This window comes from Loxodonta africana, chromosome X (assembly GCF_030014295.1).
Source record: "Loxodonta africana isolate mLoxAfr1 chromosome X, mLoxAfr1.hap2, whole genome shotgun sequence".
In the NCBI taxonomy this organism is placed as follows: Eukaryota; Metazoa; Chordata; class Mammalia; order Proboscidea; family Elephantidae; genus Loxodonta; species Loxodonta africana.
Genome location: NC_087369.1, coordinates 42,250,405 through 42,538,762, shown reverse-complemented (window position 1 = coordinate 42,538,762; position 288,358 = coordinate 42,250,405). Strand labels below are relative to the sequence as shown.

Genomic DNA, 288,358 nt, shown 5'->3' with positions numbered 1-288,358 from the left:
CTGCATTCCCTGTATGTAGAGTTTGTCGAGGTTTATAGTTGAGTTTCTTCTACTTTCATTTTCAGTTCACTCTTTGAATGTTTTGAAAAATTCGTTGCCAAATTAGGTTTGGTAAAGGTGACATGTACTGGCAAATCCCTGATAAGACTCCATTCTGATCTCAGGAAAACCAGAGGTTTCAGCCCATTAATTTTGAACTCATCCTTTTTTCAGCGCACAATCAGGTTTCAGCACACATTTAGGTCTTGGTGCACATTTAGGGTTTAGTGCACATTCAGGTTTTCTACACGCACAATTCACTGTTTTAGTAAGATGGGAATGCCACTTCCAAGGATTTGGTGGGACCACCTTCAGGCACACCAACTACTTATATGAACAAATAATTTGGCCCACATACTTGTCTGTTTGGGGGACGTTGGCATGACTTTACTAATGACAGTTTACAGACCCAGTGAAAAATTTGTGGATCTTTTGATCTGGACAGATTAATTTTTCTGCACAGTACATTAGAACAGAAGACTTCCAGGCAAATACAATGGGACCTTATTTTGAGTGGTATGTAAAAGCTTCCAAAAGGCATCAGGAAAGCAGACTTGCTTCCATGCAAGGTACAGTTTTTAAATTGACCAAAAGACAAAAGGAATTAGAATCTCAGATGCCTGCTCCCATTCCGTCTGCTCCCCCACCAGCTGTATCTTCTCTGTATCTATCCCTTCCTTCTTACCCCTCTACCAACACCCTTTCAGAACACCTTTTCTTTCCTAAAGAATCTACTAAAGAGGAAAAACCTATTCTTTTATTTTAAATTATTTTTTATTGTGCTTTACATGAAAGTTTACAAATCAGGTCAGCCTCTCATACAAAAATTTACACACACCTTGCTATACACTTCTAATTGCTCTCCCTCTAATGAGACAGCACAAATCTTCCCTCCACTCTCTCTCCTCATGTCCATTCGGGTAGCTTCTGGCTCTTTCTGCCCTCGCATTTCCCCTCCAGACAGGAGATGCCAACATAGTCTCATGTGTCTACTTAATCCAAGAAGCTCATTCTTCACCAGTATCATTTTCCATCGCATATTCCAGTCCAATCCCTGTCTGAAGAGTTGGCTTTGGAAATGGTTCCTGTCTTGGGCTAACAGAAGGTCTGGAAAGCATGGACTCCGGAGTCCTTCTAGTCCCAGTCTGACCATTAAGTCTGGTCTTTTTATGAGAATTTGGAGTCTGCATCCCACTGCTCTCTTGCTCCCTCAGGGGCTCTCTGTTGTGTTCCCTGTCAGGGCAGTCATCAGTTGTGGCCGGGCACTGTCTAGTTCTTCTGGTCTCAGACTGAGGTAGTCTCTGGTTTACGTGGACATTTCTGTCTCTTGGGCTCATAATACCTTGTGTCTTTGGTGTTCTTCATTCTTCCTTGCTCCAGGTGGGTTGAGACCAATTGATGCATCTTAGATGGCTGCTTGGTAGCATTTAAGACCCCAGATGTCACTCTCCAAAGTGGGGTGCAGAATGTTTTCTTAGTAGATTTTATTATGCCAATTGACTTAGGTGTCCCCTGAAACCATGGAAAAACCTATTCTTGAAAAGCCTTTTAAAATCTGACCTTCAGGACCTGGAGTCGGCACTAGAGAAACTCATAAAGTGCCTGATGTGTTCTTTGTCCCTTGAACTGGACTGAATTACACAGTATTGTTAAACATTTTCCACATGTGCAAAAGGAACCTTATAAATTTGCTAAAAAATTTAAACATCATATTGATGCCTACCAGCCCAGCTTACCAGATTTATTGGTTCATATGTTAGCCAGTCCTGGTTACAGTTACAGTTAAAGCATGCTGGTTGGAGAGATCCTCAGGGTAGCCTTACTTTAGATATCAGCAAAACAGCTGAAGATCTGCTCTGGGAGGCCTGAAACAAGTGAAAAGAATTGTTTGATGCCCTTGATAAGGCATTTTCCCAGTAGTAAATAGGACAAAGATCTATTCATGCATACAAAATAAAGATGAGAGTGTATGTGATTATCAAAATTGGTTATTTCAGAAATTTACCGAACATTTGAGTTTAGAAAGATCTAAACCAGAAGTTTTAACTCCAGGTGCTTCAGGAGTTTTTAATGCAGCATTTATTTCTGGCCTTAATCCTGAGCTTTCATCCTTAGTGAAAAGGCATAGACTGAACTGGAAAATAGCTCCTGTTGCTGAACTAACTGGGTTAGTTCATGAACTTGCTCAAATTATGGAAACCAAACAAACTGCTAAGGCAAATAAATTAATGGCTTTGCAATTACAATTGCAGTCTCCTAATCAAAAGAGATTCAAGTCTTTTGGAGGCACTAAACCTGGTATTTACCATTGCTGTAAAAAACCAGGGCACTTTCGGAAGGATTGCATTTACAAATAAAATTGACAATTTGCTGGTGAACCAAACTCAAAGTAAGTCAGAATGAAGGGGCTCCAGGAACACAACCAGGGCTTTTCCAATGATAGCTTTATAAATTCTCAAGGACAAATAATTATTCAAGTTAATGAGGAACCTTGCAAATTTTTAACTGACGCCACCAACCACACATATTTACAAATGCCTCTGCCCCAGAGTACTAAGGTTGTTGGGGGGGGTCACTAATAAAGAACAGACTTTGATCCACTCTAAACCCGTTCCCATATCCCTTGATCATTTAGAGGATTTACATCCCTTTTTACTCAGCAATGATACTCCAGTTAATTTAATAGGAAGAGACTTGTTATCTAAATATAATTGTCATATACAATTCAACAAACAAGGATAAATATTACTAGAATTCCCAGACAGCCACCACCAGGCCGAAGGGACTTCATCAGAAGAAGCTTTTTGGTATTTACTGGAACTTAGCTTGCCTTCACAAGAGTTTAGTTCCTCCCTTTCTTCTGTTTCTTTAGATGATCTTTCTTTTGTATTTGATGCTCTTTGGGCTACTACTTCCATAGATGTCAGCCAAGTGTTATCCACCAATCCAATTAAAATCGGATAGACACTTCCAAATATTTAGCTAAGATTTCCCAATACCCTTTGAATTGAGAAGCCAAGGAAGGGCTCACAGCAGTTATTCAGGACTTTGTCACTAAAAAAATTTAAAAAATCTAAGTAACCAAGAGGACTTGCAGGCCGACAATCACATTGTTATTCCTACATTAGCAGTAGTACCGAATACTCATTTACTCCTTTCTAATGTTCCTCCTGAGGCCACTCATTTTACTGTAGTAGACTTTTGCAGCAGCTTTTTCAGCATTCCCATACACTCTGACATTCAATACTTGTTTGCTTTTACTTGAGAAGATCAACAATTCACTTGGAGTCTAATGTCTCAATACTTTACCAAGTCCCCTACTTATTTTTCTCAGATTTTGCATGCAGGTTTACAACCTTTATAGTTCACTCAAGGTTCTACTTTATTAAAATACATGGATGATTTACTAGTTTTTTCAAGTTCCCAGCCAGCCTGTATAAGAGACAGCCTCCTTTTACTAAACCACTTAGCTGCTGGAGGACACAAATCCTCTGAAGAAAAACTACAACTAACTCAACCCTGAAATTCCTGGGGCATAGTAGTGGTTAAGTGCTATAGCTGCTAACCAAAGGGTCAGCAGTTTGAATCCACCAGGCGCTCCTTGGAAACTCTACGGGGCAGTTCTACTCTGTCCTATAGGGTCCCTATGAGTCGGAATCGACTCGACGGCTCTGGATTTTTTCTGGGTGGATATCAGTCAAAGGGATCTCTATTGATCCTAAAAGAAAGGAGGCCATTCTAGCCCTTCCCTTCCCCGCCACGAAGAAACAGTTAAGAGGATTTTTAGGGCTTTGTGGCTATTGTAGAACCTGGATACAAAATTTTTCCTTATTAGCCCAACCATTATGCCAATATTTAAAAACCACTGAGCTTGATCCTTTCCAGTTACTACAGGATGGCCAGAAAGCTATAAGCATACTAAAAGAGTGACTAGTCAACACTCCCACATTGAGATTTCCTAATTATAATGTGAACTTCTCACTTTTTGTACATGAAAAATAAGGGAGTGTATTGGGAGTCCTTGCTCAGAAACACAGACGACAACAGAGACCTGTTGGGTATTGTAGCTTACAATTAGACTCAGTCATTAGAGGATATCCTCCTTGCCGTTGGGCAGTTCCTGCCACAGCTAAACTAGTAGAAACCACTTCAGACATAGTTTTAGGGCATTTTATAGGTGTTTTTACCTCATGCAGTTTCTGCATCTTCAATTCAGCATTAACCCAACATCTTTCCACTAGCAGATTCACCTCATATGAAGTACTCCCTCTGGCTGCTTCTAATATCCAATTGCACACTGTAGTCTCATTAAACCCAGGCACTCTTTTACCCACTCCAGATTATAGCAACCACTCCCCGTACAATTGGTTAGACTTAAATGAATAACTTTTGTCTCCTACAAAGGATTTAAAGGAAACTTCTCTTTTAACCCTGATTTGATTCTGTTTGTGGAGGGGTCATATTTGAGACCTGACCCCAACAGCTGTCATTACTGGGGAGGCTACACTGTTGTCTCTGAGCCATCAATAAGTTATTTATTATATTATTGTATTTATTTGTTTTATGTTTGCTTACTGTGTCCTATCTTCTTGTTTTGTTTTGATATGCCCAAACGGGCTTCTCCTGTGAGCTAGTTTGATTATTGGTGCCTTTGAAGTTCTAACATTCTGTCACCAGGTATTTAGATCTGTTACTAGGTATGTGAGCCCAGGAGTCCATTTCTTGAATGGATTCAGCTCAGGTGTCTAGGTAGTCAGTCACCAAGTGTGGTGCAGGCTCTCACTTACAGCCCTAGATGAGCAGGGGTGATTGGTGTAGGAACAGGTACCTGGCTGCAGTAGGGGGTCATGCGCTGAGCAAGACAGGGAGCTGACAGCTGCCCCTGAGTTTCTGGGAGGAAAGAATGTTCCTCTTCCCTAGAGCACATAGGTGGGTGGGTTTTGCAGCCAGACTATGGGCTCCCAGATCAGTTGGCTATAAGGACTGGGAGGCACCACTTATTTTTGGACCTCTGTCATAGGTGGCTAGGTGTCATGGGTGGAGACACCAGTCCTCAGGCCCCTGATGTAGGTAAGACCCTGTAGGTAGGTGAGGCAGAGTGGTGTCAAATGTCTCAACCTGCCCCTCTACCATATAGCTGATACAGTTGAAGTTAGGTTTCAGGTATGTACCCTGTTGTACTGTGCTAATGAGGGCCTGTGCTGTTGAAATGGACCCACACAGGTCTATGCAAGGGTGAAAGGCATTCAAATCTGTGGACCCCTTATGCCTGTGCCTAGGCCAAGGAGCTGTGCCTGCCCTGAGTTCCTGGCTTAGGGGAGCTGGTAGATAATTTTTTCCTGTGTGTTAATTTATTCCTTCTCCAAGGCCAGGAGAGTGGCTCAGGGGGCATGACTGGTCCCACTTCCAGCCCAGGGGATGAGGCAATCTCTGAAGCTGGCCTGGGACCCAGTGCAGAGCAGGGAGAGGGCAGGTAAATGGGAGAGAGGGTTTTCCCAAAGGAGTGTTTTTTGATCCGCTTGGTAGGTTAGATGCATGTACTTATCTTTCGCCAATTCAGTGCTGCTTTTCACTGGTTCTGGAGGCTTGAGTAGACTCTCTGCCTCTCCTTCTCTCCCAGTGTGGTAAATGCGTCCCAAGCACCAGTGCTTGCCTCACTGCTCTTGCCAGCTGATCTGGCCTGCAGGGTGCCGGTTCCTGCTGGGTCAGGTCTGGCAACTCCTCACTGCTTCTGAACCGTCTGTCCTGCACCCTGCCACTCAGTCCAATTCCTTAACTTTGCCTTTGATGTTCAGGGCTCCTAGATTGTCAAATATAATCAATTCACTTGTTTCAGGGGAGGTCTTTGTTGTAAGAGGGACCACAGGAAGCATCTGACTACTTTGCCATCTTGGCCCCACCTCTCTATTCCTATTTTGCTGAGAGTTTTTATCAGGAATGGGTGTTGGACTTTGTTAAATGCCTTTTCTGCATCAATTGATAAGATCATCTGGTGCTTATCTTTTGCTTTATTTATGTGATGGATTACATTGATTGATTTTCTAATGTTGAACCATACCTGCATACCTGGTATGAATCTCACTTGGTCATAGTGAATTATCTTTTTGATATGCTGTTGAATTTTATTTGCTAGAATTTTGTTGAGGATTTTTGCGACTATGTTCATGAGGGATATTGGTCTGTAATTTTCTTTGTTTATAGTGACCTTACCCAGTTTTGGTCTCAGGGTTATGCCGGCTTCATAGAATGGGTTTGGGAATGTTCTTTCCTTTTCTATGCTCTAAAATACCTTTAGTAGTACTGGTGTTAACTCTTCTCTGAAAGTTTGGTAGAATTCTCCAGTGAAACCATCAGGGCCAGGGCTTTTTTTTGGTTTTGAGTTTTTTATTACCTACCTCTTCAATCTCTCTTTTTTTTTTTGATAGGTTTATTTAGTTTTTCTACCTAAGTTTGTGTTAGTTTAGTTAGGTAGTGCATTTCTAGAAATTTGTCCATTTCCTCTACACTTTCAAATTTGGTGGAGTACACTTTTTCATAGTATTCTTCTTATGATCCTTTTTATTTCACTTGGGTCTGTTGTGTTATCGCCCATCTCATGTCTTACTTGGGTTATTTACTTCCTCTCCTGTTTTTATTTTGTCAGCTTGGCCAATGGTTTATCAATTTTGTTAATTTTTTCAAAGAACCAGCTTTTGGGCTTGTTAACTCTTTCAATTGTTTTTCTATTCTCTATTTCATTTATTTCTGCTATAATTTCTATTATTTGCTTTCTTCTGGTGCCTGCGGGCTTCTTTTGCTGTTCTCTTTCTATTTGTTTGAGTTATAGGGTAAATATTTTGATTTTGGCCCTTCTTTTTGGATGTGTGCATTTCTTGCTATAAGTTGACCTCTGAGCACTACTTTTGCTCTGTCCCAAAGGTTCTGGTAGGATGTGTTTTCATTCTCATTTGGTTCTATGAATTTGTTCATTCCATCTTTGATTTCTTCTATAACCCAGTAGTTTTTGAGCAAGGTATTCTTCAGTTTCTATGTATTTCTTTCCTCCCCCCCTTGCTGTTTCTGTTTTTGATTTCTACTTTTATGGCTTATGATCAGAAAAGATGCTTCATAATATTTTGATGTTTTGGATTCTGTTAAGGCTTGCTTTGTAGCCTAAAATGTGGTTTATCCTAGAGAATGTTCCATATACATTGGAAAAGAAGTATAGTTGGCTACAATTGGGTGGAGTGTTCTGTATATGTCTATGAGGTCGATTGATTGTGGCATTTAGATCTCTTATGTCTTTATTGAGCTTCTTTCTAGATGTTCTCTCCTCCACCGAAAGTGGTGTGTTGAACTTTCCTATTATTGTTGTGGAGCTGTCTATTTCTCTTTTTAATGCCTTTAGAGTTTTTTTTTTAATGTATTGTGGAGCCCTGCCATTGGGTGCATATATATTTATTATAGTTATGTCCTCCTGGTGTGTTGACCCTTTAATCATTGTATAGTGTCCTTCCTTATCCTTTGTGGTGAATTTTGCTTTAAAGTCTATTTTTCCAGAGATTAACACTGCTAATTCTGCTTTTTATGGTTGTTGTTTGCTTGATATATATTTTTCCATCCATTGAGCTTTAGTTTGTTTGTGTCTTTGAGTCTAAGGTGTGTCTCTTGTAGGCAGCATATGGACGGACTGTGTTTTTTATCCATTTTGCCACTCTCTGTCTCTTTTTTGGTGCACTTAGTCCATTTACATTCAATGTAATTATTGATAGGTATGAGTTTACTGCTATCATTTTGATTCTTTTTATGGTGTTGACAATTTCCTCGTTCCACTTAATTTTCTGTGCTGAGTCGTTTTTCTTTATGTATTTTTTTCCATCATTGTTGATTTTTTGTTTGCTTAGACTTTATGTTTTTCTTCTTTTTTATTTTGATGGGTAGATTTGTTAGCTTCGTTTGTAGTTACCTTAAAATTTACCTTCATTTTTTGAAGTTTAAATTCATGTTTTATTTCTTGATATCACTTTAACATCCTCTCCATATGGAAGTTCTAGGACTACACTATTTATTCCGTCTTTTGTGTTTTGACGTTGTTATCATCTACATCTTGATGTCTCTGGTTCCCTATTTTCAGTCTCTTAGCTGTGAATTGTTTTTGCAGGTTCCCTATCTGGGTTATCTGGTTGTTCTGTCCTGTGTTCTAGTCTTAGGTTGTTCTCTGATGTTGTTGGTTTTCTCACTGGAGGACTCCTTTTAATATTTCTTGTAATTTTGGTTTGGTTTTTACAAATTCCCTTAACTTCTGTTTATCTGGAAATGCCCCAAATTTGACAACAAATTTGAGAGACAGTTTTGCTGGATATATAATCCTTGGGTGGCAATTTTTTTTCCTTCAAGGCTTTATATATGTCATCCCATTGCCTTCTTGCCTGCATTGTTTCTGCTGAGTAGTCCAAGCTTATTCTTTTTATTTTAAATAATTTTTATTGTGCTTTAAGTGAAGGTTTACAAATCAAGTCAGTCTCTCACATATAAACTTATATACACCTTACTACATACTGCCATTTATTCTCCCCCTAATGAGTCAGCCTGCTCCCTCCTTCCAGTCTCTCCTGTTGTGGCTGCTTTGCCAGTTTCTAACCCCCTCTACCCTCCCATCTCCCCTCCAGACAGGAGATGCCAACACAGTCTCAGGTGTCCAACTGATACAAGTAGCTCACTCCTCATCAGCATCTCTCTCCAACCCATTGTCCAGTCCAATCCTTGTCTGATGAGCTGTCTTCGGGAATGGTTCCTGTCCTGGGCCAACAGAAGGTTTGGGGACCATGACCACTGGGATTCTTCTAGTCTCAGTCAGACCATTAAGTCTGGTCTTTTTATGAGAATTTGGGGTCTGCATCCCACTGTTCTCCTGTTCCCTCAGGGGTTCTATATGTGCTCCCTGTCAGGGCAGTTATCAGTTGTGGCCAGGCACCATCTAGTTCTTCTGATCTCAAGATGATGTAAGTCTCTAGTTCATGTGACCCTTTCTGTCTCTTGGGCACATAATTACCTTTTGACCTTGGTGTTCTTCATTCTCCTTTGATCCAAGTGGGTTGAGACCAATTAATGCATCTTAGATGGCCGCTTGTTAGCATTTAAGACCCCAGACGCCACACTTCAAAGTGGGATGCAGAATGTTTTCTTAATAGAATTTATTTTGCCAATTGACTTAGATGTCCCCTGAAGCCATAGTCCCCAAACCCCCGCCCTTGCTCCGCTGACCTTCAAAGCATTCAGTTTATTCAGGAAACTTCTTTGCTTTTGGTCCAGTCCAGTTGAGCTGACCTTCCCTGTATTGAGTGTTGTCCTTCCCTTCACCTAAAGTAGTTCTTATCTACTAACTAATCAGTAAATAACCCTCTCCCACTCTCCCTCCCTCCTCCCTCTCATAACCACAAAACAATGTGTTCTCAGTTTAAACTATTTCTCAAGGTCTTATAACAGTGGTCTTATACAATATTTGTCCTTTTGCATCTGACTAATTTCACTCAGCATAATGTCTTCCAGGTTCCTCCATGTTATGAAATGTTTCACAGATTCCTCACTGTTCTTTATCGATGCGTAGTGTTCCATTGTGTGAATATACCATAATTTATTTATCCATTCATCCATTGATGGGCACCTTGGTTGCTTCCAGCTTTTTGCTGTTGTAAACAGAGCTGCAATAAACATGGGTGTGCATATAGCTGTTCGTGTAAAGGCTCTTATTTCTCTAGGATATATTCCGAGGAGTGGGATTGCTGGGTTGTATGGTAGTTCTATTTCTAACATTTTAAGGAAATGCCAGATAGATTTCCAAAGTGATTGTACCATTTTACATTCCCACCAGCAGTGTATAAGAGTTCAAATCTCTCCATAGCCTCTCCAACATTTATTATTTTGTGTTTTTTAGATTAATGCCAGCCTTGTTGGAGTGAGATGGAATCTCATCATAGTTTTAATTTGCATTTCTCTAACGGCTAATGATCGAGAGCATTTTCTCATGTATCTGTTAGCCGCCTGAACATCTTCTTTAGTGAAGTGCCTGTTCATATCCTTTGCCCAATTTTTAATTGGGTTGTTTGTCTTTTTGTGGTTCAGTTTTAACAGAATCGTATAGATTTTAGAGATCAGGCACTAGTCGGAGATGTCATAGCTGAAAATTTTTTCCCAATCTGTAGATGGTCTTTTTACTCTTTTGGTGAAGTCTTTAGATGAACATGGGTGTTTGATTTTTAGGAGCTCCCAGTTATCGGGTTTCTCTTCATCATTTTTGGTAATGTTTTCTATTCTGTTTATGCCTTGTATTAGGGCTTCTAACATTGTCCCTATTTTTTCTTCCATGATCTTTATCGTTTTAGTCTTTATGTTTAGGTCTTTGATCCACTTGGAGTTAGTTTTTGTGCATGATGTGAGGTATGCGTCCTGTTTCATTTTTTTGTAAATGGATATCCAGTTATGCCAGCACCATTTGTTAAAAAGACTATCTTTTCCCCAATTAACTGACACTGGGCCTTTGTCAAATATCAGCTGCTCATATGTGGATGGATTTATATCTGGGTTCTCAATTCTGTTCCACTGGTCTATGTGCCTGTTGTACCAGCACCAGGCTGTTTTGACTACTGTGGCTGTATAATATGTTCTAAAATGAGGTAGAGTGAGGCCTCCCACTTTCTTCTTCTTTTTCAGTGATGCTTTACTTATCCGGGGCTTCTTTCCCTTCCATATGAAGTTGGTGATTTGTTTCTCCAACACATTAAAAAATGTCATTGGAATTTGGATTGGAAGTGCATTGTATATATAGATGGCTTTTGGTAGAATAGACATTTTCACTATGTTAAGTCTTCCCATCCATGAGCAAGGTATGTTTTTCCACTTGCACTAGTTTCTTTGCACTAGTACTTCGTAGTTTTCTTTGTATAGGTCTTTTACGTCTTTAGTAAGATTTATTCCTAAGTATTTTATCTTCTTGGGGGCTGCTGTGAATGGTATTGATTTGGTGATTTCCTCTTCGATGTTCTTTTTGTTGATGTAGAGGAATCCAAGTGATTTTTGTATGTTTATCTTGTAACCCGAAACTCTGCCGAACTCTTATATTAGTTTCAGTAGTTTTTGAGAGGATTCCTTAGGGTTTTCTGTGTATAAGATCATGTCATCTGCAAATAGAGATAATTTTACTTCTTCCTTGCCAATTCGGATGCCCTTTATTTCTTTGTCCAGCCTAATTGCTCTGGCTAGGGCCTCTAGCACAATGTTGAATAAGAGCGGTGATAAAGGGCATCCTTGTCTGGTTCCCGTTCTCAAGGGAAATGCCTTCAGGCTCTCTCCATTTAGAATGATGTTGGCTGTTGGCTTTGTATAGATGCCCTTAATCATGTTGAGGAATTTTCCTTCAATTCCTGTTTTGCTGAGAGTTTTCATCATGAATGGGTGTTGGACTTTGTCAAATGCCTTCTCTGCATCAATTGATAAGATCATGTGGTTTTTGTCTTTTGCTTTATTTATATGTTGGATCACATTAATGGTTTTTCTAATATTGAACCAACCTTGCATAGAAAAAAAAATATACCTGGTATAAATCCCACTTGGTCGTGGTGGATTATTTTTTTGATATGTTGTTGAATTCTATTGGCTAGAAATTTGTTGAGGATTTTTGGATCTATGTTCATGAAGGATATAGGTCTGTAATTTTCTTTTTTGTGGTGTCTTTACCTGGTTTTGGTATCAGGGATATGCTGGCTTCATAGAATGAGTTAGGTAGTATTCCATCATTTTCTATGCTTGAAATACCTTTAGTAGTAGTGGTGTTAATTCTTCTCTGAAAGTTTGGTAGAATTCTGCACTGAAGCCATCCAGGCCAGGGCTTTTTTTTGTTGGGAGTTTTTTGATTACCTTTTCAACCTCTTTTTTTGTTATGGGTCTATTTAGTTGTTCTACTTCTAATTGTGTTAGTTTAGGTAGGTAGTGTTTTTCTAGGAATTCATCCATTTCTTCTAGGTTTTCAAATTTGTTAGAGTACAATTTTTCATAATAATCTGATATGATTCTTTTAATTTCAGTTGGGTCTGTTGTGATATGGCCCACCTCATTTCTTATTCGGGTTATTTGTTTCCGTTCCTGTATTTCTTTAGTCAGTCTGGCCAATGGTTTATCAATTTTGTTCATTTTTTCAAAGAACCAGCTTTTGGCTTTGTTCATTCTTTCAATTGTCTTTCTGTTCTCTAATTCATTTAGTTCAGCTCTAATTTTTATTATTTGTCTTCTTCTGGTGCCTGATGAATTCTTTTGTTGCTCGCTTTCTATTTTTTCAAGTTGTAGGGACAGTTCTCTGATTTTGGCTTTCTTCTTTATGTATGTGTGCATTTATCAATATAAATTGACCTCTGAGCACTGCTTTTACTGTGTCCCAGAGGTTTTGATAGGAAGTGTTTTCATTCTCATTGCATTCTATGAATTTCTTTATCCCCTCCTTAATGTCTTCTATAACCCAGGCTTTTTTGAGCAGGGTATTGTTCAGTTTCCAAGTATTTGATTTCTTTTCCCTAATTATTCTGTTATTGATTTCCACTTTTATGGCTTTGTGGTCTGAGGAGATGCTTTGTAATACTTAGATGTTTTGGATTCTGCAAAGGTTTGTTTTATGACCTAATATGTGATCTATTCTAGGGAATGTTCCATGTGCACTAGAAAAAGAAGTATACTTTGCAGCCGTTGGGTGGAGTGTTCTGTATAAGTCTATGAGGTCAAATTGGTTGATTGTAGCAATAAGATCTTCTGTGTCTCTATTGAGCTTCTTACTGGAAGTCCTATCCTTCTCCGAAAGTGGTGTGTTGAAGTCTTCTCCTATAATTGTGGTGGTGTCTATCTCACTTTTCTATTCTGTTAAAGTTTGTTTTATGTGTCTTGCAGTCCTGCCATTGGGTCCATAAATATTTAATATGGTTATATCTTCCTGGTAAATTGTCCCTTTAATCATTATGTAGAGTCCTCCCTTATCCTTTATGATGGATTTAACTTTAAAGTCTATTTTGTCAGAAATTAATATTGCCACTTCTGCTCTTTTTTGCTTGTTGTTTGCTTGATATATTTTTTTCCATCCTTTGAGTTTTAGTTTGTTTGTGTCTCTAAGTCTAAGATGTGTCTCTTGTAGGCAGCATATAGACGGATCGTGTTTCTTTATCCAGTCTGAGACTCTCTGTCTCTTTATTGGTGCATTTAGTCCATTTACATTCAGCATAATTATAGATAAAGGAGTTTAGTGCTGTCATTTTGATGCCTTTTTGTGTGTGTTGTTGACAATTTCATTTTTCCATTTACTTTTTTGCGATGAGAAGTTTTTCTTTGTAAATTGTGTGTTCCTCATTTTCATAATAGTTGAATTTGTTTGCTGAGTTGTTATCTTTTTCTTGGTTTTTATTTTGAATTGTGGAATTGCTAGACCTCTTTGTGGTTATCTTAATATCTGCCCCTATTTTTCTAAGTAAAAACCTAACTTGTATTGTCCTATATCACCTTGTTTTCCTCTCCATATGGAAGATCTATGCCTCCTGTATTTAGTCCCTCTTTTTGATTATTGTGATCTTTCACATAATGACTTCAATGATTCCCTGTTTTCAGCATTTTTTTCTTTTTAGAATTAATCTTACTTTGTTTTTGTGATTTCCCTATTTGAGTTGATATCAGGATGTTCTGTTCTGTGGCCTTGTGTTGGTATCTGATATTATTGATTTTCTGACCAATTTCCTTTAGTGATTCTTGTAGCTTTGGTTTGATTTTTGCAAATTCTCTAAGCTTGTGTTTATCTGTAAATGTTTTAATTTCACCTTCATATTTGAGAGAGAGTTTTGATCCTTGGCTGGCAGTTTTTCTCCTTCAATGCTCTATACATGTCATCCCATTGTCTTCTTGCCTGCATGGTTTCTGCTGAGTAGTCTGAACTTATTCTTATTGATTCTCCTTTGTCAGTGACTTTTCTTTTATCTCTGGCTGCTTTTAAAATTTTCTCTTTATCTTTGGTTTTGGCAAGCTTGATGATAATATGCCTTGGTGATTTTCTTATTGGATCAATCTTATTTGGGGTTCTATGAGCATCTTGGATAGATATCCTTTCGTCTTTCATGATGTCAGGGAAGTTTTCTGCCAACAGATCTTCAAGTACTCTCTCTGTATTTTCTGTTATCCCTCCCTGTTCTGGAACTCCAATCACACGCAAGTTATTCTTCTTGATAGAGTCCCATATGATCCTTAGGGTTTCTTCATTTTTTTTTATCCTTTTATCTGATTTTTCTTCAACTATATTGGTGTCAATTGCCTTATCCTCCAACTCCCTCACTCTGCATTCCAATTGCCGAGCTTATTCTTGTTCATTTTCCTTTGTAGATAACTTTTCATATATCCCAAGCCATTCTCAAGATTATGTCTTTGTCTTTGGTTTTGGCAAGTTTGATTATGTCTTGCTGACTTATTTTTTATTGTGCTTTAGGTGAAAGTTTACAGCTCAAGTTAGTTTCTAATACTAAATTTTATACACACATTCTTATGTGACCCTAGTTGCTGTCCCTATAATGTGAGTGTACATTCCCCCTTTCCACCCCAGATGTCCCGTTTCCTTTCAGCCACCTCCTATCCCTTTCTGCCTTCTCATCTCGCATGCAGACAGGAGCTGCCCATTTAGTCTCGTGTATCTACTTGAGTTAAGAAGCACACTCCTCGCGAGTATCAGTTTATGTCTTATAGTCCAGTCTATTGTTTGAAGAGTTGGCTTTGGGAATGGTTTTAGTTCTGGGTTAACAGAAAGTCTGTGGGCTGTATCTTCTGGGATTCCTCCAGTCTCAATCAGACTATTAAGTCTGGTCTTTTTACTAGAATTTGAGTTCTGCACCCCACTTTTCTCTTGCTTCATCAGGGGCTCTCTGTTGTATTCCCTCCCAGGATGATCATTGGTGGTAGCCAGGCACCATCTAGTTCTTCTAGTCTCAGGCTGTTGGAGTGTCTGGTTTATATGGCCCCTTTTGTCTCTTGGGCTAATATTTTCTTTGTGTTTTTGGTGTTGTTAGTTCTTCTTTGTGCCAGGTGTGTTGGGACCAATTGATGCATCTTAGATGGCCACTCACTAGCTATTAAGACCCCAGATGCCACTCACCGAAGTGGGATAAAGAACATTTTCTCAATAAATTTTGTTATACCAGTTGACCTAAATGTCCTCTGTAACCATGGTTCCTAGACACCTGCCCCTGGTACATTGTCCCTCAAAGTGTTTCATTGTGTTCAGGAAACTTCTTAGCTTTTGGTTTAGTCCAGTGGTGCTGACTTCCCCTGTATTGTGTGTTGTACTTCCCTTCACCTATGATAACTCTTGCCTACTATCTAGTTAGTGAATACCCCTCTCCCTCCCTCCCCACCATCATAACCATCAAAGAATGTTTTCTTCTGTGTTTAAACCTTTTCTTGAGTTCTTATACTAGTGTCTCATACAATATTTGTCCTTTTGCAATTGACTAATTTCATTCAGGATAATGCCTTCTAGATTCATCCATGGTGTGTGATGTTTCGTGGATTCGTCATTGTTCTTTATCATTGTCTAGTGTTTCATTGTGAAAATATACCATAATTTGTTTATTCATTCATCTGCTGGGGGTCACCTAGTTTATTTCCATCTTTTTGCTATTGTGAGCAGTGCTGCAGCGAACATGGGTGTGCATTTATCTATTTGTGTGGTGGCTCTTATTTCTCCAGAATATATTCCAAGGAATGGGATTGCTGAACTGTATGGTACTTCTATTTCTAGCTTTTTAAGGAAGTGCCAATTCAGTTTCCATAGTGGTTGTATCATTTTATATTCCCACCAGCAGTGTAAAGTGTTCCAGTCTCTCCACAACATCTCTGACATTTATTATTTTGTGTTTTTTGGGTTAATGCTAGCCTCGTTGGGGTGAGATGGTATCTCACTGTAGTTTCATTTGAATTTCTCTAATGGCTAATGATTGTGAGCATTTCATCATGTACCTGTTAGATACCTGAATGTCTTCTTTGGTGAAGTGCCTGTTCATATCCTTTGCTCATTTTTTAATTGGGTTATTTGTCTTTTTCTAGTTGAAGTTTTGCAGTATCTTGCAGATTTTAGAGATTAGACCTCGACCAAATATGTCGTAGTCAATTTTTTTCCCAGTCTGTAGGTTGTCTTTTTACTCTTTAGTGAAATCTTTAGATAAGCATAAGTGTTTGATTTTTAGGAGCTCCCAGTTATGTAGTTTCTCTTCTGGTGTTTTTGAATTGTTAGCTATGATTTGTATTCTCTTTATGCCTTGTATTAGGGCTCCTAGCATTGTCCCTATTTTTTCTTCCATGATATTTATCATTTGAGATATTATATTTAGGTCTTTGATCCATTTTGAGTAAGTTTTTGCGCATGGTGTGAGGTATGGGTCTTGTTTCATTTTTTTGCAGATGGATATCCAAATATGTCAACACCATTTGTTAAAGAGACCGTCTTTTTCCCATTTTTTTTTCACTTTAACAAAAAGAAATTTATTCTCGCACAGTCCAGGACGTTGGAAGTCTGAATTCAGTGTGCCAACTCCAGAGAAAGGCTTTCTGTCTCTGTCAGCTCTGGAAGAAAGTCCTTGTCATCAATCTTCTCTGGTTCAGTAGTTTCTCAGTGCAGGGATTCCAGGTCCAAAGGACATGCTGTTTTCCTGACTCTTGTTTCTTGGTGGTATGAAGTCCACATGTCTCTCTGCTCTCTTCTCTCTTTTATATCTCAAAAGTGATTGACTTAAAACACAACCTCATCCTGTAGATTGCATCCTGCCTCATTAATGTAACTGCCGCTCATCCCACCTCATTAACATCATAGAGATAGGGTTTACAACATTTAGGAAAATCACACCAGATGACAAAATGGTGAAAAATCACACAATACTGGGAATCATGGCAAGGCCAAGTTGACACAAATTTTGGGGGACACAATTTGGTCCATAGCAGTGACATTGCAGCCCTGCCTCCAACTCTGCTTCTCCTCCTGGCAGCATTTCTCCCCCTACCAGCACACGTTAATATATTTTTTTAATTTTTATTGTGCTTTAAGTGAAAGTTTACAAATCAAGTCAGTCTCTCTTACAAAACCTTATAAAAAAACACCTTATATACACCTCGCTATATACTCCTAGTTGCTCTCCAGCTAATGAGACAGCACATTGCTTCTCTCCACCCTGTGTATCCGTGTCCATTCAGCCAGCTTCTGTCCCCCTCCGCCTTCATATCTCCCCTCCACACAGGAGCTGCCCAGATAGTCTCATGTGTCTACTTAATCCAAGAAGCCCACTCCTCACCAGTATCATTTTCTGTCTTGTAGTCCAGTCCAATCCCTGTCTGAAGAGTTGGCCTTGAGAATGGTTCCTGTCTTGGGCTAACAGAAGGTTTGGGGACCATGACCTCTGGGGTCCATCTGGTCTTAGTCAGACCATTAAGTCTGGTCTTTTTACAAGAATTTGGGGTCTGCATCCTACTCTTCTCCTGCTCCCTCAGGGATTCTCAGTTGTGTTCCCTGTCAGGGCAGTCATCTGTGGTAGCCAGGCACCATCTAGTTCTTCCCGTCTCAGGCTGATGTAATCTCTGGTTTATGTGGCCCTTTCTGTCTCTTGGGCTCATAATTACCTTGCATCTTTGGTGTTCTTCATTCTCCTTTGCTCCATGTGGGTTGAGACCAATTGTTGCATCTTAGATGGCCGCTTGCTTGCATTTAAGACCCGGGGCGCCACTCTCCAAAATGGGATGCAGAATGTTGTCTTAATAGTTTTTATTATGCCATTTGACCTAGATGTCCCCTGAAACCATGATCCTCAAACCCCCACCCTTGCTATTCTGGCCTTCAAAGCTTTTGGTTTATTCAGGAAACTTCTTTGCTTTTGGTACAGTCCAGTTGTGCTGACATCTCCTGTATTGTGTGTTGTCCATCCCTTCACCAGAATTAGTTCTTGTTCTTTATCTAGTGAATCCCCCTCTTCCTCCCTCTCACCCTCCCCCCTCTCATAACCATCAAATAATATTTTCTTCTCTGTTTAAAGTATTCCTTGAGTTATTATAATAGTGGTCTCGTACAGTATTTCTCCTTTTGCAACTAACTAATTTCACTCAGCATAATGCCTTCTAGGTACCTTCATGTTAGGAAATGTTTCACAGATTCCTCACTGTTCTTTATCGATGCGTAGTGTTCCACTGTGTGAATATACCATAATTTATTTATGCATTCATCCATTGAGGGGCACCTTAGTTGCTTCCAGCTTTAATGAACAAGGCTCTTACTTCTCTAGGATATATTCCAAGGAGTGGGATTGCTGGATCGTATGGTAGTTCTATTTCTAGGTTTTTAAGGAAGCGCCAAATCGATTTCTAAAGTGATTGTACCATTTTACATTCCCACCAGCAGTGTATAATTGTTCTGGTCTCTCCACAACCTCTCCACCATTTATTATTCTGTGTTTTTTGGATTAATGCCAGCCTTGTTGGAGTGAGATGGAGTCTCATTGTAGTTTTGATTTGCATTTTTCTAATGGCTAATGAAGGTGAGCATTTCCTTAAGTATATGTTAGTACCCGAACATCTTCTATAGTGAAGTGCCTGTTCATATCCTTTGCCCTTTTTTTTAATTGGGTTATTTGTCATTTTGTTGTTGAGTTTTTGCAGTAACATGTAGATTTTATAGATCAGCCGCTGATCGGAGATGTCATAGCTAAAAACATTTTTCCCAATCTGTAGGTAATCTTTTTACTCCTTTGGTGAAGTCTTTGGATGAGCATAGGTGTTTGACTTTTAGGAGCTCCCAGTTACCTAATTTCTCTTTTGCTGTTTTTGCAGTTCTAGTAATGTTTTGTGTATTGTTTATGCCATGCGTTAGGGCTCCTACTGTTGTTCCCATTTTTTCTTCCATGAACTTTATCGTTTTAGATTTTATATTTAGGACTTTGATCCATTTTGAGTTGGTTTTTGTGCATGGTGTAAGGTATTGGTCTTGTTTCATTTTTTTGCAGATGGGTATCCATTTATGCCATCACCATTTGTTAAAGAGACTGTGTTTTTCCCGTTTAACAGACTTTGGATCTTTGTCAAATATCAGTTGCTCATATGTGGATGGATTTATGTCTGGATTCTCAATTCTGTTCCATTGGTCTATGTATCTGTTGTTGAACCAGGACCAGGCTGTTTTGACTACCATGGTGGTGTACTATGTTCTAAATTCAGGTAGTGTGAGGCCTCCCATATTGTTCTTTTTCAGTAGTGCTTTACTTATGGGGGGCCTCTTTTCCTTCCATATGAAGTTGATGATATGTTTCTCCAACTCATTAAAAAATGTCACTGGTATTTGAGTCAGGATTGCACTGTATCTATAGATCGCTTTGGGCAGGATAGACATTTTTACAATGTTGAGTCTTCCTATCCATGAGCAAGGTATGTTTTTCCACTTATGAAAATCTCTTTTGGTTTCTTGCAGTAGTGTCTTGTAGTTTTCTTTGTACAGGTCTTTTACATTTGTGGTTAGATTTATTCCTACGTACTTTATCTTCTTAGGGGCTATTGGAAATGGTATTGATTTGGTGATTTCCTCTTCATTGCTCTTTTTGTTGATGCAGAGGAATCCAACTAATTTATGTATATTTATCTTGTATCCTGAAACTCTGCTGAACTCTTCTATTAGTTTCAGTAGTTTTCTCAAGGATTCTTTAGATTTTTCTGTGTATAAGATCATGTCATCTGCAAAGACAGATACTTTTACTTCTTCTTTGACAATTTGGATGCCCTTTATTTCTTTATCTAGCCTTATAGCTCTGGCTAGGACCTCCAGCACAATGTTGAATAAGAGTGGTGATAAAGGGCCTCCTTGTCTGTTTCCTGTTCTCAATGGGAATGGTTTCAATCTGTCTCCATTTCAGGTGATGTTGGCTGTTGGCTTTGCATAAATGCCCTTTACAATGTTTAGGAATTTTCCTTCTATTCCTATTTTGCCGAGAGTTTTTATCATGAATGGGTGTTGGACGTTGTCAAATGCCTTTTCTGCATCAATTGGTAAGATCATATGGTTTTTGCCGTTTGTTTTATTTATGTGGTGGATTGCATTGATTGTTTTTCTAATGTTGAGCCATCCCTGCATACCTGATATGAATCCCACTTGGTCGTGGAGAATTATTTTTTTTGATATGTTGTTGAATTCTATTGGCTAGAATTCTGTTGCGGATTTTTGCATCTAAGCTCATGAGGGATATTGGCATGTAATTTTCTTTTTTTGTGGAGTCTTTACCTGGTTTTGTTATCAGGGTTATGCTGGCTTCATTGAATTTGGGAGTATTCCATCATTTTCTATGCTCTGAAATACCTTTAGAGGTAGTGATGTTAACTCTTCTCTGAAAGTTTGGTAGAATTCTCCAGTGAAGCCGTCAGGGCCAGGGCTTTTCTTCATTGGGAGTTTTTTGATTACTTTTTCAATCTCTTCTTTTGTTATAGGTTTATTTAGTTGTTCTGTCTCTGTTTGTGTTAGTTTAGGTAGGTAGTGTGTTTCTAGAAATTTGTCCATTTTCTATAGTTTTTCAAATTTGTTAGAGTACAACTTTTTATAGTACTCCGTTATGATTCTTTCAATTTCAGATGGGTCTGTTGTGATATCGCCCATCTCATTTCTTGAATTATTTACTTCATCTCTTTCTTTTTTCAGTCTGGCCAATGGTTTATCGATTTTGTTAATCTTTTCAAAGAACGAGCTTTTGGTCTTGTTAATTCTTTCAATTATCTTTCTGTTTTCTATTTCATTTAATTCTGCTCTAATTTTTATTATTTGTTTTCTTCTGCTGCCTGAAGGTTTCTTTTGTTGCTCTCTATTTGTTCAAGTTGTAGGGATAATTCTTTGATTTTGGCCCTTTCTTCTTTTTGGATGTGTGCATTTATTGATATAAATTGACCTCTGAGTACTGCTTCTGCTGTGTCCCAAAGGTTCTGATAGGAAGTGTTTTCATTCTTATTGGATTCTATGAATTTCTTTATTCCATCCTTGATGTCTTCTATAACCCAGTGTTTTTTGAGCAGGGTATTGATCAGTTTCCGAATGTTTGATTTCTTTTGCCTGCTTTTTTCTGTTATTGACTTCTACTTTTATGGCCTTATGGTCAGAGAAAATACTTTGTAATATTTCAATGTTTTGGATTCGTTAAGACTTGCTTTATGGCCTAACATGTGGTCTATTCTAGAGAATGTTCCATGTGCATTGGAAAAGAAAGTATACTTGGATGCTGTTGGGTGCAATGTTCTGTGCACGTCTGTGAGGTCTAGTTGGTTAATTGTGGCATTTAGCTCTTCCATGTCTTTATTTTGCTTCTTTCTGGATGTTCCATCTTGCACTGAAAGTGGTGTGTTGAAGTCTCCTACTATTATTGTATCTATCTCACTTTTCAGTGCTGTTTGAGTTTGTTTTATGTATCTTGAAGCACTGTCATTGGGTGCATACGTATTTAATATGGTAATATCCTCCTGGTATATTGTCTGTTTAATCCTTATATAGTGTCCTTCATTATCCTTTGTGGTAGACTTAAGTTTGAAGTCTGTTTTGTCAGAAATTAGTATAGCCACTCATGCTCTTTTTTGATTGTTGTGTGCTTGATATATTTTTTCCATCCTTTGAATTTTAGATTGTTTGTGTCTTTAAGCCTAAGGTGCGTCTCTTGTAGGCAGCATATAGCCAGATTGTGTTATTTTAATCCATTCTGCAACTCTCTCTCCTTATTGGTGCATTTAGTCCATTTACAGTCAGCATGTTTATAGACAGGTATGAGATTAATGGTGTCATTTTGATGCCTTTTTTGGTTTGTTGTTGACAGTTTCATTTTTCCACTTTTTGGTGCTGAGAAGTTTTTCTTTGTAAATTGTATGTTCCTTTTTTTCATTGTTGTTGAATTTGTTTTTGATGAGTCTTTATGTTTATCTTGTTTTTTATTTTGAAGTGTAGGATTGTTAGTCTTCTTTGTGCTTACCTTGATATTTACTCCTATTTTTCTAAGTTTAAAGCTAGCTTGTATCTCCCTATATTGCCTTGATTTCCTCTCCATATGGAAGATCTATGCCTACTTTATTTAGTCCCTCTTTATTGATTATTGTCATCTTTTACCTAATGACATCACTGATTCTGTTTTGAGCTTTTTTTTATTCTTGATTTTTTTTGGGTGATTTGCCTATCTGAGTTGATATCTGGTTGCTCTGTTCTGTGTTCTAGTGTTCGGTTGATATCTGATATCATTGATTTTCTATCCAGAGAATTCCCTTTAGTATTTCTTATAGTTTTGGTTTGGTTTTTGCAAATTCCCTAAGCTTCTGTTTATCTGTAAATGTCTTAATATCGCCTTCATATTTGAGAGACAGTTTTGTTGGATATATGATTCTTAGCTGGCAGTTTTTCTCCTTCAATGCTTTATATATGTCATCCCATTGCCTTCTTGCCTGCATGGTTTCTGCCGAGTAGTCCGAACTTATTCTTATTGATTCTCCTTTGTAGGTGACTTTTTCTTATCCCTGCCTGCTCTTAAAATTTTCTCTTTATCTTTGGTTTTGGCAAGTTTGAAGATAATATGTCTTGGTTACTTTCTTTTGGGATCTACCTTGTATGGGGTTCTATGTGCATCTTGGATAGATATCCTTTCATCTTTCACCATATCAGGGAGGTTTTCTGCCAACAAGCCTTCAGCAATTCTCTCTGTATTTTATGTTATCCCTCCCTGTTCTGGTATTCCAATCAATCAAAAATTATTCTTCTTGATAGAGTCCCACATGATTCTTAGGGTTTCTTCATTTTTTCTTAAATTCTTTTATCTGATTTTTCTTCAAATATGTTGTTGCCAAGTGATTTATCTTCAATCTCACAAATTCTGCATTCCAGTTCCTAAATTTTGCTCCTCTGACTTTCTATTGAGTTTTCTAATTCTGTAATTTTATTGTTAATTTTCTGAATGCTGTCTCTCTATGGATTCTTGTAGTTTATTAAATTTTTCATTATGTTCGTGAATAATCTTTTTAATTTCTTCAACTGCTTTATCTGTGTGTTCCTTGGCTTTTTCTGTTTGTTGCCTGATCTTATTCCTGATGTTGTTCCTGATGTCTTGAAGAGTTCTGTATATTAATCTTTTGTATTCTACATCTGGTAATTCCAGGAATACATCTTCATCTGGGAGAGTCCTTGATTCTCTGTTTTGGGAGTTTGTTGAAGCAATCATGGTCTGCCTCTTTATGTGATTTGTTATCGACTATTGTCTCCGAGCCATCTATAAGTTATTGTAATAATTTATTTTATGTTTGCTCACTGTGTACTAGTTTCTTGCTTTGTTTTATTTCAATATAGCCAAATAGTGTACTAGAGTGAGCTAACTTGAGTATTTGAACCTTTGAACCACTAATATCCTGTTACCAGATGGCTAAAGCTGTTACCAGGTATATGAGCCTAGGAGTCCATTCATTATTCTTGTATAGATTCAGCTCAGATGTCCTGATAGTTGGTCACCTAGTGTGTGATGTAGGCTCTCACCTACTGTCTTAGAGGAGCAGTGGTGATGGGTGTATGCACTGGTTTCTGGTAGCAGCAGGGGGTCACACTCTGAGGAAGGCAGGGGCCTGCCAGTCTTCCCCCAAGTGTCAGTGAGGAAGGAGCATCTCTGTTCTTTAGAGTGCTATGGTGGGTAGGCTCTGCAGCTGTACCTTAGGCACCCAATGCTTATATGTGTAAGGACTAGTAGGCATCACTTATCCTTGGAGCAGTTTCACAGGTGGCTAGGTGGCATGGTTGGAGCCTCCAGTCCTAAGGCCCCTACTGTGGGTAGGTGAAGGCCCTCTTTGATAGGCAGAGCGGTATCAGACCTCCAAAACCTTCCTCTCCACTGCACAGCTGAAACAATTACAGACAGACCTCCAACAGATTTGCCCTTGCAATATTATAGCCACCTGGATCCATGTAGGGGTGAGAGACAAAGTCTGTGGATTGCTTATGCCTGGACTGGAGCTGCTTCTGCTCTGAGCTTCCAGATTAGGGGAGTCTGCAGAATATTTTCCCCCTGTTTGTTAATTTTGTTAATTTGTTTCTTCTCCCAGGCCAGGAGAATGGCTCAGGGAACACAGCAGGTTCTATCTCTGGCCCAAGGAAATCAAGATATGTTTTTCCACTTATGTAGGTCTCTTTGGTTTCTTGCACTAGTGTCTTGTACTTTTCTTTGTGTAGATCTTTTACGTCTCTAGTTAGATTTATTCCTAAGTATTTTATCTTCTTGGGGGCTATTGTAAATGGTATTGATTTAGTGATTTCCTCTTCAATGTTCTCTTTGTTGGTGTAGAGGAATCCAACTGTTTTTTGTATGCTTATCTTGTATCCTGATGCTTTGCTGAAATCTTCTCTTAGTTCCAGTAGTTTTCTTCTGGATTCTTTGGGTTTTCTGGGTATAAGATAATATTATCTGCAAATAGGGATACTTTTACTTCTTCCTTACCAATTTGGATGCCCTTTATTTCTTTTTCCAGCCTAATTGCTCTGACTCAGACCTCCAGCACAATGTTGAATAAGAGTGGTGATAAAGGGCATCCTTGTCTGATTCTCTTTCTCTAGGGGAATGCTTTCAGACTCTCTCCATTTAAGATGATGTTGGCTGTTGGCTTTGTATAAATGCCCTTTACTATGTTGAGGAATTTCCCTTCTAATCCTATTTTGCTGAGAGTTTTTTTTTTTTTTTATCATGAATGGGTACTGGACTTTGTCAAATGCTTTTTCTGCATCAGTTGATAAGATCATGTGTTTCTTGTCTTTTGATTGTTTTTCTAATGTTGAACCATCCCTGCATACCTTGTATGTATCCTACTTGGTCATGGTGAATTATTTTTTTTGACATGTTGTTGAATGTTATTGGCTAGAATTTTGTTGGGGATTTTTGTGTCTAAGTTCATGGGGGATATATGTCTGTAATTTTCTTTTTTTGTGGTGTCTTTACCTGGTTTTGGTATCAGGGTTATGCTGGCTTCATAGAATAAGTTTGGGAGTATTCCATTGTTTTCTATGCTCTGACATACCTTTAGTAGTAGTGGTGTTAACTCTTCTCTGAAAGTTTGGTAGAATTCTCCAGTGAAACCATTAGGGACAGGGCTTTTTTTTTATTTGATGGGAGTTTTTTTATTATCTTTTCAATCTCTTGTTATAGGTTCATTTAGTTGTTCTACCTCTCTTTGCATTAGTTTAGGTAGGTAGTGTATATTTAGAAATTTTTCCATTTCCTCTAGGTTTTCAGATTTGTTGGAGTATAGTTTTTCATAGTATCCTGTTATGATTCTTTTAATTTCAGTTGGGTCTGTTGTCATATCACGCATCTCATTTCTTATTTGAATTATTTGCTCCCTCTCCTGTTTTTCTTTTGTCAGTTTAGCCAATGATTTATTAATTTTGTTGATCTTTTTGAAGAACTAGCTTTTGGTCTGGTTAACACTTTCAGTTGTTATTCTCTATTTCATTTAATTCTGCTCTAATTTTTATTATTTCCTTTCTTCTGGTGTGTGAGGGCTTCTTTTGCTGCTCTCTTTCTACTTGTTCAAGTTTTAGGGTTAATATTTTGATTTTGGCCCTTTCTTCTTTTTGGATGTATGCATTTATTGCTATAAATTGACCTCTGGTCACTGCTTTTGCTGTGGTAGGATGTGTTTTCATTCTCATTTGATTCTGTGAATTCCTTTATTCCTTCCTTAATTTCTTCTATAACTCAGTAGTTTTTGAGTAAGGTATTGTTCGGTTTCCATGTGTTTGATTTTTTTTCCTTGCTTTTTCTGTTGATTTCTACTTTTATGGCTTTATGATCAGAAAAGATGCTTTGTAATATTTTGATGTTTTGTATTCTGTTAAGGCTTGCATTGTGGCCTAATATGTGGTCTCTTCTGGAGAATGTTCCATGTGAATTGGAAAAAAAAGTATACTTGGCTGCTGTTGGGTGGAGTGTTCTGTATATGTCTATGAGATCAAGTTGGTTGATTGTAGCATTTAGATCTTACGTTTCTTTATTGAACTTCTCTCCGGATGTCCTGTCCTTCACCGAAAGTGGTGTGTTGAAGTCTGCTACTATTATTGTGGAGGTGTCTGTTTCTCTTTTCAATGCTGTTAGAGTTTATTTTATGTATTTTGGAGCCCTGTCATTGGGTGCATAAATATTTATTATGGTTATATCCTCCTGGTGTATTGACCCTTTAACCATTATATACTGTCTTTCCTTATCATTTGTGGTGGCTTTTGCTTTAAAGTCTATTTTATCAGAGAGTAATATTGCCACTCCTGCTGTTTTTTGAGTGTTGTTTGCTTGATATATTTTTTTCCGTTCTTTGGGTTTTAGTTCATTTGTGACTTTAAGTCTACGGTATGTCTCTTGTATGCAGTATATAGACAGATCTTGTTTTTTATCCATTCTGCCAGTCTCTGTCTCTTTATTGGTGCATTTAGTCCATTTAAATTCAACTTAATTATGCATAGGTATGAGTTTATTGCTGTCATTCTGATGTATTTTTTTAGTGTGTGTTGTTGACAGTTTCTTGGTTCCACTTAATTTTCTGTGGTGAGTCATTTTTCTTTATGTATTTTCTTTTCCTCTTTTTCTTGTTGGCGATTTTGTATTTGGTGAGTCTTTATGTTTTTCTTGTTTTTTATTTTGTTGTGTAAGATTGTTAGTTTCCTTTTTGGTTACGTTAATATTCACCCCTACTTTCTAAGTTTAAACCAATCTTTTATTTCTTTATATTGCCTTGCCTTCATCTCCATATGAAAGATCTATTACTACCTTTTTTAGTCCCTCTTTTTTGTTTTAATGTTGTTATCTTTTACATAAGGATGTCTCTGTTCCCCTGTTTTGAGCCTTTTAGGTTTGATTTATTTTCGTGATCTCCCCATCTGGGTTAATATCTGGTTGCTCTGCCCTTTGTTCTAGTTTTGGGTTGCTAGCTGATGTTATTGATTTTCTAACTGGAGGATTTCCTTTAATATTTCTTGTCATTTTTGTTTGGTTTTTGCAAATTCCCTAAACTTCTGTTTATCTGGAAATGCCCTAATTTCACCATCATATTTGAGAGACAGTTTTGCTGGATATATAATTCGTGACTGGCAATTTTTTTCCTCCAAGGCTTTATGTATGTTATCCCATTGCCTTCTTGCCTGCGTGGTTTCTACTGAGTAGTCTGAGCTTATTCTTATTGACTCGCGTTTGTAAATGATTTTTCGTTTATCCCTGGCTGCTTTTAAAATTCTCTCCTTGTCTTTGGTTTTGGTGAGTTTGATTATAATGTGTCTTGGTGACTTTCTTTTAGGATCTACCTTGTGTGGGGTTTGATGAGCATCTTGGATAGATATTGTCTCATTTTTCATGATATCAAGGAAGTTTTCTGCCAACAAATCTTCAATAATTCTCTCTGTATTCTTTGTTATCCTCCTCTATTCTGGTACTTCAATCACTCGTAGGTTATTCCTCTTGATAGGGCCACATGTAATTCTTAGCATTTCTTGTTTTTTTTCAAACTCTTTTATCTGATTTTTCTCAAATGAATTGGTTTCAAGTGCTCTATGTTAAAGTATCACTAATTCTGACTTCCATTTGCCTCAGTTCTACTCCTGTGACTTTCCATCGAGTTGTCTAATTCTGAAATTTTATTGTTACTTTTTTGGATTTCTTTTTGCTGTCTGTCTATAGATCCTTGCAACCTGTTAAATTTGTCATTATGCTCTTGAATAACCTTCTTAAGTTCCTCTATTGCCTGTCTGTGAGTTCCTTGGCTAGTTCTGTGTTTTGCCTGATCTCCTTCCTGATTTCTTGAAGAATTCTATATATTAGTCTTTTAAATTCTACCTCTGGTAATTACAAGGAGTTCTCTTCCTCCGGAAGGTTTTTTGATTCTTTGTTTTTGGTGGCTTGCTGACGCCATCATGGTCTGCCTCTTTATGTGATTTGATATTGACAGTTGCCTCCGAGCCATCAATAAGTTATTTTGTTTATTTATTTTATGTTTGCTTACTGTGTCCTAGCTTCTTGTTTTGTTTTGTTTCGATATGCCCAAGTAGGCTGGTCATGTGAGCTAGTTCGATTATTGGCATCTTTGACACTGTCATGCCCTGTCTCCACGTGGCTAGAGCTAGTACTAGGTGTTCGAGCTCAAGAGTCTGTTTATTTTTCTCATGTGTATTCAGCTCAGCTGTCACGAATGTGTGGTGCAGGCTCTCACCTACAGTCCTAGATGGGCAGGGGGGATTAGAGCAGGCCTAGGTATCTGGCTGCAGTAGAGAGTCATGTGCTGATCAAGGCAGGGGACTAACTGCTGCCGCTGAGTGTCTGGATGGAGGGTATGTCCCTGTTCCCTACAGTACATAGGTAGGTGGGTTTTTCAGCCAGATGATGGGCACCCAATTCTATTGGCTGCAAGGACTGGGAGGTACTACTTATTCTTGGACCCCTGCTACAGGTGGTTTGGTGGAGTAAGCGGAGCCACCAGTCCTCAGGCCCCTGATGTGGGTAGGTGAGAATCCTGCTTAATGGGCAGGGTGGTTTCAAGTGTCACCAACCTGCCACTCCCCCTTATAGCAGATTCAGATGAAAATAGCCTTCAGGTATATACCCTGGTATACTGTGCTAATGAGAGCCTACACTTTTGAAATGGGCCCACACACGTCTACACAGGGGTGAAAAGCATTCATAGTCTGTGTATACCTTATGCCTGTGCCTAGGCAGAAGGGCTGTACCTGTCTTGGGTTCCCGGCTTACAGGAGCTGGCACATTATTTTTTCCTGTTTGTTAATTTGTTCCCTCTCCAAAGTTGGGAGAATGGCTCAGGATGTGTGACAGGTCCTACTTCCAGCCCAGGGAGTGCAGCAATCTCTGAAACCAGTTGGGTACCCAGAGCAGAGTGGGGAGGGAGTAGATAGATGGGAGATTCCCAAAAGGAAGATTTTTTTTTGATCCACGCAGTAGGTTAGATGCTTATACTTATCTTTTGCTGATCGAGTGCTGTTTTCTTGCTGATTCTGGAGTTTTGAGCCAACTCTCCACTGCTCTGACTCTCCCAATGTGGAAAATGCATCCCAAGCACCACTGCTTGCCTCACCACTTGCTGCAGCCAACCCAGCCTGCAGGGTTCCAGTACTAGCCAGGTCAGGTCTGACAACTCTTCACTGCTTCTGAACTGTCTGTCCCTCCCCCGCCACTCAGTGTGATTCCTCAACTTTGTCTGATGTTCAGGGCTCCTAGATCGTCATATATAATTGATTCACTTGTTTTTTTGTGTCTTTGGTGTAAGAGTGACCACAGAAAGTGTCTGACTACTCTGCCATCTTGGTCCCGCTTATGTTTTAGTGACTTTCTTTTGGGATCTACCCTGTGCGGGGTTTGTAGAGCTTCTTGGATAATTATCTTCTCATCTTTCACAGTATCAGGGAAGTTTTCTGCCAGTATATCTTCAGCAATTCTCTTTGTGTTTTCTGTTATCCCCCCCTTCTGGTACTCCAATCACTCATAGGTTTTTCCACCTGATGGTGTCCCACAAAATTCTTAGTGTTTTTTTTTAATTCTTTTTTCTGATTTTTCCTCAGATAAATTGGTGTCTAGGGATTTATCTTCAATTTCACTAATTCTGATTTCCATTGCCTCAGTTCTGCTCCTATGACCTCCTATTGAGTTTTATTGCTAATTTTATTTTATTGTTAATCTTTTAGATTTCTAGTTGCTGTCTCTATTGTTTCTAGCTGCCTGTTAAATTTGTTGCTGGGTTCCTGCATTGTTTTCCTGAATTCATCTATTGCTTTGTCTGTGGGTTCCTTGGCTTGGTCTGAGTTTTGTCTAATCTCCTTCCTGATCTCTTGGAGACCTCTGTATATTAATCTTTTGAATTCTGTATCCAGTAATTCCATGACCGTATCTTCCTTCAGAGGGTTTCCTGGTTCTTTATTTTGGTCATTTGCTGGAACTATCTTGACCTGCTTCTCTATGTGATTTGATATTGGCTGTTGTCTCCAAGCTATCAATAAGTTATTGTATGTATTTATTGTAAGTTTGTTTACCGTGTTCTAGCTTTTCGTTTTGTTTTCATATACCCAAGTAGGCTGAACATGTGAGCTACTTTGAAGCTCTCACATCCTGTCTCCAGGTGGTTAGAGCAGCTACTAGGTGTGTGAGCCCAGGAGTCTGTTCACGTTTCTCATGTGGATGTGACACAGGTATCTAGGTTGTCGGTCACCAAGTGTGTGGTGCAGACTCTCACCTACAGTCCTAGACAGGCAGGGCTGTGTAGGAGTGTTTGGAGCAGGCACAGGTATATGGCTGCAGTAGAGGGCTATGTGCAGAGGAATGCAGGTGGCTGACGGCTGCCTCCAGGTACCTGCAAGGAGGGCATGTCCCTCTCCCCTAGAGGGTGTAGGGGGGTGGGTTTTGTAGCCAGTCTTTGGGTACCTGATGCTGTTGGTTGGAGGGACTGGGAGGTACCACTTATTTTCAGACCCCTGTCATGGGTGGCTATATGCAGTGGGTAATACCGCCAGCCCACAGGCCCCTGATGTGGGTGGGTGAGGTGCCTGCTTAATGGGCAAGGCAGTGTCAAATGTCATGAAACTGCAACTCTCCTTTGGCTGCTGCAGTTGAAAATAGGCTTCTGGTGTATGCCGTTTTGTTTTATGCTAATGATGGCATACAGTATTGAATCAGCCTACACAGGTCTAGGCAAGGGTGAAGGGCCCTGCAAGTCTGTAAACCCCTTATGCCAGTGCCTAGGCAAAGGGGCAGAGCCTTCTATCCACCCTGAGTTCCTGGCTTAGGGGGCGTGGTTTTTTTTAAAGCCATGAGACTAGTTTGGACATGGACAGCTCTGAGTTCTGGCTTAGGGGGTGTGCAGTTGTTGCATACTGCTGAACTGGTGTCGTAGCAGAGTAGGATAGGGAGTGGGTGAGGGGAAAAAGGCACTTCTCCACTGTGAAACTCCCAGAGGTGGAGGGGTTATTTTGACCCCACTCGGTAGATTAGACACTTGCATTCAACTTTCACAGGTCCAGCACTGCTTCCACGTGGCTCCAGAGGCTTGTGCAGACTCTCCACCACCCAGCCTCTCTGGGTCTGGTGAGTCTAATCCCAAATGCTACTGCTCACCTCAGCCTGTGTGCACCAGCTAACCCAGCCAGCAGGGTGCCGGCAACTTCATGACTGGCACTTCTTTGCTGCTTTTGAATTTTCTCTGTTTCCCCTTGCCACTCAGTCCGACTCTTCAGCTTTGACTTTGATGATCAGGGCTCCTAGATTGTCATATATGACCAATTCACTTGTTTTTTGGGGTCTTTATTTTAAGAGGGATGACAGGAAGCGTCTTACTATTCCACAATCTTGGCCTCGCCTCTCTCCCAAATCCTCTTTACCTCTATAATAGCTAAAGGAATTTTCATGCATGATCATGATAACTCAGATCATGATGAAAAGGAAGGAGATAAGGATGTCCATGATGTGATCCTTGAAGATATGACCCCTTCAGAAGTAACTTCAGAAAGTCTTCTTAAAAGGCAACAAACTTCTCCCACTGCAGAAACTGAAGGCTGAAAACAATTCTGCTGCTCTTTTAACACCACCACTAGGTTATGGATGGGACCTAAGGATAAATGTGTGCTTCCCTGATCTCTGTGTGTCCCTGTGGTCATGGGTTTGCATATGAATTCCCATATGGGATGAGATAGAACAGTTAAAACTTTGAAGAAATATTGGCGGGGTAAATTTTTTGAAGCTGCTGAGTATGTCACCAGCCACTGCTAGGTTTGTCCCCATTATAACTGTGGGAAGCACCTTCAAGTGCCTTCAGGAAAATACCCATTGCCTTCTGGGCCTATGCTTGAATGGCAGTTAGATTTTATTTAGCTCCAACCATTAACTGGATACAAGCATGTTTTAGTAATGGTGTGCTTATTCTCACATGAGGTGGAAGCTTTTCCATGTAGAAATGTTACTGCTACTTTTGTAGCCAAAAGATTATCAGAGAATATCATTCCCACTTGAGGAGCCCCAAAAACTCTCTGCAGTGATTGGGGTACTCACTTTAGTGGGCAAGTAATTTAACAGATATGTAAAATTTTCTCATTTATCAAAGATTGCACTGCCCATGCCACCCACAATCTTCTGGATTGGTGGAAAGAACAAATACTATAATTAAAACCCAAATAGCTAAATTTTGTGTGTTTGAGCCTGCCTCGGACTAAAGTTCTCCCCTTAAAAAAGAAAAAAGAAAAGCTGTTGTTGTTGAGTTGGTTCTAACTCATAATGACCCTTTAGGACAGAGTAGAACTGCCCCGTAGGGTTTCCAGCAAATGGTTTGTGGATTCAAACTGCTGACGTTTTGGTTAGCAACTGAACTCTTAACCACTGCACCACCAGGGCTCCAAAGTTCTTCCTTTAGACCTAGATTTGAGATCTACTCTATTTGGAAAGCTCAAATTCACTCCTTATGAGATAGTAACTGACAAACCCATGTCCTTGCCATATATGGCTTACAAGGACCTCAACTTAATAAAACAAGATATACTTAAGTATTGCCAATCTTAGATGCACTACTCAAAAACTTATTTTTCCCAAGTTCAAGAAGCTTTTAATAATGATGAACCTAAATCTTAGTTTTTACCCCAGATTTTCCCAGGTGATTTTGTCTATTGGAGAAGGCATCAACTGAAGCATTCTTTAAAGGCTCACTGGAAAGGACCCTACTTAGTACTTCTCACCAACCCTTGAGCTGCCAAGCTAGAAAGAGTGAACTCTTGGGTCCATCTTTCACAGCTAAAAATAGCCATAGAACCTTCCTGGACTTGTGAACCCATTGGAGACTTATGGATCACCCTCAAATACCAAGATGGCCAGAAGCAGACGACTTTGGAAGTACACAGCTCGTCCCAAGATCACAGAACAAGACCCCATGCAAGTTTTTGAAGTCTTTGGACTTTGCTTTATAGTTTTCCTATTCTTTTGTTGATTATTTTATTGCATTAAATTTTATTGCATTATTGTGGTATAATCCCCTGCTTTAACATTTTAATATTCCCATGCAAATAATTGAGGAAATCTATTTTACTTTTGTTATAGTAAGATAAGTTATTGAAGTTTAATATTACTGCCTTTGAAATAGCCTTATTCCACCAACTTGAATATATTAACTGGTGAATTAATCAATAGAAATTCTTCATGCTCTTAACTTTTTTTTTTAACCACCTTTGCTTCTGCCAAGGCTTGGAAAGGAAATACTTTCATTAGATTAACCCAATCAGTAGCTAGCACTGCTAATTTAACTATTGGATCTGCCATCCTTCATCACAAATGGTTCATGAAAACTCAGACCCCTTAGCTTCTCCTGTGCTGAGTTATAGCTCTGTGACTCCCTCAATTTGTTATTTCTAACATCACTTTTAAATGAGCTATACGTGTTAAATTATGGCATCCCCCTGGATTACTGGCTCAACCTCAAGTTCCCTGTTTTAACTTAACCTTTATCAAAACTGAGAATTGCTCTGATGCTGCTGGTGACCCCCTGAAGACTGTCCCCATGAGTTTTTAGTCTCATATACCAAGTTTCCTAGATTTTGAATGATTACCCCCACAGCTAACACAAATAATAGGCTAGCTTGCCTGAGTCCAGCAAGCAAAAAAAAAAAAAAATCTCTGTGTTCTAATTTGGAAACCAATAATTCTATAATTAGTACACTTACCCATTTAAAACAACTCATTAACAAATAATTGGCTTGAACAAGTCAATCAACCATTCCTCCCCCATCAGCTACCAACAGAAAAGGTATGATTTGTACTCTTCATGGGTACGCTTTCCAATGTAGAGGATTAAAATACCCCTATATTGATATACCAAAGCCAGACAATGAACCTCATGCTTGGGCATTGCCCTGTCTGGATGGATGGAACATGACAGACCAATGCACTCTAGGCCATTTTGAAATCCCATTAGAAATATATTCCTATAATGAAAGTATCCATTGGGCCAGCAGTTTAAAACTCCTGATTCAGACCAAAAGATCTACTGACAACTATGGATTTATAACCCCATCCAACTTAGATCTGGGATGAGGTATAGATTTTTAAGATCTTGTTTTTTCTTTTTATATAATAGCCAAATTAGAGTGGGAACTCCAAAATTTATCTGTTTCTATGGAACAAATAATTAATGAAATTACTGATGGAATGGCAGCCCAGCAAGAATCCTTAAACTCCCTTTAAAAAATGGTTTTATACAACAGAATGGCCTTAGATTTTCTTTCAGTCCAATAAGAAGGTGTTTATGCTATAAGAAATACTTTGTGCTGCAGCTGGATCAACAATAGCCATGAGGTTGAACAATATATTGAGAAAATTCATCAAAAAGCTACCTGGCTACATATAGAAGATTCAGAATCTGAATCCTCTTTGTTTGACAATTTTAGTTGATTACCTAAAGGTATCAGATCTTGGATTAATCTGTACTGCTAACTGGATTAATGATATTAATTGTTGTGGTAATAATTACTGGAAGAATCAAATGCTTCATGAAATATATAACAAATGTTATGATGCAAAAGACTGATGTAATGCCTATGAAGAAAATTATGTACATAGATGAGACCCATTTCCCAAAGGGACTCAAGCTCACACCCTGAGTCAGTCTTTTTGGATGGTTAAGCTGTTCCTCTAACGTGACCTTACTTCACACAAGCCCCCATCTAAGATCACAGAAGCTGAATGCTAAGCCACGGCAGAGCAAATAAGTCAGATGGTGTCTGTCTTAATTATCTAGTGCTGCTATAACAGAAATATCACAACAATTAATATAATTTAGGAAACTAACCAAATAGCCCACATACGTGTTTCCAACCAATCACTGTAAGGCCCCACTTTGAGTTGTCCTGTCTTTTACTTCTTTAATCTTGTAACTTCCAATCAGAAAAGTGTACCTCAAGTTCCTGATTTTACCTCATAAATGTGCCTCTGTAACTCTACCATTTGTGAGATTTGACATGTCCCCAGTTCGAACTGTTTCGAACCCTCAGTAAATCTCTTTTATTTTGACAGAGTACATTTTCTTAGTCTTAGACACTTGTCTCTTCCAGTTTCTGGTAACCCAGGCATTTCTTGGTGTTTATTGCCTTGTAGATGCATCTTCACACCGCTTCTTTCCCCCATCTGTCTCTCTGTGTCTTTTCTTGTCTTTTGTAAGAACAGCACTCAGATTGCATTAGGACCCACCCTACTCCAGTGTGACTTCCTGTTAATTTACCGATAACACCTTCAAAGGCCTTATTTCCAAACAAGGTCATGTTCATAGGTACTGGGGATTAGGAATTCAACATATCTTTTTTTAAGGACACCATTTAATCTGTAACACAAGTTAATACTTTTGAAGTATGAAGTATGTGTGAAGTTAATACTTTTTATAAAGTGGTATATCGTAGGCAGAATAATGCCCCACAAAGACATTCACACCCTAATCCCCCAAATTTGTGAATATGTCTCTAAAGAAAAATCTGATCAATAAGTCAGTTAGAGTTAAAAAGTTTTATTGGGTGGGGAAAAAAAAAGCTGTTCACAAGCAGGGAGCAGATCTCCAAGATGAGCTCCTCACACTACAGTTGTGATCAGCTTATATATGGTACAAACTGTTGGGGTATTTCCCAAAAGGGAAATTTAAAATGATTAGCTATAATTCACTTAATCGGCAGGAGGTAGCTTGGATTGGTTTATTAAGTTTGCATGTCTGCATTCTGTAGGTTAGTTACAGATTATCTTAATTATTTAAACGTTTCCCAAAACTGTCTTTATCAGGAGTTTTCAGTTTCTGGGAGAAAATTAAGAGTTCTAGGATATGACACCCCCACGTGTCTGACAGTTTGTCGTACTGTGGGGGCTTGTGTGTTGCTATGATGCTGGAAGCTATGCCACCGGTATTCAGATACCAGCAGGGTCACCCATGGAGGACAGGTTACAGCTGAGCTTCCAGACTAAGACAGACTAGGAAGAAGGACCCGGCACTCTACTCCTGAAAAGCGTTAGCCAGTGGAAACCTTATGAATAGCAGTGGAACATTGTCTGATATAGTGCTGGGAGATGAGCCCCCCAGGTTGGAAGGCACTCAAAAGATGACTGGGGAAGAGCTGCCTCCTCAAAGTAGAGTCGACCTTAATGACATGGTTGGAGTAAAGCTTTAGGAACCTTCATTTGATGATGTGGCACGACTCAAAATGAGAAGAAACAGCTGCAAAAATCCATTAATAATCGGAACCTGGAATGTACGAAGTATGAATCTAGGAAAATTGGAAATCGTCCAAAATGAAATGGCACACATCGATACCCTAGGCATTAGTGAGCTGAAATGGACTGGTATTGGCCATTTTGAATTGGACAATCATATAGTCTGCTATGCTGGGAATGACAACTTGAAGAGGAATGGTGTTGCATTCATCGTCAAAAGAACATTTCAAGATCTATCCTGAAGTACAACGCTGTCAGTGATAGGAAAATATCCATACGCCTACAAGGAAGACAAGTTAATGCGACTATTATTCAAATTTACGCACCAACCACTAGGGCCAAAGATGAAGAAATAGATTTTTTTCAGCTGCTACAGTCTCAAATTGATCGAACATGCAATCAAGATGCATTGATAATTACTGGCGATTGGAATGCAAAAGTTGGAAACAAAGAAGAAGGTCAATAGTTGGAAAATATGGCCTTGGTGATAGAAAGAATGCCAGAGATCAAATGACAGAATTTTGCAAGACCAACGACTTCTTCATTGCAAATACCTTCTTTCACCAACATAAATGGCAACTATACACATGGATCTCGCCAGATGGAACAAACAGAAATCAAATTGCCTACATCTGCGGAAAGAGACGATGGAAAAGCTCAATATCATCACTCAGAACAAGGCCAGGGGCTGACTGTGGAACAGACCATCAATTGCTCATATGCAAGTTCAAGCTGAAACTGAAGAAAATCAGAGCAAGTCCACCAGAGCCAAAATATGACCTTGAGTATATCCCACCTGAATTTGGAGACCATCTGAAGAATAGATTTGACACATTGAACGCTAGTGACCGAAGACCAGACAAGTTGTGGAATGACATCAAGGACATCATCCCTGAAGAAAGCAAGAGGTCACTGAAAAGACAGGAAAGAAAGAAAGGACCAAGGTGGATGTCAGAGGAGACTCTGAAACTTGCTCTTGAGCGTTGAGTAGCTAAAGCAAAAGGAAGAATTGATGAAGTAAAAGAACTGAACAGAAGATTTCTCAAGAAGACACAGTAAGAGCTGGAGATGGAAAACCAAAAGGGAAGAACATGCTCGGCGTTTCTCAAACTGAAAGAACTGAAGAAAAAATTCAAGCCTCGAGTTGCAATAGCAAAGGATTCCATGGGGAAAATATTAAGTGATGCAGGAAGCATCAAAAGAAGATGGAAGGAATACACAGAGTCATTATACCAAAAAGAATTAGTCGATATTCAACCATTTCAACCATTTCATTTCATATGATCAGGAACTGACGGTACTGAAGGAAGAAGTCCAAGCTGCTCTGAAGGCATTGGCAAAAAACAAGGCTCCAGGAATTGATGGAATATCAATTGAGATGTTTCGACAAACAGATGCAGTGCTGGAGGTACTCATTCGTCTATGCCAAGAAATATGGAAGACAGCTTCCTGGCCAGCTGATTGGAAGAGATCCATATTTATGCCTATTCCCAAGAAAGGTGATCCAACCAAATGTGGAAATTATAGATCAATATCATTAATATCACACACAAGCAAAATTCTGCTGAAGATCATTCAAAAACGGCTGCAGCAGTATATCAACAGGGAACTGCCAGAAATTCAGGCTGGTTTCGGAAGAGGACATGGAACCAGGGATATCATTGCTGATGTCAGATGGATCCTGGCTGAAAGCAGAGAATACCAGAAGGATGTTTACCTGTGTTTTATTGATTATGCAAAGGCATTTGACTGTGTGGGTCATAACAAACTATGGATAACACTGCGAAGAATGGGAATTCCAGAACACTCAATTGTGCTCACGAGGAACCTTAACATAGATCAAGAGGCAGTTGTTCAGACAGAAGAAGGGGATACTGATTGGTTTAAAGTCAGGAAAGGTGTGTGGCAGGGTTGTATTCTTTCACCATACCTGTTTAATCTGTATGCTGAACAAATAATACGGGAAGCTGGACTATATGAAGAAGAACGGGGCATCAAGATTGGAGGAAGACTCATTAACAACCTGCGTTATGCAGATGACACAACCTTGCTTGCTGAAAGTGAAGAGGACTTGAAGCACTTACTAATGAAGATCAAAGACCACAGCCTTCAGTATGGATTTCACCTCAACATAAAGAAAACAAAAATCCTCACAACTGGACCAATGAGCAACATCATGATAAATGGAGAAAAGATTGAAGTTGTCAAGGATTTCATTTTACTTGGATCCACAATCAACAGCCATGGAAGCAGCAGTCAAGAAATCAAAAGACACATTGCATTGGGCAAATCTGCTGCAAAGGACCTCTTTAAAGTGCTGAAGAGCAAAGATATCACCATGAAGACTAAGGTGCAGCTGACCCAAGCCATGGTACTTTCAATTGCATCATATGCATGTGAAAGTTGGACAATGAATAAGGAAGAATTGTGGTGTTGGCAAAGAATATTGAATATGCCATGGACTGCCAAAAGAATGAACAAATCTGTCTTAGAACAACCAGAATGCTCCTTAGAAGCAAGGATGGTGAGACAGCGTCTTACATGCTTTGGACATGTCAGGAGGAATCAGTCCCTGGAGAAGGACATCATGCTTGACAGAGTACAGGGTCAGCGGAAAAGAGGAAGACCCTCAACGAGGTGGATTGACACAGTGGCTGGAACAATGAACTCAAGCATAACAACGATTGTAAGGATGGCGCAGGACCGGGCAGTGTTTTGTTCTGTTGTGCATAGGGTCGCTATGAGTCAGAACCGACTCGACATCACCTAACAACAACAGGATATGACATAGCCACTGAAGGAGCTTGGACCTTTGAATGACATAAGGAGCAAATCCCCTGGTTAAGGGTCGAATTGTGCCCCCCAAAAAGACATGTTAAAGTTCTAACCCCTATTCCTGTGAATGTGACCTTGGTTGGAAAGAGGGTCTTTGAAGATGTTATTAATTAACATGAGGTCATACTGGAGTAGGGTGGACCCTAATCTAATATGACTGATGTTCTAATAAAAAGAGGAGAGGAGGTACAGAGAGAAGGAGAGAGTGACAGAGAAAAGACAGCCAAGTTGACAGATATTTTGGGGGGACACAATGCAATCCTTGACAGCCACCTTCATCAATTAGCTAGATAATCTGGATAACTTGCTGCAACTTCTGTATCAGCACTTGATGCTTCGCCTTGCACTTTTATGTTATTGGGGCGGCTTCTTTCTTAAACCTAATGAACCAACCTCTGCTAGCTTCAAACTTTTCTTCTGCAGCTTCCTCACCTCTCTCAGCCTTCATAGAATTGAAGACAGAGCCTTGTTCTGGATTAGGCTTTGGCTTAAGGGAATATTGTGGCAGGTTTGATCTTCTATCCAGACCACTAAAACTTTCTCCATATCAGCAATAAGGCTGTTTTGCGTTCTTATCATTCATGTGTTCACTAGAGTAGCACTTTTAATTTCCTTCAAGAATTTTTCCTTTGCATTCACAACTTGGCTAACTGGTGCAAGAGGCCTAGCTTTTGGTCTGCCCTGGCTTTCGACATGCCTTCCTCACTAAGCTTAATCATTTCTAGCTTTTGATTTAAAGTGAGAGATATGTGACTCTTCCCTTCACTTGAACACTTAGAGGCCGTTGTAGGGTTATTAATTGGTGAAATTTCAATATTGTCATGTTTCAGAGAATAGGGAGGCCTGAGGAAAGGGAGAGAGACAGGGGAACGGCTGGTCAGTGGAGCAGTCAGAACACAAACATCATTTATTGATTAAATTTGCTGTCTTATATGGATGTGGCTTGTGGCACCCCAAAACAATTACAATAGTAACATCAAAGATCACTGTCGAGTCGATTCTGACTCATACAACCCTATAGGACAGAGTAGAACTGCCTCATGGGGTTTCCAAGGAGCACCTGGTGGATTCGAACTGCTGACCTTTTGGTTAGGAGCCATAGCTCTTAACCACTACACCACCAGGGTTTCCATGACAGCTATAATAATAATGAAAAAGTTTGAAGTATTGCGAGAAATACCAAAATGTGACACAGAGACACGAAGTGAACACATGCCGTTGAAAAAATGGTGCGAATAGACTTGCTCGATGCAGGGTTGCCACAGACCTTCAATTTGTAAAAAAAAAAAAAAAAATGCAATATTTGCAAAGTGAAATAAAACGAGGTATGTCTGTAGTCTTCCATCCTTCTTCAATGGGGATAATCAATATTTCATCGTATGAGTAGAACAGAGGTATGTGTTGCCTTTACTTGCTGGACTAAAATAAGTTCTCTAGAAATTTATTTATCCCCCTTCTCCCAACCTATTGATCCTAGGCCAATTCTCCTAAAAATAACTGCTATTTGTGTATGCTTATTTACGACTAGACTAATTTCATGAAGTCTCAACAATATCTTTTCCTCTCCTCCCTCTATCAACTGGCACCAATAATAAGTCCAAAATAATTGCTTGTTGTATATATGTACCTCTTTGGCTGAACTAAACCAACACTTCTTAAATGTGGACAATTGTCCACTCTCATTTTTTGAAACTGGGAAAGAGGGCATGGGGATGGTGTGGCAAACAATTTCTCAAGGTCTCTCTTTAGCATTTAGTGACCATCAACAGACTTGGGCTCAATCCTTGCCAAAACCAGCATACAGAGCAATGAAGATCAATGCTGGCCCGTGATGCTGTCCTGACAGTTACTTTACGATAGCGTACTCGTGGTTCAAAAATCCAACACCTCAGTTGTACTTTTTTATTCTAGAAGGAGTTCAAATTGATTCTTCTAACATACGTGGTAGGAGACTTCCCCTCTCTTGTGGAGAGTTATAATCTAGCAGTGACTGCATTGACTACTTTATGCTTATCAAAATAATCAATTTCCCTCAAGGATAAGTATGGAACAACAGCTACACAAGGAAGGTGAAGTGCAAAAGTCATGGTGATGGAGGCTGCTATCCATAAAGACATTTACAGACAATTCCCTTTAGATGGTGCCACATCTTATTTTACATCCTATATTGCATGAACACAGTGGCCACAACTATGGGCTCAAACACAGCAACGATTGTGAGGATGGCACAGGACTAAGCAATGTGTTTCGTTCTGTTGTACATAGGGTCACTATGAGTCAGAACTGACTTGACAGCACCTAACAACAAGAATTACATTCATAATATTGGTCACAAAAATGGTTGAGGGAAAAAAGGGTACCATCCAAAGCCATAAGTGTGCATTATCCTTTGTTTAATAAGAAAAATATTGAAAATTTCCTTGTAATACTTGGCTTTCAAGTTATCTAGGGCAATTGTCCCAACCTTTGGGCTGTGGAACCTAGTAGAGAGTGTGTGAGAAGCAGAGCAAAGGGAAGTTTCACAGTTATTGTAAGGAGCCTGCAAATCTGTATATTCACTGAGAACTGTCTGTACACCGAATAATGTGTCACAATAGACTGCTATTTTCATAAGTATATAGAAACTCTTATAATTAAGGAAATACAAATTTATTTAAAATGTATTACAGGCAGCTGCCCCTACCCCCTTAGTCTGTCTTGGGATCACCTGCACTTAGTTCCTATAGTCTCTGAGGCTTTCTCTGGATGCAAAAGCAAGCTCAGCCCATGCATGTCAACTCAGAAGTGCTGGAGTGTTAATACCCACAGGAGCAACCCTCAACCAAAGAGGAACAGAATTTGGTATGTAAATATTCCAGCTTCCTTGCCCTAGAAAGGGCAATTCTGAGGTGTGTTCTTTACAGTCTCTCTGACAGTCCCGTTGCCCACAGCAGTAACCTCATCAGCTTACTCTTCATTATTTTCTCTCTCTTCCTTGTCTCACTTCCCCACTCCCCTATTGGTGTTCCCTGGGATCACCTTCTAAACAAACTACTTGGAACCAAATCCTTGTCTCAAGGGTCTGCTTTGGGGAAACCCTAATTAATACAATGCTATACTCATTCCCATTAACTTTTCATTATTATGATTCTTATGAATTAGATATGAGATATGTTACCAGGCTATTATGGTACATCTGTGTGTGTATGTGGTGGTGGGGGGGTGTCTATGAAATCTTTTTTTTACCTTAAAAAAAATGCTTACACACAAAAATGTTGGAAACATGGACCCAAGGAAAAGAGACTAATACTGATGTTTATGATTTTTCTCACACCAAAAACCTTTCTTAGATATGCATTTTAATAATACCTGGATATCTCTGCTACTATGCAAAGTAAACTTTCTTCCCTTGATTCCTCTTCCTTATGATTTTGGCTAATACACATGTTTTTGAGTGTTAGCCAATTAAATTTCCTCTTGGAAACAGACAGGCACATAACTACCTCAACCATAAATGCCATGAGAGCAAGGCCCGGCATTGTATCTGGTGATAAGGTCTTTTTGAGTCTCCTGGTATCCGGATTTCTGGGTTGATGGAATTGGGGTGACCCACTCAGGCCATCCACCCTTAGATGTCCTTTAGAACTTTGAAGTAACTGATTCCCTAGAGTCACCTTCAGGTCAAACAATAGCTTAGGAAGCAACTTAGCAGAGAGCGTTTTGCCTTTTGCATTGGGTTCTTTGGAAGATTATGTGCAGCTTGCTTACAGAAGCAAGAACTCCAGAGTCTGAGCAGAGGCTGTGTTTTAGTATGTATGGTGTGTCCTTAGTGATTCTGTTTCTGTAATCAACAGACCCTGAAACCCTGCTTGTGCGTTGATGTTATCTTCTGATACATTAACGTAACAATGACTTATATAACCCACTTTCATTGGAAACACCTTCCTGATATGTTTGGGTGATGCTGCCAGATTAGAATCATATCTAATCACAGTAAATATAGTCTGTTACACAAATCTTTGGTGTTTCTCTCTGCATATTTAGGTTTTTGAAACTGAAACTGGGTGGTACCCAGAATAGGCCATGGCACTGATATAAACAAATATTCGTATCAATAAATATTTGTTGTGTCAAAGAAAATGCACCAGACAATGTTAAAACAGGACTTGTGTTTTACAAATTCAAGAATGAGGGGTCACCCCTTGGAGGTTTAAAAAGAAAATTCATATAAAAGAAAAGGCAGCAAAGCATAATTTACATCTTGGAAAGTAAATGTGAGGGATGGGTACATCTAGGAGGGTGTATATAGCCTGAAAGTATTTATGAATCCAATACAGATTTTCATGAAATCATGGAAAATGGTGGATTATTAAGATAAGTAAGGGAAGTTCGAGGTGTGGTCTTAGCTTTTAAAGTCAATACAGAGAAAAAAATTACCAAAGAAGGGGAAAATATCATTTTGGTGTAACTAATGCCATCCAGAATACTGGTTGGATGTTGCGAGGCATTACATATGTTATGTTGCTATTGTTGGGAAAATATAATTAAGAACAATATCTACTCCCAACTCAGAAAACCTCTCCACAAAAATATAAGAGAAAGAAAAGTTTTATTATTAAATAAGCAATAAACCAGAATATGATGCGTGGAAGGCAATTCACTAGATTGCAAAGATAGAAAGGAATCTGACCCTTTCCGTGGATACAATCATGTTTTCAAGATAAAATTGCTAATTTTCTAGTATCTTTATGGCAGCATACCTGAAGTCACGCTAACCTCCTTCCAGGAAACTGGGATGTAAAGGCGCGATCATCCTTGATGATTTTATTTCTAAAGAGATGGATTCCAGGTCTTTAAGGAAACACATTCTTGACCTCTTCCCTTATTTTCAACCTCCAAAAAACCCAGTCACTTTCAAGTCCATTCTGATTCATGGTAACCACCTGTGTGCAGGATAGAACTCCTCCATAGTGTTTTCTTGACTTTGATCTTTACCGAAGCAGATCGCCAGGTCTTTCTTCCAGCACACCTATGGGTGGGTTTCAACTGCCAGCCATTCCGTTAGTAATGAAGTGCTTAACCGTTTGCACTACCCAGGGACTCCTCTTATTATCAACAGGAAGAGTTAAAACCTCTTATTTTGCATTTGTATTTGTCCTTACAGTATTTTGTGATGAAAGTGTTTAATAGTAAATACCTTTTTTGGCTATGGTAATGAAAGGCTATGAATAAAAAATTAGATAATGAAAGTCATGTGTGAAAGTAGCTCTATTATGAGACCATGGACCCACATGCAGGAAGTGAGTCACACTCTTGGATAATATTCCTAACTCCTGGTGTCAACTGCCCCCACTCTCTTCAATCAGGACCATCAAACTGTTCCATAGAATTCAAACTTCTGGTCTGGGGCATGTGCAGGAAAATTCACGTGATCACATCTCTGTGGGGAGGGGAAAGAGGGAGGTGATGCTCAAGTGCCTTGAGAGATGTCTCTGGTGGAGAGAAGAGATCATTAGATGGAGAAAAGCTGTTTAGGGCCTAGAGCACGTGTTCACATTTTATCAGTTGGGCCCCATAAGTATGTTTACAGCTTAGAAACAAAACACATTTTCTAGACTCTTCCAAGTTAGAAAATAAGCTTCAAATCACATTTCTTTGCTTGCAAATTCAGTGATAACTCTTTAACACTGATGCCGGGTAAAATTGTTGCTTTGTATAACTGGGCAATGGTTTAAATGTCCATGACCTCTATTAGAGTGAATGTTTGAGGAAATGACTTGCAAAGCTACATTTTTGTAAGTGGGATCTCAAATCATTGCCTCTCATTTAGTTATGACTAAAGTTAATTTTGGAAGTAAAAATTAAATCATTTGTTACATTGTCAATTAACAAGCCTAAAAAATAGCATAACCATATGTTTCCTATACATAAAACCAAAACTATACATTCTCTTATTTTCTTTAAATCTCTGTGGTAGCAGTTCTTGAGTGCAGTAAAAGATTTATGCATTATTGTTTTGTCAGAAGTGGAAAAAGGTTTTCTCAAGGTTGAGTTATACAACAATGGTGGTATTTAAATATTGGAATTTTTTCCAGGGAAAGTTCTGAAATCTGCTTTTAAAAAAGAATATTAAAAAAATAATATATGTACTGAAAACTCATTTCTGTTGCGACCTATGAGTGTGGGAGAACTAACTAGATTTTATTTTCAAGTAATTTTGGTTATTAGTATTAGCAAGACTTAGTGGCCTTAAAAGAGTGCTATATAATAAACTCAACAATAAATCTAAAACAATTAAGCTATTATTCTTGCAATACTTTTGTAATGAAACTATGCTTGTGTGTAAAAGTAGAATAATATTAAAATAAATTCCCATGTTTTTATCTTCTAGCTTTAACAATCATTAACTCATGGCAAAATTATTCCCCTACCCCTCCCATATTATTTTGAAAAAAAATCCAAGACACCATGTAATTTTATCCATAATATTTCAGTATACTGTATGTATCTGAAAATGAGGACTTTTTGTTAAATATTACCACACTACCCTTGAATGTGCTTTTCAAGTTATGTATTTGTAGCTAGAAAAGCAAAATAGTTACCTTCAAAGATGAAAACTTTGCTGTCAGAAAGAATGTGTGTCTTGTTCTAAATGAGTGGATTATTGAGGAAAGACCATTTCATGTAAATTAGCAGATACATGAGATATAGCCCCAAAGAGTAATTCACTAAAAAAAAATTCACTACAGTCAGCAAAAAGGCTAAGAGCTATGCTTTCCTCTTCTAATTGGGAAAATACAACTTCAGGATTACCTACCAGCAAATATGGAGTTATTAAAGTACTTTTTCAAGTTCCTTTTACATTTGTTGTATTAAAATAAATAAACACACAAACAAAAAATAAGAATTTGTAGGTCTCCTTTGTAAATATTAAGAAGGCCTCTTGTAAAACTGGTCCAATCATAAATATATTTCCATGAAGACTGGTTCTTAAGAGATTCATATTTCAAAAGAGCTTTATAAGAAGGATTCCTAACAGGGGTTTGTGAAAAAGTACTGTAAAGAACTCAGTTCTTTATTTTCCTTGAAATGGTCATACTTTTCCAAAATATGATTGGCAATGCCCTTTAGTAATGATCCTTAGGTATTTGACATGCTCTCTCTTTGCTTTTTTTTGTATATGAAGTATATAAGAATATTAAGTTTTAACCGTGTAGAATTCCTATTTTGTTTATCAAAATATATGAGTCGTGGCAATTTCATATGGCTCAACATATACATCAATGACTATTGTGAGGGAAAGCCTGTCAATTCTCAATTTACACCAATGAGAAGACTGATTATATGTCTATAAGACGTCACTTTCATCTGTTAGTAGCATATTTTCATTCGTAGATTAATAACCTTTCTTCTAAGAGCAGACATTACAAATTCAAGGACCATATAATTGAAAGCAAATATTACAATTTAGAACCTAAGACATATAGCTCTAGAAGAGACCTCAGAGGCTATCTCACTGTGCATAATTGCTAATTATGCCCAATATTTTTTCTATCTCCTATCTTTACTAAACAGACCTCCTAATATTTAGTGGACACATGGCCATCCAAAACAAAAACTTGTATACTTTGCATCCTGGTATCCTTTGCAGCTAGGTTGGTCATGTAACTAAGTTCTAGGCAGTGTAATGTGAACAGAAGTAATGTATTTCCTCCCTTTTCTGTTTCCTCTATCTGCTGGTGGAATACAGAGGTGGTGGTAGGGGGCCATCTTGCACCATGTAGATGAGAACAGCACCCTATAAGGGAAATAGAAAGATGGAAGGATCCAGGGCCCTTTACCATGGAGCCACCATACTAACCAGAATGCTTAGTCCCAGACTTCTACATGAGAGAGAAATAACTAATGTCCTAACTGATACACTACTCCAGTGCTCTCAATTTACAGGTGACAAAAGAAAGACCCAGAGAGATTAATTTAACCATAATCACTCAGCTGCAAAATGGTAGTGCTTAGAGTCCAATATGTCTTTGAGTTCAGCGCTCATTTCTCATGCCTCTATTTTCTCTGGGAAAATGAGAGCACTTAATTACAAGAATTATGTGCTAAATGTCACTTTGAAATTTAAAATTCTACTTTAATTTATTTTAATAATGTTCTTTCACTAAGAGTGGAGCTTTAAACCAAGTTAGAAAATAATTTTGCTCAAACACAATGAAACGTTAGACAGTAAATCCTCAAATTTTACTACCACATGTGAATTCCATTTTATAGTTGCCCTTCTAAAGTTTATAGCCTTGCATTTAAATTTCCTTGATCATACAAATAGAACTAATGGATAATAGAATAATTTCATAGGATTTTTAAACATTTAAAATAGCTCAGTTTACTCTAAATATCCTCGGAAATTATCAGAATGAAGTTATTACTGTCAATTTGAGTGTGAGTTGGATTAGTCATCCAACATTCACTCTGAAAGTTGGTATTGTCTCTGGAGTTAGTAGACTTAGTTAGTCAAGTGCTCTATCTGTTATGTTTTGTTGAAATAAGTGAACATGTGTGTATCAGTTTCTAAATGATGTATCTTAGTCCTGATAATTACTGATGAAATTTGTGAATAAAATTAATGCTTTAAAAAAGCTACCAAAGGGGGCAGAGCCAACATGACACTACAGACAGAAGCACCACGCTGTCCCTCTACAGAAAAGACCTGAAAAACTAAGTAAAACAGATACAAACGTCAATCCTGGAACCCTGAGCATCAAATGAAGGGATAAAGAACTCAACCAAGCACTGAATGGAATAAGAAAAAGACAGAGAATAAGGAGAGCTACTGAGTAGAGGTCCCATACCAGCTAACATGGCACAACTACTATCTTGGATCTCAGCCACCAAGAACAGTGGACAGGGAGTATGGGAAAGCAACTTAACAGAGCTCCCAACAGGAGACAGAGCACGCACTCCACACATGACATACTCTCCCTCCTCTCCTGCCTAGCTGCACTGCACACTGAGTGCCACACCCTTGAGTGGCACAGGCATGGACCACTGGATCTCACCCTGCACTGCCCCCCCAGCCACATCCTTTTGACCTCAGTACATGCTGCAAGTGACCCATCCTCACCCCTCCTGCTCCACTGGACTTGCCCTGCTGCACCATAGCTGAGAGACCGGCCCTGCCACCTGGACAAGGTGGTGAGAAATAGCGTGCCTACAGATGAGCAAGCAAAAAAGCACACCCAGCCCTGATGCCCAGACATAACTAAATAAAACAAAACAAAACAAAACAAAAACACAGCAAAACAAACATATCTACAATCAATAAACAAAGAAAATAATTCCTAAATGTCCCGAAGACAGCAGACAATATCAAAACATTAAAAAAAAAAAAAAAGGACAGGATGACTCCAGAAAGCCTCCAAAATAAAACACCAGATGACCTTTTGGTAGAAGAAGAGGAATTGGAACTACCTGATAGGGAACTCAAAACTCTAATATTCAGGGATCTCTAAGAGATGAAGGAAAGCACAAACAAAAATAAGGAAAAAGTAGACAAAATCATAGAAAATATGGACAAAATCATGGAAAAGAGAGACAAAACAATGGAAGAATTCAGGAAAATAATGCAGGAACAAAATGTCAAAATAAGCAACTAGACTTCGTACAAAAACAACAATTAGAAATCCAAAAAATAAGCAATAAGATTTCAGAAATGGACAGTGCAACAGAAGGTTTTAAGAGCAAATTTGAACAATGGAAGACAGATCAGCAAAATTGAAGACAAACCCTTGGATACCACTTTGTTTGAGGAAAAATCAGAGAAAAGAATGAAGAAATCCTGAAAAGAATGTGGGATACAATCAAAAGCAAAAATTTGCTTATGATTGGAATTCCAGAACAGGAGGAGAAAACAGGAAACAGAGGGGATCATTGAAGATTTGCTGATAACAAGTTTCCCTAACATCATGAAAGATGAAAAGCTGATCATTCAAGAAGCTCAAGGAACCCCATATAGGATAGATCCCAAAAGAAAATCACCAGCACATATCATAATCACACTTGCTAAAACCAAAGACAAAGAAAGAATCCTGAAAGCAGCTCAAGAAAAATAAAAAGTCACATACAAAGGGGAAACAATAAGACTAAGGTCTGATTGTTTGGCAGAAACCATACAGGCAAGAAGGTAATGGGATAACATATAGTTCCAGCTGAAAGAAAAAACCTGCTGACCAAGAAAAATATATCCCACAAAACTCTCACTCAAATATGACAGTGAAATTAGGACATTTCCAGATAAACAGAAATTAAAGGAATATGTAAAAACTAAGCCAAACTTACAAGAATTATTAAAGGGAGTCCTTCGGTTCAAGAACCAACAACATAAGACAACAACCTGAACCTAGGATGCAAGACAGTATCAGCCAGATACCAACCTAGGTAAAGAACTCTCAAAGATAAAACAAAACTAAAAGATTTAAAACAGGGAACAAGAGAGGTCAATCTGTAAATGACAGGGATGTCAGAACAATAAAAGGGAATAAACAGTGTAGATATAGAACTTTTGAATGGATAGGAAGTCAAGGTGATATCAAGTAACAAAAGACTGGTTTAAACTTAGGAAGATAGGAGTAAATTTCAAGGTAACCACAAAGAAAGTTAACATACTCATCAAAATAAAGAAGAAAAACATAAAGTCTCAGTAAACACAAAAACAAGTGAATCAGAAAAATAAAAATCCTCAAACAAAAGGAATTCAGCACAGGAGAGTAAGAGGAGCAAAGAAAATGTTAGCACCACAGAAAAAAAGCACTACAAAATGACAGCAATAAAATCACATCTATCAATAATCACACTGAATGTAAATGCACCCATAAAGAGTCAGAGAGTGACAGAATAGATAAGAAAAAAAAAACAGCACCCATCTCTATGCTTTCTAGAAGAGACATACCTTAGAAACAAAGACATAAATATATTAAAAATCAAAGGATGGAAAAAAGTATATCAAGCAAACAGCCACCAAAAAGGAGCTAGAGCGGTAATACTAATCTCAGATAAAATAGACTTTAAAACAAAATTCACCATAAAAGGCAAAGAAAGGCACTATATAATGATTAAAGGGACAATCCACCGTGAGGACATAACTGTAATAAATATCTATGCACCCAATGACAGGGCTCCAAAATACATAAAACAAACTCTAAGAGCACTGAAAAGAGAAATTGACAGTTCCACAATAATAGTAGGAGACTCTCGGTAAAGGACAAAACATCTAGAAACTCAACAAAAAAACAGAAGATCTAAAGGCCAAAATCAACCAACTTGACTTCATAGACATATATAGAGCACTCCACCATAAAGCAACAAAGTACACACTCTTTTCCAGCATGCATGTAACATTCTCCAGAATAGACCACATCTTAAGCTGCAAAGCAACCCTCAACAAAACCCAAGACAATGAGATAATACAAAGCATCTTCTCTGATCACAATGCCATGAAAGTAGAAAATAACAACAGGAAAAGCAAGGGAAAAAAATTGGATACATGGAAACTAAATAACACCTTGCTTAAAAATCACTGGGTAATAGAACAAATCAAAGATGGAGTCAGAAAATTCCTAGAATCAAACGAGAATGAAAACACATCATACCAAAACCTTTGGGACACAGCAAAGGCAGTGCTCAGAGGTCAATTTGTAGCAATAGATGCACACATCAAAAAAGAAAAAAAGGACAAAATCAATACATTAGCTATACAACTTGAACATATAGAAAAAGAAAAGCAAAAGAAACCCATAGCCACCAGAAAAAAGGAAATATAAAGATCAGAGCAGAAATAAATGAAATATACTCTAACAAATTTGAAAACGAGAGGAAATGGACAACTGTCTACAAGCACACTATCTACCTAAACTAACACAAAATGAAGTCGAAAATCTGAACAGGCCTATAACAAGAGAAGAAATTGAAAAGGTAATTAAAAAAAAAAAAAAAACTCTTAACAAAAAGCCCTGGTCCAGATGTCTTCACTGGAGAATTCTACCAAACATCCAGTTGAAAATGGGCAACGGATATGGACACTTCGCCAAAGACATTCAGGTGGCTAACAGACACATGAGGAAATGCTTACAATCTCTAGCCATTAGAGAAATGCAAGTCAAAACTACAATGAGATACCATCTCACCCTGACATTACTGGCACAAATCAAATTCAAACAAACAAAAAGAAAAAAACAAATATTAGAGAGGCTGCAGGCAGATTGGAACTCTAATGCACTGCTGGTGGGAATGCAAAATGGTACAACCATTTTGGAAAACAATATGGCAATTCCTTTAAAAGCTAGAAATAGAAATACCATACCATTCAGCAACCCCGCTTGTAGGAATATATTCTAGAGAAATAAGAGCCATCACACAAAGAGACATGCACACCCATGTTCATTACAACATTATTCACAAAGAAGACAGTTGTCCATGGAGGCAATTAGCTACGTGTTCCATAACCTCCTACTATTCCTGACTCTCCTTCTTCCTCTTTTGCTCCAGGCGAATAGAGACCAATTGTTATGCCTTGGATGGCTGCTTGCAAGCTTTCAAGATCCAGGCATTACGAAACAAACTGGGAGATAGAACAGAAGCATTAAACACATTATTAGGCCAATGAAACCATGACCATAAACCTTCAAACAAGGAACCAAATCCCGTGAGGTGTTTGGCTGTACATAAGCAGCCTCAGCAACTGCTGTTTGTTGTTGTTGTTGTTGTAAATATGTATATCACACAACTTTTACCAATTCAACTTTTTACAGGTGTACAACTTACTGACAACACTTAAAATAATTGGCTGTGTAACCCTACCTTTAATCAGTGTGATTTTTCCATCACCATAACCCAAAACTCAATACTCGATAAGAAACACTCCCCTACTCCCCTCCCTTCTGCATCTGGTAACCAATAATAAACTTTGATGTCTGTGCACTTGCCTTTTCTTGTCTTTTTATATAAGTGAGGTCATACAATATCTGTCCTTCTATGATTAACTAAATTCACTCAGCATAATGTCTTCAAGCTCCATCCATATTGTAGCATGTATCAAGACTTCATTTCTCCTATTAGCTTAGTCCCCCATGCATCTGTCAGTTTGTCGGACTGTGGGGGCTTGTGTGTTGCTGTGATGCTGGAAGCTATGCCACCAGTATTCAAACACCAGCAGGGTCACCCATGGTGGACAGGTTTCAGCTGAGCTTCCAGACTAAGACAGACTAGGAAGAAGGACCCAGTGGTCTACTTCTAAAAAGAATTAGCTGGTGAAAACCTTATTAATAGCAGCAGAACATTGTCTCATATAGTGCTGGAAGATGAGCCCCTCAAGTTGGAAGACACTCAAAAGACGACTGGAGAAGAGCTGCCTCCTCAAAGTAGAGTTGGCTGTAATGACATGGATGGAGTCAAGCTTTCGGGACCTTCATTTGCTGATGTGGAATGACTCAAAATGAGAAGAAACAGTTGCAAACATCCATTAATGATTGGAAACTGGAATGTACGAAGTACAAATCTAAGAAAATTGGAAATTGTAAAAAATGAAATGGAACACATAAAGATCAATATCCTAGGCATTAGTGAGCAGCAATGGACTGGTATTGGTCATTTTGAATTGGACTAATATGGTCTACTATGGACTACTATGGTCCACTATGCCAGGAACAACAACTTCAAGAGGAATGGCGTTGCATTCATCATCAAAAGAACATTTCAAGATCTATCCTGAAGTACAACACTGCCCATGACAGGATAATATCCATACGCCTAGAAGGAAGACCAGTTAATTTACGCACCAACTGCTCAAGCCAAAGATGAAGAAATTGAACATTTTTACCAACTTGTGTGGTCTGAAATTGATCAAACATGTAATCAAGATGCACTGATAATTACTGGTGATTGGAATGTGAAAGTTGGAAACAAAGAATTGGTAGTTGAAAAATATGGCCTTGGTGATAGAATGATGCCAGAGATCACATGTTTGAATTTTGCAAGACCAATGACTTCTTCACTGCAAATACCTTCTTCACCAACATAAATGGCTACTGTACACAGGAACCTTGCCAGATGGAATATACAGGAATCAAATCGACTACATCTGTGGGAAGAGACAATGGAAAAGCTCAATACCATCAGTCAGAACAAGACCAGAGGCTGACTGCAGATCAGACCATCAATTACTCATATGGAAGTTCAAGATGAAACTGAAGAAAATTAGAACAAGTCCACGAGAGCCAAGGTATGACCTTAAGTATATCCCGCCTGTATTTAGAGACCATCTCAAGAGTAGATTTGACACATTGAACACTAATGACCGAAGACCAGATGAATTGTAGAAGGACATCAAGTACATCACACATGAAGAAAGCAAGAGGTCATTAAAAAGACAGGAAAGAAAGAAAAGACCTAAATGGATGTCAGAAGAGACTCTGAAACTTGCTCTTGAACGTCCAGTAGCTAAAGCAAAAGGAAAAAAACAATGAAGTAAAAGAGCTGAACAGAAGATTTCAAAGGGTGGCTCGTGAAGACTAAGTATTATGATGACATGTGCAAAGACCTGGAGATAGAAAACCAAAAGGAAAGAACATGCTCAGCATTTCTCAAACTGAAAGAACTGAAGAAAAAATTCAAGCCTTGAGTTGCAATACTGAAGGATTCTACAGGGAAAATATTAAATGACGAAGTAAACATCAAAAGAAGATGGAAGGAATACACAGAGTCACTAAACCAAAAAGAATTGGTTGATGTTCAAACATTTCAAGAGGTAACATATGATCAGGAACTAATGGTACTGAAGGAAGAAGTTCAAGCTGCACTGAAGGCACTGGCAAAAAACAAGGCTTCAGGAATACCAATTGAGGTGTTTCAACAATCGGATGCAGTGCTAGAAATGCTAACTTGTCTATGCCAAGAAATTTGGAAGACAGCTACCTGGCCAACAGACTGGAAGAGATCCATATTTGTGCCTATTCCCAAGAACAGTGATCCCACTGAATGTGAAATTTATCGAACAATATCACTAATATCACATGCAAGCAAAATTTTGCTTAAGATCATTCAAAAGCAGCTGCAACAGGGAACTGCCAGAAATTCAAGCCGAATTTAGAAGAGGATGTGGAACCAGGGATATCATTGCTGATGTCAGACGGATCCTGGCTGAAAGCAGAGAATACTGGAAACATCTTTACCTGTGTTTTATTGACTATGCAAAAGCATTCAACTGTGTGGATCATAACAAATTATGGATAACATTGCAGAGAATGGGAATTCCAGAACATTTAATTGTGCTCATGAGAAATCTGTACATGGATCAAGAGGCAGTTGTCCGAACAGAGTAAGGGGATACTGCATGGTTTAAAGTCAGGAAAGGTGCGCATCAGGGTTGTATCCTTTCACTATACCTACTCAATCTGTATGCCGAGCAAATAATCTGAGAAGCTAGACTATATGAAGAAGAACGGGGCATCAGGATTGGATGAAAACTTATTGACAACGTGCTTTATGGAGATGACACAACCTTGCTTGCTGAATGTGAAGAGGACTTGAAGGACTTACTGATGAAGATCAAAGACCACAGCCTTCAGTATGGATTACACCTCAACATAAAGAAAACAAAAATTCTCACAACTGGACCAATAAGCAACATCATGATGAATGGAGAAAAGATTGAGGTTGCCAAGGATTTCATTTTACTGGGATCCACGATCAACAGCCATGGAAGCAGCAGTCAAGAAATCAAAAAACGCTTTGCATTGGCTAAATCTGCTGCAAAAGACCTCTTTAAAGTGTTGAAAATCAAAGGTGTCACCTTGAGGACTAAGGTGCACCTGACTGAGGCCTTGGTGTTTTCAATCGCCTCATATGCATGGGAAAGTTGGACAATGAATAAGGAAGACCGAAGAAGAATTGATGCCTTTGAATTGTGGTGTTGGCTAAGTGTATTGAATATATAATGGACTGCCAAAAGAACTAACAAATTTGTCCTGTAAGAAGTACAACCAGAATGCTCCTTAGAAGCAAGGATGGTGAGACTACATCTCACACACTTTGGACATGTTATCAGGAGGGCTCATTCCCTGGAGAAGGACATCTATGCTTGGTAAAGTAGAGGGTCACAAAAAATAGGAAGACCCTCAGTGAGATGGACTGACACAGTGGCTACAACAAGGGGATGGAGCATAGCAACAATTGTGAGGATGGCCCAGGACCGGGCAGTGTTTTGTTCTGTTGTGCAAAGGGTCACTATGAGTTGGAATCGACTCAATGGCACCTAACAACAACAACTAGCTTAGTAGTATTCCTTTGTATGTATGTAATACATTCTGTATATCCATGCATCTATTCCTGGGCATTTGTTTCCAACTTTTGTCTATTGCGAATAGTGCTGCAATGAACATTGGTGTACGAGTCTCTGTTTGAGTCTCTCTTTCAAGACTTTTGGGTGTATACCTAGGAGTGGAGTTGCTGGGTCATATGGTAGTTCTATATTTATTTTTTTTAGGAATCACCACACTATTTTCCACAATGGCTGTACCGTTTTGCACTCCCACCGGCAGTGGATAAGGTTCCAGTTTCCCTACATCCTGGCCAATATTTGTTAATTTCTGTTTTTTGTCTTGTTTTGTTTTTAATTAGCCATCCTTGTAGACCGCTCCATTGATAGTCTTCAAAGTAGCCAGAGTCACTGGCTTTGTACTCAGGGAGATTTATTCTATTTTATATTCAAATCACACCTTTGACCTACAGCAGTGACTTTATTTTTTCAGCCATTTTACTGAGGCTTTTTTTTTTTTTCTTTTTTGGTAGAGAATTACTTTATTGGTGGAAATGGTAAAAACGAAAGGAAACATAAGTGGACATTTTGTAACCACAGCAAGTATGCCTGTCACTGGTGACCATGATAAAAGATTACAGGTAAAGTGGAAGACACCCTTATTTTGTTCCCTACCTTATGCAATTTCCATCATTTCACCCAGAGACAAACAGTATCATGAATTCCAAGCTATGTTTTTATACTTTTACCATGCACATCCATGTATGATCACCCAGGCATCACCCCACACACCTCATGGACATTCACCCCATCCCAACCCACCACATCGCACCACAACCCACCACACTGCACCTCACCCACCCAACCTTGTTTATAAGGGGAAGATTAACTTTGAGTTTTTCAGGCTCACCTGAAATACCTTTTCCTTCTCTCTAACACTGGAGATCCCAAACTGCATGAGGCTGGGGCATGAGTAGGTGGGGAGACTCCCAGGAACTACCCCACCCCACCCCACCCCACTGTAATTATAAATGGAAGATTCATCCTGCGCTTTCCAGGCTCACCTGAAAAACGTTTTCCTTCCCTTTACCCCTGGAGTTCCCAAGCTGCGTGACTTTGGGGCATGGGTGGGTGGGGAGACTCCTGGATCACTGCATGCGGATTTGCCCGGTTCTTCAAAGTTTTTTTTTTCAAAGTTGGGAGTGTTGCACACAAAAGAATCACCAGGAGACATTTATTTATTTAACTCTGGTAGCAAGTCACTTTAATGGAAGAAATGGTACTTAGGAAGAGAAAAGAAAGAGAAGTAAACAAGTTGCGAGACTGCAGCATGCTTGCGCGACACCAGGGACCACGGAAGTCCCCAGGTGCTAAGACTCAGTTCTCCTTGTTGCTCTTGCCCAGAGTGAGCTTGTTAAAGAGGTACTATGGCCATGTCCTCCTCTCAGGCCCCCAGTTTGCTACCCCATCAGCAAACAGTAACATTTGCATATTTTTAATAAACTAAAACGTTTTAGACTAAATTAAAGACCTTCTTTATTTTAACCCCTGCCCAATCCCATTCCTTTCACCTCACGCCCCCTCTTCCCAAAGGCAACCACCATCATGAATTCCAGGCCATGTTCTTATCCTTTTACAGAGCACATGCATGCACTCTCACCCAGGCACCACCCCACTTCACCCCTCCCCCATCTCAACTTGTTTGTAAAGGGAAGATTAACTTTGTGTTTTCCAGTCTCACCTGATATACCTTCTCCCTCCCTCCACCCCTGGAGTTCCCGAGCTGCAAGAGGTTGGGGCATGGGTAGGTGGGGAGACTCCTGGACCACTGCATTGGGATTTGCCCTGTTTTTCAAAGTTGGGAGTGTTGTGCAGACAAGAATCACCAGGAGATCTTTATTTAACTCTGGAACCAAGTCACTTTATTGGAGGAAACGGTAGACTTGGAAGAGAAAGGAAAGAGAACTGAACGTGTTGTAACCGCAGCATCCTTGCGCGGCACCGAGGACCATGGAAGTCCCTCGGTGCTAAGGCTCAGTTCTCGTCGCTGTCGCTCAGGGTGAACTTGTAGAAAAGGTACTTGGCCAGGCCGGTGTCCGGGGCCCCCAGCTCGTGCAGGTTGGTCACGTTGTCGCCCAGCTCCTTGATGGCCTTCACCTGCTCATGCAGAAAGTGACTCTCCAGGAAGTCACACAGCTGCGCGTCGCCCTTGTCGGTGGCCAGCTGGTGCAGGTCCAGGAGACTCTGGTTGACGCTCTGCTCCAGGCGGAAGGTGCACTCCATCACGTTGAGCCCGCTGCCCGAGTCGTCCAGGTTGGGCTTCCTGATGTCGCGGAGCTGGATGCGGCCCCCGTGCTGGTTCTGCAGCCTCTGCAGCCTCTCCGTGTGCTCGCGCTCCTTGTGCGACTGGTGCAGAAAATATGTCGGGAAGTTCTCCAGGGCTACGTCGTCGTCGCCGTCGAAGTGGTGGGCCATGAAGAGGTACACGTACAACGTGTAGAGCTCCAGGTTGATCTGCCGGTTGATGTTGCTCTTGCGCTCTTGGTGGTAGTTCTAACGGACTTGCGAGGACGGCGCGGTCGCCATGGTGGGCAGCACGGGCCAGGCGACGAGGGCGAGGGTGCAGGTAGAGCCGAGCGGGTGGCGGGCGGCGGGCGCGGCGGGGAACACGAGTCGTCCCCAGGGTGGGCGAGGACCGCGGGCGAGATCTGGATCTGGATCTGGATGGCGGGACTCAGACCTGGACGGCGGAGTTGGGACCTGGCTGGCGGGGGGCTTTCTAAAGGGGGCACTGGGACCCGGATGATGGGCCGTTATAAGGAGGGATTGGGACCCGGATGACGGGTCCTTTATGGGGGGCGGGGAGGGTTTAGAACGCGGGCCCGGAATGGCAGGAGGGGCACAAGCGCCAGGTTCCATGGAGCAGGTACCCTGGTGTCTGTGCACTGTCAGCCTCAACTGACTTTTTAATTTGGGCAATAGTGCTCCTAGTTTCTGAGAACTTTCTCTTATCATCTCATTGCTGCCTTCTATAGCCTATTATTTCATAAACCCATTGTCTCCTTTGAAAACCTAAGAAAATGAATTTCAATTTACCCGTGATGCTGATCAGCTTTGTCATAGCCAAAATTTTTTTCCCAGTCTGTAGGTTGTCTTTTTCCTGTCTTGGTGAAGTCTTTGAATGAGCAGAAATGTTTGATTTTTAGGAGCTCCCAGTTATCTAGTTTCTCTTCTGGTGTTTGTGCATTGTTAGTAATGTTTTGTATACTGTTTATGGCGTGTATTGGGGCTCCTAGTGTTGTCCCTATTTTTAATTCCATGATCTTTATCATTTTAGCTTTTTTATTTAGGTCTTTGATCCATTTTGAGTTAGTTTTTGTGCATGGTGTGAGGTATGGGTCTTGTTTCATTTTTTTTTTTTGCAGATGGATATCCAGTTTTGCCAGCATCATTTGTTAAAGAGACGGTCCTTTCCCAATTTAACCGACTTTGGGCCTTTGTCAAATATCATAAGTGGATGAATTTATGTCTGGGTTCTCAGTTCTGTTCCACTGGTCTATGTGTCTGTTGTTGTACCAGTACCGGGCTGTTTTGACCACTGTGGCCGTATAATAGGTTCTAAAATCAGGTAGTGTGAGGACTCTCACTTTGTTCTTCTTTTTCGGTAATGCTTTACTTATCCAGGGCCTCTTCCCTTCCCATATGAAGTTGGTGATTTGTTCTCCATCTTATTAAAAAATGCCATTGGAATTTGGATTGGGATTGCATTGTATTTGTAGCTCACTTTGGGTAGAATAGACATTTTCACAATGTTGAGCATTCCTATCCATGAGCAAAGTATGTTCTTCCACTTATGTAGGTCTCTTTTGGTTTCTTGCACTAGTGTCTTGTACTTTTCTTTGTATAAGTCTTTTACATCTCTGGTAAGATATATTCCTAAGTATTTTATCTTCTTGGGGGCTATTGTAAATGGTATTGATTTGGTGATTTCTTCTTCGATGTTCTCTCTGTTGGTATAGAGGAATCCAACTGATTTTTATATGTTTATCTTGTATCCTGATGCTTTGGTGAAATCTTCTATTGGTTCCTGTAGTTTTCTTGTGGATTCTTTTGCGTTTTTTGGTTATAAGATAATATTACCTGCAAATAGGGATACTTTTACTTCTTTCTTACTAATTGGGATGCCCCTTATTTCTTTGTCTAGCCTAATTGCTCTGGCTAGGACCTTCAGCACAATGTTGAATAAGAGTGGTGATAAAGGGCATCCTTGTCTGGTTTCCATTCTCAAGGGGAATGCTTTCAGACTCTCTCCATTTAGGATGATGTTGGCTGTTGGCTTTGTATAAATGCCCTCTCTTATGTTGAGGAATTTACCTTCTAATCCTATTTTGCTGAGAGTTTTTTTTTTATCATGAATGGGTACTGGACTTTGTCAAATGCTTTTTCTGCATCAATTGATAAGATCTTGTCTTTAGTTTTATTTATGTGGTGGATTACATTGATTGTTTTTCTAATGTTGAACCATCCCTGTGTACCTGGTATGAATCCCACTTGGTCATGGTGAATTATTTTTTGATATCATGTTGAATTCTACTGGCTAGAATTTTGTTGAGGATTTTTGTGTTTACATTCATGAGGAATATTGGTCTGTAATTCTCCTTTTTTTTTCCTTGGTGTCTTTACCTGGTTTTGGTATCAGGGTTATGCTGGCTTCGTAGAATGAGTATGAGAGTATTCCATCCTTGTCTATGCTCTGAAATACCCATAGTAGTAGGGGTGATAACTCTTCTCAGATTGTAGAATTCTCCAGTGGAGCTGTCAGGGATAGGGCTTTCTTGTTGTTGTTGTTGTTGGGATTTTCTTAATTACCTTTTCAATCTCTTCTTTTGTTATACATTTGTTTAGTTGTTCTGCCTCTGTTTTTTGTAAGTTTAAGTAGGTAGTGTGTCTCTAGAAATTTGTCCATTTCCTCTAGGTTTTCCAATTTGTTAGAGTACAATTTCTCATAGTATTCTGTTCTGATTCTTTTAATTTCAGTTGGGTCTGTTGTGATATCACCCATCTCATTTCTTATTCAGGTTATTTGCTTCCTCTCCTGTTTTTGTTTTGTCAGTTTGGCCAATGGCTTATTTTATTGATGTTTTCAAAGAACGAGCTTTTGGTCTTGTTAATTCTGTTGATTGTTTTTCTATTCTCTACTTCATTTAATTCTGCTCTAATTTTTATTATTTGCTTTCTTCTGGTGCCCCAGGGCTTCTTTTGCTGCTCTCTTTCTATTTGTTTGAGCTATAGGGTTAATTCTTTGATTTTGACCTTTTCTTCCTTTTGGATGTGTGCATTTACTGGTATAATTTGGCATCTGAGCACTACTTTTGCTGTGTCCCAAAGGCTCTGGTAGGATGTGTTTTCATTATTATTTGATTCTTTGAATTTCTTTATTCCGGTCTTAATTTCTTGTACTACCCAATAGTTTTTTAGCAAGGTGTTGTTCAGTTTCCATGTGTTCGATTTTTTTTCCTTGCTTTTTCTGTTATTGTTTTCTACTTTTATGGTTTTATGGTCAGAAAAGATGCTTTGTAATATTTCCATGTTTTGGATTCTGTTAAAGCTTGCTTTATGGCCTAATATGTGGTCTGTTCTGGAGAATGTTCCATGAGCATTAGAAAAGAAAGTATACTTGACTGCTGTTGGGTGGAGTGTTCTGTGTGTATCTATGATGTCAAGTTGGTTGATTTTGGCATTTAGATCTTCCAAGTCTTTATTGAGTTTCTTCCTGGGTGTTCTGTTATTCACCAAAAGTAGTGTGTTGAAGTCTCCTACTATTATTGTAGAGCTGTCTATCTCACTTTTCAATGCTGTTAGAGTTTGTTTTATGCATTTTGGAGCCCTGTCATTGGGTACGTAAATATTTATTATGGTTATGTCCTCCTGGTGTTTTGACCTTTTCATCATTATATAGTGTCCTTCCTTATCCTTCATGGTGGATTTTACTTTAAAGCCTATTTTGTCAGAAATTAATATTACCACTCCTGCTCTTCTTTGATTGTTGTTTGCTTGATACATTCTTTTCCATCCTTAGAGTTTTACTTTGTTTGTGTCTTTAAGTCTAAGGTGTGTCTCTTATAGGCAGCATATAGATGGATCATTTTTTTTTTATAAACTATGCCACTCTCTGTATCTTTATTGGTACATTTAGATCATTTACATTCAGCATAATTATTGATTGGTATGAATTTAGTGCTGTCATTTTGATGTCTTTTTTATGGTATTGACGCTTTCTTTTTTCCACTTAATTCTCTGTGCTGAGTCACTTTTATGTATTTTCTTTTCCTCTTTCATTGTTGTTGATGTTGTATTTCCTGAGTCTTTATGTTTTTCTTGTTTTTCTTCAGATGTGTAGGATTGTTAGTTTCCTTTGTGGTTACCTTAATATTTACCCCAATTTTTCTAAGTTTAAACCAATCCTTTATTTCTTTATATTGCCTTGACTTCCTCTCAATATGAAAGATCTATGCCTACATTTTTTGTCCCCTCTTTTTGGTTTTAATGTTATCTTATACATAATGACATCTCTGTTTCCCTGTTTTGAGTGTTTTAGCTTTGATTTATTTTTGTGATTTCCTTATTTGGGTTGATACCTGGTTGCTCTGTCCTGTGTTCTAGCTTTTGGTTGTTATCTGATATTATTGACTTTCTAACCAGAGGACTTCCTTTAATATTTCTTGTAATTTTGGTTTGATTTTTACAAATACCCTAAACTTCTGTTTGTCTGGGAATGTCTTAATTTTACCATGATATTTGAGAGACAGTTTTGCTGGATATATAACTCTCAGCTGGCAATTTTTTCCTTCTAGGCTATATATATGTCATCCCATTGCCTTTTTGCTTGCATGATTTCTGCTGAGTAGTCCACGCTTAGTCTTATTGACTCTCCTATGTAGGTGAATTTTCGTTTATCCATAAAAAAAAAATTTTTTTTTTTTATAGCCAGTCCTAAAATTCTCTCTTTGTCTTTGATTTTGGCAAGTTTGATTATAATATGTCTTGATGATTTTCTTTTGGGATCTACCTTGTGTGGGGTTAGGTGACCATCTTGGATAGATATCTTCTCATTTTTCACGATATCAGGGAAGTTTTCTGCCAACAAGTCTTCAACAATTCTCTCTATATTTTATGTTTACCCCCTCCGCCCCCCGTTCTGGTACTCCAGTCACTTGTAGGTTATTCCTCTTGATAGAGTCCTACATAATTCTTAGGGTTTCTTCATGTTTTTAAATTATTTTATCTGATTTTTCCTCAAATATGTTGGTGCCAAGTGCTTTGTCTTCAATCTCACTAATTCTGACATCCATTGCTTCAATTCTGCTCTTATGACTGTTTATTCAATTGTCTAAATCTGAAATTTTATTGTTAATTTTCTGGACTTCTGTTTGCTGTCTCTGCATGGATTCTTGGAGCCTATTAAATTTGTCATTACATTCCTGTCTAATCTGCTTAAGTTTCTCTAATGCTTTGTCTTTGTGCTGCTTGGCCTGCTCTGCATTTTGCCTGATCTCCTTCCTGATCGCTTGAAGAGTTCTGTATATTATTCTACCTCCGGTAATTCCAGGAAGTTCTCTTCATCTGGAAGATTTATTGATTCTTTCTTTTGGGAGCTTGCTGAAGCCATCGTGGTCAGCCTCTTTATATGATTTGATATTGTCTGTTGTCTCCAAGCCATCAATAAGTTATTGTATTTATTTATTTGTTTTATGTTTGGTTACTGTGTCCTAGTTTCTTGTTTTGTTTCGATAAGCCCAAATACACTGCTCGAGTGAGCTAGTTTGATTATTGACACCTTTAAACTCTAATGTCCTGTTACCAGGTGGCTAGAGCTGTTACTACATATGTGAGCCCAGGAGTCCATTTACTTTTCTTGTATGGATTCAGCTCAGGTGTACAGGTAGTCTGTCACCAAGTGTATGGTGGAGGCTCTCACCTATAGTCCTAGACGAGCAGGGGTGATTGGTGTATACATAGGTATCTGGGTGCAATAGGGAATCACGTGCTGATCAAGGCAGGGGACTGACAACCACCCCTGAGTGTCTGTGAGGAAAGTGTGTCCCTGTTCCTTAGAGTGCGTAGGTGGGTGGGTTTTGTGACCAGATTATGGGTACCAAATGCTTTTGGCTGTAAGGACTAGGAGGCACCACTTATTCTTGGATCCCTGTCGCAGGTGGCTAGGTGTTGTTGGTAAAGCCACCAGTCCGTAGGCCCCTGATGTGGGTAGGTGAGGACCCTGTTTAAAGGCAGAGTGTCTTGATGTACTGTTCCCAATCCCTTTGTAGACTCAAGAGACCACCAGGGTATCCCATAGGCCATTATAGCTTTTGTGAGAGTGGCCCAAACATGTTTTTCACTGCCACCAATGAGATTGTTGACCAGACTCAGGTTTCTAGGTTGCTTCATGCCACATCTGCTGGTTATCAAGTCCAATTAAACCTCTTTATGAGGTCATGCCAATCTGTCTACGACACAATCCGGATCTTAACTGGCAAATTTCCAGGCGTGGAGAAAGCAGCTACTGCTAAGATAGTAAAGACTGACCAGCAGAAAGAGCAATGTAAAAGTGGTAATTTGGTACCCTCTACTGGACAATCTGAGTGAGGATCTTCCCCAAAACATCTCTTGGTCTGGCTGCTCAATAATGGGGTATCAAAAGAAGAGACTGATGGGCTCCTCACCAAGGAACTCATAGCCAGTTATTGGACCACAGGGGACCTAGAGTCTGAACATCGACAGCTTCTTTATGCAAGTGCTATTTTCTCTACCTGTCTTAGTGAATCTGGACACAAATCAGAAGGCTTCAGCAGCTTTTACCCAAACCTCTCAGTTTTCAAAAATAAACAAGACTAAAGGCTAGATGAAGGTCCTTCTATCCCCAGGGAGGACTGGAGACCCTATTCCAAGGTCAGAAGTCAATGGGAGGTGGGGGAATATTGTACTTCATGGGCCTTTTATATATTAGTACTTAGGTGACTGTGGTCCCCATAACTCCTGGCACTAGGATGAAAGGAAAACAAATAATGCTCTCTGATTTTAGATCTGAGGGCACTATCACTGGGGACCTTACCCAGGCCTGACTATGGCTACAAACCTCCATTTTTATGGCCCCCACTACTGAATGTATTATTGGTATAAATGTACTAGCTTTGTACACTCCTGCTCCCCTTCACTCTCAAGCCCAGAAGGGAATTGCTGCAATTAGGGCCATCTTAGTAAGGTAAATGGAAAACTGTGAATACCATGAACCTACCTGAGTCATAGGCTATGGCTAATGGACTGGCAAACCTCAGACTGGCATGTAAAATAAGACCTCCTTTGGGGATGAGGCATTTGGATAAAAATTTGCTCTGCTCCTAATGCTTTTTGTTAGCCATGTAGATGCTCACCAGAAAGGTCCTTATGCTGACAAAGGGGAACACAACCAATGAACAGACTGTACTTGTCAGCTAAACACGGAGACTGAATTGTTCTTTGTCCCAGAGCAAAGAGATGTGTGACCGATTGCCTCCTGGATCCATGAGAGGATGGATCATGAGAATTCAGACACCATCACAGACTGAGCCTACACACATGGACTGCCACTGTCATCAGAAGATTCTAAAACAGAAGAGATACGTTGATCCACCTGCCAGGCTCTAGCCTGGACTAAAAACACTGCCCAGGGGCAGATCCCTCAAACCAACCAGGGTGTTCTTGGAAAATAGATCTCATTGGGTCTCTTGTCCTGTCCAGGGGGTTCCACTGGATTGTGACTGCCATGGACACTTTCTCCAGGTTTGGCCTAGTCATCCCCATGCATTCCACTGACGCAGGCCACATTATCCAGACCCTACAAGACTACATTTGTTTCCTGTTTGGGTTCCCTGAGTATATTGCATCTGATAACAGCCCTGGATCTATGGCCCAAGCTACACAACAGTGGGCCCAATCATGGGGCATATGATGGACTCTCCATGCTCCATATTATCCCCATGCTGCACAGTGTTTTTATGGACAATTAAAGGACAGGTTTAAATGGTTGATGTGAGGGACTACACATCTCAGGCAAGCAGCCTGAGATCTCAGTGCAGCAATTCCCCAAACGGGTACTCATATTTGCCTTATGTTTGACCAGGTAGTCTGTCTGCTTCCTTCAATTTTATACCCCTCACCCCCCACCCCTTTTTTTAACAATTATTTACACCTCAGCCTCCATGGTGAGGGGAAGGGACTGCAAGGGTCTTCCATCTCCTTGGCCCCCTTCCCGAAGACTCAAATTGATGAGAGATTAGAATGGCTATTAACCAAGGCTGGGAGACTGTAACCTCCTTCTCCATTTAACTCCTTCTCTGGTTTTTCCTGCAAGGATTCAAAAATAATGACCATCAATTTGAGGTCTCTATTTCAATATTTTACTTAAGGAGGTCCTGCTGCTTTGACCTAGTAGCCCCATGGGTTGGATATCAGTATACAGAATAGAAATTTTTATTAAACCACAAGAGGGTACAAGTTTGGAGATTTCGATTTACCACCCTGGAGATGGATTAAGGGTGCTATTCTTGTATATGGTACAGGATAGACTATCCATGTCACAGTCAATGGGGAGAAGTCCCCCCAACAGATAGGACATAAGCACCTTTGAACCCTAGAGCTAGGGTACAAGGGTGGGAGTGAGATGATATGTAACTTCTTTTTTTCTCTTTCTGATGGAGTAGGCACTGTGATTCCCACCTCTCCAAATTATTGATATACCTGTCCAAGGCAGTTGCCATCACCATGAATTTGATGAACTGTTGAATATGTCACAGTCCAACCCCACAGATAAACATCTGATTGCTGTGCTGCCAAATAACATAAATAGATTTTTCTCTAACCGTGGACCTTTCTCAGGTACCCCAGCCTTGTTCATCTCAATGCATTGCCAGAACTGGACTCTGACACTGCAGGACTGAAACACCTCCCTAGATGTCAACTCGTTCCTGTCTTAGATAGGGACACCTGAAACATTTGGGAGAGGGGGCATGGGATCCACTGTTGGGATTATTTTGGCCTCCATAGTGGTGGCCTTCTTCTCCCCTACACTTGCCCCTGTCTTACACAAACTCTTTAATTCCACTCAAGGACTCCACCCACCAGGAATGACTTCTAGCTGGTTGACCTCCATGGTAGTCAATGAGTCTTATATTCTCAGCATTGTGTGTGTCCCCTTAGGATATTCTTTTTTTTTTTTTTTTTGTGGAAACCAGCATTCACCTGCCTTCCTCTTGCCAATGTAACATGGATATATGGGGCATTGATGAGAGACTTCCGGATACTCAAAACAGCCCTTCCTTTTGAGCATGTTACACTGAGCCAAGTAAGATGGGAGTTCCAAAACCAGGCAGACCCCAGTTACTTGGAATTGGCAGGTAGCTTTACCAACTCTGTATTCCTATGTATGCTCTGGGTGGTCATTCAAATAGAAAAGGTTGTACACAACATATCCCTGGCCCTTATTGAGGTCATTAATGATACTACCTTGGATTTGGAGGCACAACAGACCAGTGTCAGTTCCTTGGCCCGAGTATTATTAGATAACTATATAGCCCTCAAGTTCCTGCTGGCCATCCAAGGAAGGATGTGTGTGATTGCCAACACTTCATGTTGCTCTATGATCAACGAAACTCAAAAAGTATCACAGTCCATTTTGAGGCTTAGGGAGAAAAAAGGCTCTCTCATGGATTGAAATGTGTTCCCCCTAAACATCTGTCAACTTTGCTAGATCATGATTCCCTTGTATGATTGTCTATCATTTTATCTTCTGATATGATTTCCCTATGTGTTGTAAATCCTATCACTATAATGCAATAAGATGGATTAGCGGTGGTTATATTGATGAGGCCTACAAGGTTAGGTAGTGTCTTAAGCCAATATCTTTTGAGATATAAAAGAGAGAAGCGAGCAGAGAGACATGGGACCCTCATACCACCAAGAAAGCAGCACCAGGAACAGAGCATGTCCTTCGGACCTGAGGTGCCTGCACTAAGATGCTTCCAGATGAAGGGAAGACTGATGACAAGGACCTTCCTCCAGAGCCGACAGAGAGAGGAAGCTTTACCCTGGAGCTGGTGCCTGAATTTGGACTTCTAGCGTACTAGACTGTGAGAGAATAAACTTCTCTTTCTTAAAATCAGCCACTTGTGGTATTTCTGTTATAGCAACACTAGATGTTGAAGACAGGCTCCCTGGCTCTTTAAAGGAGACCCTGATGGGCTATGGCACATCTTTCCCTGGCTTGGCAATGGTTGGGGTTCGTGGCTGCATTTATTCCTCTAAACCCAGTGTTGTCGAGTTGATTCTGACTCATAGTGACCCTATAGGACAGAGCAGAACTGCCCCATAGAGTTTCCAAGGAGTGCCTGGCAGATTCGAACTGCTGACCCTTTGGTTAGCAGCCATAGCACTTAACCACTACACCACCAGGATTTCCTTATTCCTCTAGGCAAGCCAAATCATCCTGCTTGGGGTGATTATGATCATAACTCTTGTCCACTGTTGCCTCAGACTTATTAACCAGTTATTGTCACAGCCCTTCAACTTCTGACCAATTCAGGCCCATGATGGGGTAGCATATGTTTCTCACTTGGACTCTGAAAGATCAAGGGGTAAAGTTGAGGAGTCCAGCTCCAGGCCAAGACCTCTGTGTGATCTTTCAGGGCTGCCCTCCCCACACTAGAATGCTGCACTACCAGTGTATTGCAGTCCCAGAAAGGAGTTGCAGTCAAGGACTCAAGCTCTTCCTCCAGCTATGCTCATATGCATATCTATATCCTAGCCTAAATGCTTCCCTTTAGGGAGGCCTCCTTATGGTGTGCCTGGAGAGAGGGGAAGTGCTGCTGAGACACTTTTCGGGTGCATCCACATAGACCTTCTTAATGGAGGAGCCTTGAAGACACTCTTTTCCACTTTGATCTAGTCCTTTTACACCCCTCTCTCTCCTCCCAGCTCCAGGATCCATAAAATGGCAGGAGCCTTTTGCTTGGGACTCCCTTGGCAGAGAGATGATCCTCTCGTCTGTGCTGAAGCACCAGACCCCTCTTTCCATGGGAAAAAATGGAGCACTGGGGGGACCCCTCAGTTTTCTCTATTTGGCCTCTTGCTTACACTTTCACAGTAACTTTCTGTTTGGCTTGTTGCCTTAATTCACAACCTCAACAACTGGCAACTCTAATATTATTAATAATAACCATCATTTGTTGAGTGCTTACTATGCATGCATTTAATCCTCACGTCAATCCAACAAAGCAAGTGCTGTTAATATTCACACTGTACAAAAGAGGAAACTGAGGCTTAGCTTAAATAATTTGCCCACTGTCAAGAGCAGAATTCTAACTCAGACTACTATGACTTCAAAGCTCAACTCCTTAACCCATCTACTCGTGTCCCACGTGTTGGAACGCTAGAATGATAAGGTTCGGCAGTTTATGTTTTAAGCAATGACTATGATTTATGTGTCAGAAGGAAGTTGAGTTTTTATTCCAGTGTGACAGCACAGAACAGGACTGTTAATTCTGTTACACTTTGGCATTTAGGCAAATATCTCAAATACAAAACATCAATTAAAATGACTATTGACCTCCTGCTGTTTTCCTCTTAAAAAAGGATCCGAGTATTATGGATACCATCAAAAAAATAGAAATGTTCTTTTATAAACATGAGCATACTTCCTGAGCTCATTAATCTTGCAGCTTATTAGAGCTGCAAATTGGTGCCTAGCAAAGTCAATTTTTGTGTTCCAAATCACTTCATTAAATGCTTTAATAAAGCTTTGCCAAAGAGGAAAATGTTACCTTTTAAGTGCTTTCCAAAACTCAGTTACCATGAAAGCCAGCAAGCTTTAAGAAAAAACGTGACCATGTAAAGGCAAAAACCTCCTTGCAGCAAGTTATATGGCGTTAGTACTGTACAGTGTGTATAAAATTAGTTTGTTTTACAAAGTGGCATGTTGTACACAGAATAATTCCCCCCTACAAAAAAAATGTCCATACCCTCATCCCTGGAACCTGTGAATATGTTACCTTACATGGCAAAAGGGATTTTACAGATGCAGATGTGATTAAATTAAGAACCTTGAGATGGGGAGATTATTCTGGATTACCCAGGTGGGCCCAATCTAAGCAAACAGGTCCTCACAAACAGAGAACTTTTCCAGGCTACCGTCAAAGACGTGACTATGGAAGAATGTAGTTGTTAGTTACCATTGAGTCAGTTGTGACTCATGGCGAGCCCATGTGTGTGCAGAGTAGAACTGTGCTCCACAGGGTTTTCAAAGCCATGACCTTTTTGAAACAGATTGCCAGGCCTGTCTTCTGAGGCACCTCTGGGTGGATTAGAACTACCAACATTTTGGCTAGTAGTCAAGTGCTTAACCACTTGCACCATACAGGGACTCCTGCAGAAGAATTATAAGAGAAATGTGATGTTGCTCACTTTAAAGATGGAGAAAGAGGCTCATGAGCCAAGGAATGCAAGGAAGCTTCTAGAAGCTAAAAAAAGATAAGAAAATGGATACTTGCTGGATGCCCCCCTAGAAGGAATGCAGGCTTGCTGACACCTTGATTTTAGCCCAGTGAGATCCGTGTCAGACTTCTGACCTCCAGTACAATTAGAAAATAAATGTGTGTTATTTTAAGCCACTAAATTCATGGAGTGTTATTACAACAGTAGAATACTAAAACACAACATACAGCAAATCTTTTTTTCAGAGGGCTAGTTTTTAAAGGATTAAGGGTTACTTAGAATGGGAAGAAGCCCTGGTGGCCAAATGGTTAAGCGGTTGGCTGCTAACTGAAAGGTCGGTGGTTCAAACCCACCAGCCCCTGTGTGGGAGAAAAGACCTGGTGATCTGCTCCTATAAAGACTGTTGTTGTGAGGTGCCATCCAGTCGGTTTTGACTCATAGCAACCCTATGTACAACAGAACAAAACACTGCCTGGTCCTCCACCATCCTCGCAATCATTGTTACATTTAATTAAGCTCGTTGTTGCAGCCATTGTATCAGTCCATCTCACTGAGGGTCTTCCTCTTTTTCGCTGACCCTCTACCAAGCATGATGTCCTTGTCTAGGGACTGATCCCTCCTGACAACATGTCCAACGTATGTGAAACGTTGTCTCGCCATCCTTGCTTCTAAGGACCATTCTGGTTGTACTTCTTCCAAGAGAGATTTGTTCCTTCTTTTGGCAGTCCATGTTATATTCAATATTCTTCGCCAACACCACAATTCAAAAGCATCAATTTTTCTTCAGTCTTCCTTATTCATTGTCCAGCTTTCACAAGCATAGGAGGTGATTGAAAACACCATGGCTTGGGTCAGGTGCACCTTAGTCTTCAAGAAAACATCTTTTCAACATTTTAGAGAGGTCTTTTGCAATGCAATGCATCTTTTGATTTCTTGACTGCTGCTTCCATGTGTGTTGATTGTGGATCAATGAAATCCTTGACAACTTCGATCTTTTCCCCGTTTATCATGATGTTGCTTATTGGTCCAGTTGTGAGGATTTTTGCTTTCTTTATGTTGAGGTGTAATCCATACTGAAGGCTGTGGTCTTTGATCTTCATCAGCAAGTCCTTCAAGTCCTCTTCACATTCAGCAAGCAAGGTTGTGTCATCTGATAACACAAGTTGTTAATGAGTCTTCCTCCAATCCTGATGCCCTGTTCTCCTTCATATAGTCCAGCTTCTCAGATTATTTTCTCAGCATACAGATTGAATAGATATGGTGAAAGGATACAACCCTGATGCACACCTTTCCTGACTTTAAACCACGCAGTGTCCTCTTGTTCTTTTCAAATGACTGACTCTTGATCTATGTACAGGTTTTGCATGAGCACAATTAAGTGTTCTGGAATTCCCATTCTTTGCAATGTTATCCATAATTTACTATGATCCACACAGTCGAATGCCTTTGCATAGTTAAAAAAACACAGTCAAAGATCTTTCTGGTATTCTCTGCTTTCAGCCAGGATCCATCTGACATCAGCAATGATATCCCTGGTTCCGCATCCTTTTCAGAATCCAGCTTGAATCTCTGGCAGTTCCCTGTCGATATACTGTTGCAGCTACTTTTGAATGATCTTCAGTAGAATTTTTACTTGAGTGTGATATGAATGATATTGTTTGATAATTTGCATATTTCATGGGATCGCCTTTCTTGGGAATAGGCATAAATATAAATCTCTTCCAGTAGGTTGGCCAGGTAGCTGTCTTCCAAATTTCTTGGCATAGACTACTGAGTACTTCCAGCACTGCATCCATTTGTTGAAAGATCTCATTTGGTATTCTGTCAATTCCTGGAGCCTTATTTTTCACCAATGCCTTCAGTGCAGCTTGGACTTCTTCCTTCAGTACCATTGCTTCCTGCTTATATGATACTTCCTGAAATGGTTGAACATTGACCAATTCTTTTTGGTATAGTGATTCTGTGTATTCCTTCCATCTTCTTTTGATGCTTCCTGAGTCATTTAATATTTTCCCCCATAGAATCCTTCAATATTGCAACTCGAGGCTTGAATTTTTTCTTCAGTTCTTTCAGTTTGAGAAATGCTGAGCATGTTCTTCTCTTTTGGTTTTCCATGTCCAGGTCTTTGCACATGTCATTATAATACTTTGTCTTCTTGAGCTGCCGTTTGAAATCTTCTGTTCAACTCTTTTTTTTCATCATTTCTTCCTTTCGCTTTAGCAACTTGACTTTCAAGAGCTACCTTAAGAGTCTCTTCTGACATCCATTTTGGTCTTTTCTTTCTTTCCTGTCTTTTTAATGACCTCTTGGTTTCTTCATGTATGATGTCCTTGATGTCGTTGTACAACTCATCTGGTCTTCAATCATTAGTGTTCAACACGTCAAATCTATTCTTGAGATGGGCTCTAAATTCAGGTGGGATATACTTAAGGTTATACTTTGGCTCTAGTGGACTTGTTCTAATTTTCTTCAGTTTCATCTTGAACTTGCGTATGAGCAATTGACGGTCTGTTCCACAGTCAGCCCCTGGTCTTGTTCTGACTGATGATATTGTCTTTTCCCACAGATGTAGTTGATTTGATTCCTGTGTATTCTATCTGGTGAGGTCTATGTGTATAGTCACCATTTATGTTGGTGAAAAAAGGTATTTGCAATGAAGAAGTCATTGGTCTTGCAAAATTCTATCATGTGATCTCTGGCATCATTTCTATCACCCAGGCCATATTTTCCAACTACTGATCCTTCTTATTTTTTTCCAACTTTTGCCTTCCAGTCTCCAGTAATTATCAATGCATCTTCGTTGCATGTTCAATCAATTTCAGACTGCAGAACTTGGTAAAAATCTTCAATTTCTTCATCTTTGGCCTTAGTGGTTGCTGTGTAAATTTGAACAATAGTCATATTAATCTGTGAAGATTTACACCCTAGGAAACCTTATAGGGCAGTTCTACTCTGTTCTTTAGGGTCACTATGAGTTTGAATCTACTCAACGGCACACAATGACAATAGAATGGGAAGGCCTTTTATTTTTTTTCCTATGTTATAGAAAATGACTATTTAGACAAAATAAAGTTTTATTTACTTGTTTCTCTCGGGGTATACTTAAGAGTAAGATTCTTGGGTCATAGGTTTCAGTCTTAGGAGATATTACCAGTTTTTCAAGTGATCGTACCAATTTATATCCCAACAGTCACAAGTGCTCCAGTTGCTGCACTTCCTTGTCAACATGTGATATTGTTAATCTCAATTATTTTTTATCGTACCAGCCTTTCTTCCTTAGTTTGGTGCAAGTGAACTAACTAAAATTGCCTTAAGCACAAAGAGCAAGTTAGAGGAAGAACACTGGAGTATTTTATATAAAGCTTTGGGATCACTGGAGACACGGAGAATACCAGCAGAACCTTCTCTTCTTATTGCAACTTTTTTTTGAAAAACAAAATTCACATTTTATTTAGATTGAAATAAACTGTGCAAAATTTATTTTCTTCACCAAAAATAACAGTAATAAGTAATATTCTATGTATTATTCCTAGATAAACCACAAAACACTTATTTTTGTAGGTTTTCCAGGTTTTGCTTATAAATCAAGATGAGGCAGTAGATACAGTCACGGAAAAGACAGAAGAAAACACATATATCAGTTGTTAGTGTCCATGGCCTCTGATTCTGTCTTAACCATGACACAGAAGTGTTCAACATATACTGGCCAAAAAGTCTATGAAGGTGGAGGCTCACCAAAGGAATGTAAACAGCAGTAACCGGATGTGGAACAGCAATGGTAAGCTCTTCCATTCGTATTTTAACTGTAACTTATTACTTTAGGTTCATTTGATAAAGACAAAATCTGCACTGAAATCCTTGTTTGGCAGCGAGATCACAGTTTGTCTCACTCTGATAATTCCCTCAAGTGTTCATTACAGATTTGTAACAACATACTTAAAACTCCCACTAGTCAAAGATCAGCCTTGAGAGTCATTGTAACATTTGATAAAATGTATTCCTTCCTCCCAAACCTCCTCAAAATTTATTTCTTAAAGGAATTGTATCTCAGTACCTGATAATAGGATCCACAGTGATAATAAATGTTGTCTGACTTAACTGAAACAATTCCAGAGTGCCACAACAGAGACCACACAGCAACAAAACATGGCATTTTCACTGCTGTCTTCTGGAAGAACAGATACATCTTCAAAGCATGAGAGTTCAAAGAGGGGCCATTTAAATAGGTAGATTATCAATGGCTAATGTGTTTAATCAGAAGCCTATAGGCAAAGATATTCAGTGACTAAATGGCTTTTTTTTTTAATGGCTTACATACACCTTACAGCTTTCCTCAAAATATCAAACATAAAAGAAAACCTTTTTTTTATTGTGCTTGAAGTGAAAGTTTACAAATCAAGCCAGTCTCTCATACAAAAATTTATATACACCTTGCTATGTACTCCATAAAAAAAAAATTTTTTTTTATGTACTCCTACTTGCTCTCCCCCTAATGAGACAGCACACTCCTTCCCTCCACTCTCTATTTTCGTGTCCATTTGGCCAGTTTCTGACCCCTTCTGCCCTCTCATCTCCCCTCCAGACAGGAGATGCCAACATAGTCTCATGTGTCTACTTGAGCCAAGAAACTAACTCCTCACCAGTATCATTTTCTGTATTATACTCCAGTCCAGTCCGTGTCTGAAGAGTTGGCTTTGGGAATGATTCCAGTCTTGGGCTAACAGAAAGTCCAGGGACCATGACTTTTGGGGTTCCTCTAGTCTTGGTCAGATCATTAAGTCTGGTTTTTCTACAAAAATTTGAGGTCTGCATCCTACTCTTCTCCTGCTCCATCAGGGATTCTCTGTTGTGCTCCCTGTCAGGGCAGTCATTGGTGGTAGCCATGCACCACCTAGTTCTTCCAGTCTCAGGCTGATGGAGTCTCTGGTTTATGTGGCCCTTTCTGTCTCTTGGGCTCATACTTACCTTGTGTCTTTGGTGTCTTCATTCTCCTTTGCTCCAGGTGGGTTGAGACCAATTAATGCATCTTAGATGGCCACTTGCTAGCATTTAAGACCCCAGATGCCACCCACCAAAGTGGGATTCAGAATGTTTTCTTAATACATTTTGTTATGCCAATTGACATAGAAGTCCCCTGAAATCATGGTCCCCTGCTGCTCTGGTCTTTGAAGCGTTCGGTTTATTCAGGAAACTGCTTTTGGTTTAGTCCAGTTGTGCTGACCTCTCCTGTATTGTGTGTTGTCTTTCCCTTCACATAAAATAGTTCTTGTCTACTATGTAATTAGTGAATTCCCCTCTGCCTCTCTCCCCACCCTTGTAACCATCAAAGAATATTTTCTTCCTTATTTAAACTATTTCTTGAGTTCTTATAATAGTGATCTCATACAATATTTGTCCTTTTGCACCTGACTAATTTCACTCAGCATAATACCTTCCAGATTCCTCCATGTTATGAGATGTTTCACAGATTCATCATTGTTCTTAATCATTGCATAGTATTCCATTATGTGAATATACCATAACTTATTTATCCATTCACCCGTTGATGGGGACCTTGGTTGCTTCCATCTTTTTGCTATTGTAAACAGTGCTGCAATGAACATGGGTGTACATATATCTGTTCGTGTGAAGGCTTTTATTTCTCTAGGATATATTCCAAGGAATGGGATTTCTGCATCTTATGGTAGTTCTATTTCTAGCTTTTGAAGGAAGTGCCAAATCAATTTCCAAAGTGGTTGTACCATTTGACATTCCCACCAGCAGTGTATAAGTGTTCCAGTCTCTCCACAACCTCTCTAACATTTATTATTTTGTGTTTTTTGTATTAATGCCAGACTTGCTGGAGTGAGATGGTAAGAGAAAACCTATTTTAAAAGAGTCTCTAAGGTATCTTCAATCATTTCTGAATTACATGTAGGAAACTCTGACTTTTTTTCTTGTCTAATTTCCATAGCTAGAGCCTCCAGTGCAATGTTGAACCATGAATATGTATGTATGCTTATTTTCAATATAAATTTGTGATTTTGGGAGGTCTTTACAATATCTTCTTCCCTACTCCCTCTCTCAACTATCAAGCATGTAATAAAACCCAAATAATTGCTCACTGGATATATTTACCTCTTTGACTTAACTAAATCAATGATTCTCAAATGTGGACCACAATTGTCCATTCCCATTTTTTAGTCTGGGAGTAAGGAGTGGGAGTGGTATGAGACAATTCTTGGGGCCCACATTCAGCATTAAGTGGCTATCAACAGACTAGGGATCAATTCTTTTAGAAACTAGCACAAAGAGCAATGGAGATCATCACGGATCCTTAATGCTATTCTGATAATCACTTTATGATTGAGCATTTGTTTTTTTAAAAAAAAAAAAACCTCAGCTGCAATTTTTATTCTGAAAGGGGTTCAAATTGATCTCTCTGACACGTGTGGTAGGAGAATGTGATGCTCTTGTGAACTGCTCATCAAAATAATCAATCTCACTCAAGAATGAGTGTAGAAAAACAGCCATACAAGAAAGGTGAACTGCAGAATTATGGTGGTATGTCCATAAAGGCATTCGAAGGTGATGCCTTTTATGGTGCCACATCTTATTTTAGATCCTACAAGGTTGGGAGGAAAAAGGGTTTCCCCCAAAGCCATTAATGTGCAGTGTCGTTTTTTAAGAAGAAGAATATTGCCACTTTCATGGTAACATTGGGCTCTTAAATTACCTAAGACAATTATCACAGTCTTTGGTCTGTCAGCCTGGGTAGTGAGAGAGTGTAGAGGCCAGGGCAGCAGGAAGTTTCAGAGTTAGAGTAAGGGTCCTGCAAATCTATATGTTCACAGAGCATTGTCTATGGATTGAATAGTGACTAACAATGGACTGCTATTTTCATAAGTATACAGATGCTCTTGTAATTAAGAAAATACGAATTCATTAAAAAATTTGTTGCAGGCAGATGCCCATATTCCCTAGACTACTCTGGCCTGACCCATGGATAGTTTCTGTACTCTCTGCCTGGAATTCTATATCTGGCAAAACTGTCTTTCAAGAATGCGGGAGAAATTAGGATATTTCCACATAAACAAAAGCTGAGGGCATTTGTGACAACTAGACTAGCCTTACAAGAAATGCTAAAGGGAGTTCTTCAGATAGAGCTGAAACGACGTTAGACAATAACTCAAAGCCATATGTAAAGAAGAAATTTATAAGGGCCAGTTTTATGGTATTTTTTGGTTTTTTAATTTTAGTAAGTGTGTCCTACATTATTCCAAAAGACATAAATACATAAATAAAATTATAAGTGTATGCTATTGGGCACGTAATGTATAAAGAAGTAATTTATGATAACAACTACATAAAGGGGGTTGGAGTGGCATAGGAATAGAGTTTTGTTTGTTACTGAGGTTAAGTTGGTATGGATTTAAACTAGGATGTTATAAATATAAGATGTCAACTGTAATCCTCATAAAAAAATAGCAACCACAAAAAACAAAACAAAAATCTTAAAATATACACAAAAGAAAGGAGAAATGACTCAAAATGGTTAACTACAAAAAATCAACTAAACACAAATGATGGCAATATTTGAGGAAATGAGGGACAAAAAAGGTATAAAACACAAAAAAGGCAAATAGCAAAATGGCAGAAGTCCTTCCTTAACAATAATTATTTAAATGTAAATGGATTTAACTCTGTAATCAAGAGGTAAAAAGTTATAGAATAGATAAAAAACAAACAAAAAATATATATGATCCATTTATATGCTCTACAAAAGAGACATATCAAACCCAAAGACAAAAAGAGGTTGAAAGTGAAAGGATGGAAAATAATATTCTGTGCAAATATAATAACCAGAAGAGAGCTGGAGTGGCTAAATTTATATCAGATAAAATAGGCTTTTAGTCAAAGTCTGTTATAAGAGACAAAAAAGGGCATTATATAATGATAAAAGAGTCAATTCATAAAGAAAATAAAATAATTATAAATAAACATGCACCTAACATCAGGGCCCCAAAATATCTGAAGCATTCACAGACAGAATCACTGACTGACAGGGAGAAATAGACAGTTCTACAATAATAGTTTGAGACTTCAGTACACCACTATCAATAATGGACAGAACATCTAGAAAGGAGATAATAAGAGAATAGAAGATTTGAACAACACTGTAAACCAACAAGACCTAACAGACATGTATAGAACTCTCCACCCAATAGCAAGAATACACATTCTTCTCCCGTGTACCTGAATCATTCTCCAGGATAGACCATGTGCTAGGTCACAACACAAGTCTCAATAAATTTAAAAAGACTGAAATCATACAAAGTAACTTCTTTTACCACAATGAAATGGTACTAGTAATTAATAACAGAAGGAAAACTGGAAAATACACAAATATGTGAAAATTAAACAATCAGTGAGTCAGGGAATAAGTCAAGAGAGAAGTTACAGAAGATCCACAGGCTGCCTCTTACATTGAAAGAAGAGAGTCAAACCTCAGGGTAAAAAGGGGAACCTGAGACAGCAAAGAGTGAGATTTCTAGGGGTGTCCCACTTCCACATAATGAATTCACTGTCAGATTGTGAAAGTATTGCTGTGAAATTTGTCTTGTTTGCCAGGTAGTTGATTAATGCTGCGTTCTATATTGTGTAAGGTACTTCACAGTATTCCTAGCCCTGTTTATGTTCCTGACAAGCATTGATTTTCATAAATTTAAAATATAAAGAACAAAACTTTAAATTTGGAGCTCACTTGAAATTCTGAGGATAGTGTAGCCATGCACAATGGAGTTTAAAATTAATTCTGATTATAAATGTCTTAAGGGTCACTCAAGAATTTATTTTCCTTTATGTGATAAAGTACGTGAAACACAATTAACACTCATTTGACACAATTTTTTTCTTATAATAAGACATCAAGGCTGTACATTAGAATTAGGTGGATTAAGTGTTCCATAAAGAACATATTTGATTCTGACAGTTAATTGCTTCTACAAAGTTTAGTAGGCATTTATAAAAAAAACAAAACCCAAAAACCTGTTGTGCCAAGTCGATTTCGACTCATAGTGACCCTATAGCACAGAGTAGAACTGCCCCATAGGGTTTCCAAGATGCAGCTGGTGGATTCGAACTGCCAACCTTTTGGTTAGCAGCTGTAGCTCTTAACCACTACGCCACCAGGGTTTCCAAGACTCATTGCCGTCGAGTCGATTTTGACCCATAGCGACCCTATAAACAGCATCTGATAAATATAAATATATCCTTGTTAGAGTGTTGTTAAATGGACTAAAAGCAAAAGGCATCAAGATATAAAGATACCCAACGACTTAGAAATAGATGGAGAATCGTGGAGCCATAAGGTACATTAGTGGTCATCAAGTCCAGTCCCCTAAATTTATGAATGAGAAAAAGGAGATTCAGGGTGATTTGCTAGCAGACAGGGTCTGGGTTACAGCCTATGACCCTGACTTCAACTTCAGTTTGTGCATTAATGGTAATGGCAGTCAGTCTCCAAGATGGCTACTAATGATCCTCGAATCCTGATATTCCTGCCCTTCTGTGGTCCCACCCCGCATTGAATCTTGGCTGACTTTGTGTGACCAATGGAATGTGGTGGAGGTGACATTCTGGGGCTTGTGACTTGAGGCTAGGTCTTAGGAAGCCTTGCAGCTTCCACCTGGGCCTCTTGGGATGCTCTCTTTTGGGAAACTTATCTCTGAGGACCCAGTCACCATGCTATAAGAGGCCCAAGTCACATGGAGAGCCACATGTAATTGTTCTGGTTTACAGTGCCAGATGAGTTCCCATTACACAAGTAGCATCAGTCAAGAGCCATGTTACATCATCTTTGACGTCCCACTCCGTAGAGCCATCTGAATACACCAGCTACAGCCTGCATCTGACTCCAGCCACATGAGACACTCCAAGTGAGATACATTCATTCAAGCCCAGTGTTTTTTTAGTTTCCTAGGGCTTCTCTCTGTAACAAAGTATCACAAACTGGGTGACTTAAAACAACAGAAATTTATTCCCTCACAGTTCTGGAGGCTAGAAATCCAAAATCAAGGTGTCAGCAGGTCCATGCTCCCTCTGAAGGCTCTAGGGGATAACTCTTCTTTGCCTTTTCCTAGCTTCTGGTGGCTGCTGGCAATCGGTCGCATTCCTTGGCTTGTAAATGCATCACTCCAACCTTTGTCATCACACGGTCTTCTCCCCGGTGCATCTCTGTGTCTTCATATGATCTTATGAGGACACCAGTCATTGAACTTAGGGACGACTCTAATCCCGTAAGGTTTCATGTTAACTAACTACATCTGCAAAGGCTCTATTTCCAAATAAGGTCACATTGTGAGATCTTAGTGGACATCAATTTTGGGGGGACAATATTCAATCCAGTACACCTAGTCAACCCATAAAATTGTGAGGGAAAATAATTTGTTGTTTTCAGCCATTAAGTTTTGAGGTGATTTATTATGCAGTGAAAGATAATTCTGAGATAGAACTAACAAGGGGGTCCAGAATTCCACTTCATTCACGTTTCTAATTCATAAATTTTCATATGCAATGCTTTCTCAAGAATATTGTCCCCCCACCCTTTTTGTTTAACCCAAGCCTATTAGAAGCAGACATTCAAATACAATCTTTGGATCTTTATTGTTTTCTTCTAACTTCTCTAATTCTGGCCTTCTAAAAAACAATGAGAATGGTGACAATCTCTAATGGCATTATGTGTTAGTCACTAAGGCTAAGTGTATTTACACTCATTGAATCTTCACACAATCGTTAGGAGGTCTGTTCTGTTATTATCCCCAGTTACAGATGAAGAAACTGAGGCAGAAAGTAGTCTAAACACTTGCTGCATATCATTAAGCTATTTAGTAGTGGAGTAAGAATCCAAATCCCCATGTCCAGCTGAAAAACCCAGCAGGCTTTAACCTTTGACCAATAATATATGGACCAATCTTGATAGTGGTCTCACTTTAGTACACCAACTTGTATGATCCTTGGTCTGCTAGAAAGGAAGCACCCAGAGAGGAGGGGCTGTATATATACACACTCTTCATTGAGTCCTCAGCAATCACTCTGTACCTAGTGCATAGTAGGCATTCTTTAAATATGTTATAAACTAAATGAATTACACATAGCACATGAGTACATTTCGGTTTGGAAAATATGTGAGGATGAAAATTTGACATGCAGAAAACCTAAAAACAGTCATGAGTTATTCTCCTCTCACCCTGGGTCTTGAAACCATTGTTGCTTCCTGTGGGAAGAAGCTCCGTGTGTCTTTAACATCTATTCTTTCTTCACTTGAGCGTGTCTTCCCCTAAGATGTATGACATAATATGTAAAAATGAATGAATTCAAATAAATCAAGGGCAGAGAAGATAAAATTTTCACATCTAAAGAAGGACTGCTATTTCCTGCATTTCACTGCTTTGGTGTGAGAGGGTCACACTAATCACCAGCAGATGTCATCATAGTATAGGACTTAAAGCCTAGAAAGGTGGTGGAGGTGCTCCTGGGAGTGGACTTGTACCTGCACTTTGAAGTACTGCTTAGCAATATTGACTAGAGCTGAATGACCCAGCAATTCCACTTCTGGGCGTATATATATCCAAAGGAAATACATGTGTTCATCAAAAATATGTACATAGCACAAAAAAAGTTAGGAAAAAAGTGGCAATTTTCATGTCTCACATTGTTCTAATGCATCAATATTTTCTTAGAATACACATTATATCTTAAATTGTGTCTAAAGTATACCACATATGTTAGTATTTTAAGCAAATTTTTATTACACTAATTCAAATGTGGGTTAATTTCACCAAAACCGACAGCATACTTAAATATATTTGTAAGTGGTACAGCTAACATGATTTTTTTTTTTAGTTTTCAACTGCAAACAAAAACAAAAACAAGTACAAGAACAGCAGCACTATTTGAAATATCCCTAACTGAAAACTACCCCAATGCCCAGCAAGAGTAGAATGGATAAATAAATTATTGTATATTGTTGTATATTCACAGAATGGAATAAGAATGGAATACAACGTGGCAATTAGAATAAAGAATCTACAGCTACACACAACAAAATGCAGGGCCCATTGTTCAAGAGTTATTAATTTCAAGTTGGCTACAGCAGAGCATCAAACCACATACAGGCACCTTTTGAACATGGGGCCCTGAGCAACTGCACAGGTTGCATGCCCATGGAGCCAACCTGTTGGTAATGTTGTTTTCTTGTTCTGGATTCTGGTTCATTGGGTATGTTTACTTCATGAATGTTGGGAGGACGGTCTGCCTCTTAAGTCTCCCATTCAGGCCACCTAAGCATGGGCCCAGAGCATTCTCTAATAACCAGTTCCCGGGCTGGAAACTGGTTCTCTCTCTCTCCCAGTTTCTTGTCCTTATCAGGGAAGACTTCCTCCATGTTCTGGGCACACAGTAACTTTCTCTGCCCTGCTCATATGTGAACACCATATGGCACCTGGCCAACCCCACTTCTATATCTGTTCCCATTGAGGAGGTAACAGGGTCTCATGCCTGCAGCACAAGAAGGGTGCATTCACGGCACTTGTCCTACACTAGCTACAGGTAGCAATTCGCTGGCCGTGGGAGCCAGATGCCCACCATTGAAGCAGACCTCACTCTGTCTCTTCTTTATGTGAGTAGTGCCTTGTTCCACTGCCTGTGTGTGTTTTGTTTCTCTTGTTGGCAACCTTGAACCCTGGCACGACAATGAGAGTTCAGTGAGCTGTACATTTTTGATGTGTGCCTTTTTCTGGATATATGTTGTAATTCAATAAAAAGTCAAAGTACACAAACAAACAACCAAACAGTGTCTCAGCTGGAGGGCCCTGGCATCACATTCGGCAGTATACTCCGTGTGAACACCAGAACAGAGGCTCTGGTCAGTTTCCCACTCTTCTGTAGCATTTAGGTGGCTTTTGCCAGCAGTAAAATGTACATTTCCCTCAAATCAAACCAAACTCATTCATCTAGCCAGGGACCGGACAGTCCTATGTGGATGTTTTGATCACCCAAGAATACAAAGAAGTCTCCTCCACTTGCTCAGTGGCTGCACACCCTCAGAAACTGCACTCCCTGGCAAGATGCAAAAGAACGAAAAACAAAGCAGCCTCAGCCCTTTCTTTTTCTCTGGGTTGCTTTTCCGTAGCTTTTTCTTGGTTTGCTGAAGCACTAAAATGCATTTATATGTATATTGCCATGCTTATATTCCTCTTCCTTGTCTATTTTTTTTTTTTTTTGTCTATTTAGGGGAAAAATATGAGCTTTTGTCTCAGACTAATTTCCTTCCTATCTGGCTTACAATGATATGTCAGTGGCAGTTGTTTATTAAGTAAGATAGGTGACATGAACCAAATAGGTCTATATTTAGTAAAGACATTTTGAGCTGCAGTCTCTGTCTTCAGTGATGCTGATCACATTCACCAATGAAAATTAAAATCAAACAAACAATGCAAAAAAAAAAAACCTTCTGGAGTCTTTTGTGACTGCTCGGTATGTGTTGAACACCAATTCCATATTTTGGTAATTTTGCACCTCCTCAGACAGAAACTGTAGTTATCCTCTAGCTTCCCTTGCAGCTAGGGTAGCCTGTGATTAGGTTCTGTCAATCAAATGCAGCCAAGCAAGACTGATTTGGAAGAGTGCACGATAAGGAAGGAACAGAGTTGCAGAATCCATTTCTGGTTCTAGTGGCCTTGTTGACAATGGAACCTGGAGGTGCAGTGGCAGAGGTCTCAATGGGAGCGCAGCCTGTGAGCTGCCTGTGTAGCCTCCAAGCTTCACTCTTTGACCATCTAGTGGAATCTATGAGCCACCTATGAGCACCTTTAATAAATTCCTTTTCTGCTAAGATTATTTAGACAGGCTTCTGTTATTTACAGCCAAGAACCCTGGCTAATACAACCCCATTTCCTGCCCCTCCTGTACAGTCCAGGCATGCTAAAGTTTCTTGGGCATTGTTCACCTTTACCACCAAACCTTTGCCCATGTTGTTCTCACTGCAGCGGAAGGCTGCCTCTTAAAGAGCCCCGAGATGGGAGGGGCCTCTCCATTGTTTGTGTCTGTCTTTAGAATTTGAGGTTCTTGTTGCTTCTTGGTTCTCTGCTCTGTGACCTTGTTTGTCCATTTGGGAACGTCCTACTCTCCATCCTCTTATACCTGCATGTGCTGTTCTCATAGCTGTGACCATATTGTCCCTGGCTGTTGTCTTGCTCCTCTTGCTCACTAGATGGTGAGCTCTTCAGGGACAGGAACTGTGTCTTTTTCTGCTTTATTTGCCTGGGGCCCAGGAAAAGGCCCAGCACATAGTTGTGCTCAGTAAATGTTTGTTGAACGAATGACTGTCAAAGCAACATAAATCTATCTGATTAGTCTCACTCATTTTTATTTACAGAACACTGGTGTCAGCTGAAGATAGAGGACATGATCGCTGCTCATGCCCCTCCAGCAGTTTACCAACCTGGTGAGTTAGGCTGTGGTCCTACTCTGAGAACTCTTCTCTCAGGCTATTTGTTGTGGGCAGCTATTTATAAGAACAACTTCCCCTCATCCCCAGCCCTATGAGATTTCAGTTAAATGAGCCATGTAAACATTATGCAGCCAATATTAATCCCATTTACATGGAAGGAAGGGAAATCCTATCCTCTCTTCCTTCCAGCCCTTCATTATATGCTCATTTTCCCAGTCATCCCAATTTCATGATGAATGGAAATTTTCCATTGGCATCAATTTGAGAACCTCCAGACACTCACACCAGGTTCATGAGCTAGTGAACTCACTGCCCTCACTGGTGTACTATGAAAAGGTGCCCCACAGCAGTTTGCTAACTGCAGGTGATTTGTAAACTTAGTTTTGCAGGCTTATTAGTACTTCCCCACCACTGCTGAGTCAACCTGCTGTAATATAAGTAGAGACAGAAAGGAAGGCACGATCAGATATGTACTCAATAAAAGAATGGCCTGAGGACGGACACCCTTTGGTAGTGGATCAAAGTAAGAGAGCTTCGAAGAGTGGTAATTTAGGTGTGTGATCTGTCTTGCTGTAGGTCTCCAGGCACAGCACCTTTCTAACTTTAGAGATATCAGAGACTGAGAAAAGAGGAGTCATAAGGCAAAAAGAATAGTAGATATGGGAAATCCCACCTTTGAAAAATCTTTTCTGGACCCCCAGGCCTGAGATTTATCCTTTCTCTGAACTCCCAGCAAATGTATAATTCATACTGGTCATTTGTTAGAGTCTACAGTATACTGTCTCTTCTCGTGTTATCTTAAACTGCTTTTCAGCTCATGTTTTGCTATGTAAGGTCTAGCCTGTCACTCCAACTAGATTATAAATTCTTTGGAAGTAGAATAAATTAATAACAAACACTATTCATTTCAATGTCTCTTATACGCCGAGGAATATTCTAGGTGTTTTGTTTATACCATTTTCCTAACAAACCCAGGATGGATATTGTTTGCATTTTATTTATAACATGAATGAGATTAACTAACTTGTTCATGGTCACACAGAAGACTGAGATTCAAGCCAAAATGGGCTCACTACAAGACCTGTGTTCTCAATTACTAAAATACATCTTCCTCCTTCCTCTAGTCTCTCTTCGAAGGCCTGTCAGAGACCTTCATGGAACAGATCATCAATAAATGTTAATTTGTAGTAGGCACGGAAATACTTGCTAACTGTATTCCACATGTCCTTCAACATCCTCATAAACTGAAATTGTGTTGTATTTTGTTTGGACTTCAATATTTAATCTCTTCAAAGAATGAAACATGAATGTTGTCTATAATTAATACTCTTTGGGGAGATGGATTGTCTGCCCATTTATAAGCCTGGTCCTCCAGTTCCTGGTGAATTCTAAAGACCAACAATGTCTTAGATATGACTGGATCCTAAGGTGACCACAAGCCCCTATCCCTCCCTTCCCATGGACAATCCATTTTTAACACCCCACTCTCATCCTTTGTCCTAACTTCCCTATCTCTTCAATCTCCTTTCATGTTACTCCCCTGGCTTCCTGGGGTAAGCTGTAAAAATGGCCACATTCTTCCTTTTCTCTCTGCACCCACAGCCTTGTAATGAAACATTGCAAATCCTTCCACTTATTGAGCACCTACTATATGCCAAGCACTGTTCTCAGTCCCAGGGATGTAGAGTTAGCAAAACAGATAAAAAGCCCTACCCTAGTGGCGGAGATATTCCAGGGGAGGGAGCATCAACAAACACAACAAATGATTATATAGCATATCAGAAAGTGGCAAGTGCTATGAAAAAAAAAAGTAGAGTGAAATAAGGGAGATAAGAAATGCCAGCGATGTGATTTTAAATGAGGTGAGAGGTGGCATTTGAGCAAAGACCTGAAGGAAGAGATGATGGACCAAACAGATATCTGGGGAAAGAGCATTCCAGGCAGAGGACACAGCAAGGGCAGGAGGCCCTGGGGTGGGGCTGTGTGTGGTGAATTTGAGGAACAGTGAGGAGGCCAATAAGGCAGAATGGAGTGAGCAAGGGGGAGAAGTAGGAGGAGTTGAGGGCAGGGAGGTGAAGGTGCAGATCATGCAGGGTCTTATGGACTGTTGGAAGGACTTTGGCCTTGATCTGAGTGTGATGGGAACTATGGAAGGTTCTGATCAGAGGAAGGGTGTGATCTGACTCAGGTGTTCACAAGCTTCCTCTGGCTGCTGTGGGGCGTAGAGAACATGGAGGTCAGGAAGCCGGGAGACCAGAGTGGAGGCAACTGCACTTGACAAGGTGGGAGATGACTGGGGCTATGACTGGGTGAATGCTGTGGAGGGGTGAAAAGTGGTCCAGCTCTGGATAGATTTGGAAAGAAGAGGCAAGTGCACTTACTGATGAATCAGACCTGAATGTGTGTGTGTGCTGAGGAGTGTCAAGAATGACTTCTGGGATTTTGGCCTTGGATTGTAGGCTGAGTGTCTCCTCTGCAGCCTTCTCCCCTGGAATCAAAACACCACACTGTTCTACTCAGCCCTGGCCTTTGCCAGAGGCAGGACCTCCAGCACTCTCCCCCTACACAAAGGAGCCCCGTTCCCACTGCCTGCCCACCTGTGTGCACACAAACTGTTCCTGCTCCCCACCCAAACAAGTCACTGATCATATTCCGACTTATGGAGCCCCTATCTTCAATGCAGGATGGTGGGCCTGGCCAGAACTCCCTCCTCTCCACCCAGATCTGGCCAGGAGAGGTGGGCAGTTGCCAGTCCTCAAGGTGGGGAAACCCTCGAGTGCCCACCACCATCCTGCCCTCTCTCCCTCATGCAGGATGTCTCATGAAATTAACATTAAGGAAAATCCCTTCTGGGTGACCCAGCAGGACCAAGAAATATTCCAGAAGATAGGCACATGGAACCTGGAGTGGGGACCTCCAGCCAACAGGCCCAACTCTCAGGTGTCTATGTCTATCCTACCACAGCTCCATGGCTCCATGGGGCATGGGCAGTTCAGGAGGGAGGGGGGTCCATATGTCAGGCCCTGGGGCTCACCCAAACTCACCATCTTCCCTGCAGTCTGTGGAGAGACGAGAGAAGGGCAGAGGTGGCTACTGAGATAGTGAGCACTACCTCCCCATGAAAGGCAGGTCTGGGCTGCCTCCATGCCCCACCTCCCAGCAGAAGACCAGGTGAGGGGCTTTCACTGAAACCTGCCCTATGGGCTGGACCCCCCTCACAGTACTGAGTAGGTCCCAGTCCTTGGAGTCTGTGCTGGACCTGGGTGAAGCAGTTAGCACCCTCTCTCCTCACACGGCTCAGGGCATCTTCTCCCAGACCAAGGCCTGGGTGGAGCCAGCTAGGACCCTCTGCATCCTCATCAGTAGCAGTGCGGGCCCTGCCCACCCCTCATGCCTTCGACTGGAGCACACGAAGGCCCTAGTCTTCTTAGCCCTCTCTCTAATGGGGACATGAGCTTGGGAAGCAGAAAGGAAAAGTGGTTCCTGTGGGCAGGCTACAGAGGTGGGATCACTGCCACGTGGTTTCTCGCTGCCCTTTTGGGGGGTGCTGTGGGGTGGGGAGATGTGGAGGACTATGTGAGAAATAATTCCTCAGGCTTAGGCCCAGGTGAGAGCTACAATCAAGAATCCCCTCTAGACATCTAGATCAATTGGTATAAAAAAGTTTATTAAGAAAACGTTCCACATCCCACTTTGGTGAGTGGCATCTGGGGTCTTAAAAGCTAACAAGCAACCATCTAAGATGCATCAATTGGTCCCAACCCACCTGCAACAAAGAAGAATGAATAACACCAAAGACACAAGGAAAATATGAGCCCAAGAGACAGAAAGGGCCACATAAACTAGAGACTCCATCTGGCTTATGTGACAAGAAGAACTAAATGGTACCCAGCTACCACCAATGACCTCCCTGACAGGGAATACAACAGAGAATCCTTGATGGAGCGGGTGAACTATGGGGTGCAGAACTCAAATTCTAGTAAAAAGACTAGACTTAATGGACTGAATGAGACTGGTGGAACCCCAGAAGACATGGCCCCTGGACTCTCTGTTAATCCAGAGCTAAAACCATTCCTGATGCCAACTCTTCAGACAAAGATTAGACTGGACTATAAGACATAAAATGATACTCGTGAAGAGTGTGCTTCTTAGTTCAAGTAGATGCATGAGACTAAATGGGGAGCTCCTGTCCAGAGGTGAGATGAGAAGGCAGAAAGGGACAGGAGCTGGTTGAATGGACGTGGGAAATTCAGGGTGGAAAGGAGGGGTGTGCTGTCACGTTATAGAGACCAACTAGGGTCACATAACAATGTGTATATAAATTTTTGTATGAGAAACTAACTTGAACTATAAACCTTCACTTAAAGCACAATAAAAAATGAAAAAAAAAAAGAATCCCATCTACACACACGCGCGCGCGGGCGCACACACACACGAATCTGCTTATGGGAACTCTGTAGTCCTAGGACCTGATAGCAGACAGTATAAGAGCAGACCCTAGGGTGGGACTGGGAGCAGCCGGGGTTTGTATTTCCTGTCTGATGTCTGTGGGAGTGTGCTTGAATGGGGCAGGTGTGTGCCTCACATGCATCTGTGTATGGATGCTTTACTCATCTGTAGGGGGTTGGGGGAACTGATGATCCCCCCTGCCCTAGGCAAGACAGATTTGCCTGAAGCCAGAGGCATGGCTGGATGTTCACCCAGCCTGAAAGGCAGGGGCCCACAGGCCCAGCCTGCAACTCTAGGAAGCTGAGAAAATAGGGAGGAGGAAGCACAGGTGAAGGGAGGGGCTGCAGCAGGCCTGGCCCAGGTCTGGCTGTGGGTGAGCTTCCTATGTGGGGTGCCATGGCATCTGCATGGGGTAACAGGCTGTGCTGTTCCTCGGCTGGGCCAGGGATACCCAAGAGCCCAGGCTCTGGCTTCTATGAACTTGGGGTGGGGGTGGGGTGGGGTGTGAGAGCCTGAGGAGAGGGTCCAGAGGCTTCTCCACCTGAGCCCCAGGCCCAGCTCTCCCTTCTGTTGGTCTCATCCGGCAGCCATCTGTCTGTCTCGGTCTCCTGTCTGTCTTCTCTGATTTTAGCTGTTGTTGTGGCCCATAACTTCCACATGCCCACCTATGTGCCCATGGGTGGACAGTTGGCCTGGTTCCAGGGCATCAACTGGGGACTTTAATCTCTCTTTCCCCCTCTTGGCTCTTGTATTTATTTTCTTCTTCTTTTTTTTTTTTTTTGTGCACACCATCACATAGAGCTGTGTTAGAGGAGAAGGAGCAAGCTACGCTAGAATAACCTCAGTGTATGGAGCTTACCCACCCATCACCCAGCTTGGCTCTGGCTCCCTCTTCTTCTCCAGCCCCCTCCAGTCATCTCACACTTTCCTCACAGCCCACCCCTTTTTCTGCAGACCACTCTCCCTCCCTCTGTGGAACCCCTATACTGGTGTGTTGTGTCCTATGTGTACTTTGTGTATGCCCTGGGAGTGTAGACCCCATTGCTACCCACTCCAAAACCCCCATGAGAGGAAAGGGCTACCTCCCCAGAGAGGCCTGACCTGCCGGACCTACCTGACCCATCCTACACTTCTTTCTCTGGGTTTTGTTCCCCTGACACAGCCACTGCCCCTCTGGCCCCTCTGGCCCTACAGCTCTGTGTCCCTTAAAACTCCTGCCTTAGGAAATTACACCCCATCTTCCATCTCTCTTCTGTTTGCCTCAAAAAACCACAGACTCTCTGTGTCCAGGGCTTGACCCAAGAGTTCAGCACATGGTGAGTCCCAAGTCAAGGATGAGAAGAGAAGGCACCATGGGACCTTAGAGACCTCAAATACCAGAGGGACCCTTCAGAAGCTCCCCTAGCCTAGGCCTGTTCAACAAGAGCCAGGCTTAGGGATGCCAAGACCTGTGTGATCGGGCAAGCATGGGCCCCAGTTGACAGAGGAGGGCACCAAGTTTGAGGGCTGGGCTCCTGACTCTGAACACGTAGGCCTGACAACTATGGGAGCCAATGGCTTCTCACGCTCCCTGGAAAGCAGGAAAAGGCAAAGGCAGGAGCAAGGGCTTGCCCTAGGCTGCCCAGTAATCAAGGTCCCAGGTTTCCACCTTGAATGAAGGGAGATCAAAGAACATCCTCTTCCTGGGCCTCCACACAAGCCAGGGCTTGGGGCCACCACTGTGGATTGTCCTGAGAAGCAGTGGTGACGGATTAGATGGGCCCTCCTGATCAGAATCCAGGATAGGCCCAGGAGGAATAGTTCTGTCTTTCAAGGACAGATGAGTACTCAGTGCGAAGGATGCCTAGTGGTACCTGCGACTCCTAAGGCTCTGCCCTTGAAGCAGGCATAATAGGTTGTGCCTGGAACCACTGGTTGCATGAGAAGTTGAGGTCCTATTGTGCCCTCTGGACCCTGCCCCTGGAATGCCATACTCCCAGGTCAGCCCAGGTTTTGACCTCTTATGGCCCAGGAGACCCAGCAGGTTTAAGCCCCCAGGCACTGGCTGCTGCCCACACCAAATGACCACCCTGCACTAGGATGCTATGATGGGGGTGGGAAAGACAGGGACCACTTTGTGCTGGCTGGCCCCACCCATGGCCCATGGCCCATGGCCCATGGCCCACTGGTCTGCCCCTGAACCATCTCACTCATCAGCACCATGAGGTGCTTGGTTTCCATGCTGGGCCCCAAGGCCCAGAGACTGGACAACTATTTCTTTGAGCAGGTCCACCTAAGCAGAATCGGCAGCATCATGAGTGATGCCATGGCCCCAACCATCACATCTCCAAGAGTTCTCTGAGCCATTACACCAATATAGACATAGCTGTGTGCACCCTGCTGAATTGAGGGACAGAAGGGCTTTAGAAAGAGACAGAGGAGAGTTAAGGGGAGAAATAAGGAGGGGTGGAATAAGCACTGAGGGAATAAAGAGGGAATGGAAAAAGTAGCTTCAATGACCTGGGATTAGGAACACTCTTGAGGAAATGACAGAAGGGTCTCCACTGGGGACAAGGAGATGTGGCAAGCTGATTCGTGGAGCTGTGCAGATTGGGCCCACCGACCACTCGCCAGGCTATCCCCCAGCAGTGCTGCAACTGCCCAGGGGAAGGGTGCTTCTCTAACTTGCCCCAAGATGCCAGGGCTTTGAACTACTGCAAACCGGTTCAGTCATAGCCAAGGAAGTGACACCAGAACAGACTTGAATTTTTAAAAATTTGGGTGAACAGAAACCATAACCAGAACGGGAAAAATTATGAGTCAAAGCCCTGGAATGGGAGACTTGGAAAAGGCGTAGTAAGCCCTTTTAGGAGCCTGATGCATGAGATTGGGTTATTGTCACGACTCAGGAGAGACACACATTCAAAGCGACGTGATCAGTCACCATGACTGGCGCACTGTCATTTCTGACTCTGAGCAAAATCTGAAGGGCAGGAGATTTGGTTGCTATGCAAACTGTACACTGCACTTGTTTTCTAAGCGGGAGATTATTTTCTAACAGGGCTTCGACCCATAATTTTTCCTGTTCTGGTTCCTGCTCACTCAGATTTTTAAAATTTGAGTCTGTTTCGGTGTCACTTCCTTAGCCATGATTGAACAGGGAAGAACCAGTGTGAAGCCCTACAAGACGCCCTATCGAGGGTCCCAGGAGGAGGCTTGTTTTTGCATACATCCTGCACTAATTCTCCCTTCACAGCTGTCTGTCTGTCTGACACTTGCTGGCCCTGGCTTGTGAACATGACCACTCATTTTGAGGAACTCCCAGCAAAGGAGCACAACCAGGACTGTGGCTAGAATTACTTCTACTTAATGTTAATACTTTGAAAATATAAATTTATGTTTAACCAAATTGAATTATTCTGACAATCTTGTATTTCCACAGATGATTTCCAAGATCTTTAGATAACTTAACCCTTGGATTGATATATTGAGTTAGTTGATGGATGTCTAGATCATTTATAAAATTTAAACATGATAAAATACTGAAACATTGATTACTAAGCATATTTTAATTTATATACTTTTACTCCTTACTTGTATATGCTACAAGAGAGCCTAGATCTTTGGGTCTGTCAGTATGTTCATTTCCACCACTTTAAGAAGTTGTATAAGGGATATGTGCCATTGTAGAAAGTGTGTTAAGTTTATTTCCGAGCTCTGCTTATCCAGCAAAATGACAGACAGTTCACATTATCTACCCCCCTAGTTTTCTCTAGGTGAAATAGAAGTGACTTTGCTGAACACTTTTAATTAACATATGTGAATGAGACACTACTAGAGGTCTCAAGAAAATGAGATGTGCTTCTGTTGGTTAAGGTTAAAAAAAATAAGGCAGAATATCGCTGTCGTGAATTAAAATGACTTCTTGTTCCTAGTGGAAAAGAGGATGGTGAAAGACAAAACTGAGCAGGAATTTTACAATTCCTCAAGCAGGCCTTGGAAATAATTTAGTCCAAATTCCTCATGGTACAGCCACGGGAGCTGATACACCCTCAAGTTACACTTGTAGGAGACCAGAACTGGTTCTTCTTCCTCTCTTTTCAGTATTCTCCACCTTTGTGTCATGAATCTCTCTTCCACAAGAGAGTTGATAAATTCCTTTCATCTTACGTTTTAGAATCCAAATGTCTCATACAAATACCTAAATTGCCTCCCTGCTGCTAACTGGTTTCCTTTCATAGGATTTGCTTTTAAAAGAAGTTAAGGGAGATTTTCCCCAGAGTTATTCTAAAATCCTAATGTACAAAGGAAGCAATCTTTCTCTTTTCATGAAAGACTTTGAAGGAGAAATATTAAAAAAATACCAAATGCAGGTCCTGTTAACTGCCTTTCCTTGTATTTAAAATCATACTCCTAAAAGAATAAAATAATTCAAAATCACTATCCCAGTCCCATTCAAACTGCGGTTCCTGTACTAGTGCCGGCCCATCAACTCTTGGCTACTGGTTGGCTAAAAAAGTAGGGAAAATGAGAGCCAGCATTTAGAAGCCTTTCTAACAATCAAGCTTTGCTGCAACATTTAAGTCAGTGGATTCATCTGACTGAACAGGGTAAACACCAGTTTGAGTGTTACTGTCGTGAGTCAAATGTGTCCTGAATACTCATCATGTGCACTAGGACCACCTATCCATTCACAATGAATGGGAGCAACAACAGAAGACTGCTCCTACAATAAAGATAGTTTAAGAACCACTGCAACGTACTTCATTAAATGAGAAGATTAATCTTTCTGAGCACCGTGGTTACAGAATTAATTTGCAACAGGAATAACAAACTCAAGTATCTGTAGCAGCCAGGCAAAGAATATTAAATGAGTGAAGGGTGTGAGACATGACATACAATAGGGAGGGGTGAGGACTGTGGCAAACCCGAAAGGCCCAGTCTTAAAGAGACAGCAGATAGTCATCTCCAGCTGTCTGTAACCATGTGTATGCCCAGACAATTTGATTTCTCAAGAGAAGCCAGAAATCCAATTTTTCAGGTAAAAAGCTCTTGATTTTTATATGGCCACGGCTAATTTTCTTTTAAAATGTCTGTATAGAACTAAGAAACCAATCTAATGTTCGGAGTAGGTCTGTGTGCTGCCACTTTGTAATCTGTGCTTTTTGGAAATGATGTATGAACCCTGTTTTGAGGGCTCCAAGTCTCTTTCTAAAGAGTCAGGTCATCTCCCTTTGCCTATATCCTGCAGAATCTGTCAGATAGAGCAGCTGGGGCCTTCAGAAGGTCTCCACTCCCAAAGGATGCTGTAGAGGCCACTGTGGTTCCCAGACCTTATTTTCATGACAACGCCAAGGCGACTTTACCCTCCAAGTGCCCCAGAGGCCCCACTCCTATTCTCATGTCTTCTCACAGGTGGTGATTTGTGCTGTGCTGACCCAGGTCTGACTGACCTGCCCTGACTGCTGTTGCTCACAGACCTGGCCTGGCAGCCACACCCTCCCCAGCCTCTGTCCACACTCACTCGGGAGCCAGCGTCCCTTTCCCCACAGGGCCCTGGCCGCCAACGGTGTCCTCTCCATGGGGCCCATGCTACAGCAAATCCTTCCTCGCCGTCTCCCCTCCCACCTTTCAGAAATGCACAAAGAGCCTAAACCGAAGTCGCCGAGCTGGCCCATGGGCAGCGACTCTCACTGTGTCTCCCTTCCTCCCCTGAGTGCAGGATTCCTGTGCACGTGTACGAGGGGATTCAGGAGGGTGCAGAATGTAGACTGATGCCATGCTTGTCACGGGCACCATGTTTCCTGTGAAACCCACAAGCACAGCTAAAGCACAAGTCCTAAAGGGGGTGGCAGTATGGCTGTGCCCAATCTCCCACGCCCATGTGAGCCTGCAGAGGGCTTGTCAACACGCGCTCCTGAACAGTCACTCTCCAAGCTTCACCTCAGAGAAGAAACAGGGTCTGACAGAGCCTAGGAACCTGGCTCCTTATAAGAGTCGTAGGGACCATTTTCTGCCGGCCTGCATATGCTATGAAATATGACGATTTGGCCTGACACATGATTTGGCCTGCTGCGGCTTCGTAGGCCTTTAATGAATTCCTCGTTGGTGCTGCACAGTGAAGTATCCAGGAAACTATGTTCACGTGGTACAACCATCCACAGCCATAAGCCAACATAAACAGTTCTACAAACACTGGACAGGGATTTAGCCAACATGTCAAGGTCTTTTTTTTTTGTCAAGGTCTTAGTATAATGATTAATTCCCTGTTATTACCCACCCTAGAGGCACTCTCTGTAGGCTGAAGGACACTGAATATGAGAAATTGACGCTCTGGACACAAAGATAGCTCACTTCTGGGATGGGTGTGGTAACGTTGGTGCTATTGTGTTATCGGGTGAAGGTGAATCTCCACCTGCAGTTGTTGGGGAGAGGACCACTTGCCAACCCAAAAGAACAGAAGAGTTGAGCTTGGCTAGTACTAGGCATGGAGCCCTGGTGGCTAAGAGTGGTTAAGAGTTAGGGCTGCTAACTGAAATGTCAGCAGTTCGAATCCACCAGCAGCTCCTTGGAAACCCTATAGGGCAGTTCTACTCTGTCCTATAGGGTCGCTGTGAGTCAGAATCGACTTGACGGCAATGGGTTTGGTTCTTTGTTTTTTGGTTTAGTACTAGGCATGCTTTTTGCCTGTATAACAAATCACAAATATGTGGGCTAATGCTAGGAGCACCCCCTGACTCTATAATGAATCACAAATTTGTGGGGTAAACATTTTGACAATTAGAGTTCAGTACATATAAAATTTAGTGGGCATTATATGGCCACCAAAGGAGTCTTTGGGCGGCACAGTTAAGAACTCGACTACTAACTGAAGGATAGGCGGTTTGAACCCACCCAGAGGCACCTTGGAAAAAGGCCTGATGATCTGCTTCCATAAGGTCACAGCCCTGAAAACTCTATGGAGCACAGTTCTAAACCACAACACACAGGGTTGCCAGGATTGAAATCGACTGGACGGCAACTGGTTTTTGGTCTGAATATAGCAAGAACATTTTCTTGGATTTATAGAAGAACATACTCCAAGGAGAAGGGATGGATTATCCAATGAGGAAGGTATGCATAGGCTTACTTGTGTGTATTTATTAATCTGTAGTGTACAATTTCAATCTGCCCCTGCCAAGGAGCTCCAAGGCCAAGCCCAACACTGTTTCCTCCCTTCTCAGGACGCTCCCGTGAAGTAGGCAAAGGCCCAGCTGGGTCCTTCTGCTCTGACAGATGGTGGAAGGAGGCAGAACCAGGGAGAGTCCCCAGGCTGCAGGGAGCAGAGGAACCCAGGGTGGGGCTGTCTGGTCCATGATCTAACTCTGTCTCCTCCCTCGGCATGGCTCTCTCCTGCCTCTCCACAAGGTTCCACAGGGGTGGTTTTCCCAGACATGGACCAGGCATGCAGCAGTCACGTGAGAACCAGGCCCAGCTCACCTTGGAGAGCACGCCTAAGCATGCAGTGTAGACAGACGAAATGCAGCTGCTTATTGAGGGCATACTGTGTGCCAGGCACGGTGCTAAACCCCAGTTTACAGGCACAAGGTGCTTAATGCTAACAAAAACCCAAAGATGTGGGAACTCTTATTATCCCCATTTTACAAGGAAACTCTTGCTCAGAGTGAATAAATGAATGCCCAAGATCACTTGTCCAGCGAGTGGGGGGCTGAGATCCCTAACCCAGGCCATGTGATCCCATTGTTCAAGCCAGCTGGGCAGCCTCTGACCAGCCCTCCTTGAAAAGGCAGGAGGCAGGAGAGGTGGCCCTCGAGCATGTGATGAACAGGTGAAAACCTCAATGCTGACACTCACAGGGAAGGGGTGAGATTGCTACAACACTTAATGGGACACCCATTTTTATTTAACGCTGCACACAATTGTTTTTATAAGAATTGTATATGTTTTTGAGTCAATCGATTGGGACAGAATTCACATAGAATATACTCCAAACATGTATTTGACCACTGACATTCTGTTTCTCTATTAAATACATGATCATTAGACAGATTAGGAGTTTCATCTAAGAAAGAGATGGGGAATTATACATTTATAACTATGTTCAGTGACATTTAAGAACCATTGTTAACTGCCTGAACTGCATGTCATCTTAGTTCAGATAGTAGCTTATACATAACAGTACTATTTAATTTACCAGCATCCACAGAGAGGACAGAATGATATGTTCCACAGGAAGGGTCTAAGCACTGACTAATAATCCCTGCCTCAAGTCTTTTTGTGGAGTGAGGCAGGGAATAAATAATAAATGACATCAACATGACCATAGTTCCTTTTATGTTTCTTTATCGTTTCCATCACTTCTCAGTCTTCATGTAAAACCCCATTAAGTTCATGCCAACCAATATGCCACCTTCTCCACCCCACCCCTGTTGCCATAACCTTTTGATCTTTCGACATTCCCTGTCATGAATAAAGCCTTCTACACCTCAGCCATGGTCTTCAGCTCTATCCCCAGTCTTACCAACATCCTGGGCACTTCATCATACCAACAAGGAGGCCCCCTGCCAACATCCTGACATTGCATGGCCTTGACCTCCTCAGAACCCATGAGGAAGTCTCCTCTACCCACCCACCCCCACCTCAGCCACCTCAGCCCACCCAGGGCCACTCCCTGCACTGTCACCATTAGAAAATGCCCCTCTCTGAAATCACTGGTTCAAACAGCCCACGCCAACTACCACCTTCTATCAATGGGTGTCTCCCCTTGGATGTCCCACAGACATCTCCAACTCAAATGACAGAAAATGAGAGAAGTCAGAAGTTCAGGGACATAAACCCTTTAACAGCATTTGCTGATGGGAGCTGTATGGGACTCCACTAGATTCGGAGCCCTGGAGGCGCAGTGCTTAAGAGCTCAGCTGCTAACCAAAAGGCTGGCAGTTCGAATTCACCAGGCACTTCTTGGAAACCCTATGGGGCAGTTCTCCTCTGTCCTATAGGGTCGCTGTGAGTCGGAATCGACTCGACAGCAACGGGCTTGGTTACGGGTTTCTAGATTCATGGTTTATAGAGATAAAGCGTCTGTTGTTTGTCTATTTTGAGCTCAAATTATGAATCATGTGCTGTGGAAGAATAACTATTTGATATCTGGGCTGGGGAGCTTTTCTGTTTCTCTGTTTACTCCTGATTCATGGCTGAAATTATAGAAGTGATATGCTCTATTTCTCTGTGTCCACATGTCTATGTGTCTGTAATTCAGAAGAACCTTCACCTCTGATTATGTGACTTTTTCTAGCTCTAGGTGGTATTAGTATATAATACATTATAATGTCTTAAATTGAAGGAGCTCTGTTCTGATTGGCATAACTAGATAAATAATTGCTTATAAAAATTAAATATTCCTAAGATTTTCTAAAAATAAGCAAATTGAACTTTATTTAAATGTGCTAAATATAAACAATATATATTGTTCCAGAAACCAACTCAGAACCATTTTAAGAATTCAAGTTCATATTATGTAGGTAAATATTTGGCAAACAAGACTAGTTTAATATTTTGGGTTTGATGAAAACTATGTTTTCCCTAGGAGTCCCTGGGTGGTACAAATGGTTAACGCTCTTGGCTGCTAATCAAAAGATTAGAGGTTCAAGCCCACCCAGAGGTGCCTTAGAAGACAGGCCCGGCAATCTACTTCCAAAATATCAGCCATTGCAAAGCCTATGGAGCACAGTTTTACTCTGACACACATAGGGTCTCCGTGAGTTGGAATAGACTCAACAGCAACTGCTTTTGTCTTTTTTTTAAAGACCTTATAAATTCTACTCAGCTGGTGTACTACAAAACCTTACTACTGCAGAAATACAAGTACGTCAGAACAATGATTCAATTTGGTTTAACATCAATGAGTTGCGTGGGAAAAAACTGTCACATCAAAGGAAGTGCTCAGTCTTCCCTAGGTTAAATTTGAGCAGGGAGAACGTTATGAACATAGTTCCTTCAGAAATCCCGTGCTGCATGGGCAGTTCCTAGGGCTCTGTCAGCGCCTGTGCTGGCCACGCTTGTCCTCCTGTTTGGCAGAGTCCTGGTGGTGCTTCCCTGACCGTGGAGGCAATACTACCTATAGTGTTACTGGTCATCATTGCATTTATTTAAATTAAAAAAAAAGTTTGGTTGAACCCATACTTTTGCATCTAGCATTTTTCAATCTAGCATTTTCTAGACCAGTGCTTTTCAATTCAGGATGAACATCAAATTTGTCTATGGAACTTTATTAAACATAGATGTTTAGAACCACTCTAGACTTCTTTAATATAGGCTTAATTGTTATGCTTATAGAAATTTTGCCCCAAACTCTTTTTTTATTGGTTTTATTATATTGTTTTGCATGTCACAAAACAACCACATTTCCTTTTCAGTTGCATTATTCTCATTATGCACCCCCACTAGACTTTTCACTTGTGAAAATTATCAGTCATAAGTTAACCACTGAGTGCTGAAAATGTAGCAAGAAGTATGGTGATGACGGAAATGATGAAAACAAAGAACTGGAAGCACTGAAATCTGGTTCTGTCTTCAAGCATAATTTTCATAGTTATTACATGTAGACAGCAATTTAGGAACAACTGGATTAAACAGAGCCTTTTGAACCCTAAGCAGGCTGTTAGTGAAGGAGATTCTTAGATTGGTTTGGGCTGGAAAGATGAGGAACTATGAAATTGGAGATCAATGGGAGTCCAGGGTTACTGGACTGGCCTGGAGGGAGGGAGATTAGCAAGGAGAGTCAAAGATGGTGGGATTCCAAGCTCTCCACCTGTGTAGTCAACCACAGCAGTCACGCCTGTTAATAGCATTCCATGAAAAATTATTTGAACACTAGTTTCCATTGCTAAAAACCACAACATAGCACCACGTGCAGGACTGCATGATAAAGATGACTGATTAGAAATACTATGCGACTTTGGGCAAGAAGACTCACTGTGGGCTGCAGTGGAATTAGGTTTAGACACTAAATTAGAAGATCAGAAGTTTCCAGTCTTACTCTGATTGTCAAACCCACAGGGACGAGGGTTCTAGATGATATGACTTTGTATTCCTCTTCATGCCTCACACTTTGTAAATATTTATCGACTGAGCTATAGAGGGAAATAGGGTTAGATAAGCTTTGGAAGTTTATATATATATTTATATGTAAATAAAATTAATTAGAACAAAATGTCATAACACATTTTAAGAAAAGGACAGGTGCTAAGAATTACAGCAGAAAGACAAGCATCAAGAAAACCAGCCAGAGAGTTACCGAGATTTGGTTAATCCACAGCCTAAGAATACGTGCCAACGTTTATGTGTTTGATGTATTTGGGAAAGAGAGTTAAAAATAAATAAAATTTGTACTCTCAAAGAGATTCAGCTATACAGGCAAGGCACAGAGGGAACAAGCAGGAAACTTCAAGGATGGCCAAGAGATGGAAGAGAAGCTCTGGGACTTCTAGTTTGAGCTTTTTCTGAAATACCTTAAGAACTTCTTTTTCAAAAAAGCAAGTCCATATCGTAACAGCCAAGCATCAATTTTAAAAAGTGATCTGTGATGACAGATGGTAGAACAGTGTTATCTCTTCGGGGGGGAGCATGAGGGAGCCTTCTGGAAATATCTTGATCTAGGTGTTAGGTTTCATGGATTTATTTATCCAGCTGTAAGTTATATAACTTTTGGAAATTGAGACATATTTTTATAAGTACATTTTTATGACTTTTATGGAAAATTCCCCAGGAATTTAAGCTTATAAAATGGATACTTACATGTAGAATTTATATTTTTAAAATTCCTCCTTGATCATAAAGCAAATAAATTTAATTTTTTATACTGTAGAGAACAAGTCATGTTTACTTCTGCTTGTTTTATGATATGACGCACCATCCTTTAGTTTGGAGGTAACTACACTTAAGAAGATGCCCTGTGGCCCCAAGGTTTCACCTTGTGCTCTCGTTTCTCATCTTCTCAAATGTCAAATGTAAGCTGTTCCTCTGTTAAACAGAAAAAAGCATGAACACACACATACACACAACAAAACAAAAAACCCCACAGATATTTGGTACATGTAGTCAATGCCACTCCTGGGACTTGACAAAGTATACTACAGCAGAGAGCTCGATCTGTTCCTTTGGAACAAGTATTTCCATTTTGTATCAAGCCAAGGTCATTTAAAAGTATTCCAGAAAGTTCTTTTTAATGCTGAGAACGCCCTGGGGCCTTCACCAGATAATTGCTGATTTCTTTACTGAGCGGTATGTCCTAATTTTACAAGTAAAAGGGAATTTATTTTGATTTTGTTAAAAAAAAAAACCCTACAATTAACAAGAACTTATGCAGCATGCTATACCTAAACATAATATGATTAATTACTACACTGTGAGAGAAATCTCTTGGGTTTAAAAATAGCTTTATTTAGCATACCAAAAACACAGAAACGTAAGAAAAACCTTATCTATTATAAACATAAAAATAGTTAAATACCATAATTTAATGTAAACCAAGTGTTTAAAAATGTGAAATATTATAACAAAATACATGCTATTTACACAGGACCAAGTTAAAGCTATCTCCACAGTTATCAGATCATCAATCTTGAAGTCATCATTAACAATGAAACAAATACAGCACCTCTATTTGCATTGGTCAATAGAAAAAAAATCATTGTATTTGAACAGATATAACTCATCATGACATTCAGAGAAGGCAGGCAGAAAGTGCCCATTCTAAAATTCCAGACACAGCCTCTGCATGTGGAGGCCTGTAAACCATTCAGCTGGAAAACCATAGAGGCTATTCTTTCATTTAAATGCAAACCAGTTGATTCTATTTAGTGACCACTTAAGAAAGGTACTAAATATATTCTGCAAAAATAAACCTTTATTAAAAACGATCAAAGGTGAGTGTAATATTAATTAGGTAAGAAAGACAAAAGCATACAAAATATATACTGTTCCAGACAAGCCCCTTAGTTATAACAAATGTTTAAGAAACTGCATTTATAAAACCAGATGGGGTAGCTAAAGTTTTTTTTTTTTTAATTTTACAACTCAAAGCAAAATCAAACAAAAACAAACCAGAATGAATGTTTCCTGTAAGAAAGTAGCACTGTGTTTAGCCTGTCACTATCACATGCAAGCCACCATAAGATCTGTGGCTGATGTCAGTTATCGCTATGGGCTAGAGTATTTTCTTTGATGAAAGTCTAAATAGTTGTAGTCATTGATCAGTTTAAGCTTTGGCATTTGTTTCCAGGATCAACATTCATTCTTACACTGCAATTCAGATATCTCTAAGAGGCAACATTAAAGCCAACGTCAGGAGCTTAAAATGTAAAAGTGACAAGAATAGGTATTTAGTAATACAACATCCTGCTCCTTTGTCTAAGTTCTCAAACTTTTTGGTCTCTGGACCCCTTTATCCTCTTAAAATTTACTGGGGATTCAGACTCCAAAGAGCTTTTGTTTATGTGAATTGTATCTATCAATACTTACCGTGTTAGAAAATAAAATCGAGGAATTAAAAAAAATTCTAACTTACTTAAAAATAAATCCATTACATGCTAACATAAATAACATTGTTATGAAAAATAGCTATATTTTCTTTAAAAAAAAAAAAGATTTGTGGGAAGAGTGGCATTGTTTTACATTTTTATAACTTCTTTTTTTTTGGAGAAAAGGAGAATGAAAAAGTCAAATGCCTTCGTATTGTTATCAAAATAGTTTCTGTGGGCCCCACTTTGAAAACTGCTGGTCTAATCTAAGGCCTGACTTTAACAATAACGAAAAAGTCCATACAAAAGCAGTCTTGATTTTCATTTAAAAATGAACCCAAAATCCACATGGACACACACAAATCACTGGATTAAAAAATCCCACATTCAGCTTTAACTAAGAAGCTAAAGATGGCCGTGTACTCATGGCCAGTTCCAAAACCATATTGCCATTTCTGCTAAGACCAGAGTCCAGATATATTCATTTGTAGATCATAAAAGCTACAGAACCCATCAGTTCAACATACATGCCTTAGTTCCCTTTCCAATATTTTCTTAGTCCTGTTTGGGCTGAGCTGGCTGTCTTCTATAGGTTGGCACAGCATTGGTATAGACTAGAGAAGGGCATGGATTCAACTAATAGCCCACACATTCAGATTAAGAACATGGTAGCCTTTTATGGAGCTCTATTTCTGAATATATGAAAGATTGATAAATCTTATGGAAACAGAGAGGAAAAATTCTCCCTGAAGCACTAGAGTAATAACTCCTACCACCTTACATGCAGATAGGCTTCACATTTTACCAAGTGCTTTCACACACACCATCTCATTTGACCCTTGTAAGCCCCTGGAGAAGGGCAGGAGAGATGATATCATCCCCATTTTAGAGGTGAGAAATTTGAGGCTCAGAGATATGGGTATTGCCCAAGGTAACATGGCAAGTATACGGCAGAGCAGAATTAGAATTTAGGTCATCTGACTCCGAGTCCAGGATTCCCCTCAACATTCTTCCTTCTTCCTTTGGCTCCAGGAAGCAGCAGAAATGGGCTGGTGAGGAAAATGGAGATAGCATAGAATAAAACAGCCACAACTGGTATTCCTTTTGCCTCACAGACCATTTTCTCCAACACTAGGGAGGCTTGGGATTGGCACAGACATTTCCCTGAATGGATCTAATATATTTTCCATCAGTGCATACATAATGGAAACTCATATGAAACAACTGTCTTAATTTCTTCTTTCTGAGTCATTTTATATACGCAGTTCAATCACAACCTGTTCCCTCCATTCCAAGAGTAAAAATCTTGCAGTTCAAAAAAAAAGAAAAGCTGATGACGATACAAAAGGAAATACAGGCAATCATGAGATCCAGGTGGCGCTATAATTAGGTTTAGCATGCACCTGGCACAACACAGACATTGCAATCTTGTTCCACCAATTGGAGGGCAATATAAAAATCACTGTTCTTAATTTAATGGAAAGTTGCCTCCTACTAATCTTGAGGCAAAGACTTCAGCCTGTACAAAAACATCAATAAAATAATCTCAAATATTTCATTTTAACTAAACTCTTCGGTGGCTGGAGAGTCTGTGGTGGTAGGAGAAAGGGCAGACAATAAAGTGAAAAGACAATGAAACAGTGCAAAGAAAATAATTATTGCCACATATGAGTAAAGGAGTAATCAGTATCTATTCCCTGTCTCATATACATACATATATATGCATACATACATACATGTTTTTGGGTACTGTTAAATTGGTTTTCAATTCAAAGCAATCCCACGCGACAGAGTAGAACTGCCCCATAGAGTTTCCTAGGCTGTAATCTTTACAGAAGCAGGTCACCAGGCCTTTCTTCCACAAAGCTACTGGTGCGTTTGAGTCACAAACCTTTCAGATAGCAGCTGAGCGTTTAACCACTGTGTCACAGGGGTTCACTTTAGAAATTATTTCCTTGTCAAAGAATCCTCTCCACCAAGATGTTACCATAAATGGCATGAGACATTAAGAGATGCTAATCAAACACTGTTCATTTTTTTGGGGGGAGGGGGTGGTTAACTATAAAACTTGCAAAATGCCACTAATGACCAATGATGTTCTTGCTACATACCCTAAGTTATCATTTATTGCTCGCACTTTCTCTCTCTGAGATGTTTCTAAAATCAAGATTTACTACATGCATTTTTTTTCTTTTAAGGTAGATGAAGAAATAGGCGGTTAACAAAAGCCAGTAAAAGTTAGAAAGCATGCTAACTATATCTTATTTGCAAAATTCAACAGCATGTTACTGGCTATCTATTACACAAATTGTTGGTGCCCTTTCCCCCAATTTCGGTGAGTAATGTTCTCTATACAGGTGATTGAAATATAAGTTAATGGTTCTTTAGGACACTTGCACATATACTGTGTCGATACACACATGTATATACGCATGTACATACATATATATACATACACACACATATATCCATACGAGTGTCATCGTATCACATGAAGACCTCCACTAGTATGTTTTTTCTTCACGTATTTCTGCTAGCAAAAATGAGCACAGATAATGACTTTATAATAGGGAACAAAACTAAAGAAAATCAAATCAGAAAGTGTGAAGTGGTATGCTGTAGTAGTCTAATAAAATAAGTCAATGCAAATTTATGTAGTGGTAAAGTGCTAGAAAGTTCTTTCATTAGTATTTTAAAAATGGTTAGAGTAAAAAGAAGTTTGCGGCTTCACTTGATGGCAGTGACCACAGGCACCATTGCAATAGCACTGGCTGAGTTGGAGTTGACAATGTCCTCATACTCCGGGGGTGGGTCTAAATGAGGTTCCGTCTCACTCCTACGAAGGGTCACCTGGCCAGTGGCCTCCTCATAGGTTGGTGGGGGGTCGCAGTTGGACAGGCGGGTGGAGACGGAATCTGAGCGACCAACGACATATTCCAGAAAACCTGGAGACAGCCCACTGCTATCATATATTTCGTCTGGTTGGGAAGGAGGAGTGATGATATTTAGGTGCTGAGGAAAAGGAATGTGGCCCTCAGTCACTGTCTGTCTACGAGTTTTGTTTCTCAGGAAGCATCTCCAGATTAGGAAAATGACAAGGAGGATGATGAAGAGGCCAAAGATTAACGGAAAGGTCAGGTAAAACTGAAACCAGTCACTTCCTCTGCTGTTCTCTCCCGGTTGCTCTTTTGTGTAGGTGTTCCAAAACTCCTTCTGAAAATATGAGACAAAAATAAAAAACCAGAAATTAGTAAGACAAAAGATGGGAAATATCAGATTAACAAATGTCTGGCTTCAGTGAACATAATGAATAATAAAACCCAAACCGGATTTGTTGGTTTAAACAACCAGTAACCTATAATGAATTTTCATGACAAAAAAATTACAAATAAATCATGGTGCCTAAACTGGATCCTCCCTAAAATGGTCAGTCAGAATCTATGAATCTTTTCGAAGACTTGAAATTATTTAGATTTTCACCTATGAAATTTTAGGGGAAAATTAAGAAATATAAGGGGTTTCTTGTTCCCAATTATACCGAATAATTTTCCTTTAAAGATACAACTCAAAACTTATTCTCCACGCCCAACTATGAGGTTCTCATCACCTGGTCTGCATCATTAATTAAAAAAAAAAAGTTGCTGTTGACTCAGACTCATGGCAACCCCATGTGGGTCTGAGGAGAACTGTGCTCAAAAGGGTTTTTTTTATAATTTACTTTTGTTGCTGTTGTTGAGAATAAACACAGCAAAACATACACAAATTCAACAGTTTCTACACGTACAATTCAGTGGCATTGATCACATTCTTTGAGTTGTGCAACCATTCTCACCCTCCTTTTCTGAGTTGTTCCTTCCCCATTCCATAGGGGTTTCAATGCCTGATTTTTCAGAAGTAGATCACCAGGCCTTTCTTCTGAGGTACCTCTGGGTAGGCTCAAAATACCAACCTTTTGGTTAGCAGCCCAGTGTATTAACCATTTGGACCACCCAGAGATTCATCATCATTAATAGTATTTGCTAATTTAGGATCTTGAGTCCTGGTAGTGCAAATGGCTAATGCACTGGGCTGCCAACCAAAAGGTTGGTGGTTCAAGTCTACTCAGATGCTCCTCAGAAGAAGGGCCTTGAGATCTACTTCCAAAAAATCAGCCATCAAAAACACTATGGAGCACAGTTCTACTCTGACACACATGGGGTTGCCATGAGTCAGAACTGATGACAACTAGTTTTAGACTTTTGGTATTCAAACACTTCACAGACGAACACCTTGCTTTCTAATTGTTCTGTCTGGGGGTCCCCTTTTACCAGACTTCCATCCCCAAGGTTTCGTAAACAGATGTTGACTGAATGTTGGAATTACATACTGCTTGGCCCTGAGCTAGTGAAGAAACTGTCTTAGGTTATTTCTAAACCTAGGCCTTAATCCTAAATTAAATGTAGTCTAAAAGTTCAAGTCTTTAATGTTTGTGGGTGGAAATATTTAAAAACAAAACAATCAAACAAAAAAACCCTGACTCAAATACTAGTTATGATACCTAGTCAAGTTATTCTCTTAAATCTTAGATTCCTTACATGTAAAATGGGATAATACTCACCTACCTGATAGGCTGTCTGAGCATTAAATGAGATAATGTAGATAAAGTATTTATCAACTGTCTGATACATAAACATAAACCTTCAATAAATAACAGTAATTATATATTTAAAATTTTTGAGAGGCAGGGCCAAGATGGTGGAGTAGTCAGACATTTCTGGTGGTCCCTCTTACAACAAAGATGCGAAAAAACAAGTGAATCGATGATATATGACAATCTAGGCACCCTGAACATAAAAGGCAAAGTTTCAGAATCAGACTGAGTGGCAGGGGGAGGGAGAGACTGTTTAGAAGCAGCAAGGATTGGCGAGGTCTGACCTGGTGTGAACCAGAACCCTGCAGGCCGGATCAGCGGGTGTGTGCAGTGAGGCAAGCAGTGGCCTTTGGGATGCATTTTCCACATTGGGGAAGACCAAGTGGCAGAGAGTCTACTCAAACCTACAGAACACAGTAAAAAGCGGCGCTCAATTGGCCAAGGATGAGTACATGCATCTAACTTACTGCACGGATCAAAGAACACCCAGTTTGGGAAGGACCTCTTTCCCATTTACCTGCTCCCTCCCTGCACTGCATCCGTCCGGGGCCTGAAGGTGTCCCAGGCAGCTTCGGTAACTGCTGCATCCCCTGGGACCGAAGTAGGGCCCATCATGCATCCTGAGCCATTCTCCCGGCCTTGGAGAGATCGAATTAACAAACAGGGAAAAAATAATCTGCCAGCTCCCCTAAACCAGGAAATCAGGACAGAAACAGCTCCTTTGCCCAGGCACAGGAATAAGGGGCCCACAGACTATGAATGCTTTTCACCCCTGCATACACCTGTGTGGGCCCATTTCAACAGTATAGGCCCTCATTAGCACAGTACAACAGGGTATATACCTGAAGCCTATTTTCATCTATATCTGCTATATGGTAGAATGGTAGGTTCATGATATTTGACACCACTCTGCCCTAAATATAGGGTCCTCACCTACTGACACCAGGGGCTAGAGGACTGGTGGCCCCACCCACAATACCTAGCCACCTGCGACAGGGGTCCAAGAATAAGTGATGCCTCCCAGTCCTTAAAACCAACAGCATTGGGTACCCAGCATCTGGCTGCAAAACCCACCCACCTACATGCTCTAGGGAACAGGGACACGCTTTCCTCCCAGACACTCTGGGGCAACCATCAGCCCCCTGCCTTGATCAGTGCATGACCCTCTACTGCAGCCAGATACCTGTGCCTACTCCAATCACCCCTGACTGTCTAAGACTGTAAGTGAGAGCCTGCAACACACACTTGGTGACCGACTACCTAGACACCTAAGCCGAATCCATACAAGAAAAGTAAACGGACACCTGGGCTCACATACCTAGTAACAGACCTACCACCTGATGACAGGATGTTAGAGCTTCAAAGGTGCCAATAATCAAATTAGCTCACACAAGCAGCCTATTTGGGCATACCAAAACAAAGCAAAACCAGAAGCTGGGACACACTAAGAAAACATAAAATACATAAATAAAATAACCTATTGATGGCTTGGAGACAACCCCCCCCCCCAAAAAAAAAACCAAACCCATTCCTGTTGAGTTGATTCCAACTCATAGTGACCCTACAGGACAGAGTAGAACTGCCCCTAGGGTTTCCAAGGAGCAGCTGGCAGATCTGAACTGCTGGCCTTTCGGTTAGCAGTCATAGCTCTTAACCACTGAACCACCAGGACTCCTTTGGAGACGATAACCAAAAAAACCAAACCCAGTGCCATTGAATCATAGTGACCCTACAGAACAGAGCAGAACTGCCCCCACAGAGTTTCCAAGGAGCGCCTGGAGGATTCAAACTGCTGACCCTTTGGTTAGCAGCCATGACACTTAACCACTACACCACCAGGGTTTCCTTCGGAGACAATAGTCAATATCAAATCACATAAAGAGGGAAGATATGAAGGCGGAGGGGGACAGAAGCTGGCTGAATGGACATGGAAATACAGGGTGGAGAGGAGTGTGCTATCTCATTAGGTGGAGAGCAACTAGGAGTATACAGCAAGGTTTTGTATGAGAGACTGACTTGATTTGTAAACTTTCACTTAAAGCACAATAAAATTAAAAAAAAAAGAACTCTACAATAGTGTGAACCCTAATGTAAACTACAGACTTTAGTTAATAATAATATATCAATATTGGTTGATCAACTGTAACAAGTGTACCACATGAAAGCAAGGTGTTAGAAATAGGGGAGACTATGTGCAGGGGGGAAGGGGGAATATGGGAGCTCTTTTGCATATTTTTTCTGTAAATCTAAACCCACTCTAAAAACTAAAGTCTAAAAAAAAACAGGGAGAGTCAATGAGGCCAAGCTCGGACTACTCAGCAGAACCCATGCAGGCAAGAAGGTAATGGGATGACATATAAGCCTTGAAAAAGAGCTTGGCTGCTAACCCAAAGGTTAGCAGTTCCAATCCACCAGCCACTCCTTGGAAGCCCTGTGAGAGAAGTTCTATCCTGTCCTATAGGGTCACTATGAGTCAGAATCAACTTAATGGCAATGGATTTTTTGGTTTTGGATATAGATGTGAAAGGACCTGTGGTGGCGCAGTGGCTACAATGCTCAGGCACTAACCCATAGGTTGTTAGTTTCAACCCACCAGCAACTGTGCAGGAGAAAGATGTAGCAATCTGCTTCTGTAAAGATTACAGCCTTAGGTACCCAGTGAGGCAGTTCTTCTCTGTCCTATAGGGTCACTATGAGTCAGAATTAACTCAAAGGCAACAAGGTTCATATAAATGTGTCGTTCAGTTCTAGTGATTATCCCCCTGCTCAGGCATTCTTTTCATTCTCATCGTAAGTCTATTATCTTCTCTTCTTCTTTTCTAGTCCTTTTTGACCCTATTTCAAAGAAAAAAGCAAACAAAAAACCAAAGCCATTGCTGTCAAGTTGATCTGACTCATAGTGACACTATAGGACAGAGCAGAACTGTCCTATAGAGATTCCTAGGAGCGACTGGTGGCTGGTAGATTTGAACTGCTGACCTTTTGGTTAGCAGCCAAACACTTAACCACTGTGCCACCAGGGCTCCATTTCAAAGAAAGGGCTATGGAATTAATGTTGACAAATCATTTCCTTAAGCATTTGATTCTGAGCATTTCATCCAAGGCACCAACCATGTGCCCTCTTTCCTGACTTCTTTAAGACTTACATGCACTCACTCAATCCCTCTCTCCTCTGACCAGATGTTTCCAAGTCTAAGAAAGCCTAGGGACACAATATCACCAATTTCCTTGCTACTAGCTGCATTTGCTTTCACCTCTAGGATCTCAGGGGGAGACAAAAATACTGGAATCCCAAAATGGAGGAAAAGAGCCTGGGTTTCAAAGGCAGACAGGTTAAGATTAAAGAGTGAGTCTAGCAATTAATATCCACAGTGCCTGAGGCAACACCTTAACATCTCTGGCCATATTTATTTACCTGTAAAATTAGAGATTAAAATCCCTCCAGTTTAGCATTGAAGTTAAATGAAATAATATAATCAGTTAGCACAATGCTTACCAGAGTAGGTGTTATGGATTGAACTGTGCCCCCCAAAAATGTGTGTCAAACTGGCTAGGTCTTGATTCCCAGTATTGTGTGATTGTCCACCATTTTGTCATCTGATGTGGTTTTCCTGTGTGTTGTAAATCCTACCTCTATGATGTTAATGAGGCAGGATTAGAGGTAGTTATGTTAATGAAGCAGGACACAATCTATAAGATTAGTTTTTATTTTCAATCTCTTTTGAAATACAAAAGAGAGAAGGGAGCAGAGAGACAGGAGGACCTCCTACCACCAAGAATGATGATCCAGAAGGGGAGCACATCCTTTGGACCCGGGGTCCCCACGCTGAGAAGCTCCTACATCAGGGGAAGATTGATGACAAGGGCTTTCCCCAGAGCCCACAGAGAAAAAAAGCCTTCCCCTGGAGCTGGCACTCTGAATTTGGACTTCCAGCCTCCTAGACTGTGAAAGAATAAATTTCTCTTTGTTAAAGACATCCACTTGTGGTATTTCTTTATAGCAGCACTAGATGGCTAAAACAGAAGGTAAGTGGTGAGTAAATGTTCATTTTCTTATTTCTGACATCATCACCTTTTCATTCCATTCTTAGCCTAGGATTCATGGAAATAGCATCTCTGGGCATCAGTATTTATTCTCAGTAGCCTTTATAATCATATTATATGTCTTTTACTTACTAAATATTCTCAGTGTTCTGTAGCTATAGAACATCATGTAAAGATATCTGATTTAGTAGTTTTCCCATTCTCACTAGGTATGGCATAGATTTTCATTTGGTAAGCACATATAAATATAAGGTATCCATTATAAATTATTTCAAACAAACAATAAAGATTATAACACTGAAAAACAGTTTATCACTAGCTGTGGCAGTAGAAATTATTGTTCACACCAGAAATATTGAACATGAAATTATCGTATGCTGCAGTTAACAATTCTATATTCTTTAGATGGAGACATGGTGCCATACACAACCTTATTTTAAACACAGGGCTGGATTTATGATCATGCATTTCGTTATAAGTTTCATGAATATATTTTTCAAAGAAACATTATTTTCTTAAAATTCATATTATATGTGTGGCTTTCTTGTCAAGAGCGTTCCCCGAAAATACATTCTGAAATATTTTATATAGGTAAATAATTCATTTACAATATTAATGTTGCGTTACCTATTCAGGGGAACTGAAATTAACTGGCACTGATTCAGGAAAATAGAGAAATTTTACATGAAACTAACTCAATAAGTCAAAAAATGAGCCCTTTCCTTCCATTTTTTTTCCTACCACAGAGGCTAAAAACATCTAAAGAAGCATTACAGAAGTAATTAAGTATAAAAAGGCAAACTGGTGCCTCTAAGATGAGGGAGTCTTTAGTAGATGCACTAATGTATGTTAGAGCCAGGCTGTCGCAGTTTGAGCAATGTTATAGAATCAGTACTCAGTAATTTCTAATTAACTACTTAGTAATCTGTTAGCTGGGATTGCTTGATTTGTTAAAATAAGAACGTGGGTACGGATTGCATTATTATTATTATTTTAATTAGAGTGATGACATTATCGAGTATACAAAGTTATCACTGGAAACTGCTGCTTGTTAATAGATTACTAATAGAAAATTTGAAGTTTCCTCAACTAGATTTTTTTTTTATTATTAACTTTTATTGAGCTTCAAGTGAACGTTTACAAATCAAGTCAGTCTGTCACATATAAGTTAATATACATCTTACTCCTTACTCTCACTTGCTCTCCCCCTACTGAGTCAGCCCTTCCAGTCTCTCCTTTAGTGAAAACTTTGGCAGCCTCCAACTCTCTCTATCCTCCCATCCTCCCTCCAGACAGGAGATGCCAACACAGTCTCAAGTGTCCACCTGATATAATTAGCTCACTCTTCATCAGCATCTCTCTCCCACCCACTGTCCAGTCCCTTTCATGTCTGATGAGTTGTCTTCAGGGATGGTTCCTGCCCTGGGCCAAAAGAAGGTTTGGGGACCATGACCGCCGGGATTCCTCTAGTCACAGCCAGACCATTAAGTATGGTCTTTTTATGAGAATTTGGGGTCTGCATCCCACTGATCTCCTGGTCCCTCAGGGGTTCTCTGTTGTGCTCCCTGTCAGGGCAGTCATCGATTGTGGCCGGGCACCAACTACTTCTTCTGGTCACAGGATAATGTAGGTCTCTGGTTCATGTGGCCCTTTCTGTCTCTTGGGCTCTTAGTTGTCGTGTGACCTTGGTGTTCTTCATTCTCCTTTGCTCCAGGTGGGTTGAGACCAATTGATGCATCTTAGGTGGCTGCTTGTTAGCATTTAAGACCCCAGACGCCACATTTCAAAGTGGGATGCAGAATGTGTTCATAATAGAATTATTTTGCCAATTGACTTAGAAGTCCCCTTAAACCATGGTTCCCAAACCCCCGCCCTTGCTCCGCTGACCTTTGAAGTATTCAGTTTATCCCGGAAACTTTTTCCTTTTGGTCCAGTCCAGTCCAGTTGAGCTGACCTTCCATGTATTGAGTGTTGTCCTTCCCTTCACCTAAAGCAGTTCTTATCTGCTAATTCATCAGTAAAAAACCCTCTCCCTCCCTCCCTCCCTCCCCCTCCGTAACCACAAAAGTATGTGTTCTTCTCAGTTTATACTATTTCTGAAGATCTTATAATAGTGGTCTTATACAATACTTGTCCTTTTGCCTCTGACTGATTTTGCTCAGCATAATGCCTTCCAGGTTCCTCCATGTTATGAAATGTTTCACAGATTCGTCACTGTTCTTTATCGATGTGTAGTATTCCATTGTGTGAATATACCACAATTTATTTACCCATTCATCCATTGATGGACACCTTGGTTGCTTCCAGCTTTTTCCTATTGTAAACAGAGCTGCAATAAACATGGGTGTGCATATATCTGTTTGTGTGAAGGCTCTTGTTTCTCTAGGGTATATTCCGAGGAGTAGGATTTCTGGGTTGTATGGTAGTTCTATTTCTAACTGTTTAAGATAACGCCAGATAGATTTCCAAAGTGGTTGTACCATTTTACATTCCCACCAGCAGTGTATAAGAGTTCCAATCTCTCCGCAGCCTCTCCAACATTTATTATTTTGTGTTTTTTGGATTAATGCCAGCCTTGTTGGAGTGAGATGGAATCTCATCGTAGTTTTAATCTGCATTTCTCTAATGGCTAATGATTGAGAGCATTTTCTCATGTATCTGTTAGCTGCCTGAATATCTTCTTTAGTGAAGTGTGTGTTCATATCCTTTGCCCACTTCTTGATTGGGCTGTTTGTCTTTTTGTGGTTGAGTTTTGACAGAATCATGTAGATTTTAGAGATCAGGCGCTGGTTGGAGATGTCATAGCTGAAAATTCTTTCCCAGTCTGTAGGTGGTCTTTTTACTCTTTTGGTGAAGTCTTTAGATGAGCATAGGTGTTTGATTTTTAGGAGCTCCCAGTTATCTGGTTTCTCTTCGTCATTTTTGGTAATGTTTTGTATTCTGTTTATGCCTTGTATTAGGGCTCCTAAGGTTGTCCCTATTTTTTCTTCCATGATCTTTATCATTTTAGTCTTTATGTTTAGGTCTTTGATCCACTTGGAGTTAGTTTTTGTGCATGGTGTGAGGTATGGGTCCTGTTTCATTTTTTTGCAAATGAATATCCAGTTATGCCAGCACCATTTGTTAAAAAGACTATCTTTTCCCCAATTAACTGACACTGGGCCTTTGTCAAATATCAGCTGCTCATATATGGATGGATTTATATCTGGGTTCTCAATTCTGTTCCATTGGTCTATGTGCCTGTTGTTGTACCAGTACCAGGCTGTTTTGACTACTGTGGCTGTATAATAGGTTCTGAAATCAGGTAGAGTGAGGCCTCCCACTTTCTTCTTCTTTTTCAGTAATGCTTTGCTTATCCGAGGCCTCTTTCCCTTCCATATGAAATTGGTGATTTGTTTCTCTATCACCTTAAAAAATGACATTGGAATTTGGATCGGAAGTGCATTGTACGTATAGATGGCTTTTGGTAGAATAGACATTTTTACTATGTGAAGTCTTCCTATCCATGAGCAAGGTATGTTTTTCCACTTAAGTATGTCCTTTTTAATTTCTTGTAGTAAAGCTTTGTAGTTTTCTTTCTATAGGTCTTTTACATCCTTGGTAAGATTTATTCCTAAGTATTTCATCTTCTTGGGGGCTACTGTGAATGGTATTGATTTGGTAATTTCCTCTTCGGTGTTCTTTTTGTTGATGTAGAGGAATCCAAGTGATTTTTGTATGTTTATCTTACAACCTGAGACTCCGCCAAACTCTTCTATTAGTTTCAGTAGTTTTCTGGTGGATTCCTTAGGGTTTTCTGTGTATAAGATCATGTCATCTGCAAATAGAGATAATTTTACTTCCTTTTTGCCAATCCGGATGCCCTTTATTTCTTTGTCTATCCTAATTGCCCTGGCTAGGACTTCTAGCACGATGTTGAATAAGAGCGGTGATAAAGGGCATCCTTGTCTGATTCCCATTCTCAAGGGAAATGCTTTCAGGCTCTCTCCATTTAGAGTGATGTTGGCTGTTAGCTTTGCATAGATGCCCTTTATTATGTTGAGGAATTTTCCTTCAATTCCTATTTTGCTGAGAGTTTTTTATCATAAATGGGGGTTGGACTTTGTCAAATGCCTTTTCTGCATCAATTGATAAGATCATGTGGTTTTTGTCTTTTGTTTTATTTATATGGTGGATTACATTAATGGTTTTTCTGATATTAAACCAGCCTTGCATACCTGGTATAAGTCCCACTTGATCGTGGTGAATTATTTTTTAGATATGTTTTTGAATTCTATTCGCTAGAATTTTGTTGAGGATTTTTGCATCTATGTTCATGAGGGATATAGGTCTGTAATTTTCTTTTTTTGTAATGTCTTTACCTGGTTTTGGTATCAGGGAGATGGTGGCTTCATAGAATGAGTTGGGTAGTATTCCGTCATTTTCTATGCTTTGAAATTCGTTCAGTAGTAGTGGTGTTAACTCTTTTCTGAAAGTTTGGTAGAACTCTGCAGTGAAGCCGTCCGGGCCAGGGCTTTTTTTTGTTGGGAGTTTTTGGATTACCGTTTCAATCTCTTTTTTTGTTATGGGTCTATTTAGTTGTTCTACTTCTGAATGTGTTAGTTTAGGTAGGCAGTGTTTTTCCAGGAATTCATCCATTGCTTCTAGGTTTGCAAATTTGTTAGAGTACAATTTTTTGTAATAATCTGATATGATTCCTTTAATTTCAGTTGGGTCTGTTGTGATGTGGCCCTTCTCGTTTCTTATTCGGGTTATTTGTTTCCTTTCCTGTATTTCTTTAGTCAGTCTAGCCAATGGTTTATCAATTTTGTTAATTTTTTCAAAGAACCAGCTTTTGGCTTTGTTAATTCTTTCAATTGTTTTTCTGTTCTCTAATTCATTTAGTTCAGCTCTAATTTTTATGATTTGTTTTCTTCTGGTGCCTGATGGGTTCTTTTGTTGCTCACTTTCTATTTGTTCAAGTTGTAGGGACAGTTCTCTGATTCTGGCTCTTTCTTCTTTTTGTATGTGTGCATTTATCGATATAAATTGGCCTCTGAGCACTGCTTTTGCTGTGTCCCAGAGGTTTTGATAGGAAGTATTTTCATTCTCGTTGCATTCTATGAATTTCTTTATTCCCTCCTTGATGTCTTGTATAACCCAGTCTTTTTTCAGGAGGGTATTGTTCAGTTTCCAAGTATTTGATTTCTTTTCCCTAGTTTTTCTGTTATTGATTTCTACTTTTATTGCCTTGTGGTCTGAGAAGATGCTTTGTAATATTTCGATGTTTTGGATTCTGCAAAGGTTTGTTTTATGACCTAATATGTGGTCTCTTCTAGAGAATGTTCCTTGTGCGCTAGAAAAAAAAGTATACTTTGCAGCAGTTGGGTGGAGAGTTCTGTATGTCAATGAGGTCAAGTTGGTTGATTGTTGTAAGTAGATCTTCCGTGTCTCTATTGAGCTTCTTTACTGGATGTCCTGTCCTTCTCCGAAAGTGGTGTGTTGAAGTCTCCTACTATAATTGTGGAGGTGTCTATCTCACTTTTCAATTCTGTTAAAATTTGATTTATGTATCTTGCAGCCCTGTCATTGGGTGCATAAATATTTAATATGGTTATGTCTTCCTGATCAATTGTCCCTTTTATCATTATGTAGTGTCCTTCTTTATCCTTGTGGTGGATTTAAGTCTAAAGTCTATTTTGTCAGAAATTAATATTGCTATTCCTCTTCTTTTTTGCTTATTGTTTGCTTGATATATTTTTTTCCATCCTTTGAGTTTTAGTTTGTTTGTGTCTCTAAGTCTAAGGTGTGTCTCTTGTAGGCAGCATATAGACGGATCGTGTTTCTTTATCCAGTCCGAGACTCTCTGACTCTTTATTGGTGCATTTAGTCCATTTACATTCAGCATAATTATAGATAAATAAGTGTTTAGTGTTGTCATTTTGATGCCTTTTTATGTGTGTTGTTGACAATTTCATTTTTCCACATACTTTTTTGTGCTGAGACGTTTTTCTTAGTAAATTGTGAGATCCTCATTTTCGTAGTGTTTGACTTTATGTTTGTTGAGTCGTTACGTTTTTCTTGGCTTTTATCTTGAGTTATGGAGTTGTTATACCTCTTTGTGGTTACCTTATTATTTACCCCTATTTTTCTAAGTAAAAACCTAACTTGTATTGTTGTATATCGCCTTGTATCACTCTCCAAATGGCAGTTCTATGCCACCTGTATTTAGTCCCTCTTTTTGATTATTGTGATCTTTTACATATTGACTTCAATGATTCCGTTATGAGCATTTTTTTAAATCTTAATTTGTTTTTGTGATTTCCCTATTTGAGTTGATATCAGGACGTTCTGTTTTGTGACCTTGTGTTGTGCTAGTATCTGATATTATTGGTTCTCTGACCAAACAATATCCTTTAGTATTTCTTGTAGCTTTGGTTTGGTTTTTGCAAATTCTCTAAACTTGTGTTTATCTGTAAATATCTTAATTTCACCTGCATATTTCAGAGAGACTTTTGCTGGATATATGATCCTTGGCTGGCAGTTTTTCTCCTTCAGTGCTCTGTATATGTCGTCCCATTCCCTTCTTGCCTGCATGGTTTCTGCTGAGTAGTCTGAACTTATTCTTATTGATTCTCCCTTGAAGGAAACTTTTCTTTTCTCCCTGGCTGCTTTTAAAATTTTCTCTTTATCTTTGGTTTTGGCAAGTTTGATGATAATATGTCTTGGTGTTTTCCTTTTTGGATCAATCTTAAATGGGGTTCGATGAGCATCTTGGATAGATATCCTTTCGTCTTCCATGATGTCAGGGAAGTTTTCTGTCAGCAGATCTTCAACTATTTTCTCTGTGTTTTCTGTCCTCCCTCCCTGTTCTGGGACTCCAATCACACACAAGTTATCCTTCTTGATAGAGTCCCACATGATTCTTAGGGTTTCTTCATTTTTTTTAATTCTTTTATCTGATGTTTTTTCAGCTATGTTGGTGTTAATTCCCTGGTCCTCCAGATGTCCCAGTCTGCATTCTAATTGCTCGAGTCTGCTCCGCTGACTTCCTATTGCGTTGTCTAATTCTGTAATTTTATTGTTAATCTTTTGGATTTCTACATGCTGTCTCTCTATGGATTCTTGCAACTTATTAATTTTTCCACTATGTTCTTGAATAATCTTTTTGAGTTCTTCAACTGTTTTATCAGTGTGTTCCTTGGCTTTTTCTGCAGTTTGCCTTATTTTGTTTCTGATGTCTTGAAGCATTCTGTAAATCAGTTTTTTTATATTCTGTATCTGATAATTCCAGGATTGTATCTTCATTTGGGAAAGATTTTGATTCTTTTGTTTGGGGGGTTGTAGAAGCTGTCATGGTCTGCTTCTTTATGTGGTTTGATATGGACTGCTGTCTCCGAGCCATCACTGGGAAACTAGTTTTTCCAGAAAATCCGCTAAAAAAAAATGCAGTCAGATCCCTATCAGAACTGCCTTTGGATTATAACCGCCACCTTGTTCCCTGTAAGGATGAAAGTCTGAGATTTGGATCATATATGCTTGGCTGTAGCTGGTTCTGTGTTTTTAGTCCAATTAGGGATGGATTTTTGGTCCCTGGGTTTTTTGTGGTTCCTTCTCTCAGGCCGGAAGAGTGGGTTAGGAAAAGACCAAAAGAGAAAAAAAAAGCGGGGGGGAAGCAAAGCCGCCGCAGAGCCGGAGCCTTTCTCCCTCTGGCTCAGGAAATTCCAATGTTAATGAAGCCACCTGGGGAGGGTGGGGGAGGGATCAGAGAGATAGGAGAGTAGCACCTCGGAATATAGCCAGAGTTGCTTGTCTTGCTTGCAATGACTATTTTATCTGAGATTCCCAAGGGGCGTGTCGCCTATGTGTGCTGGCTGTGTGGAGATTGCCCCCGGGGATCTTGCCCCCTGAAGCCACGGTCAGATCCTCCGCTGCCAGTCCAAAACCCAGCGTCAAGGTTCCCCTGCTGGGACGCTGCACTCCCGACTCCAAAATCAGTCGCTGCCTCCCGGGGACTTCTCGTCCCGCCAGCCGCATCGCCGCGCCGCTTCCGCGGACCAGCTGGGCCCCCTCCCGGGGTTAGTTCAGGGGAGTGGAGCTGAGCCCCATGCTTGCGCCGTGACAGCGCCCAGTCAAAAGCCCAGCGGCAAGATTCCCTGGCTGGGATGCTGCACTACCAGCTCCAAGACCAATCACTGCCTCCTGGGGACTTCTCCCACTGGCTGCGTTGCCACGCCGCCCGCGCAGACCGGCTGGGCCCCCTCCTGGGGTGAGTTCAGGGGGCTAGGGCTGCGCCCTTGTTTGCGCCGTCAGCTCCCCTGGGCCCTGACCTAAACTGGGCGCCAAGGTTACCTGACAGGGACGCTGGCTCCAGGCTCTGAAAATAGTCGCCGCTTCCCCGTATTTGTTCATTTTCTGTCTCTAAATCTGTGTTTGTTGTTCAGGGTTTGTAGACTGTTATGTATGTGATCGATTCACTTGTTTTTCCGAGTCTTTGTTGCAAGAGGAATCCGAGGTAGCGTCTACCTAGTCCGCCATCTTGGCCCCCTTCTCAACTAGATTTTTTTAAAAAATGTATAAAATGGAGTATCATGTGCATGCTACGATGTAAAGTATACAACTGTGGTGCTGTTCATTTTTATATTATCTTGCCACATATTTATATCAAGAAATGTTATTATAACACAAATCACTTTCATTAGGGTGGGAGTCATGTCTTATGCAATAACAGCTAACATGTATTTAATAATGGTTGTCAAGTATTCTAAGTATTTTATATTCAAGTATCCATTAAATATTTCCATTAATCCTATTATCATCATCATTTTATCTCGATTTTATAAATGAGGAAGCTGAGGCAATGAAAGGTTAAGTAACTTTTGCAAAGTCATTCAGCTAGTAAGTGGTAGAACTGTAATTTGAACCCAGGCAATCTGCTTACATAGTCTGTGATATACTGGCTCTCAGATAAGGGGTGTTAATATTCAAATAAGCATAAGCAATAGACACATCTCTTTGATATAGCTCCACATCATATGGCAACTGAATAGAAACTAACTACACTGTGTGATTATCTCAGATTATTCATAATAGAGAAGCTGGACTACATGAAGAAGAGCGGGGCATCAGGATTGGAGGAAGACTCGTTAACAACCTGAGATATGCAGATGACACAACCTTGCTTGCTGAAAGCGGAGAGGACTTGAAGCACTTACTAACGAAGATCAAAAACCACAGCCTTCAGTATGGGTTGCATCTCAACATAAAGAACAAAAATCCTCACAACTGGACCAATAAGCAACATCATGATAATGGAGAAAAGACTGAAGTTGTCAAGGATTTCACTTTACTTGGATCCACCATCAACACCCATGGAAGCAGCAGTCAAGAAATCAAACGACACATCGCACTGGATAAATCTGCTGCAAAGGACCTCTTTAAAGTGTTGAAAAGCAAGAATGTCACCTTGAAGACTAAGATGCGCCTGACCCAAGCCATGGTATTTTCAATCGCATCATATGGATGGGAAAGATGGACAATGAATAAGGAAGACCGAAGAAGAATTGATGCCTTTGAATTGTGGTGTTGGCGAAAAATATTGACTATACCATGGACTGCCAAAAGAACTAACAAATCTGTCTTGGAAGAAGTACAAACAGAATGTTCCTTAAAAGCAAGGATGGCGAGACAGCGTCTTACATACTTTGGACATGTTGTCAGGAGGGATCAGTCCCTGGAGAAGGACATCATGCTTGGCAAAGTACAGGGTCAGCGGATAAGAGGAAGACCCTCAACGAGGTGGATTGACACAGTGGCTGCAACAATGAGCTCAAGCGTAACAATAATTGTAAGGATGGCGCAGGACTGGGCAGTGTTTCATTCTGTTGTGCATAGGGTCGCTGAGTCAGTACCGACTCGATGGCACCTAACAACAATAGTACACTGTAAGTGTGTTTGTGTGTATGTGAGTTTCAGGATTCATTCCTTGTTGACACTTGAATTCATTCTATTACACTGGGGCAGTTCTACTCTGCCCTGTAGGGTCACTATGAGTCAGAATTGATTCCACGGCATTGGGTTTTGCTTGGTTTTTGATTACTAGAAGGCTAGGAGCCCTGGAGGCACATTGGTTAAGCACTCAGCTGCTACCTGGAAGGCCAGTGCTTGGAACCCACCAGCTACACCTCTGGAGAGAGATGTGGCAGTCTGCTTCTGTAAAGATTTACAGCCTTGGATAACTTACGGGGCAGCTCTACTCTGTCCTAGGGGGTCGCTATGAGTAGGAATCGACTCGACAGCAACAGGTTCAGCTCGGCTTGACCAGAAGGCTTGCTTGAAAACAGAACAAAACACCACAACGGTGAGGGCCTACAATATATTCTTACTAAACATTTCACAAAACTAATGTTGAATGCCTACTTATAGGAAACAGCTCTTTGAAAGCAGTGTTGGCTTGGCAGTCTCAATGAAAAATGCTAATCAAAAAATAGAGTTTAAGATGGAGTTTTGACATTACTAGGAAGTTCAAATTTCTCATATCTGCATGGCTTGGATACTGTGAAGCCTACTTTCTTGATTTTTCTCTCATGAATCGTGCCTATCTGGATACTTTCTCCTGGAATCTATGTCAAAATTTTTGTGTGTTGAGATGGTCATGCGGTCTTCTTCTCCTTGAGAAAATGCATGCTTTTCCTCCCCTGGTCCCAGATCCCCTCCTCCTTGAAGGTCAAGTGAAATCTATATGGAACTCAAAGAAAGAAACAATGACTTTGGTAAGTCTTCTCTCTCGTTTCTTAGTAAGAATCTGGGGAGAAAAGTTAGGCTAAGGGCTAATAGGCCTGATTTATCATAGGGCTGAGGCCAGAAGGGCACAAAAAGCCCTTACAACTGAGCTCAAGTCTTATGAGTTGTTTTCTTGGTCCTACCAACAACCTTTTTATTGTTTATTTAAATTATCAGATTCCCAGGTCCCTGGCAGAAAGACAGCAATATTAAAGCCTACGTGCATAGTAAACTAAAAAAAAAATCTAGTCAGAATTATTTAAAGTATCTGTTTCAAAAACATTTACTGAGCATCAATTATATGCTAAGTACTTTGCAAGGCATTGTACAAACACAGTAGAGGTCTGGTTCTCTTGATTGTAGTATTTTTTCTGATTATATTATTTATCTTTACTGCTGGGATTATCAAACATTCATTAAGCACTTATGGAGGCAAAATACAGGAAACAAAATGGGTTTTGAGAGCAATAACTGTTGCTGTTGTTAGGTGCCATCGAGTCAGTTCTGACTCATAGCGACCCTACGTACAACACAGAACACTGCCCAGTCCTGCGCCATACTCACAATCGCTGTTATGCTTGAGCTCATTGCTATAGCCACTGTGTCAATCCATCTCATTGAGGGTGTTCCTCTTTTCTGCTGACCCTCTACTTTACCAAGGACGATGTCCTCCTCCAGGGATTGATCCCTCCTGATAACATGTCCAAAGTATGTAAGATGCAGTCTCCCCATCCTTGCTTCTAAGGAGCGTTCCGGTTGTACTTCTTCCAAGATAGATTTGTTAGCTCTTTTGGCAGTCCGTGATATATTCGGTATTCTTCTCCAACGCTACAATTCAAAGGCGTCAATTCTGCTTCGGTCTTTCTTATTGTCCAGCTTTCCCATGCACGTGATGTGATTGAAAATACCACAGTCAGGTGCACCTTAGTCTTCAAGGTGATATCCTTGTTTATAAACACTTTAAAGAGGTCCTTTGCAGCAGATTTGCCCAATGCAATGCGTCTTTTGATTTCTTGACTGCTGCTTCCATGGCTGTTGACTGTAGAGCCAGGTAAAATGAAATCCTTCACAACTTCAATCTTTTCTCTGTTTATCATGATGTTGCTTATTGGTCCATTTGTGAGGATTTTTGTTTTCTTTATGTAGAGGTGTAACCCATACTGAAGGCTGCGGTCTTTGATCTCCATCAGCAAGTGCTTCAAGTCCTCTCCACTTCCAGCAAGCAAGGTTGTTAATGAGTCTTCCTCCAATCCTGATGCCCCATTCTTCCTCATATAGTCCAACTTCTCGTATTATTTGCTCAGCATACAGATTGAGTACGTATGGTGAAAGAATACAGCCCTGACGCACACCTTTTCTGACTTTAAACCAATCAGTATCCCCTTGTTCTGTCCGAACAACTGCCTCTTGATCTCTGTTCCTCATGAGCACCATTAGTGTTCTGGAATTCCCATTCTTTGCAATGTCATTCATAACTTGTTATGATCTACACAGTCAAATCTTTTGCATAGTCGATAAAACACAGGTAAACTCTATGAGGCAGTTCTACTCTGTCCTATAGGGTCGCTATGAGTCGGAATTGACTTGACGGCAGTGGTTTTTTTTTTTTTTTTCCTTCTGGTGTTCTCTGCTTTCAGCCAGGATCCACCTGACATCAGCAATGATATCCCTGGTTCCATGCCCTCTTCTGAATCTGGCCTGAATTTCTGGCAGTTTCCTGTCAATATACTGCTCCAGCCGCGTTTGAATGATCTTCAGCAAAATTTCGCTTGTGTGTGATATTAATGATATTCAATAATTCCAGCATTCAGTTGGATCACCTTTCTTGAGAATACGCAGTGAAGGATTCTACAGGGAAAATATTAAACGATGTAGGAAGCATCAAAAGAAGATGGAAGGAATACACAAAGTCATTATACCAAAAAAATTGATGTTCAACCATTTTTAGAGGTAGGATATGATCAGGAACCAATGGTAATTAAGGAATAAATCCAAGGTGCACTGAAGGCATTGGCGAAAAACAAGGCTCCATGAATTGACGGAATATCAACTGAGATGTTTCAACAAATGGATGCAGTGCTGGAAGTGCTCACTTGTCTATGCCAAGAAATTTGGAAGACAGCTACCTGGCCAACTGACTCGAGGAGATCCATATTTATGCCTATTCGCTCAAGAGCAATGACTAATAACACATATTCATCCTGCTAAATATGGGAAAGAGCTTGCTAGTCACAAAAAGCACTACTTGATTTTACGGAATTCTTAGGCTTATATGAATCACTCATCTTGCTCCTTAATATTGCACTGCTCTTTTAGTATTGCCTATTTTCTTAATTTCAACTCTAGTCTCCCATTTACTCATCTCAGAATCTATTATTCTGAGCTCTTTGCTCATTCCTTAAATCCAGTCCTGTCAATGTTTCTTACAGCTGTTGACAATTTTCATTGCCACTGCTTCATTCAGGATATACATACTTTCTGCACTAACCCCTAACACGTCTTCTGGCTTCCTGTTTCTCTGTGCTCTAATTTATCTAACAAGATACATATTCCTAAAAAATGGGATTCATTTTCCTACATTGCTACTCTCTTTAGTTTAATTTCTGGGCCAATAATGGCTCTCCATTATCTAAAGAGTAGCTCCAAATGCCTGAGCCTTGTATTCAAGATACTCCATGACTAGACTTTAACCTCCCAACCTTGAGCATAGTGATGATATATAGCAACTGTAACAAATGACCAAGTTAAATGACATACTGTACATTTCCCCACCTCATTTTCTTTGTTCAGACAATTCATTGTTTTTAACTCTCTCACATCAGTGGCCATATTCTAATTTAATGGTCATTTATTTTCTGACGTACTAAAACGTGAGCTTCTTGAGGGAGAGTCCATATATGGCTGGTCTGTGTATTCGTCATGACACCCATCTTGTTTTAATAGGTGTTTGTTCAGTGAGATGGAATAGAATGCAATGGAATGAAATGAAATGTCAGATCCTTTGGCAGGATTACACCTAAACCTTCCGTGTTACATGAACATCTAGATCATTTTAAAGGTCACCAGAGGAGGATATTTCACAAGCTTGGCAACCCAAATGTTTGAGATTAAATAAGCTTCAAGGAAAAGAATTTATATGATAGGTGACTGAGCTTCTAAGAGGTTATTTGATTTGTATTAATCAGTATTTAACACAGAACATTCACTGAAGTCAGAATATACGGCATATGTTACATTCATATCTGCATATTCTAATGACTTGCACAGGAAGAATATTGTTGATGCTGTCACTAAGTCGAGATAGCTATGACCAAAGTTTAAATCTCTAAGAAGAATGGAAACCTAGCTAGTAAAGACAAGCTTTAAATTCCATCCTAGTCCAACTGTGCCATAAGACAAAATACTCCACGGTCAAATATTTTCCTTTTGATGAAAATACCCTAAAAAAGAGAAATTTTTTTCCCCCAGCAATGAAAGTTCAAACTCAATACAGGCAGTCTACGACTAACTTCGGGGTTCAGTTTCAATGACTTCATCATAATAAAAATTATAGAAGAATTAAATGAAATACAGAATAGAAAAACAATTGAAAGAGCTAGCAAGATCAAAAGCTGTTTTTTTGAAAAGATCAATAAAATCAACAAACCACTGGCCAAACCGACAAAAGAAAAACAGGAGACGAAGCAAATAGCCTGAATGAGAAATGAGATGGGCGATGTCACAACAGACGCAACTGAAATTAAAAGAATCATAATAGAATACGATGAAAAATTGTATGTCAACAAATTTGACAAACTAGAGGAAATGGACAAATTTCTAGAAACACACTACCTACCAAAACTAATACAAACAAAGGTATAAAAACTAAGTAAACGTATAACAAAAGAAGAGATTGAAAAGGTAGTTAAAAAACTCTCAACACAAAAAAGCCCTGTCCCTGACTGTTTCACTGGAGAATTCTATCAAACTTTCAGAGAACAGTTAACACCACTACTACTAAAGGTATTTCAGAACATAGAAAAGGATGGATTATGTCATGGATTGAATTATGTCCCCCCAAAAATGTGTGTATCAACTTGGCTAGGCCATGATTCCCAGTATTGTGTAGCTGTCCTCCATTTTGTGATTGTAATTTTATGTTGAGAGGATTAGGGTGGGATTGTAACACCACCCTTACTCAGGTCACCTCCCTGATCCAAGGTAAAGGGAGTTTCCCTGGGGCGTGGCCTGTACCACCTTGTCTCTCTCAGGAGATAAAAGGAAAGGGAAGCAATCAGAGAGCTGGGGACCTCATAGCACGAAGAAAGAAGCACCGGGAGCAGAGCGCATCCTTTACACCTGGGGTTCCTGCACAGAGAAGCTCCTAGTCCAGGGGCAGACTGACAAGAAAGAATCTTCCTCCAGAGCTGACAGAGAAAGCCTTCCCCTGGAGCTGCCACCCTGAATTTGGACTTTAGCTGACTTTACTGTGAGACAATAAACTTCTCTTTATTAACGCCATCCGCTTGTGGTATTTCTGTTATACCAGCACTAGATGACTAAGACAGATTACTCTCAAACTCATTCTATGAAGCAAGAATAACCAGCATACTAATACCAGGTAAAGACAACAAAAAAGAAAAATTTCAGACCAATATCCCTCATGGCCCCCATGTGTCCATCAGTTTGTCGTACTGTGGGGACTTGTGTGTTGCTGTGATGTTGGAAGCCATGCCACTGGTATTCAGATACCAGCAGGGTCACCCACGGAGGACAGGTTTCAGCTGAGCTTCCAGACTAAGACAGACTAGGAAGAAGGACCCAGCAGTCTACTTCTGAAAACAAATTAGCCAGTGAAAACCTTATGGATAGCAGAACACTGTCTGATATAGTGCTAGAAGATGAGCCCCCCAGGTTGGAAGGCACTTAAAATATGACTAGGGAAGAGCTGCCCTCCTCAAAGTAGAGTTGACCTTAATGACGTGGATGGAGTAAAGCTTTCCAGGGCTTCATTTGCTGATGTGGCACGACTCAAAATGTGAAGAAACAGTTGCAAACATCCATTAATAATCGGAACCTGGAATGTACAAAGTATGAATCTAGGAAAACTGGAAATAGTCAAAAATGAAATGGAGTGCATAAAAATGGATATCCTAGGCATTTGTGAGCTCAAGTGGACAGGTATTGGCCATTTAGAACTGGACAGTCATATAGTCTACTGTGCCAGGAATGACAACTTGAAGAGGAATGGTGTTGCATTCATTGTCAAAAAGAACACTCAAGATCGATCCTGAGGTACAATGCTATCAGTGACAGGATAATATCCATACGCCTACAAGGAAGACCAGTTAATACAACTATTATTCAAATTTATGCACCAACCACTAAGGCCAAAGATGAAGAAATTGAAGATTTTTATCAGCTTCTGCAGTCTGAAACTGATCGAACATGCAATCAGAATGCATTGATAATTACCAGTAATTGGAATACGAAAGTTGGAAACAAAGAAGAAGGATCTGTAGTTGGAAAATATGGCTGTCATGGACTGAATTATGTCCCCCCAAAAATATGTGTATCAATTTGGCTGGGCCATGATTTCCAGCATTGTGTGGTTGTCCTCTATTTTGTGACTGTAATTTTATGTTAAAAGGATTAGGGTAGTATTGTAACACCACCCTTATCCAGGTCACATCCCTGATCCAATGTAAAGGGAGTTTCCCTGGGGTGTGGCCTAAACCACCTTTTCTCTCTCAAGAGATAAAAGGAAATGGAAGGAAGCAGAGAGTTAAGGACCTCATACTACCAGGAAAGAAGCACCAGGAGCAGAGCCGGTCCTCTGGACTCAGGGGCCCTGCGTGAAGAAGCCCCTAGTCCAGGGAAACATTGATGAGAAGGCTGACAGAGAAAAGAATGTCTTCACCAGGAGCTGATACCCTGAATTTGGACTTTTAGCCTACTTCACTGTGAGAAAATAAACTTCTCTTTGTTAAAGCCATCCACTTGTAGTATTTCTATTAGAGCAGCACTAGATGACTAAGACAATGGCCTTGGTGATAGAAACAATGCTGGAGACCAAATGATAGAATTCTGCAAGACCAACAACTACTTCACTGCAAATTCCCTTTTCCACCAACATTAACGGTGACTATACACATGGACCTCTTCAGATGGAATACACAGGAATCAAATCGACTACATCTGTGGAAAGAGACCATGGAAAAGCTCAATATCATCAGTCAGAAAAAGGCCAGGGGCCAACTGTGGAACAGACCATCAATTGCTCCTATGCGAGTTCAAGTTGAAACTGAAGAAAACCAGGGCAAGTCCACGAAAGCCAAAATATGACCTTGAGTATATACCACCTGAATTTAGAGACCATCTCAAGAATAGATTTGACACCTCGAATGCTAATGAACAAAGACCAGACAAGTTGTGGAATGACATCAAGGACATTGTCACGGATTGAATTATGTCTCCCCAAAAATGTGTATATTAACTTGGTTAGGCCATGATTACCAGTATTCTGTGGTTGTCCTCCATTTTGTGATTATAATTTTATGTTAAAGAGGATTAGGGTGGGATTGTAACACCGCCCTTACTAAATTCACTTCCTGGATCCAAGGTAAAGGGAGCTTCCCTGGGATGTGGCCTGCACCACCTTTTATCTCGCAAGAGATACAAAGAAAGGGAAGCAAGCAGAGAGTTGGGGACCTCATACCACCAAGAAAGCAGCACCAGGAGCAGAGTGCCTCCTTTGGGCCTAGGACCCCTGCGCCTGAAGAGTTCCTCGACCAGGGGAAGACTGATGACAAGGAATCTTCCTCCAGAGGCAACAGAGACAGAAAGCCGTCCCCTGGAGCTAACACCCTGAATTTGGACTTGTAACCTACTAGACTGTGAGAGAATAAATTTATCTTTGTTAAAGCCACCCACTTATAGTATTTCTGTTATAGCTGTACTAGATAACTAAGACAGAATTTGGTACCGAGAGAGTGGGGTACTGCTCTAACAGATACCTAAAACGGTTTTGAAACTGTGAATGGATAGAGTTGCAACAGCGGCAGAGGACCAGCACAGCAGAGAACGTGCAGTGGCAGAGAAGTGACAACAGCAGAGAACCAGCAGCAGCAGAACCAGGAGACCAGCGTGAGATGGCGCTGGAGCCAACCCAGAGAGAGAGCTGAGTGCCTGTGCGCAGGAGGCTTCCCGGTGGAGTGGGGTGCCTCTGGGCACTTACTGGTGGAGCTAGACTTGCCGACCCATGGAGCCAGAAAGCTGAGTGCCTGTGTGCAGGAGGCTTCCTGGCGGACTGGGGGTAGCTCCAAGCACTTATTGGTGGAGCTACTGAGCTTTGGAATACTTGCCCTAGCAGGGCAGGTGCAGGTGTGAGGCCTGGGGAGTCCAGAGGCCAAGAAACCAGGAAACAAAAGCTGAAGAGACAAGGAACACAAGGAGCTGAGCTGCCTCAGTTTCAAAAGGTATGGCCATGACCTCAGGGGTTTCAAAGGGTGGAGCCACAGCCTCTGGTGTTTCTAAGGGTGGAGTTGCCACTCTGTCGGACTAGGAGAATGGTGCGCCTAAAGCCTAGGGAGCAGAGTTGCTGTCCCAGTGGGCCTGGAAGGCGGAGCTGAAGCCCAGGGCCTAGGGGCCTCCACTAAGGATCCAGAGTGTGTGGAAAGTACCTAGAGTCTGGAGAGCAGGGCCATTGTGTAAACTGTCTCAGAGAGCAGAGGATTATTTTCAAAGCCTTGAGGGTTAATGTAATGTGTTCTGCTGACTTGCTTGGTGCCTGTTATCCCTTCTTTCCCTCCAGTTTCTCCCATTTATAATGGAAATGTCTAGCTTGTGCCTGTTCTGCCATTGTACCTTTGGAAGCGGATAGCTTGTATTCTAAATTTCACGGATGAAGAGGAATTTTTGGATTTTGAGTACAGACTTTTGCTGTGATATGATGGGATGAATATGTTTTGCATGTTGCAAGAATGTGAGTTTTGGGGGGCCAAAGGGTGGAATGGCATGGATTGAATTATGTCCCCCCAAAAATGTGCATATCAACTTGGTTAGGCCATGATTACCAGTATTCTCTGGTTGTCCTCGATTTTGTGATTGCAATTTCATGTCAAAGAGGATTAGGGTGGGATTGTAACACCACCCTTAATCAGGTCACCTCTCTGATCCAAGGTAAAGAGGGTTTCCCTGGGATGTGACTTGCACCACCTTTTATCTCTCAGAAGATTAAAGGAAAAGGAGGCAAGCAGAAAGTGGGGGAAATCATACCACCAAGAAAGCAGCACCAGCAGCAGAGCGTGCCCTCCACCTGAGAACCTCCTTGACCAGGGGAAGATTGATGACAAGGAACCTTCCTCCAGAGCCGAGAGAGATAGAAAGCCATCCTCTAAAGCTGACACCCTGAATTTGGACTTTTAACCTACTAGACTGTGAGAGAATAAATGTATCTTTGTTAAAGCCATCCACTTGCGGTATTTCTGTTACAGCAGTACTAGATAACTAAGACAGACATCAAACATGAAGAAAGCAAGAGGTCATGAAAAGACAGGAAAGAAAGAAAGAAAAAACAAAGATGGATGTCAGAGGAGACTCTGAAACTTGCTCTCGAACTTCGAGCAGCTAAAGCAAAAGGAAGAAATGCTGAAGTAAAAGAACTGAACAAAAGATTTCAAAGGACAGCTTGAGAAGACAAGTATTATAATGACATGTGCAAAGACCTGGAGATGGAAAACCAAAAGGGAAGAACACATGCGGCATTTCTCCAGCTGAAAGAAACGAAGAAAAAATTCAACCCTCGAGTTGCAATAGTGAAGGATTCTATGGGGAAAATATTGAACGACATGAGAAGCATCAAAAGAAGATAGAAGGAATACACAGTCATCATACCAAAAAGAATTAGTCGATGTTCAACCATTTCAAAAGGTAGCATATGATCAGGAACCAATGGTACTGAAGGAAGAATTCCAAGCTGCGCCGAAGGCATTGATGAAAAACTCCAGGAACTGACAGAATATCAATTGAGATATTTCAACAAACGGAAAAGGTGCTGGAAGTGCTCACTCATCTATGCCAAGAAATTTGGAAGACAGCTACATGGCCAACTGACTGGAAGACATCCATATTTATGCCTATTCCTAAGAAAGGTGATCCAACCAAATGCAGAAATTATCGAACAATATTCAACCAAATGCAGAAATTATCGAACAATATCATTCATATCACACGCAAGCAAAATTTTGCTGAAGATCACTGAAAAGCTGCTGCAGCAGCATATCAACAGGCAACTGCCAGAAATTCAGGCCGGATTCAGAAGAGGACGTGGAACCATGGATATCATTGCTGATGTCAGATGGATCCTGGCTGAAAGCAGAGATTACCAGAAGGATGTTTACCTGTGTTTCATTGTCTATGCAAAGACATTCGACTGTGTGGATCATAACAAATTATGGATAAACATTGAAAAGAATGGGAATTCCAGAACAATTAATTGTGCTCATGAGGAACCTGTACATAGATCAAGAGGCAGTTGTTTGGACAGAACAAGGGGATACTGAATGGTTTAAAGTCAGGAAAGGTGTGTGTCAGGGTTGTATCCTTTCACCATACTTATTCAATCTGTATGCTTAGCAAATAATCCGAGAAGCTGGACTACATGAAGAAGAATGGGGCATCAGGATTGGAGGAAGGCTAATTAACAACCTGCGTTATGCAAATGACATAACCTTGCTTGCTGAAAGTGAAGAGGACTTGAAGCACTGATGAAGATCAAAGACCACAGCCTTCAGTATGGATTACACCTCAACAAAAATCCTCACAACTGGGCCAATAAGCCATATCATCGTAAATGGAGAAAAGGCTGAAGTTGTCAAGGATTTCATTTTACTTGGATCCACAATCAAAAGCCATGGAAGCAGCAGTCCAGAAACCAAAAGACACAGTGCACTGGGCAAACCTGCTGCAAAGGACCTCTTTAAAGTTTTGGAAGACAAAGGCGTCACCTTGAAGAGTAAGGTGTGCCTGACCCAAGCCATGGTATTTTCAATCGCATCATATGCATGGGAAACTGGACAATGAATAAGGAAGACCAAAGAAGAATTGACACCTTTGAATTGTGGTGTTGACGAAAAATATTGAATATACCATGGAATACCAAAAGAACAAACAAATCTTTCTTGGAAGAAGCATGACCAGAAATGCTTATTAGAAGCAAGGATGGCCAGACCGCCGTCTTACATATTTTGGACACGTTATCAGGAGGGATCAGTTCCTGGAGAAGGACATCATGCTTGGTAAACTACAGGGTCAGTGGAAAAGAGGAAGACCCTCAACGACATGGATGGACACAGTGGCTGCAACAACGGGCTCAAGCATAACAACGATTGTAAGGATGGCACAGGAGCGGGCAGGGTTTCACTCTGTTGTACACAGGGTCGCTGTGAGTTGTGACCTACTCAATGGCACCTGACAACAACAACATCCTTCATGAATGCATATGCAAAAATTCTTAACAATATTCTAGCCAATAGAATTTGACAACATATCAATGGGATGTTAGCACATGTGACACAATTTCAGCCCATAGAGACCCTGTAGGACAGAGTAGAACTGCCACATAGGGTTTCCAAGGAGCGGCTAGCACATTCAAACTGCCCACCTCTTGATTAACAGCGGAGCTCTTAACCACTGTGCCAGCAGGATCCTTTTGATCAGCATCCGAATGGTTAACCACTGGTGCCACCAGGGCTCCAGAGAAGAACTACAGTGAAGGTAATAATTTAAGAGAAATGTGCTGAGAATTTTCTAAAACTAATGAAGGACTAATTGCCCAAAAGAATACGGAATGTTGGATAGACAAAGCAACTCATTTCTATTGCAGAAATTTTATTTGTTTTCTTGCCTTTTTATTGGGTGGAAGGGCACTCTTTCTGTTTTGTTCCACATGATATGGTAATCAAAAAATTGGATGAAAATATAAAAAAATTAAAATTTTCTTACATCAAAATCAAGACTCTGCTTCAAAATGACTAATTAATCTACCCTGGTACACAGACCAGACCCAATCCCAACGCTACTGACTCTGCTTTTTCAATGCTTAATCTCAGTCAAGTACTTTCTCAAAATCATATTTATTTGCAGGCACTGAAGGTCACTGATGATTTCAAATATCTGGCATCAAGGGAAGACACCCCTGGAAGCCAAATTGGAAAAAGTGGAGGTAAGGAAGGGAGTTAGGTCATTGCAAAAAAAGGGAAAACAGAGGTTGTTGGATTAGATCAGGGTTTGCAAAACCAGATGTCTCAAGGGGAGTGGCATTTACATAAATCCTTGAATCTGGTCCAACCTAAGGCTATCTGCACTAAAGCTGTTTGCTTTATAGCCACATATTTTATGTACCTAGTAATATAGTCTTTTAAAGTACTCTGTGGGCATAAAAGTAACTCAAAACCATGCATTTTCCACCCCTGAACTAGATCATCTAAAACATACATTATAACTCCAACATTCTGCGATTTTAAGATTAATTTTAACATGTTATAAGTAGCCCTTGTGGCACGGTGGTTAAAGCACTCAGCTGCTAACCAACAGTTTGGTACTTTGAGCCCACCAGCTGCTTCATGGGAGAAAGATGTGGCAGTCTGCTCCCGTAAAGATTTATAGCCCTGGAAACCCTATGGGGCTTGTTGTTGTTGTTAGGTGCTGTCGAGTTGGTTCCAACTCATAGCGACCCTATGCAAAACAGAACGAAACACTGCCCGGTCCTGAGCCATCCTTACAATTGTTGTTATGCTTCAGCCCATTGTTGCAGCCACTGTGTCAATCCACCTCGTTAGGGGTCTTCCTCCTTTCCGCTGGCCCTGTACTTTGCCAAGCATGATGTCCTTCTCCAGGGACTGATCCCTCCTGACAACATGTCCAAAGTATGTAAGATGCAGTCTCACCATCCTTCCCGCTAAGGAGCATTCTGGCTGCACTTCTTCCAAGACAGATTTGTTCGTTCCTTTGGCAGTCCATGGTATATTCAATATTCTTCGCCAACACCACAATTCAAAGGCGTCAACTCTTCTTCGGTCTTCCTTATTCATTGTCCAGCTTTCACACGCATATGATGCGATTGAAAATACCATGGCTTGGGTCAGGCACACCTTAGTCTTCAGGGTGACATCTTTGCTCTTCAACACTTTGAAGAGGTCCTTTGCAGCAGATTTGCCCAATGCAATGCATCTTTTGATTTCCTGACTGCTGCTTCCATGGCTGTTGATTGTGGATCCACGTAAAATGAAATCCTTCACAACTTCAATCTTTTCTCCGTTTATCCTGATGTTGCTCATTGGTCCAGTTGTGAGGATTTTTGCTTTCTTTATGTTGAAGTGCAATCCATACTGAAGGCTGTGATCTTTGATCTAAAGTAAGTGCTTCAAGTCCTCTTCACTTTCAGCAAGCAAGGCTGTGTCATCTGCATAACACAGGTTGTTAATGAGTCTTCCTCCAATCCTGATGCCCCGTTCTTCTTCATATAGTCCAGCTGCTTGTATTATTTGTTCAGCATACAGGTTAAATAGGTATGGTGAAAGAATACAACACTGACGTGCACCTTTCCCGATTTTAACCAATCAGTATCCTCTTGTTCTGTCCAAACAACTGCCTCTTGATCTATGGAAAGGTTCCTCATGAGCACAATTAAGTGTTCTGGAATTCCCGCTCTTCCCAGTGTTTTCCATAGTTTGTTATGATGCACACAGTCGAATGCCTTTGCATAGTCAATTAAACACAGGTAAACATCTTTCCGGTATTCTGTGCTTTCACCCAGGATCTATCTGACATCAACAATAGCCCTGGTTCCACGTCCTCTTCTGAAACCGGCCTGAATTTCTGGCAGTTCCCTGTTGATATACTGCTGCAGGCATTTTTGAATGACCTGCAGCAAAATTCTGCTTGCGTGTGATATTAATGATATTGTTCTATAATTTCCACATTCGGTTGGATCACCTTTCTTGGGAATAGGCATAAATATGGATCTCTTCCAGTCAGTTGGCCAGCAAGCTCTCTTCCATATTTCTTGGCATAGACGAGTGAGCACCTTCAGTGCTGCATCTGTTTGTTGAAACATCTCAATTGATATTCCATCAATTCCTGGAGCCTTGTTTTTCACTAATGCCTTCAGAGCAGCTTGGACTTCTTCCTTCAGTACCATTGGTTCCTGATCATATGCCACCTCTTGAAATGGTTGAATATCGACTAATTCTTTTTGGTATAATGACTGTGTATTTCTTCCATCTTCTTTTGATGCTTCCTGCGTCTTTTAATATTTTCCCCATAGAATCCTTCACTATTGCAACTCGAGGCTTGAATTTTTTCTTCAGTTCTTTCAGCTTGAGAAACACCGAGCGTGTTCTCCCCTTTTGCTTTTCCATCTCCAGCTCTTTGCACATGTCACTATAATACTTTATCTTCTCGAGAGGCCCTTTGAAATCTTCTGTTCAGTTCTTTTACTTCATCAATTCTTCCTTTTGCTTTAGCTGTTCGACGCTCAAGAGCAAGTTTCAGAGTCTCCTCTGACATCCATCTTGGTCTTTTCTTTCTTTCCTGTCTTTTCAGTTACTTCTTGCTTTCTTTATGGATGATGTCTTGATGTCATTCCACAACTCGTCTGGTCTGTGGTCACTAGTGTTCAATGAGTCAAATCTATTCTTGAGATGGCCTCTAAATTGAGGTGGGATATACTCAAGGTCATATTTTGGCTCTCGTGGACTTGCTCTGATTTTCTTCAGTTTCAGCTTGAACTTGCACATGAGCAATTGATGGTCTGTTCCACAGTTGGCCCCTGGTGTTGTTCTAACTGATGATATTGAACTTTTCCATCGTCTTTCCACAGATGTAGTGAGTTTGATTTCTTTGTGTTCCATCTGGCGAGGTCCATGTGTATAGTCGCCATTTATGTTGGTGAAAGAAGGTATTTGCAATGAAGAAGTCGTTGGTCTTGCAAAATTCTATCATTCGATCTCTGGCATTGTTTCTATCACCAAGGCCATATTTTCCAACTACTGATCCTTCTTTGTTTCCAACTTTTGCATTCCAATCGCCAGTAATTATCAATGCATCTTGATTGCATGTTCGATCAATTTCAGACTGCAGCAGCTGATAAAAATCTTCTATTTCTTCATCTTTGGCCCTAGTGGTTGGTGCGTAAATTCGAATAATAGTCGTATTAACTGGTCTTCCTTGTAGGAGTAGGGATATTATCCTATCACTGACAGCGCTGTACTTCAGGATAGATCTTGAAACGTTCTTTTTGACGATGAGTGCAACACCGTTCCTCTTCGAGCTGTCATTCCCAGCATAGTAGAGTATATGATTGTCCGATTCAAAATGGCCAATACCAGTCCATTTCAGCTCACCAATGCCTAGAATTTCGATGTTTATGTGATCCATTTCATTTTTCACGATTTCCAATTTTCCTAGATTCATACTTCGTACGTTCCAGGTTCCAATTATTAATGGATGTTTGCAGCTGTTTCTTCTCATTTTGAGTTGTGCCACATCAACAAATGAAGGTCCCGAAAGCTTGACTCTATCCACGTCATTAAGGTCGACTCTACTTTGAGGAGGCAGCTCTTTCCCAGTCATCTTTTGAGTGCCTTCCAACCTGGGAGCCTCATCTCCCAGCACTATATCAGACAATGTTCCACTGCTATTGATAAGGTTTCCACTGGCTAATGCTTTTCAGAAGTAGACTGCCGGGTCCTTCTTCCTAGTCTGTCTTAGTCTGGAAGCTCAGCTGAAACCTGTCCTCCATGGGCGACCCTGCTGGTATTTGAATACCAGTGGCACAGCTTCCAGCATGACAACAACACGTAAGCCCCCACAGTACAATAAACTGACAGACATGTGGGGGCCCTATTGGGCAGTTCTACTCAATCCTATAGAGTCACTATGAGTTGGAATCGACTCGATGACAGTAGGTTTTTTTGGTTATAAGAGATAGCGTATGATTTACTAAAAGTTATGTACCTATTTACAGTGAATTACACCTTAAAAAGCAGATGAAAATATGCAAGGTTCAATAATAAAATAAACCAAAATTGTCAGAAGTATAACTTATATACAACATTCATTTTGACAATACCAAAGAACTGAAATCCTCAAATGAGTCATTTATTTCACTAATATTAAACTTTTTTAAATTGCTACTCTTTTTTCAAAAAATTTTCATTGCTGTAAAAATATAAAGAATACAGCATTTGCCAATTCAACACTTTTCACATGCACAATTCAATAAAACCAATTACATCAATCATGTTGCACTACCATAACCAATATCCATTGCCAGATTTTCCATACTCATAAACAAAAACTCAGTGCTACCTAAACAGTGATTCCCCCCTTTCTCTGTCCTTTCCACCTCTGATAATCACTTTTAAACTAATCTCTATACCTTTGCCTATTCTAGGTATTTCATATAATTGAAATCATACAATATCTGTCCTTTTGCTCTTGGCTAATTTCACTCAGCATAATGTTTTCAATGTTCATCCATGTTGTGGCATATATCAGGACTTCATTTCTCTTCCATTGTATGTATATACCACATTTTGTTTATTCATTTATCTGTCAATGGACATTTGGGTTTCCACCTTTTCACTATTGTGAATAGTTGTGCAATGAACATTGGTGTACATGTGTCTGTTCTTGTTGATGCTTTCAAATCTCTTGGGTATATACCTAAGAGTGGAATTGCTGAGTCATACGGTAGCTTTATATTTAACTTTCGGAGGAATGGCTGTATGGTTTTCCACAGTAGCTGTACCACTTTGCGCTTCCATTAGCAGTGGATGAGGGTTTCAATTTCTTCACATCCTTACCAACACTGGTAATTTTCCTTTTTTTTTTTTTTTTTTAATCTTAGGCAACCTAGTGGGAATGATGTGGTATCTCATTGTGGTTTTGGTCGTATAGGATTACTATGAGTCGAAATTGACTCAACAGCAAGGTTTTTTTTTTTTTTTGGTTAATGGCTAATAATGTTAAGCATCTTTTCATGTGCTTATAGGCCAGTAGTGTTTTTTTGCGGGGGGGGGGGTTTATAGGCCATTAGTGTGTCCTCCTTGATTAAATGTCTATTTAGATCGTTTGCCCATTTTTCGATTGGGTTGCTTATCTTTTTGTTGTTAAGTTGTAGGAGTTCTTTATATATTCTGGATATTAAACCCTTACCTGAGATATGGTTCCAAAAAAGCTTCTCCTATTCTGTAGGTTGTTTCTTCACTTTGTTGATAAAATCACAGGTTAAAATGCATGAAATACAGATGTATGAAGCATTTTAAAGAATAATACCACTGGACTAAACCAAAAGCTACAAGTTTCCTGAACATTACCAAACACTTTGAGGGACAGTGTAGCAGGGGCAGGAGTCTTGGGACCATGGTTTCAGGGGACATCTAGGTCAATTGGCATAACAAAGTTTATTAAGAAAACACTCTTCATCCCACCTTGGAGAGAGAGGTCTGGGGTCTTAAACACTAACAAGCAGTGATCTAAGATGCATCAATTGGTCTCAACCCACCTGGAGCAAAGGGGAATGAAGAACACCAAAAACACAAGGAAAACATGAGCCCAAGAGACAGAAAGGGCCACATAAACCAGACTCCATCAGCCTGAGACCAGAAGAACTAGATGGTGCCCAGCTACCACCAATGACTGCCCCGACAGGAAACACAACAGAGTCCCTGACGGAGCATTAGAAAACTGGGGTGCAGAACTCAAATTCTAGTAAAAAGAACAGACTTAATGGTCTGACTGAGACTAGAGGAACCCCAGAAGACATGGCTCCTGGACTCTCTGTTAACCCAGATCTCAAACCATTCCCGAAGCCAAATCTTCAGACAAACAGACTGGACTATAAAAGATAAAATGATACTTGTAAAGAGTGTGCTTCTTAGTTCAAGTAGATACACAAGACTAAACGGGCCGTTCCTGTCTGGCGGCAAGATGAGAAGGCAGAAAGGGACAGGAGCTGGTTAAATGGACATGGAAAATCTAGGTTGGAAAGGAGGAAAGTGTGCAGTCACATTACAGGGATAGCAACTAGGGTCACATAACAATGTGTGTATAAATGTTTGTATGAGAAACTAACTTGAGCTGTAAACTTTCACCTAAAGCACACTAAAAAAAAGAAGAAGAAGAAGATTAGGGTGGGATGCAATATCCTTACTCAGGTCACAGCCCTGATCCGATTTAAGGGGAGTTTCTCTGGGATATGGCCTGCATCACCCTTTAAGAGGAGAAAGAAGCTAGCAGAATGATAAGTACCTCTTGCCACCAAGAAAGAAGTGCTAGGAGTGGAGTGCAGCGGAGTCTCTGCACTGAGAAGCTCCTAGACCAGGGGAAGATTGATGACAAGGACCTTCCTCCAGGGCTGACAGAGAAAGCCTTCTCCTGGAGCTAGTACCCTGAATTTGAACTTTTAGGCTCCTAAACTATGAGAGAATAAATTTGTTTGTTAAAGCCACAAATAATAATAAACGTGCTCCTGAAATTGCATACTATCAGCTTTTTATATAATTGTCATTTTTAGGATTGTCAATTCTAAGTTTTTTTCTATTATTATTATAAATATACACTAATGGCATAAAATTTTACTAATGCAGAAACATATAAAAAAGAAACCTAATGACTTATGGTTCTATCACAAAGATATAATCACAATATAACCACTATAATCATTCTGGTTTGCTGCATTTAAAACTTTTTTTTATCTACTTGCATGCTTATACCACCTCACAATCTCACCCCTACATAAAACCAACGTTCTTTACAAATTTGTAATCAAACTGAACAGAAACAGAGCTGGAGTCAAATTCTGAATCACGTACTTATGAATGACCTACACAGTATCTGGCTGATAGACAATTATTTTATCTGTAGATAAGAGTTCTCCCTTTCTCCTTCCACTCTCCCAGATCACGACTTCCTTCAACTTATTCAAGAACGCCAATAAATAAAACTGATTTCTGAATAATTATACAATGCTAACCATAGATAATATCAATAAACAAATATCTCTTTTATATTATCCCCATCATTTTGTGATAATCGAGCATCGACAATATACAAGAAAATGATTATTTTCTACATGTCTGGCTGGTTTATTTGGCATGCTGGGAAATAAAAATTTTACAGACTAATACTCTTTTTTCCCTTGGCCCCCCAAAACAAAAAATCTTTAAAGAAAGTAATCACACGTTTATTCTGAGGGGTTAAAAACAAAACTTAGGCAAAAATGGAATTACAAAACCAAATTTTACTTTGCCCACAGTAAATCAATTCTTCCTCACCATGCTCAATAACGTGGGAACTAGTATCATGCCCACTTCCCAAATAATGAAATGGAGCATAGAGTGGTTAAAAAATAATAAACTCAAGGTAATTTAACATGTAAATGGCGGAGCTTGCCTTTGAACTCGAGAGGCATGGCATCGGACCAAGCCTAGGGACAATGTGTCTTGTTACATATTATAATTTTGAACCAATTTGCCCTCTTTCCTTTTCAATCATTTTTAATATGTAGTCAAAAGCAAGCTGTCTCCCTTTACATGTTAAATATTTTCAATTAATGTAACCAATTTATTTCTTTAGTAGACTATCTTTCTTCCCCTGAGATCCACAGAGTAGCTGAAAAATTCACTTGAAATCAAGACCCATATACTAATTGTCCTTAAAATAAACCAAGTTTGTGTCTGTAAGCTATTTAAGTAGTTCTTTATCTTATTGGAAGCAACCAAGAGGTATTTCAAAAGTGCAAACAGTTTTAAACTGTTTGCTTTTGGAAGGAATGACAATTACCCAAAACCGGAATGACAATTAGTGGTTGACAATTATGCATACAGCGACACAAAATTCTATAATAACCAAATCACGTTTTTATATCAATCTTAAACATAATGTAAAAAATTTACTTAATGGAGAAGAGTCATTAAAGGGTCTCAGCAATTTTAGATCAGGCTAAAATTACAAAAATGATAAACTTACTCTAGCTGCCGGAGAGGTCTGACAACCATTACAGAGGGAGGCGATTGGAGGGAAGGCTGTTTCATCATGGTAGGTGAGTTTTAGAACAAAATTCAATACGTGGAAGATTCCATCAAAGAATATCCGTTGCTCTTTTATGAAACGTGTGCTTTTCTGTTTGGAATTTTCTCACCAGCATTTATGAATAGAATTTGAGCGTCAGGGCCTAGAGGACTCTCTTTACAATTGGAAAGAGCAGAGCTGAGCATGTTTCACAATCTTTCATGAATCAGCTCAGATCCTACCTAGTGAAGTTTGGAAGTGGGGGATTTTCCCAGTGAGTTTCTATTGCTCAAGAGGGTCCAGCAGAATTTGTGTACAGCATTCGTGTGGTTTTGCCTTTCCTGGAACAACGACGACAGGGAAGAGAGGGAACAACTGAAGGAAACCAGGGTCTGAAACCACAATTCTAACTCCAAAATCTGCCTCATTGTGAGTCAACATTAATAAATAGCACCACCGTCAACCCATTGTTGTTAAGTGCCATCAAGTCAATTCTAACTCATAGCAACCCCATGTACAACAGAATAAAACACTGCTTGGTCCTACGCCGCCCTCACAATCGTAACTATGTTTCAGCCCATTGTTGCTGCCACTATGTTAGTCTCTCTCACGGAGGGCCTTCCTCTTTTTTTTAATCATGTTTTATGTGAAAGTACACAACTTTAATACCTGTAGATGAACAGAAATGATCACGGGACACAGATGCAACGCTACAGAAAAACGGAGGTGGGGGTGGAAGTGGAAGGGGGGCAGAGGGACACTGGGTAAAATCACAACAGCCTTTCCCCCAGGGAACTCTCTACTTTTCTGCTGGGTTTATAATTCACTGCAATGGCTACAAAGAACTCACAGACCATACTCATAGTTATGTGGTTTGTTAGGCAAGCAATAGGCTACAACTCGAGATCAGGATCAACTTGGAAATAACAGGAATAACTTGGAATCAGTATCAGAAAGCACACAGGGGAAGTTTAGAAGGTTCCCCTGAGGTGGAGAGCATATCCTTCCCTTCTTTGTGCAGAACAGCTTCCAACCAGGACAACTTTCTCAGCTGCTCTCAGGTGTGCTTAAAAGCAGGCCCCTCTCTCAGCCATGCACACCTCTCTGCCTTCAGCCTCCCCTCTGTCTGCCTCTCTGCTGCTAATGACCCAACTCATTGCCAGTGGAACAGCCTGCTCAGCTTTCCCAGCAGCAGCTTTCTGCTGTCACACCTGCTCTGCCAGCAGGCCCACTTCCGGGCTTTTAGCCATCTTCAGTGTCACAGCCTTTGACCCCTATTACAGAAAATCCACGGATGTTCAAGTATCTTATACAAAATGGCATACTATACACACACACACACACACACTGCACAGGGATGAACAGTGTTTTCGCTTTGAAGTGCATTAGTGATGGCCAGCAAGGTCAGGGCGGACACATGAGGCACTGGAACAGGCACTTTGAAGGACAGCCTCATCTGGGCCTCTTGCGAGCCAGGGGTCCTTCCAGTAGGAGGTCCTGGGTGACTTTGGACACCTCACATACACTTGGAAAGAGTGCTAGGTCCTGGCATGCCAACATTGTTCTCTCCTTCCAAGAGAGACGTCTGCTGGCAAGCATGCTTGGCCAGAGCCTCGGGCAGGCCAAGAAGCATCTGACTGTTAAAAGTTCGCGACTCCATTTCTAGTGTCCTCACTTGTCCAAATTGTGTTGGGGCGCAGCTGTGTCGGGATGCAGCTGCCTCTACCCCTCCGGGCGCTTTCTCCTTCACAACTACACACGGGTTCCTCGTATTCCTCCTGCTGAACCCTGGGCTTGCCTTGTGCTGCCCTCCGCCTTGCCCCCAGGCCCTTGAGCTCCTCCCCTTCTCCCAATTATTTTCGATATGCGGTTGGTTGAATCTGTGGATGCAGAACCCACGGATACGGCGGACTGCCTGTATAAGTGAACGCCTTGTCAATTTTAAGGCACGGCCCTCATAGCAGGACCAGTTTAAAACTGCATGGGGATTTGCACTGTTCTTAAAAGTTGAGAGTGTTGCATACACAACAATGACCTGGAGACCTTTATTTACTTAATTCTGGTACCAAATCACTTCATTGGAAGAAATGGTAGACTTGGAAAAGGTGTGTAACTGCAGCATGCTTGCCTGCTACCAGTGAACAGAGGAAGTCACCTTATTGCTATGGGGAAGCCCACATAAGTCCAGGGTGAGATTGTCAGAGGTATTCTGCCATACCTGCTTATGGGGCCCACATTTTCCCACCTAGAATCAGCAAACATTAACATTTGCGTATTTTAATAAGCTAAAACATTTTAGACTAAGTTAACATGCACCCACTGCTGTCGATTCCTGACTCACAATGACCCTATAGGACAGAGTAGAACTGCCCCACATGGTTTCCAAGGCTGTAAATCTTTATGAAGCAGACTGCCACATCGTTGTCCCAGGAAGCAGCTGGTAGGTTTGAATTGGCAACCAATTGGTTAGCAGTCAACAGCTTTTAATCACTGCACCACCAGGGTTCTCTGTAGTCTAAGTTAAAGACTCCCTTTATTTTAATCCCTGCCCAATCCCATTCCTTTCACACTCCACTCCCCCACCCCTGGAGGCAACTACTGTCATGAATTCCAGGTCATGTTCTCATCCTTTCATGCATGCACATTCACCCAGGCACCACCCCACCTTCCTTGTAAAGGGAAGATTAATTTTGTATTTTCCAGGCTCACCTGAAATACCTTTTCCCTCCCTCCACCCTTGGAGATCCTGAGCTGCATGAGGTTGCGGCATGGATGGGTGGGACTCCTGGACCACTGCATTGGGATTTGCCCTGTTTTTCAAAGTTGGGAGTGTTGTGCAGACAAGAATCACCAGGAGACCTTTATTTAACTCTGGAACCAAGTCACTTTATTGGAGGAAACGGTAGACTTGGAAGAGAAAGGAAAGAGAACTGAACGTGTTGTAACCGCAGCATCCTTGCGCGGCACCGAGGACCATGGAAGTCCCTCGGTGCTAAGGCTCAGTCCTCGTCGCTGTCGCTCAGGGTAAACTTGTAGAAAAGGTACTTGGCCAGGCCGGTGTCCGGGGCCCCCAGCTCGTGCAGGTTGGTCACGTTGTCGCCCAGCTCCTTGATGGCCTTCACCTGCTCATGCAGAAAGTGACTCTCCAGGAAGTCACACAGCTGCGCGTCGCCCTTGTCGGTGGCCAGCTGGTGCAGGTCCAGGAGACTCTGGTTGACGCTCTGCTCCAGGCGGAAGGTGCACTCCATCACGTTGAGCCCGCTGCCCGAGTCGTCCAGGTTGGGCTTCCTGATGTCGCGGAGCTGGATGCGGCCCCCGTGCTGGTTCTGCAGCCTCTGCAGCCTCTCCGTGTGCTCGCGCTCCTTGTGCTACTGGTGCAGAAAATATGTCGGGAAGTTCTCCAGGGCTACGTCGTCGTCGCCGTCGAAGTGGTGGGCCATGAAGAGGTACACGTACAACGTGTAGAGCTCCAGGTTGATCTGCCAGTTGATGTTGCTCTTGCGCTCTTGGTGGAAGTTCTAACGGACTTGCGAGGACGGCGCGGTCGCCATGGTGGGCAGCACGGGCCAGGCGACGAGGGCGAGGGTGCAGGTAGAGCCGAGCGGGTGGCGGGCGGCGGGCGCGGCGGGGAACACGAGTCGTCCCCAGGGTGGGCGAGGACCGCGGGCGAGATCTGGATCTGGATCTGGATGGCGGGACTCGGACCTGGACGGCGGAGTTGGGACCTGGCTGGCGGGGGGCTTTCTAAAGGGGGCACTGGGACCCGGATGATGGGCCGTTATAAGGAGGGATTGGGACCCGGATGACGGGTCCTTTATGGGGGGCGGGGAGGGTTTAGAACGCGGGCCCGGAATGGCAGGAGGGGCACAAGCGCCAGGTTCCATGGAGCAGGTACCCTGGTGTCTGTGCACTGTCAGCCTCAACTGACTTTTTAATTTGGTTAATAGTGCTCCTAGTTTCTGAGAACTTTCTCTTACTCTCTCATTGCTGCCTTCTATAGAAGCCTATTCTTATTTTATAAACCCATTGTCATCTTTTAATACCTGAGAAAATGAATTTCAACTTGTCTATACAGTTCTCTTCCCTGTATTATATCTGTTCCCTCCCCCCATAATGAATTTTGGTTATTCATCATTTTCCTTTTTTTCGTATACCTAGCAAACCTGTGTACATTCATATAAATGTACAATAAAGGGTTCATTTGATTAGTATAGGTAATTAGTGTGGATTTAATTGGCAATTGTGATATCCATTTCCCCAGTCAGCCCCTTCTTTGAATTGACAGCAGGATGTGTCAATGAAACAGAGGTCTTCTCCCTTTGGGATATGCAGCACGCAGCTAGCAGGTAGGGTAGAGGCCCTTCCACATGGCAAAATAAGCGGGCCATTTCTCTGGTACTGGAAGACGTTAGTGTATTTCCTTATAGGTTGATGTGCACTTCTGTTTTCAGTCCCCTACAAGTCTGCTATGTAGTTCTGTAGTCGTCTCAAGCCCTGCTCTAAGCTGGGATCCCTTCCCAATCAGTTAGTTCACTGTCTTTGGAGTTTGATTTTAGGGATTAAGCAGGGGTCACAGCCACTGGAGTTTACTGCCTAGTGTAACGAGGGGTGGGAAGGGTCACAGGAAGGCAGTGACAAACTGATCTAGTTTTCAGAGAGTAGCTCTTTAATCTCACGATTGACTCAGAATGCACTCCGGTGCTTTGATTTCGTTTACTCTGTTTTTGAAGTTTCTCTGAACATACTCAGTTTTCTATGCAGGTATTTTAAATCCTCTGAATTTACCAATATGATAGCATCTACTTTTTCTATTTTCCATGAATTCCTCACAGTTTTCCATGTGCTGTTGATACCCTCTTTTACATGTGTGTATAATTTTCATATTTAGTCCACCTCCAGGATTCAATTATACTCTTTTTGACATCAAAAAATACAAATATTTATTTTATGAATGGGCATTATATTCACATGGTTCAAAAACCACACAGTTCTCCTTTCTGCAGGCAACCTATTGGGTATTACTTGCTATAATCAGGAATAAAAAGAAAAGGAAGAAATAGTACTCAAAAGACAGATGAGAAGACTTTAAGACATATTCTTTTAGAAAGACATTCTCATGTGCACATGGAACATTTATCAAGAATGGCCATGTTCTGGGCCATTACATAAGCATAAATAAATTTAAAAAGGATTCAAATACTGCAAAATATGGTCTCTGACCACAATGGAATTAAATTAGAAGTCATTAATAGACCAATAAGTAAAAAATCCCCAAATATTTAGAAACTAATAATACACATCTAAATAAAGCATGAGTCAAAGAAGAGATCAAAGGCAAATTAGAAATTATTTCAAACTGTATGAAAATGAAAGCCCCTGACCAACATTTGTGGGATACAGCCAAAACATTTCTTAGATGGAAATTGATACCACTAAATTCCTACTTAGAAAAGACTAAAAAAAAATCTAACCTTCTACCTTAAACAGCTTGAAAAGGGAACAGTATTGCCATAACTAACTTAGACTAATCATGATTCATTCCTAGAAACTGGGAATGTTGTCACTCCCCCAACATTAGTGTTCTCTTAGCAAGCAAGAAGGGGTGAAATGGCTGCTGAAGTAATAATCAGTAATGTCTGCCATACTTCTTGTGACCCTAACACCTTTCAACATGTTTTCTCCTGTTCAAAACAGGTAATTGAGAGCTTGACATAACTAATGCCATAATGATGCTCTAAGTAATCTATAAGGATTTTTTATTGCACCAGCTGCACTGGTGTCTTCCAAAGGGGTACGGAGCCCTCTCAGCTCCTGCGGCCATGGTCTCTCTCCTCTTTGTTCTCTTGAGAAATGGGTAGGAAGGCTGCCTGGCACTTTTGATCTGCAATTTTCTTTCTTGCTCCTTATCTCAGTCAGAGTGGACTTGGCAGGCCAGTTCCACTAGCCAAGAGATTCTTATGTAAGTTTTTTTCAGCCTGTTACAAACATACAGATTAGAGTCCAGATGTCCGACATACATATCTTTAGTTTAATAAAGAGCTGCTTGTAGTTGTTTTGTGATGTATACAACCACCTGTGGGCATGCTTAATAACATTAGGTAATCCTTGCCAAAATGATAAATAAGCTCTGATGTAAAAATAGCTCTTTTGGACTCCATAGAGCCAGCCTGTATTGTTGCCTGGTCCCTGGTGATGAATACATTTCCTGAATAAACTTTCTCACTCTTTCTGACTTGGAGTATGTTTCATTGGCTCGACTGCTCCAGGGCATGGACCCCAACTGGGTAACATTATCTTTGTTAGTGACTTGTTGTTGTTAGGTACCGTCAAGGTGGTTCCAACTCACAGCGACCCTATGCACCACAGAACAAAACACTACCCGGTCCTGCGCCATCCTCACAATTGTTGTTATGCTTGAGCCCATCATTGCAGCCACTGTGTCAATCCACCTCGTTGAGGGTCTTCCTCTTTTCCGCTGACCCTGTACTCTGCCAAACATGACATCCTTCTCCAGGGACTGATCCCTCCTGACAACATGTCCAAAGTATGTAGGATGCAGTCTTGCCATCCTCGCTTCTAAGAGCATTCTGGTTGTACTTCTTCCAAGACAGATTTGTTCATTCTTTTGGCAGTCCATGGTACATTCAGTATTCTTCACATCACCATAATTAAAAGGCATCAATTAATTCTTCTTTGGTTTTCCTTATTCATTGTCCAGCTTTCACATGCATGTGAGGCAGTTGAAAACACCATGGCTTGGGTCAGGCACACCTTAGTCTTCAAGGTTACATCTCTATTTTTTAACACTTTAAAGAGGTCTTTTGCAGCAGATTTGCCCAATGCAATGCATCTTTTGATTTCTTGACTGCTGCTTCCATGGCTGTTGATTGTGGATCCAAGTAAAATGAAATCCTTGAAAACTTCAATCTTTTCTCCATTTATCATGATGTTGCTTACTGGTCCAACTGTGAGGATTTTTGTTTTCTTTATGTTGAGGTGTAATCCATAATGAAGGCTGTGGTCTTTGATCTTCATTAGTAAGTGCTTGAAGTCCTCTTCACTTTCAGCAAGCAAGGTTGTCTCATCTGCATAAAGAAGATTGTTAATGAGTCTTCCTCCAATGTCCCATTCTTCTTCAGCCTCTCAGATTATTTGCTCAGCATACAGATTGAATAGGTATGCTGAAAGGATACAACCCTGCTGCACACCTTTCCTGACTTTAAACCACTCAGTCTCCCCTTGTTCTGGCTAAACAACTGCCTATTGATCTATGTGCATGTGCAGGTTCCTCATGAGCACAATTAAGGGTTCTGGAATTCCCATTCTTTGCAATGTTATCCATAATTTGTTATGGTCCACACAGTTGAATGCCTTTGCATAGTCAATAAAACACAGGTAAACATCCTTCTGGTATTCTCTGCTTTCATCCAGGATCGATCTGATATCATCAATGATAAGATCAGGAACCCATGGTACTGAAGGAAGAAGTCCAAGCTGCAATGAAGGCATTGACAAAAAACAAGGCTCCAGGAGTTGACAGAATATTAATTGAAATGTTTCAACAAACGGATCCAGCGCCGGAACTGCTAACTTGTCTATGCCAAGAAATATGGAAGACAGCTTCCTTGCCAACCAACTGGAAGAGATCCATATTTATGCCTATTCCTAAGAAAGGTGATCCAACCAAATGTGGAAATTATAGAATATCATTAATATCACATGCAAGCAAAGCTTTGCTGAAGATCATTCAAAAGCAGCTGTTAGTGACTTAGAATAAATTAATTCAGGCAATTACTTTCTGTTCTGCCCAGGGTTGTTGATGATAGGGGAATCAATGGTCAACTGCAATGCACAGACATCTCTAGGATAATGGAGGGGAGTGTGTAAGAGGTGGCAGAGTGCAGAAAGCAGATCGAGTGGTGTATACCAAAAAAATGTTTATGGTAAATAAAAAATACATTGAAATTTCCAGTAAATAGTTATCTCTATCTTTTCTAGAGTTTTCCCTGAATTTAAATATTTTAAAAGACAAAACAGAACTGTTTTAATGCAAAACTAATATGAAATTTAGGTTTATGAGGAATTATAATTTTTTTTTCCAGTGTCCACCTGATTTAATTAGCTCACTCTTCATCAGCATCTCTCTCCCCCACCACTGACCAGTCCTTTTCATGCCTGATGATTTGTCTTCGGGGATGGTTCCTGTCCTGTGCCATCAGAAGTTCTGGGGAGCATTGTCTCTGGGATTCCTCTAGTCACAATCATACCATTAGGTATGGTCTTTTCATGAGAATTTGGGGTCTGTATCCCATTGGTCTCCTGCTCCCTCAGGAGTTGTCTGTTGTGCTCCCTGACAGGGCAGACATCGATTGTGGCCAGGCACCAACTAGTTCTTCTGGTCTCAGGATAATGTAGGTCTCTGGTTCATGTGGCTCTTTCTGTCTCTTGGGTTCTTAGTTGTCGTGTGACCTTGGTGTTCTTCCTTTGCCTTTGCTCCAGGTGGGTTGAGACCAATTGATGTATCTTAGATGGCCGCTTGTTGGCGGAATTATAATTTTTATTAGTTTAACCCATTTTACTTATTAGTATGCACCTGAATCTTTAAAAAGTAATTCATCCTTCAAAGTAATAAAAAATGAAAAAATGTAGAATTCAAAAGTTTCATTTACTTTAGATAGGACTCCCCTCTTTTTCATCTCCTCTCCCTGTTCTGACATTATTCTAAGCTTTTAATGAAGGCTTGTCATCAGTTTATTTAGCTTAAAAATAGCTCCCTTGAAAGTAATCTTGCCATCAAACTAAACAAGTTCAAAGATGTCTAAAAGTTCAGGTTGCCACTTCTCAGATAATGACAGGAAATCTAGGCCTATCTATATATTCCTTCCAAATTGGCCCAATTATATTGTAAATTCTATTTGATTTCCTTCTCTTCAAGACTTGTGCCCCACATGTCACCTCCAAGGTATAATGCTAATGTGGACTGAATTAGGAATCAAAAGTTACAAGTTTCAGTTCCAGTCAGAGCTCAGGAGTGTCACTGGTCTTTTTGGCACTCACAATAATTGTACAAAGATGGAAAGAATATCACCTGATCTGCCTGTCCTAATGGCTGTTATTCTAAATCATTTTGCAAATCCTAAAGCAGCTTTTTAAAAAATATAGCTGAGATTAGGTACCAGCCACCAATTTTTCCTTCTGTATCATATGTGTGTGTGAATAGGTATTATGTTGGTGTGCCTTTACTAATAGTCTAATAAGGACCACCATAAGAAGCCTGAAGCTAATTGTTCCATTGTAAAGCCCCTGACATGACTATCACCAATTAGGAAGGCGTTGTGTTCAGTGGAGGGGGAAAGACACTGTATTAGGAGACCTGGGTCCTATTCTGGGCTTGATCAGTATCTTGTGATAACATTAACAATTTTTCTGGGGCTGTATTTCCTCATTTGTGAAATGAAGAAGTTGACCTATTTAGTTTTCATGGATCCTATCAGTTGTAAAGATAAGAGGAGTCTATTCTACGTGTCCTTCTTCAACAATGGGATGGAATGGAAAAAGTAGCCTATGGTCTATTCATGATGAGCAGTGATTGCTATCAAATAATAGTTGTAGGAATTGAGTAATTTTTTAGCATTCAAATAATACCATTTTAAATTATGGCATTAGTGTGACTCTACAGCAGACAACTCAGGAAAAGACAGAGCCCTCTTTGGATGGACTGGCTGCTATATATGCAGTGCAGGACTAGATTCCTTGTTTTAGCTTGATGGTACCCAGACCTAGGGTACCAACAATATACAGCTATAGCAAAGTTCCAGTTTCCTCTGCCACTGTTTTTGTTGTACCTTGGAAGTGATTCAATTGAATCTTAATTCTATAGTCAATGATATTCCAACCATGAGAGCCACGGTCAGAAACCCTGCCCTGGGGGACTGTGCCCTAACACTGGGGGAAAGAGTCAAACAGTGATAACTCCCAATATTAAAGGAATCAGCAGCTACTCACTGTAACAGAAATTGATTATTAGCAGTGCCCTCCCCCATCTACAGGATAAGAATCTCCGAGGAGTGGGCAGAGTTGGTGATTGGTTCCTCTATTTTATCAAATACATTATGCCATGAATTGGAAAGTGAACCAATTTTTAGGTACAAAAAAACAAATTCTTTCATTTAATCTATGAAATGTCATCGATTATGAGCTCTACTTCTATTTCTGAAAAAGTTAAAACGTGAATAAATAATCAGGGAACTGATGAAATACAGTAACATTTATTGGGTTTTGTTATCCACTTGCTAGAAAACGTATATCAAAGTAGCTACATTTTTTCACAATTCATAATTATTTGTATTATTTGGTAGCCTATCTGTGGCCCTAACTCATAGTCTACACTATTATGTACAAAGATTAAAAAAAAAGATAGGAAACATTAAAAAAGAAAAACAAATGGTATTTTCTGCTGGAAATTACATCATTTTATAACATTTCAACCTCATCCTAGAATGAGTGGTTTTACCTTTTTCTTCCTCCTCTTCATCTTTTGGAAGGGGATTTAATGTATTAGGATTTTTGTTGTTGTTAGGTGCCATCAAGTCAATTCCCACTCATAGTGACCCCATGTACCACAGAAAGAAACACTGCCCAGTCCTGCTCCATCCTCACAATCGTTGTTATGTTTGAGCCCATTGTTGCAGCCACTGTGTCAATCCATCTCTTTGAGGGTCTTCCTCTTTTCCGCTGACCCTGTACTTTACCAAGCATGATGTCCTTCTCCAGGGACTGATCCCTCCTGACGACATGTCCAAAGTACATAAGACACAGTCTCGCCATCCTTGCTTCTAAGAAGCATTCTGGTTGTTGTTCTCCCAAGACAGGTTTGTTCATTCGTTTGGCAGTCCATGGTATATTCAATATTCTTCGCCAACACCACAATTCAAAGGCATCAATTCTGCTTCGGTCTCCCTTATTCATTGCCCAGTTTTCACATGCATACGATGTGATTGAAAATACCATGTCTTGGATCAGGGTCACCTTAGTCTTCTAGGTGACATCTTTGCTTTTCAACACTTTACAGAGGTCCTTTGAAGCAGATTTGCCCAATGCAATTCGTCTTTTAATTTCTTGACTGCTGCACCCACGGCTATTGATTGTAGATTCAAGTAAAATGAAATCCTTGAAAACTTCAATCTTTTCTCCATTTATCATGATATGGCTTATTGGTCTAGTTGTGAGGATTTCTGTTTTCTTTATGTTGAGGTATAATCTATACTGAAGGCTGTGGTCTTTGATCTTCATCAGTAAGTGCTTCAAGTCCTCTTCGCTTTCCACAAGCAAGGTTATGTCATCTGCATATCTCAGGTTGTTAATGAGTCTTCCTCCAGTCCTGATGCCCCGTTCTTCTTCATATAGTCCAGCTTCTCAGATTATTTGCTCAGCATATAGATTGAACAGGTATGGTGAAAGGACACAACCCCGATGCACACCTTTCCTGACTTTAAACCACTCAGTATCCCCTTGTTCTGTCCGAACAACTGCCTCTTGATGTTCTTCATGAGCACAATTAAGTATTCTGGAATTCCCAATCTTTGCAACATTTTCCATAATTTGTTATGATCCACACTGTCAAATGCCTTTGCATAGTCAATAAAACACAGGTAAACAACCTTCTGGTATTCTCTGCTTTCAACTAGGATCCATCTGACATCAACAATGATATCCCTGGTTCCACGTCCTCTTCTGAATCCAGCCTGAATTTCTGGCAGTTCCCTGTCGAGATACTGCTACAGCTGCTTTTGAATGATTTTCAGCAAAATTTTGCTTGCATGTGATATTAATGATATTGTTTGATAATTTCTGCATTCAGTTGGATCACTTTCTTGGGAATAGGCATAAATATGGATCTCTTCCAGTCAGTTGGCCAGGTAGCTGTTTTCCAAATTTCTTGGCATAGACCAGTGAGCACTTCCAGCGCTGCATCCGTTTGCTGAAACATCTCAATTGATATTCCATCAATTTTTCCTGGAGTCTTGTTTATTGCCAATGCCTTTAGTGCAGCTTGGATTTCTTCCTTCAGTACCATTGGTTCCTGATCATATGCTACCTCTTGAAATGGTTGAATGTCAACTAATTCTTTTTGGTATAATGACTCTGTGTATTCCTTCCATCTTCTTTTCATGCTTCCCAAGTCGTTTAATATTTTCCGCATAGAATCCTTCACTATTGCAACTCAAGGCTTGAAATTTTTTTTTTCAGTTCTTTCAGCTTGAGAAATGCCGAGTGCATTCTTCCCTTTTGGTTTTCTATCTCCAGATCTTTGCACATGTCATTATAATACTTTGCCCTCTCAAGCCACCCTTTGAAATCTTATGTTCAGTTCTTTTACTTCATCATTTCGTCCTTGTGCTTTAGCTGCTCAATGTTTGAGAGCAAGTTTCAGAGTCTGACATCCATCTTGGTCTTTTCCTTCTTTCCTGTCTTTTCAATGACCTCTTGTTTTCTTCATGTATGATGTCCTTGACCAGAATCGTCTGGTCATTGGTCATTAGTGTTTAACACGTCAAATCTATTCTTGAGATAGACTCTAAATTCAGGTGCAGATATACTCAAGGTCATACTTTGGCTCTCGTGGACTTGCTCTGATTTTCTTCAGTTTCAACTTGAACTTGCATATAAGCAATTGATAGTCTGTCTTTTTTTTCCACAGTCGGCCTCTGGCCTTGTTCTAATTGATGATATTGAGCTTTTCCATCATCTCTTTCCACAGATGTAGTCGATTTGATTCCTGTGTATTCCACCTGGCAAGGTCCATGTGTATAGCTGCTGTTGATGTTGGTGAAAAAAGGTATTTACAATGAAGAAGTCATCGGTCTCGTAAAATTCTATGATCTCTGGCATCGTTTCTATCACCAAGGCCGTATTTTCCAACTACTGATCCTTCTTTGTTTCCAACTTTTGTATTCCAATCTCCAATAATTATCAGTGCATCCTGATTGCATGTTCGATCAATCTCTCACAGTCTAGGAGGCTACAAGTCCAAATTCAGGGTGCCAGCTAATTGTCTGATTCAAAATGGCCAGTACCAGTCCATTTTACCTCAGTAATGCCTAGGATATCGATGTTTATGCGTTCCATTTCATTTTTGACAATTTCCAGTTTTCCTAGATTCATACTTCGTACATTCCAGGCTCCGATTATTAATGGATGTTTGCAGCTGTTTCTTCTCATTTTGAGTCGTGCCACATCAGCAAATGAAGGTCCTGAAAGCTTGACTCTATCCACGTCATTAAGTTCAATTCTACTTTGAGGAGGCAGCTCTTCCCCAGTTGTCTTTTGAGTGCCTTCCAACCTGAGGGGCTCATCTTCCGGCACTATATCACACAATGTTCTGCTGCTATTCATAAGGTTTTCACTGGCTAATTCTTTTCAGAAGTAGACTGCTGGGTCCTCCTTGCTAGTCTGTCTTAGTCTGGAAGCTCAGCTGAAACCAGTTCTCCATGGGTGAACCTGCTGGTATCTGAATACCGGTGGCAAAGCTTCCAGCATCACAGCAACACGCAAGCCCCCACAGTATGACAAACTGACAGACACGTGGGGGGATGTATTAGGCTAAAGAGTGCAATTCCTTGGCTAATAGGTATCCCCCTGTTGTCTAAATTCATAGCTAACTTCTCTCCCATCTTTCAGATGAAATAATAGATGCCCTAAACATTTACCAAGTTAAGTTGCTGCCCTAGAGTTCTACTCAAATCCCAATTTGAGTGTGAGGGTTTTATTATGATCTGTTCCACTGACTGGTTACAGCTCACCATTGGTTATGGGAGCCATCCTAAAGCAGCTGCGTGATGGCTGGCAGGGCCACAAAGATTACTACTGTAACTTCTAGGTTAGCTTGCCACAGTTCCATAGATTCAAAGATAATATCTGGGCCCTAAGACTTTGGTCTACTGAGGGGAGCTACAAGAAAGCCAGATTCATGATATCTATAAGAAGTGAACACTGACATCTCAATACCCAAATGGGCATCTGCTCAGGCAGTGCATTAGGTGATCTGCCGAACTCTTCCCCACATGCCCATGAAAAGGGCATGGTGGGTTTGAGGGAAAAGCAGGATAGAGAACAGAGTCAGCAATGCAGCAGACCCTTGCCAATGGTTAAAACAAGGGGATAGGACTTTCCCATTAGGTTAGGTGGACACTGTGGAAAGCTTGAGCCAGCAGGCTGCTTACCAAGCAAAGAGGCCCCAACAACAAGGAGGTGAGGTATGTAAGGCCATGGTGGAAGCTAGTTGGAGAAGGGGTCAAAAGAAGCCAACGCAGAGCTGTAACTCCCATTCCTGGGAACTGTGTTGTGGGGAGACTTGTCCCAGGGCTCCTTGAAGAATACTATGTGTATTCCGCAACCCAACTTGCAATTAGGCTCACCAAAGAATTAGTCAAGAAGGGGTTACAGCAATACTAGTTAAGTTAGAGACATCTGACCCCTTCCTCCTTCCTTCCTCCCAGTCCTCAAAATACCAGTGGAGAAAGAAACAGGAGTGGGGAAGAGCTGAAGAGCAGACTGTGCCCCTTCTCCCCACTCTACACTCTTAAGGTTAAGGTCTAGCAGGAGCTGGAGAAGTGGAGGAGGAAGAAGTGAGGATAAGTAGATACGACACTGATGTTTTAAATGAACAAGAGTATATAGGAGTTATTATGTCTAACAGTGCCTAGAAAGGTATGAGATTGACCTGTCTTTAAGCAACAGAGTACACACTGTCAAAATAGAGTAGAAACACAAGGCAGGGCCTTTTCAGACACCTGACTCATCAATTATAAAACCTTAAAGTCTAGTGCAAGGAACAATATTGCCATGGAATCCTTGGGTTTCCACCAGAGTGATTAGAAGAGCCCCCGGCAAATTCTAAAAAGAAGAACTGATGAGTTCTGAAGTACTACATGTAACTTCAGTTTAATCATAGTACACAGGAGTATATTTGAAGGTTAACCAGACACTGCTATCTGTGGTATACAGAGGTATATTAAATCCATGATGCAGGAGATGATTCTATAAGTGACAACAAATGGTACACCAATACCATGTCTCTGAGGGCAAATCTGAAAAACATTAACTGGCACTGGGAGAGGAAATCTGCTAAGGTAGCTTGAGGTCAAGGTTAACAGACTGCTGGCACAAGCAGAAGAGACCCACATTGGAATATGTTCTCTACTTTGGTAATACCTTACAGGCTGATCCTCTCAAAACTAAGTTACTACCATAGCTTAAAAATAATAACTTGAGACTACACAGGGTTTATAATCTACAAAAGGGTTCAAATGCCAGATAATAAAGTTCAGCATTAATTAAAAAATATTGGCAATATAAAACTAAAATAAAAACCAACTTTAAATAACCATGTAAAGGACAAAGTGATGTCTGCCTGAAGAAGTCAGACTTTCCTTGTCTCTCCAGTAGCTCAGGGAAAACCAATTGTGCAAAATGACATACTTTCGGCCTGTTTAAGTTACTTTTTTTTTTTAATAACTTTTATTAAGCTTCAAGTGAACATTTACAAATCCAATCAGTCTGTCACATATAAGTTTACATACATCTCACTCCCTACTCCCACTTGCTCTCCCCGTCTTGAGTCAGCCCTTTCAGTCTCTCCTTTCTTGACAATTTTGCCGGCTTCCCTCTCTCCCTATCCTCCCATCCCCCCTCCAGACAAGGGTTACCGACACAATCTCAAGTGTCCACCTGATATAATTAGCTCACTCTTCATCAGCGTCTCTCTCCCACCCGCTGACCAGTCCCTTTCATTTCTGATGAGTTGTCTTCGGGGATGGTTCCTGTCCTGTGTCAACAGAAGGTCTGGGGAGCATGGCCGCCGGGATTCCTCCAGTCTCAGTCAGACCATTAAGTTTGGTCTTTTTATGAGAATTTGGGGTCTGTATCCCACTGATCTCCTGCTCCCTCAGGGGTCCTCTGCTGTGCTCCCTGTCAGGGTAGTCATCGATTGTGGCCGGGCACCAACTCGTTCTTCTGGTCTCAGGATGATGTAGGTCTCTGGTTCATGTGGCCCTTTCTGTCTCTTGGCCTCTTAGTTGTCGTGTGGCCTTGGTGTTCTTCATTTTCCTTTGCTCCAGGTGGGTTGAGACCAATTCCTGCATCTTAGATGGCCGCTTGTTAGCATTTAAGACCCCAGACGCCACATTTCAAAGTGGGATGCAGAATGATTTCATAATAGAATTATTTTGCCAATTGACTTAGAAGTCCCCTCAAACCATGTTCCCCAGACCCCCGCGCTTGCTCCGCTGACCTTTGAAGCATTCATTTTATCCCAGAAACTTCTTTGCTTTTGGTCCAGTCCAATTGAGCTGACCTTCCATGTATTGAGTGTTGTCTTTCCCTTCACCTAAAGCAGTTCTTATCTACTGATTAATCAATAAAAAACCCTCTCCCACCCTCCCTCCCTCCCCCCCTCGTAACCACAAAAGTATGTGTTCTTCTCAGGTTTACTATTTCTCAAGATCTTATAATAGTGGTCTTATACAGTATTTGTCCTTTTGCCTCTGACTAATTTCGCTCAGCATAATGCCTTCCAGGTTCCTCCATGTTATGAAATGTTTCACAGATTCGTCACTGTTCTTTATCGATGTGTAGTATTCCATTGTGTGAATATACCACAATTTATTTACCCATTCATCCGTTGATGGACACCTTGGTTGCTTCCAACTTTTTGCTATTGTAAACAGAGCTGCAATAAACATGGGTGTGCATATATCTGTTTGTATGAAGGCTCTTGTATCTCTAGGGTATATTCCTAGGAGTGGGATTTCTGGGTTGTATGGTAGTTCTATTTCTAACTGTTTAAGATAACGCCAGATAGATTTCCAAAGTGGTTGTACCATTTTACATTCCCACCAGCAGTGTATGAGAGTTCCAATCTCTCTGCAGCCTCTCCAACATTTATTATTTTGTGTTTTTTGGATTAATGCCAGCCTTGCTGGTGTGAGATGGAATCTCATCGTAGTTTTAATTTGCATTTCTCTAATGGCTAATGATCGAGAGCATTTTCTCATGTATCTGTTGGCTGCCTGAATATCTTCTTTAGTGAAATGTGTGTTCATATCCTTTGCCCACTTCTTGATTGGGTTGTTTGTCTTTTTGTGGTTGAGTTTTGACAGAATCATGTAGATTTTAGAGATCAGGCGCTGGTCGGAGATGTCATAGCTGAAAATTCTTTCCCAATCTGTAGGTGGTCTTTTTACTCTTTTGGAGAAGTCTTTAGATGAGCATAGGTGTTTGATTTTTAGGAGCTCCCAGTTATCGGGTTTCTCTTCATCATTTTTGGTAATGTTTTGTATTCTGTTTATACCTTGTATTAGGGCTCCTAGGGTTGTCCCAATTTTTTCTTCCATGATCTTTATCGTTTTAGTCTTTATGTTTAGGTCTTTGATCCACTTGGAGTTAGTTTTTGTGCATGGTGTGAGGTATGGGTCCTGTTTCATTTTTTTGCAAATGGAAATCCAGTTATGCCAGCACCATTTGTTAAAAAGGCTATCTTTTCCCCAGTTAATTGACACTGGTCCTTTGTCAAATATCAGCTGCTCATACGTGGATGGATCTATGTCTGGGTTCTCAATTCTGTTCCATTGGTTTATGTGTCTGTTGTTGTACCAATACCAGGCTGTTTTGACTACTGTGGCTGTATAATAGGTTCTGAAGTCAGGTAAGGTGAGGCCTCCCACTTTCTTCTTCTTTTTCAGTAGTGCTTTGCTTATCCGGGGCCTCTTTCCCTTCCATATGAAATTGGTGATTTGTTTCTCTATCCCCTTAAAATATGACATTGGAATTTGGATCGGAAGTGCATTAAATGTATAGATGGCTTTTGGTAGAATAGACATTTTTACCATGTTAAGTCTTCCTATCCATGAGCAGGGTATGTTTTTCCAATTAAGCATGTCCTTTTGAATTTCTTGTAGTAGAGCTTTGTAGTTTTCTTTGTATAGGTCTTTTACATCCTTGGTAAGATTTATTCCTAAGTATCTTATCTTCTTGGGGGCTACTGTGAATGGTATTGATTTGGTTATTTCCTCTTCGGTGTTCTTTTTGTTGATGTAGAGGAATCCAAGTGATTTTTGTATGTTTATTTTATAACCTGAGACTCTGCCAAACTCTTCTATTAGTTTCAGTAGTTTTCTGGGGGATTCCTTAGGGTTTTCTGTGTATATAATCATGTCATCTGCAAATAGTGATAACTTTACTTCTTCCTTGCCAATCCGGATACCTTTTATTTCTTTGTCTAGCCTAATTGCCCTGGCTAAGACTTCCAACACGATGTTGAATAAGAGCGGTGACAAAGGGCATCCTTGTCTGGTTCCCGTTCTCAAGGGAAATGCTTTCAGGTTCTCTCCATTTAGAGTGATATTGGCTGTTGGCTTTGCATAGATGCCCTTTATTATGTTGAGGAATTTTCCTTCTATTCCTATTTTGGTAAGAGTTTTTATCATGAATGGGTGTTGGACTTTGTCAAATGCCTTTTCTGCATCAATTGATAAGATCATGTGGTTTTTGTCTTTTGTTTTATTTATGTGATGGATTACATTAATGGTTTTTCTGATATTAAACCAGCCTTGCATACCTGGTATAAATCCCACTTGATCAGGGTGAATTATTTTTTTGATGTGTTGTTGGATTCTATTGGCTAGAATTTTGTTGAGGATTTTTGCATCTATGTTCATGAGGGATATAGGTCTATAATTTTCTTTTTTTGTAATGTCTTTACCTGGTTTTGGTATCAGGGAGATGGTGGCTTCATAGAATGAGTTGGGTAGTATTCCGTCATTTTCTATGCTTTGGAATACCTTTAGTAGTAGTGGCGTTAACTCTTCTCTGAAAGTTTGGTAGAACTCTGCAGTGAAGCCGTCCGGGCCAGGGTTTTTTTTTTGTTGGGAGTTTTTTGATTACCGTTTCAATCTCTTTTTTTGTTATGGGTCTATTTAGTTGTTCTACTTCTGAATGTGTTAGTTTAGGTAGGTAGTGTTTTTCCAGGAATTCATCCATTTCTTCTAGGTTTTCAAATTTGTTAGAGTACAATTTTTCATAATAATCTGAAATGATTCTTTTGATTTCATTTGGTTCTGTTGTGATGTGGTCCTTCTCGTTTCTTATTCGGGTTATTTGTTTCCTTTCCTGTATTTCTTTAGTCAGTCTAGCCAATGGTTTATCAATTTTGTTAATTTTTTCAAAGAACCAGCTTTTGGCTTTGTTAATTCTTTCAATTGTTTTTCTGTTCTCTAATTCATTTAGTTCAGCTCTAATTTTTATTATTTGTTTTCTTCTGGTGCCTGATGGATTCTTTTGTTGCTCAGTTTCTATTTGTTCAAGTTGTAGGGACAGTTCTCTGATTTTGGCTCTTTCTTCTTTTCGTATGTGTGCATTTATCGATATAAATTGGCCTCTGAGCACTGCTTTTGCTGTGTCCCAGAGGTTTTGATAGGAAGTATTTTCATTCTCGTTGCTTTCTATGAATTTCCTTATTCCCTCCTTGATGTCTTCTATAACCCAGTCTTTTTTCAGGAGGGTATTGTTCATTTTCCAAGTATTTGATTTCTTTTCCCTAGTTTTTCTGTTATTGATCTCTAGTTTTATTGCCTTTTGGTCTGAGAAGATGCTTTGTAATATTTCGATGTTTTGGACTCTGCAAAGGTTTGTTTTATGACCTAACATGTGGTCTACTCTAGAGAATGTTCCATGTGCACTAGAAAAAAAAGTATATTTTGCAGCAGTTGGGTGGAGAGTTCTGTATAAGTCAATGAGGTCAAGTTGGTTGATTGTTGTAAGCAGATCTTCCGTGTCTCTGTTGAGCTTCTTACTGGATGTCCTGTCCTTCTCCGAAAGTGGTGTGTTGAAGTCTCCTACTATAATTGTGGAGGTATCTATCTCACTTTTCAATTCTGTTAAAATTTGATTTATGTATCTTGCAGCCCTGTCATTGGGTGCATAAATATTTAATATGGTTATGTCTTCCTGATCAATTGTCCCTTTTATCATTATATAGTGTCCTTCTTTATCCTTTGTGGTGGATTTAAGTCTAAAGTCTATTTTGTCAGAAATTAATATTGCTACTCCTCTTCTTTTTTGCTTATTGTTTGCTTGATATACTTTTTTCCATCCTTTGAGTTTTAGTTTGTTTGTGTCTCTAAGTCTAAGGTGTGTCTCTTGTAGGCAGCATATAGATGGATCGTGTTTCTTTATCCAGTCTGTGACTCTCTGTCTCTTTATTGGTGCATTTAGTCCATTTACATTCAGGGTAATTATAGATAAATAAGTTTTTAGTGCTGTCATTTTGATGCCTTTTTATGTGTGTTGTTGACAATTTCATTTTTCCACATACTTTTTTGTGCTGAGGCGTTTTTCTTAGTAAATTGTGAGATCCTCATTTTCATAGTGCTTGACTTTATGTTAGTTGAGTCGTTACATTTTTCTTGGTTTTTATCTTGAGTTATACAGTTGTTATACCTTTTTGTGGTTACCTTATTATTTACCCCTATGTTTCTAAGTAAAAACCTAACTTGTATTGTTCTATATCGCCTTGTATCACTCTCCATATGGCAGTTCAATGCCTCCTGTATTTAGTCCCTCTTTTTGATTATTGTGATCTTTTACCTATTGACTTCCATGATTCCCTGTTATGTGTATTTTTTTTTAATGAATCTTAATTTGTTTGTTTTTGTGATTTCCCTATTTGAGTTGATATCAGGACGTTCTGTTTTGTGACCTTGTGTTGTGCTAGTATCTGATATTATTGGTTCTCTGACCAAACAATATCCTTTAGTATTTCTTGTAGCTTTGGTTTGGTTTTTGCAAATTCTCTAAACTTGTGTATATCTGTAAATATCTTAATTTCGCCTTCATATTTCAGAGAGAGTTTTGCTGGATATATGATCCTTGGCTGGCAGTTTTTCTCCTTCAGTGTTCTGTATATGTCGTCCCATTCCCTTCTTGCCTGCATGGTTTCTGCTGAGTAGTCAGAACATATTCTTACTGATTCTCCCTTGAAGGAAACCTTTCTTTTCTCCCTGGCTGCTTTTAAAATTTTCTGTTTATCTTTGGTTTTGACCAGTTTGATGATAATATGTCTTGGTGTTTTTCTTTTTGGATCAATCTTAAATGGGGTTCGATGAGCATCTTGGATAGATATCCTTTCGTCTTTCATGATGTCAGGGAAGTTTTCTGTCAGGAGTTCTTCAACTATTTTCTCTGTGTTTTCTGTCCCCCCTCCCTGTTCTGGGACTCCAATCACCCGCAGGTTATCCTTCTTGATCGAGTCCCACATAATTCTTAGGGTTTCTTCATTTTTTTAAATTCTTTTATCTGATTTTTTTTCAGCTATGTTGGTGTCGATTCCCTGGTCCTCCAGATGTCCCAGTCTGCATTCTAATTGCTCGAGTCTGCTCCTCTGACTTCCTAGTGCGTTGTCTAATTCTGTTATTTTATTGTTAATCTTTTGGATTTCTACATGTTGTCTCTCTATGGATTCTTGCAACTTATTAATTTTTCCAGTATGTTCTTGAATAATCTTTTTGAGTTCTTCAACAGTTTTATCAGTGTGTTCCTTGGCTTTTTCTGCAGTTATCCTAATTTCATTTGTGATGTCTTTAAGCATTCTGTAAATTAGTTTTTTATATTCTGTATCGGATAATTCCAAGATTGTATCTTCATTTGGGAAAGATTTTGATTCTTTTGTTTGGGGGGTTGGAGAAGCTGTCATGGTCTGCTTCTTTAAGTGGTTTGATATGGATTGTTGTCTCCGAGCCATCACTGGGAAACTAGTTTTTCCAGAAAATCCGCTGCGTCCAGTCCAAATCCCTGAGGGACGGTTCCCCGGCTTGGACGCTGCTGTTTCTGCTCCAAGACCAGTCACTGCCTCCCGGGGACTTCTCCTACTGGCTGCGTCCCACGGCGCCCGTGGAACTGGCTGGTCCCCCTCCCGGGGTTAGTACAGGGGGGTGGAGCAGCTCTCTGTGCTTGTGCCGTACCTGACTGGTACGCTGGCTCCAGGCTCTGGAAACAATCGCTGCTTCCCCGTATTAGTTCGTTCTCCGCCTCTAAATCTGTGTTTGTTGTTCAGGGTTCGTAGATTGTTATGTATGTGATCGATTCACTTGTTTTTCCGTGTCTTTGTTGTAAGAGGGATCCGAGGCAGCATCTGCCTAGTCCGCCATCTTCTTAAATCTAATTGTTCTACTGACCTCCCGCGGCTCCGACGCGTCCACCGCCGCCAGCCCACCCGCCCGCCGCCCTCTTAAGTTACTTTTAAGGGCTCCCAAAAGAAGTACTGAAGCAACTTGCGGTAGTTCCAGGAAACCACTCCCACGTGGCTGAAGGGGAACTTCATACTTGGCTGCCCCAAGAGCGTCTGGGATAGCTCTAGCAGAGGTGCAGGAAAATCTGGATATAAATGCACAGGATATGGCTGGTAGGGAGCCACAGCAATGCCCCCCCCATTGCCCTCAATATTTCTGTGTTCATTCTTTCTGGAATTCCCTTGGCCCTCACAGGCCTTTAGTCATTGGGGGTAGAGAGCAAAAGCTCTAAATCAGTGGGTCTCATGCCATCAGTGGATCATGAGAGGCTAAGTGAAACAGTAGTTTCCCTAACTGTGCCAGAGTCTGAATTTTTGCCTGAAAGTGTGATGAGTTATCTCTGAGGACCTAGTGACAAACTCAGATACCTCAGACACTGAGCACTTCTTCTAATCACGATCCCTATCTGCACATATCTACATGCTACTTCCTGCCATATTCTGAATTCAGATTTCCAACGAAGCTTTTTGAACACATCCTAGTATGAAGGGGCACTGCACATGTCTTTCCTCCCCCAACAATTTCCACACAAATTTAAATTGTAACACTTTGGAATGAGAGGTATTATCCAAAAAGAAATTGCCAGGCTTAGCTCTAAAATCCTCGTATATTATCAATTTGCTTCCTAAAATGCAGCCCTAAGCTGGGGGTGGAGTAAAGCATGGAGTGTACAGGGAATGAGATAAAGACTTGGGATAACTTACTCAGCACATGGCAGCCATCTACACCCCTAGAAATGCCACCCACTGCAGAGCTCTTTGGGCATTTAGACTAAGTGGGGTTAGCTAAACCACTTGTTTTAGAACCTAACAGAGTATTATCTCCTGATGACCTACATCAGAATCACCAGGATTATTTGTGAAAGCAGGTTCCCTGACCCCATGGAGAACTATGGGTGGACCATGAACTACGCATTTAAAAAAAATTTTTTTTAATAATTTTAGATTAAAAAAAAAAAGATGCAAAAATAGTACATAGTGTTTTCCTGTATGCCTTGCTCAGTTTCCTCTAATGTTAGCAATTACAATTACTGAACCAATATTGGTGCACCCTAAACCCGTTGCCATCGGAACCTATAGGACAGAGTAGTACTGCCCCACAGGGTTTCCAAGGAGCAGCTGGTGGATTCGAACTGCTGACCTTTTTATTAGCAGCCGGGCTCTTAACCATTATGCCACCAGGTGCATTACTATTAACTAAACACCAGATTTTTATCTGGATTTCGTTAGTTTTTCCACTAATGTCCTTTTGTTCCAAAAGCTAATCCACATTGCATTTAATCATCATGTATTTTTAGTCTCCTCTCGTCTGCGACAATGTCTCAGACTTTTCTTCTTTTTCATGATGACAGTTTTAAGGAGAGAAAAAATAGTGGTCAGGTATTTTGTCTCTCCGTTTGGATTTCACTAGTAATTTTTTCATGATTCACCTGGGTTTGTTTTGTTTGTTTGTTTGTTTTTTAATACCACAGAGGTGAGCTGCCCTTCTCATCACATCATATACATAATTTATCGCTGATGATGCTAACCTTCATCACTTGGCCAAGGTAGTATTTGTCAGGTTTATCTAATGTAAAATTACTTTTTCCCACTTCGCAGACTCTATTTTTTGGAAGGGAGTTACCAAGTCCAGGCAGGGCTTTGAACTGTATTAGAGCAGTGGGTCTCAAAATTTATTATTCATAAGAATCACCTGTGCATCTTGTTGAACTGTAGATTCTGATTCAATATATCTGGGGTAGAAATGCAGATTCTCAGCAGGAGTTTGAACCAGAATGAACTGGTCTGAAGCCCTGAGTCCAGGCCACACTCAGCAGGTTGGGGGTGGGGGCAGAGGATTAAGCAATGTTTTTTTTTTTTTTTAAGCACTCGGCTGCTAACTGAAAGGTTGGTGGTTCAAACCCACTAGCCACTTGCCAGGAGAAAGATGTGGCAGTCTGCTTCCATAAAGATTTACTGCCTTGGAAACCCTGTGGGGCCAGTTCTACTCTGTCCTATGGGGTCACTGTGAGTCAGAATCGACTCAATGGCAATGGGTTTTTAATGGTGAAGGAAGTGTTTACACACATAATCTGGAATTCTTCTGTATCACAGATTTGTCACTTCTCACCCATTTATTTATTCAATCATTTATTTATGTCATTATGGACTCATGTACACTTATTTTATATGTTGGGTTATAATCTAGTACTATAACCTAATACTAATAAAAATACACTTATTTCCCCCCAAAACTATGGCCCCTGGACATCCTGCTAACTTGGAACTGAAGCAACTCCCAAAGTCCACCTTCCAGCCAAAAATTCGATAAGCCTATAAAACAATAACACATATAAGGAACATGCTTCTTAGTTCCATCAAATACACAAGACCAAATGAGCAACACCTGTTCAAAAGCAAATACTGCAGGAAGGGACAGGAATACTGGACAAACGGACACAGGAACCCAAGAGGGAAAGGGAAAGGGGGAGAGTGCTGACACATTGTGGGATTGCAACCAACGTCACAAAACAATTTGTGTACACATTTTTGAATGAGAAACTAATTCATGCTGTAAACTTTCACCTAAAAAAAATGCTTCTTTTATTGCTCAAATTATTACAGTTTTTCACCACCTCATTTCCTTTTGGCACTACAATATGCTCCAGCTCATCTTGTATTCCCCCTGCCCCAGTCCTACAATCAGCCATTTTTCCAAAGAGTGCTGGTTTCTTTCACTGTAGAATGATATTAGAAACCAAAATCTGGGTGCTGGGGGGGACTATACATTTTTAATAAGCATCTAAGTGGATTGTTCTGCACTCTAAAGTTTGAGGACAAGCATTTTGGAAAGTCAAACACAAAGAAACCAGAAATTATTGGCAAAGAAAAGTTTTGAAATAGTTGTTTTAAAGAATTACTACTATTTTCTTCATGTTAGTTCAAGATTGAAAGCTCCAAAGTGTGCCAAGAGAGAGAAACCAAAAACCAAAACCAAATCCATTGCCATTGAGTCAAATCTGACTCATAGCGACCCTACAGGACAGAGTAGAACTGGTCTACAAGGTTTCCAAGGAGCTCCTGGTAGATTCAAACTGCCGACCTTTTGGTTTGCAGCCAAACTCTTAACCGCTGCACCACCAGGATTTCATAGAGAGGAAAAGAGTGATAAAATGGTATAGATCAAATAATAATTCCTAAGTAAAGTGGCTATAATTCAGCACCTAAAAATAGAATAATAATATGCTTACTGAAGGCTTTTTCTGTGCCAGATACCATGCTAAGTGCACATCCCCAAATCTCATACCAAAAACCCAAACCAAACTCATTGCCACTGAATCGATTCCGACTCACAGCGACCCTGGAGGACGGAGTAGAACTGCCCCACAGAATTTCCAAGGAGGAGCTGGTAGGTATGAACTGCTGACCTTTTGGTTAGCAGCCAAGCTCTTAACCACTGCGCCATCAGGGCTCCAAATGTAATACGACAGATATAATTTCCCCCATTTAAAAGATATAGAAATTGAGGCCTAGAAAGGAGAAATATTTTCACAAAGCAATACAGTCAGTAGGTGGCAGAGATGAGACACAAAATCAAAGATCCATCTGATTGTCCAACCAGAGAATTCTGCCATGACAGAATGCCATGACATTCTGACGGTGTTGTGTATGTCAGCTGTTATTACCAGATCTCAAAAGCCATGAGGGAAAGACTGCTTATTCACTGTGTATGCCCCGTGTCTGTTCATAGTAGGCACTCAGCAGATAACTTCTGAGTGAATATATCCAAATTGCTGCATGGAGAAAGTGAGGAAAATCAAGTGCAATACATTTTTTCCCATCGTACGTTATAATTAGACTTGTGTTGCAAGTTAGGTAAAGAATCACAGAAATATTCTACTGAAAGCAGACTTTTACATTCACACAGTCCAAATCTGAGGGCGATGAAAAATGTGTATGAATAAACCTGCACTGAGGGACAAATTTTAGTAAACAAAAAGATAGTTAATAAGTAGCCTAAGAGTAGAAAGCACATCTCAAAAGCCAATCATTTTCTTTACTGCCAAGATTCAATTGATCGACAACCTCAAAGATGAAACTGTTATGCAGTGCTAGATCCTTCTTAACATATAACAGAAATTACTTTGAAATCACAGATCGAGGATGAGAGAACATCATTTTTATTTCACTCATTAGACCAAAAGCTCTTGGGCACACATGTAATGGTATGTTTTTTAATGGCATAAGCGAACTTGGATGACAGGATTTAAATTATAAAGAAGGGAAGAGACACAAAACCAATGTACTAAAAAGCATTTTAAAATGCACATCTATCAGCCAACTTGTGAACAAATTTTAAATTACTTCATACACAATAAATGTACTACATAATATGCCAATCCATTTGTTCATTCCTTCATCAAATATTCATTTAGCCCCTATTATGTGCCACCACCATTTTATATGCTGGGGACCATCGCTATGAACAAAACAAGAAATGCTGCTGCCATAGAGCTAAAAGTCTTGAGGGAGAGCAAAAATAAACAAATACAACAAACATGTCGGATGGTGATAGCACTGGGATGAAAAATAACTTAGGGAAAGGAGCAAGATGTTGCCATCCAGGGTGGAGATATAAGTCTGGTGTTACTAGCATTTCATGCCGGGAGATTAGGAAATATCACCAGGGGAGTGAGAGTAGGTAGAGAGAGAAAAGTTCCAAGAAATGAGATGGCTGCTGGAGGAGGATGTGGGGTTAAGAGAGTTATTATTTTTTTTCTAAGACCTACGTAGGCTAATGAGAATGACTCTATAGAGAGGAAAAGGTGTTGCTGGAGAGTGCAGCACAATTGCTCAAGCAATTCTCTCATAGCTGAAGGAGTTTCATCTATTTGCTTCAAAGATTTCTGAAATTCAGCATCCTGTCTCTGTGGAGAGGATAGGATAGACAGAAGCAATGGGATGCATAAGGGCCAGAGAGGTGAGCGCTGTTCACCTTGAGAGGGATGATAAAAGTAATTCAAGCAATAAAAGATGTCAGTAAGGTAGTAGGATATAAACACATAAAAATCAATTGACTACAAACCACATATCTGACAACGTACTTGTACCTAGAATATATAAAGAACTTTGAAAACTCAATAGTAAAAGCAAACAATGCAATTAAAAAATAAGCAAACGACATGAAGAGTCACATCACTGAAGAGCATATACAGATGATAAATAAACACATGAAAAAATTTTCAACATAATTAGCCATCAGGGAAATGCAGATTAAAACCACAGGAGATACCACTACATACCTAGTAGAATGACTGTAATAAAACATAGTGACAGCACCAAATGCAGGCAAGAGTGAGGGAAAACTGGATCACTCATACATTGCTGATGGAAATGCAAAATGGTACGGCCACTCTGGAAATTAGTTTGGAAGTGTCTTTAAAAACTATACATATAAGTTGGGGATGATGGATAATTTCATGTGCAATTAATCATGTCAATTATAACTCAACAAGGCTTTTTAAAAAAATCAATAGTTTTTACACTCACCAATAATAACCAGTTAGAAGATATCATGGAAAAGGATGCTCCATTTACAATATCAACAAAAGCAATAAATACTTAGAAGCCAACTTAAGAAATAAGTTGTGACATCTATATGATGAAAACTATAAAACACTCTCAAAAGAAAAGCTGACTTCAACAAAAAGAAATCTTGTCTTCTTGGAAAAGGTGACCGAATCTGTTAAAGACGTCCATTCTCTTTTAAGTTAATTTAAAAACTGAATTCTAATAAAAATACTGACAAACTTTTTTTTTCTGGAGCTAGACAAGTTAATAATACTGAAGTTTAAATGGAAAAATAAGTATTCAATAATAGCTGAGAAAACACTGAAAGGATGCACTATAAGGGTAAACTAGCCCTAATCTATATTACAATAGACTATAAATCCTCTATAATTAACACAGTGTGGTACCAGCATTTCAGCAGAAAGATGGACCAATGGAAGAGAATACAAAGTCCTAAAATAGACTAAATAAGTACATATGGAAATTAGGTATATGACACAGGGTAACTCAAATCACTGGGGCAAAGAAGGGCATTTTAATAAATGGTATTGGGATAACTACAAAGCCAAATGGAATAATAAAATCCTTAACTCACACCATGGAGTCCCCAGGGTGGTGCAAATGTTTAACATTAACTAAAGGATGGAGGTTCAAGTCTACCCAGAGGTACCTCGGAAAGAAGGCCTGGTGATCTACTTCCAAAAAATCAGCCACTGAAAACCTTACTGAGCACAGTTCTACTCTGACACACATAGAGTCATCATGAGTCAGATCGACTTGAGGGCAACTGTTTTTTTTTTTTTTTTTCCCTAAACTCACACCATACCAAGAATAAACTCTTAAGTAGATCAGAGATCTAAATGTAAAAACTCATACATAGTAAAAGTAACTGTGTAAATTCCTCTAAAACTGGGGTGTAGGAGAACGTTTTCTATGATTCAAAATCCAGTTTCAATAAGAGATTTATTGAATTTATGACTACAATGAAAATGAAAACAACTGCACAGAAAAAACGACCACAGGCAAAGTCAAAATACAAATAAGACGTGGGAGAAAAATATTGAAATGTATATCACAGATAAAGGCTAATATCTCTAATATATAATTTTTTATTGGGGAGAAAAACAAATCTGATAGAAAAAAAATGGGCAAAAGACAAAGACAATTCACAAGGTAGATATAAAACTGGCCCTTAAATACTTGGCAAAGTGTGCAATTACCCTTAGAAGAGAAAAGCAAATCGAAACTACACCAAGGTATCATGTCTCACCCAACAGACTGGCAAACATTTCAAAATACACTCTACTGGTGAGACTGTGAGTAAACTGGCATTCTCATATATCTGGTGGGAATGCAAAATGGTACAACCTTCAAGGAGGGCGCTTCAGCAACATCTAACAAAGCTACATATGCATTGACCCTTTGACTAGTAATCCCACTTCTAAGAATTTTCTCTGAAGATATGCCACCAAAAATGCAAAAAAATATATATGCACAAGGTTATTTACTGCAGCACTATCTGTACTTGCAAAACTACTTAATACCCAAATACAAGAGATTGGTTGAGTAAACGGTGGCACATCCTCACAAGGAAGCTTTTTAAAATACTAGGATAATCTCTGAATGCATATGGAATGATCTCCAGGATGGACAGATGGATGGACAGACTGACAGACAGACGGATGGATGGATGAATGAATGACATAAAAGTTTTTCCCCTCTCCATACTGGTAAGGTGGTGTGGGTACAATTATGAAACCATTGTGTGTGTTTTGAAGGACTGAGCAAATGAGTAATTCCATTGATGTTGTCAGGAAGACAGGGTTTCTGTTGTGGAAGAAAGGAAATACATAGAATGGGGAAAGCAAGGAAGAACCCTGAGGCTCTGGATTGGAATTGGAGTTTATCAGGAAGAACTTCTGACTTCACATATGCATTTATGTATATATTGACATTTATATGCATGCACAAGTGTGTAAATTTTTTTCCTAGCTCTGTAGCTAAAAGGGGCCCCTGGTGGCACAGTAGTTAAGAGCTCAGCTGCTAACCAAAAGGTTGGCAGTTCGAATAGCGAAATGCAATTCAAAACCACAATGAGACACCATCTCACCCTGATATTACTGGCACAAATTAAAAAAAAAAAACAGAAAATTACAGATGTTGGAGAGGCTGCGGGAAGATTGGAACTCTTGTGCACTGCTGGTGGGAATACAAAATGGTACAACCATTCTGGAAAACAATATGGCACTTCCTTAAAAAGCTAGAAATAGAAATACCATATGATTCAGCAATCCCACTCCTAGGAATATATCCTAGAGAAATAAGAGTTGTCAAACGAAAAAAAAAAAGCACATCCACGTTCACTGCAGCACTGATCACAAAAGCAAAAAGATGGACACAACCTAGATGCCCATCAACGGACAAATGGATAAACAAACTATGATACATACACACAATACTATGCAACCATAAAGAACAATGATGAATCTACAAAGCATCTCACAACATGGATGAATCTGGAGGGCATTATGTTGAGTGAAATTAGTCAATCACAAAAGGACAAATATTTTATGAGACCACTACTATAAAAACTCATGAAAAGGCTTATATACAAAAAGAAATAATCTTTGATGGTTACAAGGGAGGGGAGGGCTGGGGATGGAAAAACACTAAATAGACAATTAGATAAGTGGTAACTGGTGAACGGTAAGATAGTACACAATACTGGGGAAGCCAGCACAACCTGCACAAGGCAAGGTCATAGATGCTCTACAGACACATCCAAAATCCCTGAGGGACCAAATTACTGGGCTGAGGGCTATGTGGACCATGGTTTTGGGGAACATCTAGCTCAACTGGCATAACATAGTTTAAAAAGAAAATGTTCTACATTCTACTTTGGTGAGTAGCATCTGGGGTCTTAAAAGCTTGTACGTGGCTATCTAAGATACTCCACTGGTCTCACCCCATTTGGAGCAAAGGAGAATGACGAAAACAAAAGACACAAGGGAAAGATTAGTCGAAAGGACTAACGGACCACAACTACCACAGCCTCCACCAGGCTGAGTCCAGCACAACTAGATGGTGCCTGGCTACCACCACTGACTGCTCTGACAGGGATCACAATAGAGGGTCCCAGACAGAGCTGGAGAAAAACGTAGAACAAAATTCCAACTCACAAAAAAAGACCAGATTTGCTGGCCTGGCAGAGACTAGAGAAAACCCCGAGAGTATGGCCCCCAGACACCCTCCCAACTCAGTACTGAAGTCACTCCTGAGGTTGACCCTTCAGCCAAAGGCCCATAAAACAAAACAAGACTAAATGGGCACACCAGCCCAGGGGCAAGGACTAGAAGGCAGGAGGGGACAGGAAAGCTGGTAATGGGGAACTCAAGGTCGAGAAGGGGAGAGTGTTGACATGTCGTGAGGTTGGCAACCAATGTCTCAAAACAATATGTGTATTAATTGTTCAATGAGAAACCACTATTTTCTGTAAAGCTTCATCTAAAGTACAATTTAAAAAATTAAAAAAAAAAAAAGCTCAGCATTTTGAATCCACCAGACACTCCTTGGAAACCCTATGGGGCAGTTCTACTCTGTCCTATAGGGTTGCTATGAGTCAGAATCAACTCGACGGCAGTGGGTTTTTTTTTTTTTTTTGAGTAGCTAAAAGAAGCAACGATACCCTGGCAGCAACAAGCACAGAACTTCTCTGTACTATTATTGCATCATTTCTGTAAGCTTGAAATTATTTAGAAATAATTTTTTAATTAACAAGAATACCATTCAGTGGTATAAAGTACTTTTAGTACAATAAATTTCAAACAAGAACTTGCCTTTCCTTTAAAGGAGAATGGTAAAGTGGGATGAAAAGTCACTAGCTTTGTGTAAAGCACAGTGGAATATCAAAAATTTGTATTTCTTCAATGAACACAATATCAAGTACCAGATTTTATAAGTACGTAAGCCAGATTGTACTCTAAACATTGCATATTTGGTATACGTAGCGAAGGTTCTAAATAACATTTAGGTCACATTTCCAAAGGGTACTTTATTAGATTTACACATTGGTCTAGGAATATGGCTACTCTAAGGCAAAGACAGTCAGGTTAACACACACAAATGTACACATACCCAGAAAAACCAGACCCGTTGCCATCGAGTCAATTCCAACTCATAGTGACCCTATAGGACAGAGTAGAACTGCCCCGTATGGTTTCCAAGGAGCACCTGGTGGATTCGAACCACTGACCTTTTGGTTAGCAGCTCTAGCTCTTAACCACTATGCCACCAGGGTTTCCAAATGTACACATACTCACATAAAATCATCTGACACAGTATTAGAGTAAGACACAATAAGTAGAATTAAATTTTTTTTGAAATATGATTATGGCTGTATAAAAAAGACACGAAAACTAATGTTGTAGAATATTAACTACATGGAAAATATGCATGGTAGGTTATCTAAAACTGCATGTTACAAAACACTCTTTATATTATAATCCTATTTCTCTCATTAAAAAATTACCTATGCATTAAAAATCAGCCAGAATGATTTATACGAAAAATTTTTTAAATTGGTGGTGCTAAAAATTCAAGGGGTTTTATTTTCTTCCTGCTTTACTGTGTTTTTCAATTTCTCTACAATGAACATGTATGAATTTTATAAGAAGAAAAAAAAAACAGCAAGCTGTATAAAATGAAACCAATAAGAACCAAGCAGATGCATAAGAAATAAGGCTGGAAAGAAATTAAAACACCAAACAGGGCTTTGTGCTTACACTATGGAATTATGTTATGATGTTTTCTTTCCCCTATGTGTTTAATTGTGTAATTTAAATATGAGAAAAAAATCAATGAACCACCAGTTGCTGTTGAGTCAATTCTGAATCACGGCAACCCCATGTGTGTCAGAGTAGAACTGTGCCCCACGGAGTTTTCAAAGGCTGGTTTTCTGGAAAATAGATTGCCAGGCCTTTCTTCCAAGGTACCTCTGGGTAGGCTTAAACTTGAACCTCTATCCTTTTGGCTAGCAGCTGAGTGCATTAACCATTTACACCACTCAGGGATTCCAAAATCAAGGAAGCTTATGGCTTATTGCTTTATAAACTGTTTTTGCTTTTGCTGTGCACATTGGAATCTGGCAGTCATCCCTCTCTGATCAGCTTTCCTTGACCTCCTTCCTCTTACCCCCAGGCCCTTCTCTACCTAATAAGAGATTATCAAAACCCCTCTTTCTTTAAAACTCTTCTGCATCCTTTGCTCCTGAGACGTATTTGCTGCCCCTTTAGCACGTCTGACGTGACTTGTTTAGAATCAAGTGTTATTTTCCCGGTGTAACACTCCCTTCTGATGGTCAGGCATGGATCTTTACATAATGGTTACCTCTGGTAATATAATTTCAGCCTGTAGAACAGGTCTATAGAATTTACACCACCGCCTTGTGCTTTTCCATCCCTGCTCCTCTTGAATAACATGTAGTCTAGTATAAAGACGAGTATTCTCATGGGAGTGGAGAGGGAAGTCTGGATATGTCTTTTCTTTCGTAACAGAAGTAAAACGTTTTAAAACACTGTTGGCATCCATTAGCTTCCCCCACACTTCCTCTCTGATTAGACAGAGTAAGGAGATGATGTTATCTATAGCTTTCCAGAACAAAGCCTTGTGTGAAATAAATGTTTCCCCTTCGTGAAGACGCTAAAACTCAGCTCAGCAGAGTCCTATGGAAATGAGGCCTTTAAAGACAGACCAGCACACAGGGAAGTGAAGCTAGCCCTCTTACCCACATTAGTTAGAGGCCGCTTTCAGAGTTCTTCACAAAGGAAAATTTTAATTGTCAGCAATGCACACTCTTAGGGAATGCAAATTTCAAATATACATCTAAATGTTAGGCAAAACTTAAGAATTTTAATTTTTTGCCAATATACTTACAGTTTTTTCATTATTTTCAAAAGCTTCTCTTGCTTCTTCAAATGTGCAGATTTCTTCTTTGCATTCACGTTCAATGTTGCCTTGTCTTATTTCTTCAAGAAATCTGTTAGCTCTTGGGTAGCGTTTTAATACTGAATTGGCCTTTTCTCCCGTGAGGAAAACTAAAAAGAGATATAGGAATAAGCATTAAAATGTAATTTTAAAAAACCCATGTGGGAAGTTAATATTCAAGATGAAAACTGCTAGGTGCTGCTCTTTAGAACACATAATCAACATCCTAAACCTCTGTACATGAGCCAGCAATGAAGTAGCACTTAGCTCCAAACGAACACATCTGCTATCTTCCTCACGGAATGAGTGTGTCGTTTCAGCAGCAGTTGCCCTGGGCACAGGCAGTGACATAATTAACTATGTTATATTCACACTTTAGCACATTCCTGCCAACCATGGGTGTTTAAATATAGCAATAGTGATAGTGCTACTTATTACTCCAAGTGGATACTACAAGGCACAGCAGCAAAACAAATCAAAATCTAGTCTCTAGACTATCATCCTCTTGTCCCCCTTACTGAAAGAAAACAAATTCCAATGGACCTAATAATAATAAGCCCAAAGACACCTTACCTGTATAAAAAAATAGAGATGACAAAACAATAATGAGAAGTTACATTAAATTTGGCCATAAATCATTTCAAGGAAACTCTAATAATAATTGTGATTTTTAAATGCACTTAAATATCTGTGACACTTTAACAAAGCCAACCTCATTTCATTGTCCTTCAGAAAACTCTTCTGCATGATTCATAGAGACATGTCATATAAACATTCAAAATGCACACTTACAATACCTAGGAAAATAAAGCAATGGCTATATGTACACTTACGGAACATTTAAAAAAATTTATATACAAATACACTTTAATTTATACTTCAATTACATTTTTCTAAAAGCATCTTGGTTGTTTGCTGAGTTAAATATAATGCCATCAGAATTTAATCTCTGCTAATGCAAAGAGATTAGAAAATTTCTTAATCTTAAAAAATTCTGAAATGGGAGAAGGCACATTAAGGATCTTTCAATATATGTAAAAAATAAAATAAAAGCCTATGTTTTGTGAAGAATGTTTAAAAATAAAGCCTTCATTTTCCAAAGAATATTTTGAGCTAAATGAAAAATATAAGCACCCTTTTAAAAAATGACTAGGATAATTAGAGAAATGCAAATTAAAACTACGATGAGATTCCATCTCACTCCAACAAGGCTGGCATTAATCCAAAAAACACAAAATAATAAATGTTGGAGAGGCTGTGGAGAGAATGGAACACTTATACACTGCTGGTGGGAATGTCAAATGGTACAACCACTTTGGAAATTGATCTGGCATTTCCTTAAAAAGCTAGAAATAGAACTACCATACAACCCAGAGATCCCACTCCTCGGAATACATCCTAGAGAAATAAGAGCCTTTACATGAACAGATATATGCACACCCATGGTTATTGCAGCACTGTTTACAATAGCAAGAAGATGGAAGCAACCAAGGTGCCCATCAATGGACGAATGGATAAATTATGGTATATTCACACAATGGAATACTACGCATTGATAAAGAACAGTGAGGAATCTGTGAAACATTTCATAACATGGAGGAACCTGGAAGGCATTATGCTGAGTGAAATTAGTCAGTTGCAACAGTACAAATATTGCATAAAACCACTATTATAAGAACTTGAGAAATAGTTTAAACTGAGAAGAAAACATTCTTTTGTGGTTATGGGGGGGGAGGGAGGGAGGGTGGAAGAGGGGTACTCATTAATTAGATAGTAGATAAGAACTACTTTAGGTGAAGGGAAGGACAACGCTCAATACAGGGGAGGTCAGCACAACTGGACTGGACCAAAAGCAAAGAAGTTTCCTGAATAAACTGAACGCTTCGAAGGTCAGTGGAGCAAGGGCAGGGGTTTGGGGACTATGGCTTCAGGGGACATCTAAGTCAACTGGCAAAATAAATTCTATTAAGAAAACATTCTGCATCCCACTTTGAAGTGTGGCGTCTAGGGTCTTAAACACTAACAAGCCGCCATCTAAGATGCATCAATGAGTCTCAATCCACCTGGATCAAAGGAGAATGAAGAACACCAAGGTCACAATGTAATTATGAACCCAAGAGACAGAAAGGGCTACATGAACTAGAGACTACATCATCCTGAGACCAGAAGAACTAGATGGTGTCCGGCCACAACCGATGACTGCCCTGACAGGGAACACAACAGAGAACCCCTGAGGGAACAGGAGAGCAGTGGGATGCAGACCCCAAATTCCCATAAGACCAGACTTAATGGTCTGACTGAGACTAGAAGAACCCCAGAGGTCATGGTCCCCAGACCTTCTGTTAGCCCAGGACAGGAACCATTCCCAAAGCCAACTCTTCAGACATGGATTGGACTGGACAACGGGTTGGAGAGATGCTGATGAGGAGTGAGCTACTTGCGTCAGGTGGACACTTGAGACTACGTCGGCACCTCCTGTCTGGACGGGAGATGGGAGGGTAGAGGGGGTTAGAAACTGGCAAAACAGCCACCAAAGGAGAGACTGGAAGGAGGGAGCGGGCTGACTCATTAGGGGGAGAGTAAGTGGGAGTACGTAGTAAGGTGTATATAAGTTTATATGTGAGAGACTGAGTTTATTTGTAAACTTTCACTTAAAGCACAATAAAAATTATTAAAAAAAAAAGCCAGACATAACTGGACCAGTAGAGACAAGAAGAACCTCTGAGACTATGACCCAGAGATACTCTTTAAGCTTTGAACTGAAACCACTCCCAGAGGTCACCTTTCAGCTAAAGAACATATTGTGCTCTTTTAACTAAAAAAAAAGGAAAAAAAAAAAGGTCAACCTTTACCGTAATGCAAAGATGAGAAGGGGGGTGGGGAGGGAAGCTAGATTAATGGAAATGGAACAACCAGAATGGATATAATGAGAATGTTGATACAATATGGAAAATGTAACCAATGTCACTGAACAATAATGTATATAAATTGTTAAATGGGAACATACTTCTCTGTGTAAACTTCCACTGAAAACACAATACTTAAAAAAAAATGACTAGGATAGTAATTACTTTTTCTCATGACAAAAACATGTATGTCACTTAATAGAACATACAGATTTATTACCTAGTATTCTTCAAAGGGAAACCCTGGTGGTGTAGTGGTTAAGAGCTATGTCTGCTAACCAAAAGGCTGGCAGTTCGAATCCACCAGGTGCTCCTTGGAAACTCTGTGGGCAGTTCTACTCTGTGCTACAGGGTCGCTATAAGTCGGAATCGACTCGACGGCAATGGGTTTGGTTTGGTTTTTTATTCTTTAAAGGGAAACCCTGGTGGCGTAGTGGTTAAGTGCTATGGCTGCTGACCAAGAGGTTGGCAGTTCGAATCCACCAGGCGCTCCTTGGAAACTCTATGGGGCAGTTTTACTCTGTCCTATAGGGTCGCTATGAGTCGGAATTGACTCGAGAGCAACAGGTTTGGTTTGGTTTTCTTATTCTTTAAAGTACCCAAATTGATAGTAGCTGGATGGCATCTACACTAGAGTGAAAACCACAGTAGTCCTTCAATAAGTGTTTTCTTCCTTTTGTACCAAATAAGGGTAACCATCCATAAAATGAATCTTAGACTCAAGAATATCTTTCGAAGGAACCATAAACCTTAAAAAACACAAATTGTGGTATGTGTTAAGAAGGAAATTAAAAGGGGCCTGCTGAGTTGGAGAGCAACAGTGGTGTTTGCCAGCAGTGCTTCTCACAGCAGCATCAAAATTCCCTGGATGACTTATCATCACAGATTACTGGGCTTCATCCCTAGCATTTCTGATTCCATAGGTCTGGGATGGGGCCAAGAAGTTTTATTTCTAATAAGTTCCTGGGTAATGCTGATGTTGATGGTCCCACTATCACATTTTAAACCAACAGCTTAATGTGAATTCCCTAGAAAACTAGTTCTATAGAAAGAGCTTATGGAATGTGGGATTAATAAATTTAAAAGAAATCTCTTACTGTACATGTAATATACATTTGTAAAGCTCCAGAAAAGGACATGCTGCACGCATTTGTCATATTTATTTGACTAGGGAGCCTTTTTTCAAGGGACATGGCACTCAATTAACAACTTCCAGCCATTGGTCTTATTTATACCCTCTGGAATGACATACATGTCTCTTCCATATAACAGGCCAACTAATACATGAAGATATTAACTGGTTCCCCATGAATATTCTCTTTTCCAGGATAAACATATCTAGTTTCTTTACCTGTTTGTCATAAAACATGGATATGAGTCTATGCATGATCTTGTGCAATATTCTATGTGTGGTCTGACAAAATTGATCAAGACAATTGCCTTCCCTGTTTTTAAACACAATAAATTTGTTAATGAAGTCTAAGATATCCTTGGCTTTTAGGGCAGATTTCCTGAGGATAAACCAAACAATCAACATTAAAATTATTTTGAGCTGTTAAGAGAAAAAAACTAAATGCTCTTCAGAGAATATTACTATCTTATATGCTATCTAAATAGAAAAGGACGGTCAAGGAAAGCAATTAACTTGCAACCAGAAAGCAAGCAGGCTAATTCAGAACGATAAGAAACTGTAAGGTAAGATAGGAGGACACTTCGCCTCTAATCCTAACCTAGTCAAATTACCAAGAGCATTCCACAAACACCTTCTGTGTATTTCTTGTACTGACAAGTAAGGTAATATTATACTGAGAATTCCAGAAGGACTGAACTGGTCAGTTGATTCTCAATTGCCAAATGTGGTCAAATAGAAGATACTAGGTACTGCCTGGAGTAAGACTCTGACTAGTAGAAAAGATTCTGTTATAGATTAGTTATGTCTGCCATACATTAGGAAACAGGAAGTGGTGGGATAGTACTTGACAGTCCTTATCAAAGTAATCTGGAAATCCAATGAACCCTGATGATGATACCAGAATTAGAATTTTTTCAAAGTGGAAACCAATAAAGGGTGGGGGAGGTGGCAGCTTGGACTTAGAGAATAAGATAAGACTATCTCCTTCCAAAGACCACACTTACTGGTCTGACAGAGACTGAAGAAACCCTGAGACTATGGCCCCCCAACACTCTTTTAACTCAGTACTGAAGTCACTCTGGAGGTTCGCCTTTCAGCCAAAGATTAGACAGGCCTGTAAAACAAAATGAGACTAAATGGGCACACCAGCCCAGGGACAAGGATGAAAAGGCAGGAGCGGACAGGAAAGCTGGTAATTGGGAACCCAAGGTCAAAAAGGGGAGAGTTGACATGTCGTGAGATTGGCAACCAATGTCACAAAACAATATGTGTATTAATTGTTTAATGAAACTAGTTTGCTCTCTGTAAACTTTCATATAAAGTACAAAAAAAAATTTTAAAGAAAAACAAATTTTAAGCAAAAAAAAAAAAAAAAAGCAGAAGTGCCCTTTCAGCTCTTCTCTGTGCCATTCCTTGTCAATTTCATGGTTCCTACAGCAACAACATTACACCGAAAACAGCGATGATGTCACTGGAAGTGCTCTGTGATTGACAAAGAAAAACAGTAATAGTCAGAGGTGGCTCCTCAGAGAATTCAGAACTCACTTGATGTCCTCCAGGGGCTCATCCCTTGATTTGAAGAGGGATGAAGTGTTCTCTGCATGAGAGTGCTGAGCGGAGGAGTGATATAGGTGCTTAAGGGTGGTCAGTTACTACAAAGGTAGTTCAATGCAGGAGGGACTGAACACTGAGGTGTTGGTTAAGTCCTCCATGACAAGCCCCAGGGGCCCAGAAATGTGGTGGTGACAATGAAACGCACTCCTTAATGCACACACTTGTTGAAATAAGTGGCAATTGTTTGGAAATCCTTCTCCAGCCTTTGTTCCCAGAACCCAGCATTCATTTTCCTGTGCCCATATAGTAGCTCCTTAGATAAACACTGCTACTGCAACAAATCAGAGTGCCAGGCCTTACTAGATGGTTACATAGAATTAAAAATCTATGCAAAAATAAGTTCTAAAATAAAAATGGATAATGGCACAACTCTCACTAATTCCCCAAATTGCCTTCTATTACAGCTATGCTGCTACAAACAAACCAAAAATTATTACCTCCTTCCAAAACACTGGGCAATTTCCTTGATCCAAAGGCTTGTGATAGGACTTCTAAGACTAAAGCAGCAAGGTTTGAAACTAAAGTTCATCACTGCCTGCTTCCTTCTCTTTCTCAAATTGTGAGTTAACCCACAGCTCTCATAATCAGATATTACATGACATGAGAAGTATGTTGTTAGGTACTTTCAAGTCAGTTCTGATTCAGTGACCCTGTGTACAACAGAACGAAACACTGCCCAGTCCTGGGCCACCGTCACAATCGTTGCTATGTTTGAGTACATGGTTGCAGTCACTGTGTCAAACTGTCTCATCCAGGGTCTTCCTCTTTTTCCACTGACACTCTATCATATCAAGCATGATGTCATGAGACAAAGTCTCACCATCCTTACTTCCAAGGAGCACTCTGGCTGTACTTCTTCCAAGACAGGCTGGCGGTCCATAGTATAGTCAATATTCTTCGTCAACACCATAATTCGAAGGAGTGAATTCTTCTTCTGTCTTCCTTACTCACTGTCCAGCTTTCCCATGTATATGAGGCAATTGAAAATATCATGGCTTAGGTGAGGCCCACCTTACTCATCAAAGAGATATCTTTGTTTTTTAACACTTAAAAGAGGTCTTTTGTAGCAGATTTGCCCAAAGCAAAATTGTCAGTTTGATTCCTTGACTGCTGCTTCCATGAGCCTTTATTGTGGATCCAAGTAAAATGAAATCCTTGAAAACTTCAACCTTTTCTCCATTTATCATGATGTTGCTTATTGGTCCAGTTGTGAGGATTTTTTTTTCTTTATGTTGAGGTGTAATCCATACTGAAGGCTGTGGTCTTTGATCTTCATCAGTAAGTGCTTCAAGTCTTCACTTTCAGCACGCAAGGTTGTATCATCTGCATACTGCGGGTTGCTAATGGGTCTTCCTCCAATCCCGATGCCCCATTCTTCATATAGTCCAGCCTCTTGGATTTGTTCAGCATTCGGATTGAATAAGTATAGTATGGTGAAAAGATAAAACCCTGATGCACACCTTTCCTGACTTTAAACCATGCAGTATCCCTTTTTTCTGTTTTAAAGACTGCCTCTTTGTCTATGTACAGGTTCTGCATGACCACAGGTAGGTGTTCTGGAATTCCCATTCTTCGCAATGCTATCCATTTGTTATGATCCACACAATCGAATGGCTTTGCACAGTCAATAAAACACAAGTAAACGTCTTTCTGGTATTCTCTGCTTTCAGCCAGGATCCATTTGACGTCAGCAATGATACCGCTGATTCCGTGTCCTCTTCTAAAACCAGCTTGAATTTCTGGCAGTTCCCTGTTGATATACTGCTACAGCTGCTTTTGAGTGATCCTCAGCAAAATTTCATGGGGCGGGTAGGGGTGGGGTGCAGGGTATTTTACATTCTAAGGGAAGCACAGTGATAAAACATTTTTCAGATACCACACAAACTACTAGTTTGAGGTAGTTCACAGTTTCAATAGTGCTACATTCTTCCCCTTTGTGAAGCTGGAGTTTTGGCTGTGACAAAAAGCAAATGTCATGTGAAAAATCAATGTGGAACAGGAAATGAGGGTGGCAGTATCCAATCTGATTCCAAGGTTTGAGGAACTGTGCAGTGCTCAACAGGCATACATAACCAATTAGTAGGTAATTGTGCAGCTATTTAAGATTGAAATTAAAATATTGCTGCCTTTCAATGTGTATTACCTTTTCAAACATCTACTGTGCTGTCAGGATATAAACACTTAAGTTGTTTGGACCTAACTACTTAATAAATGGAACTATTAAACCCAGTGCCATCGAGTCGACTCTGACTCATAGCGACCCTATAGGACAAAGTAGAACTGCCCCATAGAGCTTCCAAGGAGCACCTGGTAGATTTGAACCGCCGACCCTTTGGTTAACAGCCGTAGCACTTAACCACTACACCACCAGGGTTTCCAATGGAACTATTAGGTATTTATTTTGGCCTAGGGGTCACCATGAGTTGGAATCAACTTGATGGCAATGAGTTTTGTTTTGGTTTTAGAGCTGCTACGGGGACAAAAAGCATCACTGCAACAATTAAGTGCACCATAAACTGAGAAAGTCTGGGAATCTCTGAACTAGGGGCTCTGGAGACCAAAGGAGTCTTTACACTCCTTTCCCAAATCCATATGGTACATCAAGCTTGAATGGGGCTAGGAAGAGGCCAAAATACCTTCTCTGAGAAGGAGACTGAGCTCCCTGTTGAAGTTCAAAGTTACTATAACCTGTCAGATGGGTTATTGTGGCCCTGATAATAGTGGCTAGCAGGAAAAGAACAGGTAGCCCCCTATACCATCCAGTTACATCAACCAGTTGTAGGTTCTTCTAAGCCAGCCTTTCCTCAATTAGTCCCCCCCCCCCAAAAAAAAGTTTTTTTTTCTATGGGTTTGCCTGGGGAAGGGGCCATGGATATGACAACTGAAACTGCAGGGCTACTAAACAGCTGAAACATTGGGAAACCAGGCCCACTATAGTCTGAAGTGAGCACAGCTGAGAGAAATGCTGGATAGAAAGGTATCCTACTCTTCTGCCAGCACTGCTGGAAATTTCTACCAGCCCAGTGGGGTCAACCTATGCCTCGGTTATTGGCAGTGATTCCTCTGGTGACCTTGGAACTCTTCTGGGTGCCAGAAAGTCGGGTTTGGATGTAAGACTACATACCAACAACAGCAGCAAGAACATCAAGAGCAGCAGATAATGGAGCCTTTCTACAAATGAATCTAACATTCCACTATCTATTCCGCAATGCAAGAGTAACCAGGGCTGACTCCTCAAGGTCTAATGTGCAACTTTCAGGTCCTTGGACTTCTCATGGGAACAGGGCTGTTCAGGGAAGAAGGGCATTCTTGCATTTACAGGGGCTTGTGGTTTTTTTAAGGAGCCCTGTTGGCCCAGTAGTTAAAGCGCTCGGCTGCTAACCAAAAGGTTGGCCATTTGAACCCACCAGCTGCTCCGCAGGACAAAGATGTTGCAGTTTGCTTCTGTAAAGATTTACAGCCTTGGAAACCTTATGGGGCAGTTCTACTCTGTCCTATAGGGTCGCTATGAGTCGGGGCTCAAAGACAGTGGGTTTGGTTTGGGGTGGTTGGTTGATTTGAGTAACAAATATGATGTCAAGCTTGTTAAGTGGGTCATATCAATTACACATTTAGAGAGTTAGGAAAAGAGTGGCCAAAACAAACAGCTATGTGAGGGAAGAAAAATTCTAAGCTTCACTTCTTCGACTGTAAAACTGAATAGCACCAATCTCATAGAGCTAAAAATTAGATAATATAAATAGAGTGCTTTGCTCAGGGCTTGGTAGAGAGTAGGTAGGTGCTCAATAAATAGTAGTTGTTGTCATCATCATTGTCATGGTGACAGTAATTCCATGAAATGAAAAACAAGAGCTTTACACCAAGCTGATAATGAAAACGATTTAGAAAATGCAGAAGACACGAGTAAGGTTAAGGTTAATAGGCAGTGAATGTGTGGTAGCTGTATGCTTAAACTTAGGGATGGCCAGAAGTCTAGTCCCCTTGGTCAAGTCTGAGATGAAATATACTAGCTTTCTAAAGTGCTGCTTAATGTTTGGAACTCCCTTGGAGACACTCTGGACTAACTTGTCTACACTGTTAACTGAAAATGTATAGACGGATGGTTTGTACCTGATTTAATTGATTACACACAGCCTAGTTTCAGCTACATGACCAACGGACAATAAAATGTCAGTAAACTTGTGCCTTGGCTCCCCTGAGACCAAATTATCATGCACGTCATCTTGGTGGTTCACAATCAGAACACAAAGCGTGTCCCTTGTGACTAAAAATGGCCTTGGGAACTGTGCCTGGAAGCCTCGGATATCTCAATTTGCCTGTGCTTTCTTTCTCCTGCTGTACCATATCATTAGGAGTTCCTGGGTAATGGAAACAGTTAAGAGCTCGGCCACTAGCCAAAAGGTTGGAGGTTCAAGTCCGCTCAGAGGTGCCTCAGAAAATAAGCCTCGTGCTCTGTTTCCGAAAGGTCACAGCTTTGAAAACTCTATGGAGCAGTTCTAGTCCGCACACATGGGGTCACCATGAGTCAGAACTGACTCAGTGATAACTAACAACAACAAGCATATCCTTAGCCATTGTTACAGCCTTAGAAGAGTACACCTGTCGAGTCCCCTGAGTCTTTTTAATTATCCAAAGCTATATAGCTGCTACATATACTTTGATGATTCATAAATACCTGGAGGATATCATATGAGATTTAAAAATCTCAGAAAATCTTTGGACTATAAATTAAGGATTACTTCTGGTCCTTATTTATACAACTTCCTGATAATTTAAAACAAACTCCTAAGGAAAAATCCTTTACCGTAACTTATGTGCTTTTGTTTATTAGCTTCAATCTTTGACAAATGTATGTTGATAGCCTATAATCATTAAAATTTTAACCACAGACCACAAGGAAGCTCTTTAGAAGTATAAATTAAGAAATGAAAATTACATAATGACAGATTTACATATGTGTAGAGAATCATGAGTAACTACAACAAAGTACACTAAACAGTTAAATTAAACCAGTACAAAAAAAACCCGTGCCATTGAGTTAAATTATTAAATTATAAACAGTTAAATTATGTCCCATTAATTTTTAGATTATTTGACAGCTCAGATGGCTAGTCAATGTTTTAATTAATCATTGGGAATATCAATGATAGTAATACCTCATTTATACAGAAGTCACTCAAACCCAGTCTCATGAACTTAGACACAAGAGATGACACAAGTGAGACCCAACCCCCTTAGATCAACAGAGGCTCAATTTATTTTACCCGTATCCACAAGCCTGCCTACGAACTCTACAAGCCTCACCATACATAAGAAACTGAAAAGTACAAGGGAGTAGGGGTGGGCTGAACTAGATCAACACACTGACAGCAACAAGAAGGGAAGGCTAATCTCAAGGCAAGGGAAAAGAGAGACAGAAGGCTGTTTGAGGGCTATTTGAGTAAGAGCTAAGGCCCCTCACATTAATGGCCATCAGTGATCATGTTTACAATGGTGAATTTCAGTCACCTAGAAAGGATCATATGCTCAGGATATTATTTAAGGCAGGAAATCATATGATCTATTTTAGAACTAAAAATTAACTCTTAAAAAAAGGTAAGCATCAGCAACCTACAAAATATATATTTTATAATTTTTATTGTGCTTTAAGTGAAAGTTTACAAATCAAGTCAGTCTCTCACACAAAAACTTATATACACCCTGCTACATACTCCCAATTGCTCTCCCCCTAATGAGACAGCCCGCTCCCTTCCTCCACTCTCTCTTTTCGTGTCCATTTCGCCAGTTTCTAACCCTCTCTACCCCCTCATCTCCCCTCCAGGGAGGAGATGACAACATAGTCTCAAGTGTCCACCTGATCCAAGAAGCTCACTCCTCACCAGCATCCCTCTCCAACCCACTGTCCAGTCCAATTCCTGTCTGAAGAGTTGGCTTTGGGTATGGCTCCTGTCCTGGGCCAACAGAAGGTCTGGGGGCCATGACGACCGGGGTCCTTCCAGTCTCAGTCAGACCATTACCCATGACGACCGGGGTCCTTCCAGTCTCAGTCAGACCATTACCCATGACGACTGGGGTCCTTCCAGTCTCAGTCAGACCATTACCCATGACGACTGGGGTCCTTCCAGTCTCAGTCAGACCATTAAGTCTGGTCTTTTTATGAGAATTTGGGGTCTGCATCCCACTGCTCTCCTGCTCCCTCAGGGGCTCTCTGTTCTGTTCCCTGTCAGGGCAGTCATCAGCTACAGAGTATATTTAATCAGACGGAAGATTTGTTCCCAGACAGTGTTGTGTAAATATTGGTGTACCATACAGACTGAATCGATAATGTGTAAATATTGGTGTACCATACAGACTGAATCGATAATGTGTAAATATTGGTGTACCATACAGACTGAATCAATAATGTGTCCTCAAGCTAACCAGGAAGCTGGTTTTCTTTTCTGAAGAAATCTTTAATATCTTGTTTAGTTGTGAATTTCTCATAAAAGGCTGCAGAACATGCAAGGCTATCTGACTATTTGAGCCTTCAGGTTGTCACATGAAAACTGCCTTTTGAGACTATTTAGTCCAAGAGAGCCAATATCAATTTACCACTTTCACCAACTCTGTATCACCCGTTACCATCAAGTCGATTCTGACTCATAGAATCCTATAGGACAAAGGAGGATTGTCCGATAGGGTTCCCAAGGCTGTAATCTTTACAGAAGCAGACTGCCACGTCTTTCTCCCATAGAACAGCTGGTGGGTTCGAAGGACCAACCTTTCAGTTTAGCAGCAGACCGCTTAACCACTGTGCCACCAGGGCTCCTATAACCCTGTATTAAGGCAAGTGAAACTGTAGGATGAGACATGTGTGGATGGTAAAAAGGCCCTGGCTCTGTAGTCAGGAGATCTGGATTCCAGCTCTGGCACTAAACTGGCTGCATGATGCTGCTTAACTTACCTGGACTTGTTTCCTAATGTGCGAAGCAAAGGCGTGTGGTATATGGATTCTTAGGTCCTTTCAGTGGTAACAGTAAAGGGTTCTATAGCTGAAAAGAGTTTCGGCAAGTGGGAGCAGGGATAGTATCCAAATCCTTTTGTGGTATGAATGAATACACTATTTTCTACCCAAGCAACCACCATACCCCAAACCAAGAACGAAAAATTTAAAAATTAAAAAGAAAGAAGAGAAAATCAACAAGGCATCCTCCCTACCCAATACTGTGCTCACATTTATATTTATATATATATAAAAATCTTAAGAAGTGTCACACTCATAATTCCTGATTTTCTTTCTTATAAGCCATTTCAGTACTATTATTTACTTGGTTGGAGCTGTATACAATGCCTTAAAGTTTTCTTTTTTTTCTGCTGTAATAGTTGTTAAAATAGGTACTTATCACAGGCTGAAGGAAATTATTTCCCAGGAAAACAAAGTCTCACATTCTGAAGTGACATTCCACTTATTAAAAAACAAAATTATGCAAATTTAAAAGCTACTAAATAGGTTCTCCTATTACCTAGGAAAAGAGCCCTGGTAGTGCAGTGGTTAAGTGCTCAGCTGCTAACTGAAAGGTAGGCAGTTTAAACCCACCAGCTGCTCCACAGGAGAAAGATGCGGCAGTCTGATTCCATGAAAATTGCAGCCTTGGCATCTAAGATACTCCACCGGTCTCACTCCATCAGGAGCGAGGGAGAATGAAGACAACTAAAGACGCAAGGAAAAGATTAGTCCAAAGGACTAAAGGACCACAACTACCATGATCTCCACCAGACTGAGTCGAGCACAACTAGACGGTGCCCGGCTACCACCACTGACTGCTCTGACAGGGATCACAATAGAGGGTCCCAGATAGAGCTAGAGAAAAATGTAGAACAAAATTCTAACTCACAAATAAAGACGAGACTTACTCGCCTAACAAAGACTGGAGAAACCCTGATAGTATGGCCTCTGGATACCCTTTTAGCTCAGTAATGAAGTCACTCCTGAGGTTCACCTTTCAGCCAAAGATTAGACAGGCCCATAAAACAAAACGAGACTAAAGGGGCACACTAGCCCAGGGGCAAGGACTAGAAGGCTAGAGGGAACAGGAAGGCTGGTAACAGGGAACCCAAGGACGAGAAGGGAGAGTGTTGACATGATGTGGGGTTGTTAACCAATGCGATAAAACAATATGTGTACTAACTGTTTAATTAGAAACTAGTTTGTTCTGTAAACCTTCATCTAAAGTACAATAAAAAATTACTAATAAATATACTACACACTCATAAAAAAAAGAAAGAAAGAAGAGCTGGGGGACATCCTTTGGACTTGGGGTCCCTACGTTGAGAAACTCCTAGACCCAGAGGAAATTGATGATAAGGACCTTTCCTCAGAGCCGACAGAAAGAGAAAGCCTTCCCCTGGAGCTGGCACCCTGAATCTGGACTTCTAGCCTCCTAGACTGTGAGAGAATAAATTTCTGTTTATTAAAGCCAAAAAAGATTGCAGCCTTGGAAACCCTAAGGGGCAGTTCTACTCTGTCCTATAGGGTCATTATGAGTCGGAACTGACTCGACAGCAACAGGTTTTTTTGTTTTGTTTTGTTTTTTGTTTTTACTTACCCATTTTTACTTAGGAAGGTGGAAAATAATAAAACCCAAAAACCCAGTGCCATAAAACAATATTCCTCAATTTTATTCCACCACTGTAACCTCTTTATGGAAATTAAAGGTTAACTTCTTCACAACTGGTATATTTATAGTTCAGAATTTATTGTATGGTGGTGCTAATGCACCCAACCAAGTTGACACAACTTCTAGCTTAGTTAGAATGGCATGTAGTATGTGCCTACATAGGATTGAGGGAGCCGAAACCAATACAAGAAAACTCAGATATCTATCATATAATTTGAAACTGCAGGACTGAGCTAGCAGGAAGTCTAAAGGTTTTAGAGAAAAAGCAATTGTTATTAATACCCTGAACTTGCTTCCTAAGGACAATGTGGGGATTATAATCATCACATAAGACTTTAAAACAATGTCTTTGAACTATGGAGAGGCATACAATAAAATGTCAGATGATAACGGACAGGATTCCTAGAATAAGTTTGGGTAAAACGCCAGAAATGAATTTCTATGAGAGAAAAGTGGTAACGTACATCTGTAAAGTCAATATTCTTTAAAAACAAAACATGCTTCCCCCCAGAGTGATACTCACTCACTAAGGTTTTCTTAAAAGCCAAATTTTAGAGCATATATTTAGATGCCTTTTGTTTAGTGATTTTATGCTTCATAAGGAAAAATAGGAAACCCTGGTGGTGTACTGGTTAAGTGCTATAACTGCTAACCAAAGGGTTGGCAGTTCGAATCCACCAGGTGCTCCTTGGAAACTCTATGGGGCAGTTCTACTCTGTCCTATGGGGTCACTATGAGTTGGAATTGACTCGACAGCACTGGGTTTGGTTTGGTTTTTGGTTAAGGAAAAATAAGATGCAGGAAAATGGCCTAATAGATTCTCCCACAAAGGAAGGTAAAAGGTCAAATTTTCTTTGAAAGGGTTTTATAATTTATAACTATGTCTTATCAAAAAGAGTTCTTCATGACATTGAATATGACAGCAATCAAATTACTAGCAATTACAGCAACTGACTTAATGGCTCTAACATGATATTTATGGGCTAGGGATTGTGTCTCTTACCCACAGGAAGCAAACAAATATGGAATGAGTAAACAGTCTAGTTTGGACACAATTAAGCACACAATCAGGTAGAATCATCAAAATGGAAGAATTCCAAAAATGTCACTAGTGCCTCAATTATACCAGCATGAATATCAGCAGTCTTAGTGTTTATAGCTGTTATACCTGTAAAACTTTTTTTTTTGAGTTAGTAATGTTTATTTTTATGTGTCAACTTGGCTAGGCTATGGTGCTCCACTGTTAGGTCAAACATTAGTATAAACGTTGTTATGAAATATTTATATGTGATTAAGTCAGTTGGCTTTAAGTAAAGCAGATTATCCTCCATAACCGGCAGGTGGGCCTCATCAATCAGCTGAAGGCCTTAGGAGCAAAAAGGGCAGTTTCCCAAGTGTTATGGATTGAACTATGCCCCCCTCCAAAATGCGGGTCAACTTGGCTAGGCTGTGATTCCCAGTATTGTGCGATTGTCCACCATTTTGTGACCTGATGTGGTCTTCCTATGTGTTATAAATCCTACATCTATGATGTTAATGAGGCAGGATTAGAGGCAGTTATGTTAGTGAGGCAGGACTCAATCTACTAGATTGTATATTCGGTCAATCTCTTTTGAGATATAAAAGAGAGAAGTGAGCAGAGAGACGCAGGGACCTCATACCACCAAGAAAGTAGAGCCAGGAGTGCGCAACCTTCGGACTTTGGGTCCTTGTACTTAGAAGCTTCTAGAGCAGGGGAAGACTGATGACAAGGACCTTCCTCCAGAGCCAACAGAGACAGAAAGCCTTCCCCTGGGGCTGATGCCCTGAATTTAGACTTTTAGCCTACTTTGCTGTGAGGAAATAAACTTCTCTTTGTTAAAGCCATCCACTTGTGGTATTTCTGTTATAGCAGCACTAAATGACTAAGACACCAAGGGAGTGTTCTGCCTCTTTACTGGAAATAGACATCTTGCCACGATTTCTCCTCTCCCCTTCCACCTCCTGACCTACTGACTGTGGGACACAAGACTGCGGGACTCTCCAGCCTGACTCCTGACCTATGGATTTTGGACTTACCAACCTCCAGAACTGCATGAGCCAATTCTTTAAAATAAATGTCTCTCTATATATCTATATACTTTATCTTTCTCTTTCCCCCTCCTTCTCCCTCTCTCTCTCTCTTCCTCCTTTCCTTTCTTCCTTTGTTACTGGTTCTGTTTTTCTAGAGAAGCCTGACTTAGAATTTATGGATCCTATCTCTACTGATTACATTTCTGTCCCCTATGGAAGAATTTGCAAAAAACTATGACTAATAATCACCATTTAATGGGAAAAAATGGCAGGTAGATAGAAACCATCAAGCATAAAATAGTCTTACAACATCACTCTATGTTACGGTGTTTACTTTAAAACCCGTCAGCATAAACATTATGACATGCATCTATGTGATAGTTAGCTGTAATATCAAAAAATAGATTCTAGGAGTGGATAATTGTCCTAATGGGACACACGCTCCATTTAGGGGAAAAAAAAAAAAAAAAACACTTCACAGGTGGCTGCCACAAAAGCATTCAGCTGTCTTTCTCTCCAGCTCATGGCAGAGGTTTTCTTAGTTAGCATAATAAACTTAAGAACTGGGGTTTCATTAAGAAATTAGTGCCTTTGTTAATTAGCACATGGGTGTCATAAATGACTTTTTTGCTTGGGTAATCAATTTTGTTTATATGTGAATTTGCTCTAGAAATGATAGCAGCATTGATGCTTTCACATGAAAATGGTATAAAAATCTAAAGTTCTGCAGTTTATACACTTAGTACCCAAAATAAAACTTCCTAAAAGGGCCTATGCTCAGCTGCTGACTTGAAGGATTCTGGGTTGCTTTAATCCAACTAGATGATTAGCTGAATCCTGATGCTACAATACTATCACACTTGCCACTAATGAACTTTTTATCTAAGGTATTGTGGGAGTACCTAAAAAAAGGGAAAGAAGTGGGATTTCATGGGGTTTATAAAATAGGTTATATGCTCAATACACAGGAGGTCAGCTCAGCTGGACTGGACCAAAAGCAAAGAAGTTTCTGGTATAAACTGAATGCTTCGAAGGTCAGTGGAACAAGGGCGGGGGTTTGAGGACTATGGCTTAAGGGGACTTCTAAGTCAATTGGGAAAATAATTCTATTATGAAAACATTCTGCATCCCACTTTGAAGTGTGGCATCTGGGGTCTTAAATGCTAACAAGTGGCCATCTAAGATGAATCAATTGGTCTCAACCCACCTGGAAGAAGGAAGAACACCAAGGTCACATGATAACTATGAGCCCAAGAGACAGAAAAGGCCACATAAACCAGAGACTTACATCATCCTGATACCAGAAGAACTAGATGGTGCCTGGCCACAACCGATGACTGCCCCGAGGAACACAACAGGGAACCCCTGAGGGAGCAGGAGAAGAGTGGGATGCAGACCCCAAATTCTCAGAAAAAGACCAGACTTAATGGTCTGACTGAGGCTAGAAGAATCCCGGTGGTCATGGTCCTCAAACCTTCTGTTGGCCCAGAGCAAGAACCATTCACGAAGACAACTCATCAGACATGGAAGGGACTGGACAAAGGGTTGGAGAGAGATGCTGATGAAGACTGAGCTACTTGTATCAGGTGGACACTTGAGACTGTGTTGGCATCTCCTGTCTGGAGGGGAGATGGGAGGGTAGAGAGGGTTAGAAACTGGCAACATGGTCACAAAAGGAGAGACTGGAAGGAGGGAGCGGGTTGACTCATTAGGGGGAGAGTAAGTGGGAGTATGGAGTGAGGTGTATATAAGCTTATATGTGACAGACTGACTTGATTTGTAAACTTTCACTTAAAGCACAATAAAAATTATTAAAAAAAATAGGTTATATAGTAGATATGTGCTGACCTGTTGATAACTTTGTGCAGCCAAATTTGGCCTAAGACTTGATTGTAACCTGGTAACCAGATTATGAGGAGATGTACAACTTACATGAGGAGCCCTGGTGACACAATGGTTAAGTACTAGGCTGCTAACTGAAAGGTAGGCAGTTCAAACCTACCAGCTGCTCCATGGGAGAAAGATGTGGCAGTCTGCTTCTGTATGTATTTCCAGCCTTGAAAACTCCATGGGGCAGTTTTAATCTGTCCTACAGTTACAGGGTTGCTATGAGTCAGATTTGACTCGACAGCAGTGAGTTTGGTTTTTGGTTTTAACTCTTAGAAGCCATATTTGCCAAAAGGAACTTAATAATTGTAAAAGCCAAGCTGGTTTTGATTTTTTCAATACTGGTTCTACATCAATCTCAAAGGATGTGTTAGGTCTAATGATGCACCTAATCCTCGATTCTCATTTGTTTCCAAACTGGACCTTTAACCACCCATGAAATCAACACACAATTAGTTCATTCTTAAGCTGGCTGCCTAAGAAGATTCTGAACTCAAGATTCCCCAACTCATAGTACATATACATTGGTTGAAGAATATGAAATTACAGTTTCTGAAGGCCAAAATCATGACTTTCAGCAATTTCATATGGTTCAACAGATATTCATAGCAGCACTATTCACAATAACCGAAAGGTGGAGACAATCCAAATGTTCAGCAACTGATGAACAGATACACAAAATGTGATCTGTTCTGCCACAGAAAGGAATGTAGTACTGATACATGCTACAATACGGATGAACCTCAAAAACAACATACTAAGTGAAAGAAGCCAGACACAAAAGATCACATATTGTATGATTCCATTTATATGAGATACACAGAATAGGCAAATCCATAGAGACAGAAAGCAGATCAGTGGTTGACAGGAGTTGGAGGTGACAGATAGGATGTAACTGCTTAATGAGTACAGGGTTTCCTTTTGGGGTGATGAAAATGTTTTGTAATTAGATAAAGGTGCTGGTTGCTAAATGGTATTAAATACCATTGAATTGTATACTTTAAAATGGTCAGTTCTATGGTAGGAGAATTCTATCTCAATAAAAAATATACCAATAATGCCAAGGTTATAACTAAACAGTTTACCATAGAGAAACTACTCTCTATATTCTAAACTTAATAAAGTTTTCTAAACTTAGGTATCAAAGGATATTTTCTTAGGTAAAAGGCAGAGAGAATTGCATCAAAGACAAACAGCATGAAGCACTATAGTGAGTGAAAAACATAATAACCTGACTCTTAAGCAGCCCATTTTTTCTGGTAGGAAAGGCTTGCCAAGAAAAAAATAATGGCAGTTGTCAGCCTCAAGCAGGTCCGCATTACAGTTATAAAATTATAAAGATAAAGGTTTACAATAAATTGATGACATCATCTAAATTACAGGGGCATGAATATGCCACCATAATAGAGAGACTCTCAGATCTAATATAGGCCAGTAAGTGAAACAATTAATTGTCTTTAAACATGTGCCTTCACTTGAATTATAAACCAAGGAGCTGCCAAATAAAATTAGGCACTACGTTATGAGATTGTCACTTTACCAGGACTTGTTGGTTTGAAGGTTTGTTCCCTGTTGAAAATATGGAGCTGTACTTCAGAATTAAATTTTAGAATTAACTTCAAGTGAGCTGTAGTTGAGCAGCGAATCAAAGAGCTTAGAGATTTACTGCGGTTGCTATAAACTATCTTTCCTTCCATTAAGTCTTGATATATCGGGTGACATCTTTGTGTTCCTTGGGCTAAAGGAGCCAAGTGCATCCAGGGACCCAAAGGAATTATACTGCCATGTTTTAATAAAAACGAAAACTGTAACTGGCAGCATTGCTATTGTGTCTTTACAGTACAACTGTTCACTTATACTAGAACTGTTAAGTATGGAAAACGAAGATGGAAGCTGGCTATTCTGGTTTCACAGACCTACGATTTTCTTCTAAGGCAGGTAAAAACTACATCTAAAGACTAAACACCGGAAGAGGAGAAACAGAAAAATGGTGTTATGTTCGTATTTTCAATCTGATTATCTTCCACAAATAAAACCTAGCTGCTTGCTATGGTTCAGCTATTCCAGATATATTGTGTTCTGTACAACAAAGCATAATTAATCCTTTTAAAGATTCATGACTAAGTATGATTCCTATTTTCTAAAGGATGGGTAGGAGCATCTTGTGGTTTGCTATTATGGAGACAGCATGAGGAATTTTTTCCAGAATCACTGTTCTTAAGCTAAACACATGAAATTAGCCATCAATAAGTGCATATTAGGCTCATAAATACCATGAATTGCTGCTATAGTACCTAGAAGAAGTAAAAGAAGTGTGTTCTGAGGTAGAAAAAATTCAGATGGAAAACAGGTATGTTAAAAAAAATCAAAGTCTACTCAAACAATGTAACAAAAATAATAATTCCAGTAATTTTTATCAAGAAATCTCCCAGGAAATTGCTTTGCAGGTAAGGATAATATTACTGGGAGTACTGAACCTTCTGTCATTTTTTCAGAAATATAGCAGTTGCTTAGAGAAGGAATGAAAAGCTCTTATTTCTATCTGAAGAAGAAGATTAAAAATAAATACTCTAGTGTTCTTGCACATAATATTTTGTGAGTCTATACACATTTGTAAAATCCTTACAATTTTTTGTAAAAATGTTAATTTTCTACTGCTATTACATACTTTTATTTTATACATATGGTTCTTTTTCTTAACAGCATCTTCCTAGTGTTCCATGATGTATTATAGTCTTTGTATTAAGAAAAACCACACAAAAACCCACCCATCAAGAAGGGTGACTTTCACATAGGCCAGGTAGCCCCTTACTTTAGGCTAAGCTGCTAACTGAAACGTTGGCAGTTCGAGTCCACCCAGAGGTGCCTGGGAAAAAAGTCCTGGTGATCTACTTCTTAAAAATCAGCCATTTTAAACCCTATGGAGCACAGTTCTACTCTGACACACATATGGCCACCATGAGTCAGTCTACTGAATGACAACTTTTTTAAGCTACAAATTCATATGTAGTAAATAAGATTTCTATATACAATGGACACTGATGGTGGCCTAATAAATTAAATACACAAGTCTGTTCTCATCCTACCCTCCTTTTTAAGACTTTATCATCTTTCTTTAGCCATTAGAGAAATGGAAATCAAAACTGCAATGAGATAATGTCTCACCCTGGCATTAATGACACTACTCAAAAAAAAAAAAAAACAGAAAATAACAAATAATGGAGAGGTTGCAGGGAGATTGGAACTCTTAAGCACTGTTGGTAGGAATGTAAAATGGTACACCACTATTGAAGACGATATGGCGCCTCCTTAAAAAGCTAAAAACAGAAATACCACACAATCCAGCAATCCCACTCCTAGGAACATATCCTAGAAAAATACGAGCCATCACACGAATAGACATATGCACACCCATGTTCACTGACGCATTATTCACAAAAGCAAAAAGATGGAATCAACCTAAGTGCCCATCAACAGATGAATGGATGAACAAATTATGGTACATACACACAATGGAATACTATGCAATGATAAAAAAATGATGATTTTGCAAAACATCTCAAAATGTGGATGAATCTGGAGGGCATTATGCTGAGTGAAATAAGTCAACCACAGACAAACATTGTATGAGACTACTATTATAAAAACCCAAGAAAAGGTTTACATACACACACCCCAAAAAAAAAAAAAACTTTGAGGACGGGGCCAAGATGGCTGACTAGACAGATGCTACCTCGGATCCCTATTGCAACAAAGACTCGGAAAAACAAGTGAATCGATCACATACATGACAATCTATGAACCCTGACCATCAAACACAGATCTAAAGAGTTGACCTGAGTGACAGGGGAGCGAAAGGCTGCGTTCTGAACCAGCGACCACTTCTGGAACCCGCGACCCACCCCACAGCCTTGAGCCCCCACGGTTCCCTGGTGCCGAGTAGTGGGGCTGATTGCGGCTTGCTGAGGCGGGGCAGGCAAGGGACACAGCCCTAACCACTAGCACCCTAGGGTAACCTCTGTAAAGACTCAGCTAGCGCAAGCAGACTGCACACTGACGGGGCTAACAAAAGAACGAACCACCACGGGGAAGGAGTGACTGTTTTCGGAGCCTGAAGCCAACTTCCCAGTCAGAAAACCTTGGCGCTGGGCTATGGACTGGGAGCAGGGGAGCTGAGCATGGCATCCTGAGACGACGCAAACACGGGGCGCAGCCCTAGCCCCCAGAAGTGACCTCGGGGGAAGCTCAGCCAGTGCACGCAGGCAGCGCAGCGACACAGCTGACAGGAGGAGAAATCACTGGGAGGCAGCGACTGGTTTTGGAGCTGGGAGTGAGGCGTCCCAGCCGGGGAACCTTGGCGCTGGGCTTTGGACTGGGGGCGGAGGAAATAACCACGGCTTCTGAGACAGCGCAAGCACGGGACACAGGCCTGACCCTCCGGGGCAATCTCTACCCAGCCAGTGCCCCTCGGGAATCTCAGATACAATAGTCATCCCAAGCAAGATAAGTAACTTTGTCTATATTCCTGGGTGCTACTCTCCCCTATCTATCTGATTTCTCCCCTCTCCTTCCCAGACGGCTTCATTAACATTGGAATTTCCTGGGCCAGAGAGTGAAGTGCTCTGCGGTTTTCTTTTTCTTTGTTTGTTTTGTCTTGTCCTAATCCTACAAAAAAAACGAGGGACCAGGAATCCTTCCCTGACTTCCCAAAATTGGACTAAAAATACAGAACCAGCTCCAGCCAAGCATTTGACATCCACAGTCTTGGACTTTCATCCCTACAGGGAACAAGGTGGCTATTATAATGCAAAGGCAATTCTGATAGGTATCTGATTGTAACTGTTTCAGCAGATTACTGGAAAGACAAGTTTCCCAGGTCTGATAACTCTACCTATTAAACAGAACCCTCACTGACCCACAACGGGGAACTGAGGGCTGAAGCTCCACCCAAACCACCTAACCTCCTGCCATAGGGGTCTGAGGATAGTGACATCTACCAATCTGTAGAGGTACATGCATTGGGTGCCTAAGGTACAGCTGCAGAGCCCACCCACCAAAGTGCTTTAGGAATAGAGACACACCTACCTCACTGGCACTTGGGAGAACCCTGTCAGCATCCTGCCCCCCCTGGAATGTGACCCCCTGCTGCTACTAGAATCTGGAGCACACAACTATCACCACTACTCCTCTAAGCGAATAGGTGACAGCCAACCCCACACACTTGATGACCCAAAATCAGATTCGACTCAAGAATAGTGAATGGACTCTTAGGCTTATATTTCTGGTAACGGCCCAAACAAGCTGGTAATAGGACATAAGTGATTCAAAGGCTACAACAATCAAGACAGCGCAATCTAGTAGTCCATCTACGTACATTGAAAGAAAACAAAACAAGATAAGAATCAGTGAGCAAATATAAAATAAACCATTACAATATCTTATAGGTGGCTCGGAGACAACAGTCGATATCAAACCACACAAAGAAGCAGACCATGACTGCTTCTACAACTCCCCAAATTAATGAATCAAAATCTTTCCCAAATGAAGATACAATCCTGGAATTGCCAGATGCAGAATATAAAAAACTAATATACACGATGCTTCAAGACATCAGGGATGACCTCAAAAATGAAATAAGGCAATCTACACAAAAAGCCAAGGAACACACTGATAAAGCAGTTGAAGAAATCAAAAAGATTATTCAAGAACATAGTGGAAAAATTAATAAGTTACAAGAATCCATAGAGAGACAGCATTCAGAAATCCAAAAGATTAACAGTAAAATTACAGAATTAGACAACTCAATAGGAAGTCAGAGGAGCAGAATTGAGGAATTGGAATGCAGAGTGGGGCAGGTGGAGGATAAAGCAATTGACACCAATATAGTTGAAGAAAAATCAGATAAAATAATTAAAAAAAATGAAGAAACCCTAAGAATCATGTGGGACTCTATCAAGAAGAATAACTTGCGTATGATTGGAGTTCCAGAGCAAGGAGGGATAACAGAAAATACAGAGAGAATAGTTGAAGATCTGTTGGCAGAAAACTTCCCTGACATCATGAAAGACGAAAGGATATCTATCCAAGATGCTCATCGAACCCCATATAAGATTGATCCAAAAAGAAAATCACCAAGACATATTATCATCAAACTCGCCAAAACCAAAGGAAAAGAGAAAATTTTAAAAGCAGCCAGGGAGAAAAGAAAGGTCTCCTACAAAGGACAATCAAGAAGATTAAGTTCAGACTACTCAGCAGAAACCATGCAGTAAAGAAGGCAATGGGATAACATATACAGAGCACTGAAGGAGAAAAACTGCCAGCCAAGGATCATTTATCCAGCAAAACTCTCTCTCAAATATGAAGGCGAAATTAAAACATTTACAGATAAACACAAGCTTAGAGAATTTGCAAAAACCAAACCAAAGCTACAAGAAATACTAAAGGATGTTGTTTGGTCAGAAAATCAATAATATCAGATAACACCCAACACAAGGTCACAGAACAGAACATCCTGATATCAACTCAAATGAGGAAATCACAAAAACAAATTAAGATTAATTTTAAAAAGAAAAAAATGCCCCAAACAGGGAATCATTGAAGTCATTATGTAAAAGATCACAATAATCAAAAAGAGGGACTAAATACAGGAGGCACAAAACTGCCACATGGAGAGGAAAACAAGGCGATATAGAACAATACAAGTTAGGTTTTTACTTAGAAAAATAGGGGCAGATATTAAGATAACCACAAAGAGGTCTAAAAATTCCATAACTCAAAATAAAAACCAAGAAAAACATAACGACTCAGCAAACATAAATTCAACTATTATGAAAATGAGGAACACAATTTACAAAGAAAAACGCCTCAGCACAAAAAAGTAAGTGGAAAAATGAAACTGTCAACAACACACACAAAAAGGCATCAAAATGACAGCACTAAACACATTCTTATCTATAATTACACTGAACGTAAATGGACTAAATGCACCAATAAAGAGACAGACAGTCTCAGACTGGATAAAGAAACACGATCCGTCTATATGCTGCCTACAAGAGACACACCTTAGACTTAGAGACACAAACAAACTAAAACTCAAAGGATGGAAAAAATATATCAAGCAAACAACTATCAAAAAAAAGCAGAAGTACCAATATTAATTTCTGACAAAATAGACTTTGAAGCTAAATCCACCACAAAGGATAAAGAAGGACACTACATAATGATTAAAGGGACAATTGACCAGGAAGATATAACCATATTAAATATTTATGCACCCAAAGACAGGGCTGCAAAATACATAAAACAAACTTTAACAGAACTGAAAAGTGAGATAGACACCTCCACAATTATAGCAGGAGACTTCAACACACCACTTTCGGAGAAGGACAGGACTTCCACTAAGAAGCTCAATAGAGACACGGAAGACCTAATTGCTACGATCAACCAACTTGACCTCATAGATCTATACAGAACACTCCACCCAACAGCTGCAAAATACACCTTTTTTCTAGTGCACATGGAACATTCTCTAGAATAGATCACATATTAGGTCATAAAACAAACCTTTGCAGAATCCAAAACATCGAAATATTACAAAGCATCTTCTCAGACCACAAGGCCATAAAAGTGGAAATCAATAACAGAAAAATCAGGGAAAAGAAATCAAATACTTGGAAACTGAACAATACCCTGCTGAAAAAAAGACTGGGTTATAGAAGACATAAAGGAGGGAATAAAGAAATTCACAGAATGCAATGAGAATGAAAACATTTCCTATCAAAACCTCTGGGACACAGCAAAAGCAGTGCTCAGAGGTCAATTTATATCGATAAATGCACACATACAAAAAGAAGAAAGAGCCAAAATCAGAGAACTGTCCCTACAACTTGAACAAATAGAAAGCAAGCAACAAAAGCATCCATCAGGCACCAGAAGGAAATAAAAAAAAAAAAATTAGAGCTGAACTAAATGAATTAGAGAACAGAAAAACAACTGAAAGAATTAACAAAGTCAAAAGCTGGTTCTTTGAAAAAATTAACAAAATTGATAAACCATTGGCCAGACTGACTAAAGAAATACAGGAAAGGAAACAAATAACCCGAATAAGAAATGAGACGGGCCATATCACAACAGACCCAAATGAAATTAAAAGAATCATATCCAATTATTACGAAAAATTGTACTCTAACAAATTTGAAAACCTAGAAGAAATGGATGAATTCCTAGAAAAACACTACCTACCTAAACTAACACAATCCGAAGTAGAACAACTAAATAGACCCATAACAAAAAAAGAGATTGAAAAGGTAATCAAAAAACTCCCAACAAAAAAAAGCCCTGGCCCAGACGGCTTCACTGCAGAGTTCTACCAAACTTTCAGAGAAGAGTTAACACCACTACTACTAAAGGTATTTCAAAGCATAGAAACTGATGGAATACTACCTAACTCATTCTATGAAGCCAGCATATCCCTGATACCAAAACCAGGTAAAGACACCACAAAAAAAGAAAATTACAGACATATACCCCTCATGAACATAGATGCAAAAATCCTCAACAAAATTCTAGCGAATAGAATTCAACAACATATCAAAAAAATAATCCACCACGACCAAGCGGGATTTCTACCAGGTATGCAAGGTTGGTTCAATATTAGAAAAACCATTAATGTAATCCACCATATAAATAAAACAAAAGACAAAAACCACATGATCTTATCAATTGATGCAGAAAAGGCATTCCACAAAGACCAACACCCATTCATGATAAAAACTCTCAGCAAAATAGGAATAGAAGGAAAATTCCTCAACATGATAAAGGGCATCTATACAAAACCAACAGCCAACATCATTCTAAATGGAGAGAGCCTGAAAGCATTTCCCTTGCGAACGGGAACCAGACAAGGATGCCCTTTATCACCGCTCTTATTCGTTTTTTTTTTCTTATTCAACATTGTGCTAGAAGTCCTAGCCAGAGCAATTAGGCTAGACAAAGAAATAAAGGGCATCCGGATTGGAAAGGAGGAAGTAAAATTAGTTGTATTCGCGGATTACATGATCTTATACACAGAAAACCCTAAGGAATCCTCCACAAAACTACTGAAACTAATAGAAGAGTTCGGCAGAGTCTCAGGTTACAAGATAAACATACAAACATCACTTGGATTCCTCTACATCAACAAAAAGAACATCGAAGAGGAAATAACCAAATCAATACCATTCACAGTAGCCCCCAAGAAGATAAAATACTTAGGAATAAATCTTACCAAAGATGTAAAAGACCTATACAAAGAAAACTACAAAGTACTACTGCAAGAAACTAAAAGGGACCTACATACGTGGAAAAACATACCTTGCTCATGGATAGGAAGACTTAACATAGTAAAAATGTCCATTCTACCAAAAGCCATCTGTACCTACAATGCACTTCCGATCCAAATTCCAACGTCATTTTTTAATGTGATGGAGAAACAAATCACCAACTTCATATGGAAGGGAAAGAAGACTCGGATAAGTAAAGCATTACTGAAAAAGAAGAAGCAAGTGGGAGGCCTCACTCTACCTGATTTCAGAACCTATTATACAGCCACAGTAGTCAAAACAGCCTGGTACTGGTACAACAACAGGCACATAGACCGATGGAACAGAATTGAGAACCCAGATATAAATCCATCCACATATGAGCAGCTGATATTTGACAAAGGCCCAGTGTCAGTTAATTGAGGAAAAGATAGTCTTTTTAACAAATGGTGCTGGCATAACTGGATATTCATTTGCAAAACAATGAAACAGGACCCATACCTTACATCATGCACAAAAACTAACTCCAAGTGGATCAAAGACCTAAACATAAAGACTAAAACAATAAAGATCATGGAAGAAATAATAGGGACAACGTTAGGGGCACTCATACAAGGCATAAACAGAATACAAAACATTACTAAAAATGACGAAGAAAAACCAGATAACTGGGAGCTCCTAAAAATCATACACCTATGCTCATCTAAAAAAAAAAGACTTCACCAAAAGAGTAAAAAGACCACCTACAGATTGGGAAAAATTTTTCAGCTATGACATTTCTGACGCCTGATTTCTAAAATCTATATGATTCTGTTAAAACTCAACCACAAAAAGACAAACAACCCAATCGAGAAGTGGGCAAAGGATATGAACACGCACTTCACTAAAGAAGATATTCAGGTGGCTAACAGACACATGAGAAAATGCTCTCGATCATTAGCCATTAGAGAAATGCAAATTAAAACTATGATGAGATTCCATCTCACTCCAACAAGGCTGGCATTAATCCAAAAAACACAAAATAATAAATGTTGGAGGGGCTGCGGAGAGATTTGAACTCTTATTCACTGCTGGTGGGAATGTAAAATGGTACAACCACTTTGGAAATCTATCTGGCGTTTTCTTAAAAAGTTAGAAATAGAAGTACCATACAACCCAGAAATCCCACTCCTCAGAATATATCCTAGAGAAATAAGAGCCTTTACACGAACAGATATATGCACAAAAAGCTGGAAGCAACCAACGTGTCCATCAATAGATGAATGGTTAAATAAATTATGGTATATTCACACAATGGAATACTACGCATCGATAAAGAACAGTGAAGAATCTGTGAAACATTTCATAACATGGAGGAACCTGGAAGGCATTATGCTGAGTGAAATTAGTCAGATGCAAAAGGACAAATACTATATAAGACCACTATTATAAGTTCTTGAGAAATAGTATAAACTGAGAAGAACACATTCTTTTGTGGTTACGAGAGGGGGGAGGGAGGGTGGGAGAGGGTTATTTACTGATTAGTTAGTAGATAAGAACTACTTTAGGTGAAGGGAAGGACAATACTCAATACACGGAAGGTCAGCTCAACTGGACTGGACCAAAAGCAAAGAAGTTTCCGGGATACACTGAATGCTTCGAAGATCAGCGGAGCAAGGGCAGGGGTTTGGGGACTATGGCTTAAGGGGACTTCTAAGTCAATTGGTATAATAAACTCTATTATGATAACATTCTGCATCCCACTTAGAAGTGTGGTGTCTGGGGTCTTAAATGCTAACAAGCGGCCATCTAAGATGCATCAACTGGTCTCCACACATCTGGATCAAAGGAGAATGAAGAACACCAAGGTCACAGGATAACTATGAGCCCGAGACAGAAAGGGCCACATGAACCAGAGACTTACATCATCCTGAGACCAGAAGAACTAGATGGTGCCCGGCCACAACCGATGACTGCTCCGATGGGGAACACAACAGAGAACTCCTGAGGGAGCAGGAGTACAGTGGGATGCAGATCCCAAATTTTCATAAAAAGACCAGACTTAATGGTCTGACTGAGACTAGAAGAATCCTGGCGGTCATGGTCCCCAAACCTTCTGTTGGCCCAGGACAGGAACCATTCCCGAAGACTGCTCATCAGACATGGAAGGGACTGGACAATGGGCTGGAGAGAGATGCTGATGAAGAGTGAGCTACTCGTATCAGGTGGATACTTGAGACCATATTGGTATCTCCTGCCTGGAGGGGAGAGGGGAGGGTAGAGAGGGTTAGAAACTGGAAAAAGGGTCACGAAAGGAGAGACTGGAAGAAGGGAGCGGGCTGACTCATTAGGGGGAGAGTAAATGGGAGTATGTAGTAAGGTGTATATAAGCTTACATGTGACAGACTGACTTGATTTGTAAACTTTCACTTAAAGCACAATAAAAATTATTAAAAAAAAAACCTTTGATGATTATGAGGTAAGGGGATGGGTGTACAGGGGAAATCACTAGATAGTAGATAAGAGGTAAATTTTTTTTTTTTTGGTGAAGGGAAGAGAACACACAATATAGGGGAAATCAGTACAACTTGACTAAGGTAAAGTCACAGAAGCTTCCTAGACACATTCAAACACCTTGAGGGACCAAGTTACTGGGGTTGAGGGCTGGTGACCATGGTCTTGGAGGACATCTAGCTCAATTGGCATAACATAGTTCACAAAGAAAATGTTCTACAGCCTACTTTGTGAGAAGCATCTGGGGTCTTAAAAGCTTATGAGCAGTCATCTAAGATACATCTATTGCTCCCATCCCATACTGAGCAAAGAAGAATGAAGAAAACCAATGACAAAAGGGAAAGATTAATCCAAAGGACTAATGGACCACATGAACCACGGCCTCCACCAGCCTGAGCCTAGAAAAACTGGTTGGTGCCTGGCTATCACCACAGACTGCTCTGACAGGGATCACAATAGAGGGTCCCAGAGAGAGCAGGAGAAAAATGTAAAACAAAATTCAAATTCACCAAAAAAAAAAAAAAAAAGACCAGACTTATAGTCTGACAGAGACGGGAGGAACCCCGAGACTTGGCCCCCCAAACACCCTGCTAACTCAGAACTGAAGCCACTCCCAAAGTCTACCTTTCAGCAAAAGATTAGAAAAAAAATAGATTGGACAGGCCTATAAAACAATAACACATGTGAGGAATGTGCTTCTTGGTTCAATCAGGTATAAGAGGTCAAATGGGCAACACCTGCCCAAAAACAAAGATGAGAAGGCAGGAAGGGCCACGAAAACTGGACAAATGGAGATGGAGAACCCAGGACAGAAAGGGAAAGGGGGAGACTGCCTACCCAACATGGGGATTGCAACCAATGTCACAAAACAAGTTGTGTTTAAATTTCTGAATGAGAAACTAATTTGCACTGTAAACTTTCACCTAAAAGACAATAATTTTTTCTTAAATACAGAAATGGCTCTCCTAACACATATTTACAAATAATTTCTTCATCCAGTATCAAAGAACATTAAAATAAATTCACCTAAATTTTAATCAATTTTAATTTTTCCTATGAACTGTACAGATTTCCAGCTGTGTTCTTTGTTTTCATGGCTCCTGAATTCATTTAATGAGGCTAGTGCCATGTCTTTGAGATATTTTCCTCTGCTGTCCTTTTGTATGAGACATTGAACTAGCTTGTGAGAGTCTTTGCCAAATCCAGTAAAAACGTCATTGTACAGTGCCAGAAGAGAAAAATGAGTCACACAGTAGCATCTTTTTTTTTTTTTTACTGTCAGTAATTAACAAGTGTAATCAGGCAAACTGAGCAAGGCTTGGAGAGTAGAGTCCCTTTGAAACTCAGGATGTTAAGGATGCCTTTTTAAAATGGTCAACACAGTCATGATGGTGCTATCACAAGCTTCTGTCTTTGTAAAAGCAGCATTCTTTGAAGCGTTCCCCTTATCTCATCTCCAGGTTGAAAACATGCCCATCTTAGCAGCTTACATTACCATGCCCTGTTCTTTAGCAGGAACTCTATTAATTGCCTGAACATTTGAACAAGTACTTGCTGAGGTACCTTCTAAAGTAAGCACCTAATGATCCCCTTTGCTAATGACCTGATGAGCAGACTGAAAAGAAAGAGAGGAAATGAGAAGGAAGGTGTTACTCTGTCCTGAGCAGCTCTCTTCTCCATATGGCCACAGTGAAAGGCAAAAACCAGGACATTCTCCAAATCCACCTGAAGCTTTTGGAACTGAGTATGAGCCAAGTCATAATGAGCTACTCTTGAAGCTTCCACTGATAGCTAGCTACCTTGAGGGCCATGGATTAGTTCCAGAACTGTGACCAGTATTTCTGTTGTTCTTGTTGTTGTTTTGTTTTATTAATTTTATTTTGTTAAATTTCTAAACCATCAAGGAGTGGTATTTTTTCTAAAATACAATAAAAATAAATTACTCTGCGGACCACACTTTTAAGTACTGTCGTTAGGTGCCGTCAAGCCCCTTCCAACTCATAACGACCCTACAGGATAGATTAGAGCTGCCCCGTAAGGTTTCCAAGAAGCACCTGGTGGATTCGAACGGCCGACTTTTGGTTAGCAGCCTGAGCTCAAAAGTTTGAGTAGTACTGCTAAGTTTAAGCCACTGTTTGATAACCCTGGAGGAAGTGATGGTTGGGAAAGAATCAGAATCCCTGGGGCAAATCAATCTCTAAGAGTGAAAACAGGGACAAAGACTGACTTTTAACAAGGTTCAGGAAGATATTTTCCATGATTAATCCATAAACTTTGGGGCTGCCTACCAGGGCCCAGATTAGGGTGAGGCAAGCAAGGCTCCTAGGGTGCATAATTTAAGGAGGCACTGTCAGCGTCAGCACACCCTAGTCCCAGCCCTGCTGCCTACAGTAGCATCTGATCAAATAACTTCACCTGAGTGTCAGAAGAAAGAAACAATGAAGATATACTCGTTTAATAAGGACAGTAATGGACAGATACCACAGCTCTCTTCCATTACACAATAGAATTCTCAAGCCGCTTTCACATGTATTATAACATTATGCCAACCACAACTCCCTGAGGCTAGAAGTGCAGATGGTATTATCTCCCCCTCAGAGATGAATAAACAAGTTTAGGAAGACTCTAGGATTTGATCAAGGTGGTAGAGTTAGAACTGAAATTCAGACCTTCTGAATCCACATCTAGTATTCTTCTCACTATACTACATCACACCCAGTCTCTCTCTAAGGTCTTTTTTAGCACTCCGATTTTATAATCTATGTTGATTAGAATTATTTATGAAGCCCACTGTGGTGGCGGGTTAATATTAACAACAAGATGACCTCAAAATTTGTCTACTGTCTACTGAGAAATAACCTTGTAAGTAAACAAAAAATAAACACAAGGAATTCATATAATGGTTCTTAATGCTGGGCATCAAAGTTTTAAGGGCACCAAAACCACTTATAAATGTTTATAAATAGTACAGTGTCTTAGTCATCTAGTGCTGCTACAACAGAAATACCACAAGTGGATGGCTTTAACAAAGAGAAATTTATTCTCTCACAGTTTAAGAGGCTAGAAGTCCAAATTCAGGGCATCAGTTCCAGGGGAAGGCTCTCTCTGTCGGCTTTGGAAGAAGGTCCTTGTCATCAGTCTTCCCCTGGTCCACATTGGGCCCAAAGGACACACTCTGCTCCTGGTGCTGCATTCTTGGTGGTATGAAGTCCCTGTCTCTCTGCTCACTTCTCTCTTTTATATCTCAAAAGAGATTGGCTTAAGACACTATCTAGTCTTGTAAGTCTCATCAGTATAACGGCCGTTAATCCATCTTATTAACATCATAGTGATAGGATTTACAACACACAGGGAAATCATATCAGATGACAAAATGGCAGACAATCATACAATACCGGAAAGCATGACCTAACAAGTTGACACTTATTTTGGGGGACACAATTCAATCCATGACATAAAGTCAATTTTTTTTAAACCTTGCTATCAACAAAGCTTGGAAGCCATCAGAAGCAAAGGGTAACTTTGCTAAGCGTTATTATATAAGAAGCTGGGATTAGAGCAGGTCTGTCTAGCAAAAAGCTGAGCTCTCTCTACCTATAATGGGAGATGTCCAGAGAAGAGCAGAAGAAAATAAAATACCCTTGGCAGAAAGCATTATGTAGTCTGTTAGTCTTTCTCTGCACAGCCCTGCTTCTGACAAAAACTTTCTGACGCTAACAAGAAATACAATTTTAAGCATTCACAGAAACACCCTGAGTTGCACATGTACTTTCCTGGCTGCAGTGGATTAATATGGCGAGCGTCTAAATTACTTAAAAGCAAAGAGAAACTTACCCCTTCCCATGATTTCTCGTGGTCTCTGGCAGGTCCTTGGATGACGATTCCCTGTACAAAACACAGCACATACACACCATCAGCTTTCCAGAGGCTGCGTCATTACATCAGATAAACTCCATTAAAGCTGATGCGGTCAACATGAGCATTTCATGTCACTACATTTCAATCTTGTCCCCTTACATAAATGTTTTCTCCATCACAAACAGACATCTAACCTCAGAGGGCAGAAACATGGCATTCTAGAAACATGGGCTTTACAGCAACTTGCTTTGACCTTTTACTGGCAGTAGTTTCTGTCCTTGCCAAATAAAAACCATCACACTGGACATAGCCTTATCTATTAGGAAGATAGTTATATCAACAAAAACTGGTGGATAAAAATGCCAAAAGGCTCAGTTTTAACAACCAGACTAGCATGTCATTAGCTTGCCTGTCCCTGGCCTCCCCTCAGTGTCACTCCGTGGCAAATCCAGTGCCCTTTATAGTGTAACCTTTTCCTGAGCATGGTGTCAAACAGCAGCTACTCTAATCAAATTATCCCTGAGGCTAAGCAGTCCACAGAGTTATTCCCAGTAACAGTATAGACCAATGAACATGAAATAATGACGCCAGAAACTTTGGAGAAACAAACAAAAAAAACCACACACTGCCAATGCAGGAGGGGTGGTAGGCATCTAGGAGAAACAATTCTATTTTTAAAAGATTACAAAACATATACATACACAGAAGCTAATTCATACCATAGCCCTTCATTTTCTACAGAGTTCAATCATAGAGGTACCATTTACTGTTTATCTGCCAACTTCCTGACATTAAGCTAAGCACCCAAGAGGCAGGTGTGTAAGACTTCATCCACTGGCCTGTTTCGGAATTTAGAACCTACTTGAAGCTAGGCATATATGAAACAAAGAGAGACAATCAGGGAATAAATAACAGACAGAGTCCTGTAACTAGCTGGGTGACCCTGGATAAATTACTTTCTATTTCAAATTCCTTACAAATGGAGGGGGCTGAACTAAATGAGTATTCTACAAAGTGCCCTCCATGGGATGTTACCAAAAACAAACCAACCAAACCCATTGCCGTACTGTCAATTCCGACTCATAGTGACTGTGTAAGACAGAGTAGAACTGTTCCACAGGGTTTCCAAGGAGCGGCTGGTGGAGTTCAACTGCCGACCTTTGAGTTAGCAGCCAAACTGCTTAACCATTGTGCCACCAGGGCCCCATGGGATGTTAAGGAGAGTGTTATTCAAAAAAGGGTTCTTTGATCAGATAAATTTAGAAAATGCTGCCTTAAGTTTAAATACCTTTCTTTATTACAAGGCTTTTCAAAGCCTTTAAAATGGTAGTGAGCAATGTGACAAAAGTATGCAGTCTCTTGATTTGTTTGGTCAAAGTCCTTTTTGGAAGCAACATCTCTCAGAACTTGTATTCTTTGGAACTCAGTTTGGGAAATGGTGCACAAGATACCTACGTAAAGCCCCCTGAAGCTCTGAAATGCTATTATTTTATAACAAGTTATTAATTGATGGAATAAAGTTAACGTAAAACAAATCAAGAAAGAAGTCAAGGGCCTTGGAGTCTCAGAATTTTGGAGCTGAAAGGAACTTTAGAAATGATCTAATAATTTCTTATCACCTCCTCCCCCTTTTTAAAGCAGCAAACAGCCCTCAAAAAAATCTTATGCAACACACCAATATTTAAAATGGATTAGGGCAGAACTCTTCAGGTTGAACTAGGGTAGAAGGCTGGAGTCCCCCACACTGGGATTCTCCCTTGAAGCAGCCTGGATATACTTTATCAGAAACCCAATGCCATAGGAAAGAGAGATTAGAATCTAGTGACCCCTGACCCTTTAGATGAAGCTATTCTGGAAGGGCTTTAGGAAAGAGCTGGAACCCTTATACACACTGACAGACAAGTCCTTCATCTATGCCAAGTATCATCTCAATTTTAACTGTAATTCCTCCAAATGAGATCAATAAAATAACCGTTACATAAATAGCATTACAAAACCTTTCTTGCACAAAAAACCATAAGAAAGATAATACACTAAAATGTAATCCCTGCACAAATGAGGAGCTGCTAGCTTTAAGCTGGGGAGTGACATGGTTAAACTTGGATTTTAAAAAGATATATTTGGCAGCAGAAAAGAGATCTGAGGGGTGAGAATGGCTGAGGGACCTGAGCCAGTGAGATCAGAGATGCTAGGTCAATCTGGCAGGACTTCTTGTATTTTATTTCTTGTTTATTCTTCAATATTTAATAAAGCCTTTTGGAAAAGAGTCAAGTTTATCTCAGTCGTATTAGGGAGAACCACAAAGGAAAGGGCTGTCAGGATTTTCAAAGGGGAATTGCCTCTCCAGAGGTCAGCATGGTGGACATAAGAGGCAACAGAGGCAGCTATCTTCCAGGGGAAGATGAAACCAAGGACGCAAAAATCAATACTACCTGTCAGGCACCTCACCTAGTTTTCTAGAAGTAAATCTCCAAAGATCAGAATTTTGTTTTAAAGAAGACAATTTCCTAACAAAGACATGGAGCTCAAGGCCTACTGTCCATATCATCTCGAACCCCAGAAGCACTCCCCCAGTCCCAGGCTGCCTCCCTGCTTCTTCCTCTGTCACTGGAGTTTAGCTTGCCCTTCTGCTCAGCTGGTGTGTGTGTATAGATCCCTACCCCAAACTACACATTACTTCTAAGGTAATGGAAACACACTTAAAAATAACATCAAAAAAGCAGCTTTTAGCCAGACATTAGGAAATCTAAATAAAAACCAATGTTCCATGGGTTTACCCAGTGTGGCCTTAAACACTCTAAAATCACCTTCGTTAATAGTTACACCACACTCCAGCCAGAGTGGCCTCTACTCATCCCTTAAACATGCTTTGAACTCTTCCAACTCTATGCCTCCCCCCAACACACACACACATTATTTACACCTACTAACAAACTCCGTTCATCCTTCGATATCAGTAGTGAAGCCTTCCTTCATTACCAGAGCAGAAACTACTTTGAACTCCCATATAATATGGAGCTTAGGTGCTACCTTATGCAGGTGGACATACCTTATAGTATCCACCAGAATGCCCAATTCTCAGATGGCAAGCAATCTATCTTCTATACTTGTGTCTAGTTTGTGCACAGCACTAGCTCATTCCTACTGAGAGTTTCAGCAGCCCTACACAAATCAGACTTACAAGAAGCTCTCTTACCAAGCGTGTTCAGGACACATCATGTTTGCCTACGTCCATTAGTACAGATCAGTGCTTCAAACTCCAGTCATTCACTTACCACATTAATCAATTTTATGACTTTTAATAAATCCATTTACTGTCAACACTTATTTACTTAATGTTTCTTTCAATTAAGTCACTTTATTACTTAAGTATACCCTTTAGCCTTGTCCTATAAAATAGTATGTGACAGCATGGGCCCAATGTGTTACATACATATTTTTTCACCTACTTATTTTGTATATCACAAGCAGTACACTTTGTGAAACACTGTTCATTCCTTTCTTTATTCAGTCCAGAAATATTTGGTGACTGTATTCTACTTGCCAGGCACTGTTCTATGTTTTAGGAAAGGGGTTCTCAACTGGGGGTGATTTTTGGCCCCCCTCCTCAGATGACATTTGGCAATGTCTGCAGACCTCTTTGGTTTTCACAACTGGGAAGGAGTGCTACTACCATCTAGTGCGTAGAGGCCAGGGATGCTGCTAAATATCCTACTATGCACAGGCTGGCCCCCTACAACAAAAGTGTATCTGATCCAAAATCTTGCTAGTGTCAAATTGGAGAAACCCTGCTTTGGAGGAAAAGTGGCAAACAAGAGAGAAAATTCCCCTGCTTTTGCAGCTTCCAATCTTAGTGACAGAATGGTATAGATGATATAGTCTCCCAATATATTCAAGTAAGATTCATCAGTCTACAGTTCTCAGGATTAATTTTCTGTGAGGCAGCACTGAGCAGATTCTGGTACAGCGGCCTCTTCTATAATGGCAGATTATACACATCCAAGTGAAGAGTTTCACCAGCAGGTCAGACCATGGGCTTTGCCACCATGCATATAGGGTCGCTATGAGTTGGAATTGACTCAACAGCACTGGATTTGTTTTTTTTTTTTTTTTTGGTTATACCTGGCTGTGAGGCTGCCTTGCCAATTACTAGCTATCTGACTTTCGGCAAGTTATTTAACCTCTTTAAGCCTTGGTTTCCTCATCCATAATGGGGTTATTAGTGGTATCCTTAATTTCACAGGCTTTTGCGGAGGATTAACTGAGAACAATTAGAACAGTTTTTGGTAACAGTAAATACACAGAAATCAGGACCTATAAGGATAATAAAAACTTTTTCTCCCAAAATAATATCTTGGTTCAGTCAGGTTCTGGGGGTTTATCTTCTAGTTGGTCAATCTCTTCAATACATTAAGTATAACTATTACTATTTATTTTAAGAGAGAGGGTAGTACAGGTAGTCCCCGACTTACAATGAGACTCCATTCCAAAAACTTGGTTGTAAGTTGGTTGTTAAGTCAAATACTTCTTTTTTCTATTTTTTTAAAGTTTTCACAGCCTGCTATAAGGCAGTGTTTTGAACAGTAAATAATAACATTGAACATGTGTGAGTGAACATCTGAGAATATCAGCAAATTACACACTGAAATATAGTATGTAAGTACATATACTAATGATAAGATGTACCAAAAATAAAACAGACAGTTCTAGGTACAGTTCTTCGTAAGTCGAGGACTACCTGTGTAATATATATTTTATGAGCTAAATTTTCAAGATGAAACTTTGATTTTAAAGTTTTAGCTTTAGTCACATTTACTATTTAAGTTTGGAATGTGTACCCCCAATTCTCAAAGAGCTTCCTTTGCCATTTTTGATGTGCCCTACATGTGTTCCCCTAACTTATCCTAGCCTTCTTAAGACATTCATAGCCTGAAAACTCCTAATCCTGGTAGTTATTCTTCTAGTAATCCTCTGAGATTCAATTATATCTAGCTGTTTATTAGTTACCAAAACTGCATGCTACATTTTAACTTGTAGAGAAGCACTTCTATGTTGGCTTTGCTTTCAGCCACATGGTTCTCTCATGGCTGGTTAGGTAGGCCAATTACTTTACTATCCACCACTGCACTCAAACGTATCATCACATTAACCTCTGGCTACCCTACTAAGGAGCCCTGGTGGCACAGTGGTTAAGAGATCGGCTGCTAACCAAGAAGTCAGCAGTTCAAATCCACCAGCCGTTCCTTGGAAACCCTATGGGACAGTTCTACTCTGTCCTATAGGGTCACTATGAGTCCGAATTGGCTCAATGGCAACAGGTTTGGGTTTTTTGGTACCCTACTAAAGACTGTGTCAGTCCTGGCTTCCTGCTCTTTCTCAAGCCCTAGAGCACTTCTGATTTTTAAGGGAAATAGAGCATTGTCTAGAGATAAGGTGTTCCCTGGAGTCCATTCCCTCCTCACCCTCTCTCTTAAAGTCACAGCTCTCTTCAGCTGTTTAATAAACCTATCTTCTGTAAGAGATAGGTTTATTTTACTCAACCTGTGAGTATTTCATCTTAGCATCTCCCCTGATTCCACATCCTCCAAATAATAAAGATTCAAACGGTATTTTTTGTATATCTACTAAGGCAAAAAAAAAAATTTTTTTAAGGCAGTTTCACATACATCATTTTATCAGTGCTCACGACAACCCTATAAGGTAGGTACTATAATACTTATTGATAAATGGTTTAATTAAATTTCAGAGAAACTGATCTTCTCATGTCCACATAGCTAGTAAGTAGTAGTATCATAGCATTGTTTTTAACTTTATCAACTTATTTACATCAAAAGTACTCACATAAGAAAAAAAGTGCTCATATAATAGCTGTACAGCTCAATGGCTTTTCATAGACGTGCCTATATATCTGGCATCCAGATCAATCTTCAGAACACATTCCAGGCTTTTAACTCAGGGCTTCTATACCAAGTTCTGTGCTCTTTCATTCATATATTTAGTCATTCAACAGATATGTACTTACTGCTTACTACATTTCAGTAATTTTTTTGAGTACTGGGGATTTAATGGTAAGACAGATAGGATCCCTGCCCTAAAAATGCTTAGTCTATGGGGCAGTCATAATTTTTTAAAAAGTAAATAAAGGAACTTTAAGTAGTAGAGGTTTGTGAAGAAGTTCAGGATGGCTTCAGCACAACAAGAGAGGGTTGGAGACAGGGCTTTACTGGCTGGTAAAGAGTTTGGATTTTATTCTAAAAGCAGTGGGAAACCACTAAATGATATACCTGCATTCATAAAACGATCTATTCACTAAGAGTTTGCTTAATTCTACAGTTACCCTAAGCTTTAAGTACTAATCCTGGTGGTGCAGTGGCTAAGAGCTATGGCTGCTAACCAAAAGGTTGGCAGTTCGAATCCATGAGGCGCTCCTTGCAAACCCTACGGGGCAATTCTACTCTGTCCTATAGGGTCGTTATGAGTTGGAATCGACTCAACAGCAAAGGGTTTGGTTTTTTGTTTTTTTTTTTGATGTGCCATTTGGAGCCCTGGTGGCACAGTGGTTTAGTGTTCAGCTGTGAGTCAGAATCAACTTGATGGCAACGGGTTGGTTTGGTTATACGCCCTTCACTCCTCCAGGCCCCTTATAATACAATAAAGATCATAAAGGTCTGAATCCATCTGCCCTTTCCTCTCCCTCTCTCTCTCACACACACATTATTCCTCCCAGTGCTATACACTAGGCAGCACCAAAAGTGGTACCTCATATTGCCAAATTCCAGGGGTTCCAAGGGTGCTTAGCTGTTAGAAGCTGGAGAGCAAAGCTAGGCAAGATACGCAAATGAGGACAGATCAAGTCATTTCAGTCTGTTCTCTAATTATCCTCTGATTTGGGTAGAATAATATATAACATTCAGCACAGACATATTTTTAATTGAATAAATATATACTGTGTGTCTACTCAAATACACACTGTATGTCTACTACATGCCTAGGTACTGGGGATACAGTAGTAAACAGAAGAGACAAAAACCCCTGCCCTCATGAAACTTGCAATTAAGGGGGGATAAATAATTAACCAAATAAATAAAATAAATACTGGTATGCACCAAGGAGAAAAAAAAAATAATAAGGCAGAAAAGGGAGACAGGAATTAGTTAAATGATAATGAATTTCTGTGTAAGACAAGCACTTCTGATTTTATAATACTTATCTTTTTCCTCATTTACCAGTGAAACAGCTACCGGTGTATATCAGGCGTCAGCAAAATTTTTCCTTAAAGGGCCAGAGGGGAAATTTTTTTTTTAATAATTTTTATTTTGCTTTAAGTGAAAGTTTACAAATCAAGTCAGTCTCTCACACAAAAGCCCATATACACCTTGCTACACACTCCCAATTACTTTCCCCCTAATGAGACAGCCTGCTCTCTCCCTCCACTCTCTCTTTTTGTGTCCTTTTCGCCAGCTTCTACTCCCCTCCAGGCAGGAGATGTCAACATAGCCTCAAGTGTCCACCTGATCCAAGAAGCTCACTCCTCACCAGCATCCCTCTCCAACCCATTGCCTAGTCCAATTCATGTCTGAAGAGTTGTCTTCAGGAATGGTTCCTGTCCTGGGCCAATAGGAGGTCTGAGGGCCATGACCACCGGGGTCCGGTCCTTCCAGCAGAGAGGAAATATTTTAAGCTTTGCAGGCCATATAATTTTTGTCACAACTACCCAAATCTTCCATTGTAGCACAAAAACAGCCACAGACAATACATAAGTGAATGTGTGTGGCTGTATTCCAATAAATATTTATGGAAACTGAAATTGGAATTTCACATAATTTTCATGCGTCACATAATATTTTTTTAAAGATTTTTCAACCTTTTAAAAATGTAAAAGCCATTCTTAGCTCTTAGCAACAGGTCATTATTTGCCACCCCTTGGTGTCTGTGAGGGAAACCCCAGTGGCGTAGTGGTTAAGTGCTATGGCTGCTAACCAAAAGGTTAACAGTTCAAATCCACCAGGCGCCCACTGGAAACTATGCAGCAGCAGTTCTACTCTGTTCTATAGGGTCGCTAAGAGTCGAAATCCACTGGATGGGAACGGGTTTGGTTTTTTCTTTTTTCGGGTTTGGCATCTGATTCTCATAAATCAACAAGTTAAAAGAAATACAAGAAAGCCCAGCATGGGTATTATTGAAACTCTTAGGGGGCAGGGAGTTTATGTTAATGGAGGAGGAACAACTCAGAAAAGGAGGGTGAGAAGGGCTGCACAACTGGAAGAACCTAATCACTGTCACTGAATTGTACATGTAGAAATTGTTAGATTGGTGTATGTTCTGCTGTGTATATGCTCAACAACAAAAATAAAATAAATTATTAAAAAAATTATCAAAACACAAAGATCCAGTATCTTCAGTAACAAGTTATAAAATTCCCTAATAACTTCCAAGTTAGAGATATTAATTTTACATGATGGTGGGACTTATATTTCAAACACATAATGAAATATTAAAGATAATGGTACAACTAAATCATGCTAAAACTATAGAAGCACCTCAGTGAATAAAAAAGAAGTCATCACAAACTATATCAAGTAATCCATACACCCTACAAATCACCTGATGGAGTCAACTGTACCCCTTATCAGGAGTAATTTCATCCACAGCGACGTTTCAATTCTCACTTCCATCCCCAATAAAACCCAAACCTATATATCCAGTCTTGACCTTTCCCCTGAATTCCACAATTCCAGACGGCTCAGAGAAACCTACATCTGAATATCTTGCCACCACCTGACACACCATGGATCTAAAACCATGTATTTTCTCCATACACATGTAAATTCTCTTTCCCTTCTAATGGTACCTTCATTATCTCATTCAACCCAAGTGTTACAGGATAACGTTACATATTAGCTAAAGTTTTGTTTCTCCCAGTTCTCTTTTTTTCCTTTCTTTACTCCTTACCTGTCACCCCCACCCCCCCCAACCACGTAGCTAAGCCATTCTGTGCTCATTGGCTCAAATAAAAGACAAGCTTGGGTCAGAAAAAGAGAAAAAAAAAAGTAAGTCTCCCTAACTTTGGCTTCCAAGGTCCTTATGGGAAAGGAGAGATCTTCTGGCAGAGACAAAATGATTAAAAAAAAATTGGTGAGAGAGGAGTTCCCCCCTCCAATTCCACTCAGTCCTTATCTATGTTTAGATTGGAAAGCTTTCCTGACCTAAAGAGAGGAAAGAAGTTAGTAGGGCCAGGATAGAAGGGCCAGACCTGAAGGGACCCAAACAGATTTAAAACAATACGCCTATCTTAGTAAGGGGTGTTGTTCGAATGCCCAAGAGCCCCTTGGGGATGGGTTCAGCATCACTTGACCTTCACAAGAGCAAGCATATGGACAGAATCCTTCCTAGTGATGAATGGTGAGGGCGTCCCCTGGACAGCAGCCATCCCCTGCTGGAAGGATGCCTATCCATTCTTCAGGCTTTAGTCAGTTCCTGTCCATGTGCCCCATGTAGACAGCCCTCCTTGCAATTTCCCAGGACCATAAGCCCCAAAGAAGAGCAGAACTCCAGACACTTCGTGGGGGTGATGATGGTAGTCGTGGTTATGGAACGTCTCCTACTTGGAATTAGCAGGGTGAGAATGGCGGTGGCAGGCAGCTGAACAGAACCAGTTTGAGATTCTCTTCAGCCAGGACAGTAATAAAACACATTCCCGCGACAAAAGTTTAAAACAGTAGCAGTGCCTTGGCTTAATCTAACATAACCAATCAATAAGTCCCCCTGACTCTTCCTTTGCTGTATCTCTAATACCTGATCCCAGTCTTTTCATTTGTCACCTCTACAATCTCTCATATTTCTTTAAGTAGATAGTAGTAAGCTTCCTGAGGACAGAAAATATCTTCTTTGGCTTTCACACAGGATATACACTTAGTATGTGCTCAAGGAATAGCTATAGTACATGTGTAGTCACTATTACCAAAGTGATCACTAACAACTTTTAATGCAGAAATGCAATCGGCATTTTGAAGTCTTGGTTTATACGGTCTTGAGATTCTCTGAAGCATCCTATTTCACGTATCTCTCAGTGTACGAAATGTCCCTAAGGCCCAACTTCCCAATACTACAACAGTCTTGCAAGGAGCTTGGTACCAGGTAATCCAGAAGTAGGGGTATGAAAGGAAAAGGTAAGTGCTGGTAGAATATTTGAATATAAGGCACCAGCAACCCATAACTTTAATATCAGGAGAAACCGAGAAAAGTCTTAACAACCCAAGAGAATAATAGCAGCAAACAACAGCACAGTGCTTTGTCATCAGAACATTATGTATATTAAATCCATTAATCTTTACAATCTTATGAGTTAAGCATAGTACTATCATTATCTTCATTTTATAGATAAGGAATCTGATGTACAGTGGTTAAGTAATTTGCCCAAGGTCACAGTTGCTAAGTGGCAGAGCTGAGATTCAAAACCAGGGACTCTGGCTCAAGGATGGTATTACAGGATAGCATATTATTGATGAGAAGACGGGGGAAATTTCTTTCTTCAAATGGAGTGAAATCTATACAATTTAAACAAAAAATGAGCTTGAGCTTTCTGTGAACAGATGTAAATATGGATTTTAAAGATATTTGAAAGACATAAATAAAGCCTTTTGGCCATTAAAAAGGATGAGAGGAGAGATTACAAAGGGACAGGAGGAATCTTATGGAGGTGATACCCTTCTCATTATCTTGATTGTGATTTAAATTTTCATGGGTGTATACATAGTGAAAATATATCCACAATGTATTGAGTGGAGGAGAAAAATAAACAGTATGCATGATGTAACTTGCTAAATATGTATAAGAACAAAAACCAGTTGCCATCGAATCGATTCCAACTCTTGGTGACCCCATGTGTGTCAGAGTAGAACTGTGCTCCACAGGGATTTCAATGGCTGTGACCTTTCAGAAGTAGATCACCAGGCCTTTCTTCCAAGGCACCTCTGGGCGGATTCAAACCATCAACCTTTCATTTCAGCTAGTAGTCAAGTACTTAACTGTGCCACTCAGGGACTCCAAATACGGATAAACACAGAAAAACATACTATCTATGGAAAATGTTAGTTGTGATTTTTTTAGCCCACAGTAATATAAAGAGCTCTCAATCCCTAATTCTGTTGAAATATTTCTACAATGAGCAAGTGTGGTAACCAGATGGCCCCCAAAGATATCAACACCCTTGTGTAGTCCCTTCCCACACTGTATCAGGGAGTATCTGCACGACCAATAGAATACAACAGAAATGACAGTATGTCAATTCTAAAGTTAGGTCATAAAAGATATTGTGGCATCCCATTTTTCTCTTTCTCAGATCATTCACTCTGGGGAATACAGAGGTAGCTCTATAGGGAGGTCCACAGGGAGAACTAGGGTCTCCTGTCTACAGCTATATGAGTGAGCCATCTTGGAAGCAGATCCTACAGCCCCATTCAAGCCTTCAGATGACTGCAGGCTCCAGCTGCCATCTTGATTATAACATCATGTGAGATCCTGTGTGAGAACCCCTCAACTAAGCTGCCTCCTGGATTCCTATCTCTCAGAAAATGTATGAAATAATAAATGTTGTTTTAAGCTGCCAAGTTTAGGGATAATTTGTTATGCAGAATTAGCATAATACAGCACATAAAAATTTTAATAAAAATTTGTTAAAGTATAGCACATAAATGGAGTCCCTGGGTGGCACAAGTGGTTAAGTGCTTGAGTACTAGCCAAAAGGTTGGTGGTTTGAACCCACCCAAAGGCACCTTGGAAGACAGGCCTGGCGATCTGCTTCCAAAAGGTCACACACCTGAAAACCCTATGGAGTACAGTTCTACTCTGCACCCACGGGGTCATCATAAGTCCAAACTGACTGGGCGGCAACTAACAAAAACAACAATAGCACACTGTCTTAGTTATCTAGTACTGCTATAACAGAAATACCACAAGTAGATGGCTTTAACAGAGAGATTTATTTTCTCATAGTCTAGGAGGTTAGAAGTCTGAATTTAGGGTGCCATCTCCAGGGGAAGGTTTTCTGTGTCGGCTTTGGGGTAGGGTCCTTGTCATCAACTTTCCCCAGTCAAGGAGCTTCTCAGTGCAGGGACCCTGGGACCAAAGAACGCGCTATTCTCCTGGCTCTTGTTTCTTGGTGGTAGGAGATCCCCATGTCTCTCTGCTCCCTTCTCTCTTTTATATCTCAAAAGAGATTGATTTAGGGCACAACCTAATCTTGTAGATTTAGTCCTGCCTCATTAACATAACTTCCGTTAATCCTACCTCATTATCATAGAGGTAGGATTTACAACACATAGGAAAATCACATCGGATAACAAAATGGTAGACAATCACACAATACTGGGAATCATGGACTAGCCAAGTTGACACACATTTTTGGGGGGACACAATTCAATCCATGACAAATACATACAGAAAAGTGCACAAACCCTAAGTATATACTTTGCTGCCTTTTTACAAAGTAAGCACAGCCATACAACCAGCACCTAGATCAGGATACTGAATAGAACATCACCAGCACTCCAAAAGCTCCTTGTATGCCCCCTGTCCGGTCACTATCCCTCCCACCAGGGGTAACCACTAGCCTGATTTCTTACACCACAGATGAGTTTTGCATGTTTTTGAACTTCATATAAATGGACTCATACTGTCTTTTCTTTGGGATCTAGCTTCTTTCGCTCAACATCATGTTTGTGAGATTCATCCATATTGCTGCATGTAGTTGTAGTTCAGGAGCCCTGGTGGCACAGTGGTTAAGAGCTATGGCTGCTAACCAAAAGGTTGGCAGTTCATTCATTCTTACTACTGACTCCATTTTAGGTATATATTCCAATTCATTTATTCATTCCAATATTGATGGATATCCGGGTTGCTTCCAGTTTAGAGCTGTTATAAATTAGTGCTGTGAACATTCTTGTACGTGCCACTTGATGAACCTACACACACATTTCTGTTGGGTATATGCCTACAAGTGGAATTACTGAGTCATACCATACCGTGCTCATTGCCGTCGAGTCGATTCCAACTCATAGCAACCCCACAGGACAGAGTAGAACTGCCCCATAGGGTTTCAAGGAATGCCTGGTGGATTTGAACTGCCAAACTTTTGGTTAGCAGCCATAGCTCTTAACCACTATGCCAACTGGGTTTCTGAGTCACAGTGTGCCTATATTCACCTCTAGTCATTACTACCTTTCTGAAGTAGCTGTACCAAACTATATTCCCAGCAACAACATATCAGAGTTCCAGTAGTTTCACATTTTTGTAGATGCTTGGTATTCTATTCTTCATCTTTGATATTCTAGTGTGTATATAGTGAATTTTCCTGATGAGTGATGAAGGTGAACACCTATTGTATGTTTCTTGGCTATCTGGACATCTTTTGGGAAATGCCTGTTTCAAGTATTTTTCCCTTTTAAGCATGTATTATTTTTGAGATCAGGAAAAGGCCATGATAATTTTCTAATGGAATTTCTATGGTATTGTGAAAACAAGTACTTTTGAATTAGCAGAACGGGGTTATCAAAAAGAAAAAGGATAGAACTAATAGCAAGAAGATGGTTAGGTGCCTCTTCAAAATTTAGAAAACTTTTGAGAAGAGAAACAAGAAAAACAGTTAAGCAGCAGGAACTCTCAAAATAGGAATGAGACAAAAAAGCAGAGAACATTGTGAAGAAGATGCATGTGGGTGGGGTTTGCTTCTTTCTGGTGAGTGGGAAGTACAGCACACACAGGAGGTAGGTAGCTCAAGAATCATGTGCTAGTCATAGGCACTCTCAAGAAAGGCTTTTCTGAGGAAAAGAAGGGGCATAGATAGGTTTTAACCCTATTATACAAAGTATTATATAATTCAGAGATCAGTGCTAGTAGGATAAACAATAAATATCCTGCAAACGGAAAAATCTGTCACTTGTAAGCATGCTCCCATTATATCCTACTTCTCAGGAGAAGATATATATATATGCGCTGGGCTGGGTATATGCATATATACACACACACACATATATATATATATACATATATATATATATCATCCTTGAATAAGAAATAAATATATACTAGCCTTCCTTTAACCTCACAAGCCTACATTAGGCTTTTCTTTATTTATTTTATGAGTTACCAGAATGTGCTATGGCATTAGCTGATTATTTTTAGTTTACTGATTAAATTTTAATAAGACTCTTCAGATGGCAGAACAATCAGTTAAAGAAAGTTAATACTGCTGGACAAGATCAATGCATAATGGACACCATGTGTGAGTGAAATAAGCAATGTGGCTTTGATTTTATTATCTTAGGCATACCACAGCAAAGAGAGGATCTTAGCTCCAAATGTAACAAAAACTGATGATTTAAATGTGATCCTATACAAAATTCATGTGTTCCAATAAAGGCTTTTTAAATAAAGGAGGTTAGACATACTAAGGAAATCCTGGTGGCGTAGTGGTTAAGTGCTACGGCTGCTAACCAAAGGGTCGGCAGTTTGAATCCACCAGGTGCTCCTTGGAAACTCTATGGGCCAGTTCTACACTGTCCTATAGGGTCGCTATGAGTTGGGTTAGATATACTAAGTAAGTTCAAGAGCCCAACACTGACCATTCAGCCAGAAAGAAAAAAAAGTTTTCACATTTTTACTTCCCTCATTGTCCTATTGTAGATGTATGTAAAAAAAAAAAAATAGCATTGAGAAATCATCACAAATAGTATGTGCGACAAATCCGACATGCCCCTGAGGCTTTAGAAAGTAAGAGCTCTTTCTGTGCCATGCAATACTGTCACATCATTATCTAATAAAGCATGTCACTACAGTGAATATGTCCATGGGTATTATATTAAAGCCACTGGGGCAACCAAAATTTAATGGCCTAATTAAAACACTAACTTCAATTCTAAAGAATGTATATTTTGCAGGATGAAGCTCTTAAACAAGATTTACCACATATCAATAAAAACCTTCTGAGTAGAGGTACATTCCTGTGATGCGATGGATCGCTTTTGTGTGGCCTTTTTTTTTCTTGCCATGGTCTTGTAACTCCCACCTAGGTGATTGGGTGGGGCTGTGCAGATAGGGTAATTGTGGCCCTCCAAAGGGACTGGTCAGTTTTGCCATTCCACTGGGCTTGAAATGAGCCATCCTAGAGGTGAGAAAGAGAGGATCCACCACCACCACGAAGGAAGGAGAGCCAGAGAAGCGGTGGCAGAGAGACAGCAGCAGGAGAGACCGGCAGGAGACAACACAATGGGCTTCAGGGTCCACAGAGCAAGAAAGCGGAGTGCCTTTGGGCCAAGGCTTACTGGCAGAGCGGGCTACCTCTGGGCACTTATCCACAAAGCTAAAAGAGCTTTGTAACACTTGCCTGAGCAGGGCAGAGGCCAAGGACCAGAGAGAGGCATGCCTACTGGCACGGCTGGGAAGAGGATGTCCTGATAGAAGAACTTCATCCTGTGCGTTCCTGATCCTGAACTGTAACCTGTTACTCTTCCATAATAAACCTCATAATCATTGAGTATTGTCTGTGCGGTTCTGTATGGGCATTGCAATGAATTACCAAACCCAGCAGAAAAGTAGAGAGCACGTGGGAGAGACGGTTGGTGTTAGGATTGGTAAAGATGGTGGAAAGAGGAGGCATGTCTGACCTCCACCTCACAGAAGTCAGCCTTGGGCTGTTGATCTTGGTTCTCCTTTCCCTTTGTGAAGTTAGAGGTCAGACAACGCCCCCGCGCAATTTTTACAATTCCTATAAGTATCAGGAAACCCCTGGTGGTGTAGTGGTTAAGAGCTACAGACGCTAACCAAAACGTCGGCAGTTTGAATCCACCAGCCTCTCCTTAGAAACCCTAGGGGGCAGTTCTACTCTGTCCTGTAGGGTCGCTATGAGTCAGAATTGACTCGACGGCAGAGGGTTTTTTGGTTTATAATTCACATTTGGTTTATTATTAACATTTGGCTTATTAACATTTTTTTAAAGGAAATTTGTCTGAAGAACAATATTAAGTGGTTAATACTATACAAGTATAAGAATTACGTTCTATAAATGCACAAGTCTGGGTTTGTTTATAAGGTGAAATAAAAAGGCCTATGCAAAAATGCCTCTTTACTTTGCAAATACTTTCTTCTATAAAATGAGCCTAGACAAAATTACACAGAGGGATTTCTAGGAGCAGCCAGACATTACACTGATGCTGTTGGGCAACACTGACCACATGGGTAAAGAAAATTTAAAGATGACGGGAAATGCTAGGCTTGATTTGTTTGTCTGTTGCTCTTGTTTTGCAACTATTCTGCTCAATCTAATTGAACTGGAAAGCTATGAATTTTCAGACAAAAGGCAGAAGTGAAATGAAACCAACGTCCTGCAGAGTCCACAAACTAGATAATGAGCTTAATCACATTTGACTAGAAATCACCAATTCCCAAAAGGAGATTTAATTTCATAATCAGGCCCTATTTTGTTTAATGCTGGCAGAGATTATGCATATCTTGTATATTGTGGTGTATTATGTATATCTCGTACTCATCACTATACTTGACAGATACTCTCATAAAAAAACAAACAAAAAAAAAACATTGCTGTAAAGTAAATTCTAACTCATAGCAACCCTATAGGACAGAGTAGAACTGCCCCATAGGGATTCCAAGGCCGTAATCTTTACGGAGGAGCCCTGGAGGCTCAGTGATTAAGAGCTCGGCTCCTGACCAAATATAAGATCAGCAGTTTGAATTCACCAGCCACTCTTTGGAAACCCTATGGGGCAGTTCTACCCTGTCCTATAGAGTCACTATATGTCAGAATTGACTGGACTGCAAAGGTTTTTTTTTTTTTTTTTTGATCTTTACAGAAGCAGACTGCCCCATCTTTCTCCCACGGACTGGCTGGTGGGATTGAACCATTGACCTTTCCGTTAGTAGCCAAACACTTAACCACTGCACCACAGGGGCTCCTCCTGACAGATACTAAGCATGCAAATATCTATTGAACAAAAAATACATATTTCAGTAAGCTGAATTCATATGATATTCCGTTTTGTGTCTTACTTTTTTTATCCATACACTGTAAAAATTTTCCCATGAGATTAAACATTTCATAAACATGATTTTTAGTGGCTACATTATATTCATGTATCATAATTTAACCATTCCCTAAATGTTCTACCATTAGGAAATAAACTGTGTTACATCCATACAACTAAATGATCTGCAGCCAATAAGAATTTATCGTATTGTTGCTGTGATATATATATTCTCGTTTCTGATTATTTCCTTGAAATAGATGAATGAGAGAACCTGGATTTAAACATCTGGTGATGGAGTTATTTTATTCTTTGCAACAAGCAAGCATATATTACTGGGAAAGTTAAAGAGGGGGTTATCAGTTCTTCATGCATGTGTAAATTAATTTAATCCATTTGCTTTTTAAAACCCATCTGAAACAGATAACAAAAATGGAAATTTTATTATGGTGAAATGGAGACTGTAAGTCAATGTAAACCAAAAAACCAAAAAATCCCAAACCACTGCAGTCGAGTCAATGCTGACTCATTGCAAGCCTATAGGACAGAGTAGAACTGTCCCACAGGGTTTCCAAGGAGCGCCTGGTGGATTTGAACTGCTGACCTTTTGGTTAGCAGCCAAACTCTTAACCATTATACCAGCAGGGTGTCAACAGAAGACAGAGTTAAATCACATTAAGTGGATGTGAGGGAAAGTGACACTGGCCAGGGAATAGGCACTGGGCTAGTCCTTACTTCTGTTAATCAGTTGTGATGCCTTTCTATTTCCTCTCCTAATAAAGGCTTCCTGGTGAAACATACTGAGACTGGGAAAGCTGGATAGGAAAGGGCCAAGAAATAACTGAATAACTTGTACACATCTTGAGGTATCCACTGGAGGGATTATTTCATGCATATGATCAGTTGTTGCTTTACCTCTCATACTATTATATCCAGAATTTCAATTCTTACTTACTTTTGAATATCACCTCATTTGGTACCCTAGATCATCATCAAATCATGATAATAAACAAAAAAGATGAAATGAGTACCAATTCAGCCCATTAAATTTAACATTTCAACATCAAATTCATCTTGTTTACTCAGACCCTACCCAGTTCTGAAAAGAATTAAAGATAATTTATATAAAATTCATGTAATAAAAAAGGTAAAAGAATTTAAAAGCATTTGGAGAAAATGTAATAAAAATAAGACAAAGACATGATTCAGGTTTGAATACAAAAAAACTTGCCAAAAAGTTCTGCATCTTTGTTAAAGGACAAAATAAACACAATTAATCACATGAGCCTAGCCTCCCTAAGATAAAAAACAAACCAGTTACCCAGAAGCCTCATTACTTCTGATTTTGAGATTAAAGGGAAAAATTGGTCCAACCGTCCTTGAAAGAACAACACTGAAATGTCTTCAACATCCATATAGGAAATACAACACATTTTATAACACAATTTCTTACTACTTCTTCTTTGTAAGTAGGCCAATGACAAAATACCACAGAAGCAATGTATTCTAATTTGATTTGTACAGTATATTTAGCTGAGTTGGTAACAGTACACAATGGCCCACTCAAATGGCTTCTTAAAACTGGTTAGTCACAGTCAAAAACACCGGGCCCGGTGGAAAGACCATGCCAAGGGAGACTATCGCACCTGATGATCTCAGCCAATGTCCTAATGGCCACTCTATAAACAAAATCTATAAAAATCTGACTCACTCTCCTGGCACTTCTCCAACAAAGAGCAGCAGTTCTGAAATACTGATAAGCAAGTCCATGGGCCAACAAAATTCAGAAATCATTCAGTTGTCCCTATTCTCAAAAACCATGGTGGGAAAGGGAGAAGGACTACAGTTAATTGTGGGTAGCCTTGGGTCCCTAAGAATTACTGCTGCTTCAAAGCATACCGTAGAAAGCTTGCCAAGGTTTACCAAATCAGTAGAACCCTGGGACCAACTGAACAAAACAAAAAAGGATGCTCACAGTGATATCCAAACCAAAAACCAAACCCGCTGCTGTCAAGTCGATTTTGACTTATAGCAACCCTATAGGACAGAGCAGAACTGCCCCATATGGTTCCCAAGGAGCACCTGATGGATTCCAAATGCCAACCATAGTACTTAACCAGTACACCACCAGGGTTTCCTACAGTGATACAGGAATGGCTAAAAAGTAACCGCCAAACCTTAAGTCCTACTGTCTGAAGACAATGTGGTAAAGGTTCTGTTACTGGGTTGAGAAACATTTTTCTGAACTACTGCCACTTCAGTACTCCACTTTCAGGTGGGTTCACATCTCCCTAGAAATCCTTTCTTTTCCCCATTTTCACACCTTTTCTTCAGGCTTGAGGTGAGCGAGGGTACAGAGGGATTTATGTCTAAAGATTTTTTATTTTTTCTCCCCTGGCTCTGCAACAAGAAAATATTTATATCCTTTCACTTGACTGGCACATGAAGAAACCTATAAGTTCAGTAAGGAGAATAACAATATCTGTTTATAGATGAGAAAATAATCTGTATCCAAACACCTTGTGGGACGGAGTTACTGGGCTTGAGAGCTAAGAACCATAGTCTTGGGGGACATCTAGGTCAACTAGCATAACATAGTTCATAAAGATAATGTTCTACATCCTAGTTTGGCGAGTATCGTCTGGAGTTTTAAAAGCTTACGAGCAGCCACCTAAGATACAGCTATCAATCTATTCCCATCTGAAGCAAAGGAGAATGAAAAAAACCAAAGACTCAAGGAAGCAATTAGTCCACAGGACTAATGGCCCACATGAACCACAGTCTCCTCTAGCCTGAGACCAGAAGAACTAGATAGTGCCTGGCTACCAATACTGATTGTTCTGATTAGGGACACATTAGAAGGTCCTGGTTAGAATGGGAGAAAAATGTAGAACAAAACAAATTCATAAAAAAGACCAGACCTACTGTACCGGTAGATACTGGAGGAACACCTGAGACTATGGCCCTAAGACACCCTTTTAACCTGGAACTGAGGCCACTCCCGGAGTTTGCCTTTCAGCCAAATAATTGACTGGCGTAAAAAATAAACAATAACACCCATGAGGAATGTGTTCCTTTAAACAATTAACTATAGGAGACCAAACAGTCAACATTTACCCAAAAGCAAAGATGAGAAGTCAAGGAAGGGCAGGGAAACTGGAGGGGTGGAAACAGAGAAGGCAGGTTGGCAATGGGGAGAGTGCTGGCATATTGTAATAGGTTAGCGACCAATGTCACGGAACAATTTGTGTATGATTTGTTGAATGGGAAACTGAGTTGCTGTGTAAACTTTCACCTAAAACACAATGTTTTTTAAAAATTTCTCTTTTGCTCACCAGTTTTCACATGTTGGTGTATTACTTTTCTCCCCCAGATTGCAAACTGTTTGAGGGCAGAGATCATGACTTGGTTTTGCTGTATTGATCTAGCACCTGGCTAGCACAGAGAAGATGCTCGGTACCTGATGGATAAGACATGAGTCCCCTGAACTGCCTAAACAAACCAACTGCCTATTTCACTACCTTTCTTTTACTCTAAGCTCAACCAACCTTTTAATTTTCCAATTTCCCCTTTACCTTTCTTTTCCTATTTTAACTGTCCATAACACAAAACCAAATCATATGTTTTGACACTGGATTAAATACAGATTCTTCCATGACACGTAGAGGTAATGCTTCCTATTCACAAAACTGATGTATACCTAAGGCAGACAACTTGGAAAATGTATCAATTTTAACGGCTGCTTCACAGTCTATTATATGAATATTTATCATTTATTTAACCAGTCCTCTACTGGTGTTCATTTAGGATAGCTCCATTTGTTTACTATAAATACTGCTGAAAAACATATTTGTATCTTTACTATAAATACTGCTGAAAATCATGCGTGTACATACCTGTTTTTAGCACATTTCTTATTGCCTTCATAGAATAAATTCTAAGGTAATTGGTACATATTACCAATTTGCCCTTCAGAAAATTTGTAACAATTTCACTTTCACCCTCAGTGTACAAGAAAAGAGTGCTTGTTTACAGAGTGCTTACCTCAGGTTGGCAGTAGGGGTATTGGCAGTGAAGGAAGAAAAAGAGAGCCATTTGAGGGAGGGTTATGTCGGAAACCCTGGTGGTGTAGTAGTTAAGTACTACGGCTGCTAACCAAGAGGTCGGCAGTTTGAATCTGCCAGGTGCTGCTTGGAAACTCTGTGGGGCAGTTCTCTCTGTCCCATAGGGTCGCTATGAGTCGGAATCGACTCGATGGCAGTGGATTTGGTTTTTTGGTATGTCTTAAAAAAAAAAAAAGATCTGAAGTAAAATAGTGAACATAGAAGTTATTATATTAGCTTCTCTACTTTTTGGTATGGTTGATCTTTTAAAATAAAAAAAAACTGTTTTAAGACTGTCTATTCCCCACATTTGTCAACAAGTATCAACATTTTGTTTTTCAACTCTGTGAAACCAATAAGTTAAAAATGGCATCACATTACTATAGTTTACAATTCCTTGATCACCAGTCAAGTTGAATATATAACATAAATGTACTTACGAGTTAGCTGTATTTCTTCTTTTATGAACTTATAGCTTTTGGTTAAAATTTTGTCCTCTCTGACCTTATGTTAGCCCAAGATTGGAACCATTCCCAAAGCTAACTCTTCAGACAGGGATTGGGCTAGACTATAAGACAGAAAATGATACTGGTAAGGAGTGTGCTTCTTGGCTCAAGTAGGTACATGAGAGAGACTACATGGGCAGCTCCTGTCTGGAGGGGATATGAGAAGGCAGAGGGGCATAGAAGCTGGCTAAATGGACATGGGGAATACAGGGTGGAGAGGAGTGTGCTGTCTCATTAGGGGAAGAGCAACTAGGAGTATACAGCAGGGTGTATATAAATTTTTGTATGAGAGACTGACTTGATCCATAAACTTTCACTTAAAGCACAATAAAAATTAAATTTTTTTTTGTCCTCGCTGTTCTTTGTGGGTGCATGCACTCTCATTAATTTTAAAGGCATGCAAGTAGAAAATTTTCTTACAAAAAAATAAAACTTGCACCCCAAACAACTGCCCTTTAAGTAGGATCTTTATACATGTAGCCCTTATTTGATCTGTTCCTCCTTACACACATGCCTTCAAAGAAAAAAAAATGCCCAAAATTAAACTGGACATAAATTTCCTAGAAACAATTCAAAAATAGAGACGCCTTCAGAAAGCTTATTCCTTTACTAGAACAATTGAATGGAAGGCCTGTAGAGGAAACTTGGTCTCTGAGGAAAGGAATTTGTCTAATAGTTGTCACTGTATGGTTTTCGTGTTGCTTTGTTAAGTACGGACAAGAGAATTTACAGATGAAAACAAAGGTGCTTTATTTGGATAAAGAAAGAGATTTAAACTCCACAAATTTCTAGAGAACACAGTGAAAGATACATGTAAACTCATAAATCACAAAAAAAGAAGGCCCTAAGGAAGCAATGGGGAATAAGAGAAGGGTCAGCAGCAAAGGTTAGAGGGTCCTAAGGGTTCTCAGCTGCCCTCATCCTTGTTCCAACCAGCTTCAATAAGAGAATATCTCATTGATACCCAGAGACTCTATGTTCATACAGAAATTAAAGAAACTCAAACTCCAAACAAGGGGACCTATCAAGTGCTGCAGCCCCTCCCTTTATCAAATTCAATTCACAGAAGGAAGAATGACTTGAAAGCTAAAGGGCACCCAGAATCACAGAATTCTGGGAAGCAGACAGATTATTTAAGGAGTCCATCACTTACAGAGTTAAATGGTTCCCATGCTGCTGGGGCCAAGTTCTTGGAATCACATTGTCTTGTACTACTGCTTATGTACACTGCTGACCATATCCTTCAACTTGAGAATGGCCAAAGTAAGTTTAATTGAAACCATGATCCAGACCACACTTTTGAAATAGATTTTGAAAACGGATTTTGTCCTTGAGATTTAAGATGGTGACCTGACCGTTAAAATATGTTCAATGTGTGGCATAATTGATGTGACATCTACCAGGACATTTTTGAAGGAGATCCCAATCATGAATATGACATTGTAGACTACCCACACAAATATCATCCACAATGCTATTGCCCTCTGCCTTTCTCTAGTAGAAGGGCTGGAAAAATTCTCAGACTCCCTGGCAACTAAAGATGGCCACACGATACAGTTCTGGCCAATGTGATGTAAGAGGAAAGACTTTTTCTCAAGACATACTTCTGGCAAACCCTTCTGCCATTTGTCCTCTTTCTTCCTGCTGAAATTTACATGTGTGGTATGAAATATAGCCATTGTACAATCATGAGGATGAGAACCACATACAAAGCATGCTGGACGGAAAAGATAGAAAGGTAGGCTCCTTCAAGCTGCCCACCCCTGAATTGCCTACCTCCAATGAAATAACTACACTCTTATTAATTGCATTTCCTGCTACTTACAGCCAAATAATTACTACTGACAACCAGGAATAGACACATGAATAATAATTGAGCTCTACACCATGGTAGAAAGAGGCAGACAGATATTAAAAATGTAATATATGCATTACAGATGCTATAAAACAAGTAGAGGATGTATTAAGGGAAGAGTGGTCAGGTCAATTGTTCTCAGAAAGGATAAAAAGGCTTCACAGACAAGATAACACTTAAGAGTCTTAAAATATGAAGATATGGTTGCCAGGAGCAGAAGGAAAAGAACAGCCTCAATTTAAATACTGTATGATATCCTCTCCTTCCTGGTTCATTTGACTCCTTTATTAATTATCCACTATTAATGATAGCTTAATTCTGCACCTCTTTATAAACTCATCTCTATCAGCCCAGCCAAGAAATAATCTCTCTGTCCCCTGAATTTCTATAGCATTCAAATCTGTAGTACTAATTTATCAAATATTTCTCGTTTGCTCACCAGTTTTCAAACACTGCATGTATTACTTTCTCCCCCAGACTGCAAACTGTTTGAGGACAGAGGTTATGGCTTGGTCTTGCTGTACTGATCCAGTACCTGGCTAGCACAGAGAAAATGCTCAACACTGCTACCTCTATTCCCCATGCTAAAAAAAAAGTAAGCAAGCCTAGAATACTGCAATATATTCCTCATTCTTTCAACAAAAATTAATAAGGACCCACCACAGCCAAGATTACTAAAAGAGACATAAACCCTGGCCCTCATGCTGCTTAGAGTTAAATGGCTATCTCAATAAACCAAGTAAAAAAAAAAAAGTAGTCACACACAATTCACTGGCTGCACAATCATGTCCCATATGCATAATCATAACCCTGTTTCTGGCCTATAAGAAGTCTCACCTTTCAAGTCCTCTAAACTAAAACCTACTCTTGTTCCTTAACATCTAGGAATCATTTCACTCCTAGAGTAACAGTAAGGGCATCATGTTGTCATTTGTGATCATCTAAAATCTCAGTGTAATTACGAACCTGGCAAAGATCCCAGGAGATCAAATCAGTCTATTTTGTAACTCACAGCTTCAAAGCCTCTGGAGACAACCAGGATCCAAGTACTTAAGAAAATTACCTCACCATCTATTCACCTCCCTAGAAATGCTTCTGAAATGTCGAAGTGCAGCTTTAGCTACCAGAGAAAGGCAATCTTAGGGAAGGCACTCCTCTCACATACCAATTTAGTTACTAATTTAAGGAGAAAATTCTCTTTGACCAAGCATTTCATTATAGGAGTCTAATATTACGTGCTGCTCATTCTAAAGCAGACTTTCTCTCTGTCTTTCTTACCACACAGACATTGTTAGACATGAGGAAAATCCCTTGAAAATACAGCTCCTGACCTCCCATTCAACTCAAGCATTCATCTACCTCAGAGACGTGAGATTAAGACAAAGAGTAGTAATTAATGTGGTCTGGTACAGAATCAACAGGAATGCAACTGGGCTCACAGAAGAATCAAACAAAAAGCCATTAAATTCCAAGTCTCAGAATCATCTGTAAAAAAAAAAAAATACTGAATCTTGCTGGCAACATGCAAGAATATCCATAGAAACATTCTTCAGCCTTACAATCTTGTTATTCTGGTCTAAATGTGTTTTGCACATTTTCAGTGCTCACTCATGCAATGAAAGCCTCAAAGCAGCTTGGGGGCACTGGATTTCAACCCAGGTTACCTGCGGGAGTAAGAGGACACATACAGGGGGATCCATAGCCACTGGTCACCAGAGCCAAAAGGAAGATGACTACTACAGCCCCTTAATGTATCTGGAAATTTCAAACTTTCCTTTGGTTCCCCATTCTGCCTACAGCATTGAATAACTGGAGACCTAGGGCAGAGAACTGACGGGCTTCCTAAATTATGATGTTAAATGCTTGGATTACTCTCAGGAAACATGTTGTTCCATACGACATCTTGTTTACAATAATCACACTGACAAGTTAATGCCAAATCTCTAATTTTAGTGATAGACCAATGTGACTGCTTTAATCTCATTCTCATTCAAGCTCACCTACAATACAGGCTGTAATTCATAATAACAATATCGAGACATCACATAATCTCTTATAGGTGAATTAACAAGAGTGAAATGCATCAAAAGATACATATAAAGTGCTACAAGTTGTATTTTGATACATTTTATACTTTGTGCTATACAGCCATATTCCTCCAGAACACTTCAATCCCAATATTAGAGTAACTTAACTTCCTTGCTATCCTATACATTTAATTCCTTGACATTATTGTTGTTGTTATGTGCCATCCAGCTGATTTTGATTCACAGCAACCCTGCAGGACAGAGCATAACTTCCCTATAGGATTTTCTAGGCTGTAATCTTTACAGGGCAGATTGCCAGGTCTTTTCTCCAGCAGACATGCTCGGTGGGTTCAAAATTTGGTTATCAGCCAAGCACTTAACCATTGCACTACCAGGGCGCCTTAATTCCTAGATAGATTCTATAAACCTGCTATTTTCTATAAGTATTTCAAAGGTGTTCATGTTAGTCATCTTACTTACTTTGGCTGTAACTACAAAATGAACCGTATTTAATTACATAGTTCATTATTCCCCATGGCCTTTCAAAAAATGAGTTTGACAGAAGTAGGAAACAACCATTACAGGGATTTCTCCCTAAATAAATCATTTATATAACACTATATAACAAATTTATCATGGACAAGTTAATCTTTTATTTAAAACAGCTCAAAATTTATTGACTGCAAAGTACAAAAAGACAAATAGGCACATATTTTTGTTTAATCATCTTATTTCGAAGATAATAAAAATATTCACAGTTAATTTATTAATGATTATTATTATTGCCAATCTCATACAATTAATGGATTCAAATAAGTTACTGAATACCTAGCTTTATGATAGGCATTGTACTAAGCAAAGTAGAATCCAGCATTTGATTCAAAACAGCCATAAAAAAAAAAACCTGTTGCTCTCAACTTGATTCTGACCCATGACGACCCTATGTGTTACAGAGTAGAACTGTTCCACAGAGTTTTCTTGGCTATAATCTTTACAGAAGCAGATCGCCAGGCTTTGCTTCCTCGGTGCTACTGGGTGGGTTCCAATTGCCAACCTTTAGGTTAGTAGTTGAGTACAAACTGTTTGCGTCACCCAAGGACCTTTAAAACATCCGTAAACAGGTTTTTTAAAAAATCTGCAGGTTCTGTGAAGTTATTCTATTTTCAATAAAACTTAGGGAGGTGGGATCATATATGTTGCTCACATTTCCCAAATGATTCTGCTCATCTCCAAAACGCCTCCCTCCCCCATTCCCTTTGTACAGAGAACAAGAGGCTAGGACAGGATAAGAGTCTCCCTTTATCAATTACCAACTTTCACTGAAAGATCCGCAGCTCCTAGTTTCTAAGAGGCTATTCAGTAAAGCAGATTTTTTCCCCCTCAAGAAAATATTCAAAACTTAAAATTGTTTGTCTCTGGGTATGATGAACTAAGGACTATAAGACCCTCTCACTTCCCTTACACACGTGCATGTGCTCACGTGTGCACACGCGCACACACACACAGAAAACAACTACAAAATCTGGATGTAATAGGAAGAGAAATGAACTTAAGGTACTAGAGAGTGAACAAAAGCACATAGAATCTGACAGGGAATCCATGACTGTTAGAAGGAGGGGAGACAGGGAGCTATACAAATAAGTTTTCATCACCACGGCTTTTAGCCTGGGGCTAAATAACAACACTGGTGGTATACTGGAGCTGGTGGTGGAGGGACACACATGGGAGAAAAAAAAAAGCCTCATCTTCCCAGCCTGGGGAAGCATCAAGGTGAAGCTGGGAAAACACTGAGGGGAGTGGAGAAATCCCAGAAGGAAGAGAGCCAGAAAAGAAATCTTCAAACTCTGCCTACCCACATCTCTGACAACCCTGAACCATGCTCACACGGTACAGATGCAATGAAAATGAAGAAATTCTGAACTGCGACTGGAGCTGCCAACCTGAAGGTATTGATGACTGAAGAGACAGATACAGAGGGGAAATGATGTATCTTTTAGTCTGGGGCTAAGTGCAGTATAAAGGTGAAGAGCAGAAATAGGCACATGAGAAAAATCCAGTCTTTCAGGCCTAGAGAACCAGATAAAATGAATCCAAGAAACCATGAGCATTGAAGAGAAAGAGCCAAAGAGATCCCTAAACTCTGTCTGCCCAAATACCTGACTAAACCGTGAATCATGCTTGTATAGAACAGACTCTTAGCAACCCATCCCAAAACAAAAGATTTTAAGAGACAAGAGCTCCTGCATAAGAAACAGAACTAGTTGTTCAAGCCCAGCCAAGAAAACTAACCACTAAAACAAAGGAAACAATACTTAGCGGAGAAAAATAACATACTCCAGAATGTCAACTTAACATTCATAATATACAAGATTGGATCGTGTCTTGAGCAAACCTCTTTTGAGACATAAAAGAAAGAAGCAAACAGAGAGATGTGGGGACCCCATACCACCAAGAAAGAAGTGCCAGGAGCAGGATGAGTACTTTGGACGTGAGGTTCCTGCACGGAGAAGCTCCTAGACCAAGGGACGATTGATGACAAGGATCTTCCTCCAGAACCAGTAGAGACAGAAAGCCTTCCCTTAGATCTGGCACTCCAAATTTGGACTTCTAGCCTCCCAGAGTGTGAGACAATAAATTTCTCTTTGTTAAAACTATCTACTTGTGGTATGTCTGTTATAGCAGCACTAGATAACTAAGATACTACCCAAAGCAATCTATAGATTTAACGTAATCCTGGTCAAAATCCCAAATGCCTTCTTTACAGAAATGGAAAAATCAACCCTCAACTTTATATGGAATGGCAAGAGGCCCCAAATTGCTAAAGCAATGTTTAAAGAGAAGAACAAAGTAGGAGGATTCACACTTCCTGATTTTAAAACATACTAAACAGCTACAGTGATCTAAACAGCCTGGTACTGGTATAACAACAGACACATGGGCAAATGGAATAGAATTAAGAGTCTGGAAATAAAACCACATGTTTGGTCAACTACTTTTTGACAAGGGTGCTAAGTCCATTCAATCAGGAAAGAAGTCTCTTCAATAAATGGTGCTGGAAAATTAGATTTCCACAGGCAGAAAAATGAAACAGGATCCAGGCCTCACACCATACACAAAAACAAATTTAAAATGGATTAAGGGCCTAAATGTGCAAACTAAAATCATAAAATTCTTAGAACAAGCAGGGGCAATGCTATCAGGCCTAGCTTTCAACAATGGATTATCTAATATAATAACAAAAGCACAAACAGCAAAAGACAAAATAAATAAATGGAAACTCATAAAAATTAAAAACTTTTGTTCATCGAAAGACTTTACAAAGAAAGTGAAAAGAGGAGCTACTGGCTAGGAGAATACCTTCAGAAACCATATGTCTGACAAGTATCTAATAACCAATATATATATAAAACTTTGACAACAACAAAAAGACAAATAACCACCCAATCATAAAATGGGCAAAGGACTTGAATAGACACTTCACTAAAGAGCACATTCAAATGGCCACCAAAACACATGAAAAGATGCTCGACATCATTAGCCATCAGAAATATCTAAATCAAAATCACAATGCAATACCATTTCACTCTCACTAGGATGGCTAAGATAAAAACAAACAGAAAATAACAAATGTTGGTGAGGATGTGGCAAAATTGGAACCCTTATTCATTGCTGGTGGGAATGCAAAATAGTAAAGCCCTTGTGGAAAACTGTGTGGTGGTTCCTCACAAACCTAAAAATAGAACTACCATAAAAAAAACCCAAAACCCATTGCCACTGAGTCAATTCCAACTCATCACAATGACCCTATAGGACAGAGTAGAGCTGCCTCATAGGGTTTCTGAGGAGCAGCTGGTGGATTTGAACTGCTGACCTTTTGGTTAGCAGCCAAGCTCTTAACTACTGTGTCACCAGAACTACCAAATGACCCAGCAATTCCACTACTAGGTATATACCCAAACACTTGAAAGCTGACACTCAAAAAGAGACTTGTACACCAATGTTCATTGCAGCACTATTCCCAATAGCCAAAAGGTGGAAACAACCTAAATGCCCATGAATAAATGAATGGGTAAACAAAATGTGGCACATACATACAATGGAATACTACTCAGCCAGTAGGAGAAATGAAGTCTTGATATGTGCCATAGTATGGATGGAGCTTGAAGACATTATGCTGAGTGAAAATAAGCCAATCACAAAAGGACAAATGTTGTATGACCTCACTTACATAGAAAGACAAGAAAAGGCAAATGTATAGACAACAGGAGGAAGGGGGAAAAGGTGAGTTAATGGTGATGGAAAAATCACATTGACTAAGGGTAGGGTTGCACAGCCAATTACTGTAATTGCTGTCGATAAGTTGTATACCTATAAAAAATTGCATTGGTAAAAATTCTGTGACAGATTTACAACGACAAAAAAAAAAGAGTAGCTGCTGAGGCTGCTTATGTACAACCAAAAACCTGCTGGGATTTGGTTCCTTGGTTTGGAGGTTTAAGGTCATGGTTTCATGGGGCATCCCAGTTAACTGGCCTAACAAAGTGTTTTTTAGAGCTTCTGTTCTACCTCCTAGTTCACTGCATATTGCCTGGGGTCTCAAAAGCTTGCAAGTGTCCATCCAAGGCACTACAATTGGTCTCTATTCACTTGGAGCAACAAAGAATAAAAGTCAGGAGTAGGAGCAGGACATGGAATGTGTGGCTAATTGCCTCCATGAACAACTGCCCCTTTTGCTTAAGACCAAGAGAACTAGATGATACTCGGCTACCATTACTGAACATTTTCATCAAAGATTCTATAGAAGAATCCTGATCAAAAGACGGAAAATACAGAATGGAATTTCCAATTCTCATGGACTCTAGACTTTGTGGAGCCATGGAGGGTGGCTAAACCCTAAAACCATTGCCCTGAGATAATCTCTAATCTTTAAACCAAAAATATCCCCTGAAGTCATCTTAAAACCAAATAATAGTTTAGCTTAACTAGTAAAAAAGGTCTGCCTTGAACATTGTGCTCTTTTAAGAACTATCTATATGGGATCATATTGACAACAGCAACTCAAAATATTAGATAGAAACCTTGGGGCTGTGAGTTTATGTTAATGGGGGAGAAACAACTCAGAAAAGGAGGGTGAAAATGGCTGTACAACTCAAAGAATGTAATCAATGTCACTAAATTGTACATGTAGAAATCGTTGAACTGGTGTATGTTTTGCTGTATATATTCTCAACAACGAAAGAAATAAAATTAGAAGATAAAAAAAAGAACTCATGTGACAATCAGAATAGAATAAAAATGTTGACACATTATGAAAAATGTTATCAATTCACTGAATAATCTGTACAGAAATTGTTAAGTGGGACCATAATTTGCTGTGTAAACTCTCACTGAAAACACAAGAAAATATTATTAAAAAACAAACATGCTTTTTAACTAGTCGCAAAATACAGGGACATGTGTGGAATAGCTCTGCCTGGGGAAGACCATTTGAGTGCCAGGGTTTATGGTTTTTATGGAGGGTTGGTCATGTAGGCATATTCTTCTATGTAACCAGCCATGGTAACTGAAACTTAGAACTCCAGCAATCCAGGTACACATCATTAATCTTGATGTTTGTATAAGCAATTCACAAGCAGGCCAATGCTCTGTGTTTACGAAACAAAATCAACCATTAACATTAAGGACCTTCAGAAATCAGGCAATATGCAGAACAAGCCAAGGAACACACAGATAAAGCAGCTGAAGAAATCAAAAAGGTTATTTAGGAGCATAGTGAAAAATTTAATAAGCTGGAAAAATCCATAGAGACAGCAGTCAGAAATTCAGAAGATTAACAATAAAATTACAGAATTAGACAACTCAATAGAAAATCAGAGGAGCAGAATTTAGCAAGTGGAAGGCAGAATTTCTGAACTTGAAGATAAAGCACTTGGCACCAATACATTTGAAGAAAAATCAGATAAAAGAATTAAAAAAAATGAAGAAACCTTAAGAATCATGTGGGATTCTATCAAGAGAAATAACCTACGAGTGATTGGAGTTCTAGAACAGGGAGGGATAACAGAAAATACAGAGAGAATTGTTGAAGATTTGTTGGCAGAAAACTTCCCTGGTATTGTGAAAGATGAGAAGATATCTATCCAAGATGCTCATCGAACTCCACATAAGGTAGATTTTAAAAGAAAGTTACCAAGACCTATTATAATCAAACTTGCCAAAACCAAAGATAAAGAGAGAATTTTAAGAGCAGCTAGGGGTAAGCAAAAAGTCACCTACAAAGGAGAGCTAATAAGAATAAGCTCAGACTACTCGGCAGAAACCATGCAGGCAAGAAGGCAATGGGATGACTTATATAAAAAATAGAAGGGAAAAAAATTGCCAGTTAAGAATCGTATATCCAGCAAAACTGTCTCTCAAATGGGAAGGAGAAAACAGGATATTTCCAGATAAACAGAAGTTTAGGGAATTTGTAAAAACCAAACCAAAACTACAAGAAATACTAAAGGGAGTTCTTTGGTTAGAAAATCAATAATACCAGATATCAACCCAAGACTAGAACGCTGGACAGAGCAATCAGATGTCAACCCAGTGAGGGAAACCACAAAAATAAACCAAGATTAAAAAAAAGCTCAAAAAAGGGAAAGAGTGATGTCATTATGTAAAAGAAGACAACATTAAAACAAGAAAGAGCGACTAAGAAATGTAGTCACAGATCTTCCACATGGAGAGGAAGACAAGGCGATACAAAGAAAGAAAAGTTAGGTTTAAATTTAGAAAAATAGGGGTAAATAATAAGGTAACCACAAAGGAGATGAGCTATCCTACACATCAAAATAAAATATAAGAAACATAAAGGACCTTCAGAGAATCACATTCCCAGGATTGAGAAGAGTCAACCATGGTTCCAGGTTCTCTTAAGACATGAAGGAGTTAGCAACCATGTTATGTTAATATTTTTCTCACAAATACCAATACGAAATCTAAGACAAGCCCAAATATTTAGAAAGTAAGCAATACAACTCTAAATAATCAATTGAAGAATAAATCACATGACAAATTAGGCAATATCTTGAACTAAATGATAATGAAAACATAACATATCAAAAGATCTGTGAAATACAGTTAAAGTAGTGCTTAGAGGGAAATTTATAGCTTTAAATGCCTACATTAGAAAAGAACATAATACAATATCAAGAAGTACTGTTGAAAATTTTCAAAATTATATAAATGGAAACTATCCTCCATATTCTATTCTATTTTTTTTTTTTTAATGTAAGCACTGGGTAATGACAGAATGAAGCCCTGGTTGCACAGTGGTTAAGAGCTTGGCTGCTAACCAAAAGGTGGCAGTTCAAATCCACAGTCACTCCTTGGAAAGCCTATGGGGCAGTTCTATTCTGTCCTATAGGGTCGCTATGAGTCGGAATCAACTCACCGGCAACGGGTTAAAGTTTAACAGGTTAATGCCAGGATAGCAATGTTTTATAGGTGCTTGTACAGTGAAACATTTGATTTCTTTGGAACCCAAGACATCATAGCTGAAGTTTCAGACCACAGAATCTGTGAGCAAGTGTTAACCACTTATTTAAAGTGCATCATTCTGAATAGGCCCAACCACGGATACTATGTTTCGTTTCCTACCACACTCAGCGTGTTGGGGGGGGGGCGGGAGGGGCGGAGTGATGAGAGAGAAGCTTTGGAATTGGTACGGCCCTTCTAGTTGCGTAGCTAAGACTTTCTCTAATGAGCAGGTGTTGGTACTTTCCTTCACCTGGAAATGTGAGAAAAGCAATCTGGGGTAATTCCAATAGTAAGCCTTGGCCTCTGTCCACCTGTCCATTATGCCCAGAGATATGTATAAAGTTCAAGGAGTATCCCATGGTACATACAGTAGCTGGATATCTGGCCAGTGAAAGTTCCACTGTGTCACACAGACAAGCATTTCCAAAGCAGCAGTGTGATGGCTGACAGGGCCACAAGTATTACTACTACAGATATTAGGTTGGTTTGCCACACTTCCATGGGTTCAGGTGTTAAGGAGAGAATGAGCCCAAGGGGATTCAGACAATTTATTACTTACATAGACAACAAAAGCAAAATTAGCATGGCGTCACCAACCCAAGACCCCAGTCCCACAGGATGACACCAAACTGGAGGGGCCAGATGACAGATGGACCAAGCAATGGGTCATGCTGCTATGGAGGAGTCACCTCTAAACTAAACCCAAGCAGGTATACAGACTTCTGCAGAAGCCTGCAGCTGTACCCCATGAAGTACAAGGTGGAAAGTCCTGCACTCAACTGAATCTAGGCAATGAGTGAGAAACAGCCTTGTGGCAATTTCCCACAAGAAAGGGATGAGAAACTGCCTTAAGGTGGCTCCTCACCAGGCTGCTTATCTCCCCTTGCTGCAGAAGGAATCACAGGGCATTTTGCCAAGACTTGGTGAAGCATTACCCAGGTGGTCTGTATAAGGATGTACAAGGTCGCCAGGGTGCGATACAGCAAAGCTGTTCTCATACAATACGTTGGCCTTATTTGCTTCTCTGTGAACTAGAAGAATGAGAATGACACTGAATTTCAAGATTTTTGGAGCACTAAGTGTTTCAGCTTGGGCCCTGAATTAATTAAAAGAAAATGATGCTGGAGCAGGGTGACGGTGATGTTTTTAACAGAATATCCTCTGTCACCTACTCACAAAGGCTAATGGAATTAACCACTCCAAATGCAGACAACTTTGAAGCAGGAAGCCCATTTGTAGGAAGTGTGTGATATGAACAATGAGAAGCACTGGCACCAGCTATCTGACTTCCTAACCATTCGCCCTTGGCCCTACAGAAGGATACTCTTGGGGTCTGGTAATCATCCCTGGAATTAACACTGCTGCTTCTGGTCAGACGGTGTAAGGTCAAATCAAAGGCTATGGTTCTGAAACAACCAGTGCACTGTAGTCAGACACATCTATCCCAGACAGCGCTAAAGCCTTTGCTCTAGAGCCCTGAGGCTATAGAACATGCACACGTCAGATCTCAGACACAGTCTGCCTTAGTCCTGGCTGGATGGGGAACCTACAACATCATGTGTTTGAATCACACTTCTTTAAATACAGATACAAATGACAATGCAACAACTAAGATTTACCTCTGCCAAAAAGGAGGCTAGAAGTGCATTAACTTTCAGCCGTCTTATTAGAATTCATTGCCTCCATCAATAGTACGCAAGGAGTTATGTTAAACATTTTTGGAATAAAAAGAATACAATACCCCTATAAAGGTCTATTTAACATGACTAAGTGTATTTTTTTTTTAAGTGTAGGAAACTCTATGGGGCAGTTCTACTCTGTTCTATAGGGTCGCTATGAGTCGGAATTGACTTGACAGCAATGGGTTAATGGGTAAGTGTAGGAAGGGAACGCTTAAGATTTCTTTGCCAACATTATACAGAGATAACATCAGACTTAATTAAGGCTGTTTGGAGACAATTCATATACTGTTTTAGACAAATAGGGTCTACGCAGCATGTGTGATGAAGGAAAAATGAGAAGTAAAATCACAGGCCACTGTGGTAATGTAACAGGAAAAAGTGTTACATCATCAGTTGAAGCCCGGCGACTATAGCACAAAAAGGAAAATCACAGATAGGCCCAGAAAAGTAGGTAAGAGTTAACTGCAATGTCACTGGGCAGGCTCTCTGTGAGGATTAGAAGAGGAAAAACAACTCACAAAACAACTTCTGGCCTATTACCCACTTTAAAAAGAAAGGGACAATGGAGAAAAATCCACAGATATCTTGAGAGAGTTCAATGGGTTTGAAAGTGCAATGAAAATTCAAGAGAATATTACTGTCTTCACTAATAAAGAGGGCTACAAATGGACACTGAGATAAGCTAAACCTATCATGCAGTATAAATTCTCTGAAAATAGCTTAGTCACTTATATGAGCATTGTTATTAGGCGCCGTCAAGTTGGTTCCTACTCATGGTGACCCCACAACAACAGGACAAAACACTGCCCAGTCCTGCACCATCCTCACAATTGTTGCCATGTTTGAGCCCATTGTTGCAGCCACTGTGTCAATCCATCTCATTGAGGGTCTTCCTCTTTTTCACTGATCCTCTATTTTACCAAGCATGATGTCCTTTTTCAGGGTCTGGTCCCTGCTAATAACACGTGCAAGGTATGTGAGACAAGGTCTCACCGTCCTCGCTTCTAAGGAACATTCTGGCTGTACTTCTTCCAAGACAGATTTGTTGGTTCTTCTGGCAGTTCACGGTATATTCAATATTCTTTGCCAACACCATAATTCAAGGCATCATTTCTTCTTCAGTCTTCCTCATTCACTGTCCAGCTTTCACATGCATATGAGGAGACTAGTGTCCTCAAAGTGACATCTTTGCTTTATAACACTGAGGTCTTTTGCAGCAGATTTGCCCAATGCAATAATGTTGTTTGATTTACTTGATTGCTGCTTCCACGGGTATTGACTGAAATCCTTGACAACTTCAGTATTTTCTTGTTTTTCATGATGTTGCTTATTGGTCCAGTGGTGAGGATTTTTTTTTTATGTTGAGGTCATACGATTATTTTAGCCAATTAGATATTAGACGAAAAGTAAGATGATTTTCATCCCAAGGCTTGTGTTTTAGATAAAAGTTTGGACTGTGATCTGTATAAATGATTATCAGAGTGTACCCCCTCCTACATCATGCTCATGAAAAGAACGTAACGAGAAAGAGGGCTCACTCTCTTGCCCTCTTGGTGTGTACCAGCAAGGAGGAATAGAAGCTCTGCCGGCACAGAAAAGCACTTAAAGGTAGAAACTCCTTTGGGGGTGGGTGGGATGCAGATTACTGTTGGCCACTTAATTTAGGAGCCTTGACTCTAAGACCAGGACTGTGATTTCTCCAATGGGGTGACATTCATGATTATACCCAAGCTGCTTCTTACCCAGAGGTCTTCATCCTGAATACAGAGCCTCTTTACCATTTAAGAATATTGGGAACCAAGGAGAAGCAGCAGATTTAAGACAGGGGGCAGGGGGAGAAGTTCCATTTTAGACATTTTAGTTTGAGGTAGCCAGTCATGTACACGACCCTGGATCTTCAAGGAACAATTCTGACTGGATATAGCTGCAGAAAGTTTCAGTGTGCAGAACACAGCTGAAGTCATTGAAATTGATGGCATTATACAGGGAAAGGGCAGAAGGAAGGAAGGAGTTTTAGGGAGTAAACAAATAATAGGTCAAGTAAGACAAAGCAGGTACATAATAGCCTTCTTTTGGAAGCAGGGTTCATCATATGATATCAATTATTCTTCAAGGGATCCGTTGGAAAAATTATCCATTAAAATCCATCTTCTTCACCAGAAGACTGGATCTGCGACTCAAATACTTAACATTCATTACCTTCTGTTTTAATAGTGGTACAATGGATAAATCAACAACATTTGAGGGAGTAATCACATCAATTCAACAAATATTTACTGAGTACATACCATATGCCTACCATTGTGTTAAGGACAGGAAGATTATCCTTACCTAGTATCCTCTCATTCATTCATTCAACATTCATTAAGTACTTAATATGTGCCAGGCCATAATGCCTGATGCTTGGAATGCACCCATAGTAAGTGTTCAATATAATTTTTCTTTCTGGGTAAACACAGTTTTACCTTGTGTTTACTGTGTGAAACTGAGAATAGGAAGAGAGAGTCCAGAAGTATGCTTCGTGCAATAAAAAACCCGTTGCTGTCGAGCAGATTCCGACTCATAGTGACTCTAGAGGACAGAGCAGAACTGCCCCATAGGGTTTCCAAGGAGAGGCTGGTGGATTCGAACTGCCGACCTTTTGGTTAGCAGCCGTAGCTCTTACCCACTATGCCACCAAGGTTTCCCTTCATGCAATGGGGCCTCCTAAAAGGAGCTCCAAGCTTTAGTGTCAGAGAGACCAGCACTGGAATTTCAGCTCTACCATATACCCCCAAAGTGACCTTGAGCACTTAACCTCCCGGAACTGCAGTGTCCTCACAATAAAGTGGTTATTAATGTCATATATCTTATAGGGTAATAAAAATAATGCAAGTAAAATATCTGGTACAACATAGATGGGTTACTGTTGTTGTTGGTATTATTATTATTATTAAAAAAGATAATCCATGTGGCCAGGAGTTGCTTGAGAGCTGAGGAGAAAAAATGATTTGGGAAATCTTCTGAATAATGAACTATCACTATACTCTTAGAAAGGACAGGGCTATATAGAGTGGGCTTGGCCCTCAAAAGTAAAAAACAAAATCCCATCCAGGATTTGACCCAGGCCCCCTCCTTGTGTGCTGAGGGCCCCAGTATACTCTCCCTCTTGTCAGCCTGGCTGAAGCAGACTAGAGCCTACTCACTGTAGTAGAACGAGTCTAGGAATATTCAGTATCCTGATTCCTGCTGTGAAGAGATCAAGCGGACGAAGACAACATTAAGATTCTGGCAGAGAACTAGCCCCAGTCAACTGATTAAGAACTGAAATGCAAATGAAGAACTTTAAATTTCAATTAACACATTTATTTTTGCAATACAGATCACATTAATGCAACAAAACATCTGTATTTTCAAACTACTTATGAGCCTAAAGAAAAAAAATTTTTTTCACACACACACACATATATATATATATAAAATGTTTTCTTGCTAAATCCTGGGGAAAGATGAGTTAGACATTAAGGCAGGATAGAATTACATAGGAAAGTAAATATATCCTTGCCAAAATCATCATTCTGGTACCATCGGTAATACTAATATAGGAAAAAGAAACTTGGAATATATTCTATTAACTTCTTTTTTTTTTTTTTTGCAGTGACAGCAAATTTTAAAACTCAGCATATGTTTCTAACTTTGCCTGCTTTCCCCCTGAAGCAAACACGGGATTACTGTGGCAAGTTACTCATATGGATTTTTTTTTACAAAATGGAATGCATAACATTAGAAGCCAAACCACAAAGGACAGGCACATTGGAGATAGATTGGAACAGATACACAGAACATACAGTGCTTTGCATAACAGGGCTTTGCCACTGAAAAAGAAAGAATTTGGTTAAGAAGGACTCTAGAAAATAACACATATTTTCTAAGACACAGCTTTGAAAGGAGGGAAGAAACAGAACACAGGGAACTTATTCCAAACCAGGGATTTAAAATATGACACACTTTGCTAAAGAAATCCTAGGTTCTAAATTCTGAGGCACTCAAAAATGTATCTAAGAAGTGAAAATTCTTTTGGAAATTTTGGTATATTTAATTGCCAAGCCTTTATAGAATATAATGAGTGCTACTAAAATTTCATCATCAGTATCTGAATAAGCTTGAAAATAACTATACTAGTTATTACCTTGCAACAAAGGGGAAAGCAAAGCAACCACTGAGCATCTTTAAGAGCTCTGGTTATCCCAGCCCTGTGGCACTTCATTTGATTCTCACTTCATTTTGCCCCATAGCATTTTTGAGAAGTACCATGTTTCTACTTTTCAAAGGGTAAAGCTAACACAACCCTTACAGACAGTGTTCAGTAAATACTGATTTATGGTTTGACAAAGTATAAAGTGATTTGCTTGGGAGACTCTAAATGTCAGCTTACACTGACAATATTATTTCAACAGTCCCCAAGGTTCAACAGACCTCTCCCCTGAATTCCACCTGGATATCAAACAAAAAAACAGTTGCCACTGAGTCAAATCCAACTGACGGCAACCCCATGTAGTCATCTAGAATTCAACATTCCCAGTACTGAATTCTTGGTCTTCGCCTCTCTCAAACTTGCTCTTCCCACAGTATTCCCTGTCTCCTTAAACGGCTACTCTATCCTTAAAATTACTCAGGTCAAAATCCTTGGCATTATGCTTTACTTTGATTCTCTGTCTCACATTCCACTTCCAATGCATTAGGAAATCTGAACATTTGCCAACATCACCTCCACCACCATTACCTTGGTCCAAGCCACCATAAACCTCCCTTCTAATTCATCTCTCTTCTGCTCTGGCTCCCTTATAATTCTCCACGCAGCACCAAGATTGATCCTTGTAAAACAGAAATCAGATACAATCACTCCTCTGCTTAAAAGCCTCCAGTGGATTCCCTTCTCACTCAGAGTAAAAACCAATATCCTTACAATGTCCTCCTTCAATCTACTCACCTTCTCCAGCAGGCTCTTCACTCCCTTTACACGCTGCAATTTTTTGATGCCTTAAAATCTTCAAACTTCAGGCTTTTCTTCCCCTCTACCTTCACCAACAATTTACTGACAGAAGTATATTATGTTTCACTGCCATCACTTCCCGATCACCATTGCTCCAAGAAGTGGTTTTTAACTGGGGTGCACATCAGAAATCTCCTGGATTGTCTTCATGCCCTGAAATTCTGCTCAGTGGGCTTATTATATAGGAGGACCTAAGCAGATCTACTCTCCGGTGCATGGTGCGACCATGAACTGGAACCAGCTCAATAGCAACTAGTGTTTTGTTTTGTTTTCTTGGTAGGCAGAAATAGAAGCCCCTGAGCGGCAAAAAAAGGTTTGCAATAGGCTACTAATCTAAAGTTTGACAGGCTGAACCCACCTAGGGGTGCCACAAAAGAAAAGCCTAGAAATTTGCTTCCGTAAAGATTACAGCAAAAAACAAAACAAAAAAAACCCTATGAAGTAGTTCTACTCTGTGACACATGTGGTCACCATGAGCTGGAATCAACTTGACCCAACAGGTTTAGTTTTGGGTGGTGCAAACAGTTAACACACTTGGCTGCTAAGCAGAAGGTTGGACTTCAAGTCCACCTAAAGGCACCTTGGAAAAAAGGCATGGCAATCTACTTCCAAAAAATTAGCCATTGAAAGCTCTATGGCGCACAGCTCTACTCTGACAAACATAGGGTTGCCATGAGTTGGAGTCAACTCGAAAGCCACCAGTAAGCATAAATATGATGGAGAAAACTGCTCCCAAGGAGAGCCTGATACACAAACCAGCTTAAGAATCACAACTTTAAATCCCTACAGTCTGTTTTTCTGCCATTAACACTCTACAGAAACTGTTCTCCCAAAGACTATGAATAACCTTCTGGTCATAATAATGATAATATATCACCAGCTGAGGAATATAATTCAATCAACCCTCTACACCTGACACACCAAAAACAACCAACCAACCAAAGAGACAAATTTCTGGTCACAAAATCCAACAGCCTTCTCTTAGTCCTATCCCCCCCAAACTTTATGCAATATCTAACACTACCCCCTTAAAGCTCTCTCCTCTCTTAACTTCTAGGTCTTTTGCCACCCTCCCCCCCAACTCGTCTGAATGCCATGTAGATCCGTGCCTCTCAGTGTAATCCAAGGGCCAGCAACATCACCCTCATTTGGAAGCTTACTAGAAATGGAAATTTTGGGGCTCCATCCCAGACCTACTGAATCATAAAATCTGGGGGTGGAGCCCAGTAATCTGAGCATTCTTGTGATTGTGCACACTGAAGTTTGAGAAAAACAGAGGCCAGGATAGGTCTTCTGCCTTGCAGGCACAGAATCTTGAACTGTAGCCAATCCTGACTCATTTTTTAAACTAAAATATCAATTCTATTTATTTATAAAGTGAGTAATCATTTGCTTATGTATTATCTTCAATGGGTAAATCCCATTCAGGAGATGAAAACTGGGAGGGGGCAAGAAGTGATGAGGTTGAGTTGATGTAATATGGAGCAAGAGGAATACGATAATTCCTGTCGTGGGCCAAAGTTGACTGGAAGGCCAATGACACTACTGGACTTTAGAGAAGTCAAAAAGACAGGCTGGCAGAAATGGTCAGGGCAAGCCTATCAGGGGCATTGGAAGATGACATGGTCCATTAGCCAAAGGCTTAAACCACCTTAAGAGTTAGAAGAAGTATAATACAACTGATTAGGTTACTCTTTTCTCTACTTAAATTAGCCTTCAGAGGATACCTCTGAAGTTGATTCACCTAACAAGGTGATTGACCTTTAGCACCTCCTACATTTCAGCAGCACCCTATCTTTCCATAAATGGTTAATCTGTTTCATATTGACTTTTCATTAGTTTCAGTCTCAGAAGTTGGTCTTTTTTAGACCTTGGTTTTATTCTGAGACTTATTTTTCCCTATATCTGCAGAGCTTTTAGGATAATCTATGGACTAATATATGGGAACATTTTTCCATACTTCTTCCATATTCCAGATACTCTTTCTCAAATATTAAATATGACTCAGCATGCCAAATTTCTTCTATTATACAACATGAATTACGATCTTTCCAATAGCATTTGTTAACAGCCCTGGTGGCATAGTGGTTAAAGTGCTCAGCTGCTGGCCAAAAGGTCTGCCGTTCAAACCCACCAGCCACTCCACGGGAGAAAGATGTGGCAGTCTGCTTCCCTAAAGATTTACAGCTTTGGAAACCCTACTGGAGCAGTTCTGCTCTGTCCTATAGGGTCACTAGGAGTCAGGATCGACTGGACAGCAACTTTTCTTTCTTTTATTTTAACAGTAATAGCGACAGTTAACGTCTAACTGTAAGTACATTTATTAGGCACTTACCATATGCCAGGAAGCTCTAGGTGTTGGGGTAATGCAGAAGCCTGAGCGTCTAGTAGTGTGAGAGAGGTAAGGCCAGTGAAATCAATTTAACAGAAAAAAGAGTGTTTAATTCATTCTGGGGGAGCTGGCAAATTTTTCCAAGAAGTAAATTGGGCTGTGTCTTGAAGGATGAATAGGAGTTCATCAAGCATTGCAAGAGGAAAAGGCATCCCAGACACTATCTCTCCCCAATCTCAAACTTGGTAATATTACCAGCATATAACTTAAAACAAGAAGAAAATACAGAAGAAATAAAAATAACACAAGAACAAATCCTTCATGCTTGAAGAAAACAAACTGTATCTTCAAGCACACTTCAGATCTGAAAGTAAATGTTTATAAAACCAGATTCACAATCAAGGGAAAGGGGTGGAGATAGAGGAAGTTCAGCTTGTTTTGCTGTATTAAGTTAAAACAAACAGTAAAAATATCAACATCTATGCTCGGGAACACATACGTATAGTATTTTTCATTAAAAATCCTATGTTTGAAAATGAAGATCTATAAAATATTTTTCAATATTACAGTATTTGCCCAAGTGTTTTATGTTCCTAATATAATATTTAAGGGTTCTAAAGTGAGTTTGCCCAAGACCTTGGCAGGTCTTCCCGCACCCCCAACAATCCAGTCTTGATTGAAACCATCCACATAGCACCCTAATTAACTTTTCACTTACTCTGACTTGCACACCTTTACATTCTTCAAAGTTTGACTATATACTATGACTATCAAAAGGCAGAAATTTAGCTTTAAGTTTTGACACTCCGCCTCTTCACCCTTTCATTAAATTATTTCCTCTCAAATTCCATCAGTTTCGCTTTTCTCTTGAAGGGACGGGTAAGGAACATATCAACAGCACACTCACAAAACCAATGGCTGCAGTCAGAGTCCAAACACACGCACCAATCTCCAGTTATATCCCTCTTGGGGCTGTTCCTACCGCTGATCAAAATCAGCGGACCAGGAAGGGGGAAAAATCTGAGGCAGGAAGGTTATTCCCTTCCTTCCTCTACCCCATGCCAGCTCCCCTTGCTCCCCTGGCCCCTAGGGCTGCAGCGCAATCTCGCAATACTGCTCCCCCCGCACAGTCCCGCCCCCGCCGCCACTGTCACCCGCCACTGCCTAGAAAACAGTCACAGCCTTTGTTAAAATGTCCACGAGCACAATGGACTGGCACATTCCCGGGGGCGGGATGAAGAAAGTCACACGAACACCACGCCCTCCTTGGCACTAGCCCTGTGCGACCCCCAAATCCTCTCTCCCGCGATGGGGACGTTCCCGGCAACTCTTCGTCCCCAGGGGCAGCGCAGGGGGAAAGGGAGGAGCCCGGACGCCGTTCTGGGGCACCATGCAAGGGGGGAGGAATGAACTTGAAGCTGGGACACCCTCCCGAGCCCTTGGCAAGCCGCCCGTGTGAGGATGTCCAGCCTCCAGGCACCCTTCCTTCCATTTTGCTCCTCGCACCACATCTTTACCCACTCCAGCCACCGCGCACTCCGCTCTCCACGCGGCCGGAGCAGGACCCTCCCAGGCAGTGCCGCAGCCCCCAGCTCCTCCTCAAGGTATCGGAGGCTTCCCACTCGTTCATTCCCACAAGCCCTGCTTCCTCCTGGGGCGTTCCACCCAGGCCATGTTCCCCCTCTTAGTGCCCTCACGGCGGCCCACTCACCGCGCGCCCCGCGCCGCTGCTCCGCGCTCCACCAGCCGCCCGCCGCGCCTGCGCGCCCCGCCGAAGCCGACCAAGCCAGAGCCTGGAGCCGACCGGGAAAGGCGGCGGGAAGCGGCAGGGGCCGGGCCGGGGCGGGGCCAGGTGGGGTGGGAAACGAGAGGCGGGGCCAGGCGCGGTGGGAAACTGAGTGGCAGGGCCTCTGCCACCTCCTCCGGGCAGCCAGAGCGCTCAGGGTATCAGCTGGAGCTCTCCACTCTGGGAGTCTGTTTTTAACACTGACAGAGAAGCCATCGAGACTTCTCGGTGCACCCCGTCACTCACCCTCAGGAAAGCCTGGCTTGGCTTGAGGCCAAGCAGCCCGTCCCCAGGGCCTTCAAGCCTTTCCTACAAGTCACCCAGTGTCCCCACCAACAGTTCCACTTTTGCACGCCTATCTCCCCGCACATTATTTTTTCCCCCTGTCTTCTTTCCTCGTTGCGCTGTCCTCAGCCCTCCGGAGATGAGGGGCATGGAGATTTCTCATCCACAGACGCTTGGGCAGGACATCCTCCTTAACATGCCTCTTTGCTGTGTGCTAAGCCAGATCGTAGTTGGTGACTATCCAACCATTGCCCACTGTTACAGCTCAGGGAATTGCCCTTTCTCTGAGGACAAGCTCTCTTGCCACTGTTTTTGGATGATGTTTAGTGACAACAATCTGCTTTTTCTACTCAAACCTACACGGATATCTTGGGAAGGAAAAAAAATGGAGTGTCAATTAATTTGGCTCTCTTTTTGATCCTGCTTTTTAGATAGCCACCTTCTTAGACTTGGAGCCTTCTAAAAGGCCCTCTGAGAAACAGAATATTCAGCCTGTGCTGTGTAGACTTTGCCGTAGTGGTTGTAGGCTTTCTGGCACTTCGCATTTCAAAGAGGCTAACTTGATTATTATTCCATGCTGCATGCGTGCTTAGTTTTAAGTTTTTATGCTTTTCTGTTTAGAATCTGGTCAACCGTTGCACCCGACGTTCCTTTAGATCAGCCATTAAAACAAACACACCTGAGTGAATCCAAAGAAAATTGGACTTTGGGCCTTAAGTGTTTTATTCCAAACTACTCCCCTTCTCTTCTTTTTACTTTAGTTATCATGGAATGGAGAAACATTTGGTTTATAAGAATAAAAGAAATGCCAGAACACCAATAGTCCTTCCCAGCAAGTATTTTGAACTTGATGGAAGTATTTTGTGGGTGAGCCTGGTAATTGTCTTGGGAGATACAAACATCCTTAAACTCCTCCCATTAATCTTTGTGGTTCTTCCATCTGTGTGTTTTTCAAACCAGCCTCTTTGTTGAACCCATTGCTATTTTGCATTTGTCAACTAAGAATAGAGAGATTGTAGGGAGGACACACTGCAAAAGGGTATGCTGGTAAATGTAGATGCAGACTTTGTAGGATGAATAAATCTGTAAATGCCTGGAAGCAGGGCCTTGTCCTATTCATTTCTTTAGTAAAATGCTTCACATACAGGAGGTGCTAAAGAGAGAGAGAGAGAGGGACTACATTAGTGTCTTAGTTATCTAATGCTGCATAACAGGAGTACCACAAGCTGATGCCTTTAACAAAGAGAATTTTTTTCTCTCACAGTCTAGGAGGCTATAAGTCTAAATTCAGGCTGCCAGCTCCAGGAGATGGCTTTCTCTCTCTGTCGGCTCTTGGGGAAGGTCCTTGTCATCAACCTAGGAGCTTAGCTCAGGAACCTCAGGTCCAAAGGCTCCTGGCTCTTGTTTCTTGGTGGTAATGAGGTCCCCTCGTATCTCTGCTCACTTCTCTCTTTTATATCTCAAAAGAGATTGACTCAAGACACAACCCAATCTTGTAGATTGAGTCCTGCCTCATTAACATAACTGCCTCTAATCATGCCTCATTAACATCACAGAGGTAGGATTTACAACACATAGGATAATAACATCAGGTCATAAAGTAGTGGACAACCACACAATACTGAGAATCATGGCATAGGCAAGTTGACACACATATTGGGGGTATACAATTCAATCCGTAACAGTTAGTAAAGGTAAGTTTTGTATCCTTAATAGATGTGTGTATGTGTGTTTTAACTTTTCATTTGATTACTGGGTTTATTTCTTTTTTATGTCTAAATTTGTCCAAATATTTTGATTGAGGTAAAAAAAAAAAAAAACTAAGTTGAAGTAGTTTAGGCAAAAAGAGAAAGTTATTGTGTGACCCAAGCTGAGAAGGTCAGGTCTATAATTGGCCTTAGGGATGAATGGAACCAGCAACTAGAATGCCTCAAATTCCAGCTCAGGCTCTCAACCCTGCCTCTCCTGGACAGGGTCATTCTCTCAGAACCCCTGAAATGCATGCTTTGCAGACTTGGAACAATGATCTCTGGCAAATTGCAAGCTTACACATACCAATGTATGCTACCAGACAAAAGAAAGGCATGTCTCTTCCCTCAGTTCCAATTTTTATATACTAATTAAAGAGTCTGATTGGATAGGATTAAATACCATACCTATTGCTGGAAAGAAAGTGGATGTGTGACGTAAGAATTGCACCCCCAATAGAACCACATTGGTAGAGACAAAAATGAAGAGAGAATTTCTAAATAAAAACAAAGTGGAGGGGGGAGATGCTCTTTCCAGAAGAAGAGAAAGGTGCTGCATTTAGGGAACATAGGCCTTGGATATATCTTTGACTATTCTCTCTCTCTTTCTCTCTTCCAACATCAAATAATCAAGTACTAATAAGTCTTCTTAACAATGTCTCTGTATTAGTTTCCTATGGCTGCTGTAACAAACTACCAAAAAATTAGGGGATTAAAGCAACACAAATTTATTTTCTTACATTTCTGGAGGTCAGAAGTCTGAAATGAGTCCCACCGGGCTAAAATCAAAGTGTCAGCAGGGCTGAGTTCTTTTCTGGAGGCTCTAGGGGAGAATCCTGTTCTTGCCTTTTCCAGCTTCTAGAGGCCACCCATATTCCTTGGCTCCTGGCCCCCTTCCATCTTCAAAACCACCCATGGAATCAGTCTGACACACAGACACTCTGCTTCTATAAAAATGGCATGGCAGGGGCACCTGACCTCCTCTAACTTCACAAGGGGAAAGGAGAATCAAGAACAACAGTGCAAGGCTGATTGCTATGAGGTGGAGGTCAAGCATGCCTCTACCCTCCAACCTTTTTTACCAATTCTGATACCAACTGTCCTTCCCACAGCACTCTCTACTTCTCTGTTGGGTTCGATAGTTTGTTGCAATGGCCACACAGAATTCACAGAGAATACTCATGACTATGGGGTCTATTCAGTAAGCAACAGGTTACAATTCAGGTTCAGGAACACTCAGGGATACAGTTCTTCCATCAGGATAGCCTCTTACCAGCCTTGCTCGCAGACATGCCTCTCCCTGGCCCTAGGCCTCTGCCTAAAGGCACTCAGCTTTCTCTCCATGGGCTGGGAAGCCTACCATGATGTCTCCTGCTGCTGGGTCTCTGCTGCCAAGTCTCCACTCCTGGCTCTTCTTTCTCGATGGTGGTGAGATACCCCTCTGCTCTAGAACTGACTGCTCTTTTAAGCCTAGCAGGATGGCAAAACTGACCAATCCCCTCGTTAGGGTTCCATATACCTTACTGCATGCTACAAACCCCACAAGGGTGTCATGCACCTTGTTTACATTATTAGCAAACTATCCAATCCCTTTGGTGGGCTACGAGCACCTCATTTGCATAGTCCCACCCAGTCATTTGGTAGGAATTACAAAAACTATGGCTAGAAGAGCCATATTAAGTAATTCACTGTACCACACTCTCCCTCTTCCACATTTAAGGACCCTTGTGATTAAGAGCTATGACTGCTAACCAAAAGCTTGGCAGTTCGAATCCACCAGGTACTCCTTGGAAACTCTATGGGGCAGTTCTACTCGATCCTATAAGGTCCCTATGAGTCAGAATCGACTCAATAACAACAAAAAAATTTTTAATCCCAATTCTAGCTTGGTTAGTAGCCAAGTGTTTAGCCATTGTACCACCAGACCTCCTATAACCTGATTAGCAACATTAATTCCATCTGCAACTTTAATTCCCCTTTGCCCTGTAACATCATACTTTCACAGATTCCAGAGAGTAAGATGTGGACATGCTTGGGGGGGGGGCAGGGTAGTTCTATCATTTTGTCTATCATGGTTTTTACTTTTATAAAAACAATAGAGCCTAAATCACTGGTTTTCAAATTGGGACATTTGTTAAAAAAAAAAAAAACACTGATGTCTGGGATTCACTCCCAGATATTATGGCTTAATTGTCCTGGAATCTGTTACCCATTCAGTTGATTGGATTAGGGTTAATCATCTCAGCCAAGCTTAGCCAAATGAGAGAACTTCCCTGGGGATTTTAACATGGGGCGGAGGAATTGGTAACACTGGGTGTCTGGATCTACAACATATCAACACAAGAGCTGTGGGGTCAGGAAAAGCAGAGAAAACAAGTCTGGGTCAGGAAGAATGGAAGAGAGGGGAGGGAGTGAAAGAGAAAAGAGGTTGAGAGTGGACCAGAGCCTGAAACCTCCATGGTTGTCTGCCTCCTGGTTACAGTGGCATTCTTATTCTTGGTTTCTATGAGGAGCCACTGCACCCTCATAACAGAGTCTCTCATTCTGCTGAAGCTAACTCAAGGTGGTTGCTCTTGCATAAATCCCCATGTTATTGTTGGGTACTGTCATGGATTGAATTGTGTCCCCCCAAAATATCTGTCCACTTGGCTAGGTCATGATTCCCAGCACAGTATGATTGTCTACCATTTTGTCATCTGATGTAATTTCCCTATGTGTTGTAAATTCTATCACTCTGATGAAATGAGATGGATTAGTGGCAGTTATATTGAGGAGATCTACAAGATTGAGTTGTGTCTTGAGCCAATCTCTTTCGAGATATAAAAGAGAGAAGCCAGCAGAGAGACATGGGGACCTCAAAACACCAAGAAAGCAGCACCAGGAGCAGATCATGTCCTTTGGACCCGAGGTTCCTGTGCAGAGAAGCTCCTGGACCAGGGAAAGATTGATGACAAGGACCTTCGTCCAGAGCCAACAGAGAAAGCTTTCCCCTGGGCTGATGCCCTGAATTTTGACTTGTAGTCTACTAGACTGTGTGAGAATAAATTTCCCTTTGTTAAAGCCATCCATTTATGGTATTTCTATTATAGCAGCACTAGATGACTAAGACAGGTACCATAGAGTTGATTCTCACTCATAGCAGCCCCATGTGACAGAATAGAATTGCCCCATGAGGTTTTCTTGGCTGTAATCTTTACAGAAGCAGATCACCAGATCTTTCTCCTCTGGAGCCACGGGGTGGGTTTGAATTGCCAAATTGCTTAGCAGCCAAATGCTTAACCATTCAGCTTAATTTTAGTCCAATTAATTTTTTTATGATATGCCTTTTGTTTAAGAAATAAGGCAGGATTAAGGACCAAACCCTTAGAACTTCGTATTCCAGGTCTTCGGTCTATTCCACCAACACCTTCACCTCCCAATATTCCCATATTCTTCCATAGCGGCATCAGTGGGGTGGGAGGGTGTGGACTGCAACCCCTGACACTGTCAGAGAGGGTGACACCAAAATGACCACAGTGTCCACAGCCGGTGGGCAGGCTGGCTGTGTGGAGGGGTGGCTGCCAAGGCAGCAACATCACTAGGGTTGGTGTCACCTGCCATCCAGTGCAATAACTAGTCAGCCCCCCCTCCACTGGGCAGAGAGGAGGATCTCCCCATGGCCAACGGGAGAGAGTGCCGCTGGGGGGGGGTGGCAGGGCTGGGAGCTGTGAGGCCTTAAGGCGTGGTGCTCGTGCTTACATGGGTGGTAGGTTGGGGCCCTCTGCCCACCAGAGGGGGTTTGCTGGCCAGCCAGTCCACCCTGGCCTGGGGGTGTGACTCCATGAGTTATCACACTGGGTAACACCAACCCTAGTGACACCACTGTTCTTCCTCTTCTCTTTCCTGTTAATTAATACTCGAAGGATTGGAAGGGGCCTCACAGGTTATCTCAGTCTTATTCAGTAGTCCAGTCTCTCTAAGACACATCAGTGAGGCATAGATCCAGTTCTCTACTTGAATTGTGTGAAGCCAATATTGATAATTTGCAAATTAAATATCTCTCTTGATCCTCTTTTTTTTTTTCTTGATCCTCAGATCTATGGTTACTATACACAGAGGCATAACTAAGTTTTGGTAGGTAGTGCACATGTCCTGGGCACCACTTGAGGAGGGGGCCAATGAACAGTTTCTATTGGCGATCGAAGTTTCCATTGCCAGCTATGAGAGATAATTCAGCAATTTAAAACTAATTGCTATGAGCACTGTTTTCCATAGATAGGCCCATGGCTATACCTATATATATACTTCCGTAAGTTTTAAATAATTACAATACATACTATATACACATATATATATCATCATCAAATATGAGTCAGAATCAACTCGACGGCAGTGGTTTTGGTTTTTTATCATCATCATCATCATCGATGACCTGACCTACAACACAGTTTCCCAACCTAGTTTCACTGTCTAGTTTCTCCCAAATCAAATTAACCCTTCCCTATTTTGACAGATATCTTTATAATCACAAATGTGATCAAGCCACTCCACTACTCAAAAACATTTCCTGATTCCCATCCACTTTACCATAAAATACAATCCCCTTATGCACAATTAAATCCTCTATTATCTGGCCTTAGTGCAAATTTTGCAAACTCATCTCGCTATCCATACATACCCTAAGCTACTCTGCACATGTCTTATCCTTTCATGCTGCTAGAACTTTTCTATTCTCCCTGCCTGGAATATGCCAACTTATTCTTACAGACTCAGTTCAAAAGAAACCCTCTATGTTAGACCTTCTTGGTGCCCCTCTTGGCAAAGCAAATTAGTTATTCTTACACCTCACCCACTTCTATCCCAGTACTTATATCCTCCTCCTCCTTATGCCTTAAATGCATTTATTCTTGAATTTTCCTCCGGATTGAGAGCTTTTTGAGGGCAGGGACAGTGTAGCTCTAGCACTAATCACAAAGCCTGACATATACCAAGTTACAAGAAAATGTTAAAAAAAAAAGTAGGAGTAAAGGATAGGAAGAAGAAGATTCTATGCTGTATCCTGCTCATGACTTGCTAATTCTTTTTTTAATCACTTGTTTTGCTGATCATTTCACTTATCAGTTTCCCAAGTTCCAATCCAGTAGTTTATGCCCAACACTTAAGTATCAAGAATTGGCATAAACACTCATATCTAGAAACTCTGGAGAGGTGCACACTTCAAAGTTTGAGCCTCTATTTTGACAAATTCTTCCCTTTAGAACTTTCCATCACTCATGTGTTCAGTCCCTACTGATGATATAATCTTAGCCTTTCCCAATTTTGTCATATTCTTCCATGTGTTTACATTTTTAACGCTCGTGTGCTTGGTGAATTGCAGAAAAGCAAGCTTTGATTTTTCTGTCTCTTTTGTATCTTCTCAAATCTTGGTGCCCATAAATGTATGAAGATAGGTAATACGATATGCCATGAAACCAGGGTCAATATACTTGAAAGAATTGAAATCGTACAGAGTATATTCTCTGACTACAATGAAATTAAATCGGTACCAGTACAATATCTAGAAAAACTCCATATATTTGGAAATAAAATACTGTAAAAATAATTTGTTTTACTATAGAAGAATGTGATCAAAAGGGGAAAAATATAGAACAGAATTTCAAATTCTCATGGAATCCAGACTTTCTGGAGTTATGGAGGCTGGATGAATCCCTGAAACTCTTGCCCTGACATAATATTTAATTCTTAAACCAAAAATATCCCCTGAAGTCTTCTTAAAACCAAACAACAGTTTAGCTTAACCAGTAAAGAATGTCTGCCATGAGCATTGTGCTCTTTTAAGATTTATCTAAAAAAAAAATCAAATGGACAACAGCAACTCGAAAGATTAGATGGGAAACTTAGGGGGCAGTAAGTTTATGTTAACGAGGGAGGAGCAACTCAGAAAAGGAGGGTGAGAATAGTTGTACAACTTGAAGAATGTATTCAATGTCACTGAATTTTACGTGCAGAAATTGTTGAATTGGTGTATGTTCTGCTGTGTATACTCTCAAGAACAATAAAAATAAGTTATAAAAAATAGTTTTATATAAACCAAAAAAAATTAGAAAATAACATTTTAAAAAAGAATTTTATGTATAATAACAACAGAAACCACCAAATGGTTAGGAATAAATTTAATAAAAGACATGCTAAACCTCTTTATTATAAATTAAAAAACCTTGTTGAGAGAAATTAAAGAAAACCTAAATAAATGGAAAGATATATAATGCTCATGGATTGAAAGACTCAATATAGTTGAGATGTCATTTCTCTTGTCATTGATCTTTTGAGTCAACACACTTCTGATCATAATCCCAGCAGACTTTTAGAAAAGAAAATAGACAAACTAGTATAAAACATGTATAGGAAAATGAAGGTATATGGACATATAATGAAGAATCTAAATTATCCAAAGCAATTTTGAAAAAGAAGGGCAAACTTAGAGGACTTAAAACAACTGCTTTTAAGATCTACTATACTTTCATAATAATCAAGATAGTGTGGCATAAAGATCAACAAATATATAAACAGAACTGAATAGGGAGACTAGAAATGTCACCCCAAAACACACTTATATAGTCATTTGATTTTTCACAAAGTGGCAAAGGCAACCCATTGAGGACAGGAAAGCCTTTTCCACAAATAGAGCTGGAACAACTGAGTATCCATATCCAAAGAAATGAAACGCAACTCCTACCTCACACCATTAACAAAAATTAATTTGAGAAGGAACATAGACCTAAATGTATAAGGTAAAACTATAAATCTTTTATGTAGAAATATAAGAGAATATCTTCAGAACTTGGAGGTCGGCAAAGGTTTCTTAGAACAAAGAAAGCAATAACCATGAAATAAAAATAACGATAAATTAGACTTCATAAAAAAATTAAAATTTCTCATCAAAAAACATGATTAAGAAAATTAATAAGTAATCCACCAGCTGGAAGAAAAAATTGCAGAAGATATACCTGGCAGGGATTGATATCAATACACATATAAAATTCTTGCAATTCACCAATAAAAAGAAAAACAACCCAATTTAAAAATCAGCCCCAAAATTGAGTAGGCCCCTCATAAAGAAAGAAATGTGAATAACCAATGAGCAGATGAAAATGTGCCCATCATCATTAGTCATCTGGGAAATGCAAATTAAAAAGCACAATTAGCTACCACAACATACCCACCAGACTGGCTAAAATTGAAAAGGCTAACATCAAATGTTGGTGAGGATATGGAACTGCTGGAACATTCGTACATTTTTGGTGGGAGTGAAACATCACACAGTTACTTCAGAGAAATATCTGGCACTTTCTTCTAAAACTAGACATGCACATACTCTATAACCAGGCAATTATACTTCTTGGTATTTACTCAAGAGAAATGAAAAAATATATATGTACAAAAAATGACTTGTACGAGAAGGTTCATATCAGCCTTATTCATAAAAGCCCCAAACTGGAAGCCCAGGTGTCCATCAGTAGGACAATGGATAACCAAACTAAGTTATTTTCATACAATACAATAAAAAAGAATGAACTACTGAAACAAGTAACAATATTGATGACACTGAAAAAAATATGCTAAGTCAATGAAGTCTTAAATAAAAGAGTATGTATGATTCCATTTATATGACTTTCTAGAGCAGGCATATTTCCCATGTATGGTGGGAAAAAAAGAGAATGGTATGTATGGTGGGAAAAAAAGAGAATGGTATTTGCCTGTGGTGTGGGGTGGGAAAGATTGGGACAGGATGTGGAGACATGAAACAACTTTCTGGGGTGATAATATTCTGGTTGTACAGATTTATGCATTTGTGGAAACTCACTGAATGGTACACTCAAGGTTTTTGAATTATATCGTGTAAAATTTTTTCCTCAAAAGAGAAAGTAACATAAACAAAGATTGAACTCTAGCTAATTCTGATTGATACATTTAGGTGAAATGTACTGATGTATCTAATCTAATTTAAAAAAAAAAACAGAAAATAACAAATCTTGAGAAGTTGTGAGGAGATTGGAACTCCTATCCATTGCTGGTGGGAATGTAAAATGATACACCACAACCACTATGGAAAACGATATGGTGCCTCCGTCAAAAGCTAGAAATGCCATACAATCCAGCAATCCCACTCCTAGGAATATATCCTAGAGAAATAAGAGTCATCATACGAATAGATATATGCACATGTATGTTCATTGCAGCATTATTCACAATAACAAAAAGATGGAAACAACCTAAGTGCCCATCAACAGATGAATGGATAAACAAACTATGGTACATAGACACAATGGAATACTACGCAATGATAAACAATAATGAGGAATCCATGAAAATATCTCACAACATGAATGAATCTGGGAGCATTATGCTGAGTGAAATGAGTCAATCACAAAAGAACAAATATTATATGAGACCACTGTTGTAAAAACCCAAGAAAAGGTTTACACACAGAAAAAAAAACCTTTGATGATTATGAGGGAGGGGGACGGGTGCAGAGGGGAAATCACTAACTAGATAGTAGATAAGTGGTAACTTTGGTGAAGGGAAGACAACGCACAATATAGGGGAAATCAGCACAATTTGACTAAGGTAATTAAAGTCACAGAAGCTTCCTAGACACATCCAAACACCTTAAGGAACCAAGTTACTGGGGCTGAGGGCTGGCGACCATGGTCTTGGAGGACATCTAGCTTAATTGGCATAACATAGTTCACAAAGAAAATGTTCTACATCCTATTTTGTGAGTAGCGTCTGGGGTCTTAAGAGCTTACAAGCAGCCATCTAAGATATACGTATTGGTCCCATCCTGTCTGGAGCAAAGGAAAATGAAGAAAACCAAAGACACAAGGAAAATATTAGCTCAAAGGCCTAATGGGCCACATAAACCACCGTCTCCACCAGCCTGAGCCTAGAAAAACTAGAGGGTGCCCAGCTACCACCACAAATGACTCTGACAGGGATCACAATAGAGGGTCCCAGACAGAGCAGGAGAAAAATGTAGAAGATTCAAATTCACAAGAAAAAAAAAAATAGGCCAGACTTGCTGGTCTGACAGAGACTGGAGGAACCCCCAAGACTATGGCCCCTAGACACCCTGCTAACTCAGAACTGAAGCCACTCCCAAAGTCCACCTTTCAGCCAGATTCCAAACCAAAACCAAAACCAAACCCGCTGGCTTCGTTGGAGCGATTCTGACTCCGTGACCATATATGACAAAGTAGAACTGCTCCACAGGGTTTCCAAGGAGCGGCTGATTGATTTGAACTGCTGACCTTTTGTTAGTAGCTGAGTTTAACCACTGTACCACCAGGAGACTTGTCGTCGTTGTTAGGTGCCGTCCAGTTGGTTCTGACTCATAGTGACCCTATGTACAACAGAACAAAAAACTGCCTGGTCCTGCGCCATCTTCACAATCATTTTTATGCTTGAGCCCATTGTTGTAGCCCCTGTGTCAATCCGTCTTGTTGAGGAGATGTTAAATAAATGAACGTTTTTTTTTTTTTTCTATCCATACTTACTGGATCTCTTCAGAATGCAAGGTGTTTCTTTTGGCTGCAGAATGCAGAAATTAGTTATATAATAACCATGATTGCCATTTAAGTGTGAGTTTTTATTTGTTTATCTTTAGATTATCCTGGGAACCAATATTCACATGTTCAAAATTTCTAAAAATGGCTTAAAGGGAGTTTGAAATTCCAGTTTATATCTATAGTCTTTAATCCTTCTGTCAATCTATGAAAATAATCAGAATATGGTTTTAACATTTTAGTTGCCATGGATCGTTTTGATTATAATTTCCATTATTTCACAGAGTAATCCAAAGTCAGAGCCTATCATCCTCCTGAATTCAGTAAAGAGCAAGGATATGAATATAAAGTGTTTCATTTTCAGTAAATGCCTTTTATCTCTCACTGATGTGAAAGTTTTATTTTAAATAATCTTTCCTCATGTTCTAGAAATGTGAGGTGATTCTTTATTCATTACAATCAAGCAATACAGAACCTCCTGGTAATATGGATACAACCCTCCCAATTTGAAATCCAAGAAGAGATTTTGCATCTAATGTGCTTGCAATGCCAAAAGTATTATTTCAAAATTTTGAATTTTATTTAAGTGCAAAATATGAGTGAGATTTTGTGGTTCAGTTTCTCAGTATTTTAAATGCTAACTTTATCGTCATATTTGGGAACACAGGAATAAATATTTGACTTAGTTGCCTCTAAAATAAATCAACTTTATTTTAAAATATTATTTAATTCCTTTATTGTAATTCATGATTTTTTATTTAAAATTAACAGTGCAAGAATTTGGTAAAATGTATTCAAGAAAAGTTTTAAAAAGCTTTAAATTATAAATTTTAGAACTATATAAGTCATGAGAAAATAAGACTAGCTCTTAGTCTAACGAAATATATTGATGGTATGGATATTCTGGGAAGCTGTAGCTGGCAGCAATTGAGGTGCGCTGCTCAGACATTCCTTCAAGAAAGGAAATTGTTGTTCAGGTAGAAGGAATAGAGTTAGCTGCCAGCCTCCAGCTCCAGCATCTTCAGGATGTACTTCAGCTAAGAGTGGAGGCTGTGTACACGTCATGGGCAAAATCCACCCAGCGATTAAGCACAGTGTGGTACTAGCACCTAGCCATTTCTATCCAATGCAGGACTCCTCTGAAGAACAATCTTTTCTCCGGAGCTTCCGTTTGGGTTGGCTAAGACTTTACCAGATCTGCCTCATAGTCTAAGGTTTTCCCTGACCAATCCTGCTTTCTCCCTACTTTCTTTTCAGAGGTATCAAATCAGTATCTTAGACTCAAGGCTTCCACTGCCCAATCCTGCTTCGTCCCACACTGACCTTTCACAGGTATTACTTCCCTGCTCTCCCCCGAAATCTTTTGAAATCTGATTCAATGCCTGCTTCCTGTAGGACCCACACAGGCATGCTCTCTAAGCCCTAACTTTATTGAATTTGGATCATTTTGGTGTTTAAACAGTTCTCATTTGTTGGAGCAGGATAATCAATATCGATATTGTTAATATTGGAGTAAAAACTAAGATAAATTAACATAAACATAAATTGTGTTTTTGCATATTCTTTTATCCTTAAGGATAATTGTTGCACTTATGATTAGACAGAATGAGTACTACACAAACGGTATCCACAGACCCTGGGAAGGTTCCCAATGTGGAGCTGCCTGTCTCAGAGAATGAGCTTCACCCTCCCTTTGCTGACCAGGAAGCTCTCTGAGCCTCAGTCTTGTGGGCTTTTATTGGACAGACCTGCATGATAGGGCTAAATTATGCCTTCTGAGACTAGTTGATAGTGGCCTCCCAGGTGAGTCTTTTCTGGTCTGGCCAGTCCCCGATCACCAGCACAAATCCTTGTGTGGCCTGGAAGTCCCATATCAAGGCACTCCGATTACTCCAAGGATTATTTCTCTGGAGCCAAGGACAATGGCCACCTTACTTGGGGTAAAACTAGGTCCTTTATCCCACAGTGCTCTTGCCTCTAAACCATGAAAAGCTTTTAATGCTTGTGTTAGTTATTCAGTGCTGCTATAACAGAAATACAACAAGTGGATGGCTTTAACAAAGAGAAGTTAAAGTCCAAATTCAGGGTGTCAGCCCCAAGGGTAGGCTCTCTCTCTTTGGTCTCTGGAGCTAGGTCCTTGTCATTAATCTTCCCCTGGTCAAGGAGTTTCTCAGGGCAGGGACCCCAGATCCAAAGGACGCACTATGCTCCTGGTGCTTCTTTCTTGGTGGTGTGAGGTCCCCACGTCTCTCTGCTCGCGTCTCTCTTTTATATCTCAAAAGAGATTGGCTCAAGACACAATCCAATCCTGTAGAGTGAGTACTGCCTCGTTAACATAACTGCCACTAATCCCATCTCATTAACATCATAGAGATAGGATTTACAACAGAGGAAAATCACATTAGATGACAAAATGGTAGACAATCACACAGTACTGGGAATCATGACCTAGCCAAGTTGACAGACATCTGGGGAGGGGGGGAAACAATGCAATCCATGACATTGCCAAAATCTGCAATTTTTAATTTAAGATGTTTAACTGAATCCTGAATGGCCCAGTCAAACAAATAACCAGCTTTCAGAACAGAAAAATAAGTGGCAACCTTTAGTAAGTTTTCTGTTTGAGCTCTACTTAGTCTGAATGTTTGTTGGTCTTTTTTTCTTGAGCTCCAACGTATCTTTAGTTTCATAAGCATCTGAATTGATTTTTCCTGGAGACTTCATGGGAGAGTCCATTTCCTCATCTCTTCTGACTTCTAGAGGTTGTCTGCTCTCCTTGGCTCATGGTCCCATTTATCCTCTTCCTCACTGTTATGGATTGAATTGTGTCCCCCCAAAATGTGTATCAACTTGGTTAGGCCATGAGTCCCAGTATTGTGTGATTCTCTACCATTTTGTCTTCTGATATGATTTTCCCATGTGTTGTAAATCCTGTCTCTTTGATATTAATGAGGAAGGATTAGAGGCAGTTATGTTAATGAGGCAGGACTCAATCTACAAGATTAGATTGTGTCTTGAGTCAATCTTTTTTGAGATATAAAAGAGAGAAGCGAGCAGAGAGACAGGGGGACTTTATACCAACAAGAAACAAGAGCCAGGAGAATAGCGCATCCTTTGGACCTGGGGTCCCTGTGCTGAAAAGCTGCTAGAGCAGGGAAAGATTGTTGACAAGGGCCTTTCCGCAGAGCCAACAGAGAGAGAAAGCCTTCCCCTGGAGTTGGCACCCTGAATTCAGACTTCTAGCCTCGTGGGTTGTGAGAGGATAAATTTCTCTTTGTTAAAGTCATCCACTTGTGGTATTTCTGTTATAGCAGCCCTAGAAAACTAAGACACTCATATAACTCCAACTTCTTGCTTCAGTTGTCACATCTCTTCTGTCACCAAATCTTCCTCTGTCTCCCTTTTATAAAGATACTTGTGATTATATTTAGGGCCTATCTGGATAATCCAGGATAATCTTCCCATCTCGAGATAAGATTTAATCACATCTGTGAAGTCCCTTTTGCCATGTAAAATCATATATTCACAGGTTCCAGGGCTTAGGATGTGGACATCTTTGTGGTGGGGGCTGGAGGTGGGGGGAGCTACCACACTCGGCTTAATTATAGACTAAAGGACTAATTTCCAAAAGTAAACTGAAAAACTAATTAGGCTGATAATATAATCAGGGAGGCTTAACATGCCTAAATGTGAGAAATTAAACAGCAGCAAATCTTTTGAGAGCATCTTAAGAACTTTGGCAATAAAAATTTTCAGGTTGAATTTGGAAACTTGTAGCATACATGGCTCATTTCTTTTAAAAACAAAATCTATTTAAAACTTAAGGGAAAATTCTCTCTTCCCAGCCCTCTTTCCCTCTTTTCCTCCTTTGATCATATCTTCTTCCCTGCCTTCCTCCCTTCCTTCTTTCAGTGTGTTTCCCAAGAAATTACCTAATGATTCTATATAAATTTTTGAGCTTTTACAGTTATTTCTGATTCAATTCTGAATTGAATAATAAACAAAATCCAGCCTGAATATGCATTTTTAAAATCTGTTTTCAATCTTAAATGGAAGGGCAGTACTTATTTGAAAAAAGATACTAGAGTTACGTATAAAAGAGAACCAGAATAAATATAAGCAGAATAACTTATTATTCTTGCATCCAGTGAGGAAAGCGCCAGATTGCTCTTTCCCCAACTTGGACCGTAACGTTAGATTAATTAGTTTTACCTCATGCCATTTATTTCAGTCCAGAAGAAAACTCTAACACACTTTGGCTACTCTGAAGTCCCACAGGGCCCTTAGGGCTAATGTTATTAGTCTTTTGGGTGACATCATTCTTTCATATTAGAGGCTTATGAGCTATATCTCTTGCTATCAAGTATTAGGGATTTTTCTTAATCTAAGAGATTTTGCTTGTGATTCATCACTTTTTTTTTCCTTTTAATTTTTAAAACTAGGCCTTTATAATTTTTTTTACCACTTTTCATTCACTTAGTTGTTTTTTGCTCCTCTATTTACGATGTCTCAAATCTCTCACTTTCTCCGTTTCTATAGGCCGCTACCTCAGCTAATCAGCTGTCCACAGTTTTGTAGTAGATTTGCTACCTATGTAGAAACATCATTAAGTTTTCAGTGTAAAAGTTCTTTAAATTGTAAATACTGATTAAATGATAGGATTGTGAGTGACTTTTGTTTTCCTTCTCCTTTTAGGGGTATTTTTCATATACTTTATATTGTATAAATACAAATATATTGTATAAGTATTGTATGGATTCTATAGTAGAAAAGACTAATGAACTATATTTAAAATAATTATTTTTTTATTTTTGCTAAAAATGATCTATTGTGGAAGAGATATTGTTTCAGAAAATAATTTTTGGTAATTTCTGCACAAAAGGACTGTGTTGTGTATAGAACTTTTCTCCATCTCTGTGTCTTTCAGTCCCTCCTTTCACTTCCCTCCCTGTCTTTATATGTGTACGAAAGAGTTAAAATAAATAAAACTACATATATTAATCATTTTTCTTAATAAAAGCAGAGTTTAAAAAAATTAGGTGGTTACAGTAATACAAAGAAATCTACCAGATAAACCTTTATGAAAGATCAGCTAAAATATTCTAATTAAAAAAAATTAAACTCAACTACAACAATAAAGAGGAACCCTGGTGGCACAGAGGTTAAAGCACTCGGCTGCTAATCAAAAGGTGGTAAATTCAAACCTACCAGTCGTTTCCTGGGAGAAAGATGTGGCAGTCTGTTCCCATAAAGTTTATAGCCTTGGAAGTCCTATGGGGCAGTTCTACGCTATCCTGTAGGGTTGCTATTAGTTGGAATCAAGTCAACAGCAATGGGTATGACAATAAAACAATTCATCCATATTAAGTCCCAAATCTAATACTGATAATATAAGTTGAGAATCTCGCAGGTTTTAGGGCTCCTGAATACATAACATGTAGGCCCCTCCCACATGCTAGGACAGAGACCATCAAGATAGAAATCTCAAAGCTTAGGTCGCCAGCTTCCCTGGGGATCAATCATGCTGATTGGCCAGTCAGCTGTACCAGTCCTCAGTAGCAGTGCTCCTACCCTCCATATAGGCTGCAGATTACCTAGATTTCTTATATATAAAAACCTCAGATACTGTATCTCTTGTACAACAACCACACACTCCATTTTGCTGGATGCTAAAGAGATTATTGAAAAGAAGCTGAAATTACATCTAAAATGCTAGAAACCCCCAAATTTCATTCTGTCTACAAATAAAGACATTATTCTTTATTTTACATCAACTCCTTTGCTCCTTTTGGATCTAGTATATAAACATTTTTTTCTGAGGTAATCTTGGTTGTGTCATTACTCTTGGTAATACTAAGCAAGGAGTAGCAACTGCGGAAAGAAAGTAATATAAATCTCCCCTACTAAGAAGGGAAACCCTGGTGGCGTAGTGGTTAAGAGCTATGGCTGCTAACCAAAAGGTCGGTGGTTTGAATTTACCAAGTGCTCCTTGGAAGCACTATGGGGCAGTTCTATCATGTGCTATATAGGGTTGCTATGAGTTGGAATCGACTCAATGGCAATGGATTTATGAGTTCTATTAAGAAAAGAAATGGGGAGTAAAAATCATATGTTTCTTTATTCTGTCAGCCTTGACTAAAGAAAAATGTGGCACGCACAGTGGTATGTGTTCACTATACCATTTCCTTTCCCTAGACAAACAGAAAGATATTTCCCAGCTTACCTTGCAGATGGATTGGGACCATTTGATCAAGTTCTAGCCCGTGGGATGTAGACAGAAGTGGCATACCATTTCCAGGCCTGGCTATAAAAATCCTATGTGTAACTCTCTGGCTCTTGCTTTCCCTGAAGCAGAGATTATAGAAGCCACATATTTACATCACAAGATGGAGGAAATCTAGATCCCTGAGTCAGCAAGTTGAGGAGCTCTCCTGCCAATCCACATCAGATTTTGAGGGTGAAAATGTGTACTGAGAACCAATGTCTTTACCTAAAATGACTTAGCATCAAGGTCACAGCCTTTGTATTTACTTTTCATCTTAAATCTTTTATCATGGTACTAATTCTGCCTTCAAATATTCTTAATTTACAATATGAGTTTCCACATAATTATATTTGTATTTATTTCCTATTTTTATTTTACAATCCTTTGAAAGATCCTTTTTTTCTAGATTTAGGTTGTTTATTACTTTTTTAAAACTATCTTTGGTAGGCTCACCTTTATTAGCTAGGCTGTTTATGTACATTACTTATTATAAAATCCCAATAGCAAAAACACCATCGGAACTTTTATGGTTATAAAGTTGACTTTACAGTTATGATATTTGAAACCATATAGAGCTGAAGAGTTTGGCTATTATCGTGGCTGAGTAGCTCTAAGATCCAACCTGACACAAAACACAATTAAAAATTCTGAAAAAAAAATACAAAAACTAATGCAAAATATGACCTGGAGGCGCAGAAGAAAAAACAAAAAGAGACAAATTCTGGAAGGGATTTGAAAGTTGGAAGAAGAAACAGTGTGTATGGTCTGTTTCTCAATTTTTAGCCAAAGGAAAGGGCAAGCATGTGTCTTCATGGTGTCTAAAACTCTGATCGAAAACCTGCAGTCTTTCTGGCCTGAAGAACTAAAGGACAGAGTTCAGGGTGATCACAGTCACTGAAAAGTGAGGAGATGGCACCTGGGGGAGATAGAGAGGGAGTATACCAAATTCTCTCTATAAACTTTGCTCATATCTGTGGCTATCCTCACATGTGCTGGGTAAACTCATATTAACACAATGAAATTTAAACTAACTGAACTAAAATTTGAAAGTCTCCATCTCAGGGAAATCAGAATATGCAGTTTGAGACTGACCAGATTAAATGCCTGATTAAAAAGAAAAACAACAAAACATAAAAAACAACTCTTCAGAAAAATACAGTAAAAAAAAAATACAGTAGTCCCCCCTAATCCATGGGAGGATACTTCCAAGATCTCCTATGGATGCCTAAAACTGAGGATAGTACTGAACCCTATACATATGCTATGATTTGTCCTATACACACATACCTATGATAAAGTTTAATTTATAAATTAGGCACAGTAAGAGATTAACAACAATAATAATAAAATAGAAAATTACAATATACTGTAACAAAAATCATGTGAATGACAGAGGGGGACAGCTTGAGATTTCACTAAAATAAAATAAATAAAATTAAAATTTCATTAAAAATTTTAAACCTTGGTTGACTTTGGGTAACTAAAACAGCAGAAAAGCAAAACTGAGGATGGGGGGGCTACTGTATAACAATCGAAAGTCTCTACAACATAGCAGTCAAACATAACCCAAAATTACTCAACAGATCAGGAAAATGTGACTCATTTCAAGAGGAAAGTCAAAAGAGTCCAACCCCAAGATGATACAGTTGTCAAAATTATTAGGCAAGGATATTAGTTATTTTAACTATGCTCAAGGAAGTAAATAAAAATATATTCACAGTGAATGTAAAAACAGGGAATCTGAGCAAAAAATTAAAAAAAAAATGGAAATGATAAGAACCCAATGGAAATTCTAGAATTGAAATCATAGGGTTGCAGTTCACCTCTCAACTTGAATTAAGTAAAGTGAATTGTTTGTAACTGTAACAAAAAGGAGCAAAGTCCCCCCTGTCAACTTCTACACTTTTTCAAATTACTGCTGTTATAGAATAAACATTGAGAACAGTCTGAGGGTGTGGGTAGAGAAATATGAGTAGGAAGTGATGGAGAGATGATAGAGATTCACTTTCTAAAGGAGTTTAAAAGTCTTCAAAAGACTTTTGTGAAGCCAAATTCACCCAGCTCTACTAGGAGGACTGTAACAGAAACAAAAACGTCTTCGTTACAAATGATTTGTATATTGTAAGTGGACTGAGAAAATTGGAAAGAACCATATTTTTATGATATTGAAATTATTTGATAGACATAATTATTGCCACATAACTTCTATTGTAATGAAAGATCATGTAAAACAAGCGTGGGGGCAACGTATGACCTCTTCTAACTTCATAAGGGCGAAGAAGAATCAAGATCAGCAGCCCAAGACTGATTCCTTTTGAGGAGGAGGTCAGGCAAGCCTCCTCTCTCTTCCATCTTTATTGATTCTAACACCAAGAGTCCCTCCCACAGCACTCTCTACTTCTTTGCTGGGTTCGATAATTCATTGCAATAGCCACACAGAACTCACAGACAATACTCTGGATAATGGGGTTTATTAGAGGAGTAACAGTTACAGTTATAGCTCAGAAACACTCAGGGATATAGTTCTTCCATCAGGACAGCCTCTTCCCAGCCGTGCTCACAGGCATGCCTCTCCTTGGCCATAGGCTTATGCCTAAAAGCATTAAGCTTTCTCTCCTTGGGCCAGGAAGCCTACCATGCCATCCTACTGCTGAGTCTCTGCTGCCAGGTCTCTCCTGACACCACTTCTCACTGTCTTCAGGGTTACAGCCCATTCTGTCTCTTGGTCTCCTGCTTCCAGGAGCTTCTCAGCACAAGGATCCCAGGTCCAAAGGATGTGCAGGCCCTTGGCTGTTCTTCCTTGGTGGTGGTGGGATTCTCTTTCCTGCCTCTGGCGTAGCTCATTTCAAGCCTGTGGGATGGCAAAACCAACCAATCCCTTTTATTATTCTATCTGCACAGTCCTGGCCAATCACCTGGGTGGCTAGAAAGGCCACACAAAAGCGATCCATCACACTGTAGATCATTTTAATAGGCCATCTTACAATTAATGTCATGCTTGTGATAAAAAAACTATTGTCTTCAAACTATTAATCACTCTTGTAATGGTTAATTTTGTGTGTCGACATAGCTAGGCTATGGTGGTCAGTTGTTTGGTCAAACACTACTCTAGTTTCTGTTATGGAGTAGTTACATGTGATTAAATCAATTGACCTTAAGTAAAGAATATTACTTTCCATAATGTGAGTAGGCCTCAATCAATCCACTGAAGGCCTTAAGAGCAACGAGGGAGTTTTTCTAGGGTGTGTTCTACCTCAAGACTATAAACATATATTTTGACAGCACTCACTTCTTCACTTTTCCTGTCACCTAATTTTGGGATGCAAGCCTGCAGGAATCTCCAGCCTGTTGCCTGACCTAGAGATTTTGGACTTGCCAGCCCCCTACAATCCTGTAAGCCAATTCCTTGAAGTAAATCAATACCTCTCTCACCTGGTTCTGTTTCTCTAGAAAACCCTGATTAAGACATATTTTCATCATCTTTCTTCTTTGAATCCTTTCCACATGCAACTTTCTTTTAAAACCCATTTTTCCTTAAGTCCAGTCTTTTAACTTCTCTTTAAGAATTGATTTAGTTTGTATGGGAAAGAAATAAGATTAATGATAAAATATTGAGGAGGTGGCAAGAGGAAAGACAAAGGTACAGATGCAAAGGAATCTCAAAGGAAAGGAAAATAGTTTGGACCCATAATCTCAATATCATTTGGATTAAATCTCTTTCTTGAATTACTCCTTATTTTTTTGGAAACATTCTGTGGAAGTACTGTATATTACACATGTTAAACACTGTCACAACATTGTATTTTATATGGTGTTAAAAATCACATTATGTTAAAGTATGAAAAAAATTGCAATGATGCTTAGAAGATGTACATGGGGTTATTGTTTTCAAACATTTTATGTTGTATACAGTAGCTCTTTTTCATGGCATATTTATTATTAAGTTGGCATTTTCATTCAATCTGATGACAAGCATCTTTTAATGTGACGATCTCTATGAAGTCTTTGCTTTGTTCTCTTTTGTTTTCAACTCAATTTCAAAATATACCACAAATATTTTTCATTCCACTCTTCACAAAAAGTTCAGCAGTTTTCCAGAACCTAAAAAGTGCAGACAGCACACATACTGATATTGTAGTGAAAGTAATTTTATTGTGAGACTGACAATTTTAAAAGATGGTTTTTATTAATTACATGCTCCTTCTCTATTTCTACCTACTTTCTTCCTAGGCTTATATTTTTTGGAAGTCCACAGGATAGCTTTACATGGCTTCTTAGATTTTTTTTTTCTCACAACTCTCAGGACAAAGAACAATTGTACCCTAAGGCTAAAGGAACAATGACACTTCTGCTTATTTTTCTGTAAAAGTGCACTATTGTTTCTGCTGGGTGCATTTGCTGCCTTCCTGATTCCCTTCCAGAGTTTCTTACTGGGTAAAATGTTTGTTGCAAGCAAATGTATTGAAATCACAGATTGCAAATACATTTGGATTTTTATTTATCTTATCAAAACAGGGGCAAATGTCAAGTCTTTCCACAACTTTGATAAAACACATTTACTCAGTACTGCGTTTTTTATTAAAGTCTGTGGAAGTAAAATGCCAACGGAAAGTGGCTGTGTTGAGGGTCTCCAGGACAACCCTCACATTTGGAGATTTGCTATAAGGACTCACAAGACACAGAAGGCTAAGATTTACTGCCGTGATGCAGTAAGGACATATAGCCAGATCAAAAAGGAAAAAGGCAGAGTCCGGAGGAATCCATGCACAGGCTTCCTTAGGCTCCCTCCCTCCCATAAGCACACTCTTTCCCCAGCAACAAAAACGCAGCAACGTGTGTGTGATGTTTCTGCCCAGGGAAGCCCGTCAGAGATAGCACCAAAGCTTTTTACTGGGGGATGTTTACATAGGCACCTTTTGCCTAACATATACCAAAATTCCAGACTCCCCAGAGGAAAGTAGGTGCTATCATAAACCACATTGTTTGCACAGCTTAGGCACAATGTGCCACTCTTATCAGTTAGGGAACGGTGGGCATCTTCCTGAAATCCAAGTTCCCAGATGGTAGCCAAAGGCCAACTTTGCAAGCAGGCCTTTCTAAGCATAGCAGCTCAGGCCTGCTATGATAACTTTTCTGCACAGTGGCTAACCAAGCTAGCCTTTTCAAATGGAAAATTCTTGAACACCAGCAGTCTACGAAAAAAGGAAAAGTGCCCTTTTTTACTGTAGCCAGCTACCTCAGCAAAGTTATTGTGATAGCAATTTATTTTCCAATTACAAATATAGATTTTCCACTGTAATTTATCAGCTTTCCTTTAGGAAGGGAATATAAACTGCAAAGTCACAATCAAAAGCAATTGATCTTACATTCCTGTCAGTGGTCTTATTAAGCAGCCTGTCTAGGTATTCAATTAATAGGATGTCGGAATTAATCGGAGTTAAAAAGTAATTCCTCTCTAATCTTATCGAAAAATAAAAGGTTAATAGGACACCTTGGCTACTCTAAGTCTCTTGGCATGCCTGAAGGTTCACTTTTCAATAGATAAGTTGAAGCTACTGAGCCTTCTTTTCTGCTTATCTCTATGTTTAGTAAAGAAGCCTTTGACACATACGTACCAGTTTAACACAGTTCTTACAGTTAATTCTCCTTTAACATTGAGAATTCAGCTGTTTATCTTTAAGCACAACTGTTTTACGTTCTTTTAAACTACAAAAGCCTGCTACTCACTACTTACTTAAATGCAGATACTGTATGTACCCATCCTACTAGTGAGTAGATGATAAATGACCCCTTTCGGCAAGTGATACCTACTCTTTTTTCAATGGGATCTACTTTGGGCGTAAGCAAATCTGTTTTGTGTTATTTATTCAGGAATTCGATGTGGATAAATTCAGTTGAATAATTTTCCTATTTGACATTGTGGGGCTTGGTCAAAGACTGAGCACAGAGTAATATTTAGGAGCACCAGTGCTGGTGCCAGTGGGATTTAAGTATTCTTTATCACTTACTAATTGTGTGATCCTGGACAAGTCCCTTAAACTCTCAATCTCCAAACGTGTAAAATGGGGTAAAATAATAGTTTCTCTCTCCAATCATTTAAAGGATTAAATAAAATAAATACATAAAGCATGTAGTATAGTCCCTGCTTAAAAAATGGTAGACATCATTGTTTTAATCATCGTCATTTTATTATTTTTGCCTTAACCATGGATAATTCAGAGTTGGCTCTAAACGCAAACATTATGTTTTACAGCTGGTATTACCAATGTTAACTTTTTGTAAACTGTGGTAAACTTGATCGACTTTTTGTGTTTGTGTTCCATGATCATTGTGGAAAGACTGTGACTCTGCTCCATTTTGTCTGTATAGTAGGACCCACGTTGAAGGAACAGCGTACATCTGGTATACTGTGGCAAAAGATGTGTCAGAACTAAGCTCTTAACTTTCAACATGAATACTCTCTACCACATACCGTTCGTCACAAATACATATAAAATCAAGTTAGACAAATAATGAAGACGGTAACTTTGATATTATTCATCTAACTTGATTATGGAAGCATATAACATTTTTAGCATGAAACTGAGTTCACTAACTAAATCAATATGTTAGCAAACATATTAGCATGTTTATACATGGGGGAAGGGGAAGCAATTTTAAGACTTAGCAAGGGATCATCATTCTGAAACTAAGGTATGTCAATTACCTACAAATGGCCCAGAATGTACTCCTCATCTCCTCTTCCTCTCCTTTCCCTCCCCCACTTCAATGTAAAGCAGTCTATAAAACCAAAACCGAACCCGTTGCCATCGAGTGGATTCTGATTCATAGCGACCCTATAGGACAGAGTAGAACTGCCCCATAGAGTCTCCAGGGAAAGACTGGTGGATTTGAACTGCCGACCTTTTTGGTTAGCAGCCATAGGCCTTAACCACTATGCCACCAGGGTTTCCAAAACTGTCTATAAGGACCGGCAAGTTTACAAGACAATCATGTAGGTGGCACCGCTAGAAATGAAATGATAAATTTGCGAGGTGGCATAGATCAGAGAGAGAAGTCTTCACGTAAGTCTTCTAGTGATTCACAATTCCACTCCTCCTGTACTTCCCTCTCCTCCAGATCTATAAATAGTTACACAAGTGGTGGTGGAAAGATTTCCTTTGAGATCACTATTACTTCAAATAATACTAGATTTGTGATAGCCAAGCCCGGCCCCCCATCATTTCTAGAGATGACCTGGCCTACTCCTAAACCCAGGGTAGTAGTTAGAGGACTTGCATTGACATGCAAAAAATCTCTGATTAAAATATTATTATCAGATAATGAAGTGGGCACTTCGTATAAATATATACATCTTACTGTTCCACCAAAACAATTTTATAAGGGACAATCTTATTTTATACCACTAATTTCTATTAAAAATTAGGTCAGAAACATATTCTGGTAGGCATAATTCTACATTTCTGAAGGGAATGTCTGAGAGTTTTGTTATAAAAATAGCAATGTCTAAAGTAATGCATTTTCGGTATATAGGTCACTGTCATTCAAGTAAAGGTTGGATAACAAAAACCAGGCAGGCCATTAAAAACCTTCATTCAAAAAAAAAAGGTGAAGGTAGTTCTAAATTGTTAAAAACAAAACTTCATTGTGTCATTTATTTCATCTAACTTATTCCTATTGAAGCGAACAGGAAATTGTGACAAGAAGATGCTCCTCTGGCAGTTTTTAATAAAATGTTTTTCAATCTAGTCACATGCATGTTGATAACCCCCCTGCCACAGTGAATGCACACTTAGTATTTAAAGATGGAGTCTTGTCATGCATCAATTTTCCACAGAGCGATTAGCAGAAAGTGTGAAGATGTTAACGTGGCTCTTTAGGTGCAAGGAATTTGACTATGTATATTTGTGTTCATGAAATTATCCAAGCCTTATAGCTATTTTCATATACTTAGCATTAATACCAACAATATCTCCAGTTGCATATAACAAGTATAGAACAGTGACAGTTGCCTGCAAAAATGAAGACACATTTTTTGTACGTTCAAACAACTAACTAAAAAAATTATAAATCTACATGTTCCTCTGAGTAGCTTTTCTGCTCATGTCAGGAAGCATTCGTTCACAAGTTTGTCATGTTTCCCTATCTAAATGTACGCATAATACATATTATTAAAGAAAATTTGGAAAATACAGAAAAGTAAGAGTGCTAAAATCACATGTAATCATTGCTTAGGTTGGTTTGTGTTTTTCTAGGTACCATTTTTATAGTAATAGCTGGCACTTCATAGCAGTATATGCCAGTGCTGCTCTGAGAGATTTACAAGTATTGGCTTGCTAAATCCTCAGAACAACCCTATGAGACAGTGGTCCTGACATTATTCCCACTGTACAGGTAAGAAAAATCAGGCTCAGAGGAGGTGAGCACCTTGCCCAAGGTCTCACAGCTGGTATGTGGTAGAGCTAGGATTTCACTTCTGGCAGACAGACTGTAGAGTCCATGCTTCTAAGCACTGCAACGTACTCCCTCTGGGGCAGAGGGTTCAAAATAAGAATCATATAAAATCACATAAAAGCTTCATTTTTTAACTTTTTTTTGTATCATGAGACATTTCTCACTCCTCTAACTATATTTTAATATGATTATAAGATCTCATTGTGAATGCCACATAATTTGATTGTTTTCTTCCCTAGGATTAGTAATATAATGATGAATAGCCATGTTCATTTTCTTAAACAGTATCTTTGATTATTTCCTTTCGGTAGATTGCTACAGATGAGGAAATTAGGTCAGAGTCTGCTTATAGTTATTGTCAAACTGCATTCCAAAAAGAATGGATCAATCAATTCTATGGACAGCAAAATATATAAAAGTGGTCATCTCACTGTGTTGCACATTAAATTCCTCAGCCGTTTGGGATGCTTCCTTTACCAAATGTTAAGCTCTTAGACATACTCTGTGATGGTTAACGTTATGTCAACTTGGCTAGAACATAATCCTCAGTGGTTTGGCAGACATTATGTAACCATTCTCCATTTTGTGATCTGATGTGAGCAGCTAATCAGTTGGAAAGGGATTTTCCTTGGGCATGGGGCCTGCATCCAATATATATGGATGTTCTGACAAACCTTACCCTCTCTCTTGATCCTGAATTCATCTCATCATCCTCTCACCTCTGGTTCTTGGGATGTGAGCCAGCAGCCTGCCACCTGACCTGCAGATTTTGGGTTTGTTGGACCCTGTAACATGTAAGGAGAAGTCTCCACTCAGCTACCTGACCCATGGATCTGGGACTCGCCAGCCTCCACAATTGTGTGAGCCATTTCCTTGAAATGAGTCTCTCTGTATATATATTTATATATACGCTTCACTGGTTTTGCTCCTGTAGAGAACCCAGCCTAAGATATATTCCCTTCTGTTTCCAGAGTATTATAAATCTGAATGTAGTCACTAAGATGGTTCACAAATATTCCAGTGTCTCTTCTCTTGGATAGCTCTTGGTAGCATTGTCCTTCTCCTCCCTCTGTTGAACTAAAGTATACATATCTGACTTGCTTTGGGCAAAGGACTGTGAGTGAAAGTGGGTCCTGCTTTGCCCAGTCTCCCTTTCCCTGTGCCTTGGTGATAGGACAGCAACCTTTCCAGCCTAAGTCAGCCAGAGAAGGGAGCTGTGGAGCAGCACTCCAGCATCTCCATGACAGACAGGTCTTGTGAGTAAGAAATAAACCCTCATTATATGTTGGTACAATGCTGTGTTTTTTTGTAACTGCACAAGGCTTTGTCCATTCTGGTTGGAATAGTCTGTACATTATGTTGGCATGATTTAAAATTTGTTTTTGCTAGTTTCCATTTTCCGCATTTCTAAAGGCTAAAGGGCACGTTTCCAAGTTGTTAAAAGCAACTCTATGGTATCTATTCACCTTCGAGTCATTTCATTAAGTGAACTCAGGGTCAGTGGGAGAAGGCAGGAAGTACTGTACATCCAGATGGAGTATGGTGTATTGAGAAATCTCAATGTTTATTTCACCTCCAATCAATAGCCTCGGCCTTTTCCCCCAGTTACAGTGAGGGACAAAAAGCGTGAGATGTGGAAGGCCCAGGGCAAGGAAAAAAAACCCCAAAACAACGGCAACAATAATTTATATTTGTTTTGTGCCTATACTATGCCTGGCTCAGCTCTAAGTGCTTGACGTGTGTGAATTCACTTAATCCTTAAAATTACCCTATTAAGGTACTATATTGGTATTTTACAGATGAGGAACAGAGATGCTACATGGCTTGCCCAAGCTTATAGAGCTTGGAAATGGTAGAGCTGGGGTACAAGGAGTTCTCAGAGAACATGTTTTAAGAGGTGCTACTTGGGTGCGTAAAATTTTGAACGTAAGAACATCAAGAAAAGCCATTTCCTTTGGTCTTAGAGCTTCCAGATAAACCAAAATAAAAATAAAATAAATAACCAAATAAAATAAAACCAACCAAACAAAAGCATATTGTCTCAGTGAAAAGGGATTCAATCATCATTTAACAAGGAAGGATAATTAAAGAGGACTAAGCTTTGATTCCTCTAAACACAGTTCATTCCTCTCTTTTCAAAGGTGAGGCAGACCTTGTCCTTGACTCTGTCCATTCCCTCTGCCTCTCGAGTTCAATCATAATAAATTTGTTCACTCTCTAATGGGCTGGGCAGCTTGCCAGCCTCACGCCCAACTTCAGCCAAAGGAGCGGCTCACTGTGTAGAGAGACAGGGCTCACTGTTGCTTTTTAGACCTTTGATTTTATTCAGCGTTAGCCATTTAACAGCCAAATTAGTAACACTTGCTCTCCACACCCTGCAACATAAGTGAAACATTGACTGATCCGAAAAGCCTCAGTTGAATGACTGAGGAATATATTTAAATTAGTTCGGAAATTTCGATGCAATGCTGACTGAAGCTAACACTCTTTCCTCAGTGGCTTTCATTAAAATTCAAAATAAAACCAAACCCACTGCCATCGAGTTGATTCCGACCCACAGCGACCCTACAGGACAAAGTAGAGCTGCCCCATAGAGTTTCCAAGGAGCGCCTGGCAGATTTGAACTGCCGACCTTTTGGTTAGCAGCCATAGCACTTAACCACCACACCACCAGGGTTTCCTGGCTTTGCTTAGGGAGAGAGAAATGAGGAAACGAATCGGAATATTTTTCAAAAATATAAACATTCCTGCTCAGGGTACTAAGTATAACCCTAGATTGTTGTAGTTTTAAAACGTCCCCAGAGATTCTGAAAAAGAAGAACCCCTGTTCTAGAGGAAATAGTCAAATCTGGTGTTAGGAAACTGAGTCTTCTTGTTTATATAACCTTCTACAGGGAAGAATTCTGTGCCCAGATCTCTTTGGAAGATCACTCACACAGTGTTATGCACAAAAGGCAATTCAGGATCTCTTTGATGTTTTCATATTATATGTTTACCTCCTCAAGGTCAGGTAATGTGTCTCATTCAGTTTATTGTGTAATATGGTGGCCTAACAGTGGGATGCCTCATCAGAGATTAAATTTGTGTTTCCTTTCTCTTCATTATTCTTTTAGGAAAAGAAACCACTTTGGAATCCCTTTGAAATTACTGCTGGAATTCCTTTAGCTTCATCAGAATTTCCTGGAGGGACACACAGAGTGCTGGGTTCCACCCCCAGGGTTTCTGATTCTTTGCGTCTGGGGTAAGGCCCTAGAATTTAGGTTTCTAACAAGTTCCCGGGTGATGATTGTGCTAGTCCCAGGGCAACACTTGGAGGATCACTGCCTCTGACCGAACCAGAGTTGAGACAGGAGTTTCCGCTGCAGTTTCAGCATCATCACCCGTACTCACCTGTCACAATTCCCATCCAGTGGGTCTTGATTTTGTGGAATCCTCCTACCTCCAGTTCTCAGGTGCACTATTTTGATAATTATGCTCCTATGCTGGGGTTTCCTGAGCTCTGTGCACATCCTCCTACCCATGTACCCTTTCTTGGAAAAAAGATATTTGGACATTTATTTTTGCAAACATTCTCCTAATAGGAAGGAATGAAGGGGATACCACTCAGAAGTTGGTGACTCTCCCACCTCATTTCTCACTGTATCAATTTTATTGGTTCTCTTTTATTCCTTAAGTGCAACCCAAGAATCTGCCCACCTCTTTCACCACTTTTACAGGCGTAATTTTGGGAGCTTCAAGTCAGGGAGGCCCTCGTATTCACCAAGTAAAGAAACCTCAAGTGGCTAATAATAAACATTTTGAAACGCAATTCAAGTACACATTTTCAAAAACAATAGTATGATAGGTAGAATTCTAAAGGTTATCCCCCTGCAAGATTCCCATTCCCTGGTTATTCAGTCAAACAGTAATTAGGTATTGCTGCGAAGGGACTTTGCAAATGTAATTAAAGTTATTATTCAGTTAACCATAAAATAGTAAGATTATCCTGGCTATCTGTGTGGGTTCAATGTAATCACATAAGCCCTGAGAGAAGCAGAGGAAGGCAGAAACGTCAGAGAGATACAATAGCAGGGAAGGTCAGAGAGATTTGAAGCGTGAGAGGGACTCAACCCACCATTGCTGGCTTTGATGATAAAGGGAACCACAAGTCAGAGAACGCGGGAGGCCTGTAAAAACTGAGACCATTTTCCAGTCAACAAGGAGCATAGAAATGAGGACCTCAGTCCTACAACCTCATGGAACTGAATTTTTCCAACAACCTGAATGAGCCTAGAAAGGGAGTCCCTCCCAGAGCCTCCAGATAAGAGCCCAGGCCAGCTGACACCTTGATTTTGGCCTTGTAGGATCCAGAACAAAGAATTCAGTAAAGCCAACCCAGACTTACGGCTTACAGAACTGTAAGATAATAAATTTGTATTGTTTCAAGCTGCTAAATTTGTGGTAATTTGTTATGTCAGCAATAGAAAACTAATATAGGAAGTAGCAGAAATCAAAGTGAAACATACATTCTAAAAGATATTCAAATATATACAGCGAAACTTCTGAGAGCCCGAACTCTACAGGACTGCCTTCTTTTCTGGGTCTTGCAAGTTTTCTGCCTTTGACAGGGTGCAGTCTTACCACATTTCTATAGATCTCTATTAAGAATTCTACCAAGAGAGTGTTTCTTTTTGATTTTACAGGACTGAAAAAGAAACTAAACCCTTTTTTTTTATGATTTGCACGTTAATTCAAATTATGTACAAATATGTGCATATAATAATAAAACAAAGATATGGGTAAAATTCACTTTTTAATAAAAACATCTAATGTGAACTGTTTAGTTTGTTTGGGTTTTTTCATGAAATTATTTAAACAAATTTCTAAGTCTGTAGTGTTAATCAAAAAACTCTTGTTCTCCTTTAACTTTTCCAAATTCCTTCAAAGCCTTTATAGAGCTGAAAACTTGCTTTGACTTAAAGGCTTGGGCTCTTCTAATGGTAGGTCTTCATCATCTTCATCATTGTCATCTTTAGATTGTGAGTCCACAATTTCTTGCAGGTTTATGTCAACCATTTCTGTGGCAATTTGTTGATATCAATATAAGATGCTAGACTGACCTATTTTTTGAAATACCACTATAAATGTCATTTATTGCTTCCTGAATCTGTATGATGTTATCGGGCTCAATAACTATTTAGTTTTGCATACTATCACCACTGCCAAATTTTTATTTTTATTTTGCCAAGCAAAATAAAGCTTGCTGAAGATAAAGTCTGTCTTTCGCGTGTATTCTTACTCAGGAAAAGACAACGACCTTTTGTGTCAGATTGGCGACTGGTAACAACAGGACCCTAATCAGGTAACAGTTGTATGACCGACATTTTGGACGGTGGAAAAAAAATTAATATTGGACAGGGGCAGTAACCGGTGACAAGTAGCATTGTCAAGAAACAAAAGAATGCTTTGATTTTGTTTTTTCATGCTATTGTTGAGTTTTTTGGAAACTCTGGTGGCGTGGTGGTTAAGTGCTACAGCTGCTAACCAAAAGTCTGCAGTTCGAATCCACCAGGCGCTCCTTGGAAACTTTACTGGGCAGTTCTATTCTATCCTATAGGGTCGCTATGAGTTGGAATCGACTGGATGGCAATGGGTTTGGTTTTTTGGTTTTTTATGGTTAAGTTTATTTAAAAAGTCTTCGTAAATTGCTCCCATCATTCAAGCTTTTTTATTCCATTTCCATTCTACTGAAAGCTGGTTAATTTCGATATTCTTCAAGCACAGTGATTTCTCACTCTTTCCAGTTACCCATGGTTTCTCAAATGTCCCATCAGCTAACATGGTCAAGAGGACCATAAGCAGCTCTTTCTAAAACCGACCCTGCATTTTGCCCCCTTCATTTTCAGGGTTCTATTAGGCATTCTCTTAGGTTATCATTTTGACAAGGCCAAATTTTTCTTTCAGAGATAAATTTCTCACTCTCTTGTCCACGTTTCCTTTTAAAAAAGGAAATAGGTTCTTATAAAAATTAAGGAATTTATTATCTTTCGACGGCAGTGGGTTTTTTTATTATCTTACCATCTCAAAAACATGAATATCACAAAAAGAAAAAAATGGAAATTATCAACATCATTATAAGATAAAGTTAGCACACTTCAGTAATGTATTTAAGAAAAAAAAAACCACATGAGAAGAATGTTTTTGCTTTTGTACACATACCGAATGTATTAACTGAGGAAATGCTTCTGTATTTTTTGGGCAAAACAAGACATCTTGAGGGAAAGAATTTCAAGGAATGAGGGAGTGGATTTTGAAAACTGTAATAATGTGTATCAAAATAGCTAAAGTGAAAACTAAAAATTAAAGATAAGGAGAAAAGTAAAACCTCTCAAGAAGGAAAAAAGTGTACTTTGCTAGATTTTAATGAAAATAAAGGAATTTATTAACAATCATTTACCTTCTTCCAAACTTATGGATGCTGTTCTTCACTGGAAAAAATTTTCAGGCAAAAATTCAAAGAGTAGAAGTACTCAAGAGAACAGTAGCGATGCGGTACGCACCCACACCCAGTAACAATGCAAAAGGAAGTGGAAGATTGAGCCTTCATTCCTGACTCTTGTGCTTCTTGGAACTATTTCTGGCGTTTGCATCTGCACTTCCTTGTATTCGAATTGCAACGCCAACGATTCTGATTCCGTCAGCATCTCGCAGGTTCTAGTTTTCAGAGAATATTTATTAGGCTGAAGTAATCTCTTTAGGGGAAAATATTTGAATTTTCCTTCTCTTACAGATGGCTGCCTTACACAAGTTCCAGCTTTCGAAAGTTTTACTGTACTTTGAGAATGGGGAGAGTCGAAGTTAACAAGGTAAATAGAAGGAGAGCCACAGTCTTCAGTAAAAAAAGAACGATTTTGAATACAGGTAGTCCCTGATTTACTACATATTCTAGTTATGATGAACCACCCTTAACGATTTTTTTTTTTTTTTTTGCACGTCTTATGCTCATTGGAAACTCTATGGGGCAGTTCTACTCCGTCCTATAGGGTCGCTATGAGTCGGAATCGACCCGAGGGCACTGGGACTGGGTTATCTTTAGTAATATGTACTACATACAATGCTGCGCTGCATAACTTGCTGATGTTATAATACAGACGATCTAGAACCATTGACAAGTGGAGTTATTACTGCAACTGACAAAATGACAATGTTGTCCAACTCTTCATCGTTAAAACACATTTTTATGATTTGTGTATTTTTTATGTTTGTATGCATTAACATATATGTGTAAGTTTTTTTAACGGGTATGTATTAAAATATATCTGTAAGCTTATATGCAATGTGTCCAACCCCTAAAGACAAATAAAGATCCGATTTATAAAGATACTGATAATAAAAGGCAATAATAATAAAAACTAAAAAAAAAAAAAAAGAAGAAGAGACATTTGACTTATATCAGAATTGACTTAGGACGGGGTTGTCGGAACAGAACCCTCTCATAAATTGGGGACTACCTGTACGTATAAAAGGCTCAAAGTGTTTGTTCGAGAGAGTAAAGCATTAAAGATCTTTTTGTCAGCTGGACTTTAAACTGCACATGTGATTATCTGGCTGCTGCTCTCTTCAACCCCAGCTCATAAAGCTCTATTTCTGCTTTGGGTGTTATTCTGCATTTCTGCCCTGGCCAATGTTCTAGTTCCCATGTCCTCTTCCAGGAACAGTGACCCCACTACGCTCTTTATTGGGAATTGGAGCTCTGCTGCTGAATCTTAGAGGATAACAGATCACAGTCCAAAGACTAGCCTTTCAGATGCCAACTGCTCTTCTCCCTCCCCATTTCCGAGTCTTGTCTGCTCCATAGTGGTGGTGGTCTCCACTTCTCCCAGTGCTGACTGCTTGTCTGAACCACACTGAAGAAGGCTCTACTCCTGAGGGAGCAGCCTCTCATTTGAAAAATATTTACTGGGCACCTCTGTGTAGGGCAACCATAAATTTAGTCATTCAACACTTTGGAGAGTGAAGGGGGTTCTGTTAATAATCATGCTAGGATGACAGGCATAACTGGGATTGTCTTAGACAAATCAGTATGGATGGTCACTTTGGTTATATTTTAAGGGTTAATCCAAGTGCTTTGGATTAGAGCAGTGAACAGCACAGACAAGGCAAAAACCAGTGCCCTCTTGGAGCTTATATTCTAATAGGGAAGACAAACAATAAACAAAATACTGTACTCAAGAAAAATAATCTAGGATGTTAGAAGGGGAGCCACAGTTGTCAGTAAGAAAAGGATGATTTTGAATACAGGTAGTCACTGATTTACTACGTATTCTAGTTATGACGAACCACACTTAGTGACCTCTTTTTTTTTGTACATCTTATCTTTAGTAATATATACTATATACAACGTTGCAGCGTGTAATTTGCTGATGTTACAGTACAGATGATCTAGAACCATCCACAAGTGGAGTTATTACTGCAACTGACAAAATGCCAACACTGCCCAACTCTCCTTCATCGTTAGAGTAAATTTTTATGATTTGTGTTTTTTAATGAATGTGTGTATTAAAATATATCTGTAAGTTTATATGCAATGTTTTTAACCCCTAAAGACAAATAAACATCAGATTTTAAAGATACCGATAAAAAAGGCAATAATAATGAAAACTAAAAATAAATAAATAAGAGGTGTTCAACTTACATCAGAGCCGACTTAGGACCGAGTTGTTAGAACAGAACCCTCTATGTTAGGGCTATGGAGAAAAATAAAGCAGGGAACAGGAGAACATAAGTGTGTGCGGAATGGAAATGAAAACACCATGATCAAGATAAGTCTTAGTGAGAAGGTGATTTCTGAGCAAGACTTGTAGAAGATGAGGGAGGGCACATATGAAAATCTGAGGAGAATAAAATTCCAGGAAGAGGGGACAAAAAATACAAAGGACCCAAGGATGGAGTATGACTGGTGTGTTCTAGGATGAGCAAAGAGACCAGTGTGGTTGGAGTAGAAAGAGGAAGGTTGATAGTAATAGCAGAGGAGGTCGGTGAGGTAAGGAGACCATGGAGTTCAGATCAAGGAGAGCTTTGCAGGGCATTGTGAAGGCTCTGCCTTTACTCTGAGTGAAATGCCAACCCAGACAGAGCAGGGTGTGAAGCAGTGGACTGACATGATCTGATTCCAGATTCCACAATCTCTCTGGCTGCTGTGTTGAGAGTAGACTGTGGGGGCCAGAGTGGAAGTAATGAGACTAGCATATTGTTTACTTGGATGAATAAAGGAACAAGCTTCTGGAGCAGCCTCACAGGCCCTGGCACCTGTGGTTCCCTCCCTCTGTTCCACAAGCCATCAGGTATGTCTTATACCCATTGGAGGCCCCATCTTGCCAGTCTGCACTGCTGTGAATAGACAGCTACAGCTAGCTGACAATTGCCAAGGGTCAAGATGAAACATGAATTGAGGCTGCAAATATGTGTTTTTATTATAAATAAAGAATAAAAATAGTTTACCACAGAGCTATTAACATTTGATACCAACAGCTGATCCTCATA

The 288,358-nt window shown here is 40.1% G+C and overlaps 1 protein-coding gene and 2 pseudogenes across 1 annotated transcript; all 3 read right to left on the bottom strand.

Moving 5' to 3' along the window:
- Positions 1-57,313: 57,313 nt before the first annotated feature.
- Positions 57,314-58,036, bottom strand: LOC100658163 (ferritin heavy chain-like; annotated as a pseudogene).
- Positions 58,037-101,304: 43,268 nt separating this feature from the next.
- On the bottom strand, positions 101,305-252,515 carry PRRG1 (proline rich and Gla domain 1). Its single transcript, XM_023541297.2, has 4 exons — positions 252,465-252,515; positions 208,636-208,686; positions 174,708-174,868; positions 101,305-105,606 (listed from the first exon to the last, which is right to left on the bottom strand). The coding sequence occupies exons 2-4, from the start codon at positions 208,643-208,645 to the stop codon at positions 105,121-105,123; spliced, it is 657 nt and encodes a 218-aa protein (XP_023397065.1). The 5' UTR covers positions 208,646-208,686; positions 252,465-252,515; the 3' UTR covers positions 101,305-105,120.
- LOC104847133 (ferritin heavy chain-like) lies at positions 143,884-144,454 on the bottom strand (annotated as a pseudogene).
- Positions 252,516-288,358: the final 35,843 nt, after the last annotated feature.

Bases quoted from the DNA above. Each gene is read 5' to 3' on its own strand.
- PRRG1 (XM_023541297.2), bottom strand. The intron at 105,607-174,707 runs GTAAGTATATTG...TCATATTTTCAG, and splicing joins TTGAAAATAATGAAAAAACT to AAGGAGTTTTGGAACACCTA.